The sequence below is a fragment of the Ursus arctos genome, unplaced genomic scaffold, assembly GCF_023065955.2.
Source record: "Ursus arctos isolate Adak ecotype North America unplaced genomic scaffold, UrsArc2.0 scaffold_3, whole genome shotgun sequence".
Taxonomy (NCBI): domain Eukaryota; kingdom Metazoa; phylum Chordata; class Mammalia; order Carnivora; family Ursidae; genus Ursus; species Ursus arctos.
This window is the reverse complement of record NW_026622985.1, coordinates 88,805,712-89,049,504: the sequence shown is the minus strand read 5'-3', so window position 1 is coordinate 89,049,504 and position 243,793 is coordinate 88,805,712. Positions and strand designations below refer to the sequence as shown.

Below are 243,793 nucleotides of genomic sequence, written 5' to 3'. Positions count from 1 at the left end.
TGTCGCGGACCCCGGCGCCCCATAATCGCGATAGGCGACCGGAGAGAACGGAGGTGGGGGTGCGGGGAGTGTCGCCGCCACTTCCGTGCCCGCGTCTGAGGGGCTGAGCCGCCGCCGAGCGCAGCGCGCCGATTGCTGTCCGGCGGAGCTGGAGACTGCCGCGCCGCTGGGTCTCCAGCAAAGAAAGGGTTAAGCCGCCAGACCCCCACCCCCCCAACCCAACGGCGAGGGGAAGAGTCCGGCAGAAGGTCCTGTTTACGGGAGCCGCTCGGGTCCGCTCGGCCCTGGGAGAGGCGTTGCCGTGGCAACGGGCCGGGCGCCCGCCAGCTGTGGATGAGCTCACTGGAGCGGCGGCGGGCGGGGGGCGGCGGCGGCGGCGGGGCGCGCGGCCCGGCGGGGAGGACGCGGCAGCCGGCCGAGCCCGCCCTCCACTCGCCCACAGCGGCGGCCGGGCGGCGGGCACGCGAGCGGAGGGCGCGCGTCTCGCCGGGCGCGGGGAGAGGCCCGGCCGACAGCAGGGCGGAGGGCCGCGGGCCATGGCGCACCGGGCCCCCGCCGCCCGCCGCCCCCGCCCGCCCGGGCGCCCCCGAGCTGCGCCTCGGAGCCCGCGGAGCAGCGGCCCGCCGGGAGGTAGGGCCGGGCCGGGGGAGGGGGGACCGAGGAGGGGTCGCACGGGGCGGGGGTGTGGGGGGGTGTGCTGCGGACGGGGACACGCCGGGGGAAAGAGAGGAGGCGGCGGGAGCTGCCCCCGCCCGGAGCCGGGAAGCGGCTCTTTGCAGACCGAAGACCGGGTCTCGCGTGTGCGGACGTGGGGACCGAGGCACTTCGGCCCGACGTGGGGACTTGAGCAAAGTACTGGCCAGACGGCCTCTGGGGGCTCGGGACGACTTTCAGGGCCGAGAGGGGAAGCCGTTGTCCCGCGCCTCGGAAACCTGCAGAAACTGGGCAGAGCCCCGGCCCTCTGCCGGGCTGGGTCCCAGGGGGAGTGAGTGAGTGAGTGAGTGAGTGAGTGTGTGTGTGTGCGCGCAGAGAAAGAATCGAGTGGGGCTGAGCAGCCAGACACACACCCCAACTGTGGTCAGAATTTGCAGTCTTGGGAAAGCAGGATGGTAAAGATGATTAAATGATCCTATTTCTCCCACTTTTCCCCTAAGGATGGAGTTGGGAGCAGATGGAGCCCAGGGGGAGTCTCTTAACACGAGATACAGTAATGTTTAGGAGGGGTCACGGAGAACTGGATTCAAACCCCTGAGGAGAGAGCCAGACCTCAGCGGTGGAATCCTTTCCTGGAGGGGACCGTGTGGGGGAAGCGGGGCAGTGCACTCCGGGGCATGGCCGGGGAAAGGGAAGTGCAGGGACTGCTCTAACCAGCTGGTGCTGGGGAAGGAGCTAGCGGATTCTGGCTGGTGTGGGGATGTGCTTCAGGGACGTGACTTCTCTAATGCTTCCAAGGACTCCGGCAATAATGGCCCCAGGGTAGTAGGCTTAGAATGGGCTCTCTACTGTAATTTTTTTACTAAACTCTTGCACCCTTGGTTGGCAACATAAAAGAACAAAATACTTTCATCAAATACTGAACACACCAAATGAGTGGAGTAAAAAGTCTTTGGGGTGGGCTGCCTTGGTGGAGCAGAATTCTGTGAGAAGTTAAGGGCCAACAGTAACTGTGAGGAAGGGTAGTGAAAAGTCTGGCAGAGGAGGATGGCCTTCAGTCCTTTTATCAGAACGATTTGAAGCCTCCCTGGGTTGTGTAATCATTCACTTAACAGCTCTGTGCTACGCATTAGGAACAAACACAGTGATGAATAAGATATCTCTCTTCCTTCCAGAACTGACCATCCATCCTAGTTGGGTAGTCAGAAAATTAAAACCAGGGAGCCTGGCTGGCTCGGTTGGTAGAGCATGGGATTCTTGATCTTGGAGTTGTGAGTTCAAGCTCCACGTTGGGTATAGAGATTACTTAAAAATAAAGCCTTAAAAAAAAAAATTCAAACCAGGCTGGCCTGGCTATGAGTACTGCATGCTAGGGGAGCCCAGGGCAGGGCCACGAGCTCAGGGGAGGCCCACAGACGAGGTAATGCTGGGACTGAGCCCTGAAAACCTCTTTACTGGGAGAACAAAGCAGGGAAGTTTGTTCCAGCCTGAGGGAACAGAAAATGCAAAGTCACTAGAGGGGGGAGGGGAAGGTAAGTGTGGGGAGAATTAACAGTGTGCCCCCAGAGGGAAGGAGGATCTTACTGAAGCTGGAGTGGTAGGTTCGGTGTGGTGTCCTAGAAAGACTGCTCTGGTTGTTGGGTGGGGGCCTGGAGGATGTGACCAAGGCCGCGCAGCGCCCCGGCCAGCGTTACTGACGCACAAATGATTGGCAATGCTGAGGTAGGATGGAAGGATCCAAGAGATAAAGGGGTAGGACCTGGTGATAGGCTCTGGTGCAGGTGAGGTAACAGACTGAAACTAAGTGCCCAAAATCTCAGGAGAAAACAAAGCAAAGCAAAAGGAATGGATATTTTGAATGGCCTGAGTTTAGCAGATTACAACACTTGGACAATGAGTTTGGCTCTCAATTTTCTGGCAGCTTAGAGACAAACAAAACTACACTGGATTGCACAGTTTTGGATTTTGGACAACAGAAAGCCTACAAATTAATCTTCAGAACAAAATTTTTCCTGGAATTAACAGGGAATTTGTCATGAGGAACTTTGTGTAAAGACTAAAGAGTGACATAGAAAAAAATCTTCATTGTTGGTGTTACAAACGATGGGAAGATAACATTCCACATGACTATCTTCCTATACCATCTTCCTGTTATGACTTGGGACTGCACTTCTGTGGGCGGCCGAGTGTCGCTCAGGCTTGTGCGCAGTCGCGGCGCAGGCAGCTAAGGCCAGAGGACTTCTGTGTGGGGGAGCCCATTTTCTCAAGTGGAGGAAGAGGTGACACCAGCTTTGATGACTGCAGAGAGCAGGGCTCGCCGGGTGCCCACCGTGTCGGGAAGGAAGCAAGTCATGGTATGGTCCACGGCCCGGTGGGCTGAGGCTCCGGTCTGGTGAAGGGTCTGCTGGGGCAAGTGTGCGTCTGGAAATCCCGACCAAAGGAAAGTGGCCAGTGAGCAGCATTTGAGGATTCCCGTTCAGATGGGCAAATCATTTCCCCCACCATGGTCCAGGTCCTCAGACCTGATGTTAAGCCTGCTTCTTGGCGGTAGGGAAAGGGTGGGACTCAGGAGACCAGAGATTCACTCCGAGTGCGCTTGCGGCCAGGGAGGGTGGGAATCTTGTTTGCCGCAACACAAGGAATGTCACAGAAGAACAGGGCGTATGAGCCCAGAGCCCAGAGCCGAGTGGAGCTGGGGAGTTCAACAGAGTCAGTCACCAGTCTCCTGGCTGGGCCCTTCCCTCTGCTTTCTGCAGAAAGGACGGGACCTGCAGAATCTATGTCAGTGTATTGCTTCTGTTGCAACCGTTCCTTGCTAATTTTAGATGTCTTAAATTAGCATTGAGTCGGTATGAGATTCTACGCCCCAACCCTCCATCACGTTCCTTAACATTTTTTTTTAAAGATTTTATTTTTATTTATTTGACAGAGAGAGAGTGAGAGAGCACAAGTAGGGGGAGCAGCAGAAGAAGAGGGAGAAGCAGGCTCCTTGCCAAGCAGGGAGCCCAATGCGGGGCTCGATCCCTGGACCCCGAGATCATGACCTGAGCCAAAGGCAGTCACTTAACTGACTGAGCCACGCAGGCGCCTCGTTTCTTAACATTTTTAACTCAGGATGCACATTAAATGTCCTGGGGGAGCATTTTTTAAACAATAGATGCCTGCACCCCACCCTAGATGGATTAAACAAAAATCTCTGAGAATGGGCTCGGGGCATCAGGATTTTTGAAAGGTCACAGTTGATTTTAAGGTACAGCCAGAGGTCAGAGCGGCTGCTTTAACAGTCACATAAAGGGTTCATCATAGCGGGGGACAGAAACCTCAGATTCCAAAAGCAAGGACCCCATAAAATTTAAAATTAGGAAGCCTGTTACTCATTACGAAATCAGATGGCTGATCAGCCTTCCAGATCAGGATTTAAAGTCAGCTTGAACAGATACAGTGACAGAGACATTCCCGTGAAGCTTCATATATATGTGAAGTATTTTTTAAAAACAGAAATTATAGAAAGCATAATCACAAGAAAATAGAAAACATAATCACAAGGCTTCTGCAGTAAGATCTGTATAATCCAATTGTATGCAGTGCTGCACGTTAGCCTGAACTGAAAAGCTTTGGCACCTTTTTCTCTTTGCCTGGAACCCACTTAAGTCTACTTTTCTTGAGTGCCAAGCCTCTGAGTTCTGGGTTCTTTCTACTTGCCTCCTGATATTCAAGTGTATTTGTTTTCTGACCCATGTCTTCTGAATTGGAAAAAAAGCTAAGAGAATTAGTTTGCAATTGAACATCCATAAAGGCTCAATCAAAAGGAATGAATCTCGAAGGGTTGAATTCCACATCTCTGACAGGATAATAGGGGAAAATTTTGAGGCTTGATGACTTTCCCAACAACACTCAAATACATCTTGCAGGCATTCATTTCTTTAGCTGTGGGCAAAGTTGACTCAGCTTCCTTTACTCTCTCTGGAGCCCCAGTCCCTTCTTTTTTGCTTCCTGAGGGCCCATGGAATGTCTCACAGGTACTCATGAGTGACCAAGGTTAGGTCATGCCCAGTCTCCTGTGTCCAGGCATGGACCCTTCTTCCTCTACAGAGCCAGATGGCCTCCACGGGTACCCTAGGCTCTATTTATTTATTTATTTATTTATAAAGATTTTATTTATTGGTCAGAGAAAGAGCACACAAGCAGGGGGAGTGGCAGGCAGAGCGAGAGACAGGCAAGGAGCTGTATGCAGCACTCAATCCCAGGACCCTGGGATCATGACCTGAGCTGAAGACAGATGCTTAACCGACTGAGCCACCCAGGCATTGCACCCCAGGCCCTCTTTAACCACCCCCCACACTGGCTACCCAACAGAAGGATTGACAGGCACACCTGCTCCTTTAATTATAGGAGGCAAGTCAGTGCCTGGAACTGAGGCGAGTGATTACCTCAGTTTTCTACATTTGATGTCCAAAGACAGAATATGTTGAGAAGCCAGAGTCAGACCATCTTTTACCCTTGTGTTGAGATCATTGTCTGATCTGAGCAAAAATGAATTGTCAACTCTCAGCTTGCCTAGAAGTTAAGCCCTTTGCCATGTGCAGCCCAGAAGGACTTTGTCGTTGGCTTCCCTTTGACACATCCATCCTTGGCCTGCAGTCGACTGGAAGAGAGGTGAGCCCCAGACCCCCCTTTTCTAACAGGCTCAGCTGCCAAAAACTGTTATCTTTTTCCCCTGGCCTTAGGGAAGGAAGGGGTGAGTCACCTTTGTGGCAAGCTCAGAGAAGAGGTTAGCTTCCCTCAGTAGTGGGGAACCAAGAGGTTCCATGCTCCCCTTCAGAAGGAAATGAGAGCAGGATCAAGCTGGAGAGTGGGGTCAGGACAGGAAGTTGTGACCGTGACCATCCTTCCATGGTACCCAGGGCCGCGTGTCTTATCAGCAGGGCTTGTCAGACCAGCTCAGACACAGTATCAAGTGCATTTCCTTTGGTGGTTTTGTTTTCTTAAAAAGTGTACTTTAAAATTATAACATTGCTTTTATATACATCCTTGTATATATACGTATATCTTTCTGTGTAAACTGTGACAGTTCTGCTTGTTGGAAAACATTTAAGCAATCCGTAAAAAGTATAAAACGAAAAATGAAAGTTTACCCCACGCTATCTCCCTCCTCGGAGGCAATCACTGTTTGGTATATATCCCAAATCCCTCCTAGACTTTTCTTTCCTTTGCATGCAGTATGTTTGCTCACAGAAATGGGTGCGTGCTGCCAGAATTGAACAGCAGTTGGTGAGAATAATTCCACGTGGGACATACAGAGTCCCGTCCTCCCCCGACGCGCCTGGTGTTCCTCTGTGTGGATCTCCTTCATTTGTTGAACGCATCACCTGCTGATGAGCCCTGGGTTGTTTCTGAGTTTAGCCACTACAGTCTCTGGCCCTTGTTGCAATATTCTGTAAGATGAATTCCTAGAAGTGTAATTGCTAGATTAAAATAGATTTCATTTTTTTTTAAAGATTTTATTTATTTATTTGTCAGAGAGAGAGACAGCCAGCGAGAGAGGGAACACAAGCAGGGAGAGTGGGAGAGGAAGAAGCAGGCTTCCAACGGAGGAGCCTGACGTGGGGCTCGATCCTAGAAATCTGGGATCACGGCCTGAGCCTAAGGCAGACGCTTAACCGCTGTGCCACCCAGGCGCCCCTAAAATAGATTTCAAAGCCAAATGCATATTGAATATTTTTGGGCCCAGTGATGGACATTTCAAAAATGAGATTCCGATACTCAGTCTTAAAAAAAAAATTGTAAAATACATTCCCTCTCTCTCCCTTACCCCAAGGTTCCCACCCCAGCTCCCCACTGAATTTACTGTGAGTTTCTATTTAAGCTAATCTGAAAATTAAAATGCACAGTGTGGTACATTCATAAAAGGAATCTACTATTTTGAGTTTTATTAAATTAAAATAGGCAACATATTAAAATTAGAATTTCTGAGAAGTTTTTTATGTTTTATGGGTTGTTATCCAACAAACTGACTTAATTTTGTCTCTGGCTGCTGGTTTCGTGTTCCTATGACCTTGATCCCACATAACCACCATTCCACATTTTGTGTAGGCGGAAACGTGGGATGGGTGGAGTAGGTTACACACAAGAGTCAACCCAGTGCAATAATCCATAGTGCCTCCCCTTTCTCCCTCATACTTCCTCACTTCACAGAAAGGAAGATGTCATAAGGTTGCATTTGACTTAGCCCCAAGCTCTCTGCAAATCCACTGTGGATCATGGATAGGGCAACCATATATACAAATTGGGACACTTTGAAAGTAAAAAGGGAGCCTTTTTTTCCCCCAAGGATTTTATTTATTTATTTGATGGAGAGAGCACAAGCAGGGGGAGCCTATGCAGAGGTAGAGGAAGAAGCAGGCTCCCCGCCGAGCAAGGAGCCCGATGTGGGGCTCCATCCCAGGACCTTGGGATCATGACCTGAGCCGAAGGCAGACACCCAACCCACTGAGCCACCCAGGCACCCCAAAAAGGGATTGAGTGGTCTACAACACGCCTACCCTGGGACTGTCCTTGGAAACTGCATCTTGTCACCGCCCTGGGAAAGGGTGAGAGTTGGCTGTGTCAGTTCCTTCTCCCTGCTGGTGCCGGGGCATTGACGTAAAGAGACATGAGTTTGTACCATCCCTCTGCCCACCCCCCAGCCTTTGTAGCCCCCCTAGAGCAGGGGAAGGAGGAGAGGTCAGGTGCTACATGGAACTTCTCACTGAAAGAGTCAGAGGAGGGGCACCTGGGAGTCTCAGTCGGTTGGGCTTAATACCACTTAATACTCTTGAGTTGCAGGAGAGAGTGGTTTGGATTTGGAAAGAAGTGTGTGGTCATCCAACCCCAAGTAAAACTCCCCAGCATCTTGTGGCCACTGTCATCCTTTCCATCTGGTCCATGTCCTCGTCTGTGTTGGTGACAGTCAACAAATATGCGCAAGCTCCCAGGACATCAAAGAGGGACCAGTGCTCTCTGTTTACCCTCCAGATGAACCGATGCATCTAATGGGGTGAAAAAATGTCAGAGAAGAGTGAGCTCCTTGGTGCCTCCCCAAACCATGAGACTTGGAGGTCCCAGGACTGCCAAGCGGGGGCCAAGAAGGGCTCTCCTCTCCCCTGAACACAGGACAGCCAAGATCCCTAGCCTGGGGCAGAGAGAAGAGAGCTGGGGAAAGGGTCAGAGAGGCAGTTTCTGATCCCCACGGCTCCAGGTTCAGGCTGCCAGCTGCCTGGAGGAAAAGAGGAGGAGGATGCTTTCAGGATGGGGAGACGGAGCAGCTGGAAAAGCCCCTGAGGCAGGTCCACTGGCTCCTCCCCAAGGCCCTGAAATCTGGCTTCCTTCCATAACCAGCTGCTGAGACCTTATCCTCAGTTACTAATGATGCACCCAGGGGCCCTCTCACCGTTCTTTAGTTCCCTAATGTATGTGACCCCTCCCCCACCCCAACCCAGGTCCAGGTCAATGTCGAACCACTGTGCACTGGTACTTCAGTCCACTTGTCAGAGTGCTGACTGCTTCTGAACTGCTGAGCTCCCAGTGTCCCACATTCCCCGGAACCCCAACCTCCCCAGATACAGCCATTACAGGGTTAACAGTGAGGCCATTCTGAGGGGCTGGTGGCCCAGCCACACCTTTGGTAAGTACTCTGAACATTGCCTCCTCACCTGAGAGGCCATACTCTTTTGCTTACGCTCATGATCTTTAGAAAAGGAGATCTCGGGGCGCCTGGGTGGCACAGCGGTTAAGCGTCTGCCTTCGGCTCAGGGCGTGATCCCGGCGTTATGGGATCGAGCCCCACATCAGGCTCCTCCGCTATGAGCCTGCTTCTTCCTCTCCCACTCCCCCTGCTTGTGTTCCCTCTCTCGCTGGCTGTCTCTATCTCTGTCAACTAAATGAATAAAATCTTAAAAAAAAAAAGAAGAAAAGGAGATCTCCACTGATTCATTTTCTTTTTCTTACTGGACAAGCATTTATGCCTCGCTCGCCTCCTCAGCCTCACTCATAGTAGACCAAGTGTGGGCTAGAAACCGTAGAGCAATAAAAAGAAGCCCCAGGCCCGTGCTCCACCCTCAGACTGCAGCAGCTAGTTAGAAGGCCCAGATCAAGAAACAAAAAGAAACTGAGGCAAGCCGAGTAACGAGGGCCATAGAAGAGCACCCAGAGCCAGTGTCCTCACTCTTTTCTTTGTCGGCAAATGGCCCTTGGGGAGCTCATTTTTGTGTGCAAGGGTTCCTGGGCTCCCTCCCAGATTTACCCTTCCAGGGGGCTTCCTTCCCCAGACCCCCAAGATCTTTACCTCTGACTGCCTACTCCACAAGGTTCCTCTTGAAAGTGCCGTTGTAACCCTATCTTGTCCAAAAGACTGCGTATCTTCCTTACGTATCCTCTTCGGTTTCCTAGGGTAGCCTGTCTTAACTCCTCCTCCTTCCTTTCAGGACATGCCCAAGTGTAAGCCACCAACCCACTTCATCGTCTCCTGGCTCCCATCACACGTCCAAGGGCTTCTGTCCCCCCAGTCCGGGCGTCCCGGGCAGGAGTACACCTTCTCCTTCTTGCTCTTGCCTCGCCTGGAGCGCGTTCTCCTTCCCCAGCTATTGGAACCCAGTCTAGCCACAAGGGCCACCAGATCCGACCTCTTCTTTGAGGCGGTCTGTGACTCCTCTGACTTTCGTTGCATCCCCCTAGTTTATATTTGTTTCATAACCTTCACCACTGTCGTTCAAATTTAGTCCTTGAACCAATCTCCTGTCGTGACTTCTGTGGAATGTGTGTCAGGCGTTCCCTGGACTGCTCCTGTCTTTTTGTCTTGAACAACTGCAATCCTGTGCTGCCATTCGGTTGATTGGGTTCGTAGCTGTTATCCCTAGCTCCGAGAGGCAGGGACCAGCCCATGTATGGGTATTTCCCAAAGGCGCCCCATGCAGACTACTTACTCAGCTCTTTTGATTAATCTTATTGACTAAATTCAAATTCATCCATGTTGGCCCAAATGAGCTAAACAAAATCATAGGGGAAAGACCATTTCCCATATCTCAAAACCTAGCTAAATAAAAGTGAACACGTTCCCAGGCATTGCACAACTTCCAAGTACCTAACACCAGGCACAGATAGTAAACAAACAGAAACAGGGCCTCAGAGTTCAAGGAGCCTGAAAATGGAGGGGGAGGGGAGGGGAGTCAGGATGAGCCCTGCTGTGCTGATCAGGGTGGGCTCCTCCTACTTCCACATCCAGCACTGAAGCTGAGCATTAGCACGTCCTGGTTCCTACTGAAAAGGAAAGGGGGTCAGCTCCCCTTCCAATTTCAAAGCCAACTTGTGCAGATTACCCGGTAATAGCAGTTCCGTTTGAGAGTGGTTTATAGCTTTGCCGCACTTGCAGACGACTGAGGCCCGATCGGCAGCCCTGCAGAGGAGCTGAGGCGGTGATACTATTATTAATACAAGCTCCTGTATTATTACTCCTATTTTATTATTTGGCAGAGTTAAGCTCACTTTATTACAGAAGACATGTGTGGAGCACTTTTTATAGGACATGTGCTGTGCTGAATGCTTTACAGGTGAATGCTCATTGAATCCATGCCGCCTTCTTTCAAAGGAGGTGCGGCAATGAGCCCAGTTTTGCAGAGGAGAGAGCTAAGTCTTTGAAAAGTAACTTGCCCAAGGTCCCCCACTCAAGTGGCAGAGCTGGAGTTCGAACCTGGGTCTTTTTGCAAACTATTTGCTTTTAACCCCATTGCTCAAGGACTTTCCCAGAACGGGGAGCCATGGCAGAGCAGCCTGGGCCCCCTTCTCCCTCTCTGGTCTCGGGAGCCATGGTGCCGGCCCCGGGAAAGGGGATGCGAGATGACGTCTTCCTCTAAGATTGCTGCCTTTTGTCCAAATGTGCTGGCCGGGAGCCAAGCTGGAAAGTCTCTGCTCATGGAAAGAAAGAGAACAGAAGCCAGCAAAAGAGGGTGGGAAAGGGTTTGAGGGGGAGGAAAGGAAGAGGAGGGCAGGAATTACAGAGGGAGAGAGGAGGCGGGAAAGTGAGGAGTTTGGGGCAGCACAGCTGGAGCCAGAGGTAGGGTCAGGAGGCAAACAGAACATGGCCTTCAGGTGCATCCCTTGTGCGGTGTGAGCATCCAGCCCTGGGAGGCACAGGCCCTGGGGCTCTCCAGGTGCTCAGAGGCCAGAACAGATCTGAGGGGGGGGAGGCTGGGCTACCTCCACTCCTCCTGTGAGCTCAGATTAAAAGGAATGTCAGGAGAGCATTCAGAAGGAAAACAAGTCAAAATGGCAGCTTGAGGGCTGCCTCTGGCAGTGGAAGGGATGGCCAGGCATCGCCTTGGGGTGCTGTGGTGTTTGTGTTGGGCAGGGAAGGGATGGAGGGGAGGTAGGAGAAGGGATGGGTGCTGGGTACTTGGAATAGAATCCAATCATAACAATGTACCAAGTAGCTCCTCTGTACCCAGGAGGGGAAGCCCTGTACCCTGTCCTCAAAGCATTTATTTGGGTGCTAGGCACTGGACTGTTGAATCTGACAACCTGGACTCATTCTGCATCCATGTGGCTTAGGGAAAGGTTATTCCCTCCAGACCTCAGTTTCCGCATCTGTAAAGGGGAGGCAATCGTAGGGTTGGTGTGAGGATTCAATGCAAAAGTCCATGTAAGAATCTTGCCTAGAGAATAATAAATACTCAATAAATGTTAGCCATTCATTCATTATTGTAGTTTGAGTGGCAAACATAAATATGTGGAACCTTGAGTAAAACGTATTTATTTTTATTTTTTAAAGATTTTATTAATTTGACACAGAGAGAGAGTGAGCACAAGCAGGGGGAGCGGCAAGCAGAGGTAGAGGGAGAAGCAGCCGCAGCCCCCCCCCCCCCCCAGCAGGGAGCCTGATGTGGGGCTCTGGAGCTCAATCCCAGGACCCTGGGATCATGACCTGAGCCGAAGGCAGATGCTTAACCGGCTGAGCCACCCAGGCACCCCATTTATTTATTTATTTTTTAAGATTTTATTTATTTATTTCAAAAGAGAGAGAGTGCAAGCCTGAGATCACGACCTGAGCCCAAATCAAGAGTCAGATGCTCAACTGACTGAGCCACTCGGGAACCCTGAGTAAAACGTATTTCAGTAACAGTTGAAGCCAGCCGTAGAAGAGATAACACAAGCTTATGCATATTTTGTCAGATTATCAAGTGTAGATAAGTTAATACGGCTCTAGAAATTCAGAAGAGTGGGGAAGAACTTTAGTTTGGAGGGTAGTCAAAGTAAGTTTTATGGAAAAGTTAGGATTTAAACTAGATTTTGAGGAGTAGGTGGGAATATAACAGCAAGGAAAAAGGATGACAACTGAGAGAAAGAATATGAACAGAAGTATGGAGCTGGGAAAATTCTAATTCCAAGTATTTGCCAATAGGGCATTCTATGGCCCACGATATACACTTGGGCAAGGTATTTCCTTTATATACATTTCAGCTGCAAAAAAGCTGATCTCTGGGACGCTGCCTCCAACGGAGAGGCATCTGGATGGGACCTCCCATGGCCGCCCTCTTGGTCTGTGTCTTGGCGTTTTTTTGGTGGGTCTCTCCTCTCTGTGTTTCGCCGCCATTCTTTCCCTGTTTCTTTGGTTTTCAGTCTTTGTCTTTCTGATTCTGTCTCTACTTTTCTCTGTCTTACCCTCATTCTCCAGTTCATTTCCTTTAACCTGCTACACTAAGTCTCTTTTCCTCCCTGGTATAGGGCAGGGAAGCTCTGAACACTATATTTATTCATTAATTTTTTTTTTTGTAAAAGAAAAAGCAGCATTCCCTGGGAGCCAGTGGCTAATATTACCTGGCATCTGTGGGGCAAATGTTTTTGTCTTTTGTTGCTTTTTAAAACTCCCTCCACAACCTAATAACAAAGGACATTTCTCACTTCTAAAACAAAAACAAAAACCCACCAAAGCCCCAGCTGTCCGAAAAGAGAAGACCAAGAAGAGAAGAGAACCACCTTCATCAAGAACACTTAATAGACCCAGCTTCCCCTGGGACAGCTTTCCATTGAAATGTGAGTCATCTGCGGAAGGGAAGAGAGTATGGAGCAGGTGAATGAGCCCTAGATGGGGCGACAGGAGCCCTGGGTCCTGCTGCTGCCTCTGCCACAAAGCTAGGTGAGCCCCCAGACTCTTGGGCCACAGTGTCATCATTTCTAGCCCCAACTTCCTCCTGATCCATCCGCTTTCTGTGTTCAGATTTAGGACCTTCTCCACGCCAGGGGCTTTCTGGGTTCATTATGTGTCTCTCCCACCCTCCCTTTTCTCTTTGAATTTCCTCACTAGACTGGGGCCTCTAAAAGCACTGTCATTTACAGGCTGGGTTCCCAGTACTGACTGGGTCACGAGGGGAGAATTGCTGAGGCCAGGAGGAGGATGTGGAAGGCTGGGTCAGCCAGTGCAGGCGTCATTCCCAACAGGGTCCTGGGAGAAGGGGCTCAGCATTTCCTGAAGGGAAATGACTCCCATAAATAGAGGGATGGGAAAAGGACTCGTCCATCCCTTCCCTCCTGTCAACTCAGCTCTTCCTTCTGGTGTCCAGACTATGCAGAACTCTCAGAAATATTTTTCATTCAAACGTGTCCCTGCCAGCGTGTGTGTGGGAGAGATGTGATATCTGCTTTCTTGTATATATATTGTAGATCTAAAATAAGAACTGAAAGAGGCATGCATGCCTTTTATTTGTTCATTTACCCACAGTAACCTCTCATTAGTCCATTCCAATATAAAGCTAGAGTTTTTTCAGTGGGGTTTTTATTGGGAAGGAAGGGAGGAGAATGTTCACCTTCTGATACCGTGTCTTATTTAAGGGTTCATCCAGGGATTCAGCAGCTCTCCAGTAGTAGTGCTTATAATACGCTCTTAAGGTGCTTGGAAAGTTTAGGTCTCATGAGAGCTTTACTAAGAGGTTTTCAGCACCTCCAGTGTCATGAAGAGTCAGGGAGAGAAAGGGACTTCTCGAGAGCTGCTCTGCCGCCCCTCAGTCGTGTCCCGGGGATGATCACATCGCACCCACCGTCCTGAGCCAGGCTGGGGCAAACCCAAGGGGGCTTCAGTTTCCTTAGAAGCTGAAGCTTGCTCAGGTTCAGCGATGTAGATGCAGATTCATGTTTAAAACTCACACATACAGGGCCGCCTCGGTGGCTCGGTGTGTTAAACGTCTGCGGAGGGCTCAGGTAGTGATCTCGGGGTCCTGGGATGGTGCCCCTGGTCAGGCTCTCTCCGCAGCTGCGAGTCTGCTTTTCACTCTCCCACTGTGCCCTCTCGCTCTCTCAAATAAATAAATAAATAAATAAATTCTTTAAAAAAAAAAACCAAACACCTCACACTACAGTAGCTTTACGTTTTCGCGTTGGGAAAGTAGTTGAACGTAACAGATGAACACAGATTTAACGCGTTGAGGGGATTCTTTTGGTTGCTTAAACAAAGGTATGAAGATGTCTCGTGAAACCCACGGGCAGGACGGCAGCCTAGCCTCAAGAGGGGACTGGATTCAGGGGGTGCCAAGCCATTTCCGCACTGGCATCATTCTCCCCCACAGCCCCGGTGCCTCGTCTCCTTACTCCACAAGCAAGGAAATGGCTCCCTCGCACCCTCGGGTTTCGGTGTTCCAGCCACGCACTTCGGCGCAACTCTCCAGGACTGGAATCTGATTGGCCCGGCTTGAGTCAGGCCTCCTCTAGAGCCAATCAGCTGTGGGTGGGGGTGGGATCGTCATTCAAACATGGCTGCCAGAGAACCTGGAACCATTTGGAAGAGGGATAGGACAGTTTGTGGAAAAAGGGATCCGTTTGTGAGGTAGGCGAGCTCCGCATAGCGTCTGCTGTATCTACTACCTGTGTTATGTTTCTTTGACCATTTTCTCTTCATTTGTTTTACCACTGTATTCATAAGTATCCTAGTTTCTTGGATTCATTCGCTAAGTACTTTGTTAGAGATACTGCTTGTGAAGGAAGTAATGGCATTCTGGAGCAAGGGCTTTGGGGCCAGGCAGATCTCTTTTAAAGTCTCAGAGATACTGTTATGACTTCCTATTGTGTATTTGGTACATGGTGCTAGATGCTTGGATTGATCTTTCTTTCCTTCCTCTGCCCAGCCCCCTGCCTTTCTTTTTCTTTTCTCTTCTTTTCTTTCTTTCTTTTTTTTTTTGGTAATAGCTTTATTGAGGTTTAAATTCACTTACCATAAAAATCCATCCACTTAAAGCATACAGTTTAACGGTTTTTAGTATATTCACAGAGTTGCGCAACCACCACAACAGTGGTTAAGAACATTTTCATCACAGGGAAGGAGAAACCCATACGTACCCTTTAGCCGTCATTCCCCGGCTCCCTCTCCTTCCCCTCAGCCCTGAGCAACCACTTACCTACTTTCTGTCCCTATAGCTTTCCCTGTTCTAGACATTTCAGATAAATGGACTCATCAACGTAGGGGCTTTTGTGACTGGCTTCTGTTCATTTAGCGTAATGTTTTCAAGGTTCACGTTGTAGCACGTATCAGTACTTCATTGCTTTTATGGCTGAAGAATATTCCATGGTATGAGTATGCCACATTTTGGTTATCTCTTCATCAGTTGATGGCATTTGGATTATTTCCACTTTATGGCCATTATGAATTAATGCTGCTATGAATGTTAGTGTAGAAGAACTTATGTGGACATATGTTTTCATTTATCTTGGGTGATGCATTATTTCTAGAATTATGTGTGTAAAGTGCTTAAATCATTGCCTGACAGATCACAGGATGTAACAGTGCTAATTTCTTTACCCTGATCTTCCCAAAGGTTATGAATGAAAGCTATTTCCTGCTTGCTGCCCTTAGAAGAAACCCAGGCTCCCCTAAAGAGCCTGACCTCTGTGGGTCAGACTCTGAGTTTACTGTCCCCTGGGGTCTTGGCATCACCAATTAGCAGATTCTTGCCTCAGGTTGTGAGAGGTGTCAATCCAGGCTGGTTCTCGTTGAAGGTACTGAGAGAACAGATAAGGAGGTTTGAGGGCCAAAATATAGAATTTGGAGCAGAGAGTTACAAATTCCCTGTTCTCTCGCTCTCTCTCTTTTATTTTCTTAAAGATTTTATTTATTTATTTCAGAGAGAGTGAGAAAGAGCAAGCATGGTGGGAGGGGCAGAGGGAGAGGAGAATCTGTAGCAGACTGTGCACTGAGCAGGGAGCCTGACGTAGGGCTCAAGGCAGGGCTCAATCCCAGGACCCTGACATCATGACCTGAGCTGAAACCAAGAGTCAGACAGGTAACCAACTGTGCCAGCCAGGTGTCCCCCACCCCCCTTCTGTCTCTTAAACAATTGTGATTCTGGGCAAGTCTCTGAACCTTGATCTTCTCACCTTCAAAATGAGGGTAACAAAAACACACCTGGAAATTGCTGGGAGGGACGGGGGAGTTATGTATGTTATGATGTGTGTATAGTATGGAAATCAGGTGCTGCACAAATGTATTATAAGCTCTAGGGCTGCCCTAGAAAAATAAATCAGACTTTTGAAAACTCCACTGAAATCACAGCAGGTCCTGAGGGCAGTTGGAGCCCTTTGGGAGTTATGGTAGGCACTGGTCAGATCCTTCAGGTTCTCCTGTTAGCCTCGCAAGGCTGCAGTCCCCTTGTGAAACTACTTCTTGCCTGCAGCTGGTTTTCTGGCTCTGAGAAAGACGTGGGTTATCCTCAGTTCACCAGAACTGCAGGCGCATCAGATTTTTTTTTTTTTTAATAGGCTCCATGCCCGTGTGGGGCTTGAACTCACTACCCTGAGACCATATGCTCTACAGACTGAGCCAGCCAGTCACCCCAGGCACATCAGATTTGCTATGTGATTTTACTTGAACATCTTTGCGCTATTTGGTTATTCCAGCATCCTGTATTAAAAAGCCACCTTTTGGGGCGCCGGGGTGGCACAGCGGTTAAGCGTCTGCCTTCGGCTCAGGGCGCGATCCCGGCGTGATGGGATCTAGCCCCACATCAGGCTCCTCCGCTAGGAGCCTGCTTCTTCCTCTCCCACTCCCCCTGCTTGTGTTCCCTCTCTCGCTGGCTGTCTCTCTCTCTGTCAAATAAATAAATAAAATCTTAAAAAAAAAAAGCCACCTTTTGGGGCACCTGGGTGACTCATTCAGTTAAGCGTCTGCCTTCATCTCAGGTCACGATCCCAGGGTCCTGGGATGGAGCCCCACATCGGGCTCCCTGCTCAGCGGGAAGCCTGCTTCTCCCTCTCCTCCCCACTTGTGCTCTCTCTAGCTATCTCTGTCACTATCTCTGTCTCTCTCTCTCAAAAAAATCTTAAAAAAAAAAAAAAAGTCCACTTTTGTCCTAGTCATTTAAGATACCGCCTTTATCATATATATATAAAGTTATATGTGTAGCTGGGTCTTGGCTTTCTCTTTTGTTCCACGAGTCTATTTATCTATTCTTGTGGCAGTACCACGCTGTTTTCATTATAGAGGCTTTATAGTAAGTTTTACTATATGGTGGTGGCCCCCAAGCCCCACCCCCCCCACCTTCTTTTGTATTTTTCAGTGTTTTCCTCAACTCTTCTTCCATGTCTGGTATTCTGGTTTTAAAGTTTTCAGTGTCCTCCTGGAAGGTCCTGGTGGAGGGTCGGGCTGGGTTGGGGGTTGAGTTGTCTTTTGGACCTGCCTGTGCTTACTTACTTCAGTAAACTGGTTTTATAAGATTCTGTTTGCTTTCAGATTCATGAGCACTTAAGACTTCTAGTACCTGGACAGAATTTATTTTCCCTAAGCCTCCAAAACAGCATTTTAAAGCAGTCTTCCATTGAGAGAATGTTAAAACTTGGTAAATTTGTACAAAGGGTTTAGAAGAGTTTTCTGTAATATTCTGGCAACTGTACTGCAAACCTGAAATCATTCCAAATAAAAAAATATGTAAGGCCATTATGCTTATGGTAATATCCTGGTAAAAGCTTTCAGAAAATCTATGCAAATTGTGTTCACAGATTGTTCACATGTTGATTGTCCCCTGAAAGGCAGCCAGCCACTCAGTTCAGTGTAATCTCCTTACGGAATTGGTGCTGCTTTTCACTCAGTGGTTTATTCTTCTTTAAGTGTTTAGTTGTCCTGAGATTATACAAACATTTATGCCTTTCACCCTTATACCCCAAAGGAAATTCAGCCCATCCTTCAAGCCCAGATCCACAAAGGATCTTGCTTTCACTGTTTTGCTTATCATGTTGTGTTTTGCATTGGAGGCACTCGTGCACCTCCCCCCCAGCTTTATTGAGATATAATTGACATAACATTATGTAAGTTTAAAGTATACAACATGATGATATGATATACGCATATATTGTGAAGGTTAGTTAACACATCTATCACCTCACACAGTTAACTTGTGTGTGTATGTAGTGAGAACATGTAAGATCTACTCCCTTAGCAGCTTTCAAGTGTGTAATACAGTATTGTCACGTGTATCTTCTTTCCTGTACAAGAATGAAAACTCTCAGAGGGCAAATCAGTGTCTTTATTTTATATTTCTCCCAGGCTTTACTCTGTTCCCTTTGCAAAGTACATACAACTGTTAGTTGGAAGAATGAATTATATGATTATTTTCCTGTTAGCCGTAGATTTCCATATAATCTTTCTTTGGCCCTGGTGAAACATCTGTACTGGGAAATGGGAAATAATAATAGTGCATGTTTATTATAGAAAATTTGGAAATGTGGCTTTTTTGTTGTTGAAATATAGATAAGTAGAGAGAACAGAAAAAATCATCCCAAGTTTCTTACCCACTGACAACTGCTGTTCATCATTTGTTGTATTTACTTCCAATCGTTTTCTTACACAATTTTGAGTAGGAATAGAGTCCTTCTCCTCTTTTTTTTTAAACATTGTTTTATTCATATTTGACAGAAGTTTTTGGATCTTGATTCCAGCACTTTTTCATTTAATAATAGTCTTTTTTTTCCAGCTTGACTTTTTTTTTTTTTTTTAAGATTTTATTTATTTATTAGAGAGAGAGCCAGCGACAGAGGGAACACAAGCAGGGGGAGTGGGAGAGGAAGAAGCAGGCTCCCAGCAGAGGAGCCTGATGCGGAACTCGATTCCAGAACGCTGGGATCATGCCCTGAGCCGAAGGCAGACGCTTAACGACTGAGCCACCCAGGCACCCCTCAGCTTGACTTTTTTAATTTATTTTTTTAAATAAGAGTTTTATTGAGATATATTTCATATACAGTACAGTTCACCCCTTTAAAAGGTACAGTTTAATGGTTTTTAGCATGTTTACAGAGTTGTGCAACCATCACCACAATTAATTTTAGGACATTTTCATCATCTCGGAAGGAAACCCCATGCCTATTAGCAATCACTCCGATTTTTCTTGCCCTACCCACTGTTGGCCTAGGCAACCACGAATCTCCTATCTGTCCTTACAGAATTGTAGTCTCCTTAAACACAGGGGGTTTTTTTTGTTTTTTTTTTTTTAAGATTTATTTTTATTTATTTTAGAGTGCGAGTGTGAGCTGCGTGAGCAGGGGGAAGGGACAGGGAGAGGCAGAGAAGCAGACTTCCTGCTGACCTGGGAGGTGGACATGGAGCTCAATCCCAGAATCCTGAGATCATGACCTGAGCAGAAACCAAGAGTCAGAGGCTTAACCCACTGAGCCACCTAGGCACCCCAACACAGTTTTTTAAAAGATTTTTTTAGGGGTGCCCAGGTGGCTCTGTCAGTTAAGTGTCTGCCTTCGGCTCAGGTCATGAACCCAGGGTCCTGGGACATTTAAGTTATTTTTAAGTTTGCAATCTTAAAAGTAATACATATGAACATTTACACATATATTTCTCCATATTTAGGATTATTTCTTAAAATAGATTCCCCAAATACAGAAATATATAATCATAGACCATAAAAAAAGAGACCTACAAAAAAACATTCAAGCTCCCTCCCAGCTCACTTCATTAGCAAGTGTTGATGAAATTTGGCATGGCGCAAAAGAAGTATAAAACAATTGCTGATTTTGAAGAGCTGAACAAATTAGACACTAAAAATAATAAGCTAGGATCTATTTCTACTCTAGATTAGGTAATACAATATGAGACCACGGTGCTATTGTATAAGAAGGACCAGACTTAGGGACGCCTGGGTGGCTTAGGCGGTTAAACGTCTGCTGTGGGCTCAGGTCATGATCTGGGGGTCCTGGGATGGAAACTCACATCGGGCTCCCTGCTCAGTGGGAGTCTGCTTCTCCTTCTCCCTCTCTGCCTGCCATTCCCCTTGCTTGTGCACACGTGTTCTCTCATTCTCTCTCTCGAATAAATAAATAAAATCTTAAAAAAATAAAGAGCGGGGGGCGCCGGGGTGGCGCAGTCATTAAGCGTCTGCCTTCGGCTCAGGGCATGATCCCAGCGTTCTGGGATCGAGCCCCACATCAGGCTCCTCCGCTGGGAGCCTGCTTCTTCCTCTCCCACTCCCCTGCTTGTGTTCCCTCTCTTCGCTGGCTGTCTCCCTCTGTCAAATTAATAAATAAAATCTTTAAAAAAAAAAAAAAAAGCACCACCAGACTTGGGTTCAAAACCTAGACTCATTTCTGGCTCTGTCCACTTACAGGGTTGTTGTATGAACTTGAACTACTGACCTAACCTAACTGAGCCTCCATTTCCTCATCAGAAAAATAGTAGGCACATTGGCATTGACTTCCGTAGAGGTTAAAAGTAAGAAGTGGTTTCTGGCTAGCCCAGAAAAGAGAGAAAGAAGAGCAATTTTAAATATTTGGGGTTGAAAGAAGTTAGAACCTGAGTCCTCTGAGTTTGGTGACCAGTAATAAGCAAAAAAAAAAAAAAAAAAAAAAAAAAAACACAAAACCAAAGGAAGTATACTATTTTATTTATTTTTTTAATGAAGATAATACCACTGCAATGCAGGTTTATTATTTTTTTTAAATTAGGCTCTACACCCAACATGGGCTTGAACTCACAACCCCCAGATCAAGAGTCACATGCTCCACCAGCTGAGCCAGCTGGAGTCCCTGTATTTTTTACTTAAAAGAAAATATATTTGCCAGAATTCAGATTCTTAAGCCATATTTTGGCAGTGTGAGCATATTTCATAACTTTTATAACTCATACTCTGATGATTTATGGCAAACTTATAGTAACTTTTTCCAGAGAGGTGACACCAGTAGTTACAAGCATTCACTCAGGAGGGCTGACAGCGCTAAAACCTTAGACACACTGTAGCTTAGTGCTCATGGGCAAGATGGCTACCTAATTGTGCTTTTTCTCTTTTTACCCTCTACAAAATGGACAACCTAAAGGCAGCATATGGAAGTATTTCTGCATTGCACGTGAGTGACAGAAAAAGCACGGTTTGCAAATATTGTCAAGCGAAAATGTGTTTCCATTCTACGAAGGTGGCCAAATACATTTCTGTACATAAGAATGTTCTGCAGGTGTGGGGCGCCTGGGTGGCTCAGTTGTTAAGCATCTGCCTTCGGCTCAAGGCGTGATCCCAGATTTCTGGGATCGAGCCCCACGTCAGGCTCTTCTGCTGGGAGCCTGCTTCTTCCTCTCCTACTCCCCCTGCTTGTGTTCCCTCTCTCTCTGGCTGTCTTTCTCTGTCAAATAAATAAATAAAATCTTAAAAAAAAAAAAAAATATCTGGGGCGCCTGGGTGGCACTGCGGTTAATTGTCTGCCTTCGGCTCAGGGCGTGATCCCGGCGTTACAGGATCAAGTCCCACATCAGGCTCTTCCGCTATGAGCCTGCTTCTTCCTCTCCCACTCCCCCTGCTTGTGTTCCCTCTCTCGCTGGCTGTCTCTCTCTGTCCAATAAATAAATAAAATCTTTAAAAAAAAAAAAAAAAAAAAAGAATGTTCTGCAGGTGTGAAACCCGGGTTTCTGAAATTGAGAAAAATAAAAAGCTTCAGCTGCCTCTGGCCTCAGGAGCATCACAAAGTGTGGTCCAGCCTGCAATGTCAGGCTGCTCTAGCCACAGATTCCCAGTGGCTTCATTTATCAGACAAACTGACAGGTGTAGGTCAGGAAAATACTGACCAAGTTGTTAAAAGAAAATATTTTTGTCTAGTAACTGAGTTTTCATACCCACAGAAAGTCTTAAAAAATACTCAGATTATACTTTGGGTCCTAGGCCTCCTTTAGAATGAAAAGGAGCCTTAGTATTGAAAATTGTGTAGGGACGTGGCACTTGGAGCCTTTACCCCTGGGTTCGAGGGCCAGGAACAACTCACTGTGTGCTGACAACTCCATCTGATTTTAGAGGTGCTCTGAAATAGGAGCAAACAGACACACTTGAGTAAAAGACTGCCTTCCAAAGCAGAGGGCAGGGGAGTGTGTTTCTGTTGCCGACTGAGGACGCAAGTGGCAGGAAAATAGACATGGTTTATTGGCTCTTAGACTGTAGCAGTAATTCCCTGGGGCCCTCTGGGAGTTTGATTCACTGAGTCTGGGGTGGGGCCAGGACTCCTCCCATTCAGCAGTCCTTCCTGCTTTTTTTTTGTTGTTGTTTTATGACAGCTTCATTGAGATACAATTCATGTACCATAAAATTCACCCTTTTTATTTTTTTAAAGATTTTATTAATTTATTTGACACAGAGCACAAGTAGGAGGAGCAGCGGCAGAGGGAGAGGGAGAAGCAGGCTCCCTGTTGAGCAGTGAGCCCGATGAGGGGGGGACTCCATCCTAGGACCCTGGGATCATGACCTGAGCTGAAGGCAACCACTTAACCGACTGAGCCACCCAAGTGCCCCAACATCACTCTTTTTAAAGTGTAGGATCACGTGGTGTTTAGTATATTCACCAGTACAACCATCACCACTACCTAATTTAGAACATTTTCATCATTCCCCCCAAAAAAACCCGTATCTGTTAGTGGTCACTCACCACCCACCCCTTCCCCAGTCCTGGCATCCACTAATCTGCTTTTTTTAAATTTATTTTTTATTTATTTTTAAAGGTTTTATTTATCTATTTGAGAGAGAGAGCGCGTGCGCATGCGCAGGAGCACAAGCAGGGGGAGGCAGAGGGAGAAGCAGACTCCCCACCGAGCAGGGAACCCAACGTGGGGCTTGGTCCCAGGACGATCATGACCTGAACCAAAGGCAGACCCTTAACCGACCGAGCCACCCAACTAATCTGCTTTCTGTCTCTATTGTGTTGCCTGTCCTGGACATTTCATATAAGTGAAATCATATAACGTGGGTTGTCTTTTGTCACTGTTTTTTTTTTTTTTCACTTAGCATGGTGTTTTCAAGGTTCATCCATGTCATAACATGTGTAAGCCCTTCGTCCCTTTTTATTGCCATTGTAAGACTAGACCACAAGTTGTTTATCCAGTCAACTGTTGACGGATATGGTAACTGTAAGAAAATGGGATGTGTTTATTCGCTCATTAGAGCCTTCCTGAACACTCTTACTTGATGCGGGAATCTCTGGGCTCTAAAGCAGAACTCCTAGAAATAGTAAGACTTTGGTGGTTGGTTGTTAGCAGAAAAATCATTACCTTAGCACCGCCACAGTCTTTGCCCGGTGTGGCACACTGAGGACCTGGTTTCTGGTCGTGGTGTGTGGTGTTTTTGTGCAGGCATGGTTTAAGCATTTGGTTCAAGAGTGCAGGCTGCGATTCTGCCAAAATGGCCCCCTGGGTGTTGTTCGGAGGCAGCCTTTGGCTTCTCTTGTTCCTCACCTGCTTCAGTCTTCTGTCTTGCAAATGTGAAGAAATTGGTTTGCTTTTGAAAATACTCCAAAATCAAGAAAATAACGCTATTATGTAAAATACTAGAGCAATCCATTTAGGGGTTTTTTTTGTTTTTGTTTTTGTTCGTTTGTTTGTTTGTTTTTTAACTGTTTTGCTTGAAGAAGACGAGAACGAAGCCTCCAGAGGCTCAGAGTGAGCCTCACCGAGCAGCTCAACACAGCCAGAGCTGCACGGTGTGACAGAGCCATTTTTCTTCCTTCTCAACATAGTTTCTGAAAACAAACACCTTCCACAGATGCTTGCTGTGAAAAAGAATGCTCAGTTGAGAAAAAGAACTATTTTTGTTCTTCAATAGTTGTTGTGGTTCCTTCTCAAATTTGTGTTTGCTGTTTAGAAGCTGATAAAATAAGTTACTAGAATCATGAAAACTGAACAACTTAGAGCTCTATTTGCAACATAAAGAAAAAACACTTAAAATTTAATTGTATTAGTGTGCAGTTATTTGTGATGTAAATTGTATTTTTTCATTCAGTATATCAAGTATGACCATTTTATGAATCAAGTGAATATAATGTGTATTTACCTATATTCCAGAATTAACATACTAACCTTAGAGCAGTAAAGGGCATTGGAAAATTATAGCTGTGTGTGTTTTATCCTTCACTCCTTCTCCTTCCCCTGCCCAAATTTCTTATTTTTGTTTTTACTGAAGATGCATATAATGTATTTTTAATTGAAATATACTCACATAAAATTTACCACTTAGAGGTGTACAATTTAGTGACTTGGAGTTATTCACTATATAGTGATAGTTGTACAGCTGTCTCCACTATCTAATTCTAGAACATTTCTATCATCCCTAAAAGAAACCCTTACTTATTGGCAGTCAATCCCAGTTCCCCTTCCCTCTATGGACTTGCCTACTCTGGACATTTCCTATAAAAGGAATCATACAAAAATGGCTTTTTGTGTCCAGCTTTTTCACCTACTATGTTTTCAAGACTCATCCATATTGTGGCATGTAATAGTACTTCACTCCTTTTTATGGCTAAATAATATTCCATTGTGTATATCTATCACATTTTGTTTATCAGTTGATCGACATTTCCAGATTTCACTTTTTTTTTAAATCACTGTTTTTGTTTTAAGATTCGGGGAAAATCAGTCCCCCCCCCCCCCCGTGGCTTATACATGTCCAGCTTGTCAGTAATATCTGAACTTCTTTTTATAGGTGACTTTGATAGCAAAATTTCTGTAGATCATGTATCACCTCCCTGTTGTGCCATAAAAACCCCACCAGAGTTAATAGGAAGATGTTATTAATGTTGGTGAGAGCTCAGTGGTACCCTATATAATTTGTAATATGTTAAATGGATAATTAATTAATGCCCAGAATAAAACATGAGCAATGCTCTTTTATAAGTAGGAACATTCTGAGAGGCCAGGCCTCAGACCACCAGTAGCTGTGTCACTGGGACACAGTAGCAGTGGAGACTACACTGGCTTCACCAGGCTGGTTCCCCAGATGGCAGTGGAGGAAACTGCAGGCAGGCAGGCATGGGCAGGATTCTGAAGGAGCTGCTTCCCCCCTCCTTTCCCTGCTGGCTCCTCTCTAGGCACTGCCGGCTGCACCCTCCGGCTCTCCTGTAAGAACTGTGCTGGGGAGAAGATCTGATACGGTCACTTCCTCCTTCCTACTGCGGGGAAAACACTTTATATGTTTTAAAATCTTGACGCTCTTGTGGGGAGATACTTGTTTTTTAATTAATGACTTCGCCTTTTAGTACTCCAGTGCCCTTAAAAAAAGAAAAATGGTGTTTTCCGCGATCAGGCTGGACTTTAAGCCTTAGTGGGTAAACGTAAAGGAATTATAAGACAACACAGGTTTTCGATCTGGTAATGTCAAGATGGAGCAATTACACTTCCTGTGGGCTTTTGAGATGGACCAGAAGCCTCTCACCAAAACATATATTCACGTACCCATCATCTAGCTTCAGAATTTTGTATGACATTTTAAATTGAATTAAAATTATTAGTACTGGGGCGCCTGGGTGGCACAGCGGTTAAGCATCTGCCTTCAGCTCAGGGCGTGATCCCGGCGTTATGGGATCGAGCCCCACATCAGGCTCCTCCGCTAGGAGCCTGCTTCTTCCTCTCCCACTCCCCCTGCTTGTGTTCCCTCTCTTGCTGGCTGTCTATCTCTGTTGAATAAATAAATAAAATCTTTAAAAATAAAATAAAATAAAATAAAATAAAATAAAATAAAATAAAATAAAATTATTAGTACTAATTAAGCCCATCTGGTGAATGGGAAGTTCTATTTTTATGGAAAGCAGTTGAGAGGGAAAATGTGTTTTTATTAGTCATGCATTCATTATACCTCCTGGAAACCAGTCTGGATCACAAGGCCAGATTGCCCAGGAAGAAATAAAGAGTATCGGGTTGTGTAAAAATCACCCGAGGTCTTTGAATAACCATACTTAAGTGCAGCTTCCAGGCCATTGCCCAGACGGTGGGTTTTGGTACGTTGGAATAGTGCCCAGGAGTCTACCTGCCTGATGAGGTCCCCCAGCAGACTTGAACAGGTTCCTGGTAGGCCACACTTGGGGAAATAGCTCCATCTTGCAATCCCAGACCTATGATGTGATAGCGAAGTTATGGGAACATAAAGTGACAAAGTACTTCCAATCAGCAAATTAAGCTGGGCTTGTCACCTAATTACTGACTCTTGAACAACAGAGGTGAAAAGGGAAGGGCCATAGTTTTGTGGGGGCAGCATTTTCTGTTCCTCTGTGAACTCAGAAATGCCAGCGGGCTGATTGCTGAGTGGTGGGGGGCGTTCTTTGCATTCTCAGTTCCAGGCCCTGAAGCCCACTTGAACTGGCTTCTCAGAATATGGCATTGGCTATTTCTCTAGAGACCATGGTTTTAGTCCTTGAAGTTATTAGTGCCCGATGGGAATCGAGTTCACTGCAGTACCGTATTGTTTAAGTGCTTCGTGTGACCTTCAACCTCAGACCCCATACACGGTCCTCTGTGCAGGAGACACACAGCTTTTGTCCTTTTTGGAAAAGCTCTGGCTTTCTGGGAAGTATAGGGAAATTGTTCTCTTTTGGGGAAAGCCAGATGCCAGGGCTGATAGTGACCCAAGCGCAGCCCTGGGTGTTCTCCCTGAGGGCAGACGCCACGTGTCACTCATCCTTGAGGCCGCAGTGCATCCTGCACAAACCTGGCATCTGGTCGTGGTGGCAGGGAAAGGGGTACGCCTGCTTGAAAGAGGAGGTGGGTGGAGAGAGTTGCTGCCCACGCAGAACAAGGCTGCATCCCTGTGGTTAGCTGTGTGGATGCGGAGTGCAGGCCTGAGGGTGGTGGCGGGGGCGGGTGGGGGGGGGGAGTGGCTGCTCTCCTTGACATCCAGCGGGGCCTTCTGCCAGATGCATGACAGAAGGGCAGTGTCTTTCAGTCCATCCAAATGGAGAGGCTCCAGAAGCTTTTTTTTTTTTTTTAACTTTTTATTATTGAAGCATAGTTGACCAGAAGCTTTGTGGAGCATTATGAGAGAGGCAATGAGTTCCTTCCTGTTCTGAAAGGCCCTGCAGGGCTCTCTTCCATAATGGGAGGGGAGAGCCCTGGGCCTGACTTCTTTAGAGAGCCGGGCTTGCTTTCAGCACTGCCGTACCCAAAATGTAGGGTGCCACATGACTGGATAAGGGGCAGCTGAGCTCCATGGGCAGGCCTGAGCTCTGCCCCCCTCCCCAAACTCGTACCTTCTTGGACCAGCCTATTCCCCTCCTGTCTTTTCAGCTCACCACTCCCAACCCCCTTCTCCTTAATTTGTTACCCAGAGCTCACTCTCCTTTTCTTTTCCTCTTCCTGCTTCTGGCCTCCCTCTCCTTGTTCCCAGGAGTTAATGCATGTCTTGAAGTCCAGCCCTTTGATTTCTTGCAGAAAGGGGATGCCTTGGCCAGGAATTTGCGTAGCCACCCTGTCACCTGGCAGGGAAACTCTCCTGAGTAGAGGGGATGGGAATCTTAGAACTTGAGAGCGATTCAGGAGAAAGATTCCCTGGAGGGTCAGTGGAAAAGAAATGTGACTCTCCAGTATCTCAGTACTCGTTGAACCTCTAGTCAGAGTCACCTTGTCCCCATCAGAAGGGACTAGCCATGTGGTGTTCATGCTTTGCAGAAGACTTACATCGCCCGTCCTGTTGGCATTCTCCGATGGATCTTATCTTCCTAGCCATGTCCACCTGAGCAATGTCCGTTTGTCCTCATGCTGAGAGACGCAGAGTGCTGATGGGCCTTGCTGTTGGAATGGTACATTTAATCAGCTGCTGCATTTGAACGTCAGGCACCGGCATGTCATAAAGCCACTGCTGCGCGGAGGCAGCTGCTTTGGCATCCACGTGGCCCTTATTATTTGCCAGGTTTGAGGTGCCCCGTGGGATTCCTGGGTTTGCTGGAGCCACCTACTTTTCATAGACGAGACAGATGACCTAGTGGCTACGTGTTTCCTTCCCTGGGTTTGCAGGCGCTGGGAGAGGCTCTTGGCGCAGCGCACCAAGGCCAGCAACAGGGTGCGTCCATGCCTGCCATGAGGGCCAGCTCAGGGCTACCTCTGTGTAGATGTTTCTGCTTTGGCAGGTGGTTTATTTCTTGTTTCGAGTAAAGTAACAACTCGCGTCTTCTTTGGGGGCTATCAGCCCATCACAGGTTTTAGAGAGCCTGAAAAAGTGTCAAGTTGTGCTGGTATTAATGTTTTGCTTTCACATGCGCACACGCGTGCACAGACACACACACATGAGATCGGCACGCCGTCTGAGTGAGAAGAGGTTGGTTGGTATGGGGTCTGTACCCAGGAGGTTCTCAGGATTCTGTGCCCTTGCCCCCTCTTCTGGGTCAGGGATTCTGAATGGTGTGTTGCAGTCACACATACCTCCTTCCCCACTCCCGGGCAGACTGTATCAGGGATAAATAATTTGGGGTGTGGACCCTAGATTTGCTGTTGTGACTCACTGAGTGTGCATCCCTGTTCCCCCAGGCGACTTGGAGCTCCTCTTGGTGCTGACATGATGACAGTGTGCAGGCCGGCCAAGGGCAGCCACAGCCAGACTGAAAACCTGAGCTACAAATTGGCTGACAAGTAAGAGCTTTTCTCCCCTGAGAGTGTAGAAGTTGGCCCAGATTCTCCATTTCCTTCCTCTCTCTGCCGCCTTTCCCTCCTCTCTAACCCCACTTCCTCGGACCGAGGACGGGTTCTTTTCCGAGTCATTGTGATGCGTCTCCTGGAAATCGTCCGCACGTGCTGCGGAAGCCGCGACCACAGTGGTCAATGGAAGGTCTGACTAGTGCCCAGCTGTTGAGAGGACAGACCCATGGCAGCTTCAGGCCCTCTCCCCAGGCCAGCCCAGGATTTATTTTCCTAACTACTAGGACGCGTGGGCCTTGTAATTATCCTTGAGCCTTAAGCCTTTACAGCTGCATCTGTCCACAAAGCCAGCTTTGCCCATCCTGTCTCGGAAGTGCTGTTTTCTCTCCAGATGAGCGCTTTCCTCTGCCTCTCTGTCTCACACTCTGCGGCGGGCTTGGCAGTCACAGCTCTGCACCCTAGTCCCCAGTCCCTTCTGGGGCTGTAGTTTCCTGGAAACAGGACCTCAAAAAATCCGTGCGTGCAACAACCGCATGGAGAGGGCCCTCTGCCTCTGGCTTCATCATCCTTGCCTCTTGTTGAGCTTCATAAATCCGTGCGATCTTCCAGCAAGCCATCCTTCTTCCCTTTGAGTTTTTACATAGGGCCTCCGTGATTGTGAGGTCACCCCAGATGTCTGGGATCTTAGGCAATAACTGTAATCATTGCAACAACACTCCTTGCCATTTAGTAATATCAAGAATTAGAATATGTGCCTGTACTCTGGGAACATGAACATATATTGACTCATCCACTCATTCATCTTATAAGTATTTATTGACTACCTACTGCATACTAGGCACAGCAAACAAGATAAATTTGGCCTCTGCACCAGTCAAGTTCCAGTCTAGAGAAGGGAGAGAGAGTTCTTATTTATTTATTTTGGGGTGGGCGGCAGAGGGAGAGGAAGAGAGAGAGAGAATCTTAAGCAGGCTCCACACTGAGTGGAGCCACCCAGGTGCCCCAGGAGTTCTTATTTTAAAATGAAAAAAATGGAGCCAAGATTCAAACCGAGGTCCCTCTGACTCGAAAGCCATATTTATCTGTTGTCAGTATTGTTTAACAGTACGTGCAGCACCTGGGTGGCTCAGTCGGTTAAGTGTCCGACCTGTGATTTTGGCTCAGGTCATGATCTCCTGGGTCGTGGGATTGAGCCCTGCATGAAGTGCAGTACTCAGGGAATGGGGGGGTTGGGGTCCGGGTCCGCTGGAGATTCTCCTTCTCCCTCTGCCCCTCCCCCCACTCATGCCACACTTTCTCTAAAATAAGTAAATCTTAAAAAAAAAGGTACATATGATATTTATGATTATTGTTATATCATCCATAGTCATTAAGCATGAACTAATGTGAATTGTGTTTTTATGTATCTGTCCAGTCATTTTGCTTCTAGCACTGTGAGAGTGAGGGCTTTAACTTCTGCCTTTTGAACTCTCAGTAAAAATCAACAAACTGATTCTGCTTCTGACTAAAATCTGAATTCATGCTAATGTCCTCAGTGGTGACAGGACAATTAAAAAATGTGTTTCTCTTTTGTAAGCACTCTGTTATGCATGCTAATTGTTTATTTAAATAAAGAATTCTGCTTTGATAGCTGTATTTAAAATATGAAAATATGTTTGCATATTCACAAGTTTCTAATTTATGCTGTGTAACCACAAATAGCAACGCAATTTACGTGTTAATGTCCCAATGGAGGGAGAAGTCTTCACATAAACAATTATCAGTCTTGAGGACAGAAAGCCAAATGGTAACAGGATGCATGAAATTGCTAATTATTCATCCCTCACTGTGACCTTAAGTGGAGTTTCAGAATTCCTATATAGTCAGATCTGTATATTCAAAAAATGTGCAGCATGAAGTTCGTCTGTGTGTCCTTGCTAATCTTGTCATGTCCAAGGTCACTCTGCTTAGTTATGACCTTTGCTGGTGGAAGAATGTTTTGCATTCAAAAACACAGATACTCCCATTCTCATTAGACAAGCTTAAAAATGTTTTTCTGGTTTTCTTTCAAAAGAGCTTTTAACATCTTCATAGCACTGACTAATCTCCTAAAATCCCATTTGGAGGCATATCTCCCCACATGTTTGTTCTAGGCCAGAACTTTCAGCGATGATGGAAATACTCTTTTGCTCCGTCCAATGTGGATGTCACATGTGGCTAACTCTGCCATTGTTCTAGGTGCTAGAGATTCAGCAGTAGCCCGAACAGGCCAAAATTCAAAGTAAACTAACAAAACGAAGCAATCCCTGTCCACATAGAGAAATCAGTCTAGTAGGGCTCACATTCTAGAGGAGGTACAATTCAAATGCTACCAATAATTGTGGCTTTACCTACTTAAGTCAGGACAGCTTATGAAGCCCAGAAGTAGCAAACAATGTATGATTTATGGCATTGTTCTATTTTTTAAATAGTCGTCACAAAGGCCTATCCGTTGATTATAGAAGCAGAGGAAATTTGGACTGCGTAAGCTTTTACCTCAGGAGATGTTCCCTATTTTCATCAGAGAAACAAGCTAACAATAATGATAATAACATTTATTATACACTCACGACCTGCTGGATGCTTAATATGGTCTGCCTCATTCAGTGTTTTTAGCCACTCTGGTAGATATGTATTATTATTATTCCCATTTCACAGATGAGGACACTTAGGTTTAGAGAAGTGAAGCAGCTTTTCAAGGTCACGCAGCTGGTCAGTGGTTGAATTAGGCTTTAAACTGAAGTCTACTGCATTCCAAAATCCAGTCGTTCCTTTCATTCCACAATACTGTCTTCCCAAGAAGAGCAAAGTGATTTCTTAAAATGGTGGTTTCAATGTTTGTGACTTACAACTCGCATATAGAATTTATATCTGAGTTCTAGCCAGTCTCTATGACCAGCCGGGAACAATGATGACCAAGAATCCATCACCCAATGTTTGTCTTTCTTATTCAGGGTCAAGGTGGAAGGTCCAAAGGCTGGGGAAGACCCTCGAAGGCTGCTGTTTAGGTCCCCCATTCCTTTCCCAGAGACTGATCAGAATTCACCCCCCGGAAGAAGCTCATTGGAAAGTCTCAATAACCTGATGTTAGAGTCAAGAGTGGACTGTTTTCAGCAGAACATGTTCAGCTCAGATATGATCATCAGCGACCCAGCTTCAGATCTCAGCGCTAAAGAAGCCAGCAAGGCGGGCAAGAGGCCCCTCAGCGGTGTTCAGAACCCCCGCCCCCCTGCCCGAGGCGGGGCCCTGCACAAGTCCCTCAGCATAAAGGACAAGATATCCGAATGGGAAGGGAAAAGGGAGTTGCCCACTCCTGCACCCGGCAGGAAAGCAGATGGGCAGGAGGACTACCTGATGTCCTGTGTGATGGGGAGGAGAAGCAGTGATGGTGTGAGAGCCTGGGGCACGGAGGTTCAGGATGGAGCCAGGCCTGAGACAGAGAGCAAGGAGAATGAGAGGAATAAAGGGGTTGTGAAAGTCGGGGGACAGGATGCAGAGCCAAGGCAAGACCTCAGCCAGCCAGCCGGGCAGCTGGCTCCCAGCTTGGGTAGAGGCCGAGAGCCCAGGCTGGGCAAACAGCGCTTTCCCAACGATAGCCTCTCGGTGCTGAGGCAGGTCAAGAAACTGGAGCAGGCTCTGAAGGATGGGTCGGCGGGGTTGGATCCCCAGTTACCCGGGACTTGTTACTCCCCACACTGCCTGCCGGACAAGGCTGAGGAGGGGCCCACCCTTCCAGAGAACCGTGGGGGCGTGCGTGGCTCGGAATTCAGGTCCCACCAGTGGGACCTGGAGGCCAAGGAGGCCGCCCTTGAGGCCACAGAGGAAAGGAAAGGCTCCTGCAGGAGGCCCTGTGACCAGAGCCTGGAGGGTGTGGACAGGGGCTCGGAGGGCTCCCCGGCAAAACCCTTCATCAACCCCCTGCCCAAGCCCCGGAGAACGTTCAAACACGATGGGGAAGGGGACAAGGACGGGAACCCAGGCATCAGCTTCCGGAAGGATAAAAGGCACCTGCCTCCTCTGCCTTCTCTACCTCCCCCACCCCTGCCCTCCTCTCCCCCTCCCTCCTCCGTGAACAGAAGACTGTGGACCGGGAGGCCGAAACCCACTGCTGACCACAGGTAGGTGATGGCTAATGTCTGCTCCAGCGGTTTATGCTGCTCTCTGGTGGATTATTGATTTTATTAAACAGATGGATCTTGTAGTTGGTCAAGACCGTTCATAGCTTGAGACGATGTATTGATGAAACCTGGAGATGTGATAAGTGATGCCTATGTTTGTGTTCTCTGTCCTCAAAATGAGTGTTGGCTTTGAAAAATTACCTTTTGGACGTTATGAGTACTTGTATTTCTGACACTAGCGCAAGAGTTCAACGAAAACTCGTGTTAACTCCGGCAATGGACTAATTGGTGTTAATTGACACTCATCTGCCACTAGCACCCCCCAACTAGTACATGGTGCTGCCAGTGTCCCCTGGCTCCTTTCTTCATGTTTTTTTCTTGGTATGAGCTCTAGAAACACACGGCCCGGGTTTGCCTCGGCCCTGTCCCAGTCTATCTGTGTGATGTCGACCAAGTTGTTCAACCTCCTGAAGCCTCCGTTTCCTTGTTTATACATAAAGATGCACACCCTTAATATTTTATTTTATTTTATTTTTTAAAGATTTTATTTATTTATCTGACAGAGAGACAACCAGGGAGAGAGGGAACACAAGCAGGGGGAGTGGGAGAGGGAGAAGCAGGCTTCCTGCTGAGCAGGGAACCCAATGCAGGGCTCGATCCCAGGACCCTGGGTTCATGACCTGAGCCGAAGGCAGACGCTTAACGACTGAGCTACGCAGGCGCCTACACCCTAAATATTTTATAATGTCAAAATAGTACTTTATTTATTTATTTATTTTTATTTTGAAGATTTTATTTATTTATTTGACACAGAGAGAGACAGCCAGCGAGAGAGGGAACACAAGCAGGAGGAGTGGGAGAGGAAGAAGCAGGCTCCCAGAAGAAGAGCCTGATTGGGGCTCGATGCCAGAACGCCGGGATCACGCCCTGAGCCGAAGGCAGAGGCTTAACGACTGAGCCACCCAGGATAGTACTTTAGATACCCAAATACTTAGACACCCAAAATAGTACTTTAGATAATAAAGCATGTGAGCACTTGAAGATCAAACCTGTGCATTGGAAAGCATTTCTTTTCTGCTTTGAGAACTCATTTCTAACGCATTTCTGGGATGTGCTAATTGGTTTGATCCCCACTAATCTGGAAACTGGCCATAGAACAAAACTCAAAACTGTTGTCTCTGCTCTGGTCACCCATTCTGCACCTTCTGTTTTCCCCTCGACTCACTGCAGCTGGGCTTTTGCCACTTATCCTGAAACTGCTCTTGACCCAGGGCCACCTGTGACCCCCATCTCACTAAATCCAGTTGCCAGTTGTCTGTCCTTTTCTTACATGACATCACTCCCTCGCTGGAAACACTGCATTCACTGGGCTTCTAGATCACCTATTTTCCTGGGGGTCCTTCACACGCTGCTCCTTCTCAGTTCTATTCCCCTCTCCCTCTGAGTGTCAGAATAACACCCCCGGACACACCATCCTGGGTCAGAGCAGGCACTTCTCTCCTCCGTCGGCCTCATTCCCTAACTGAGCTCATTTAGTCCCGTGGCTTTAAATGTTAGTTACATGCTTATGACCCCCAGCCTCTTCCAGCGAAGGTTTGCAGAGTCATCCCCTGCACGGGTCTCCATTTGGTTATCTTAATAGTTTGAACTGAACATGTCCAAACCTAAATTCCCAATCCAGACCACTGCTAAGCTTCTCCTCCCCAGATAATGGCCATCTTATTAAATGGCATCACCCTTCGTTGCACCTCGGCCACAACCTAGGAGTCATTTGTGATTCCTCTCTTTTTCACACACCCCTAATCTAATTTATCAGCAAGCTGTTCGGTTCTAGTTTTAAACATTATCTTGAATCTGACTACATCTGCCTCACTGCTACCACCTTAGTTATCGCGTATCTACCTCCCACCCCAGTATCCTCTGTAGCAGCCAGAGCAGTGTTCTAGAAATATATTTGATCATGTCACTCTCCTACTCAACATGATCTGTCAGGGAGGGTTGTTTTGGCTGCAAAAAACATAATGTCTTATATTCTCTTCCAAGGGAAAATGTTTGCGTATTCCAGACAGGTAGGTAGGTAGGTAGGTAGGTAGGTAGATAGATAGATAGATAGATAGAAAGAAAGAAAGAAATTATGTCCTTTTAAAAAAAGAAATCATGCTATATATACTGTTTTTTACTTAAGATATCCTGGAGATCTTTCAACATTACCACTTTTTTTCACCTTCCTTTTTTATTTTTTTAAAGATTTTATTTATTTATTTGACAGAGAGAGAGAGCGCGCACGAGAGAGCGAGCACAAGCAGGGGGAGCAGCAGGCAGAGGGAGAGGGAGAAGCAGGCTCCCCACCAAGCAAGGAGCCTGATGCAAGGCTTGATCCCAGAACCCTGGGATCATGACCCCAGCCAAGGCAAACGCTTAGCTGACTGAGCCACCAGGCACCCCTTATTATTAAAAAAATTTTTTTTTCTTTTTTAGAAAGACAGAGAGAGAGCACTTGAGTGGGTAGGGGGGAAGGGGGAGGGACAGAGGGAGAGGGGGAATCCTAGGCAGGCTCCACACCCAGCACGGAGCCTGACACGGAGCTCCATCTCACGACCCTGAGATCAGCTGAAAGCAAGAGTGGGATGCTCAATTGACTTTGCCACCCAGGCACCCCATACTTCTTTTTTTTACCCAGAGTTTTTTGTATTTTAAAGATTTTATTTATTTGGGGTGCCTGGGTGGCTCAGTCGTTGGGCATCTGCCTTCGGCTCAGGGCATGATCCCAGAGTCCTGGGATCAAGCCCCACATCAGGCTCCTCTGCTGGGAGCCTGCTTCTTCCTCTCTCATTCCCCCTGCCTGCGTTCCCTCTCTAGCTGGCTGTCTCTCTCTCTGTCAAATAAATAAATAAAATCTTAAAAAAAAAAAGATTTTATTTATTTGACACAGAGAGAGCGCATAGTCAGGGGGGAGTGGCAGGCAGAGGGGAGGGAGAAGCAGGCTGTCTGCGGAGCAGGGATCCCGATGCTGGGCTCGATCCCAGGACCCTGGGATTATGACCTGAACCAAAGGCAGACGCTCAACCGGCTGAGCCACCCAGGTACCCCTTTTACTAAGAGTTTTAAAAATTAGGATTGAATGTTAGAATTTGTCAAGTTACTTTTCAGTAGCTTTATATGATCATATGGTTCCTGTCCTTTGACCTATGAATAATGATTTTATATCCTAATATTAACCCATTCTTACATTTTGGGAATGAGCTCCCATTTGTTCCTGGTTTGTTACTCCCAATATACTGCGGAATTCTGTTTGCTAATATTTTATTTAAGATTTTTGTGTCAGTATTTCATAAATGGGACTGGTCTTTACCTGGCTTTTATTGTACTATCTTTACCAGGTTTGGATATCAGTGGTATGTAGGATCTATGGAAGAACTTAAGATTCTTGGGGTGCCTGGGTGGCTCACTTGGTTAAGCATCTGTCTTTGGCTCAGGTCATCATCCCAGGGTCCTGGGATCAAGTGCCATATCGGGCTCCCTGCTCAGTGGGGAGTCTGCTTCTCCCTCTCCTTCTGCCTCCCCCCCCCCAATCATTCACTCTCTCTTTCTCTCTCATGCTCTCTCTCAAATAAGTAAATAAAATCTTAGGAAGAAAAAAAAAAACCTTAGGATTCTTCCTTGTTTATATTCTGAGAAAGCTTGTATCCATCTCTAGTTCTAAATCCTTTCCAAAACTGGTGGCAAAGCCCAGGTACCTAAGTAGTGGATGACCTTTCTGCTCTTGACCCCAACTGTGTCATGACAACAGCTCTTCCATGCCCTTTCTGGGCTATTCCTCCAGGAAGGCCCCCTCTCTCAGGGGCAGGTTGCTTCTGGGAAATCCAAGTCTTTCCTCTGGTCATCATTGGGCAGACAGATCAACCTGGTGAACAGTTATTCCCATTATCTTTTCTCTTGTAGCTACCATCTGCTCTTTGCAGCCTTCCAGCATTCTCTTTAAAACCAGCTAAAGTTACTTAGTTTCAGTCCAAAGATGAAATTTTTCTTGGCCAGTTTGAATATGGTTGCATCAGCTGTGTTTTAAGAATTTTGGCTTTGGATTTTTCCTTTTGTTTAAAATAGTACAATGGGGGTGATTAGGGCACGATGTTCATTTTCTACTTTAAAAAAATAAAGTGTACTTTTTATTGTGGTCCTATCTCTTAACAAAAAGAAGAGGCTCAACTCAGAATTTGGCAGACTTACCGCCCTCTCTGAGGCGGGAGAGCCAAACCAAGGCTGAAGAAAGAAATGATTAAGGATTTTGAGGTTGGGAGGGTTTAGAATTACATGGCCAGGCTGCGCACTTCAGAGAACGCATTCGGCTTATTTTCATAGGCTGATGAGTCCCCTTCTGCAGAAGCCAAACCACTGGACTCAGATTCTCAGTTTGAGAAAATGTCTTCTTTCTTTTTGTTCTTCCCCCTTTTTTCTCTGTTCTGTGTTCTCTCCCCTTCCTCCTTTCATCCCTTTCTCCTTTCTTCATTTCTCTAAAGCCCCAGGAAATTAAATGCAAGGACTTGTGCCTTCAGTCCTAAAATGGGAAATGAGAAACCCTTAAATGTCAGGAAATGCCAGAGATAAGATCCCTACAGCAGCACTCACTTGGCTGTGTATGTTCTGTGGCACGCGTTGAATAGCTCTGGCAGGAATGCCTTAGAGCCAACATTTAACAAGGAAAGTTACTGTTTTGTAAGTGCCAGCAGCCTCCTGAATTCACATGTATCTGTTCCCCAAATGTTTGAACTGGAATGCAGATTTTTTAAATTTTAGTTTAATTTGATCCTATGATGGAATTTTTAGATCTTTATGAAATCAAATAACAATGTTGACCAAAATTTCAGCTTTTCAACTAATTATTTTGGCATTGTATAGATTCAGCCTTTCCTTGGCACCGTAGCATATGACTTGCAGAACTTTTGGAGGATGTGAAACCTTGGTCATTATATGGCTGCCAAATCACATGCCTGCTGTTACTGATTCAATAATTTCCATCTTCTGTAGGACTGACTGGGATCCCCAGAGTCGTCTGGCTGGACAGCAACCCTCAGCTATTACCCAGTTAGTGGCTAAGTTAGCTTACCAGCCATGCTGTGGTCTGTCCCTGTCATTATGAGTCTGTCCCAGTCAACTCATGACATCCATGAAACAATTCTAACTGCCATGTCTAAAAACTGAGTGTTTAGGGGCGCCTGGGTGGCTCAGTTCGTTAACCGTCTGCCTTCAGCTCAGGTCATGATCCCAGGGTTCCTGGGATTGAGCCCCATGTCGGGCTCCCTGCTCAGCTGGGAGCCTGCTTTTCTCCCTCTCCCTCTGCCACTCCCCCTGCTTCTGCTCTCTGTCTCTGTCAAAAAAATAAATAAAATCTTCAAAAACAAAACAAAACAAAAAATACTGAATGTTTAGGGGCTCCTGGGTGGCCTAGTTGGTTAAGTGTCCCACTCTTGGTTTTGGCTCAGGTCGTGATCTCAGGGTCATGGGATCAAGCCCTGTATTGGGCTCCGCGCTCAGCAGGGAGTCTGCTTGAGAGTCTCTCTCCCTTGACCTCTGCCCCTCCCCCCACTCACGTGCACACACTCATGAGTGCAGTGCTTTCTCTCTGTCTCTTAAATGAATAAATCTTTAAAAAAAAAACCCTGGGTGTTTAAAATCTTCAAAGGGGTAAATTGTTTGATTAATTTGAGACTTAGAGCAAAAGTTACTTTGAAAGCATTGGAGAAGATTGATTCTGTAAATTATTTTAATGGTGGTTGCATTAGAAAACAAAGAGATGAGGATAGAGGACGGTTGTCATTCTACATTGGAGCAGTGACGGTCATGTCTTATTTCCCATTGGAAATGGAAATGGTTGGATGTTAGACATATGTTGGATAGGGATGGTTTTTCTTCTGAAGTTTCTGTTTTGGATTCAGGATAGAGATAAGCAGAAACCCAACGTGAGTAGCAGTAGCAATCCATGGAGGGGGTCACCAATAAGAGTGCGGGCTGAGCTAACATAAGCATTCTCTCACTTAGCCCCCTATTCTGATCACCTGGTGGCACGAATGCCCTTCCTGAGGGTGTGGTGGGACATGGGAAAGAGCTGTGTGTGGTCGCTGGGGATGGAGGTAAGAAGAGAGTGTGTGGCAGCTCAAGGTGGATAAGGGAATCAGAGCATGGTTTTTACAGTTTCTAGGCCATTTGAGTGGTGTTTTAATTGATGGCTAGGTCCCAGGCTCTCCAAGCTCATTTAAGTTGTAGCTGAAAATAATCCTGGGGAAAATGTGTTCAAAACAATTGACTAAAAATTAGCTCCAAGAATACAGCTGCCTTATTTTTTTTTCCCAAAGGAGAGATAAATTATGAGCAGTAAATTAGGCCATTAAAACCAGCTTTTAAATATTCATTCATGGGGTGCCTGCGTGGCTCAGTCGGTTAAGTGTGTCTGTCTTCGGCTGGGGTCATGATCCCAGGGTCCTGGAATCGGGCCCCACGTCGGGCTCTTTGCTCAGCGGAGGCCTGCTTCTCCTTCCTCCTGCTGCCCCCCTGCTTGTACACTCTCTGTCAATAAATAAATAAAGTCTTTGGGGCGCCTGGGTGGCTCAGCTGTTAAGTGTTTGCCTTCAGCTCAGGTCGTTATCCTAAGGTCCTGGGATTGAGCCCCCCCATCAGGCTCCCTGCTCAGCAGGAAGCCTGCTTCTCCCTCTCACACTCCCCTTGCTTGTGTTCCCTCTTTCGCTGTCTCTCTCTCTGTCAAATAAGTAAATGAAATGTTTTTTAAAAAATTTTAAAATAAAGTCTTTTAAAATAAATAAAATATTCATTTATTCAACCAACAAATATTTATCATGCACCTCTGTGATATTAGCATATAGCAATGAACAGAATAGATTGAGACCCTGGCCTCATGGATCTTACGGACTAGTGATAGTTAGAAGCACACAGGTCTGCAGTTATGACTATAACCGCACTCAGTGCCGCAGGAAGCCCATGGTGCTGTGGGAATGTTCAGTAGGCGTATCTCGCCTGTCATGAAAACAGGGCCAGACTGGGGAGGAAGTGGCCCTAAGACTGAGGCCTGGGGTTCCCAGGCAAGGAGGAAGGTAGGAGATGGGTGTTCAGGTGAGAAACAGATGAAGGTCCCGGAACAAGAAAAACTTGAGCGTGCCAGAGGCCGTGAAGGCAGGAGTGTGGCCACAGGGGTCAGGAAGGGTGTGAGCTGAGGCCCACAGGTCTTCTGCAGCCTGTGCTGAAAGAGTCCCAGAGACCAGGCAGGGATTTGGGCCTACCACTTAGAGGAATGGGAAACATTTCAAAATTTTTCAGAAGGGGAGAATCCCAACCTGATTTGCATTTGTGAAAAGCCAACTGGGAGGGGCACCGGTGGGCCCAGTGGGTGGCTGTGGGGTGGAAGGCAGAGCCAGGAGACACTGGGTTTAGCCTGTGGTTTCACTGCAGTGGGGACTGAGGGAAGTGGCGGGTACTGGGAATACTTTGCTGGTAGCACTCTGATTAATTGGTTAGAGATGGGTGCTGATGGAGAACGGGGTTTGGACAGGACTCCCAGGTTTAAGGTGTAAATGTCTGGACGGATGGTGATAGCCTTTGCTGAGGAGCACTGGAGGAGGAGCTGGTCCTCCTCTGGGAGGGGGAGTGGTAGGCTGAGTTTACTTTTGGATTTATTCATTTTGAAATTCCCATTCAAATGGAACTGTGGAATGAGGTCTTAAGTTAGTATTTAATTTACAAAAATATGGGAGAGTCACAGATAACCTTCAAAATACTACTTGAAGTCACAGTATTGGCATTGGTTGTCGAAATTTGGATATTACCTAAGTTATAACCCACGTCAGCAAACTTCAGTGGACCCATTGGATCATTCCAGCATCTCCAAAACTAAGAAGTACCACAATCGTATGATAATTTGAGGGCCCAAGAAGCAAACTGAGACTGAGGGGCGGTCACCCCTTCACCAGGCTGTGGGGTCCCCAAAGGCAGGGACTTCTTGCCTTTGCATCACCAGCTGTGGGCTCAGCTCAAACCCCAGAAGGTGCTTATTAAACATATGGACTGGATGTGAAACAAATATGGAAATGTTTAAACAGGAGAGAAGCCAATTTGGATGTGGTTACCATTAGCCTTTTGAAATTTCCTTTTTCTCAAGGTTAATATGTAAATAAAGGTATTAAAACCTTTCTGTGACTACAGCTTTCCTCCTGCGTTGATTTAGTCCATGCTCTGCTTAGTGCCCATGCTGTTAAGAGCACCATTCACCGGCCAGACTTCCTGGGTTCTGACCCTGGCTCCACCACTTTCTCCCCATGTGACCTTGAGCAACTTATTTAACCTTTCTCTCAGTCTTTATCTCCTCACATATAAAATATGTATAATTATAGTAATTCTTCACAGGGTTGTAGCAAAGTTCGAATGTGCTAATCCGAGTAAAGCCCTTAGTGGGTTTTCAGTAAATGTTGAGTGAATGATTCTGTGGTCTCTTTGAACAGTTTGCATCTTCCCTGCCAAATCTAGGTAGTATGCATGCTGGGGACTCTAGCTAATATGATCTGGTTAACTCAGCAGGGAAACCCAGGAGTTGTGGCCCACTCCAGGCCAATAACTTCACTCTGCTCTGGGCCACAGACCACCACACCCCCATCTCCAAGCATCTGCTGGCTAATGCCGGCCTGGGCTAATGGCATCCCCGCCTAGGGAGTGTTGGGGGGGGCACACAGCACAGCACAGTCCTATCCTAGAGGAAACAACTCAGACCCACTTCCCACTCCCCAGTCCCCATCTCCTGGAGCTCTGAAGCTCAGTCCTTCCTCTCCCGTCTGGGCACCTCAAGGGGAGGAAGAAGGGGATCATGGAGAGATAGCCCTTCCTTCGCAGCAGGAGCTCTTGTGAGTGAATCGGGCACCCCAGGGCATGAGTGACAGTTTCAGCCTCATGAAGACCATGGGGACCTAAGCTGGAAGCTGGACGCTTGGCCCTTCTTTGTGTTCCTGCCCTAAGTGCTGAGTTCAGGTTCATAAAGGAGCGAGGGTGAGGTGGAGAGAAGGGGTGATGAATTCAGATGTGGAGTTACGAAGTTCAGAATCTAAAGAAGAAGAGCCTTAGGACATGGCCAAAGCCCAGAAGGAGGGAGAGGATGAGGAAGAGAGCTGCCCGTGAAGGCACAGGAAGTTGTCTGAGAGGGGAAGCAGCAGGCGGGCAGCCTTGCGCCCAGCTCCTCAAACCCTAGGGGAGGACCTGTTTGCCTGTGTTTGCAGTCCTTTGCTGGACAGTACTTTTGTTAAATACAATGAAAAAGAATGACCAGAGAAATGAAATGAAAAAAGACATTATACAAGCTTCTTGTCTTTTAAAATTCATTCTGTCAAATTGCTTTAAAAGTTTCTAAACACAGGGGCAGCTGGCTGGTTCAGTCTGTAGGGCACGCAGCTCTTGATCTTGGGGTCGTGAGTTCGAGCCCCACGGTGGGTGTAGAAATTACTTAAAAAAACAAAAGAAATTTTAAAAAAGTTTCTAAATGCTTATTCTCAGTTTCTGCACCTATCTCCTTGGAAAACCAGTCCTGGCCCACGGATTGCCCTTTGAGCACCGCTCCCTGACACTGCAGAAACCAAGTGGTGTCCTGTAAAGAAAGGCCGCAGGAAGTGGTTAGGTCTTACTGGAAACTCACAGGTGACCTTCAGTGGAGCAGCTTCAGAAAAGGGATGCGCACAGACGCCAGGTTGAGAAGGTAAAGGGAAGAAAAACCAGTGAGCTCCGGTAAAAGAATAGACAGCCTCTAGCTCTTCCCTCCTCCGCCTGGCCCCCCAACCCACTCTGGTTTAAAACTTGGCAAGGAAGGTAAGAAATCGCAGAACTACAAGGGTCATTGCTTCCAATGAAAGTTTTTCTAGAGGAAACCTGTGTGTTAGGTTTAAAGAGGGAAAGAAGCTAGCCGAGAGGGAAAGATTTAAAATGCAAGAAGTCCTGGGGGCGCCTGCGTGGCTCAGTCAGTTGGTCTCAGCTCAGGCCTTGGTCTCAGGGTTGTGAGTTTGAGGCCCGCGTTGTGCTCCCCACTGGGCATGGAGCCTACTTAAAAAAAAAATAAGAAAAGAAAAGAAAATGCAAGAAACCCCCAAGGCATGGAAAGAAGCAAACGGCCCATGCCCGGCTCTGCCCTCTCATCGCATAGCACTCACCACCCTGTCCCTGCAGGGCAGCCTTGCCGAATGTCTGTGTGTCCCTCCACAAATGCACCAGGTTCCCTGTGGTCCCGGGATCTTCACCGGTGCCCTTTCCCCTCCTTGGAACCCTTTCCCCTCCTTGGAACACTCTTCCCCTTGCTGAGGTCTTTCCTCTGTCCCCCAGGTCTCTGCTTTCATGAGTGACTTTGTCAGCGTGGCCTTCCCTGATACATCCCCAATATAAAATGAGGTCTCCTTGATAGTCTCACTGTGCTTTTCCATCACCCAGCTGAACACAGTTGACTCTTCTGTTTACTTGTGCGTGCTCTGGTTGAACGTCTGTCTTCCTCACTGGCATGTAGGCTCTTTGAGACAGGGACTCTTGTTTCAGTCACTCCTTACTCATTGAACCCTGAGCACAGTGCCTCTCCCACAGTAAATGTTCAGCATAAAACTTTGCTACGTAAATAATCACTAGCTCCACAACAGTAATGGCAATAGCTAATATTTGTTGCGTGTTTGTTAGGTGCCAAGGACTTTACAGACCTTCTCTTTTGTGTTCCTTGGACAATCCTATGAGATAATGACTGTTTTTCAAGTCAGGACAGTGAGTTTCAACCAGTTCAGTGGTTCGTCTGAGGTTAAAAGGCTTGTGAATGGGGTATCCGGGATCTGTATGCAGGTTTGTTTAATCACCAGGGACCAGAGAGACTGGAAGTGTGGGTGAAGACATGGAGACATGATAGTTTCTCAGTAGTCAGCTAGAGTTCACCTCAGAGCGTGTGGAGGACCCTGGGCTAGACACGCGTGCCCAGAGTAAGGGAGATAGCCGTGGCTCCCAAGCCTCGGGAGGGTCGTGACCGTCCTCTACCAGAAGTGAAGGGCTAGGACCAAGTCATGGCCAGCCAGGGGATGTGCCCTGACGAGTGTGGGCAGACTACACATTCACCTAAATGCCATTCAAGGAAGGCCCGAGTGTGTTGGACACAAATTCTTGAGAAGTCTGCTGGAGGTAGAAGAGGAGCCTTCAAAGCCTGGTTGGATAGCGCTGTTCTGCTCCCACCTGGGGGGAGTTGTGGGTTACTTGGGAGGAAGATAGATAGGGAGAGAGGGGAAAAAAGAGGAGGTGGGATGAACTGGTGAGGTGGCTGAGGTTCTGTTTGTTTCACCATATGGTCTACTTCATGGCCTCCCAAATGCTCTGTGAAGCTACAGAAATCATAGAAACTCAAGGTGAGCAGTTGTGTCTGTGTGTCGTGAGAGAGAGAGAGGGAGAGAGAGAGAGAGAGAAGGGACTGGACTTTGCATTAGGTCAGCACCAGCAGGACAGGGATAGCCCCTGTGGATGTAGGTAGGGGTGATAGCCAGAGAGCGAGCCACGGCCACAGACAGAGAAGCAGCCACATTTGTACCGATCTCTGAGGGGCGGGGTGGGTTGGGGTGTCTCAGCTGGCCCCTGGGTTTCATTCTGATAACAACTTGAGTGAGAGAAGTGGGGGTGCCCAGGCCTCTGGTCCACTCTGAACTGGCCATCGCTGCTCCTTTCCGATCATGAATGTGTGCTCTATAAACATTGCAGAATATTCTAAAAGTCCAGAAAACTGAAAGTGAAGAGAAGCCACGGGCCGTTTGTCAGTCCTGAGATATTAGCTGTATATTCACTTCCTTCCCTTCTTCTTTTCTATGTATATGTTTGCTTCCGAAGTTGGGATTGTACTTTATACATATATACTTTGCTACCTTTACTCAGCACAACCCCGTAAACATTCTTTCAAGTAAAAGCCACACCTCTTACTTAAGTATTTTCATACCTTCTTGCAAGAAACAGAGTTTATTTCAGTAATAGAAATGTTTGCAGGGAGAAAATTGTTTGGTATATAATCTCTGGACCAGCCTAATTTGATTCAACTTCTTGTTTGTTTTTCTCCCAGAAAGTCCTATGAGTTTGAAGACTTACTGCAGTCTTCCTCTGAGAACAGCAGGGTGGACTGGTATGCACAGACTAAGTTGGGGCTCACACGCACTTTATCAGAGGAGAACGTCTACGAAGACATTCTAGGTAAGAGGCCCATGTGTCTGTGTGTGGGGAGTTTGTGAGAAAGGGGGGAGAGGAGGTGGGGCTGAGTGCTTGAAATACACACACACACACACACACACACACACACACACACACACAAAGTCCTGAAGAAATATGTGTATTAGCCGGGATGAGTGTGGGAGAGGGACCCACGGAGGGACATGTGAGAGCATGGAGCAGGGGAGTGGAAGGGCTGGTGACGAACGGCCACGGAGGCAGCACGATGCCGGGGGACACTCTGGAGACGTTGGAATCTCAGTGGCCATGATTGAATCTCAGCTCTGCTATATTAGCTGTGTGACAATGAGCTGGGGACTTAACTTCTCTGAACTTCAGTTGTCTCATCTGTATAATAAAGATGATGACAGCTACCTGGTAGGGTAGGGGATCGGAGAAAATGGGATGTAAAGTACCTCGTGTCAAGACGCTCAGTAAAGTGTAGGGATACCAAATGAAAGAAAACTCAGGCCACCACCCTCTCCCGGAATCTGTAGGAGCGTGCCAGTAACAGGGCATCAAATTCAGACTCAAATGAATGTCTGCTATTAAAAAAACATAATGTTGGCCTTAATTCTTTTAAATTCTAAAGTGGACCTCAGATTCACAGAGTTTGCTTGCATTTAGTGAGTTAAATACTCTGCGGGGAACATCACAGTTTCACCGAGGTGTGAGCTCAGCCCAGCATCTGCTTGTTGGAGTCCAGGGGGATAGTGGGGGAAGAAAGGAGCTGGTAAGAAGGAGAAACCCATACGAGGCCACATGCGAGGGGCAGGTAGGGCAGATACACACATGCATATGTGCATGTAATCACCAATACCAGGGAGAAAAAACCTCCATGGTGGGAGAAAACACAAGACTAGAAGAAGGGCGTGTATTTAGCTGAGCTATGAATTTCACTGTAGACGATCTGAATTATAGTGTCCAAGCTGTGGAGGTGGGTTGCTGCCAAAGCAGTAGGCTTCCCAAGTCCGAAATGGGTATGAGATCTGGACTTCAGTGTGTACCTGCCAGGGAAGCTTTCAGTTACAGAGAACAGAAGACCCAGCTGAAATAACAAGGGAGTTTGTTGGCACATGTGACCAGAACTGGCCTGTTCTCCCTTGTTTCTTATCCCTCGGGTTAGCTCCACGCTCAGCAGCTTTCTTGTGATCTCTGTGATGGCTGCCATCAGCTCGCTGGAATCCGTACTTCTGGTTGGGAAGGAGAGCCCGTGTCCTGCACCCAACAAAGATCCTGAGGTTCACTCTGACTCTGACGAGACCAGTTTAGGTCCCTTGTTCACCTTCATAGCCCAGGGTACTGTGCATTGATTGGCGTAGCTTGAGATAGGAGCCCTTCCCTGAACTGGACACTGAGGCAGGGACTGGGGATACTCAGGTTGGCTAAAGCTCTGCAATGCAGAATGGAGTTAACTCTATACACCTAAGTGTATAGTGAGGACACAGGAAGTTACCCAGTGAAAATCAGGGTCCAAGAGGAAGGGGGTGAATGGATAGCAAGACATGAGACATCCCCACAAGGAGAGACCAAGATGTTGGGTAGATATCTGATAAGGAAAACTTCCTTAATGTTCCCAGTTCCTGACTTGTTGCCTTTGACCACAGATCCGCCAATGAAGGAAAACCCTTACGAGGACGTTGAGTTACATGGTCGCTGCCTGGGGAAGAAATGTGTCTTGACCTTTCCTGGTTCTCCCACTTCTTCCATTCCCGACACACCCTCCAAGGTATGAGTCCCCAGGGAAGCAGTGCGAGGAGAGGGGTCCCCAGCACGATGACCCTGAGTAGCCTGGAGTTCTGGATTACGCTAGAATGCCAGGCCACCCTCGCTGCTGGGCTCCTAGGTGCGTGTATCAGCTGCCTGCCTGCTGTTCTGCCTGTAGTTTTCCTGGAACCCCTCTGCTCAACCAAGCGTCCTAAAATAATATTTTAGCTTCTGGGTCAAACTGAGTAAATAAGGTAGTCCACCCATATTATACAACTATAAAGAAGAATGTCCTGACTTAAAACAAAGTCTAAAATATAAGACTGAAAGTTCTGGTGCAGAAACAGTACTTTTATAGCATGCTACTATTTGTGGGGTTTTAAATAGAAAAAAATACATATATGCAAACTCATACATGTTTGTGTATGTAGAAGATTATCTCTGTACGGAAACCTAAGAATGAGTAAGTGGGTACACCTGTGGAGTTGTCTGAGTACCTGGAGGTCAAGGTGGAAAACTGACATTTTTTACAGAATATCCTTTTGAACCTTTTGTAATTTTGTGCTATGTACATATAGATAATATAACTATATTCATGTACATGATAATTTCAACACATTGCCTACAGGATTGAATTCATATTCTTTAGCTTGACATTAAATAATCCTTCATAACTGATCCCTGGCCACCCATTACTACCTAATCTCCTACGTTTCCTACATACAAAAGCTCCCCTCCAGCAAGAGCCTATTAATTGCCCCTCTGATATTAGAGGCCCAGGATTGGCAAACATTTCCTCTAAAGGACCAGAAAGTAAACATAGAATCTCTGTTGTAATTACTGAGTGCTGCCATTGTAGGGCAAAGCAGCAATAGACAATATGCAAGCAAATGAATGTGCTGTGTATCAATAAAACTTTATTTACGGACACCAGAATTTGAATTTTATATAATTTTCACATCATGAAGTATTACTTATTTTCCAATCATTTAAAAATGTTTTAAAGATTTTGTTTATTTGTTTGAGAGAGAGAGAGAGAGAGAGAGAGAGGAAGAGAGAGAGAGAGAGAGACTATGAGCGCAGCGGGGAGGGAGGGTGGAGGATAGAGGGAGAGGGACAAGCAGACTCCCTGCTGAGCAGGAGCTGGACACAGGGCCCAATCCCAGGACCCTGAGATCATGACCTGAGCTGAAGACAGACGCTTAACCAACTGAGCCACCCAGGTGCCCCTCCAACTTTTTAAAAAAGTAAAAACTATTCTTAGGCCATGGCCTGTATAGAAACTGATGGTGGGCCAGATATGGCTCACAGGTTGTATTTTGCCCACCCCTGTACTAGGTCATTTCTACATCTACCCTTGGTTCTTGCCTTTCTCTTCTCATCCTTAAAGGCCCAGATCAATCATGCTTCCTTCAGGAAGCTTGTAGGCCATTCCAGCCCCTGGAACTTCCTCCCCTCTTACTCTGTGGGCTAAAGTGTTCATTTTGTACCAAATTGTGTATACCACCTTGTGATAGCTCTTACTTTGATGATTTGAAATCTGGTTTAAGTCGTGTAATGTATCTTAAAAACATCTCCCCAGCTACATTATGAATTCCTTAAGTTCCTCAGTAATATGTTTCTTTGTGTCCCCTATAAATAGTTGTTATACAATGTATAGTTGTTCAAGAAATTAAGTAAAGGAAGGCCAAATCCAGGCTGCAAGTATCAGTTTAAATCCCCTTGCAAGGATCTCTTTCCAGCCCAAGAAAAGAAGGCATGTTCCTCTCTGGGCCCCAGGCGAGGACAGCATTTGCTGGCGAGTGGGGGGTCTGCACGGGAGGCATGCCTTTTGTGCTCAGTGGTCACACAGGAAGTCTTTCTGGCACCAGTCTTCCTGAAGAGAGTTGAAGGTAGAATCCATCATGAAGGGTGGATCTCACCTAACCAAACCAATTCCTGTCATTCTTGCCGAAGGCAGTTAGCTGCGAGTTTGCTCCTCCTGTAGGAGTCTGTTCTCGAGAATCATCCAGCACAGCAGATCATTAGCAGGCAGTTCCTGCTTGCCTCTAAAATGTGTTTTCATTGGCTATCAATGCCTTCAACATTCAGGAAATCCTTCATTTCCCATAGTGGATAAGCTTGGCTTAACAGAAGGAAGGCGGTCACAACTCGGTCTGCCCCTTCGCGTCCCACCTGGCTCTCCCCTGCTCTCCTCTTTGTGTGGTGAAGGCAGTGCTCGCCTCTGAGGAGCAATGAGCAACATCTGCCCACAGCGGCTGTGCAGTCCAAGCCAGATGCTCCTCCCTAATGCCAGAGAATAAGGGCTGAACAGCCCTTTGCTTCCCCTTCCTGCCAGGCTAGAGCAAACCCTGGTCCTCTGTCACCAGAACAGCTGAACACAGTAGGTGATCATGTCAACAAGAGCTTGAGGGCCAGATGCAGCAGTCCTGCAGAGGGACCATGTGGTTGCCCGGGGTGCATGTCGGATGGTCCCCAATACATGCAGGCTGCTTTCAGCTCTTTGCAAGTCGTCAGCAGGACTCGGTGTCCACGCTCATTCCTCTGCTCTCCCACATCTGGGTGTCTGGTTGGTGCCCCGTTCTGGGGGATAGCTGCTGACTTCACCACTTCCTCCGTTTAGCTCATCAAATATTCATGGCGTGTCTGCCGCATCTGGGCTGCATCTGGTACCTTAGAACTTGTGGAAGCAGTCCCTCCGTGGCAGCTTCCTCTATCAGCCCCTGAAAGATCCTATGACATCTTTTGGGATTTTTGTTTAATAAGATCATGCCCAGTCCCAGTACAGAGGTCAGGGTCAGCAGGATGGACAGAAAGGAGCAGTTGTGCAGTTGGGGGTGGATGCTAGTGCTTATCAACGCACAGCACAAGCTCCCGAGAAGGGGCTATTTTCTGTTCTTGCTGTGTGTTACCCACCATTCCCACACCTAGAATAGCACAGTAAATGTGGTAGGAACTAATTTTTGTAATTAGGGAAATCTAGGCTAACACAAGACACGCTTTTTTTTTTTAAGTAGGTTCCACGCCCAGAGTGGAGCTCAACGTGGGGCTTGAACTCATAATACTGAGTTCAAGACTTGAACTGAGATCAAGAGTTGGACACTTAACTGACTGAGCCACCCAGGCACCCCAAGGCGTTTTTTTTTTTTCTTATGTACTGACATGTAAGACGTTAGGGAACAAAATGTATCACTAACTAGCATTCTCTGGTTGCCTGGAGAGCCTACCCACCATGTCCCACCAAAAAATCGTACATCACTTAGCCATAGCTACAGAGTGGCAGTATCTGGTCAAACGTGCGAGTTCCAGAGTCTGACTGCCTGCATTCAAAACTTGCCTAGACCACTTTCTAGCTGTGTGACTTTGGCCAAATGATCTCATCTACACATGTCAGCTTTGTCATTGATAAATAGGAACAATTATACTACTCTCCTCTTAGGGGTCTTAAGAAGATTAATCAAATTCATACTTGTAAGGGTGTCTGAATGGCTCAGTCGGGTAAGCATCTGCCTTTGGCTCAGGTCATGATCCCAGGGTCCTGGAATTGAGCCCCGCATCCTGGAATTGAGCTCCATGGTGAGCAGGGAGCCTGCTTCTCCCTTTGTTGCTCCCCCTGCTTGTGCTTTCTCTCTCTGTCTGACAAATAAATAAATAAAATCTTAAAAAAAAATTCAGGGACACCTGGGTGGCTCATTCAGTTAAGCGGCTACCTTCGGCCGGGTCATGAACCCAGGGTCCTGGGATCAAGTCTTGCGTCCAGCTCCTTGCTCAGCAGGGAGTCTGCTTATCCCTCTGCCTGCTCTGTCTGCCGCTCCCCCTGCTTGTGCTCTCTTTCTCTGACAAATAACTAATAAAATCTTTAAAAAAAAAATTCATACTTGTAAACCACTTAGTCTAGTGCCTACAACATAAGTACTATCTATGTGCATTTAGTAAATATAGAGAATTAGGCTTTTCAATATGTGTTCTTTTTAAAAATAACCTTATTTCATCTCATCAGAACATTCTCATCACAGAAGTTTTTTTAGGGGCACCTGGGTGGCTCAGTCAGTTAAGTGTCTGCCTTCGGCTCGGGTCATGATCCCAGAGTCCCAGGATCGAACCCCATGTCCGACTCTCTGCTCAGTGAGGAGTCTGCGTTTCCCTTTGACAGCCCCCCTCTTGTGCTCACTCTCTCTGTCTCAAATAAATAAAATCTTTTAAAAAAAATTTTTTTTTAATCCTGAAAAGTGTAATGAAGAATATAAAACTCATCCAAAATTGGGGATTTTTATTTTTTCTATAATGAATTGTTAATGTGCACATGTATGTGTATGTATGTGTGTGTATGTACATTAAAAAGACTTGGTATGATGTGTATATACTTTTGCTCGTCTTTTATATTTATCCTGAGTATTTCCCCACATCATTAATTTCTTTCTAAAAACAATTTTTATTGACTGCATGGTATTCCATTGTTTAAATGTAATGTCTTTCTTTACATTAGTATAATGTCCCAATTGTTAAAATGTGCATGTATGCCTTCCTATGTATTTCTCTGTGTGTATATGGAAATATGTGTACCTATGGGCATATATGAACAGATCTGTATGCTTGTGAGAATGACACCTAAGTCCTTGGAGGAGACCTCTATAAAAGAGAGTAGGAATGAGGTTGAGAGAGGTAAGGAAGAGATGAGATATTTTGTGTCAAGGACTGTCTTAGTCTCCTTACATCACTGTCTCCTGAGGCAGTAAGGGAAGCACAATGGAGGACAGGAAGGAGTTAAGCCATCAGCCACCATTCTCAGATGAGAAGGGTAAGTGAACCCTGGCTCAAGTCCAGCTCAGCTCTCTCTAGGGAGGCATGCAGTTTCCCTCTCCTCCCCACCAGGAAGCCCCCTGGCCAGGGCCCATCACACTTGATTCCCCGAAATAACTCATGAAGTTTCAACAGAGAGTTCTTGTCTGCTTTTCTTTCTTGAACACCACAGATCTTTTGCTGGGTCCATCATGAATCCAATATTTATAAGATTAGGGAGACTCTCTGTGCCTCTGCAGCAGAGTTAGGCCCCTTCCTAGAGATTGTTCCATGGACACACAATGGGAATGGGTTTATCATCAGAGCGTGTTGATATGAGACTTTCTGATCAAAAGCTGAAATCTTCTCTAGGCCACAGACTGACATAATCATCCCTAGGGTCCTACAGTATCTTTCCTTTTAATACTATAGTTCAGATTTGGCAAACTACTGCTGGGTGACTGGTTTTGTAAATAAAGTTTTTCTGGAACATGGCCACGTTCATTCACATACATACTGTGTATGGCTGCCTTTGCACTGCAATGGCGGAGTTGAGTAGTTGTGACAAAGCCTAAAATATTTACTGTCTGGCCTTTAAGAAAAAGCTCGCTGCCCCCTGCTCAGTCTAAGAGTCACACCCTCACTTTCAAAGAACTTCCACAGACAATTCTGTGTCCTCCTTGCTGTATGATCTCTTCCATCTGTTTCACTGCACTCACTCTGAGCCATGAGCACTCTCTCTGGTCTCATTTACTCTTCATCACTTCTATGCCTCTTCTCGGATTGTGCTGTCTACTTGAGAACGCTCTACCCCAGAGCCCAGTAGGTCCTCTGTTATCAGTTAAGTAGCAGCTGAAATTCCACCCCCTCGTGAAAGCTCCCTGGACATTTGAGGGCTGATTCTGGGTGCTCTGGGGGGCTCACCAGGGCCCCATTCTCCGGCAGTGTCACCACAGAGGGATGCAGCCCACACAACCCCAGCCCCCCCCCAGGTCTCTGGACACCCTTTATTTTTTTATTTTATTTTATTTATTTATTTGTCAGAGAGAGAGAGTGTGCGCGTGCACAAGCAGGGGGAGCATAGGCAGAGAGAGAAGCAGGCTCCCTTGTGAGCAGGGAGTCCGATGTGGAACTCAATCCCAGGACCCTGGGATCATGACCTGAGCTGAAGGCAGCCGCTTAACCAACTGAGCCACCCAGGCATCTGGACATCCTTTAGAGAGCTGTGTGCCATGTTTTGATATCTTTCTGTTTTCTTTATTCTCAGAGCTTTTCATAGGTCAGATCTTTGAACAAACACTCTCACAACCTAAAAGTCTAATGAAAACAGATACCTGCTTTTTCCCAACAGTTTGATAGGTGATTCTAATGCAGTGAAAGAATTGGGGCTGTTTCCTTGGATTTCACTGCAGATGGAATTTGGTCTCTAAGAAAGCTTATCATTCTTCCTTCTTTTTGTGCTGGTTTAATTATTAAGATGCCCATAGTGAGCAAAGCATAGTGGCTTTTTCTACTCCGGGCTTGTGGTGCTAAGCAATTGATTGCTCCCTGTGGACTCACGATACAAACATCAGAGCAGGCCACTTAGGAAGACTAGGAGCCTTTATTCCCAGAAACCTTTAAAAAGAAAACGTTCTGGACTTACTGTTATATACTATTTGGAACTATACAAGAATTGAGAAATCAGTGGAACAGAATAAGACTATTCTATAAGAGTTTAAGATATAATAAATGTAGGGGCGCCTGGGTGGCACAGCGGTTAAGCGTCTGCCTTCGGCTCAGGGCGTGATCCCGGCGTTCTGGGATCGAGCCCCACATCAGGCTCCTCCGCTATGAGCCTGCTTCTTCTTCTCCCACTCCCCCTGCTGTGTTCCCTCTCTTGCTGGCTGTCTCTATCTCTGTCGAATAAATAAATAAAATCTTAAAAAAAAAAAGATATAATAAATATGGCCTTGTAAACATAGCAAAAGGAAGGCTCATTTATTAAATAGGGATAACTTAGCTTGGGGAAAAAATCAGTTTAGACTAACATACAATAAAATAAATTACTGATGGATTAATGAATAAAATAGGTTCAAAATAAACTAAGAAAATCCCAAAGAAACTGGAATTAACTATGTATTAAACCTCTAAAAAGAAATAGATTTTCCAGGCTAAGGAGATAAGATTAAATCAGTTGCACAGGAAAAGATGAACAGGTTTTCATAGATAAAAATTTCATGTGACCCCCCCCACACCAAAAAAAAAACCATGGGAAAAACACACTTTTAGCAAAACCGACAAATAATTCATATCCATTCTGTATAAAGAGCTCATCCAAGTTAATAAGAAAAACACTGGGTTCCCAAAAGATAAATAGGCAAAGAACATAAAAAATATACTAAAGAAAAAGGCTGTTAGCATACTAAAGTATGAAAAAATGTCCATGTCATACAAGAAAAACTTATGTTGAATGCCTGCTGTGTTTCAGGTATTTTGCTAGGTGCTTTATATAACTTTTCCCCATCTAATTCATGAATTCATTTTTAAAAAGACACTTTGCAGTTATAATTATAGAATCATACAACGTGTATCCTGGAAGTAACTTTAGGAAACAGGTAGTCCAAGTTGTTTTTAAATTTTATGTTACTAATATTTCTTATTTCCATGTTAACATATTCATATGGTTCAAAATTTAAGGAGTATGAAAGGTTAACAGTGAAAAATCTTTCTCTCACCTCTTCATTCCTCTCGCCCAGCGCAACCACTGTTAGTTTCTTATGTACCCTTCAGAATATTCCATGCGTACACCAGCAGAATAGCTCCTTAAAACACACACAAATATCAGCATGTTATACCAACTGTTTTACTCCTTGATTTTAATGCTTAACAATATGCATCTGAGAGCACCTTCTACATCAATACATTAAGATTTTTTTTACATCTGCATTATATTCCGCTGTGTAGATGGACCATAATTTATTTGACCAGCCTCTGCTGATAGACATTTAGGTTGTTTCCAAGATTTTGTGTTTACAAACCATTTCACAGTATATAGTTTGCACAATATAGCTTGCCTCATGCAGTGTAATTTTGCACAAGTATATATCAGTAGGGCCCATTCCTACAGGTGGAATTGCTGGGTGAAAGGGTGTATGCATTTGTAAGTTTGTTGACACTGCTCGATTGCCCTCCATAGAACTGTAGCAATTTCTAGTCCCACCAACATTGTGTGAAAGTGTGAAAGGGACTATTACCCTCACTTTCACTAATCTAGTGAGTTAATAAATTTATCTTTACTAATCTTTGAGTAAAAAATGTGTCTTTGATGGAGTTTTAGTTTTCTCTTATGAGTGAAGCTGAGAATCTTTTTCTGTATCTAAGCATCATTGTATTTTTTTCTGTAAATTTTCCATTCCTATTTTTTTGCCTGTTTGTCTTTTCATTAATTTGTAGTATATATTAGAAAAATACGTTCTATAAGTTGCAGGGTTTTGGGGGTCCTTTTCTGTTCTTTTTTTTTTCTTTTCTTTTCTTTTTTTTTTTTTTTTTTTACCAGTTTTCTGTTTGCCTTTGACCTTAAAGTGGCTCATTTTTAGAAATAAAACACTGAGACTTAGGTATTGAAACTCCTTGTACAAGAGGTACTCAGCTTATCAGCAGCAGGGTCAAAGCTGGGCTTAGGTCTTCTCCCTCCCAATACAGTGGGTCTTGGTTCTCAGGATGACTGATTTGTACAGATAAGGGATTGTGCCAGTAAATTCCCACTTGTCTAAAAAGAGAAACTAGGGGCGCCTGGGTGGCTCAGTTGTTAAGCATCTGCCTTTGGCTCAGGGAAGGGTCCTGGGATCGAGCCCTGCATTGGGCTCCTTGCTCAGCGGGAAGCCTGCTTCTTCTTCTTCCACTCCCCCTCTTTGTGTTCCCTCTCTCGCTAGTTGTTTCTCTGTCAAATAAATAAATAAAATCTTTAAAAAAAATAAAAAATAGGGGCGCCTGGGTGGCACAGCAGTTAAGCGTCTGCCTTCGGCTCAGGGCGTGATCCCGGTGTTGTGGGATTGAGCCCCACATCAGGCTCTTCTGCTAGGAGCCTGCTTCTTCCTCTCCCACTCCCCCTGCTTGTGTTCCCTCTCTCGCTGGCTGTCTCTATCTCTGTCGAATAAAATAAAATCTTTAAAAAAAATAATAATAAATAAAAAAAAAATAATAAAAAGAGAAACTGGATTGGGGGTGCCTGGGTGGCTCAGTCAGTTAAGCGTCTGCTTTTTGCTTGGGTCATGACCCCAGAGTCCTGGGATCAAGCCCCAAGTCAGGAATCCCTGCTCAGCAGGGAGTCTGCTTCTCTCTCTTCCTCTGCCCCTCCAGCCTGCTCATGCTCTCTTAATCACTCTGTCTCTCTCAAATAAATAAATGAAATTTTTATAAAGAGAGAGAGAGAGACAGGATTGGATCTGCATCCTTTATCAGAGACAAACTCAGCATACCCTGGGAAGAGAAACCAGCTTTCTGTCTCGATCTCGTGGTCTGTATCACTGGCACCCCCAGCTATCTCCCAGTTAGGGCCTCTGTATTTACTCTTCTTTTCTTTTCTCCTTTCCCCTCCCAGCAGTCATTGGCCAAACCTGCTTTTTTCCGGCAAAATTCAGAGAGGAGGAACTTCAAACTGCTGGATACCAGGAAGCTGAGTCGGGATGGATATGGGTCCCCTTCCAAAATCAGCCCCCCCTCCACCCCCAGCAGCCCTGATGACACTTTCTTTAATCTTGGAGACCCGCAGAATGGCAGGAAGAAGAGAAAGATACCCAAGGTAAGGCTTGCAACAAACTTCATGTGCAGATATGCACTCCCCCTTCCCTGCAAAGGAAGGCTACAGAGGACTCTGGACAGAGAACGGAACACTGGGCCCTCTTCTACCTGCTTCATCACAGGCCAGGTAGACACTGTGAGCCAGCAGGCTGGGCTGTCTTGTCTGGGCCTTTGTCATAATAAGTCCTGTGGTCCTGTAGCCATTCCTCTCCCAGCCTAACCTATACTTGTGATCCCAGACCATGTTTCCAGTGCCTGGTCTCAAAAGGCCACTTCCTCCTCCTTCATGGCCTCAAAAAGTAGAGCTCCATTCATCACGCTCTGACTCACACTTTGGTCAACAGCTGCTGCAGAGGTGGTACCATGTGGAGCCTGTGCTCTGAGGCGGCACTTGTCAAAAATACATCTTTCCCAGCTCTTTTCAGCCCCAAAGGTAAAACATGCCCAGGGGCAGATGTGCATCCTAATGCGTCTGCTACTGATTCAATTCCCTCTTGCTCTGTTCCAGCCCTGCTGTGCTCGTCCCTCTTCAGTGGCCACTTTGGTACCAACTTCCTACAGGAACTTTTAGAACAGGGATTCTTCATTTCAGAGATCATGGATGGTTGGTTGGATGGATGGATGGATGGATGGATGGGATTTAGGGGTCACGAAACCCAGAAAATTGTGTAAGACTTTTTGTGGAGAGTTTTGGGGGATGAAGGCAAGAGGGGAAGATTATCGGTAGGTTTCATCAGATTTCTTAAAGTGATGCATTGACCTGAAAGTCATGGGACATTTACAAGCTGGTTCCTCCTAACAGTTTGGTGAGTCAGTATTTTGAACCATAATTTCACCCCTCCCATACCCGTTCCCAACTTTCTCATTCAAATGAAGTTAAGTCACCTTGCCCATCTGAGTGCATTCTGAAGAGTAAGGGCTGCTAGGGTCAGGTGGTTGAGAAAAGAGCTTTACCCTGCAGCTTGGTCGGAGGGAGGCTGTCTTTGGAACAGGAGAGAAGACATCTTCCTTTGTTTTGCTGATGAAGGGCAGACAGAGGGGCCAGGGTAGGAGCCATGGCTCCTCCCCCTTCACGCTCTCCAGGTTTGGCCTTGTCCTGCCCGGGGCCCAGGGTGTGGAGCAGGTTGCATATTGATTATCTGATGTTTGCTGAATGGGCTCCACTAGCACATGGACCCCAGTCTCTTTCAGCACAGATTCATTCCCATGCCTCCCATCGACTGCCCTCCAAAGTCACTGTCTGGCTGTCATGGTAGCTGCTCCAGGGGTCCCCAAAGTGTGGCGTCTCTAGCCACTCCCTTAACTCCCCTTTTGCTTCTTCTAGCACCATTCATACGTATCTGTAATGTCAAAATCCTACAACTGTGGGACTCCTGGGTGGCTCAGTCGTTAAGCGTCTGCCTTAGGCTCAGGTCATGATCCCAGCATTCTGGGATCCAGCCCCGCATCAGGCTCCCTGCTCAGCAGGAAGCCTGCCTCTCCCTCTCCCACTCCCCCTGCTTGTGTTCCCTCTCTCGCAGCCTCTCTCTCTGTCAAATAAATAAATAAAATCTTAAAAAAAAATCCTACAATTGTGGAATAATTAAAAGTGGCTATTAACATCTATACTGCCAGCCTCACCATCATTTTAGCAAATTAAACAGGGATAATCAAGTGAATTAGCTGTTGGGTTAAAAGAGCTTTACCACAATTCTTAAGTTTAAGTACGTGATTCATTTTTTTTTTAAGATTTTATTTATTTGTTTGTTTGAGAGAGAGAGCGTGTGAGCACAAGCACATGGGAGGAGGGGCAGAGGGAGAGGGAGAATCTCAAGCAGACTCCCTGCTTAGTGTGAGCCCAAGGTGGGGCTGGATCCCACGACCCTGAGATCATGACCTGAGCCGAAACCAAGAATCAACACTTAGGGACACCTGGGTGGCTCAGTCGGTTAAGCATCAGCCTTCAGCTCAGGTCGTGATCCCAGGGTCCTGGGATCAAGTCCCACATAGGGCTCCTTGCTCACTGGGGAGTCTGTTTTTCCCTCTGCCTCTGCCCCTCCCCCTGCTTGTGCCCTCTCTCTCTCTGTCAAAATAAATAAAATCTTAAAAAAAAAAAAAGAATCAACACTTAACCGACTGAGCCATCCAGGCACCCCCTAGTACAGAACACTTTTAAAACAATAAAACTTAACTCCTGTTAAAGTACAATTATGTGAGAGCATGTTTAAAGTTTTTCTCTTGGGGGAAATTTTTTTAAATAAAAAGGAACAAAGATTTATTGACTGGAGTATATATGGCTTCCACTTATTCCTGACCTGATTTAAAGTGAAAAGAACTTTCTCTGTCACGTCATTTATACTACTCACATAGCACTCATGAATTGTCTTGTATGATAGCTGTGAATGCATCTTGGTCCTGGCTATTAGCTTGTAAACTCCCTGAGAACGGATGCCATGTTCCATATATCTTTTTACCCCTCACAGCTTCTAGCAAACCCCTTGTACATAGAAGATGCTTAGTATTCATTCCTCCAACAAATTCACAATTAACAAATATTTGTTGAGTACCTACCAGGTGCCAGGCACTGTTCCAGCCCATACAGGTACTCTTACAGCAGCAAACAAAAGTGACGGAGATCCCCACCTCCATGGAGCTTACATTCTAGTGTTCACTGTACTTTAATAAGTGGAAGGATGTTAACTATATTGTAGCTGTCTTCTTTCTAGTTAATTTTAGATATTGGCTGAGAGGAGGTTGAACAAGTTTAACCCCCCCCCCAAAAAAACCCCACAATTTGACCTAACAACTCATTTGTTTATTTATATATTTTTTAATTATGGTAAATATATATAACATAAAAATTACCATTTTAACCATTTTTAAGTATACAGTTTAGTAGCATTAAGTACGTTTATGCTGTTACACAACCACCACCAGCATCCATCTACAGAACTTTTCATCTCCCCAAACGGAAACCCTGCACCCGTTAAGCCCTAACTCCCCCCATTCCGCCCTCCCCCCAGCCTCTGGCAACTGCCATTCTACTTTCTGTCTCTATGAATTTGCCCACTCCAGGTACCTCATATAAATGGAATCATCCACTATTTGTCCTTTTGTGACTGACTTATTTCTCTTAGCAGAACATCCTCAAGTTTCATTTACATTGGAGCATGTGTCCAAATTCCCTTCCTTTTGAAGGCTACAGAATAGAATATTCCACTGTCTGTCCGTACCACATTGGGTTTAGCCATTCATCCCTTGGTCGACATTTGGATGCTTTCACTTCCTGGCTGTTGTGAATAATACTAGCATTTCATTTATGCATTGTCTTCCTCCGTGGGAAATGGGGTTGGTGTTAACTATTTCAGTGGTTAGGACGTGTGTAAAAAGAGGAGAGAGCCAGCTCGGGGCTATGAGCTCTCAAGGAAATGGCTGGTTCGTAAGAACAAATACAAATAACTGCCACACGGGAGGGATTCCGTGGTGAAGGCAGAGACCTCGTTCAGATTCAAGGCAAAGCCAGCACAGGGTTGGGGACGAGGAGTTCACAAAGAGAGCTGGCAAGGCCAGGGCTGGGCCACCTGTCAGGACCCAGAGTGTGTGGGTGTCCATGGATATGGCAGGGCAGTGCCTTAGCCTGCAGAGCCGAAGGGCTGGAGCCCAGGCCCACCACAGGGAGACCTGGGGGATGAGCCACCTTCCTCCACTGGCCGTCCGGCGCTCTGGCTTGTGAAGAGGAGCTGGTGAGCTCCTTCAGGGAGTGGGACAGAGAAGCAGAGGGCAGAGACGGGGATTGGCAACAGCCCATCACCCAGTTTACTATAGCACATTCTCTCTCCAGTTCTTCCAATGCAAAAAAGAAAGTGGCTTTCAAACACAGCTTCCCTGTAAAATCACCCGTTGAGGGGCACCTGGCTGGCTCACTCCGAGGAGCATGTAGCTTTTGATCTCAGGGTCCTGGTTTCCAGCCTCAGCTGGAGCCCAGGCGGTGCTGGAAAGCCTGGAGGGAAGTGCCCCAGGGCTTCCGTGGCCAGATGCGTCTGCTAGTCAGCCTGGAAAATATGCTGCTGAGTAGTGCTGCTTGCTGAGCAGTAGGAGAGAGCATGAAGGGCCTCAGTGTGGAGGAGCGCTCCCCTGCAAGAAGGGGGGTGTGCTGGGTCTGCTGGGTGCAGGGCACCACCATGCAGCCCCAAGCTAGAACTCGAAATCCACGGTAATCCCTGCCCCCTTTGCCGCCCAATGTGGCTCAGGCCACCTCTGGCACGGTTCCTACAAAAGGGGCCCTGCCTGGGAGGCTTTTTATTTTTGCTGTCTCTTCCTTTTCTTGGTTTTTTTTGTTTGTTTTTGTTTTTTGTGTTTTTTTGGCGGGGGACGGGGGGGGGGTGCTGCAAAGTCTGCTCCCAAACCACAGTAACATCGTGGCATCAAAGGGGGAGCAGCCATCACAATTAGCCAATGAAATTGTCTCCCTGTGTCTCAGCTGCATGCATTATATATTTAGACATCACCCGTTCATACATCACTGGGGCTGGCGGCCTCCTTTAGTGTTCTCGAAAGTCATGTTCCTGTCTGGTAGAAAAGAGTAGTTGAAAGATGCCAGTGGACCAGTGGGAAATGGCCCCTCCCTCCTCCTTTCCCCAGCCTTCCATGGTCCCAGAAGAGAATGGGCAGCAAAGGAGTCCCAGCTGCACATGGAGAGGAAGCTGCTAACACTGGCTTTTCTTCTCCCGGTGTCTGGCAGCTGGTGTTGCGAATCAATGCCATTTATGAGGCCCGAAGAGGAAAGAAACGTGTGAAGAGGCTGTCCCAGTCCACGGAGAGCAACTCGGGAAAAGGTAGGAACCCCGCCACCATCCCAACTCCCCCAACAATGTGAAAACAGATTCTTCTTAAAAGAGGCTCCCTGTTGTTTGGGGTTGGCTCACCAAAGAGGAGAACAAGTTGGTGCTTTCTAAGTATCTCCTGTTGTCCTTGGGACAGCGAAGAGCCAGGAGTGAGCTCAGCCTGGTGGTATGTCCTCTGGTCCTGTTTCACTATCCATCTGTCAAGCCAGCCCAGCGCTGCAAGCTCTGGCTCACCCTGGCAGCAGCCTTCTTTGCTTAGCATGCATAAAAGGAGGCCAGTATCTGCTATATTATTGGGTATAAGTACCGTCTGAACTGGAGCCACATTAATTTGGAAATACATTTAGTTGGACGAAGACCTAGTTTGCCTATTACATTTAAATCGACAGAAAAGAGTCCCTCTGAAGTAGAAATCTTGGATTTGTGTCCCTTCATACAGAAAGTTTCCTTATTAGAAAAACTCACATGTGCAACTTTCTTCTTATTGCCATTTTTTGTTTGTTGTTTGTTTGTTTTTCTGTATAGTGACGGATGAGAACAGTGAGTCTGACAGTGACACGGAGGAGAAGCTGAAAGGTGAGAAGACCAGTTGCCGTACAGGTCACAGGCAGGGGGCTGGGGAGCTACCGAGATGGCCCTTCCTGCTTAATGTGAGCGACGGGACAGAGCATCCTTGCACGAGGGCAAGGCGTGCACATCTGAGGGGACGGGGTGCACGGGGGGCCTGTTCGGTCACTGAGCCTGTGGCTGCCGAGATGCAGGGTGGCTACGACTACAGTGGCCCCGTTCCCGTGCCTTTCTGTTACAGGTGTTTTCTAGCCTGTAAGCTATAGCGCTGCCGGCCTGGGGTTCCAGACATCTGGGCTCTTGTCCCACTCTTGTGAAAATTGCTAAAAGAACAGGAGGAAATCACTTCAGATCAGGGCCTCTAGTTCCTAATCTGTCAAAGGAAGTCACTGAGATAATTGGTCTCTGTGGATCTAAATTTGGTGACCTTGGTCTAGGCTTTCGTGAGTTTTCCACAATTTCTCAGACCCCAGGGGGAAGCCCAAGAAAGCCATAGTCCAGGGCTGCTGGGTGAGGTGATGGGGACGCGTCTGGTTAGCCGCCCTGCCTCGTTCATCTCTCAACACCCAGCTGCTCCCTGGCCCACCTCTAGAATGAAGGAAGCCCATTTCCATCACCGAGAACGGCGGCAGGAGGGAAGGCAGCCTGAGTTAGTCATGGCTCTGCCCGGTCTGTCACGCAGATGATGACAAAGTTCCCCGCTCCCAAAGCTCTGTGGTCTGGATTTTGTCAGATCCCACAAACTGAAAGATGAAGGAAGTGAGTGAGGGGAGGAGTCAGTGTCCCCACCCCATCTAACAGAGGGACACAAGGATGACTCAGGCTGCTGCCCCAAGTCCACACAGCCAAACCATGGCAGAGCAGAGCCCCACGTTCCAGGCTTCTGCACCCCCATTAGCCTGGTGGCCCGTCCAGTGTTGCTCCTCCCCTTTGGCAAGGACCCCAAACAAAGAGTTTTGTGTTCCTTTGTTAAATATGGGAACACTTTTGTAGGATCGGAAGGGGGTCCTCTGAGCTAGGAACCACACAAGCTGTCTTGGCTCTGTGCAGTTCCATGTCAGAAAGAGAGTCACGCCCAGGCGCTCACTCTCCCTCTCTCCCCAGCTCACAGCCAGCGCCTGGTCAATGTGAAATCACGCCTGAAGCACGCTCCCAGATACCCATCCCTTGACCGGGAGCTCATGGAGTACCAGCAGAGGCAGCTGTTCGAGTACTTCGTGGTCGTGTCCCTGCACAAGAAGCAGGCCGGGGCTGCGTATGTGCCAGAACTCACCCAGCAGTTCCCTCTCAAGGTACAGGGCCGGCCAGGCCTCGGCAGCCTGTGGGGGTGGGAGGACTGTAGCACTCGTGCCCACATCTTGTTGGGACTCATGGTTTCCGGGAGGTGTGGGAGTCTGAGGAATGCTCAGTGTCTAGAATCTTGGACTGTGAGACCCCATTAGGGTATAGCAAATGAAAAAAAGCTGCCACTGGAGAGTTTGGGAGGTCGCAGGAGGTGAGGGATTCGAAGACTCAAAGTACGGACAAAAACACTTACTCACTTCCTGTGGTGACTGTGCTGACAGTGCTGTCCTCCTCATCCTCCCCGTCTCCTTATCCAGCTACATCTCTTCCCAAGCTATTCTACCTAGAAGGTTCTTTCCCAGCAGCCACACAACTCTCCCCAGGGAGGATTGTGTTTGTGCCCATTGCTGAACATCGGTACGTGCACCGTGTACCCCTGGGTGTGTGCACTAGAATCCTATTCTGTTCTAACATGGCTCATGGCTCTGTGGATTTGGCTTTGCCATACATGAAATCTGACACCTAAAATGAAATGGCCCTCAGCAAAGCCGAAAATGGCATGACCAATAATGTATAAATTATTCTTAGGCATTGACATCAGTATTAAAGAGGCTCTGTTCAGTCCAACCAGAATTTACTGAGACCCTGTTACATCCAAGCTGTTCTCTGCTTGGCCCCATCATTACAAAGATGAGCAAAATGTGTTTCCTGTCTTCAAGAAGCTCACACTGACAGGAGGGCAAAAGATAAGCATACAAAGGCTCAGGAGGTAGAATTCAGCAGTTCATACAATGAAGGTGCTCAGGGCCGGGAAGAGGGGAGGGAGTCCTGGTCGCCTCAGGGGCCTCCCTTCGCTGCCACCACCCACGCATAATCCCAGTATCTGTGGAGGCCTAGGTCTCCTCCTATCCTGGACCAGATTCCTTCCGTCCTGCCCATTGTGGTCCAGTGCAGCAATCAAGTCCTGTCCTTGGAATTTGGGATGGAAACTGTAATGAAGTAAGCCATGGGCACCAGCTCATCTGCCTGGCTCTATTCACCTTCCTTTAGCTAACCTCCAGGGATGATCCCTGGAAAACCCCAATGCTATAGGTATGCCCACATTTATTTATTTACTTATTTCTAAAAGATTTTATTTATTTATTTGTTTATTTATTTATTTATTTATTTATTTATTTTTAAATTTGAGAGAGAGAAGAGGGGGGTGCAGAGGGAGAGAGAGAATCTCAAGCAGACTCTGCTGAGAATGGAGCCCGACACAAGGCTCGATCTCACAACCCTGAGATCGTGACCTGAGCTGAAATCAAGAGTCGGACCCTTAACCGACTGAGCCACCCAGGCACCCCATAGGTATGCCCACATTTAGTTGAGGCCCACACGGAGCAAGCACCAAGGCATGAAGGACTGTTTTTATCCTGTTTACTTCCCTCAGGGCCTAGCACAGCGTTGTACACATGGCAATATTTAATCAATGTTTCAGGAACAAAAGGATTAATTCATGAATTAATGAATAAATCACCGTAACTATTGAATGCTTATACTTTCCAACCTGGAGTCCCCAGGCTCTTTGACATCCACATTAAAACTTCTTTTGGGGGGGCGCCTGGGTGGCGCAGCGGTTAAGTGTCTGCCTTCAGCTCAGGGCGTGATCCCGGCGTTACCGGATGGAGCCCCACGTCAGGCTCCTCCGCTATGAGCCTGCTTCTTCCTCTCCCACTCCCCCTGCTTGTGTTTCCTCTCTCGCTGGCTGTCTCTATCTCTGTCGAATAAATGAATAAAATCTTTAAAAAAAAAAAAAAACTTCTTTTGGGGGCGCCTGGGGGCTTAGTCGTTAAGCATCTGCTTCGGCTCAGGGCGTGATCCTGGCGTTCTGGGATCGAGCCCCACATCAGGCTCTTCTTCTGGGAGTCTGCTTCTTCCTCTCTCACTCTTCCTGCTTGTGTTCCCTCTCTCGCTGGCTGTCTCTCTCTGTGTCAAATAAATAAATAAAATCTTAAAAAAAAAACACTTCTTTTGAGCAGAAACTTGTATAGTCACTGTTGGAAAGGGGACCAATGTATCAAGAAAAAGTCATCTTTAATCCCACTCCACAGAGATCATCGATGTTAGCATTTTATTATGTTTTCTCCCAGACTTTTCTTATGGTGTAATTTTCTGACAAAACTGGTAAAACTTTTGTATCATGTTCTGTAAACATATCATTATTTAGAAACATATTTAATATAAATTCTAAAGCATTGTTTTTTTAATTATATAAAGCTCTGTTATGTGATTATTCCCTAATCTGTTTAACCAGTCTCTTTCTGTTGGAAATGTATCTTGTTGCCAGTATTTTTTTAGATATATATTTTGAATGTTATGTGATCATTCTATACATGCCTTTTTTGTAGATCAGGCTATTTTATATCTTCTTGCCTTTGCTCTCTTTGTCTGTCAGAAGGACCTTTCCTTCTTCTTTCTCCTCCTTTCTAACTCTTTCTCATGAGTTCTATCCCCCACTTCTGTAGTCACTTGACCAAGACTTACCCTCCATATTTGTACGCTAGAGATCATGCCTGCCATGTTCCACTAAAATGCTTGGTATCATGTAATCATCTTTATGACAGTTCATGGAGACTGGGAAATTTTCCAGCCATTTATGATTGCTTGTCTTTGTGAAAGACATCTCCATGTCTCATTTCCTGTAAATGAGAGCACATATCTGCCCATATGGGTTGATAACTCCTATGTCGATGATAGCATGTGTAGGCACGTGTGTGAACACACACCTTTGTGTGTATCATGCATGTGATCTGAGGGCGGTGCATCCAAATGGATGGGCATGTCAAAAAGTGCTGGAACTTGCCTCCCTACAAGGCCTACTCTTCAGTTCGCTAATGGTTTCCACTGTGGAGAAATGTCCCTGTTCTTTCCTTTTGTATTCTTTGTAGTTTATGGCCCTTCTGTCTGTGGTGATTAATGACCCCTTCCATCAACTACACCCAGCTGGTATTTGTTTCTCTGTGAGACTCTCTAAGGGTAGTCAAAATTATTGCTCATGCAACAGCCTGAGCTAGTGAATTATCAACTCAAAAACTGCTCCAGGACCAGTTGGAATCTTCTGGGTCATGGATGGAAGAGAGTATCATTATATAGAAAAAAGACAGTGACTACTGATTCTGAAGGAGGAAAACTAAAGGACAATTACTAATTGGCTTTAAGTCTATAAATGGTGGCTGTGTTTCATTCCTTGATAGTTGTCTCAACCATTAATATTAGTAGCAGCTTTAATTATATTTGCTGTCGCCTCAGGGGAAACATACTAGAAGTACGTGTTAAAATTGAAAAAAAAAAAAATCAGCCCAGTGCTCTATTCCTTTGGACACTCTCTTCAGAGACCTCCCCTCTCTGACATTTGGTGTCCTGGGGAAGGCAGATGCTTAACTGACTGAGCCACCCAGGCGCCCCTGTTCTGTTTTTTAACAAGAGGATATTCATCCAGTCCATGATGTCAAATAAATCAGTAGATCCTCCGGGAAGCATTCGACAGTGCTGCTGGTCTGCAGACTTCAGAAGCTGTCTGCAAAGCCAGTTTGAGGGGGAGGTCAATGGCAAGCCCTGAGAGACAAAATAAGAAATTGGTGAAAAGTGTTACAGAAAGAAGTTAGGTTAGACATTACAGTTTTCTAACTTTGGAAATTCAGACTCCACTTCAAATATTTGGTACATCAAATTACTGAAGGTAACTTGAGCATAATTTGTTTTTCTTTAACTCTTTATGAAGAAAAGTTAACAAGTATAAACCGGTCCATAACAACAACAGAAGCCAACAATTCTTCCCAACACTTTATTTATTTATTTATTTTTAAGATTTTATTTATTTATTTATTTGACAGAGAGAGAGACAGGCAGCGAGAGAGGGAACACATGCAGCGGGAGAGGAAGAAGCAGGGTCCCAGCGGAAGAGCCTGATGTGGGACTCGATCCCAGAATGCCGGGATCACGCCCTGAGCCGAAGGCAGATGCTTAACGACTGAGCCACCCAGGCGCCCCTTCCCAACACTTTAGAAGTACAAATTTATAAAAACAAACAAACAAAAAACGCCAATTACTAATTATTCCTTTTTGTTTCCAAACTTGAACCTACAGTGCTTCCTTTTTAACATGGCACAAAGATGCATAACATAAAATTCACGCTCCCATCATTTCCAAGTATATGGTACAGTGTTGTCAGCTGCACACACGTTGTTCAGCAGATCCGCAGAACGCGCTGCAACTCACAGACTCCTGTTCATCCACAAAGAAGTAAACACATGGCTTTAAATACAATCTCTAATCAGACTTTCTGAATTTGGTCTGTTTTTTTTAAAGATTTTATTTATTTATTTGAGAGAGAAAGAACATAAGCACAAGCAGGGGAGGAATAGAGGGAGAAGGAGAAGCAGACTCCCCAGCTGAGCAGGGAGCCCGATGCAGGGCTCGATCCCGGGACTCCGGGACCATGACCTGAGCCAAAGGCAGGTGCTTAACTGAGCTACTCAGGAGCCCCTGTTCTGTTTCTTAACAAGAGGATATTCATCCAGTGTATGATGTCAAATAAATCAGACAGAGAGAGAGACTAAAGACGAAGATTCCTAGCTAGAGGGGCACCTGGGTGGCGCAGTCGGTTGAGCGTCTGACTCTTGGTTACAGCTCAGGCCATGATCTCAGGGTCGTGGGATTAAGCCCTGCTTTGGGCTCCACACTCAGCACAGTCTGTTTGTCCCCCTCCCTGTGCTCCTCCCCACTGCTCTCTCTCTCTCAAAAAAAATAAATAAATAAATAAAAGTAAAAAAACAAAAAAACCACCAAAATTCCTAGCTAGATTCCACACTAGCTGTGTGGCCATGGACAAATCGCTTAACATGTCAAGGCTATTTCCTTATCTCTAAAATAAGACTGTGACACTGTATGATGTCTAGTTTCCTTTCAGTTCTGACATTCAAGGACATTGAAATTACTTGAAGTTTACTGTATAATGTAATTTAACTGGATGTATTCACTGAGAAGTGTTATAAAATGTCTTTGCCTGAATGGAGGAAGAGCAGCTTTCAGGTTGGAAGACCAGATTTGAGGCTCTGCCTTGCAGATTCATGAGTCTCTTATTTGGAGGGGATTGCTTTGACACGTTTTCTTTGTTGATTAACATAGTTAACAGTCCAGGGGCATCTGGGTGGCTCAGTTGATTAAGGGTCTGCCTTTGGCTCCGGTCATGATCCCAGAGTCCTGGGATCCAGTCCCGCATCAGGCTCCCTGTTCAGCAGGAAGCCTGCTTCTCCCTCTGCCTCTGCCACTCCCCCTGCTTGTACTCTCTCGCGCTCTTTCTCTCTGAGTGTCAAATAAGTAAATAAAATCTTTTTTAAAAATAATAAAAATAAAATATAGTCCAAAAAATATATAAAAAAATGAAAAAATAAAAGTTATATTCCAGAATGTTAGACATCAAGAATATTTCTCTAAAACACACCGGTTTGTTTTCTCCTGACTTCCCCTGTAAGAATAGAGTTGACAGTGCCCTGGGAAAAAAAGCCCCCAGCAGACTGAGCTGCAGACCCTTCCTGAGGTTGAGGAGGTGGTCTCAGCTGTGCGAAGGTGGAAGATGTGGTCTTGCCAAGCATCTGCCTCTCTCTCCCATGCTGGGGTTTATTCCCCAACCTTCTCTCACCCTTCTCCCTGCAGTTGGAAAGGTCTTTCAAGTTCATGAGAGAGGCTGAGGACCAGCTGAAGGCTATCCCTCAATTCTGTTTCCCTGATGCCAAGGATTGGACTCCTGTCCAGCAATTTACCAGGTATGTGCTGACATCTCCCTTCCCCACCCCAGAGGCTCAGGCAAAAACCAGGGAGGGCGTCAGGACAAACGCCACAATTCGGTCTTACTGCTAGCAATCCTGATGGGCCTCAGGCTAGAGATTGTCCCCACCCATGTTTTAAAACCTCCCTGAAGATAAGAACCACCTTGCTAAATATGCAGATTCCCAGGCCTCCCATTCAGTCTGGGCTTATGTTTGGTTCATAAGCCTCTGTGAAGGGCAAAAGTAATTCTTGGTCTCGGAGAAGCTAGAGGAACATTGTCTGTCTCCCTTCCTTGTCCATGCTCTTTAATAGCAGCCCATCCAGCTGTTAACTCAGATTGTGACAGCTTGATGTTTCTGCTTTAACCGTGTTGTTACATACCGGTATTTTTTTATCAGGTGTTTCAGCAATTGACCAAACTCAGGGGGCTGCATATCCTGTGTTTGAGGCACACTGTGTTCTTTGAAGTTGGCCTAGCAGTCTCTCAGGGGGCTCTGAAGAGACAGTTCTCGGGGAGGGTCGCCCCAGGAGCAGTTTCTAGAGGGACACAGAACTGTTCCTCTGTTCAGCTGCTCCTTCCCTGAGTCACATCCCGAGAGCAGCGGATGCCGTCTCATCCTTGAGCTCACAGAAGGCAGTAGTCACAATAGATGCTCCGCAAGTGACTGCATGTCTGGGGCAACGGGACGGCTCAGGTGATAGAATGCTATGAGGCCTCATCCTCTCAGGATGCAGTGACACTGTAGGTTTCCCTCTCCCTGACACCCCAGAACTACAGGCGCACAGAGTCCCTGCACAGATGGACAGGCAGGACAGGGAGCAGCCCTTTTTGACAGCCCCTTCCAGAATGTCCCGATTGCTCTCGGCCAGGTGTCTTTTGTTTTGTTTTGCTATGTAATTTACTTTTGTTTCCCCAACCGCAGTGAAACCTTCTCATTTGTCTTAACTGGAGAAGATGGGAGCAGACGTTTCGGTTACTGCCGAAGACTGCTGGTTAGTAACACTCTACTGTTGGTCTGCCAGAGCTCTGGGCAGCCCTGGGCAACACTGGGTCCTGGGGCTTCACCGTGTGCCACAAGAGAAGAGGCAGGGAATGTGACAGGTTCATCAGTGGAGTTAAACGCATGGAAGATTTGGGGGTTCATAGAAATCTTACTGGAAGAAGGGAAAAAGAACTCCGTCTCCTTTAGAAAGAAAATACATCCTCCATTATTTCCCCTGCTAAGTAAAAGACCTTTCTGTCCTTAAGCCAAATGTTCTTTCTAATAAAACTTGCTAAACGGACCCGGAGAGCTTACAGCGCACACATTCATAATGGTTGCTAAGGGCCAAAGAAGGATAGTTCTGTTGTTCATGCTGCAAATCATTCAAGAATGTGTACTTCAGAACAATCACCCTTAGAAGTCAGAATTGTATTCCAGTGAAATGATCATGCTAACCCATTGTAGAGCTTGTCTGTTTGAGACCCATTCTTTTGGAAATCTTTAGTAGGAGCAAATCCTTTTCCACTGAGTGTATGAGTCCTTGAAATAAGCTGATAGAATTTCGAGCCAAGATTAATGCACAACACATAGTAGGTACTCAATAAATATTTGTTGAATTAATTAGTGAATAAAAGCATGGCTAACAGTTTTAAAACAGTTTTAAGTAGGATAATAAGGTTCGGTGATGAAATTAATTTGACGTTTTGAGATTGATTTTCATTTTGGTTGGAAAATTAGCTTAAAATTTAAGGCAGTTTCCAAAAAGGATGTTCAGAAATGATCTCTGATTCGGAATTATCATTATAATAAACAACATTTGGTTTCAAGGTAACTCCTTAAGAGGGACCACAGTGATTTGGGTAAACAAGTTAAGCCTCCTTACTTCATGGTTCCATAGGCCATGTTGAACACCTACTGTGTGCACAACACCCTTCATTTGGTCCCTTCAGGAGAATATAAATATATATACCACACAACCAGAAGTGCTCCCCACCTATAAAATGGGGTATTGGTAACTACTTACCTAATGGGTTTTCAAAGCTGCAGTGGGGAAACATCTGGCACATGTTAGGCACTTTAAAATGTTTGGGTTCTCTACCTTGAGATGGTAGCACTCATGATTTCCTTGTTTCACTCCAAAAAGCCTGGTGGCAAAGGGAAGCGTCTCCCTGAAGTTTACTGCATCGTGAGCCGCCTGGGATGCTTCAGCCTCTTTTCAAAGGTAAGGACTTGGGCCTCAGAGGAGGGAGGAAGGGAAGGCAAGGTAGAGCCGGGGAGGACACGGGAAACACCTTGACTCCTGGTACTTTTATAATCGTATTCCAACATGGTTTCCTTCCCACTTCCTCCCCCCATCACCTCCGCTGTTCTCTTATCATTATACCTACAGTGAGAGCCAGTGAAGGTCAGGGCCCACAGAAAGGGGTTGGGGGGAGAGTCAAAGTAATTGCAGAGGATGGAAGGGGCAGATGATCTTCCCAGAATATTCCTTGTGTTTTACTTTCTTCTAAGCATTGTCTTTTGTCCTATTTGCTTTTGCATGACAAAAAGGCCACTTGGATGGATGAACGCATAAGTGTGGTGTGAGATGTTTACTATTGTAGTAGTGCTCTAAATGGATCAAAATCTTAACATAATCTGGTCCTCTTTTTGGGAAGATGAGCCAATGTATCGATACCCAGGAATTGCCATACTGAATTGGTTCATCCACCTCACTATCCTGGGTGGGTGGAGAGGAGCTAATTACTATTGTGTATGTTGATAATCTCAAAGATTAGGTATAAACCAACATTCATTTCCAACATTTCATACATTAACCAGGCATAAGTATCTAATCCATAAATTGATTTTAAATTCTTCTTGAGCGTGTATTTCAGTCTGAGCTTTCTTTCAGAGAGTTGAAGTGCTATGTCTGCTGTGCAGCAGCCCTTCTAAAAGCATTGCGAATCTACCTCCTGCCCACTCTCAGAGGAAGCCTGACTTACACTGATCTAGTGTAACCTCTTGCCTTGGTAGAACTTGTACTTGTGTGCAAGTCTGTTAGAAATAAAGAACGGGGGGCGCCTGGGTGGCACAGCGGTTAAGCGTCTGCCTTCGGCTCAGGGCGTGATCCCGGCGTTGTGGGATCGAGCCCCACATCAGGCTCCTCTGCTGTGAACCTGCTTCTTCCTCTCCCACTCCCCCTGCTTGTGTTCCCTCTCTTGCTGTCTCTATCTCTGTCGAATAAATAAATAAAATCTTTAAAAAAAAAAAAAAAAAGAAATAAAGAACGGTATCGATATATCTGTGTTCCTGCCTCCACTCCACCGAGGTGGTAAGCCTTGCACGTGGAAGCTGGTCTTTTACAGGCTCAAGGACAGTAATGCATTACTGCTCACGCAGGTCTCTCCCGGGGGGTTGTGTAAACGTGGAAATAAGGCTGTGTCACAGCCTTTGCTGTTGGGAGAATGCTTACGGAAGGTAGAAGTGAAACAGCCGAGTTAGCCCAGTGTCCAGTGGTGGCTTTGGAATTCATGTGAGCTCCATTGTGTTGTCATGGATGGGGGATGACAAGCAAGTCCGCGTACTGACACGCTGTGTGATGCGCAGTTCTGTGCTGTCAAGGCATTTTTGTGACTAGGGGATATTGTGGGAGTGTGGTGTGATGACTTGCCAGAGACCAAACAGCACATATGCTGGCTAGAACCAGAAACAGCTTTGGCAAACTGATCTCTAAAACCCGAACTATTTTCAGGGGAGGGACAAGGGTGACTAAAATGACAAACTGTCCTATTGTACAGAGAAAGGAATCAGGGGCTCCTAGCTGACTCAGTTGGTAGAGCATGTGACTCTTGATCTCAGGGTTCTGAGTTCAAGCCCCACATTGAAAAGCAAAAACAAAAAAGGAAGGAAGGGAGGAGGGAAGGGAGGAAGTTGGGAGGCAAGGAAGAAGGGAGGGGAATCCTGTTCAAGAAGAACAGCTCTCAGAATCTCTGAAGAAAATTATACCATTAAATATTACTACAGTCATGCTGCCTAACGAGCCCCAGTGGCTTAAAGCACTGGTCATTTATTCTTACAGACGCGCAGGTCAGCTGGGGCTCGGTTTGGCTCTTCTCCACTGAGCTCACTCGTGCGTTGTGGGCACGCTGGGAGTTGGCTGCCCCAGGCTGCCAGGTCTCACTGTAGGCTGCCAGTCTGGGGTTGGAGCTAGTCCACATGTCTGGCATCCTCCTCAGACAGTGAGCTGGCCCAGGAGTGCAGTTCTTGTAGCTGACACACAGGCCAAGAGGGCAAGCAGAAACATAAGAGAGGCCTCTGAAGGCCCAGGCTTAGAACTGGGGCACTGTCACTTCTGCCTCAGTGTTCCTCGGCCTTTCTTTATTACCAGCCCTAACCAGCTTTTTAAGATTTTTTTCCCTGAATTGCCTCCCCACCCCCATAAGATTCTTTTTAATTTTTTGTCATATTATTTTTTTATTGTGCTAAAATAAACATAACATAAAAGTTACTTTTTTTTTTTTTTTTTTAAGATTTTACTTATTTATTTGACAGAGAGAGACAGCCAGAAAGAGGGAACACAAGCAGGGGGAGTAGGAGAGGAAGAAGCAGGCTCCCAGCGGGGCTTGATCCCACAACGCCGGGACCATGCCCTGAGCCGAAGGCAGACGCTTAACAACTGAGCCACCCAAGCGCCCCAAAAGTTACTATTTTAGCCATTTTTTAAAGATTTTGTTTTTAAGCCATCTCTGCACCCAACATGAGGCTTGAACTCACAACCCCGAGATCAAGAGTTGCATGCTCTCCCGACTGAGCCAGCCAGGTGCCACTATTTTAGCCATTTTTAAGTGTACAGTTGATTAGCATTATGTTCATTCACATTGTACATAACCGTCACCATCATCCCTCTCCAGAATTTTTAAACCTGAACCAAAACTCTGCACCCATTAAACACTAATTCTGCATTCCCTTTTTTCCCTAGCCCTGGCAGCCACCATTCTGCTTTCTGTTTCTATCAGTCTGATTATTGCAGGATCTCATGGAAGTGGAATCAGAAATTTATCCTTTTGTGACTGGCTTATGTCCTCAAGGTTCATCCATATTGGAGCATATGTCAGAATTTTCTTCCTTTTTGAAGCTGAGGAGCAGTCTATTATTTGTATATATCACATTTTCTTTATCTGTTTATCTGTAGATGGACATTGGCGTTGTTTGCACATTTTAGTTATTGTGAATTATGCTGCTACGAACATGGCCATTCAGATATCTGAGTCCTTGCTTTCAAATCTTTGGGCTTTGTATCCATAAGTGTGGAATTACTGGATCATATGGTAATTCTATGTTTAATTTTTTGAGGAACTACCATATCTACAATCTTTTTAATTTTAATAATTAATTTCATTTAACCTACATATCCAAAATATTGTTTCAACATATAATCAATATGGTCATTGATAATTTACATCCTTAATTTTGTATTCTGAAATCTGCTGAGGATTTTACATTTACAACACATCTAAATTCAGACTGGCCACATTTCAAGCATTCGGTGGCTACATGTGGTATTATTATAAATGGTATTTTTATTTAAACTCTTTGATCCACAAGTAGATTATGGAGGGTCTTGCATTTAGATTTTTTAAAATAACAGTTTTATTGAGATATAGTTTGTAAACCATAATATTCACCCATTTAAAATCTAAGATTCGGTGGCTTTTAGCATATCCACACAGTTGTGTAATCATCACCACATTTATAGGACATTTTTATCACCCCAGCAGGCAACGCCTATACCCACGAGCAGTCACTTCCCAACCCTAGTAATTGCCAATCTGCTTTCAGTCTCTATGGATTTGTCTATTCTGAACATTTTATCCAAGTGGAATCATACAGTAAGTGGCCTTTTGTGACTGGTGTCTTTGACTTAGTCTAATCATTTCAAGGTTCATCCATGTTTTAGCGTGAATTAGTATCTCATTCCTTTTTATGGCTGATACTGGCATATAATGGAATATCACATTTTGTTTATCCATTTATCAGTTGATGGACATTTAGGTTACTTCCCCTTTTTGACTATTATAAATAGTTCTGCTGTGAACATTAATGCACTACTTTTTGGGTTTGTTTAAAAATATTTATTTATTTATTTGAGAGAGAGAATGTGCACACTCAGCGGGGAGGGGCAGAGGGAGAGGGGGAGAGATCTCAAGCAGACTCTACACTGATTGTGAAGCCCGACAAGGGGCTTGATCTCACAACCCTGAGATCATGACCTGAGCCAAAATCAAGAGTCAGACACCTGGGGCGCCTGGGTGGCTCAGTCGTTAAGCATCTGCCTTCAGCTCAGGGCGTGATCCCAGCGTTCTGGGATTGAGCCCCGCATCAGGCTCCTCTGCTGGGAGCCTGCTTCTTCCTCTCCCACTCCCCCTGCTGTGTTCCCTCTCTCGCTGGCTGTCTCTCTCTCTGTCAAATAAATAAATTAAATCTTTAAAAAAAAAAAAAAAGAGTCAGACACCTAACTGTGCCACCCAGGCACCCCAATGTACTAGTTTTTGTGTGAACATGTTTTCATTTCTGTTGCGTAAATATCCAGAAGTGTAATTGCTAAGTCATATGGAAGCACTGTCTTTAACCTTTTAAGGAAGTGCCAGACTGCTTAGCAAAGGGGCTTCACATTCCCACCAGCAGCACATGAAGATTCCAGTTTCTCCACTTGCTTGTCAGCACTTGCTCTTGTCTATCTTTTGGTTATAGCCATCCTAATTGGTATGAAGTGGTATCTCATTGTGGTTTCAGTTTGCACTTCCCTAATGGCTACCCTCAGAGAAATTTTAACTCCACAGATACACTGGAGATCTTTTTAGGTACTGTGGGCCTTTAAAAGGCTACAAACCGGGGCGCCTGGGTGGCTCAGTTGTTAAGCGTCTGCCTTCGGCTCGGGGCGTGATCCCGGGGTCCTGGGATCGAGCCCCACGTCAGGCTCCTCTGCTGCAAGACTGCTTCTTCCTCTCCCACTCCCCCTGCCTGTGTTCCCTCTCTTGCTGGCTGTCTCTCTGTTAAATAAATAAATAAAATCTTAAAAAAAAAAAAAAAAAGCTACAAACCATTGTATTATCTAAGTTTTTTTCAGCACCACCCCCAACAACCAATTTTTATCCCCTTGAGGGCAGTATTGCTCCCATTGAGAATGCATATATTAGCCCAGTAAGTTACATGGCCAAACCCAGAGTCAAGGGGGTCAAGAAACTTTACCACTTTAGAGGGAAGAACTGCAAAGGCACATGGCAAAGGAGTGGGTGCACAGAGGGGAAACGTGGGGCAATAACATATAGGGTGAAAGACACTTTCAGTTTGGCTTGATGGGGACAGCAGGACTTCCCCATAATTCTTCAGTCACTGGGGCAGGCCCACTTTATTGAGAACAGAGCTATACCTTGGTGCCCTGACTTCAGGATAGCTAAGCTGCTTTTGTGATCCTTGCAGATCTTGGATGAGGTGGAAAAACGGCGAGGCATCTCTCCTGCCCTGGTACAGCCCCTCATGAGGAGTGTCATGGAAGCCCCTTTCCCAGCACTGGGCAAAACCATTGTTGTCAAGAACTTCTTGCCAGGATCGGGAACTGAGGTAAGCTGTCAGATTCCCGTTGTCTCCTAGAGGAGAGAGTGGCCCAGACCAAGGGGCTGGCCATCAGTGAGCTGTCACATCAGTGAATGTGACATCAGGCATCGTAAAATCCACCATGAGTCCTGTCCATCCATTCCAGGATTCAGTCCCAGAGAGCAACCCCTAGAGCTATGCCATGGCAGCACTGGTGTTTCTTTACATGACATTGGCCTTTCAGGTTAGGGACCTGCATTGAACATCCTTAGCTTCTCTTACTAGCCCATTACACTCACAGATTGTATTTAAACCTATTTACAATTTTTGTTCTCCATCTCCTGTATAACTTCATAATGTAAAACAGATTATTTTCAGGGAAGACAAGGTTACATACTACTTTTTATTCACCTGTCTAGGACTTTGAAGTATGTCCCTTTGCTTGGCTGGGTTGGAATTTAATGCAGGACTTGATTTTTATCCTTCCCATTCCCTTTATATGGCTCTGTGGATATCACTAGGCAGATTCCATTCAGCCTTGAGTCTCCAGTTCCAAAAGCCAAAGCAGGTCACCTCTGGAGACAGGGGAGGGATAAGGATAGGTCTGGGGTATTCAGGAACAACTTAGTTTCCCACAACAGAGGGAAGCATTCTCCGTGTTGCTGGAGAGTACTATACTATTCTATACCAGATGCAGGTGGCTTGGCCATAAGGATGTTTATTTTGAGCCCCACTATGGGGGCAACACCGGGCAGGTGCCATGCTCAGAGTAAAACACCAGTCTCTGCTCACTGTGAAGAAGTCAGCTATTTATTTATTTATTTGATACAAAGAGAGAGAATGTGTGCATAAGCAGGGAGGGGGGGGGCAGAAGAAGAGGGAGAAGCAGACTCCCCGCCGAGCGGGGACCCTAACGGCAGGGCTTGATCCCAGGATCCCGGGATCATGACCTGAGCCAAGGGAGATACTTAATTGATTGAGCCACTCAGGTGCCCCCGAAGTGAGCTATTTAAAGAGAAAAACACACATGAGTAGTGACTTGAAATGAATTTGGGAACATTTCAACAAGTACAGGATGAGAAGATGTGCCCACTCAGCATACAAGCTGTAAGAAACATCATAAGGAAGGGGGATTGGCACGGGGTTGGGTTTATTGAGAAATGCCTTCCAGGCGAGGTGAGTGTTGGAAGTGCTGCTTGATCTGTTGTTGGTCCTTCTGCGTGAGCCTGTGACTTCCTCCATTCCAGCAGTTAATTCTCCCTCGTGAGGCAGACACAGTCTCCTGTGGGACTCTAAGCGACAGGACGTCACCAGTCATGGAACTCCCAGGGAGGGGGATGGTCCAGATATGTCCCTGGCAGGCAGAGCCTCGAAACGTCTGGGGCCATGGGCCATTGATACTGCCATCCTGTCTCCCCACCTCCGTCTGAACTTTCCTCACACTCAGCTGCGAGACAGAGTTCCTGCCCAGTGTGCCTGCTCCTCAGTCTCCTAGGATGCTTCTCTTCCCCAGTCACTTTTGACTTCTTCGTTTTCTTTCCCTCTTCCCCTGCGAATGGCTCACCCCTGCTGAGGACGTCAGAGCCTCTCCTCATGGCTGCTCCTCCTGTTCCCCCGCAGGTGATTGAACTGTGCCGCCCACTGGACTCCCGGCTGGAACACGTAGACTTCGAGTCTCTCTTCTCCTCTCTCAGTGTCCGCCACCTGCTCTGTGTTTTTGCCTCCCTGCTTCTGGAAAGGAGGGTCATCTTCATCGCAGACAAGCTCAGGTACCAACCTTGGCCACTTCTACTAAAGTGTCTGAATGACAGTCAGTGGCGGACTGTCCGGAGCGTGTGGGGCAGGGGATTGCCCACGACTGCAGGGGACACACCTCTGAGGGAAGAGTGCAGACCAGTGGGCAGCGAGGATGGCAGGCTTATAAGGCACACCGGTTCTGTAAAACCACGTAAGCCTGTGCTTCTGTGCGCTACTTACATGATAGCCGCCAGCCTTCGGTCATCCCGCGGTGTGCTGGGTGCTCTGCTGTGTGCCGAAGGAACGAGGGTAAAAGCGCAGAGCTGTACTCACAGTTTTCAGTCAGGGCGGGGCGGTGGGGGCTGCGGAGCAGTGAGCAGAGCCCCGGTACTATGCCGGCAGGGCTTACCAGAGCGGTGCATTCTAGACACCTAGGAGGGCACTCAAGCTCAGAGAAGGCCAGTTCTGGCGGAGTCCTGAGACTAAGAGCAAGTGGAAAGCACATTCCAGGCTAAAGGAGCTCTAGCTATCTAGACAAAGGCAAGGAGACAGGAAGCCGAGCACGTCGCCTTCAGAAACTGTAAAGCAGTTCACTGCAGCTAAGCAGAGAAAAGGCAGGGTGTGGGGCAAGGAGCCAAGGTTCACAGAGCCCGGCAGGGCCATGCTAAGCACAGATGGATCCCCAAGGCGGCCCTTCCTCTCAGAGTTAAAATAAATGACACAGAATCACACACACCTGCTCACTGCTTGGTAGGATGCCCCCCATGTCCTGAGGGTCACGTCAGTGATTTGCAAAACCCATGCAGACAGGGATTTGAGTGAATTCTGAACTTAAAAAAAAAAAATTCCTGGCATTTTCATCACTTCAAAATACTGAATCAGAGCCTTCTTTGCTGCCAAACTGAGGGCATAGCAGCACGGGTGGTGACCGCCAGTCCAGTTAGGGCTGAAATGTGGGGCCCAGCCATAGATGGGCCAGCCAACCAGGGAAAGCAGATGAGGCCAACCGAGGAGTCCATCTGGGAAGAAGAAATGCCAAAAACACAAAAATCGAAGAACTGCGGTTTGGAGAGGAAATAGGACTCCCAAATCTGGAAAACAAAAGCGAGGAAGAAGAATAGGAAAGGAAGAACAGAAAGGACAGAAGGTACGAATGTGGAGCTCATCAGGAACGTGGTAGGAAATGGAATCCAGTCCTCTCCTCCCACTCCAGCCCATCTGGTCATCTTGGTGATGCTCCTCCTTGGACCGCAGCCACTTGGCTATCCCCAGTGTGCTCCCACCCCGGTTTTTAGCGAGCTCTTCACTTTTGCTGTCATGCTTCTTGCACTCCCCATGCACTGGGGTCCGCACAGGAAGCAGCTGGTGCTGGGCGCGGGCAGCTCTCCAAGCCCGCCGGGCACTGGGGAATTCAGACGGGAGAGTTCTAAGGTTGGGGCTCTGGAAGCAAAAGATGAGTAATAACCCTTCAGTGACTGGGGTCGGATTTCCTGGAGTAGCTGTCTGTATTCTCTGGAAGCCCCGCTCTGTCCGCCGGAAGTAGAATTCTCAGGCTCCACTGTAGGGGGAGGGGAAAGTGCTGGCTCTCAGGAAGGCCGAGGCAAGAAGTAAAGGCCCCAAGGAAACCTGCTGCCCCCCCAAGACTGGAGATGGGGCCAAACAGTCCCACGAGGAGCTTGCTGCCGGGTTGAAGACGGTACACTCGGGAAGGAAATGTCTGGAAAGATGGGCATGGTTGGAAAGGAGCGTGCCCTCCCCAGCCTTCCCTCCCTGACAAAGGAGAACACAAAGCATCATCTATTTTTCTGTCAAAGTACAATGAATGAGAAGGTGGGAACAGAAAGGGTCAAAGACAGATGCATCCTTGAAGGGCAGCAGAGGGGATGGGTCAGGCTTCAGGTACAAAGACACCTGGAAATGCTCATGACAATGATGTCTGGAGGGGACTTGCCCATCTCTCATTCCTGCCCTGACAGATTTCTGGGTTGACAGGCTGAAGCCCCTCCCCCAGAGCTGCTCTAACAAGAGACAAAGGAAAGTGAAGGAACTCCATCCCTGAGAATGGACCCTGCCCCGTGGCTGCATCTGGGTTGGTTCTCCCAGCCCCTCCCCTCCTGCTCTGGGGCAGCTTTACTCGGGGGACAGGTCACCGATGTGGTCTGACTGCAAGGACTTCAGAGTGTCTCTCCTCGCCCCACTTTCCATGATGCCTGGTATTCTGCCCTTAGAGACAGAGTTCCCTTTGAACAGCAAACCTCCATGAGAGGGCAGAGGGGGTAAAATGCCAGCTGTGGCTATTGCTGGGACAGAGAGAACTTTGGTGCTCCCCTGGGTCCGGAGCCAGGCCACGGTGCAGTTAATTGCATATCCATCTCTCATTACACAGGATACGGGGCCCGAAGGTGCTCCCCGGAGGAGGGAGGAAGCCTAAGCATCCTCAGCTGTGGGCCCTGGTCTCCTCATTTATGAAACCAGGGCTCATCTGCGCCCAGGCCCCTCGTCACTGCGACTTGTGATGGCTCCCGTGTCACATCCCCAAAGGCAGTCAGCCCATGCTTTTCTTGCTACAGGTGGCTCGAAGTGCTCTCTCTCTTGCCCAGTAAATTATCTTTTCGTCCAATACCTGTTCCAGGCAGACCTAAAGAGGGAAAAATAAATAAATACAGGCCCATAGAGCTGAGGCAGGAAAAGAAGGAAAGGCAGTGTGAACAAGCCTGATGACAGTAACAACACGGCCACCACAAAGGACACTGGAATGTCGCCTCTGGGCCAGGCTCTTGCAAGGGTTTGACCTGTGCTCTTTCAGGCTCCTGGCAACTCAGTCAGATAGCTTCTATTATTAGGAAACTAAGAAGCACACAGAGGTTAAGTCACTTTGCTCAAGCAAGCCAGGGGTTAGTGGGAGAGCTGGGACACAGGCAGCCTGGCTCCAGAGAAAATGAGAAGGAAGGAGGAGGAGCAGGCCACGTGGGCTGGGAGTGGAGGTGAAGGGCAGCGTCTGTGACCCCATCTACAGAAATATATAAGGAAAGTCTTTTGTAAAACATGCCATTGAGACCCCCTGTGTGCTTGGCATCAGGCTAGAATTATGTACTGAAGAAGCTAAGACTTCCATGCTTTTCTCCCCAGGCCCTCCCTCTCTATGGCCTTCCGCTGGGGCCCAGTGCGGCCGGTGGGACCAGGCAACCCCACAGTCTCCTTGCTCTGAAATTCTCTCACTCTGCGGGCCAGAGTGCTCCGGGCCTCCTGGAACCATGCTTCTTCGTGCCTTGCCCTCCCTTTGATCCTGGCCCAGAACCTAAAGGCCCCATTCCTGACCCCACCTCATCAGGTGTCCTGTGCTTTCCAGAGTATCCCAGGAGACGACCATCTCATGTGCCTAGCTGTGTAATGAGGGGAGAGGACTGTCTAATGCCTGTAGGACCCCTCTGGCTCAAATGCTGTGTGACTCGATGAACTTGCTGCTGAGGGAAAGTCAGCCCCAACACCCCACCCCTCCCTGTGCTCCATAGGCTCACTCCTCTCCCGGCTTCATCTGGTTCATTAGAAATCACCTGGGTAGTCTGTCCCTGCTACTGCGGCCTCCCTGAGAGCGATTGTAATCCCTGACACTTCAGAGCTGGTGTGACACCCAAGTAACTGGGCATGCTCATTTAATGCCCCTCTTAACGTTACTGGGGTTAGAGTTAAATACGCACCATGTTGTGGGTCCTCTCCAGGATTCCCAGGGCTCTGCTCTAGACTGTGCTCAGAAGTTGGGGCACCTCCGCACCTCCTTTTGCAGCTTACACTGTCTACTTCTGATGGCCTCATTGCCAGGTCTCTCTGACCCTCAGTTGTGACCCCTTCCCTAACAGGCCAACTAAGCCAGTACAGGGAAGTCTAGCTCACCTGGAAGAAAATGACTCAGCTGGGGCTCCTGGCTGGCTCAGTCAGTGGAGCATGCGACTGTTGATCTTAGAGTTGTAAGTTCAAGCCCCACATTGGTGTAGAGATTATTTAAAAATAAAATCTTAAGAAAGAGGGGGAGGGAGGAAGAAATGGAAGGAAGGAAGGAAGGAAGGAAGGAAGGAAGGAAGGAAGGAAGGAAGGGAGGGAGGGAGGGAGGGAGGGAGGAAGGAAGGAAGGAAGGAAGGAAGGAAAGGGAGGGAGGGAGGGAGGGAGGAAGGAAGGAAGGAAGGAAGGAAGGAAGGGAGGGAGGGAGGGAGGGAAAGGAAGGAAGGGAAGAAAGGAAGGGGAGGGAGGAAGGAAGGAAAGGGAGGAAGGGAAGAAAGGAAGGGGAGGGAGGAAGGAAGGAAGGAAGGAAAGGGAGGAAGGGAAGAAAGGAAGGGGAGGGAAGAAAGGAAGGAAGGAAAGGGAGGAAGGAAGGAAGGAAAGGGAGGAAGGGAAGAAAGGAAGGGGAGGGAAGAAAGGAAGGGGAGGGAGGGAGGGAGGAAGGAAGGGGAGGGAAGAAAGGAAGGGGAGGGAGGAAGGAAGGAAAGGGAGGAGGAAAGGAAGGAAGGGAGGGAGGGAGGGAGGAATGTCATGTGTGTGAAGTTGCTGAGTGAAAAAGCTAGAAGCCACCTTCCCTTCTCCGGCCTACTCTGCTTACTAAGTATCCTTCCAGGAGGAATGTGGCTCCACCTAATGCTGCCTGATTTACAGGCAAAGAGCCATAGAGAATTGAAGGGTTCTTTGGCCAGGCTGTGACAACCTAGGGCTTGGGAGACAGGGACTGGCTGCAAGTCGTCTGAGCTGGGAAAGTCTATGAGGAGAGCCTTCAGCATAAGCTCCCATGGGGTTTCATCCTCGTCACCGGGCACAGTACTCCACACGCCACACGTGATCCCATATCCAGGCCTATTCAGCTAGAAGCGGGAGCAAACCTCCTCGTTCTTCTGATGACCCCCAACCTTTGCGAGACCACAGAACACAAGAGAGCAGGACATGCCACGAGCTCAGTGAGTGGCCGTGTGGCATCCCGGCGTGGACATTAACCTGCATTCGCCCTGTAGTCGTGCCGCCCTCCCCCCCCACACACACACACACAATGTATTTACTCTTCATTGCTAGTGAGGCTGCCCACTGCAAGAGGAAGTAGCTGGGACTTGTGGCAAATACTGAATGAGTTATAAAAGAGTTTTAAGTCGAGCCAAAAATCTATCAAATTTAGAATAACATTTTTGCTCCGTTTCATCTTTGGAGTGGACACTGAGTGTTTCTTAAGGCTCTGTCAAGCCAAAGTTTGACAGATGGAAAAGAGAGAATGTTGTTGTGATGGTTCGTTCTGTTGTCATAGCAACCCAAATAAATATTTTCTTATACCCCTTTCTTTATTTCCCCAATGATAAACATTTGTTTTTTAGTTTATTAATTTCAATTCCCAACGTTTTGACTAATCTACAGACCAGGCTGAATAATAAAGTCAGAGCTGCACAAAAACAGATTTGTTCAAAAGTTTTAGATGGGACAAAGTTTTTAACACTTGAGAAATTTCCTTTTTATCTTTTTGGAGTGCTGGAAGACTATAAGCCAAATGACTACTGGCTAATGACAAGTTAGGATTAGATGGTCAAATCTTTTTTTTTTTTTTTTAATATTTATTTATTTATTACACACACACACACACACACACACACACACACCAAGCAGGGGGAGAAGCACAGGGAGAGGGAGAAGCAGACTCCCCACTGATCAGGGAGTGCGATGTGGGGCTCGATCCCAGGACCCTGGGATCATGACCTGAGCCAAAGGCAGACGCTTAACTGACTGAGCCACCCAGGGGTCCCAAGGTGGTCAAATCTTGATAAATACTGGAGTTTGCGCCTTGGCTTTGGCCCATGAATAATTGCACAGATAAGTTCCCAGCTAGCTATGAACCTTCGTCCTTTTGTGTGCTCCTTTTGGTTGTTGTTCTTTATTGGTTTCTGTAAGCCTAAGTGGGAACCCCCCGTCCTATCTAGAATCAGTTGTCCTCAGCAGTGTTTGCCATCTCCGATAAAGGTAGGGTTTGTGAGCGTGCCCTCTCTAGGCAGATGAGCTTGCCCGAGGCCCACCTGCAGCGTTGGTGGCTGCCAGCTTGGTGGTCTGGCAGCCAGAGTTCTACTTCAGAGGTCCCCAGCATGGCTGCCAGTCTTAGAGATACATACATTTCATTCAGCAAAAGCCTACAAAAAATACAGCTTTAGTAATATAATGGCATCAGTCTGATGAAATATTAAGTATGAACTATTTTTGCATCTGAACACCAAGAGGGTAATATTTGGAGCAAGATTGGAGACTAGTGTAACCACAGTTGTCTTCTACATCAAACCCATCACTAGCAAAATCTTGGGCTGCAAATGTGTTCCGGTTCTTCCATCAGGGGTCAGATGCTCCCAGGCTGTGCTTGCTTTGTGCTGCCACCTTTCTGTGGCACTTACTGCAGGGACTTAAAACCCCTCCACTACTTTTATCTGTTAGTCTGTCCGTCCGATGGGACATCACCCCTGCTCTTCTGTCCTGTCTCCACTAATGAGCCGTAGGATTATCTCCCGATGAAAAGCCATGGTTCTTTTCACTTTCTAGCTATTTCCAGCGCCTGGTGTTCTCTCCCTCATAGGTTTGTAGTTTGTAAACATTAAAGCTGGAAGGAAGTTAGAAATCATCTAGTCCATTTTACTTATTTTACAGATGAGGACTTTCAGGGCTTCTACCTGAGATCATACAGGGAGTAGTAAAGCCAGTTTTTTCGAGGCCCAGCCTATGTTTTTTGTTTTGTTTTTTAATTTGGCAACACATCACTTCCGGGTTTGAAAGTAGTCATAGAAATATGGCAGCCAGTGCATGGTGACATCCATCTCCCGCTAGGGCCCTCCAGGTACCAGCCCAGACTGAATTTGCCTTTCACTCATGTTCCTGGGAATGATACACTAGGAGAGACACTTTGCTTGGGATGCTAACGGATGCTGATGGGATCATTCCTCAAATTCCTGGGGAGTCTGTCTAACTCAGGAAACTCATTGTTTACTTTTCTGGTAGCATTTTAGAGAAGGCTCTGTGTTCAGTTCTTACTGGTTCCTAGATGAGTTGGAGGGTTGCTGAGCATAGTAACCCCACATATGGTGACAGGGGCTTGGTAGCAAGCAGAGCCAAAGTGTCTTCTCCAGGAGAACGTGAGTACACACCAGTGCATCCTGATGGCTCTGGTCTAATGCTTCAACCCTCACAGAGCACCGCCAAATAGCAAAGCATTCTGGGACCTGACCCTTCTCCCCTGTGCTCATCTTGAAGCCCTGTGGCCCAGCCAGCCTCCCACGTGGGCATCACCTCCCTCCCCTACTTTTGTACAAATGGATCACAGCTGCAGGCTGGTGTTGCTTTCCTCCACCCCCACGGTAACAGGAGCCAGCTGCGAGGGCTCTCTTCCTAGGACTTCCTCTAAAACATCGCCTCTCCTCCAGCCAGCAGACGCTCAATAACACTGTGTGGCGAGCTTACTTGAAAAGTCATCCTCAGCGTCGCCCAAACCAAAGCCTGTTCTTTCCATATTCCTAAGAGACCACCCATCCTAGCAGCGCCCACCCCTCCACTCCCCGTGGAAGGCTCCTCTAGCCTTCATGAGCCTGGGAATAAAATTTCATTAGCACTTGGAGCAGAGACTGAGAAACACAAGCTACACTTCTCTTCTCCTCTACCATTTATTTTGGGGGAAGAGTTGTCACTAACTACTATTTGCAGAATTCATCCTTTCCTTCTAGTGTTTCAAAAGGGAGAGGTTGGTTTTTTGGGGTTTTTTTTCAGCATACTGTTGTGGGCTAGTGAGCAAGAGACATGAGCCACTCCTCAAACACTGCCCACCTGTTGTCGGGAGCACCCCGCGCTCTGTACGCGCCTGCCAGCGAGGTGCTGATGATGGCCAGGTGCCGCAACATTGGCTCCAGCTGCAGCCGCACATCAGACGATTTAAAAACAAACAAACCAAAACCACTTGTTAGGAGAGAGAGCAGCGGCAGCACCTACCTACCGTGGCCAGCAGGGTACCCAGCTGAGTTGTCATCATCGGTCCCCATCAATTGAATCCTTTAGCTCCGTGCATTCCAGTGGCAGGAATGAATTTGATCTTTCTCTCCGGAACATTTATTCACCCACTGTATGCATCTGGCTAGTACTGGCATTGCTTACCGTTTTTCCTGACCTGTTCCAACTGCCTTCCTCATCCGGCTGGTTCACACTCTGCAGCTGAAGGGGGGAGCTCCCGGTGCCGCAGGCCCCCTTAGGCTTCCCCTAGGAGCCACAGGATGCTCTAGTGGCGGGGAGAACTCAGCAGCTGATGACACTTTCTCATTCCAGGGGTGAGGCCGCAAGAAAGCAAAAGGGCAGAAGGCCTTTTCTTTGAGCTGGAAAGAAAAACTTAAACACATTTATTTTTCTACTGCAGTGATTGAGAAAACCACAAAGGCTTCTCACTGTGCCTCTTCGTGCCTCCACTCCTCGCTTTGTATCTCTTCCCCTCCTCCAGGCGCCTCACTGCCCACCCTGAATGCAGAAGTCAGCCTCGGCCTAGGTCTCTTTAGCTCTTAAAACTCAAAAGAAGGGGCTCCTGGCCAGTTCAGTCGGTAGAGGATAAAACTCTTGATCTCAGTGTCATGAGTTCAAGCCCCGTGTTGGGTGTAAAGCTTATAAAAAAAAAAAAAAAAAAGATTCCAAAGAAGATGAACTCCATCTCTAAGGTGGCTTCAGGTCTAAAATTCTGTGATTCTATAACTTCCCTGGGGTCAGAAGTGCTTAAACCACAACTCTGAAAAAATGTGAAAGAACTCTCCAGCGTGGGCACTGCATTTTTATTCTCCATTAGCGAGCGGACGGAAGTGAAAACCTTCAGAGACAGCTGCAGTGGGCCCCGCATGCCAGCTCTCGCCACCGCGGCCCACACAGGAGCCACTCTTCCTCCAAGGCATATTTAGGAGCTTCCAACAAATGTGCTGTCCAAAGAGACAGGTTTCATACACGAGGCTTCCTTCAGGGAATTCTTTCTCACCGTCTCTTTTAAGGTCCCTCTAGTCACTTGGGAATGAAAGCCAACATCCCAGTAAAACATGGAACATACCAGAATTCCAACTGAACCATCACTGTCTACCTGCCTCCAGCCTCCAGTTCTCTGGTCCAAATCATTGACTTCAGACCCTTTTTACTGCGGGCCCTAATGAACAATGCCGTTCACGTTCAGACCCAACGCATACACCACACACAGGTACACAGATCCTTATCTATGACTGGAACAAAACGCAGGACACACTCTCTTGTCTGTTCTTTTTGTTGTTCCTAAGGTTGATCACAGCCCACTAAAATTATTTCAGGACCCAGTGATGGGCTGCAGACTGTAGATTGAAAAAACCTGCTCCAAACCCAACTTTCCTCATTTCTACTTTAACATCCTGATTTTCTACAACTGTAGTACGAGCAGATCAGCTTTCCAGATCAGTCACACACTGACACAGGTTAGTCCTAAAATTTTAAATTTTAGAACAAAGTAAATTCAACACATTCAGTGATCAAGGAAATTAAACACAAAGAGTAAGCAACGCGCTAATAGTATTTACATTCCTGAATATCTGAGAGAAAGGGATGCCTGAGAAAAAATGTTTCTCTGCTTTGAGAGAAGATTCTTTGAAAGGCAGACGTCACCCCAACCTGCCCGCTGAATTATTGCTGATCTTCTTGGTGTAAATCCTAACAATTATTCTGTCTCGCTGTTACTCAACAGGTATAGAGAAGGTGTTATGTACCTTCTATACCTCCCTCTTATGAAGAAAGAATTATGGGTATTATGATAAGAACAAAATCTTGGGGTAGCGGCTTTCTTATTTTGGGGGTGATCATTTGAAAGAAATGACTAGGACCAAAGAGTGTGACATGTGGGTGCCGTGCTCCTAAGAAGCATTTCAGGCTCCACTGAGTGTTCCGAGAGTGATTATTTGCAAAGACGGGGAACAAGAAGGTCAGGAGGCTCATGCTGATAAATGAACAAGATTCCACATTACTCTTGTTCGTTTCGGGGGCCCCCAAATGCAGGTGGGATGGAAAAGGGAGCTAGTATATATTTTAAGGATGTTCAGGGGATCCCAGGTTCAGAGGAATTCCTTTCACAGGTAAGTGATTTTTTCTTGGTTGTTTTTTTTTTTAATTGTGATAAAATATACATAACAAAGTTTACTCTTTTAATCATTTTTAAGTACACAGTTCAGTGGCAGCATTAAGGACATTCACAGTGTTTGCAGCTGTCAGCACTGTCCATTTCCAGACCTTTTTCATCATCTCAAACTGAAAGTCTGTCCACTCTAGGTAACAGCTCCTCGTTCTCCCTCCCCCAGCCCCTGGTAACTTCTTTTCTACTCTGTCTCTATGAATGTGCCTATTCTAAGTCCCTCACCTGTAAGTGGAGTCATCCAGTATTTGCCTTTTTTCTCTGGCTTATTTCACTTGCTAGCCAGTATCTTTTAGTTCACCTCTTCTCTCCTTAAGGAAGCCAGAGCTAAGTAATCCTATTAAAATGGGCTCCGGAAAGTTTTATGACAGTGAGGTTACAGGCAGACCTCGGTCTGTTGCACTTTGCAGATACTGTGTATTTTGTTTTTGTTTTCTTACAAATTGAAGGTTGTGGCAACGCTGCATCAAGCAAGTTTATCAGCACTGTTTTTCCACCGGCACTTGCTGACTTTGTGTGTCTGTGCCCCATTTTGGTAATGTCTCGCAATATTTTTCATTATTACTACATTTGTTATGGTCATCTGTGACTGGTGATGATGATTCACTGAAAGCTCAGATGATGGTTAGCATTTTTTAGCGGTTAACTACTTTTTAATTAAGGTATACATTTTTTTAAAAAGATTTTTATTTATTTATTCGACAGAGAGAGCCAGAGAGGACAAGCAGAGGGAGAGGGAGAAGGAGAAGGAGACTCCCTGCTGAGCAGAAAGACCGATGCAGGACTCGATCCCAGGACCCTGGGACCTGAGCCAAAGGCAGACACTTAACTGACTGAACCACCCAGGCGCCCCAGAACATTATTTTTTTAGACATAATGCTATCACATACTTGCATGCAGTATAGTATAAACATAATTTTTATATGCACTGGAAAACCAAAAATTCCCTTGACTGCCTTTATTGAGATATTTGTTTGATTGTGGTGGTCTGGCACAGAACTTCAAAGTATACCTGTATAGGTGCCTGACATCAGTGGGAATCCAGTAAGGGAGCGTTCGTCTATCAAGAACTCAGCTTCCTTGCAGCTATGCCTAACAGCGCACAGCTGAGAACCGGGGCAGACATTCAGAAGGTTGCCTGACAAAGGAAATGCTGGTTACAGGGCCTGTGCCCTGAGGAGGATGCAGTACATTCATGGGAGAAACCACGGGCCCTCACTTTTCTTTTATTCTTACATTACATGTATTTCTAACAAGCTTCTGAAGTTTCGAATCCCGTGGCATTTGGAAACAGCATACTAGAATGACAGCAGAGAGGGTCCGCCCTTGGCAGGCTCACCAGCAACAAGAAACTGCAGGGAGGAAGAGAATGTTGACTCTTGCTCACCATCCCTGTCCGCAGCATGGTGGGGCCGATGTTCCAGATGGTAGTCTCGGGTAATCCCCCCGTTCATCCATGCATGAGCTCGGCTCTGCGCAGAGTACTGGGGACAGTGATCACTGCAGCTCAGGGCTTGCCGAGAAAAGCTGTACCGTGATCATGATTCTTTCAGGGACACTCCCAATGTTGTTGGTTTTTAAGTTTTGAATTCTGGGTAAGGGGTAACTGTACACGAGTTTCATGTTTACACAACAGAGCCTGGGAGCTGACTGCTGCCACGTGAATACCAGAGGAGTTACCCTGTTTCCCTCGATTGCATCCAGGTGTTCTGCTTCGCTGGCTGAATGTGTGGAAGAGAACAAAGAGAATGCTAGTTTAGAATATAAAAGCTTCTTCAGTAAGAGAAATTCGTGAGCATCCATGAGAAAAGAGGCTTTCTTTGATTTAGAAGGGTTTGGGGAAGGAGTGGAAGTGAATGATTTGGTCAAGACCTTATGAGAATATATTGCATGTGAAGGCACACTAACAAAAATTAGTTGAGGCATTAAATTCATCCTACTAGCTGTGTCTCTCAAAGCCTCACCCAGGCCCCATGTGCCTGCTGTAATCTGTGTTAGGATGTGTTACACGCTGTACCTAATATGTGCATGATGCCTTTTCTGACCAACATGCCTTTGGGATGGAGTGTCCACATTTCTCTCCAGCTCCTCCTTGGAGGCTGCCCACCCTGGGAGCCTGACCTGGCCCAGTCCTGAGCTTTCCCTGAATCTGCCTCTTCTCCCCTTCTCTCCCCTCCGCTGCAGCACGCTGTCCAAGTGCTGCCACGCCATGGTGGCCGTCATCTACCCCTTCACCTGGCAGCACACCTACATCCCCGTGCTGCCGCCCGCCATGATCGACATCGTGTGCTCACCAACCCCCTTCCTCATCGGGCTGCTCACCAGCTCCCTGCCACTGCTCAGGGAGCTGCCACTGGAAGAGGTGAGCGTGGGGACGTCCCTGTTCCCTCCCTGTGGGGGCCAGAGGGCAGAGGGGAGGTGCTGGCTAAGGCACTGCAAGCACACAACATCAGGGGGAAGGGGAGCCCCGCAGTTTTGTCTGTTAGATACACCCCCCCAAGCCTCAGTAGACCCTCGGTGACTGCAAATTCAGTTTTCTCTAAATGAACCCGCTGGCCTGAGGGTGGCAATCTACAACTTAGCCAGATGTTAAAACACTTGGTCCATAAGTAGCCATCTACCCTATCCTTCCCTCCCTCTCCCCAACACCGAGGAAGAAAGCACACAAGAGCTAACAAGAGCTGGAATTTATATTTGGACTAATAACAAAGCTGACAAAGATGGTGCTGCTGCAAACAGGTCCTTTTTCACATTAGTTAAAAAGACAACCACCAAAATGTTTTGAATGATCCACTTCTGGGTTTTCAGGTGTGCCCCCAAGTAGGGAAAGTCTCCCTGGCATTTCGGTGGGTCTTTAGCCCCAGTCCCTTCCTCTAATTAATCTCCGCTCCCAGCAGTTGGAGAGGAAACCTCAGGGGCCTACATGATACCACTCACTTCTGAGCCCTCAGGGGAACGCCTGTCCCTGAAATTCATCCCAAGCCCCCGGATGTGGCTCCTCTGACTGCCCAGCTAGGCCTGAAGTCCCATCAGGTATTCACCAGCACACACGGGTCTTTGAGCATAGGTTTCCGAACCCCAAGGAGTTTGGGTATGCTGTGATCCCTGAAATGGCCAGTTCACCCCCAGACGTGTTTGAGAAGGAGGGAGAGAACTCCTCAGCTCCTGGCAGGGTCTCTGGAATGTATTAGAGCCTGTGTTTCCAGCTGTTGGTGAAAACATGATGGCCATGCAGGCCCATGCTCTTCCTGCAAGCAGAGGCCCAGCATTCTCCTCACCGTGTGCCCTAGGCAACTCACTTGCCTCACCGTACATCTGGCCCTGGGTCTCAGCCCCACTCTGAGGAGGGAAGGGAAAGGGGCTTATCCTAAAAACTTTGACTAATGAAAGCCCAGCACCTGCAACTTGATTCATTGTCCAGTTGGATCCACTCCTCTGGATTTCTCTCCTCCTCTATTAAGAGAAATGACAAGGCCAAGTGGATAGCGGGGAGGAGAGAGAGCCCTGGGAGTGGGGAGTGCAGAGTTGAATGGAATGGAAACAAGGGGAGTCCTCCACCATCTTTCACCCACCTCAGTAACCCACGCTCTGAAAATCCGTCCCAGAGGCTGTGCCTCAGACAGTCTCGGAACAGGGCAGCGAGTCCAGTCCGTGGCATACACATGTCCCAGCCTGCGGTTGTGGTGTTGAAAGCATGCAATTCTGGAAAGCCCTTCCCCACCCCCGACCTCCCCTCTTCATCATTTGTGGCTACAGTGGCAACGTCAGGAAACCACAAATGGGCCACTCCACCCCCCACCCCAGCTGCCTGTCTGGATGCCAAGAAGGAGCAAGGCTAAGAGTCTTTATCACTATATCCTGGAAGCCCTGATGACAGTAATCGTCCTTTTCCTCATGTTGCAGGTCCTTGTGGTCGACCTCGTCAACAATCGGTTCCTCAGACAGGTGAGTAAAAGGGCCAGCTTCCAACCTGCTGCTCTGTTTTCACCTCTCTGTTGTTGGGGAAATGGCTTTCCAGGTCTGGAAAGGCTCTTTGGTGGGCCTGGGATTGCAAAACAGGCAGGCGGGCTTGGGTGATCCCTGGCCAGGGCTGGACTGGAAGGAGGGCAGAAGGCAGGGGCCAAAGAGCAAGGGTTTGGCAAAGCATTGAGTTCCATGTGTTTTATCACAAAATGGTTTTCTAACAATTAGAAGCTTTGTATTGGTTATAACTGTAGATACTTGTCTTTTTCAAAATGTTTTAAAAAAATAACTGTTGGGGGCGCCTGGGTGGCTCAGTCGTTGAGTGTCTGCCTTTGGCTCAGGGTGTGATCTTGGCGTTCCGGGATCGAGCCCCACATCAGGCTCCTCCGCTGGGAGCCTGCTTCTTCCTCTCCCACTCCCCCTGCTTGTGTTCCCTCTCTCGCTGGCTGTCTCTCTGTCAAATAAATAAAATCTTTTAAAAAAATAAATAAATAACTGTTAACAAAGTTCATGATACAACATCAAGTGGAAAAAATCAGGACACAAGATTATATACGTTGTTGTCCTGATCTTTTTTTTTTTTATTATTAAAAGGAGAGAAAAAGAGAAAGAAACACAGTTGGCCCTTAAACAACACAGGGGTTAGAGGTGCACAGTTAAAAATCTGTGTATAATAACTTTTGACTCACCAACAACTTAATTACCAATAGCCTACTGTTGGTCAAAAGCTTTACTGATGACAGTCAATTAACACATATTTTGTGTGTTATATGTATTATATGCCGGATTCTTACTATAAGTTAAGCTAGGAAAAAGAAAATATTATTACAAAAATCATAAGAGAAATACACTTACAGGACTGTACTGGACTTACTGAAAAAAATCTGCCTATAACTGGCCCTGTGCAGTTCAAATCTGTATTGTTTAAGGGTCTGTGTGTGTGTGTGTCTGTGTCTGTGTCTGTGCCTGCCTCTAAAAAAGATTGAAAGAAAAACTCACCAAAACATGGATGCTGGCTGTCTTGGGGTAGAAGACTAAAAAGGACAGAGAATGAGTGATCTTAAATTGTTTTAATACTTTCATGTGTTTTCTGTACTGATCATAAACTACTCTCATTATCAGAGAAAATAATACACATTTACTTTTTTTTTTTTTTTTAAGATTTTATTTATTATTTGAGAGAGAGAACATGCGAGAGAGAGAGCACGTGCGTGCACGCAAGCAGGGGGAAGGGGTAGAGGGAGAAGCAGACACCCCGCCGAGCAGGACCCTGGGATCATGACCAGAGCCAAAGGCAGACTGAGCCACCCAGGCACCCTACACATTTATTTTCTTGTTATCACTTGCCAAAGAGGGCTAAGTCCTAACAGATCTTGCAAAGAATCATTACAGACAGGTTTTCCAGGCATTCTCCTGGATTGCTTTTAAACTTGGAGTTGACATACTGCTGAAAAGTTCTGTGTTAATGTTTTGTTTTCTTCTGTTTTGAATCATTACGTCTGTCTACTTGCCCCTCCTTTCCTGACCAGAGTCCCCTGAATAGCACTAGCTATCCTACGGGGTGGGGGCAGTGGGGAACATTTATGAGAATCCACTAGGTGCCAGGCATTTTTACAAAGTAATTGTACTGCATTTAATTTTTCCCCCCAGTTTTGTTGAAATATTACTGACATATAAGTTTACGAGGTACAACATGATGTTATATTCTGTGAAATGATTATCACAATAAGATTAGTTGACACTTCTATCCCCTCAGATAATTAATTACGTTTTTTTGTGTGTGTGCTGCTAGCATTTGAGACCTACTCTTTTAACAACTTTTTTTTTTTTTAAGATTTTATTTATTTATTTGACAGAGAGAGAGACAGCCAGCGACAGAGGGAACACAAGCAGGGGGAGTGGGAGAGGAAGAAGCAGGCTCCCAGCAGAGGAGCCTGATGTAGGGCTCGATCCCAGGACCCTAGGATCATGCCCTGAGCTGAAGGCAGATGCTTAACCACTGTGCCACCCAGGTGCCCCCAAATATGGCCCTTCTAAACAGAAACAGGGAGGGACACATTTTTAGGCTATCTATATACACATCCAGAAAGTTTCCTAAGTGCTTCTAACACTGTGCCTCCACCCCTCCATCTGTCATCTAATGGGAGATGTCACTCATGGGTGTGTGCCACACATGTGCCCAATGTGGAAGCAGAAAAAAGTTGATAATCACCATGTTAGATTGTGTCTCCTTACAAAAAACTCTGCCTGTGCACCAGTCTAACCATGAGAAAAATATCAAACAAATTCTTATGGAGGGACATTCTACAATTCTGACCGGTATACCTAAGATGGCCAAGATCATGAAAACAAGGACAGCCTGAGAAACTGTCACAGCGAAGAGGGTCCCAAGGAGATATGACAATTAAATATAATATGGTATGCTAGATCGGATCCTGGGTGGAGGGACAAACACATTAGGTTAAAACTAAAGAAATCTGGGGACACCTGGGTGTCTCAGTCGGTTGGGCTTCCAACTCTTGATTTTGGCTCAGGTCATGATCTCAGGATTGTGGGATCGAGCCCCGTATCAGGCTCTGCACTCATCGAGGAGCCTGCTTGGAATTCTCTCTCTCCTTCTCCCTCTGCTCCTCCCCCCCACTGATAGTGCTCTCACTCTCTCTGTCTAATAAATAAATACATAAAATCTTTAAAAAAACCACTAAAGAAATTTGTATAAACCATGGGCTTTGGGTAAAGATAACATATCAATATTAGTTCATTAATTATAACAAATGTATCAGACAAATGTAGGATGTTAATTATAGGTAAGACACCCAGGCGCCCCTCTTTTAACAACTTTCAAGTATACATTAGAGTCTTGTTAACTATAGTCACCATGCTGTGGATCAGATTCACAGAACCTATTTAATCTCATGACCTGAAGTTTGTACCCTTTGACCACACTTACCCATTTCCCCCACCCCCCTAGCTCCTGGCAACCATCATTCTACTATAATTCTGTGAATCCAGCTTTTTTTATATTTCATATGTAAGTGAGAACATACAGTATTTGTCTTTCTCTGACTCATTTCACTAAGCATAATGCCCTCAAGGTCCATCCATGTTTTCACAAAAGGCAGGATTCCCTTCTTTTTTTTAACTAATATTCCATTATATGTGTATATACATTCCATTGTGTGTATGTATACACACACACACACACACGCACACACACAATCTTATTTTCTTTATTCATTCACCCGTAAATGAACACTTAGGTTGTTTACGTGTCTTGGCCTTTGTGAATAGTGCTGTGATGAGCATGGTGGTGCAGGTATCTCTTCAAGATAGTGATTTCAGGGCCGCCTGGGTGGCTCAGTTGGCTGAGTGTCCAAATCTTGATTTCGGCTCAGGTCCTGATCTCAGGGTTGTGAGATCAAGCCCTGAGTCGGGCTCCGAGCTGGGCATGGAGCCTGCTTAAGATTATCTCCCTCTCCCTCTGCCCCTCCCCACTGCTCATGCATGTGCTCTTTCTCTAAAAAAAAAAAAAAAAAAAAAAAAAAAGACGTTGACTTCATTTCCTTCAGATATATACTCAGAAGTGGGATTACTGAATCATATGGTAGTTCTATTTTTAATTTTTTGAGAAACCTCCATACTGTTTTCCATAGCGGCTGCACTAACCCACGTTCCCACCAGCAGTGCACACGTGTACATCTATTGCTGACATTTCTTTCACTGTGCAGAAGCTTTCTAGTGTGATGTAGTCCTTGTTTAGTGTTGCTCTTGTTGCTTGTAGCTTTTGGTGTCATATCCAAAAAGCATTGCCAAGACCAATGTCAGGGAGCTCTTTCCCTGTTTATTTCTAGTAGTTTTAGTTTCAGGCCTTAATCTTTAAATGTTTAATCCATTTCATGCTGATTCTTGTAAGTGGTGTAAGATAAGGGTCCAATTTCATGCCTTTGCATGAATTTCCTGGCACCATTTATTGAAAAGGCCATCATTTCCCCCATCGAATTCTTAGCTCCCTTGTCAAATATTAGTTGACCACATATGCACGGGTTGGTTTCTGGGTTCTTGATTCTGTTCCATTGGTCTGTGGGTCTGTTTTCATGCCACTACCAGACTGTTTTGATTACTATAGCTTTGTTAATAAAGTTTGAAATCAGGAATTGTGATGCCTCCAGCTTTGTTGTTCTTTCTCAGGATCACTTTGGCTACTCAGTGTCTTTTGTGGTTCCATGTCAATTTTAGGATTGTTTTTTCTATTTCTATAAAAAATGCCATTGCAGTCTTGGTAGGGATTGTACTGAATCTATAGGTGGTTTTGGGTAATATGGACATTTTAACAATATTGATTTTTCCAGTCATCTTTCCATTTATATCTTTTTCACATTCCTTCATTGATGTCTTCTAAAGATTTTTTTTTTTTATTCGACAGAGATAGAGACAGCCAGCGAGAGAGGGAACACAAGCAGGGGGAGTGGGAGAGGAAGAAGCAGGCTCCTAGCGGAGGAGCCTGATGTGGGGCTCGATCCCATAACGCCGGGATCATGCCCTGAGCCGAAGGCAGACGCTTAACCGCTGTGCCACCCAGGCGCCCCTCATTGATGTCTTCTATATCCCATTTAATCTTCACAATGTAGTAGATATTGATCCCCATTTTACAAGTGGGGAAATTGAGGCTCATATCACTTGTAAAAAGTAGAATCAAGAGGGGCGCCTTGCTGTTCAGTTGGAAGAGCATGTGACTCTTCATCTCAGGGTTGGGAGTTTGAGCCCCATGTGGGGTGTAGAGATTACTTAAATAAATAAAACTTTAAAAAAAAAAAAGTGGACTCAAGATTCAAACCTCAGATCTCTATCTCTAAATCATGTTTCTTGGGGTGCCTGGGTGGCTCAATCAGTTGAATGTCTACCTCCAGCTCAGGGCATGATCCCAGGGTTCTGGGATCGAGCCCAGTGTTGGGCTCCCTGCTCAATGGGAGCCTGCTTCTCCCTTTCCCTCTGCCACTCTCCCTGGTTGTGCTTGCTCTCTCTGTCAAATAAATAAAATCTTTAAAAAAATGAAAAAATAAATCACGTTTCTTCCACTAACCCGAAAACTGTGCCGGGATTGCCCTGCATTGTATCCAGTGTGACCTGTGGGCCAGGATGTCGCTCTCATCCCCAGAGGCACTGGGGCACTAGCCCACCTGCTTTCTCTGCTTTACAGATGGATGACGAGGATTCCATCCTGCCCAGGAAGCTTCAGGTGGCCCTGGAACACATTCTGGAGCAGAGGAATGACCTGGCTAGTGACCAGGATGAAGGGCCCCCGGACTGCAAGCATGGTAAGAGCTCACCTGCTTCCGTCTCCCTCTTCCATCATTAGAGTCGGGCAGCCGGTGGGCAGGTGACCAACCCTTCCACATGACATTGAGTTAAGCAGGAAAACTGGCCAGAGGGGCGTGCCAGGAGAAAAACTGGGTGTGTAACCCCTTTATCTGGATCTCATGCTAACCATGAATCGTGAGAAAATTTTTTGGCCTAAAATACCCAATTAAAGGGGAGGAAGAAATGACTTCACCCTGGGTAAACTTTGTCACGGAGAATGATGATTCGCACTAGTCCTTGGGGCTGTCTCAGGCTCTACCTCAGCCCTCCGCCCTCACCAGTGCTGACCCTTCCCCACTTTGCTCAGGCCCTGAGTCCAGCCCCTTGAATGAGGTGGTGTCTGAAGCCTTTGTCCGCTTCTTCGTGGAGATCGTGGGCCACTACTCCTTGTTCCTGACGGCAGGCGAACGCGAGGAGAGGACCCTGCAGCGAGAGGCCTTCCGCAAAGCCGTCTCCTCCAAGAGCCTCCGCCGCTTCCTGGAGGTTTTCATGGAGACCCAGACTTTTCGGGGCTTCATCCAGGAGCGGGAGCTGCGCCGGCAGGATGCCAAAGGTTAGGGGACACCTTCTGTGTTGGGGGCCAAGGCAGCTAGAGACGCCCAAGCCCCCAGAGGCAGAGGAGCAGGGAAGAAGGTCATGGGGCTGGGGCTCAGGTGGGAGCAGCAGCGAGGCCTCCTGTGGAGAACGTTCCGTCTTGCTGCCTCGGAGCTGGTCCCACTGCCCCAGTGTCTGCCTGTCTTCTCTGGCTGTCTCTTTCCCTCCTCACATCCTCTCCCAGAACCACATTCCAGGTTCTGGAGTGAGGTTCTCCTTGTGTTCCATCTTTCCAACTTGATGGAACTCTCGAGAACATGCTTTCCTGTCTCTCATCGGTCCCTCTTCTCCTTTTCCTCAGGCCTTTCCTCCCTTCTGCCCTTCTTTCCTCCCAGTCTCCTCGGGGTGTGGCACTAGCGGGCAGGAGCCAGCTGGGGCGGGACAGGGGGAAAGAGTCTGGCTGTGTCCCCCACTTTGTGTGAGCGCCTCCTCACATTCAGCCTGACCAGCCACCCTGGAGGTAGGAGAGCAGAGACTCCCCAGCTTGGGGAGTTTGTGGGTCATCTCACCATGGAGCCTGCCTGTTCCCCTCGTGTGCTCTCTCTCCTCCCTTTTTTGTCCCCTCTGGCTGGGTTCCATCACACTTCCAGGGCTGGGGGAGGGGGAGCATGTGAGGGAGGATCAAATCACTCCCCTCTCTTTCTTGCATCATCTTAACTCCTTTTGGGAATCGGAAGGCTAGAAATATGTTAGTAAAGACTGTCACTGATGGGAATTAGACCTGGTGGGGGGAGAGATGCTTACCACGGAGGAGAAGCCGGTGCGGTGAACAGGCAGGACAGCCTCTGGCCCAGGCCCATGTCCTCTGGTGCTGTGATGGCCAAGCCTGGGTATAGGAACCAAAGCCCCACATTCCTGGAGCTTTTTGCAAAGTAAAGACAGAGACTGGCCCCACTTCAGGTATTCTGACAAGTGGTATCTGAAGAGACAAAAGGAAATTGATTAGAGTCTGAGTCACACTCCTAACGACAGGATTCCTTGAAATAGAAGCTCTGCTTACCAGAATATCTGCTTACAGATCAGTATTTGATAGAAAAGTCGAGACACAAAAGCTTAGAAGTAGCATGGAAGGCATCCTGTGTCCAGGGAAGATCAGTGAGAAAGGAAGACAATGCCTGAGGCGCACGCCCTGAGGCTAGAGGTGAAGGCAGCTGTGAGGTGCCCTGTCTGGCCTCCCTGAGCCGACAGCTGGCCGATGGATTCCCGGGAAGCTAAACCACATGGCCAGCGCCCCTCTTAGGGGAGACTAGGAAGAAAAGGGAGACTACAGGAGTCCTGAAAACCAGGGCTGTCTGGTTCACCTTTGAAACCGCGTGCCTGGCACAGTATAGACACTTGGAAGGTGTTTGTTGAATAAAAATAGGATTTCATGTGCGAGCGAGCTTTACAGCCTTCCAAAGACAGTTATTGCACAAGGCCGGGCAATTATAAGGGCAATAAAAACCCTTATAAACCTTATGATTCAAAGCATGTTTATAGGAGCAGCTTGTCTCAGAAGCTAGGTTTCTTTTTTATGGCCGTAAGGAAATGGATATGTTTAGGAGAGAGGGAGAGAGAAGGAACTAAAATGGCTGGGATTTCTCTTGCCAACAGGTCTGTTTGAGGTCCGAGCCCAAGAGTACCTGGAAACACTCCCCAGTGGAGAACACAGTGGTGTCAATAAGTTCCTGAAGGGACTCGGTAAGGCCCGGCAGTCTCAGTCCCCATCACCAGCCTCTGGTCCACTGAGTCTCGGCTGGTTCCTTCGATGGTGGCAGGCGCCGAATAACGCCAAACTCACTAGACTAAGGCCTCGTAAGCTCCTGTTCTGACATGGCCGCAGAGGATAGACAAGGGAACCAAAGGACCCCTCCCTGCCTCACCGGCCCCTGGCTGGTCTGCTCTATTTCTTCACGGTTCTCTCCCACACTCTTCAGTCTTTTGGGGAACGGAGCTTAGGAAGCATGAGGGGAACCGAAGAAGGGTGTCTGGCAGTGAGGACCTGGACCAGCCTTCCAATTAGTGGAAATGTAAGAATTATAAGGACGTTGGGGCTCCTGGCTGGCTCGGTCTGTGGAACACGCAACTCTTGATCTCAGGGATTGTGAGTTCAAGCCCCACGTTAGATGTAGAGATTACTTAAAAAATAAGAATTAAAAAACAAAAAACACAAGAATTATAAGGACTTTGGTTTGATCGAGGGGGATGAGGCACACAGGAGGAGCTGCAAGTGGGCCATACTGGTGCCTTCCACAGGACGGATGGTCTCCTGGGATGGCCCTCCTGCCCGCCCGTGCTGCTCTGGGGCTTTTCTCCTCATGTGGCTCCTCAAGGACACATTACGTTCCGTGCTTCCCGTGTCACCATTTCAGGAGCAAACGCTCCTCGGCAGCTCAGACACTCTTCCTTTCAAAACTCCCCCCGTCTGAGGAAGATCCCTTTGCACCGGGGAGGTCGTGTGAGGAGAGGCCCCAGTGGTGGCGTGGGAGGCCACAGTCATCCCCACCACGTCCGGGAAGAAAAGGGCAGGATTTCACTTTTGTCTGCCCGGTGACATGTTCTCATTTTCTTTTTTTTTAGGCAATAAAATGAAGTTTCTCCACAAGAAATAACCTTCAGTTCAGCCTCCAGGGAAATCTTCTCCTAGGTGCAACCACATTTTTAAAAAACAGTCCTGGTGGCCTTTCTGAAACGCTGGGTCCTGGTTGTCGCAGGTGCGGAATAAAGGCCAGGATGGTTTCCGGCTGCCACAGGGCCTCCCCAGGACCCAGGGCCCAGCAGGTGCTGCTTCTTTGGAACAGCCCTGGAAAGGGGACCTGAGACGAGGCACAGCAGCAACATTCAAATGGACCGTTTGGGTTGTTGGGTTTGGGATTTTTTTATATTTTTACTCTTAGGTATTAAAAGAAAGAAAAGTGTTTGGGTTTTCTTTTTATTATGCCAGGGCTAAGAAAACTCTCTCCTGCCCTCTGCCATAGTGCCCTGGTTCATCCTGCCTGGCAGCGGGCTCTGAAGGAAAGAGGAGGGCAGGAGCTGTGACCAGGGACGGGGAAATAAGACACCGCTCTGGCCAGAGCTGGGGACAGACGCAGGTGTTAGGGGAGGAGGGCTGTGGTGGTCCTACAGCACCCGTGTTCACAGGTGTCTGGTGAGTCCGTTTGGGGAAAGGATTGGCCTGTGTGTGGAATGGGGCTGTATTGGGCCTGAAGGAAGAACAGAACACCCAAGGCATTTGGCTTCCTGGGCTGAGCTGCACTTCCAGGCCGGCCAGTGACGCCACCTGGTGGCCGAGGCCACTTGTCGTATTACCCACTCCTCTCCACCCGAATGGACCTGACACTTCCGGATGGCCTTTTTCTTCTCTTCGAAGCCATAGAACCATCCACTGCCCAAACAGTCCATGACTTTTAGAGGGACACACAAAAAGAGATCTCCTCATAAGATCTGTTAATAAAATATTCTTGGGGTCCTTAAAACACATAAGCCACAGCTTTGACCCTATTCCCATTTATATTGTAGGGAATGTTTCCCATCTCATTGTAGGGACCCAGATCAGCATAAATGGAAGGGCTTGTGGTGTTGACGTTTACAAGAGAGGTCATCAGAACTTCGGGGCCTGCTTCATCAGACTCATGCACCAGCTAGGCAGCTTGCCTTCTCGGGACCGGAAGCAGAGAGGTGGGGGAAAAGGCTGCACCCCAAGTCCTGTCCTGCAAGGGTCACAGCGAGGATGCAGGACTAGAAGGCGGGCAGCACAGGCAAGTTCTCAAGCAGGCCTCAGGGCCACCAGTGTGGCCGACCCACTGCTTGCACATCCCACCAGCGGACCCCCTCTGGATGGCACCAGCAGTCCCAACAAAAACACAGAAGGGATGCGCTCTGACCTTGGCAGCGGCCCAAGGACTTGTGCCACTTGGCAGAGGTTCTCACCTTTAGAGAGTTGGGAGCAAGGGGGTCTTCTAAGGAAAAAAAAAAAAGAACAAGAAGAAAGTGAAGAAATGATTGATCTCTCATTCTACATTAGAGGCTCTTAACTGGAGTCGTGGATGACCCCCTCCCACCTGGAAGTTATAGCCAAGATTTGGTGTGCCTGTTTGTTCTTTAGGAGAGGGTCCACAGTTTATATCAGAGTCTCAGAGGGGTCCAAGGGCCCCCAAAATGGTTGGAACCAGGCTGTGCATCACAATTAGCCTCAGTAGGTATGTGTGATTGGGGTTGCGGGGGGAGATGGAAGGGGAATCTCTGAGTGTTGGGAGCTCAGGAATTTGTACCTAACCAGTTCCTCAGATTAGTTAATTTTATAAATAACAGTATTCTGCCCAGAGATGATCACTTTTAATATTTTGGAATATACCTTCTTTTCTAACTTATTTCATATTGTTTACTTAACACCTCCAAGTGAATAAATACACTTCTTTGTCAACATTTCTAATGACTGTGTAACACTCTGTTTTACAGATGTATTAGGAGTTAGTTTACCAGTCCTCTAATGCATGCAGGCTATTTCCAGTTTTTAATATCATAAAGAGCATTGAGAAAAGCACCTCTGTATAAGTATCTTAGTACATTGCTTATTTTCATTTTCATTTTAGCTTGAAGTACAATATACATACAGGAAAGTTCTCAGATCATGAGTATATAGCATAACAGACTTTTGCAAATGACCACATCTGTGTAAGCGGCACTCAGGTCAAGAAGAGACCATCGTCAGACCTTGGAGAGCCCTCCTACCCACCTTCCCAGCATTCCTCCCATCTGGCCCTGCTTACCTTTAAACTAAGTCAACTGAAAAGTTGTCAACAATTTGCAAAGTGGTAAATCAGACTGGGGAGGGTCAGAGGCAAGAGAAATAAGCAGAGTTATAATCTGTACTCATAGTTTAGGGCAAATTCTGGATACATAACACAGTTTGGGTTCAGAAACGAAGTGTGGCTATAAGGCCTGGGTGGGCTAGACCAGATCCCTGCCACCCAGCCTCTGTGTCTTGCCACACAGGGAGCATCTGTCCAAGAACCCAGTCCTCTAATGCTAATAAAAAGCATACACTTCCCATGAGGAATGTGTGTGTGTTTAGAAGCAAGCACTCCATATTGGGTTTCAATTTGTGGTGAATCACATGACCTGTTTCCCCCAGGCAGTGCTGGAGACCCCTGCTGCTGCCTCGATCCTGGGCACTTTCCTTTGTAGCCCCCCCATCCATCTCTTTTTCCCCACTTTTCTTATATTGCAGTGAAATTCACAGAACATACAATCAGTCGTCTTAAAGTGAACAATTCAGTGGCATTTAGTACACTCGCAATATTAGCGACAACCAAAAAACATTTTCATCACCCCAAAAGAAAACCCTGTACACATTAAGCAGTTACTCCTAGCCCCTGCTACCCCCAGCCCCTGGCAACCACCACTCTTCTTGCCATCTCTATGGGTTTATCTACTCGGGGTATTTTCTACAAATGGGATCACAGTAGGTCACCTTTTGTGTCTGGTTGCTTTCCCTGAGTATAATGTTTTCAACATGCATCCACGCTGTAGCCCCTAACAGTACTTCATTCCTGTTTATGGCTGAGTGATCTGCAGGGTACGGTTAGACCACATGTTGTTTATTCATTCTTCCATCAATGGACACTCGGTTTATTTCCACCTTTTGACCATCGAGAACAGTACTGCTGCAAACTTCCACACGTGCATGTATTTAAGTACCTGTTTTCAGTGTCTTTGAGTAGATGCACCTAGGAGTGGAATTGCTGGGTCATATAGAAACATCAACATTTCAGTTTGGGGGGGGTCCATCCAACTGTTTTCCACAGTGGTTGCACCATTTTTCATTCCCACCCACAACGTATGAGGGCACCCCACCTTTCAATGCTCCCTTCCTTTCTTCAGACAAGTTCCAGCTTTCTCAGCTATATCCATCACCTTCCAGCCTCTCAGAGAGGACCCCATGCTTCTCAGGGGTGATTGGCAACTCCTATATCAGTTTGATGGGATACTAGTCTGAAATGCAGATTCCTGGGATCCACCTTAACCTACCTGGGGCTTAAAGCCCTAGAACACTTCACTGGCCAGGAGTTCCCCAAATGTCTTCAGACATTTACGGGACTCTATCTTAGGTGACTCACTTCCTCAGGTGACTGATCTACTTACTCCCTTGTAAGCAAATTCTCCTTTATGTTTCACTGACAGTAATCTTAGGGCCAAGTTTTGGAAATAACACTTTTTTTTTTAAGATTTTATTTATTTATTTGACAGACAGCCAGCGAGAGAGGGAACATAAGCACGGGAAGTGGGAGAGGAAGAAGCAGGCTCCCAGTGGGCAGGGGGCCCCATGTGGGGCTCGATCCCAGGATTCTGAGCCACCCAGGCGCCCCTGGAAATAAGACTTCTGCAGGTATGTCCTGAGTTCAGCATTATCCAAGAGCTCCTAAAATGCTCTGCAGAATAAAAACAGTAATTAAATGGGTATGAGCTTGTACACTCATCTGAAATGTCAAACCTGGTGAATTCGTTTTTTTAAAAAGGTACTCAGGGGCGCCTGGGTGGCACAGCGGTTAAGCGTCTGCCTTCGGCTCAGGGCGTGATCCCGGCGTTATGGGATCGAGCCCCACAGCAGGCTCCTCCGCCATGAGTCTGCTTCTTCCTCTCCCACTCCCCCTGCTTGTGTTCCCTCTCTCACTGGCTGTCTTTATCTCTGTCAAATAAATAAATAAAATCTTTAAAAAAAAAAAAAAAGGTGCCATTACTCGTTACCTTGCACAGGCTTGAAAGCAAACCCAAGGCAGTACATACTAGGCCCCAAAAAACGCTGAGGAGAGATTGCTGTGGGGATGAGCTCAGAGGAGGGTGAGGTGGGTGAGAGCTGGGGTGGGGGTGGGGGCTCAGACTTCACCAGGGGTCCATGTGAGCCTAGTTCAGAGCCAGACTTGGGTAGTACAGGAGGGGCTGAAAGAGGCCGAGGAGGAAGGGGAGAGTCTGGCCCGAGCAAAGGTTAGTCAGAAAAGTGGAAGGCAGGTGAGAGGGGTCATTGGACTGCTGGCACCTGTGAAGGCCAATAAAATTCACTCCCTGGCTTGGCCAGTGACCACACCTCGCCCTCACCCAGATCTTGGGTGGGGCGCAGCTGCCAGCCTCTGACTCCTTTTTGGTTACAGTTAACAGAGGCCTGGTGCCAGCTTCCCCGGCAATGGGCCAAAAAGCTAAGCAGTCTCACCTTTGGTCATCCCAGGGCTCCTTAGCTGCCGCTCTCGCGCTCCTCTGCCGGCAACCATCACCCGCCCCACCCCAACCATCTTCCTAAGAGCGCCCAGTCCAGTCCTGAACCCAACCCTCACCTCGGGTTGTTGCTTCTACAACAGAGTTAACGCCCTTCCCCGCATGAGCGGAATGTGGACTGAGTGAACTCGCCCATCCCTCTCTCAGGCAGGTGTGAAAGGGCTGGTCCCCTCGGGCAGCTCTGGGGGGCCTGGGGGGCAGACAAGTGCCTGAGCAGACCGGAGCCCCCGTACCTGGCGGTTAGCCTGGGCCTCGGGGCCCAGTTGCTCTTCGGCCCCCACTGCCTTAGTTTATCCAGCCTGGGGAAAGCCCTGAGCAGGCACCCAAGCGGGGGTCAGCCACTAGGGCGACTCAGGGTGAGGTGGGTCAGGGCCCTTCCCAGCAGCGTGGGGTCCACTGGCCCCGTGGCCTTGCTTCCGGCCAGCCCGGGGGCCCCTCCCTCCAGCCTCGTCAAGCCCCTGCTGAGTGAGGAGATGGTGCTCTGCAGGCGGAGTGAAGCTGCCAGAGATGGGGCATCTGCCCTCTGGGGGAGTGAGTGGGGTTCAGGCCATGCTACACTAAGTGGGGCCCTCACCACCCTGCTCTTCTGGCCGCGTCAAAATATTGCACTTCAAGAACAAAAACCAGGGGCACCTGGGTGGCTCTGTCGGTTAAGCGTCTGCCTCTGGCTCAGGTCACGATCCCAGGGTCCTGGGACTGAGTCCTGCACCACGTCAGGCTCCCTGCTCAGCGGGGAGCCTGCTTCTCCCTCTGCCCCTCCCCCTCCCCCTCGCCCTGCTCGAGTTCCCTCTCTTCTCTCTCACTTTCTCAGATAAATCTTTTAAAATAAGAGAAACAAAAACCAGGTGATGACTGTACAACATGAGTATGTGAATGCCGCTGAGCTGCATAGTTTAAAACCGGTTACAGTGGGGCGCCTGGGTGGCACAGCGGTTAGGCGTCTGCCTTCGGCTCAGGGCGTGATCCCGGCGTTATGGGATCGAGCCCCACATCAGGCTCCTCTGCTATGAGCCTGCTTCTTCCTCTCCCACTCCCCCTGCTTGTGTTCCCTCTCTCGCTGGCTGTCTATCTCTGTCAAATAAATAAAATCTTTAAAAAAAATAAAACCGGTTACAGTGATACATTTTATGTTGCGTCCGTGTTAAACCCCCTCCAAGACACACGCAAACCCACGGCAATCATGTTGCAGTGCGTTTCTACTCCAGCGCAATTACTTTAACTCTGGCCATATATCGTCCACGCATCTGTGACATACGTGCCAACTTCCTCTATGCAGTTGCCTCCAAATGAAGCAGGAGAGAGAGGTTCTCGTCTCAGCAGTCGAAGAATGAATCTCGCAACAGAGTGTGAGTAAAGCGATAGAAGTTTATTGAGTGAAGGTACAGAAAAAGCTCTCGAGAGTGAAGGGGGTCCCGACAGGGTCACCTACAAGGGCTTTTAGGGTTGGTCTTTTCTAGAAAGCTAAGCAGAGAACTTAAATCCTTTTAACATTTCTATTGATAACCCCACTGAGCTAGGACTAGTGATTAACACCTTCAATGGCTTACTTCCTTTTCAGGATCTGGTTAGTCTTTGTTGGTCACGGGTGATTATCATTAAAAAAGACACCCACCCCACACACCTAGAGAGATCGTGGGGGGTGGGGTGCAGTGCAGCTGTCCTGCAGGTTCTCTTTGACTTGCCATCCCCTCCCCGACCGGACCTGCCTACCGCCCACACAGGGTCCCTACCTCCCAAACCCTCTGCCATCTGAGGCAACACAGCGTGCCCCGGGCCCCCCCGCACCTCACACGCGCACGTGCACGCGCGCACACACGCACACACACTGGTGACCTTCAGGGGGACATCGAAACCTCTGCACTTTAAACAGCACGTGGAAAAGGAACCGAGTGTCCGCAAGCCCCTGCCCCTCCACCCGGGGTCGTCCACGCGGCCACCCACGGCAGGTAAAGAGAGGCGAGATCTCTGTGAAGATGAGAATATTCTGGGATTAGCTAGTGCTGATGGTCACGACCTTGAGACCACACGAGAAGCCACCGAGCTGTACACTTTGAAAGGGTGAACTTTAGGGTGTGCGAGTTCTATTTCAGGAAAACCCCGAGGGGAGACCAGCCGCTGGGGGGCCGGGGGAAGTGAAGCTGGGCGTCTGGGTTAAGCCCACCTCGTAGCTGCGCGGGGTGACGGGACCACACCAGCTGCAGAAGGAAGCAGCGGCACCCAGGCCAAGGCCGTGAAGCCCCGCCGTGGGGCTGGGGTACTGTCACAGCAGCCCCGGAGACTTAGAACCACCGCCGATGTGCACCACGCTTTTCCCACAGTTGTGGAGCACCGTGTTCCTGACAGTAGCCTGTGTCCACTGCTCCGGCCGGCAGCAGCCTCCCAAGCCCCCGTGAGATCACCGCATGTTCTGGACGCACAGGCATCTCCCTGATTAATCCTCCAACAGGGACACATCCAGGGGGGCATCAAACACTTCCCTGAATCTTGGCATCACTTCCAGCCCCTGAACCCCAGAACAGCTCAAACGTTCTGTCCTGGGCCATACCGTATCCTCCCTTCCTTCGCAGGCTCCCCACGTCCCCAGCCCCTCACCGCCCCCACACTGGGCGTGATTGCCAGTGTCACACCAGTGGACGGTGGACAATGCCCTCTACAGAGGAAGCCAGGATGGCAGGTCAGCCACAGTCTTCTGAAAGAAGCATGAGAAGGCCAGAGTGTTTCTGTCACACTTCTACCCGCACTAACTGCTCTGTGTCTGGGGAAGGACGTTTTGGGTGTTTGCACCATATTGAAAAGCCAAGACCAGGACCCAAGGTCGGAGAGAAGCTCCCTACTGCCCTTGAAGACCTGCAGGACCCAGGCTAGGGAGGACAAGGTACTTGAGGAAGCAACACGTACTTGGCCTTTCTTCCTTTTCTTTTCTTTTTTTTTTTTTTAAAGGCTGAAAGAACAGTGATTTGCTCTGAAGCTGCTTCAGAGTGTCCCTGAATGAATGGGGTGCTTGGGGAGCTCAGTCGGTTGAGCATCGACTCTTGGTTTCAGCTCCCATCATGATCTCAGGGGTGTGGAATCGAGTCCTGCACTGGGGCTGCTTGTCTCTCTCCGTCTGCCCTCCCCCCCCCCCCCCCGGCTCACATGCATGCACTCTCTCTGAGATAAATTAATAAAATCTTAAAAAAAAAAAAATGCCCCTGAATCACGGTGTTATCTGGTGCTGGTGGTTGTCCATATGGAGCAAGAAGAAAACTGCCCCCCCTACCGTGCATGCAAATTAACTCCAGGTACCCACCAAAGTGTGCCGATGATGAGTCAGGGATTCTGGAGACTGCGGGTTTGAATCCAGGCTTCCCCTCCCTAGCCGTGGGGCTCCGAGTGACTTACTGAACGTCTCTCTGAGTTTCCTCATCTAGAAGATGGAAATAATAAACGGGGCTTTTATGACGTTTAAATCAGTTAATATTTTTAAGGTTTAGAACTTGATAAGTACCATTTAACCCCTTGTTAAAACAAACCAAAGCGTAAAAAGCTAGATCTAACATTTCAGAAGCCAATACAGGAGAAAGTCTGTCTGACCTCAAGGTGGGTGAGTTCTGTGACAAGACATAAAAACGGGCAAACTATAGAGCAGAACCCTGGGCACCAGGGAGGCTCAGTTGGTTAAGCCTCTGCCTCCGGTTCAAGTCATGGTCTCGGGGTCTTGGAATCGAGCCTCGCATCAGGCTCCCTCTGCCGCTCCCCCTGCTTGTGTTCTCTCTCGTCAAATAAATAAAATCTTTAAAAATTTTATTTATAAATATGTATTTTTATTTATATCTATAAATAAAAATAAAGCAGAACACTGATAAATCTTAATATAGTAAAAATAAGGACTTCATAGGAGGAGAAGAGCCCAGAGGGGTCTTGGTGCACGACTCTGACGGAGCACTGACGTGACGAAATCACCACCAGCGTGCGGAAGGACACACAGCGCAGCATTCGCTCTCTATACACATCCAGCAAAACAACACGAAAGAAAATGAATCTGTGGTAATAAAACTCAGGAGGAGGGCCTCCAGCGGACTCAGCTGGCAGAGCATACGGCTCTTGATCTCGGACTCTTGATCTTCGGGTCATGAGTTCAAGCCCCACGTTGAGCCTAGAGCTTAGCTTAAAAATAAAGACTTTTTTTTAAATAAACTCTTTTTTTTTTTTAAAGATTTTATTTATTTATTCGACAGAGATAGAGACAGCCAGCGAGAGAGGGAACACAAGCAGGGGGAGTGGGAGAGGAAGAAGCAGGCTCATAGCAGAGGAGCCTGATGTGGGGCTCGATCCCATAACGCCGGGATCACGCCCTGAGGCGAAGGCAGACGCTTAACCGCTGTGCCACCCAGGCGCCCAAAAATAAAGACTTTTTAAATCTGTTGATTCTCGATTGCCTTCAGCTCAAAATGTCTTTAGACCAAAATGGCGTATTTTAGGCTGGCTTACACCAATCCCCTTCAGTTTAGACTGGGAGCGTCGGTTCTACACACTCTTTTGTTCGCTCACACACAAGTACCAAAAAGAGAAGAGAGAACTCCATCCTCCTCCCTGTGTGCTGTGTGCCAAGCACCGCAAATCGGTATCTCTCTGGCAAACTGAGAATGTCCTGGCCTCACTGGGGGGAGGGACCAGCCACTGCTCCAGATTCCCACTTGTTTCCCTTGGGGCAGGGGGCGGGGGTCTCCAGCATCAAAGGGGGAGTGAAGTATGGCGGTGAATGGGGCCTGCAGCCTCGTTGCCCAGCTCCGCCTCCGAGTTACTGTGGAACTTGGGACACATGTCCTCACCTCCTGACCTTCTGTTTCCCCACCTGAAACAGAGGAGAAGAGGTCCCTCCTGACCCCAGACTTGCCTGACTCTTGGAGCACCTGCAGCCACACCCGGGAAGGGTGGCCTGGGAGCCTGCTCAGGGCGGGATCCCAGAGCCTTAAGCTGATGGGGCTGCTGGGCAGATGGGAGAGGCAAGGAGGAGCTGGTGCCCTTGGCAGGACAGGTGGTGGGTGAAGAGGGAGGAGACAAAGAGGGAGCCATAGCCCTGTGTCCCCCAGGCAGCTAACAGCTGGGCTGATCTTAAAGTCAGGAAGTGCCTCCACTAGTCTGGACAGCTATTTATAGCGTGTGCAGCTCCTTATTTGGTAGCCAATGCTCCGTTCTCTCTCCCGGGACGTCTGCCTTCCGAGGAGCACACGGGCCCTCGCGCAGCTCTGGTTGGCGTGGGGCTTTACAGAAAACAGGCACACGGCCACGTGTGCCCTGTGTATTCCAAATGCTCCGAAATCCATTCACATTAAAAACATTTGGGGGGGGGGCTGGCTGCCTCAGTCGGTGGAGCATAGGACTATTTTTCTTTTCTTTTCTTTTTCTTTTTTTTTTTTAATGAGGCACCTGGGTGGCTCAGTCTGTTAAGCATCTGCCTTTGGCTCAGGTCATGATCTCAAGGTCTTGAGATTGAGCCCCGCATTGGGCTCCCCGCTCAGCAGGAAACCTGCTTCTCCCTCTCCCACTCCCCCTGCTTTTGTTCCCTCTCTCACCGCCTCTCTCTCTGTCAAATAAATAAAATCTTAAAAAAAAAAAAATGAAGAAGAAGAAGAAGAAGGAAGATAGGGAGGAAAGGAGGGAGACAGAGAGAGAAAGCAGGCCACCAAGGATGAGGGTGAGGGCACCAGAGGTCAAGGTGGTCCCTGCGGATTTTAAAGACACCCAGTGTTAGGATCCGGCTTGGGGTAGAGAGACTGCAGGTCAGGGCAGATGCCCAAGTGTCCGGTGAAGGGTGAGAACCTGTTTACTTGACTCAGTTAACAGGGCTGATTTGTTTTTCAGAACAACCTGTGTGTAGAAACTTGCCTGCCCTTGGAAACATCCCAGTTAGAAGCGCTGGTAACAATGGCAAAGCTGGCAGCTCTCGGACCCGGAGCTACGTTTCTTCCGCTGCTAGAATGTGGTCCGACCAACACTGCCAGGTGCCTGCCCAAAACCTTGCGGGGCTCCCCATTACTGGCAAGACGAAATCCAAGTCCTCCCTGCCCCCTCCCTCCATGCGCCCCGGGTTGCAGGTTGCCCCTTCCTGCCTGCGATTTCATGCTCCAACAGTGAGCCCTGAGGGGCTCCCTGCCTCCGTCCTGCACATCCTGTCCCTCACCTTCATCCCCCAGCTTCTGTCATCTGCAGCAAGGCCACGTGCGTGAGCTCAGCTCACTTAAAATTCAACTCCTGTTGCAGCTTCCCTGCTACCCTCACTCCCAGTCAGGTCCGACCTAGAGGCTGCGTCTCTGAGCTCCGACAGCACCTTACTGCCTTCGCACATCCCCCAATAAAAGGCTCTGCTTTGGGGTCCTCTTCACCTCTTCGGTTCTAAGCTCCCCCAAGGTAAGTGCTATTTCTTTTCATCTTTGTATTCCCCATCTATTCACTCATTTACTCATTAGACATATATTTACTGAACTACAGTGATGTGCCAAATACTATTCTAGTTTGAATGAACGCATCTCTTGACATTGGGTGTTCTTGACATTCGTTCATTTTTCATTCATTTGACCCAGACTGAGTGCGATAGGCATTGAAGGTACAACAGTAAACAAAGATATGGTCCCTGATCTCAAGAGTTTCTGTGGGGGGGGGGGTAAGAAAGACATTCAAATAATCACACACAGGCAAACATAATGTTGCCATCATGAGAGGTGTTAAGAAGGTGGGGAACTGGAGTGTGAGAGTGGATCACAGGGGGTTGGACTTGGTTAAGAGTCTGGAGAACGCTTCCCCAAGAAAGTGGCACTTGTCTGAGATCTCAAAGTTGAGGAGAGCAGGAAACAGCATTCTAGAAAGAGGGAATAGCATGTGCAAAGCCTTGAATCATATATTGGTTAGAAATGCTTTTGGCTCCAAGAAACACAAAATCAGAAAGCGGGTGGTTTAAACCAATGGAGTTTCTTTTTTCACATAAGAAGAAGTATGGAGGCGATGTAGGAAAGACATTAGGGTTCAAAGCCGATGGCCAAGAAAGAATTCTTGAAACGTCTTTGGTGCAAAAAGGTGATTTTATTAAGGCAGGGGACAGGACCTGCGGGCAGAAAGAGCAGCACCGGGGTCATAAGAAGTGGCCCATTATATACTTTCAAGTTGGGAGGGGCTTAAGATAGTGTAGTCTCTAAGAAATTTTGGAAGCAAGGTTTCCAGGACCTTGAGTGGGCTAGCTGTTGTTGGGGAAGGGTCATTTATTACCATCCATAAAACCTTAGTCATGAGACCCTTCGGATGTATATGGGTGGGCCATATGCTTGGAGGATGACTGCCAACACATATCTTGGAGGGTTTAGGGATAAAGGAAACTTCCAAAGGAATTTTTATATGTTAAAGTAGACTTACAGGATCCTGGTTGGTGCGGGGGAGGGTCAGGTTAGGATTGCCTTTTGCCCTTAGCAAAGTATTCACATTGGGGCAGTTGAGTGAGTCCCTAGAGGAATATCACTCTGCCTGTTTCAAGGACTGGTCAATGGGCTGTAGGTAGTAAGGAAATTTTATAATTTTTCCTCTGTCTTTGTTTCCCACATCGGAGGTGGTGGCTGTGGCCACTGGTCTAGTTGCCGCACACTGTCATTACGGAGCCAGCCTCTTTCTGCTTCCCATCTTTCATGCGCTAGGGCTTGTTCCCAGGCTTGTCCTCTTATCAGCCCAGATCCAGAGATTGAGATGGTTTGCAAACGCAGGAAGCAGGAGGACCAAACGGGAGCCGGCCTCCTATCCAGGAAATCCAGGAGACTTTTCCCAGAAGCCTCCGGCAGTCAGCTCTCCCAGCTCGCTGGCCAGAGCTGACCAGGAAGCTGTCTTTTGCTACAAGGGATGCTGAGAAAGCCAGTATGTATTTGGCTCCCGTAGTGGGAACCAGCAAAGGAGAGGAGGTTGGAAGGAGCTTGCAACAGCCCCCTGGTAGGAGGGATTAAATCAAGTTCTAGAAACTGAGAAAAGGGAGCTTTGTAGAGACCAGCACCTGGAAAGGTGAGTAGACTTGTGTTGATTTGCTAAGGCTGCCATCACAGAGGACTCCAGACTAGGTAACGTCACAGAAATGGATTGTCTCCCAGCTCCAGAGGCAGAAGGCCAAGGGTTGGTTTCTTCAGGGGACTCTCTCCTTGGCTTTTGGACTGTCTTTTCTCTGTGTCTTCCAGATTCCGTCCTCTGTGCATGTCTGTGTCCTAAGCTCCTCTTCTCATAAGGAGAGCGGCCCCTGGATTAGGGGCCACCCCAACGACCTCATTTAACCTTAATCACCTCTTTAAAGGCTCTGTCTCCACATACAGTCACATTCTGTGAGGTAGTGAGGGTTAGGGCTGCAACATAGGAACAGGAGAGAGGGGTACAATTCAGTCTATAATAGGGCCAAATTTCGTAAGGCTCTATAGATCGTATTAATAATGAAAATTTTTATTCTAACAGTTACTAGAAACTATAAAAAGTTTTAAGCAAGAGAATGACACAAGCATCTTCAGATTTAGACGATCACTGCCTGCAATGCTGGGCATGGAATGGAAAGGACCAGAGTGGATGCCCACAGACAGACCACTTACAAGGCCCCTGAAATAGGCCAGCAAGTAGCATGAGTGCCTTGGCTTAGCGTATTGCTGGTGCTGGAGAGGGAAGTGGGCACAATGGAGCTGGATTTCAGCAGTAAAAAGACCAGGAGTTGGGCTCAGGGTTGCAGTGGGGAGAGAAAGAGAGAGAGGAAGGCATAAGCAGGCAGCCCATGGGACTTGCAGGTGATGCCTGTATGGGGAATGAGTGCTCTGGGAGCTGGGCCAGCGCTGTGAGAGGCAGCAGGGGGCTGCAGGCACCAGGCTGAGCTGGGGTAGGCGAGGTGAAGGGTCCCCTGCAGGCCAAGGGGGAGGGGGTCTGCTGCTGCTCTTTGCAGGGAGCTCTGGCAGCTCAGATCCCTGTCCTGTTAGGACATATAAATGCAAGCATTCTCTGCCCAGCTCTCTTATCCAGGAGCATTGGTTTCATCCATCAATTACATGTGCATTTTCAGTCTGGGGACAACAGGCCCAAGATGTTCTGAGATACACCTTGATAACGTGGGGACCCACTCAGAACCCCAGAGTTGATATAAAGATTATTTTAAACTGAAGACATTTGAGATTCAAAAGATGAAGAAAAAAGCCCTTTCAGTGCTTCTCTTACTGACTAAAAGCAACACCTTCTGGAAAATGAGGCTACCATAAATCCCTTTTTTGGCCCTTAAGAGGACAGAAAGACCATGCCTAACTGTATATACAAACATTATCACAAACTTTCTTATCTCTCATCTGTTCTAAAAACCCATTTGTCTTTCCTAAAGAAGCCTACTGGTTTTTCCCACAGTAGCCTTTTCTCCCCCCTCCCTTTTCCCTACTAAGTTAGATATATAAGCCTTTAACTTTAACCATTTAAGAGCCAGTTAATTTTTTTTAAAGTTTATTTGTTTTTAGTAATCTCTACACCCAAAGTGGGGCTCGAACTTACAACCCCAAGATCAAGAGTCACATGCTCTTTCTAGTGAGCCAGCCAGGCACCCCAGGAGCCAGCTACTTCTTTTGTTGGCTCCCCTTATGCTTATGAAATAAACTCTTCTCTCCTATTAATGGCTTTTGTCAATTTAATTCACAAGCCCCAGTTACTAAACTTAACAGGGTAGAGGGAAAGACTTTTCTTCCTCTCTAATAACTACCAAATCCAGAATGCATTGCTGTAATCCTTCAGATCAAAGCTCCCTGGTTAGTATGAAGCCAGGAGCAGAAGCAGACAGAAAGTTGAATAGATACTCTGCATCTGTGATTATCCAAGGGTGAAAAAGGAGTCTGTGTTGCCTTGTAGAGAGCAAGATGGAGTCACTCATGTCAAGCAGTGACTCATGCCAAGCAATGACATAATAAATCAGGAAGGCAGCCAAGGACGATGAGCTGAGAATAGATATCGTTAGAACCAGAACATACTGGTGGCATCCAGAACTGATAACCAGCAAAACCAAGAAGCCTGGAAGAGCTGAGAACTGATAACCACTACAACCAGGAGAGGTCCCCAAGGCTAAATGATGTGGTTTTAGAATCATTTAGGTGAGGTTCCGTGGGGTGAGGTGAGGTGAGGTCCTGAGCCAAAGACCAAGAAAGAATTCTTGAGTCGGCTCTGGTGCAAAATCGTGGTTTTATTGAAGCACCGGGACAGGACCCGTGGGCAAAAAGTGCTGCTGCCCCGGGGTTTGGGAGGGGTGGCTGATTACATACTTGGGAGTTGGGAGGGGGGTAAGGAAAAGGGAGGTTTCGAAAGGATTTTTTATGTTAAAGAAGATTCACAGGATACCGGAGGCCTTACCATTGTCAAGTTAAGGTTGTTTTTCCCTCTTTTAGGCGTCAACAATAAGATGGTTGGGAACTTCCTGGAGGAACATTTCGCTCTGCTGGCTTCAAGTTCCTCTCCATGGGCTGCAGGCTATAAGGACATTTAATCGTATCTACAGTCCCTTCTGGAAGCTAAGCCATTGATAGAAATGCTTTGTTCTTGTAAATTGCTAAGACTTTTGTAAACTGAGGGAGACTCCTGTTTTGCAGGATTGTGATCTCTAGAAGTTAACTATTTGTTTTTCCTTTAGGGCAACGAGGAGTGCCTGAGGAATGTCACATAGATCCCACGGGGAGGGGGGCAGGGGCCGGCTTGTGGGGTGTCAGCTTCTGCCTGTCCTCTGCTAGCCTTCTGCTCCCTCATCATAAAGACCGAACAAACGCCTTTAAAAAGGGAGGATTTCTGCAGCAAACTGTCAGACTCTGCAGATGCTGACCCTTCCACATCTGACCACAGTAAAAAGGCAGCGGCCACCAAAGGCTCTGTCCGATTGATCTCTAAACATAGCAGTGATCTTCCGCTGTTTGACCGTGATAAGCTCACCCGGGCCAGACGGAGTCCTCGTCCCAGCTGCCCACTCACGGACTGACTTCGAGTTCGGTTTGTTAGCTTCTTACCCCTCAGTGTATCTTGTTTGTTGCTGACTCTGTATGGTACTCATGTGTAGGAAGCCGGGTGGTGTAGGGAAATGCCATTGAGTTTGGAAATCCCAAACCTGCTTCACGATTACACTGACCTTGCTTTCTGATTGAATAAATCTGATTCGGTCGACGGACACCACTCACGTACCAGCCTTCGTAGCGTGCTCGCTACCCCCTCTCCACCCCCCGCCCCGGCTCCTCACCCGCCACTGCCCTTGCCTCCTCCCTTCCAGTGGCCACCCGCCAACGTGCCCACTTCCCCAGCACAGTCTCGCTGGCTTTGGTAACTTCTGCTTGGCGGGTAGAGTCACACCTGATACCCCAAGTGAAAGAGGACTTCAACCACGCCATTTTTTTTTTAAAGATACTATTTATTTATTTGAGAGATAGAGAGCATGAGGGGGAGGGGCAGAAGGAGAGGGAGAAACCGGCTCCCCGTTGGGCAGGGAGCCCGATGTGGGACTCGATCTCAGAACCCCGAGATCATGACCCGAGCCGCAGGCAAGCACTTCACTGAGACACCCAGGCGCCCCTCAACCACCTCCATCTTGACCTCAGTTTGTACTTTATAACAGATTAAGTTCTTCCTTGCAAGTTATCTTTTAACTCAGGCAAAAGACCCTGCGGGTAAAGCATCCCCTGCTGAGAACCGAAACTGCTTGCTCGAGTGATAAGAACTGCCCTGAGCCAGGAAGCCCCCACCCATGATTGACCCTAAGATGGGGATCAACCTGACCCATGCGGCCGACCTGCCGGTACCCACTCCTCATTGTCCCACATTTCCCTTCCATAAACCTGGAAGTAGTTTCAGTGCTTGCAGACAGCCTTTGAGACCCTGGTCTACTGTCTTCCAGGTGTGGGCCTCGCTGAAACGAAATCCTTTCTTGTTTCACCACCACCGTCTCTCTGCCTTTGGATTTTGGCCGAACCTGGTCTGTTTGCACTGCCCGCCCCCCCCCAGCCAGGTGCTCTAGCTCCTCTGTGCCCCAGAAGCACGCTGTGAGCTGAGGGGTTGGGAGGAATCTGCTCGCCAGGGCACCAGCCCCCACCATCTCCCCCCACTGCTCTCGAGCCAGCCCGCCTGCCTCTGACCACACTTGGCAGGGCTCCCTGGGCTCCAGCCGCACTGGCGTCAACCACGCCTGGATCACATCAATCAAGGCCCCAACACACAACTACACCTGCCGATCCCTCTGTCCTGTCCACCATTCCCTTAGATTCTTCCATGGCTTATTCTAACCCTTTAGGTCTCTGTGCGAATATGTTAGAAAAGCCCTCCCTGACGCACCTAGCTGACTGTGTGAGTGAATGCACTCGCTGATGCCGTCAGCCCGTAGCTGTGGCGCCTTCAGGCTGAAGCTGGACGAGGCTTTTTCCCAAAAAGACAAAACCTGGTATTTTTTTTAATAATAATTTTTTATTATGTTATGTTAGTCACCATACAAAACCTGGTATTTTAACCAAGTAAGACTGGGAAATTCTCAAACTCCTCAGCATCTACTTTTCGGTCGGGACCCCAGAATTCCCCGAAACAGATCACTCCCAAGGCAATCAGGCTGGCCTCTGGGTCTCAGGGCTTTCGGCGGAGTTTCATTTGCAACTTCTAACCACTTCCCCATCCCTCCCCACCCCCGCCAAAGCGAGAAAGGGAAGGTTAAAGCAGATAAGGTTTTTCTAACTCTAAAGTCTGTATTTTAAAAGGTTACTCTGAGCCCTTTTCTACAATCTAGTTTATCTTTTTCCTATTCACAGGTGACCCCAGGCAGGTTCTGTTCCTTTTTGAGATTATCAATTGTTTCCAGCTCCCACAAGTAGCAAGGGCAAGAATGGAAGTTGGAAACCTGTTAGCACATTTTGCCCCTCCCTAAGAGAATGCCCTCAAGCAACAAACACTAGCGGGCTGCGCACAAAGGCTTTTAGAAGCGAAAGAGCTCCAAGCCAGGCATTTAAAGAGAAGGCGACTAAGTTTTCCTTATTCTTTTCCTAAAATCTTAGTTCCCGTCGTGTCAAAGTGATGTGGGAAACAAAGGCAGAAGGAAGTGTAGATAAAATTAAATGTCCTTATAACTTGCTGCGTGTTGACAAGTACTTGAGGCAGGAGGATTATAACATTCCTCCAGGAAACTTCCAATTGTCTTAATGTTAATACTTTGCTAGAGGGAAAAACAGCCTTAGCTTGACAATAGGCAGGCCCCCAGGATCCTGGGAGTCTTCTTTAGCATTTGAAAGTCCTTCTGGAAATTTCCCTTTGTCTTTACCGCCACCCAACTCCATAGTATATAATCAGTTGCTCCTCGCACTCTCCGAGCCGCAGCCTATGTTGCTGGCGACTCTTGTTCCTGTGTTTTGAGAAGACCACCGTTTTGGCACCGAGCATCTCCGAGAATTTTCTTGGCCATCAGGCTCCAAACCCCACCACTTCAAACCACATCAAAAGCAAGAAGGAAAGCGTGGAGCTAAGGTAAGTCCCCACGGAGCTAAATTTGTGCAGTTCATAACCTGTATTCTTCATTGATTTATCTATCCGTTTGTTTACTTGGGCAAATATTTTGGTTCTCTAATCTGAGTCAGGCATTGACCTGAAATGTTGAGAAAGAGTTCCAAGCATTGTGTTCAGATGGCAGTAGGAAGGTCCCTCCCAAAATGTTTGACGTTAAAAATAAACTACATTCTAAAGTTAATGCAAACAGGTGTTCGTATGTATTGCTTGTGGGAACAGCCTGGGAGTGGGACGTTTTCATAAAGTCTGTGAACCTGGCAAATGCCCGTAGTCTTTGACCTATTAATGCCAGTTTATCCTACAGACGTGATCCCCCATGGGCACGATATCATGAAAGGTGATTAAGTGAAGCGCTGGTATGACAAAAGACTGAAAACAAACCAGTTCCTAATGGGGGACCAGTCCTATAAATGATGGGGTACATCTAGCCAGCAGAGAACAGAGAACTACGCAAGTATAAAAAAGCGAAGATTCCCTTTAGGTTCTGGTATGGAAAGAGCTTCAAATGTTTTGCTTCTTACATGGGGGTGGGGGCCAGGTGGATAGCCTGCCACTAGTCCTATTTTCAAGAGGAGGAAAAAGTACGTAGACATTTGTTGGAATGTGCACAAGGTATTTCCGGAAGGATATACAAATTAATGAAAAGCAGTAGGTGACTATGGAAGGATGAGCTGGGAGGCCAGGAGAAAGAGAGGGAGTTACAATTTTTGAATACATTCCTTGGTGAGTCAAACAACCAGCTTGAGTGGCCACACAAAAGTCTTCATTTTCAGCAAATAAGGAGAGCCTGGGGAATGGCTCCTGAGAGGGTGAATCGATCGCTTTTGCTTAGGGTTAGGATGAATAGTTAGGTAGGGGAAGCTGGCCATCGCAGGTAGAGGTGGGCAGTGAGGGCCACACATGCGCTTTAAGGGGACTTACCGGTGCATACCTCCACTGCAAGTGAGGCTAAGGCCCCCCTCTGGGCAGGGATTCAGTGTTACAAGGAGGTAAGGGTACGTCTGGGTCATTCCAGAGGTCACTCGATGGTTCATCTGCGCAGGCTCGAGGGTCTTCTAGCTCAGTCTGGGTGGTCTGGGCCAGAGGGAGATTTTGTCCGCAGTGCCCCTCACCTGGGGATGGTTTTGGGTTTCATTTGCCTGCATTAAGGGGAAAGCCGGGAAGGAGAGATGCGGGAAAATCTAAGACAAAGGTTAGGGAGTCCAAGCAGGTGGTCAGTAAAGGCCAGGTCTTGAGGCCTAGCTGGTGACATTTTCGCTCGATACTTGTTAAGGAAAATAACATTCCAACTGTTAAACAATTGCAGTGGTACTAGGGAGAGCATGGCAAGACCAGCTTCAATAGAAGTTGAGGGGAGCCGCCATCCCGGTGGGTATAGGGATGGCCACGGGGCGGGGGCCTCGCAGTGAGGGGAGAGATTGGATCCTTCAAACACGGCTTGGGCAATTGGGAATTTACAGCCAAGGAGCAGAATGGGGGTGGGTGGGGGATTCTGTGGATGGAAAATTAAGGAAAAAACGGGGTCAGTGGGGAGTTTCGGCTAAACCAACCTAACAGGACTCTGGCTAAAGGCAAGCCAGGGTGATCAGACCTCACCCTGTAGTCAGGGCGCGGGGGTCCCAGGCAGACGGTGGTGAGACAAAGGGATTTATTTCAGTGAGGCCAACACCAGGAAGACGGCAGACTAATATCTCAAAGTGCTGAAAATGCTTCCAGGTTTTTTGTTTAAGTAGGCTCTATGTCCAATGTGTGCTTAAACCCAACCCCGAGATTGAGTCTCACGCTTTACCCACTGAGCCAGCCGGGCGCCCCACTTCCAGGTTTATATAAAAGAATGCGGGACAAAGGTGGGTGGGTACTTGCCGGTGGGCAGTAAAGGTCAGGTTGATCATTATCTTGGGGTCAGTCATGTGGGGTCTCACTGGCTCAGGGCAGTTGTCCACACTCGGGAGGGAGCTTTCAGATCCCATCAGGGGATGCTTTACCCGCAGGGTTTTTGGCCTGTGTTAAGAGATAAGCTGGAAAGCAGAACCTCATCAGTGAGAAAGTAGATGGAGGTCAAAATGGAGGTGGTTGAAGTCCTCTTTCAACAGGAGGGAATGGTGTAAGGTGAGCCTGCTGAGATATGGAGGGTGGAGGGTTCTGGCTAACCCAATTTGCAGGATTCTTGGCTAACGTCAGACAATGCAGAGATGAATATGGAAGTCCAAAAATTGAGGCCTACTGCGGAGAAGTTAGGGGAGCTTGAGTAGGATTTGGTCAGAGATTCTGTCTTGCCTTTTCTGCTTTTACAAACATTGGAGTCAGGTGACTGCATCGTTACTACAAAAATACATGCAAACCACACATTAACAACAGTACTTGTACAAAAATAATTTATAAATTGTGGAGATGATTCAGGGGAACCACTGACCTCTGTGAGAACACAAACTTTTTAGAGGGACCAAGTCATTATTTAAATCCCCTTTGTAGGGCTGCCTGGGTGGTTCCATGGTTAAACGTCGGACTCTGAGTTTCACTCAGGGTCATGATCTCAGGGTCCAGAGATGGATTCCCCCGCAGTTGGCTCCCCGCTCAGTGGGGAAGTCTGCTAGAGATTCTCTCCCTCTGCCCCTCCCCTAACTCCTGCTGGCAACGTGCTCTGTCAAAAAATCTTCTAAAAAAAATTTAAATCCCTTTGTAAGAAAAATAGCACAAAAATAGCACAGAGTAGCACTGTGTTCACCGCCAGGCTAAAGTTTTCAAAATTGGCTCCAGAGTAAAAACTAAAGTTGTTCACAGTGGTATACTCCCAGGGTGGCATGGCAGGGTGCCAGGCCTACCTTACACTTTAATTCTGCAGCATTCCACACACACGGACAAGCGTGATTGTGTCTGGTCTGCAGGGTCCCCCTTCCAAAGGAAAAGCTCCCTTAAGGCAGGGCCTGACTTCAGCAGCTGCTGGGGAGGGAGCCCCAGACCAGAAGCTCTAAGCTCTGCTCTGTCACTGCCTGTCTCCACCTTACCTTGTCAGATTAAAAGGGGCAAAGTCATCTGATTGCCCTCCTGCGAAAGCCTGGTGGGAGGCTCAAAGTGTAGGGGAAGAAGCTGAGACCATGGTGTGGGGGGGGGACCAGCTTTTTTCTTTTCTTTTTGCTCCTTTTCCAGCTTTTTTTTTTAATATTTTGAGAGCACAAGCAGGGTGAGGGGCAGTGGGAGAAGAAGACTCCCCACTGAGCAGGGAGCCCGACTCATCCCAGGACTCCAGCATCATGACTGCCTCCCAGGTGCCCCAACTCCTTTTCCAGCCTCAGTTCTTGCTTTCGCCTGCACCCTCGCCCCACTCTGCACATGGCCTTGTAATGCAAATGGCATATGTCCCCCTTGAAAGAGACAAAAGTAATGATATTCTTGGAGGTTTCCGGAACATTAGATAAAATCTGAAGAGTGACGGGGCGGGGTACTCCTAAACATTCTCTTAAGACTGACTCCAAAACACCTTGCCGCCAGAGCCCTGGCTTCAGAGATTTCGTAAGTAAGGGACACCTGGACCCTGTTCTTGCTCTGACCAGTTCCCAGGTGCCAAGAGGACACGTCCATCAGACGAAAATTGCCAATAAGAATCCTAGACCCCAAGCAAAGACTTAATGTTATTTTTTCTCCCGGACACTCTGTCCCCGTGTGCGTGTCTCATCCCTAAACTTGGCCTTCACTTCCTCCTGGCTCACCTGGCCTGCCAGTAGCATTTTGAAAACTGGCTCTAACTCTTCTAGGTTGTCAGGTAAAGTATAGGAGGCCTCGTTATAGTTGAAGTTCAGACAGTGAATTATTTCTAAGTGTAAGTGTATTCCATGCAATATTGGGGATATACTTACATGAATAACCAGTTTAGGTTATTTATCTGAAACTCAGACTTACGAGCGCCTGGCTGGCTCAGGCGGCAGAGCGTGTGACTGTTCATCTCAGGGTCGTGTGTTTGAGCCCCACATTGGGCATAGAGCTTACGAAAAAAAATTTTTAAATGAAATTCAGATACAACTGGGCATCCTGTATTTTTATTAGCTAAATTGGACAAACCTATTTTAATATCCTATGCCGGGGTGCCTGGGTGGGTAGCCTCTGCCTTGGGCTCAGGTCATGATCTCAGGGTCCTGGGGTGGAGCCCTCATCCAGCTCTGCTTCTCCCCCCCTCCCCGTGCATGTGCTCGGTTGCTCGCTCACTCTCAAAATCTTAAAAAAAATCCTATGGAAACAACAGCAAATATCTAGCCCTTACTAAGGCCAGCGATGTATATTAATACATTTTAATACTTACAAGGGAGGTATTTTCACCAGTGAGGAAACAGTAACTTGCCCTAGGTCACAACTACTAGGTTCAGGCACTAAAGTTTTCATGATTCCTTAGTCACCTGGGTTTTCTGCTCAGCCCTGACTTCCTGTTTTCCTGACCAGTCCGCTGCACCCGCCTTGTCAAGCCATGCAACATTTTTGTTTTAATAAATATGATCACTGTACTTGAGGTGACTAGCTTTTCACAAAGTTGTGAAGGAGTGCCCACCATGCCCTTTCTTGAATCCTTTCCTTCCCTTGTGTCTGCCAAGGGTTTTTAAACCCTTGATGCCCAGTCTTGGAAGTGGGTAAAGTAAGTGCTCCCATGGGAGTCCTCCCCTGCCTGTGGTTCTCCCCTTCTGGATCTTGGCATCTAAGGAGGCATTTGTAATCTGAGGAGGTTCTTGGTGCCCTCACATCATACCACACAGGAGGCCCTTGGCTCCTGCAATAAAGAACCTGGCTATTGTATAGCAGAGTCACTACTAATTTCCCGAGTGAAGAAATCCATGAATTGCCCTTGTGCTGAACTTTCTCCCAGGAATCAAAAACGGGTAACTCTAGTTTGTTTCCTGTAACACAGAACATATCATTCCTCTTGGTATGTTTGGTGAGCCAAGGCGTAGGCATCTTTCATTGCTAAGGACTCACGCTGGTTGAAACCCTACTTGGAGGACTTGGAGCAGAGAATGACACACTCTGCTGCAGGGTTGAGCAGGGAGATCAGAAATTCAGAACTAAGCTTGGATGGGCACATCTGACCTTGGGGACAGCCCTGGGTCCCATCTTCCCCCACCTTAGGACCAGGTCTGGATTATTTGAAGTGCATTCCCAGGGCCTTCTCAGGTGTGTTACTGACGCTCAGATCTCTTTAACGCTCTCCTACGATGCCACTGAGGGCTCTGAGCTGGGCGCCAATGCTTTCCACGTGAGGGCAGCAATATGGAGACAAAAGGAATCCATAATATACAGAGGATTTTCCTAAAATAGAGGAGTGCTTTAAGTGACTCTTTCTCCTCTTTTTTTTTTTTTTTTTAGTTTATTTTAGAAGGACAAGCAAACTCTGCATTGAGCAGGGAGCAGGTGCCCAAGTGACCCTCTTTTTAAAAATTTAAGGGCTTGCTTCCCCTACTTGCCCCACTTTCTTTGACACACTGAAACTCAAACTCAAGACCTGTAGATTAAGTACTGCCTGCTCCAGTGAGCCAGTCAGGTGTCCCTCCCCCACCTTTTTTAAAAACCGTATTATTACTTGACTTGGTAAAACTCAAAACTATTGGGAATATACCTGTCGTCCCGCAAAGTGAAATTTTATGAATTCGCTGCATCAGGGAGACCACGGCTCAGTGGTGGGGCAACGTGGAAGGGCAGGAGGGAGGAGCCTACTTGGCCTCTTACAGGGTTGAAGCTGGCTTGGGGAGAGACCAGAAGAGGAATCAGCTCCGGATTATGTACTGTCATGAGGTGGGGGCAGTTTTAGGAACTAGACATCTCAATGATCCTTTGTTTGGGAAGTTGGAGCAATGAAGTTAGGACTGGGAAGACATTTTTAAAACTTACTGAAAAAGGGATTGTTAGTCTTCTTGCAGCCGTGGTGTGGCCTTGGAAGAAACATTGTTTTCTGTTGGCTTTGTTATTGTCCTTATTTGTGCCAACTGGTCTGATAACCAGGGGGGAGGGTTTTCACTCTCAGGTAAACTAAAGAAAAGCAAATCGAGGGCTTAAGAAAAACTGCCTGTGGAAAATCACGATTTAATAGGCAGCATCTCAGAGGACAGTGGACATTAAAGGGAAATAAGATAAATACACATTTTAATCTTCAGTTTTACAAAAGACTCTGTAAGCTGGGATATTCGACCTCTTTTGTTATTTGTTCAGTATTAACTGCAGTGTGAAAGAACAGTGCTTTCCATGGACTCAAATTATTGTTATTTACAGATAGAGAAAGCAGGAGCACTAAGAGGTAAATTAACTTGCTCAAAGGCGCATGGCCAAGAATGGGAGAAACCGAGAGATAAGGGCGATAAGCGGACTCCGGAGCCTGTGCTTGGCTACCATGCTAGTCTCCTGGGCTTAGAGATTATACCCTGATTGTAGGAATAAGAGAGAACATTAAGTGTTTACTAATGTATCAGGCACTAAGCTCAGTGACGGCTATGCATGTCCCATAATCTTCAAAGCAACCGTGTGAGGGAGGGCCTACTGTCACCCCGTTGGAGATGAGGAAACAGGCTCAGGATGGGTATTGATTCCCGGTTCGCTCAGCAGGCAATTGGTAGAATCAGTAAATGGGAAAGTCTGGATTCCAACCTAGGTCCTCAGTTCCGGCCCTCCACTGCAGCAGCCTCTGCTAGCAGGTATTCCTCTGGGTTAGCACCCTTGAAATGGGACTTCAGTGCCCTAGATGTGCGGCCTGGTGGGGGGGGGGGGGCGCAGTGAGGGCGGGTCCACCTGGCTGAGCCCGGCCCCCGCCCCGCCCCTTGGGGGCGGGGCTGTCACGTCCACCAATCAGAGGGCGCTGGGGGCGGGAGGCGGGCCGCGGCGCTGCGGCTCCAGCCCGCAGTTAGAGCGGCGAGAGCGCTCGGAGACACTGCGCGGAGCCAAGGGGAGCGAGCGGGCACCCCAGTCTCCTTCCCCTCCCCTCCCCTCGTCGCCTTCTCCCGCAGCCGGACCGGAACTATGTGATCCCGGAAGTTCCGGTGCCATTGCTGTGTGGGATAAACAGTAATGGCGGAGGCTGCAGCTCCCGGAACAACAGCCACAACATCAGGAGCAGGAGCGGCAGCGGCGGCGGTGGCAGCGGCCTCCCCCACCCCTATCCCCACAGTCACCTCCCCGTCCTCGGGGGCGGGGGGAGGGGGAGGCGGCGGCGGCAGCGGCGGCGGCTGGACTAAACAGGTCACCTGCAGGTGAGACGCTGCGCAGCCGGGCGCCGGCGCGGGAGGGGGCTGAGGCCGCGGAGAGGGCGTAGAGGAAGGGGCGGGCGGGAGGCCGGGGGCGGGCGGCAGAGGGAGGAGAGCGACGTTTGGCCTCCGCGGCCTCCCGCCCGCGCTGCGTCAACCCCCGCCGGCTGCCGCGGCCCTGGGCGCGCGCAGCTGCGCTGCGGGGCCGCCGAACCGCGCGCCGCCCTCCCCGCGCCGGCGGAGCGGCGTGCGGCGTGCGGCGCAGAGGGAAAGGTGGACTGACTCCTCCCCCCTCCTCATTGTAGCCCGAGTCCGCATCCCTTGCTTGCAGCTCCGCAGGTTCGGGAAAGGGGTGCCAAGCAGCCTGCCTCCCCGCAGCCGTGCGGGGCCGGGGAGCGCGGCCGCGGGCCCGGGCGAGGTGGCCTGGCTGCCGGGCCTCGGCGCCCTGTCATCCGTTGGTAACGCCTGCTCGCGTCTTTCTCCGCCCCCGCCCCCCGCCCCACCCGAGAAGTAGCTTTTGTTATTTCTTTGTATGTTTATCGAGGTTGGCGGTTCTGAGCTTTGTCTTAGAACCGAGTGCCGGGCTGGGGTCTTCTACTCTGCCTTAAATTTTACGAGCTGCCATTCCCCTTCCGCGGTCAAAATGTTCTCTTTAAATACACTGAAATACGTTGATCTTACTTCTGAAGGGGAATCAAAGAGCTTGTCTTTCGCGGAGGAGAGTGGTTTTGTTTGGTTTTGGTATGTCAGATGCAAGTATTTAATTAGTGGATGGCGGTTATAGGTACGTGTGTACGGGTGTAAAGAATGAACGAGTGTACATACAGGATGAGTGCGTTTAATAATTGGATGATATACTTGGATTCTTTTAGAAGTGATCATTAGCAGCTGGAAGCTTTTCTTTTTCTATCAGTTGAAATAATCCAACTGGAACCCCAGTTTTCACTGGGGGCGGGGAATAATTTCCATGCAATACTATGAATTCTTAGTATGCAGAACTCACTGTCTAGATGTTGTTAGCAGTGATACTAAACTAATATATACGTGTTAGGCATGAATAACAAGCTTAATTAAGCTTACTTTCAGTAGCGGGATGGAGAACTATAAAAAGCTATTTTAGGTAGTTTTTCTTATCAGTCATTTGTAGATCCTAAGGGAATCAAGTGCAATGTCTTAAAGAGAATTTGAAAATTCTGTTCATGAACCCTGTTAGAGTCCCTATAGACAATTTCTCTTCACAATGCTGCAGTTGATTACGTACTAGTGGCAGTCCCAGTCTACCTCCATATACTGAAAATAATGTTCTTGAATGTGAGTTCTTTCCTTGAATGAGTTCTTTCAAGAACTCCATACAAAGTCCTAATTTTAACCTATCATTTTTGATCTCAATATAGTCTAGCCTTGAACACCCATCACCAACCTGGCATTACCATACTTATCTCATTTTTATCTCGTAGCTGTAACTTGAACCCAGCTTTACAGCACTTTACACTTTTACACTCTGTTAAGACGGTTCGCCCTGTTCTTATTTCCCCTTCTAGTTCCTTAGCAGTATATAATCATAATTCAAAATAGCATTGATTTATGTATTTAAAAATTTTACATAGCTCAGTAATATATTTTGGAAAGGCATATGTAAAAGATACAGGCTTAGATGTACTAGTTCCCCCCCCCCCCAAACCTGTCTAGCTTTTGATTGAGTTATATCTTAGATTTTAGTATTTGACATTGTTTTCAGTTCTAGTTAACAACATGATCTATGTTTTAAAATTTTCTTTGGGCAGTGGAATATCAAATACACCTTCAGTTATCGTAGACCTTGAGCTTTCTTGAGAACAGGTCCCTATTTTGTTATCATTAATCTGTACTTAGTTGATGCTGGTAAGCCCACACCTAAAATTACCCACTATAATATGTGCTTTGAAGTTTCCTCTGCTGTCCTTTAAAAAAAGAAAAAACTTGTAAATGAGCAAAGACAAAGGACTTAAGATCTGTGCATCTTTTGGGACCTACCTCATTCAGTTATTCAGTAGTACTAGTGCCTACCATAAGAGACCATGCTCTAGGTGTTGAGGGGAATGCAAAAATGCATCGTATTTTCATTGTGTTCATAACAATCTCCCTTGAATTCAAGATAGTGATAACATTTTAGTATTTTTGCTTATTTCCTTCTATCTAGCAGTTTGACTAAGGCTATTTTCTTAGGGCATAATACTCAAGTTTAGAGGATTTTTTTAATTGCTCAGTCATATTTTCTCATTGGCTACTGTTTTCTTCATATTTCTCAAAATTGTTTCATTGTGTCTGTCTGCAGCTTAAGAAAAACCTACATATACCTTTGCCAAGGAACTGTTATTATGCTGCCACCACCAGGCCATTTTTCATATTTTTTTATTGGAGGAATATTAATGAAATAAGCTATTGCTTATAACTTCTTTGAGAGTATGGGGTTAAAATAATACTTAAAACTCTCATAACTTGCAAGCTATAATTTTGGATTTAGACACTGCTTTGAGAGAGTTCATCTACAGAAGTAGATGACTGCTCTGGCAGTTGAAATAATAATCCCCAAAATAAGTGTTTTTATATTTCGATTTCTTTTCAAGTGTAGTTAATACAGTTTAAAAATAAAGGAAATTATTCCAGGAAGTATCTATCCAACTGCTGTGATATCCATAGTGAAGCTTATTAGTTGGAAACTATAGGTATTTTTGAAGGAGTGGCATTGAAAAGGTTACCAGCCCATTAAGGAAAATTAATTTGCTGCTGACATTATGATTCACCATGACAAAAAAATAGGTGTCTTCTACAGTTTTTATGAAACAAATACGTAACTACTGTTTGTATAGGTATTGTAGGAGATAAAAGTAAACCATGGTCCTCAGCCAACAGGAATTTTCAGTCTAGTCTGAAAAATGGTATGTGCACTCATCAGTAAATATCTGTAACTTCTGCAGATACACAGGCAGGTTGTTTGCTTCTGTTGTACCCTTAGAAGCTACTATTGGGGTGTTTTGTAATGTATTTTGGCAAACATGCTTAGGTTTCGAAGAGGTCCAGCAGTAGGGAGATTCTAGTCGACTATATTTGCCTTTATTACTTTAAAATGTCTGGAGTCATAAGATTTTTAAATTTTTTTTTTTACCCATTTGGGAGAGAGCATCAGTGAGAGCACGAGCAGTAGGGAGAGGGAGAAGCTGGAAGGACACTTCACCCCCCTGAGCTGAAGGCAGATGCTTAATGGCACTGAACCACCCAGGCGCCCTAGTGTCATAGAATCAAGGTGGAAGGAGTCTTAGAAATCATATGGCCCAGGGGCACCTGCGTGTCTGTCAGTTCCCAACTCTTGATTTGTCTAAGGTCATGATCCCGGTGGAGGGATGGAGCCCCATACCAGCTCCAAGCTCAGGGGGGATCCTGCTTGAGATTGTCTCTCCCTCTCACCCGTACGTCTCTAAAATAATTAAAACTCATATGGCCCAGCCTTTTCACCAAAGGAAGCTTTAGTCTGGGCAGTGGCATCAAGGTTTAGATGGTGGCTTGGTGGTAGCATTTAAAAAACAGAAGCACTTTGATCAGATTCGTTTGGGGGAGAAATTTCTTAAAGAGCAGTTTGCCTTTTTTTCTTTCTTTATAACTTAACACTTTTCATGTCATAATGTCTTACAGATGGGTTGGCAAGGGGGGATTTCAGTGTGAGGATTGCATTTAATTCTGTACCACTAGTGTTCATATCAACTGAGGAATAAAAGGCAAAAAAAAAACCCCTGAAAACCCAGACCATAACGTACCATGTAAAATAATGCTTAGTATTTGGCAGTAACTAATTAGGGCTTGTATTCTAGTGTTTCTGTTGATTCTGAAGTATCAGGTGATTATGCGTCTGCTTGAATTCCTTCAGTGTTGCTAGTTCTGGACCTCAGGTATGAATTTCATTGCTGGGGAGTCTTCATGTTGAACCAGATCTGTGATGTAACTTTCTGCATATATTCACTTTGTCAGGAATAGTGCCCAAAAAGGTTGTATTCTGGCTATATTACCCCAGTTACTTAAAACCTTGTGGCATGACATCTAGGTGTCTGGCCTTAATGGTTTGCCTTACTAATTCTTAACTATTTGTTCACGTGTACCTCTTCCTGCCAGGCACGGTTATAAACCAATATAGTGAACGAATGTAGTCTGGCCGGGCAGAGTAAAGATGTGGAAGGACAGATTTGAGTGAACATGCATAGCGCAAAGACTATGCAGTTATGAAACTAAGATGAAATCACCTGCTGGAGGTCACGTAGCTAGTAAGTGATAAGGCTGGAATTGAAAGTCTTCACAGTTCTGATGGGGTGCCTGGCTGGCTCAGTCAGAAGAGCACACAACTCTTGATCGCAGACGTGAGTTCGAGCCCCACATTGGGTGTAGAGATTGCTTAAATCTTAAAAAGAATTCCCAATTCTGAGCCTTTGTACTTTTTTTTTTTTAAAGATTTTATTTATTTATTTGACAGAGATAGAGACAGCGAGAGGGGGAGTGGGAGAGGAAGAAGCAGGCTCATAGCAGAGGAGCCTGATGTGGGGCTCGATCCCAGAACGCCGGGATCACGCCCTGAGCCGGAGGCAGACGCTTAACTGCTGTGCCACCCAGGCGCCCCATATCTTTTGTACTCTTTATTAGATCCAAACAGTCTACTATACTAGTGCAGCCTGATTGTATTGACTGTTCTGGTAGCTGCATTCCCTTCTGGCTCTTGAAACTTGGGATCAGCTAAAGCCCCTAGATGTAAATATAACAGTTGGCCAAGACCAGTCACTTGGAAGGAAGGAAGTTTAATGCAGTAATTTAATTTTCATGCTTCCTTGTTTCAGATACTTAATTGATTTCTTACTGCTTAAAGATAAGTTGGCTTACAAGGCCCTACAGAGTCTGTTCTTGGCTATCCAGCCCCATCTCCTTCCTCCCTTTCCCCCATTTCTTCCTTACTCTCTCACTTTGGTCATATGCTCTACTGTGCTCTTGACCAGAAAGTGCTAATGGTCCGTGTACCACTGCCCTAGGCCAGCCAGTCTGTTTGACTCTAAGTTTTTACTACCATTTCGGATTCTGCAGAAGTGTTCACCCATCGTACACGTCCACAAGTGAGTATTAGTGTAGGCGTTGCAGAGGTGCTAAGGAAGTGAATCAAGGCACAGGTGTTAGGGACTGGAGCTCCGAAGCAGCTGGCTAAGGAACTGAGGTGAAGGTCGGCAACTGTCAGGTAGTGATTGGTGGAAGACAGAACCTGACACAGTAAAAAGCATCATAAACCCAAGGGCAACAATTGAAAGTTGGATAAAATGAGATTTAAGAACAAAAGTAAAATTGAGTTGTGCCTGAGGTTTAGGTGCTAACCTTCCCAGTTTGGAATCTCTAAATATTTTATCAAGCTTTAAAACTAAATCAGTATATGTATCTGACTTCAAATTGATCCATCCCAAAGAAATATTGAAGGTATAGACAGCTTTGTCTTGTGTGTTTAAAAAGCAGAAGTCGCCACTGGGGATGAGATGGTAAACTACTGTATTCAAGCACTGATACTGTTTAAAAAGGATAACCTGTTACCAGCTGGATACTTTTTTTTTTCTTTAAGGATTTTCCTTATGTATTTACTTGAGTGCGAGAGAGTATGGAACAGGGTGAGGGGCAGAGGGGGAAACAGACTCTCTGTTCTGCAGGGAGCTGGAAAGGGGGCTCGATCCTGCGTCTCAGGGATCATGACCTGAGCCGAAGGCAGACACCTGAACCAACTGAGCCACCCAGGTGCCCCTGGGTACTTTTCTATGTACTTTGAGGCAAGATTTTACTGTAGTGGAGATTACAATGTAATTATCATTGGCTTGTTTAGTTGTTGGGGTGTCTGTGTTGATGGCTTCATTTATGCAGTCAAAAATGAGCATTTTTTAAAGACTTTCAGCTCAGGGGGAGGAGCAGAGGGAGGGGGACAACTGAGTGGGGAGCCCGATACAGGGCTTGATCCCAGGACCACGAGATCATGACTTGAGCTGAAGTGAGACGCTTAAGCAGCTGAGCCAGCCAGGCACCCGCAAAATATCTTTTGAGTAGTTTAACTTAACTCAAAAGTTGCCCTGTAGTTGAGCGAAAGTTCACACGAGTTAGGTGATGGTAGACTTAACAGTTGAAATTAGGTCACCTATAGTTTTAATTGACTTCCTAGTATATTAACATTTCTTACGGACTAAAACCCCAGGGCACTTAAGGATCTTGGTCATTTTAATTGCTTCACCAACATGTTAACGTTCTTTCCATGTGGTGAACTGTCATAAAAAAGTTTTCCCTTCCAGGTACTCTTTGAATAGAACCTTTCCCATTCAAATTTGGGCAGCCTTATTCAAGGTTCTTTCGGTGAATATGGATATTTTCTACACAATTCAGATCACTGGGCAGTGAAGTATACATACTGTCCCTCTGTTCACCGGGTGTAGATAACTGTGCCATTCTTGGATATAGTGATGACATTTGCAAGGCCAGCCACGTTTACACCTGGTACTTTTTCCTTACTCTTCCAGCTGTACATAGATGCCTATTTGGAGTTGGGGCCTGCCAAAAATCATGACTCTCTGCTTAAGAGAAAGACTAATAAAGGACCAATTGAAAAAAAAAAAAAAACCCTGGGGTGCCTTGGCTGGCTCAGTCAGTAGAGCATGTGCCACGTTGGGGGTAGAGCTTACTTAAAAAGAAAATCTTTGGGGGAAAAAGAGAAAACCCTGACAAAAGTCAGTGATGGGAAGATCGAGGATGGTGGTGGTGGTTCTCCTCTGCATGATCAGGGTTACCTACAAAAAATAAGACCCATATCACTTCATATAGTTACCTAGAGAAACGTAGATTGCTGCTTTCTCTACTCATTCCCACTCCCACCAGTCCCCACTTTGTGATTTAGTAGGTACGAGGCATTCTCTACGTTTGCAGTTCTAGCAAATTCCCAGATGCCAGTGCTTCTAGTCCAAGTTCTTTAGGAACTGAGTCCTAAGTTATACTCCGATACTTGGTGTTTAGGAAACAGCTAGTTAGGGGGCTTCTGGGTGCCTCAGTCGTTAAGTGTCTGCCTTCAGCTCAGGGTGGGATCCCAGGATTGAGCCCCACATCAGGCTCCTCCGCTGGGAGCCTGCTTCTTCCTCTCACTCACTCCCCCTGCCTGTGTTCCCTCTCTCGCTAGCTGTCTCTCTGTCAAATAAATAAAATCTTAGGGGGAAAAAAAGGAAAACCGCTAGTTAGGTACACACATAATCCTTTAAGGCCGAGGACCAATAGTCCACTAACCAAAGAACATAAAGTGATTGCCCTTTGCCTCTATGTTTGCAGCAAATTTGGATATATTTTTACATGTGGCTTTTACATGAATTTTTTTAAAAGTAGTCTCCATGCCCTTTTGGGAGTCCAGCGTGGGGCTTGTACTTGAAACCCTGTGATGGAGACGCAGTAAGAGATCGAATTGCTAAGTCACTCAGGTGCCCCTAACATGTGGCTCTAAGATTTATCTGAGCGAGCACTAGATAGAGGGGTTGCCTACGTGCAAGGCGAAGTGGGGCGGCAGAGGCAGAGGGAGAAGCAGGCTCCACACCAAGCAGGGTGCCCAGTGGCGGGGCTCGATTCCATGATGACCTGATCTGAAGGCAGATGCTTAACCGACTGAGCCACCCAGGCACCCCTAAAATGGTTTCTAAAAGTAGTGAAACATACAGTAGTCTGACCCATTCTGGTCTACATTGTTTATTGCTGCTTTTCTTTCCTTCTCTTCTCTTTCTTAATTTTTTTGTTCAAGCAGGTCTGCCATTATGGCTAAAGTTAGTGAAAAACAAGATGTTACCTCCCTAGGACTGTAAAATGAGAACTGTGGTCAAATGTACCCTGCAGAGACCAGATTAATGATGACCTCAGTTGAAATCTTAAATTGGTACACCTATGTATAGGCAACGTTCCTGTGGTACCATAACAGATCATACAGTCTAATTCTACTTGCTTTTGTGTTCATTTCACATGGTGGTGTAGGATAGGCTATATTGGATATATTATTATGTTACTGGTGGAGTACATTGGTCATGAATTCTTGTAGGACTGGCTTTAATCTTTTTAAACCTGTGGTTCTTTTTCTCACAGGTATTTCATGCACGGGGTTTGTAAGGAAGGAGATAACTGTCGCTACTCGCATGACCTCTCCGACAGTCCTTACGGTGTAGTGTGCAAGTATTTTCAGCGAGGATACTGTATTTACGGAGACCGCTGCAGGTAAGAATTGGTTACAGATAGTTGTGTTCAGAGGTGGGGTGGGAGAGGTTGAGAAAAAGTGAGTAAAACACATAATTCCAATAGCTTTACAAATAGGTTTAAGATAAATGCTTTGAAAAGGACTCTGTAGCAGTGTTAGTACCCCGATAAATCTCTTACAGGGCATGTATTAATACATTAAAAAAAATAAGTTCGTAATGCATTCCTAACTTCATTTCCTGAGGAGCCCCTGAGCCCCTTCTGCAAACCTAGGAATAAGGTATGGAGAAAGCATGTTTGTATATGGCATTTCCTTTTTAAGAGTAAAAATGATGTGCATATTTGACCATAGTTGCAGATCTCGTGGTTAATGAATTAATGGAGAGAATATGGGATTCTAGGCATTTGGAATAGTTTATTAGGTTACTAGTTATGAGAGCTTATCCATTCCGTGTCAACTTTCCTCAACCCCTTCAGCCTACAAGACTAAATCTAAGCTTAGATTTAGGGAAAATACTTCAGGAATGTGTCTACTAACCAAGAGGGATTCCTCCTTTAATCTCTGTCATCATTCATTGAACTGGTACCATAATCCTGTTAAATTGCAATTCGGCAGGAGTGGGTTGTTTACAAATCCGTAGAGTGGGCGCCTGGGTGGCTCAGTTGGTTAAGCGACTGCCTTCCGCTCACGTCATGATCCCAGGCTCCTGGGATTGAGCCCTGCATTGTGCTCCCTGTTAGGTGGGGATCCTGCTTCTCCCTCTCCCTCTGCCTGCTGCCTCCCCCTGCTTGTTCTCTCTGTCAAATAAAATCTTCAAAAAAAAATTACCTATTGATGTTGAACAAATTACCCCAAGATTTACCAGGTTAGAAACCAACAAAAATCCATGTCCTAGTTTCTGGGGGTATGAAACCAGCATGGCTTAGCTGGGTGGTTCTAGCTCTGAAATTCCAGAGGTTGCAGTCAGGATTTCGGGCAGGGCTGTGATTATTTGACCTGTCTTTGGGCTTGAAGGATCAATTCTAAGGTGGCTCACACTCTGTTGGCCAGAGAACTTAGTTTTACCAGTTGGACCTCTTCCTAGGGGTCCTTCAGTGTCCTTAATTGGTTGCTGTCCTTCCCCAGAGCAGGTGATTAAAGAGAGCCAGCAAGGACACATCCACAATGCCTTTTATGACCCTAGTCTCAGAAGTCCCACACTCCCACTGTACTCCTTACAACAAGCAAGTCACTAAGTCAAGCCCATGTTCGAGGGTAGGGAGATTGGGCCTCACCTTTCGAAGGGAGGAGTATCAAACTGTAAACCATCATATTAGGTCAGACATTTTGGGGCATGTGAGCCATTTTTAGCATACTGAGCAGAAAAGATTATGTCAACTCTTATGTTCAGATGCTTAGAATTCAAAAGGCTAAGAAATTATAGGGGCGCCTGGGTGGCACAGCGGTTAAGCATCTGCCTCCGGCTCAGGGCGTGATCCCGGCGTTAGGGATCGAGCCCCACATCAGGCTCCTCCACTATGAGCCTGCTTCTTCCTCTCACACTCCCCTTGCTTGTGTTCCCTCTCTCGCTGGCTGTCTCTATCCTGTCGAATAAATAAAATAAAAATAATCTTAAAAAAAAAAAGGCTAAGAAATTATCGATGAGCGGAATATTAATGTTCAGTCATCCCACATTCATTTTACTAGGAAATACAGGAAGGATAGAGAATGAACAGATTCTTTTTCCAGATTTTTTTATGTGACTATAAGCTCAGAAATGGATCCCCTGATATCTGAGTTTAAGTTACTTGCTCTATGCTAATTTTTTTTCAGTATTATAGGAAAAATGACACCCCTTCCCCCCAAAACCCAAAAAGCCAGGTTTATCTCTTTCAGTCACAGTATGAAAGGGGGGGTTTGGTAGAACTCCATCTTACTGTATATGTAAAGAGCAGTTCTTTGTAGTAGAATGGTCTGCAGTTTCCAGACCAACTAAATTGGGGAGCTGGGTTCTTGGTCTAGGCAGTCAGCCTGGAATCTTTGTAAACTCTGTCCAAGGAGAGAAGAAATAAATGTTAGGAGTGGAAGTGAGACCCAAGGATGTCCAGCAGAGAAGTGGAGAGCACTGTGTGATAGGAGGGAAAGTGTGGCTGGTAACAGATCAGCTTCTTTAGAAGAGGGACTCATCTGATGGGACCATATAGGGTGGAAGAATGAAAAACAAGGTTAAATTGAAGAAATCTCAGCTAAGGCCGAGGCTGTATGTGTTAATCGACTTACTTTTCAGGGAATCTTGCCAGCCCTAAATGCCATTTCATACTCTTCTTCAGAGCAAGCATGGAGGCCTGTCCTCAACCTAACGCTGTGTAATCAGTGGGCTTCGTGTGGGAGACCAAGGTTGAGGCCAGGGACTGAGGTGGGGGACCTGTTTTGGTGAGGCTCTGACAGGCAGTCTCAAGTCACCCAATGAACTGCTTTTTTCTTTTTAGTTTTCATAATAGTAAAGATGCAGCTCCTCCTTTGGCTAATGAACTGATTGGAGCTGGGTTTAGAGCTCTCAGGATAAAGTGAAAGGAATTAGGGAAACCTATGTTTTAATAATAGGCCAGAAAGCTGCTGTGGTAGTTGTTAGGGACAGACCCTACTTTTCACACTCAACTGTGCTAGGATCTTTTTTTTTCACAAATTGGCCAGTGCCCAGAGATTTCAGATAACTGAGTGCTTCATAGAGGGAATAGTTCACAGTGAAAAATCATGTCCTAATGCCAGGAGTTCACAAATACTACTGTCAGTGCTTCATGATGATGGTGGCATATTACGTAGGCCAGTTCCTCATTCTGCAGAGCTGTCGTGCACATTGCGGGACCTCTAAGGTCCTTGGCCCCCACCTACTCAGTGCCATAGTTCAGAACGCCCTCATCGTTTCTTCACACCCAGTGGAAAAGAGGTCTTAGGTGACAACCATTTCTGTGGTCAGTCTCCTTTCATTTGGAGGGCTTTTTCCCTCTGGACCCACTGATTCTCATAAACTATTTGATTTATTTATTTGAAAGAGAGCACGCAAGCAGTGGGGCGGGGCAGAGGGAGAGAAGCAGAAGCACTGAGCAACAATCCCAGGAACCCCGAGATGATGACCTGAGAGTACTTGCAAAGATGTGAAAGAAAAGCCCAATGTTAGTTTCAGTGTCGTGTCAGTATTTTTCTTCACTTAACACTTCGATTTAAAGGATCGCCGATTCTGTGATAATCTTACAGAATTAATTTAATAACCATTACAAACATTACAAACACATCATCATGGACTCTGAGTACAGTAGATGGGAGAGTCCTCTTAAGTGAGAGTTGGCAGGCCTCATCTGTGCAGTGCCAGATGTATTTTGGCTATGGAGGTCACACTTTTCCTTGTACAGTAGCAGCCTAGATGATAAGATAAGCTAATGGGTGTGGCTGCGTTCCCATGAAACTTCATTGGGACGCTTGACATGAATTTCATGTGTCATAAAACTATTTTTTTTCAACCATTTAAAAATACCTAAACCAAGAGTACAAGTCCATTTGGTACCGGAGTCAGTCTCGTGAATTACACAATTCTAATAAATGCCTCTTAAAAAAATAGTAAGGATGTCAGTGGGGTGCCTGGCTGGCTAAATCAGTATCAAAACCATTTTTAGCTCTGGGTTTGGCCTGAAGGTCAAAGGCTGGACTGATGTCTGTTCCTTAAGGTTCATGCTTACTGAACCATATATTTTTTTAGTAAGCGCCTTTTTGTTCTAATTTAATAATGTATTTGACAGAACGCACACAAGGAGGCAGAGCAGCAGGCAGAGGGGGAAGCAGGCTCCCCTCTGATCAGAGAGTCTGATCCCAGGACCCTAGGATCATGACCTGAGCTGAAGATAGACACTTAACGGACTGAGCTACCCAGGTGCCCCTAGTAAAGCACCTTTCAAAATGTGTCTTGCCTTTTCTTCTTGCTTCTAGTTTTCTCTCACTTGTACTTTATCTTTCCTTGTACTTAATGCACAAGTCTTCACTTCAGAATCATTTTATATAGCTCTATTCTGCACTAAGGGATTAACTTTGCCTAAATAGGCAGATTTGATTTTAAAACTTAACTTTCAAAATAGATAATCATTTGTATGCAAGGACCCTGTTTCACTCATTTAAATTTGACCCCTCAGGAGATGATTTCTTTTCAATTTATTTTGAGAACAAGCCCGCAGGGGGTGGGGATAGTAGCAGAGGGAGAGAGAGAATCCTAAGCAGGCTCCATACCCAGCCTGGTAGGCAGGGCTCTATCTCTCAGGACCCACAACACAATGACCTCGTTGAACCAACTGAGCCACCCAGGTACCCCACATGATGTAGTTCATAGTGCATGGTAGGTGTTCATTACCAGGTGTTGCTCAAAAAATTGAACTGTTCAGGCGCCTGTCTTCAGCTCCGGTCATGATGTGAGTCCTTGGATTGGGCGGGAAGTCGGCTTCTCCCTCTCTTTCTGCACCCCCGCCTACATGCTCACACGCACGCGCTCTCGTTCTTTCTCTCTCTCAGATAGATTTGGGGGAAAAAAAATGCTGTCTATCCCTCTAATACTAACCGTGAGCTACCTGTGCCTTTTGAACACTTGAGAATACGGCCAGTACCGGGACTAACCAACAGGGTTTTACATACTTAAGCTAGATGTGGCTATTGGTTGCTCTCATAATAGAGTATTTTAGAGTCACATAGGTCTAGAACACCACTTAACTTGACAATTTTTTGACAATGAAGTGAGGTGTGGTGCAAGCGAAGTGCATACTTCAGTGGTTTCTGCTCTCAGCTTGCATGATTCAGGATTCCAGTTTGGATTAAAATGCACTGGGTTTTATAGCTGATAGCGAAATATTTCAGTTACTTTATGAAAGGCAAAGTAGGCTCCTTAATGCCTAAGAGTAGGAATATGAAAGTTGGAGGTAATAGACTCCAATGGTAAATATCAGCAAATGTTTGCCGTAAGCTGAGGGACAGTGTGTAGTTAGTCTGAATGTCTTTTTTAGATGTAAATATAGGCACCAGTAACACTGCTGGTCCATGGTTAGGATGGCCCAATTAATCAGTCAATTGCAAGACCAGCTAAATATGTGTACTGTAAGTTAGACCAGTTCAGACTTACACTATATATCTCATTACTTTGTGTCTGAATGAATGTCTGAATTGTGCAGATTTTCTTGGGCAGAAAGTTGGTTCTTGAAGGGAATAGTTTGGAGATGTGATTTTAATAATTTCACAGATGAAAAGAAATGAGAAAATCTATGGTGTAAAAATTTGGAAAAGGTCAATGAGTGGATACAGGAAAAGAATACATAATGTATATTGTAAATACAGTGGTAAAATGTTCTTCCGTTTTCTACCTGTTGAATTTGAGGGTTTGAATCTGTCGATCTTGGGTGCACAGTCTCTTTAGTGGAGTTGCAATGAGAACCATGAGACTTACCTCCAGATGAGCATGGAATTTGAGGGGTGATAGATGGTCTGCTGCAGGGGTGGGCAAACCTGGCTGAAGGCTCTAAAGTTCTCTGACCCCTGGTCTATGACCTTGGCTACTCAGAGTGCCGTTCTTGGACCAGCGGTATTATCCTGTGGGGGTTTGGTAGACATGCAGAATCATGGCCTCTGCCCCAGACTTAGAAATTACGGATATGCCTTTTAACAATTCCCCATCCGATTCATAGGCGCAATATTTTGAAAAGAACCCAAAGACGGGATCAGGGAATACATACTTCATTTGGGGCTGCTGGCTAGACAGTGACTGCTGACTTTTTAAATTTTTTTTTTAAAGATATGAACATAGCAAGCCATTGAAACAGGAAGAAGTGACTGCTACAGACCTAACTGCAAAATCATCCCTTGCTGCTTCCTCAAGTGTCTCATCAGGAGTTGGACCACTTGTTGAGATGAATTCAGCTGAAGCCGAGTCAAGAAATTCAAACTTTGCAACTGTAGGAGCAGGTTCAGAAGACTGGGTGAATGCCGTTGAGTTTGTTCCTGGGCAGCCCTACTGTGGCCGTAGTGAGTATTTGAAGACTAAAAACAACTTAGAGTGCTAGGCCATAGCCCACCAGTTAGCTGGTTTCACAACCTTCCTGCTTCCGCCCTTCATACTTAGCTTGATTTAATACTCTAAATTGGATTACCAGCTACTTACCAATGGAGTGAAAGAAACTTTTTGAATCCCAGTAGTAATGAATTTAGAATGTTTTGAAAAACTGAAGCCTCTTAAATCAGTGCAATTGCACAAGAAATAAAGTTTTTCTTTCTTAAAACAAGCCTACTCTTGGAAATTTCAGCATTAGAAAATTGCGCAAGAGTAAAGGGATCAGTTCAATAGACTTGGAGTTTAATGGAAGTTCTTCCATTTTTTTTTTTCTGTTCAGTTATTCTCAGTTACCTTAGTTCATATATCTGCCTTACCCATTTTGGACCTTTACTACCCTCTTAAACGTTTTCAGCTGCCCCTTCCTGCACTGAAGCACCCCCGCAGGGCTCAGTGACCAAGGAAGAAGCAGAGAAAGAGCAAACAGCAGCGGAAACCAAGAAGCAGCTTTGCCCGTATGCTGCGGTGGGAGAGTGCCGGTATGGGGAGAACTGTGTGTATCTCCACGGGGATGCCTGTGACATGTGTGGGCTGCAGGTCCTCCATCCAATGGATGCAGCCCAGAGATCACAACACATAAAAGTAAGTCTTCAGGGAGGTATCTGTTAATCCATGTGAGACTTCTTCTAAGATGCACATTTCATTGGTTTTTAATATAGTAACAGACTTGTGCAACCATTACCAGGGTTTTGTATGATTTTTAGGACCTTTTCATCACCCCCAAAAGAAACCCTATGCCCCTTAGCTCCATTACTCTCCTTTTTGCCCTTCCCTCCAGCTCCTGGCAACAACTGATATACTTTGTCTCTAGACTTGCCTGTTCTGGAGATAGCATATGAATGGAATCCTGTGTGGCCTTTTGTGACATGCTCAAACAATAGCATTACGTTTCCAGGGTTTAGTCATGTTGTCGTGTGTACCAGTACTTCATTCCTTTTTCTGGCTGAATAATTCACCGTATAGTTCTACCACATCTTGTTCTTCCATTCGTTAATTGAAGGATGTTGGGATTGTTTCACCCACTGGCTGTTGTGTTTTAGGTTATCTTAGAGAGTAGAGTTGCTGGGTCATGTGGTAACTCAGTGCTTAACATTTTGAGCAATGCCAGACTGCATGCACAGTGACTACCATTTTACAGTCCCAATTGCAATGGGTGAGGATTTCAGGCCACGGCTGTAAAGTTTTTTAATGTATTAATTTGAGAGAACTTGAGTGAGCAGGAGCTGTGGGGGAGGGAGAGGCAGGCTCCCTGCTGAGCAGCGAGCCCCAGGATCTTGACCTGAGTTGAAAGCAGCCCCCTAACCCATTGATCCACCTAGGCACCCCCAGACTATGGTTTTTAAGCCCATTCTCAGCATCCATTTTTTGTTGAAGACACTGCTTTACAAACTATTTATTGGAGCAACATATTTGTCTCTAACCTTTATCACCTGTTTAACAAAATTAATTTGGTTATTGGGTAAAGCATAGTATAAGACATTTTTGAATCCTACCTACACAGCGTGTTGACTGTGTGAATTGAGGTAAGTTAAATCCCTGTAAGTCTTTCAGCTTTGTATTGGGTATTGGCGGCAGTAGTGTCTTCATCTTTGTTCTTCCCTTTTTAGTAGTATCTTTTAAGGATTGTTTACAAAGAGGTTTTAAAAAGAGAGAAAAATATTAAAATGTTGGAGATACGTGAAATTATGGGTGACTTTGGTTGCTTTTTTTGCATTCCTTACAATTAGTATGTTACATATAAATTGAAAATGTAAAACATACGTGTTAGCCACCCCTCTCTTTCACGATTTATTTGAGACAGAGAGGGGAGGTGCGTGGAGACTCCCCGTTGAGCAGAGTCGGCCACGGTGCTATCAGACCATTGCATCCTAAATCAAGAATTGGATGCGCAGCTGACTGAGACACCTGAGTGCCCACCTACACAGAACATGGGACTTGGACCCACAGCCCCGAGTTCAAGGGTTACATGCTCCTCTGAGTGGGCAAGGTGTCCCCATGGTTCTTACTAGCCCCAAAGTGGAAACAACCAAAATATCCATCACTTGGTGAATGGTTAAATAAATTGTGCTCTGTCGTGATGGAATATTACTCAGCAATAAAAAGAAACAAAATACGGATACCTTCCACAGCATAGGTAACTTTGAAAATGTGCTAGATAAACAAAGCCAGTCACAAAAGGACGCATTTATGTGAAATGCCCTGAAAAGCATAGCCGCAGATTAGCAGTTGACTGGGGAGGGGTCCAGTCATTCTGGGGAAATGAGTGACTTGCTGTGGGTGTGGGTAGTGGACACAGTCTGTACTGATGGTGTGATGGTTGCAGACTGCATCTGCGTTTAATGTACCGTCGAAAGGAATGAATTACATGGTATCTGCTGTATCTCAAAGCTGGTTTTTTTAAAATGTGAAAATGAGGTGCCCAGCACCTAATTGTCACCTAATAAATGTTAGCTTCTTTCACCCTTAACTTTATGATACGTTGTAAATTAAGACCTTAATCTTAATTACATTTTCCATCTAGAAACCAGAAGATTAACAAACTTGAGTATGAAAAACTGTCTCTAACACGAATCATAACATGGGAGGGTAGCAAAGATTTGGGTGATTTCCCCCCCCCCCCCCCCGTTTCTGAAGTTGAGTTCTTAACTCTGGTGATGTAAAGATTAGAATTGTCTGTCCACCTATAGAGTTGTGAACAAAGCTGCTTTTCATGTCAAATTGGGAACATCTTTTCAGTTCACGATTGAGTCTTTGAACATGAGTCATTAACTGTCAAGTTGAAGTCTAAATCAGTGGCTTGACTACACCTGTTATTTCTCTGCTTTTTCCAGTCTTGCATTGAGGCCCATGAGAAGGACATGGAGCTCTCATTTGCTGTCCAGCGCAGTAAGGACATGGTGTGTGGCATCTGCATGGAGGTGGTCTATGAGAAAGCCAACCCCAGTGAGCGCCGCTTTGGGATTCTCTCCAACTGCAACCACACTTACTGTCTCAAGTGTATTCGCAAGTGGAGGAGTGCTAAGCAATTTGAGAGCAAGATCATAAAGTGAGGCTCCTCCCCAATCTTCGTGTTTGCTTTCTATTTTGGGGAAGAATTTAGTATCTTGTGCCAACTTTGAACCAGATGGACGCGCATTTAAATGCATGCATTTTATCTTGAAACTGGGGTGTTCTAATTGGGATTTCTTCTTTGTATTTCAGCTAGCTTCTAGGTTAGCTGGTATATCTACTTCATTGGAATGAGGAAACCCTATGTATCAGTTAGTAGAATCTTCGTGCTTTTTCTGAGGAGATTGTGTTTAACGGATTAGCCAGTTTAGGCTCAATGAACAGACTTCTAGCTCTGAATGTATGTTTCCGGACGTCTTACATTCTCCGCTTTCCTATTCCATCCATAAGCTAGCCAATAATCACCATCCTTTAAAAAGATTGTTCTCATAACCGAACAAGAACTACATAATCGAAATAGAGCAAAGTTACAAGAAATAAATTTATTTAAACGAAAGAAAAAGGAGTCCGTGTGAAATGTCTTCTTTTGTTATCTTTGTTTTTGTTTTGTTTTGTTTAGTTTTTTGTTGTTTCTTTAACAAAGTTACCTTCTTTGAGTGAACTGGCTAGCCATTGAGTTGAATTTCTAAAGGAGTTTGTCTTGCCTCAAAAGAAATGGTCAGTTGTGTGAGTGTGTGGAGCCCTTTCAGGAAATGCCCACTTGGCCTTCAGTTAAGTCTTAAGTGTGGTGGTGACACACCAGGGTGTGTCCTTGAAGAAGAGTGGGCCTGTAAAGGGGGATGTGCATTGCAGCCTGTTCATTGTTTCCCAGGTCCTGCCCAGAATGCCGCATCACATCTAACTTTGTCATTCCAAGTGAGTACTGGGTGGAGGAGAAAGAAGAGAAGCAGAAACTCATTCAGAAATACAAGGAAGCAATGAGGTATGAGCACTGCAGCCTTTTCTCAAGCTAAGATCCCAACAGAGCTTGGGTTCACGTTGAAAAGAACAGTGCTGCATTATATACTCCTACCTCCTTCCTACCCTTTCTTTGACTTCCCAGTACAGTTTCTTTTTGTCACCCCTGATAACACTTAACCCCTTACGTACCTTGCTATAACGCAGTCCTTGGGGTGCATGCCGAGGGACTGTGTTATAACGAAGTCTGTACTGCTAGCTGATGCCCCATGAGTGGGCTTCTACCTCATTCTGAGTCCATGTTGTCCTATGTGCTTGTGTGTGGGCTTCCTAGAAGATTTCCTCTCTGCCGGATCTGCGGGACTGGAACTCTTTGAACAGCACAGACTGGAACAGAGTATCTGTTTCTGTCAGTGCTTCATGCATTAGCGCACACATTAAGAACACACCTTGGGGAGGGCTGGAAGCAGACATGCCGGTTCTATCCCTACCTGTTTAAAGAAAATACCGGATGATAGTCGAATACAGACCTGAAATCCACTGTGAATAAGGGTTGCGATATTTTCCTTTCCAGCAACAAGGCGTGCAGGTATTTTGATGAAGGACGTGGGAGCTGCCCATTTGGAGGGAACTGTTTTTACAAGCATGCGTACCCTGATGGCCGTAGAGAGGAGCCACAGAGACAGAAAGTGGGAACATCAAGCAGATACCGGGTAACTCTCGCTGTTTTTTTAAAGGAGGGGAAATACCACGCTATCAGTTGAGGCCTGCAAAGATTGGGGTAGGGGAAAGAGATTAACACTCAGGTCTGGGAGTGAGACTGGCGGATGAAAAGCGAACAGCAACCTCAGGAAACTGGGCGGGATAGAGGAAAAGCTAGAGTGCCTAAAGGGCTAGACTAATCGGTTTGCCTCGAGTGACCAGAGGGGAGGAGTTGGTAAAGTCGAAACCCTAAATGAGAAGTCTGTTCGTCATGCCCTCTGGTGTGCTGGACGTTTTGCCTTAGAAACAACAGACTAGAAGATACTACTGCTCGACAGTGCCATCCCTATCATGGCCTTGTTTTTTACAGGCCCAACGAAGGAACCACTTCTGGGAGCTCATTGAGGAAAGAGAGAACAGCAACCCCTTTGACAACGAAGAAGAGGAGGTTGTCACCTTTGAGCTGGGCGAGATGTTGCTTATGCTTTTGGCTGCAGGTGGGGACGACGACCTGACAGACTCTGAAGACGAGTGGGACTTGTTTCATGATGAGCTGGAAGATTTTTATGACCTGGATCTATAGCAGCTTGGTGTGGCGTGGGAACTGGCCTGCTGAGCCTCAGACAGTAGCTGTCCCCTGTGGTGGTGTGGCAGTGCCCGAGTTTCTCTCCTAGGCAGGCCTCTCAACTCCAGGTGCTGTCGTGATCCTTCTTACCCAGGGCCTGTCTTCTCAATCCCTCACCTTTCCCCAAGGAGTGTGTTGTTTTCTCTGTTCTAAAAAAAAAAAAAAAGTTACAAAAATAAATCTTAAAGCTAGTTTTTTTTGTAACATGAATTTAACTGTCAGACAGTTAGCGTAGGTTTGTTGCGTCATCTGTTCTCCACCAGATTCACACCGTTCTAGGGTAGCGTTGATGGACTCTCCACACTCACTCGGAGGACCCCAAAGTTCAAAAGGAACAGCATCGGCCCTGCTTTGGGTCCGAGAATAGAGGTGATGGGTAACGCATCTGAACTGTGGCAAGTAGCCTGCTACAGACCTAACAAGGTGGATACTTGAGGTTTCTGGTGAAATCTGCACATCGGTGTTTTTATATCTGTTCCCTACCCTGTAAACCCCACCTGTGCACTTGTTCTGTGGTTTTGGTCTCTTGTCGATTGCACACAAGACTACTGGGTAACCAGAACCAGGTGCGACTGTGTTGAGATGCGACTGTGTTGAAATTTTTACTGTGTTTGGCACGATAGGAAAATTGTACTGGGACACCTAACAGATGCAGCCGCATAAGTGAAATGCTGAGCTGGAAGCGACTCCCGAGGGCTGATAGACTTGGTGTGTGCGTGTGTGCGAGTGTGTGATAAGCTTCTCGTCCCTGCATAGATGCTGTGTTCTTAGCCTTAGTGGAAAAACTTGGTTTAGTGGTTTCAGCCTAGTATGGCCCATAGATTGTAAAGGACAAAGCAGTATATTGGTAGCTGTCGGTAGAGCAGTGCTAGCTCTGTCTATAAATAGAGAAACGGGCTTAGCCACAGGTTTCAGCTGTCTGGTTGTCCCATATATTAACACGAACCAGGGCTTGGGTACACAGTTGTATTTAATGTTTTAGGGTCCCAGCCTTTCCAGCCCAGGCACTTTTGGACAAATGTTTGTCCTCGTTTGAGGTTTTGTTGTCGGGTTTTTGTGTTTGTTTTTTGTGGGTATTTGCCTCATTCCATCCCTGAGCTTTTGCAGGTAGACATGATTCAGAACTTCTAAGGTGTTTCTTGTAGTGGGGTCATTGGTTGGCAGGATAAGTCATGCTTTTCCACCAGAGGGGGGTGGGGGTGGTAATCCACAAGAGTGGGACTAAAGTTGCTAGAGGAATTCCTTGGTTGGAAATTTTAGCCTTGAGTTTTGTTGCTCTAGTTCCTGAAATAACTTGGGAGATGCTCCTCGTTTGTCCATCTACTGCTTTGATTCCTTGGACCCCACCCATTCTTCACTCATAAGAAAAAGTAATTGTTGCAGAGGTCTCTGTATTTTGCAGCTGCCCTTTTGTAAGAAGCACTTTTCCCAAATAAAACAATAAAAAAACCAAATTGGCTTTCTGTTTTGTGTAATGTTTAATGAGCTGTTCTGAAACTTGCAGGTGTCAAAGCATAACATTGGTTTCTTTCATTGTCCCTGATCAGTTCCGTCAGTTATGTGGATATGGTTTCATTGAGAGAAGTGATAGCTTTCCTAAGACCTGTAACCTGCTGAGAAATGTTTGAGCCATAAACAGGGAAACCACCAGCCGGGATCACCTCTTGTATTTTAGAATTTGTAGGACTAACCCTTCCCACTTTAGTGGCCAAAGGCACCGCCTGTTTTCTGCAGCCACGCAGCTATAGTTGAACTTGCTTCCTACTCACAAATAGCAGGTATGTCACAAAATACAATGTTTTGAAAGGGTACTTTTTTTTCTCCCTAATTATTCTATCATACTTCTAATAAAACCCATTCTGTGGTGACCTTTTTGTATTGGCTATTGGGTGGCTCAGTCTGTTAAGCACCTGCCGCCTTGGTCATGAGCATTGGGCTCCCTGTTGAGTAAGGAATCTGCGTCTCCCTCTTCCCCTTACCCTGCATGTGCTCGCTTTCACACATAAGTGGAATCTTTTAAAAAAATATTCTAAGTTAAAATACTTGTATTAGGAATTAACAGTGTTCAGTGTTTCCATTTCTAGGAATTTTGTGTATTGTGACTTGGCGTGTAGTCCTGGTAAGAGCTGTAGGTCCACAAGTAGGCTTTCTGTAAGCTCATGTATCTACCACTTCCAGAAGTGTTGAGAGTCTGCCTTCAGCCGCTACGGATCAGGCCGTGTTGGGGATCACAGGTGATGGATAGCCGCAGAGGCAGCGTGGAAGTGTTAGGGGCCATAGTAGGGAAGAGACTTAAAAGCAAAAGCCTCTGCATTTTGGTGTCTGGGAAGCAGGCGGCGGCTTGGCAGCTGTTCTGTTGGCATATCCGAGTCTGGTGGGAGAATGGTCTGGGGAGGCCATGACAACAGCTCACTGCTGGACCTGAGGTAGGTTTGGGTCCGGAGCAGCTCCCTTTGCATCTTGGAAAAGGCAGTGCAAGTTGGTGTAGTGGCCAGTCAGTCATGACGTGCATGGCTGCCCTGTTCTTGGGCGTTGCGTGTGAGCTGTGTGCTAGCCTGTTTTAAGTGAAATTCTCCCTTCTTGTGCAAAACTGGTCGCAACCTCTGTCCTGCCACTACACACAGGAGGTGATGTTTCCATCTCTGTCTCTCAGGAGCATGAATGGATACTTACATGTTTCGGGAAAACGTGAAGCAAATACCTAAGACTTGGAGGTGGAGGTGGTAAAGGGTATGGATAAAGGTATCTTTGTTGTCGCAGTGGATCGGCCTGTCTCAGGCTGAAACCATCATTTTGTAAGGAAAACCAAAGAGGGTGCTTTTGATGTTTAAAATATCTTAGCAATATTTTTTTAGTCTCGAACCAACAAACTTGCGTGGTTTAAAATTGATACGTAGATATGATTAGTAGGAAAAATAAACTGTACTTGCTTTTTGCCTTACTCATTGATAGCATTACTAATGGAATTTTTTTTAGGAGACTGGTATTTTTTTAATTTTTAAAGATTTTAAAAATTTGACAGTGCATAACCAGGGGGAACAGGAGAGGGAGAAGCAGGCTCCCCACTGAGGGAGCCAGATGTGAGGCTCAGTCCCAGGACTCTGGCATTATAACCTGAACCGAAGGCAGATGCTTAACTGAGCCACTCAGGCGCCCCAGGAGACAGTCTCTAAGTGTCAGCAGCATTTATTTAAATTGGTGCTGGCTCAAGCAATAGAGCATGCGACCCTAGATCTTACGGTCATGAATTCAAGCCCCACATTGGGCGTAGAGCTCAGTTAAACTGTTGAAAACATGCAGCACCTACGCAAGTCGTCTCAGGTCCAGCTGATGTGCTTAGTTTTCTTTTAATCAAATAGACTTCAGAAGGCTTGGGTACTCCTGTCTTTGCCAACAGTGAGCATAATCTGTCATGTAAAACAATTTGTTTTAAAAAATCATTTTTTGTTTCAAGACTCTGATTTCTTCAAAAGGATTTGCTTTTACTTAGGTGCAGATGCACTGTCTCCCAGGGCCCTTGCCTTTGGTGTTAAAGCTGTTAATGGATAACATTTAGTAAGAGGAAGGTAACCATTTCTTTTACAGGTAGAGTCCCTGCTAGACACTGCTAGCACTGGGGGGTCCGATGAAACCATGCTTGTCCAGATAGTCCGTGTGATCTCTCCAGACCACAGACTCCTGTGGTTGGTGCCATGTAACTCTCTCGCACCACCTGCTACAGGCCTCTATCCTTCTTGCTGTCATGGAGATGCTCTCCTGCTTCCCTAAGACACGGGAGGGGAGAGCCCCTCCACTCCAAATCAGATTTTGCATGAACATACATTGTGGATGAGATTGGGCAGGGGGGGGGTGTTAGTGATTATTTTGCCAATGTAGCCTGGCATGAAATATCCTTTAACAGTTGTGAACCTTTTCTTCATGAAGTTAAATTTGTTGATTTATTTTAAGTTGCCAATTTTTTTGAGTTAATACGGTATTTTAGGTATAACAGTGATTTCAACAGTGGTTATAGATGATTTTATGATTACTATCATCAAGGTGTAGATTAAGAGTATTAAAGATCTTGTCAGAGCATAGGCAGACGGAGGAGCAGTAGAGCCCCATGCAGGCACTCGATTCCAGGGACCATGATCTGAGTTGAAGGCAGATGCTTAACCAACTGAGCCACCCAGCTGTCCCTGAGAGCTTTTTTTTTTTTTTTTTTAAGAAGTTCAGAGCATGTGAGCAGCAAGAGAGGGAGAAAGAATCTCATCAAGCAGGCCTCCCCACAGTTTAGCTGCGATGGCAGTTGAGAGAGATGTCCTGAGCCAAAATCAAGCTGCTTAACAGACTGAGCCACCCAGGCCTGGCTAATCCCTGGCTAGGGAAAGCTCACCCAAGGTGGGGAGAAAGGGCATCCTCTGAAGGAACAGCTGTGCGGAACTGAGGCCCACAAAGGCCCCAGCTTTTATTGGACACTCAAACATGCCTGCCATCTGATGGTCCCTAGGATCTGGCCAGTTGAGTATCTCAGCTACAACTTGTAGGAAAGAAGATCTTGGCAAGTGTCAGTAACACAGTAAAGGCTGATTGCCTTCATATGTCAAAATGTTCTTAGTTTCAGTATTTTAGTAAATGATGTCCTGATGTGCTGTAGGAACCTTCCTGTAGTGTGCTAACCAAGGCGGGGGAGGGGAGGTGGGGATCTTGTTAAGATGCAGCTTGTTACGATGTAGTTTGTGAAGCAGTAGTCCTGCTAGTCCTGGGATCCCCTGTAGGAGCCTGAGATCTTCCCGCAAGTGTAGGTCCTACAGCAGGCAGGACAGGGCTGTTTGCCCCCTTGCCGTCGGGGAAGCAATCTACGGGCCTGCCTTTGGGTCTTCACTGTTTGGGGTTTTTGTAAATTTCCTTCAAAACCTTGGAATAGAGACAAATCTGTAAGTGGTCAAGGAAATGCGGTGGGGTTTTGATTTAACTTACGAAATAATTTCCAACTGAAAGTGTAGGGAACGGCAGACATCGAGGATACTATTTAAAGAGCCACAAACATTTTTTACCTTGTTCTAGTGTTCACTAACCAGTAGTCAAGCAAGTTAGTGATAATAAACCATCCTGCCTGCAACTTAAGGCCCAAACCTTTCCTTAATCTAATTTCCAGATCTTCTAATATTAAATCAGCTATTCTGGTCTTGTACCTTTCTGTTCAGTAAACACATTCCTGTTCTGATTACTGTTATGGGACTGGACGTGTGCAATTAGGAGAGCTCTTTGGAATGTATAGTTGGCCCAAATGCGCATGTGTGGAATATACACCTATTGGTTCCTTAGCATTTTTTTTTTTTGGGTCAAATCTCACAGAAAAACTGTAATGGTAGTGTATTCAACTTGAGGTTCACCATTTATTAATGTTTGTCTCTGGCCCTGCTGATCCATTTGGGAAGATTGTACATGTGACACCCGTAAGTACTTCTGTCATGTAACCCCGGTATGATTATCAGGGTATATCCCAGTGATACATTGATTTTACAAATTTTTCCTACTGTTCCAGTAATTTCTTGAGGAGGAAGGGTCCAAATCCAGTTAAATACACTGTACTTCTAACTTTTAACCTTAAGTTTTTGAGTCACAACTTCTTCTAGCTACTTGGTACATAAGAAGGAACAGATTGGTAGATCCTGCCCTAAAATTTATATTCTAACAGATCCTTTTTTTTCCCCCTCTCCAATAAGTAGGTTCCATGCCCATCATGGAGCCCAAATTGGGGCTTGCACTCAGATCTTATCAGGACCTTAGCGGAGATGCAAGAGTAGGACCCTATAACCCACAGAGCCACCCAGGCTATTCTACCAGATCCTTAATGAACCTGTTTTTCTCCAGTTTATCCTGCTCAGTGAGTTGCAGCATCTTGTAGACTCCACTGTTTCTAGCAGACTCAACCCTTTCTAGCACCGCTGCTTTTTGCTCCTAGTGTCAGCCCTTTATGGACTTGGCACCTGTATGTACTGCGGGGGGCCATGCCTGTTCAACTCTGATCCCATTTCGCTCCCTTTTTCTGGCAGTGCTGTTCATGGCCTGCTATTGTACCTATTGACTACTTACGAGAAAATCCTCAATCTTGACCCATTTCTCATGCCATTTTTTTAAAATCAGGGTATCTTTATTTGACAGAGACAGCCAGCGAGAGAGGGAACACAAGCAGGGGGAGTGGGAGAGGAAGAAGCAGGCTCCCAGCGGAGGAGCCTGATACGGGGCTCGATCCCAGAACGCTGGGATCATGCTCTGAGCTGAAGGCAGACGCTTAGCAACTGAGCCACCCAGGCGCCCCTAAAATCAGGCATCTTTAAAGTGTGCAATTCAGCAATTGTTCAAATACGGCTTTCGTGCAATCATCACTGTCTAGTTCCAGAGCATTTTCATCCTCCTCAAAAGAAACCCGATTCCAATTAGTCACTCCCATTCCTTCCCGTCCCTTCCCGGGTCTCCCCACCCCCAACCACTGGTCTGTGGCTTTCACATCAGAGAGAGGCTTGCTGTCTCTTGCCTATTCTGAACACTTCATATAAATGGAACCATATGTGGCCGCCTGTGACTGGCTTCTTTGACTTAACGTAATGTTTTTGAGGAATGTTTTTGAGGTTTGTGTAGCATGTATCGGTAATTCGTTCCTCCTCTTGGCAGAAGACTGTTCCACTATATGGCTAGTACATCTGTTCATCCGTTCATCAGTGGCTGGGTACTTGGGTTCCCAGTCCTGGCTATTAGGCTGCAGTGAACACTCAGGTGCAAGGTCTTGTGCGGACATGTTTTCATCTCTCTGGTATATGTACCTAAGAGTAAAATTGCTGGGTCATGATAATTTTATGTCTAACATTTTGAGGAACCACCAAACTTCCCCGAAGTGGCACACCCTGAGAATGTATAGGATTCCGGTTTCTTCACATCCTCACCAATACTTTTTTATTTAAGATTTTATTTGACAGCCAGCCAGCGAGAGAGAGAACACAAGCAGGGGGAGTGGGAGAGGAGGAAGCAGGGTCCCAGAGGAGCATGAAGCCCGATGCAGGGCTCGATCCCAGGACCCTGGTACCACGCTCTGAGCTGAAGGCAGACGCTTAACAACTGAGCCACCCAGGCGCCCCATCCCCAATACTTGCTTAACCTAGCTTCTCTAGTAGGTGTGCAATCGTATCTCATGGTTTTGATTGTGCCGTTGTTTTTCTCTAGTCCTGGCCTAACTAGAAACTCAGTCCTCCCCTGAAGCCACTGCACCTCCAGAATTCTGTCTCCGAGAGACCTTGGCCATCACTGTTCTGAAGCCACTTTCACATTACCGGGCCACCGGTGCCACAATTTGGAGTCTGTGTCACCTAGCTATAAAACACTGCTTTTTGGGGCTCCTCGGTGACTCATTTGGTGAAGCGTCTGCCTTTGCCTTGGGTCATGATCTCAGGGTCCTGGGATGGAGCCCTTATGGATGGAGCCCTGCATGGGGCTCGCTGCTCAACGGGGAGACTGCTTTGCTCTCTGCCCCCCTTCCCCCATCCTTGCTCACTGGCTCTTGGAAATAAAATTAAACCAACAATGACACTGTCTTCAGATGGTAACTCCTGAGGTCAGAAGGTGCATGCTGTACTGGCTGAGCCCGCCAAGTGCTCCTATTTTCTCCAGTCTTTATGTTTAATTTTCACTTATGTTTTTCAATTGAAGTGGCTCAGTTAAGCATCTAGGGCTCGGGTCATAATCCCGGGGTCCTGGGATTGAGTCCTGCGTGGGTCTTCTTTCTCAGTACGGAGCCTGCTTTTCTCTGCATGCTGTTCTCCCTGTATATGCTTTCCCTCTGTCTCTGACAAATCTTTAAAAAAAAAAAAAAAGATGCAACAGTTATATTTTTATATAACCCAAAGAATCCAGTGTGGTAGGCAGAACTGTGGGAGGATCCCCATGGCCCTCATCTGGATATAATATCCTCCCCTTTGGGTATGGGTGGGACTGTGAGCATTGAGTGAGATCTTGCTCCCAGGAGCCTTTCACTGGCTAAAGGAGGTTATCCTGGGTGGGCCTGATGTAATCAGGCAGCCCTTTCAAAGTAGGGAGTTTTCACCAGCTGGTTGCAGAAGAGAAAGTCAAAAGAGACATTCTCCAGTTTGCCTGGCTGAAGCAAAGATCCGTGTTACAAATTGCCTCTGGGGCCATGTGGCAAGAGACTGGGCAGCCTTTCTGAGGTGACAGGAAAACAAAGCCCTCAGCCCTACATCCACAGGGAAATGAATTCTGCCAAAAACCAGTGAGCATGGAAGAAGATCCTGAGTCCCAGCAGCCCTGGATGACCCCTTGTTTCAGCCCCCAGTGAGACTCAGGATCCATGTAAGCTGTGCGTGCACTTCGGACCTACAGACATGGTGAGGTAGTAAAGGTGTGTGGTTGTAAGCCACTGACGTAGCGATTTGTTATGCAGTAATAGGAAGCCAGTATATCCAGGAATAACCTTTTGGTTTGTGTTGCTGAATACTGTCTTCTATGGGTTTTTCTCTGTGTATGTGTATACTTTGGTGTGTGCAATGGAATTACACTTTTCCTTTAACCTTGTTTTTTCAACTTTTTAAATTTATTGTAATGGTGAACATTTTCTCCCCTTTGAACAATTTTACCACACCTTTAAAAGTTGTGTAGAATTTGGGGCTCCTGGCTGGTTCAGCCCGTGGAGCATGTGGTTCTTGATCTCTGGGTCGTGAGTTGGTATAGCGTTAACTTAATCAAAGTTGTATAGGATTTTTAACAACCCTCTATCGTTGAGGATTATTTTCAGGTTTTCATTATTACTAGCAATACCAACTCACAATCCCTGAGGAATTCCAGAGCCTAAATATTTAGAAGTCGTATTCCTGGTATTAAAAAAGCCTATTCTTGTTTCTGGGTACCAACTGTTTTTCTTCTTCACTGTTCCTGAGCAAGAGGTGTCTACTTCAGGTGATTTTAGAACAACTACCCTTACGGTTCCTGGGTGGCTCAGCCAGTTAAGCATCTGACTTCCGCTCAGGTTCTGATCTCAGGGTCCTGGGATCGAGCCCCGCATCAGGCTCCCTGCTCAGCGGGGAGTCTGCTTCTCCCTCTCCTTCTGTCGCCGCCTCCTCTCCCTGCCGCCTTCTCTCCCTGCTCGCGCTCTTTCTCTTTCAATATGTAAAACGTTTAAAAAAATGAGATAAAGTAACTATCCTTGATGGAATGCGTATAACTTGCCTGGGCCCTGTACTCAGCACTTTTCATTTAATGCTTGTAGCAATTTGAGGAAAGTGGCATCTCTGATTTATCATGAAACGGAAACACAGGTTAAGTCATTTGCCTGTGGTTTCACAGTGGATAAGCTATGAAGTAGGCTTCAAACCGAGGTCCTTCAGATTAGAGGCCAGACTCAAGTTGACTGCCTCACGTGGTGTACGTGGACCTCATTCTCTTCATTCCCCCAAAAGTACATTGCTGAAGGTCACTGACGACGGTCCTGCCAAATTCAGAAATTGTAGGAACATTTTCTCCCATTTCCTTGGCTTCTCAGAGCAATTGGTACACTTTTCCCCAATTTTTTTTTTTTACGATCTTTTTTTTTAATGATTTTTTATTATATTATGTTAGTCACCATACAGTACATCCCCGGTTTCCGATGTAAGGCTCGATGATTCATTAGTTGTGTATAACACCCAGTGCACCATGCAATACGTGCCCTCTTTACTACCCATCACCGGTCTATCCCATTCCCCCACCCCCCTCCCCTCTGAAGTCCTCAGTTTGTTTCTCATAGTCCATAGTCTCTCATGTTTCATTCCTCCTTCTGATTACCCCCCCTTTCTTTATCCCTTTCTTCCCCTACTGATCATCCTAGTTCTTATGTTCCATAGATGAGAGAAATCATATGATAGTTGTCTTTCTCTGCTTGACTTATTTCACTTAGCATTATCTCCTCCAGTGCCGTCCATGTTGTAGCAAATGTTGAGAACTCGTTCTTTCTGATAGCTGAGTAATATTCCATCGTATATATGGACCACAACTTCTTAATCCAGTCATCTGTTGAAGGGCATCTCGGCTCCTTTTTTTTTTTACGATTTTATTTTTAAGTTATCTCTACACCCAAAGTGGGGCTCGAACTTAACCCGAGGTCAAGAGTTGGATGCTCTACCGACTGAGCCAGCCAAGTGCCCCTGTTTTCTCCAATCTTAAGTGTTATTTTCACCTATGTTTCTCAAATTGTTCATGGTAAAGGACTCGTTGTCTTTGTTATTTTTTTTACCTTTTTAGTCCACCATGGGCCAATACTTTGGTGATGTAATAATAAAAAGGAATTGTTACAAAAATGAAATGGGGGAGCCTGGCTGGCCTGTTCGTCTGAGCATTAAGTTTTGATTTCAGCTCAGGTTATGATCTCGGGGTCACGAGATCAAGCCCCAAGTCAGGCTGCACTCCCTGGGGAGTCTGCCTGAAGATTCTCTTCTTCCGTTCCTCCCCTCATGGATATGCGTGCCTGCTCTCCTACTCTCACACTCTGTAGAATAAATACATCTTTAAAAAAAAAAAATCCTTCGAAGTACCATCACAAATTTGCTATTGGATTGGACAGACAGAGCTGGATGTTGTGGCAATGCTAGATTGATCTAAGTTTCTAAATGCTCTCCCTGTACTTGCTTTGCTACGGACTGGGAACCATGTGCAGAACATTCTTGAGCAGCATTATTGACACCATCTTGGTTCTGATTTCTCCTGAAGTGTGGTAGCTCCTCTCTCCTCCCCCCTAGTTATGGGCATTCCTTAAGGCCCATTCCTGGGCTTTTCCCCTCCTCCTTCACTCCTCAAAATTCATCCCATCAACAAACATCTGAAGGACTTTCCTAGGTACAGTCAGGTGCTGGGGACACCACGACAGTACTTGCCCTACAGGAAGTTAGTCTCCTGGACGAGATCAAGGGAGACAACACAAGTAGCTGGGGCCAGTGGGCCCATCACCAGTCTTAGGACTCCACCTTTTCCTCTCTGTCCTGGCCTTGCATCAGGCACTGCTCAGTATCAAGCTGCTTGCTCGATACGCTTCCCCTCTCACCTTACTCTCAGGTCCTAAAATGAACACCATCCTTTCCTCGGGTTTGACTCCATCCCTTGGCTTCGTGTATTTCCATCAAGGGAATCCTCTAATTCCCTTTTCCAAAATCTTCAGGAACTCTTTGCTTTCTCTAGGAGCAGGATCAAGTCCATCACCTTTTTCATTCTGGGCTCTATTTGCCTCGCATATGCCCGTGACATTCCAACACAAGCCGTTTTCCTCATCCCCAAAACCCCGGGCTGGTTCCTGCCTCCTTCCAGTTTCTGTTCACACACACGGCCCCTGTGTTACCCTATCTCATTCTTTCTCTCACAGGACCCGTTGAGGTCCTGAATCCTCCAAGACATTTTCCCACTTCAGCCAGCCCAGGTGTCCCCCCCCCACCCCCGGAGCTGGCATGTTACTCTCTGCCAGTTTTTCTGGCCATTAACTGTAACATTATTTAACTTTGAATACGTAAAGTTTGTTTGCTAAACATTGAATTCTTTTAGGTCGTGAATTTTTTTTTTTTTAAGATTTTATTTACTTGAGAGAGAGCAACAGAGAGCATAGGCAGGGGAGGGGCAGAAGGAGAGGAAGAAGCAGACTCCCTGCTGAGCAGGGGCCCAATGTGGGGCCTCAATCCCAGGACTCAGATCATGACCTGAGCTGAAGGCAGACGCTTAACCGACTGTGCCACCGAGGCACCAGGAAATTATTTCTGATACTTGTTTTTTAACTCCCACATCCTCTATGACAAAGTATATAGTAGCCCTTAAATTGAGCTCATGGTAAGCATTGAGTAGCAAAACTCCAAGAGGATAGCGGGCTTCTTTGCACCTCTACGTCTGCCTTAAATCTCTGTGGTCACTGGCTGCTAAGGCTTCGGTGCTTAGAGAGCCATAGTCTCATGCCCAGTTCGTGAATTGGCTTGTGAGAATCATCTTGGGCCCTGAAGAGACGTCTAGAAAGTACAAATTATGTATGCTAGTCCAGACCTAGTGACGCATAGTTCCAGGGCTGGGGCCTGGGAATCTGCATGTTTAGCAAGTCCTGCGGCCCGTCTGAAGCACGGCCAGGATGCAGACCCTTTCTGTGGTCCAGCCGCCTCTTTTCCAGTTGAGAATATTAAAACCCCCCAAAGTGGAAATGAGTTGCCAGGTTCATACTGTAAATGGCCAGGTCAGAATATTCACCCCTTGAGGGCCCTACATCCTGTGCGTGCTGAAATGTTACAGAAAGTAAATGTTAAGAAAAAAGATTATGCATAAGATCATATTGGGAAAGTCATTTTGCATGGGATCCCAAGTGCTTTTGATACTTTTTGACTCTTTGACTCAATCCCAGGACTCTGGGGTCATGACCTGAGCCGAAGACAGATGCTTAACTGACTGAGCCACCTAGATGTCCCTGCTTTTGATAAGATTTTCTGTAATTTAAAATGTTTTCTTCAGTAATGGAGCATGCAAAAAAATGATTTAAGATGCTGCATTAGAAAAAAAAATCATCTTTTCTAAAGCCAGTGTACTTAAACTCCTCTCCCCCCGCCCCACCAAATGACAAATCCCTTTCTGGGTTGTTTCTGAGTAATATATAATCTTAGTAACTCCTTTCAGGATTTAAAAAATAGTTTTAATGTCTCCGCATGGTAAATAACAGTTAAAGTGAAAAAATTCTTCTGGTTGGTAAATTATCAAAGTGTGTATTTTTTTAAAGAGTTTTTAAAATGTACTTGAGAGAGCACGGGAGGGGGAGGGGGAGAGGGAGAAGCAGACTCCCCACTGAGTGGGGAGCCCGACATGGGGTTCAATCCCAGGACCCCAGGATCATGAGCTGAAGGCAGACGCCCAACTGACTGAGCTACCCAGGCACCCCTTAAAGTTCATATTAAAATTTATTTAAAATACATTTTTTTGGAGCTCCTGGCTGTATGGCTCTGTCAGTAGAGCATATGACTCTTGATCTCGGGGTTTTAAGTTCAAGCCCCACATTGGGTGTAGAAATTACTTAAAAATAAAATCTTTGGGGGTGCCTGCCTCAGTCAGTAGAGCATGTGACTTCTGATCTCAGGGTTATGAAATCGAGCCCCATGTTGAATGTGGAGATTACTTATAAAAATCTCAAAAAACTTTAAATAAACAAAGTAAAATAAAACAGGGGCACCTGGGTGGCTCAATTGGTTAAGTGTCTGCCTTCGACTCAGGTCATGATCCGGGGTCCCAGGATTGAGCCCCGTGTATGGCTCCCTACTCAGAGTCTGCTTCTCCTTCTCCCTCTGCCTACCCCCACCCCCTGCTCACGCATTCTCTTTCTCTCAAATAAATAAATAAATAAAAATCTTTTTAAGAAAATAAAAAAATGGTTTTATGTTTTACTGATGTTATAAACTTTACTTTTGTAATTGGGATTTTGTGTCTAAATTAGGTAAGAAGTTTTCAGGCTGTTATTTGCAAGCATTTCTAAAAATTAACATATTAATGTGTGGATGATTTTTATTCCCAGTAAGTGAAAACATTAGTTGAATACAATCATCACTCTGTGATCCCTTTTAAATGTTGGCCTTTTTTTTTTTTTTTTTTTTTTTAAAAAAACATTGGTCTGTTAAATTCTAGAGACATCCTGATACACCATGTAAGAGTAAGTAAATTTAGGGCCACCTGGCTGGCTCAGTTAGTGGAGCGTGTGTGTGACTCTTGATCTCTGGGTCATGTGTTTGAGCCCTGCATTGGGCTCCTCACTGGGTGCGGAACCTACTTTAAAAAAATAAAAATAAAAATAAATAATCTTAAAAAAAAAGGATAAGTAAAATCAAGTAATGATAATTAAATTCATCTTATGTGTCAGATGAGAGCAATCTTTGGATGATTTTACAGAACGATCACCTACTCTGTGCTCCTTGTTAACTTGTACTTTACCTCTGATTCCTAGTGCTTCCAGTCTGGCAATTCTTTTTGGGTATAGATTAAACAATGCATGTTTAAGAATAAACGCAAGAGAGGGGCGCCTGGGTAGCGCAGTGGTTAAGCACCTGCCTTCGGCTCAGGGCGTGATCCCAGCGTTCTGGGTTCGAGCCCCACATCAGGCTCCTCCACTAAGAGCCTGCTTCTTCCTCTCCCACTCCCCCTGCTTGTGTTCCCTCTCGCGCTGGCTGTCTCTCTTTGTCAAATAAATAAATAAAATCTTTAAAAAAAAAAAAAAAAGAATAAAAGCAAAAGAAACCGCCTGATATCAAAACTACCTTAGCGGCTCTCGGGATTCTGATGAATGGTAAACCAACTAAGTGAATCTTGTGAGCGTTTGTACATGTTTGCTCAATAATTGATCACAGTCTCTTGAGCAGATATTGAAGCAGGCACTATTATTGCCTTTGGTGATACGAATCCCTGAACCTGTTCCATATGTTCCCTGGAGGTTTGTAAGTGACCTGCGGGGAGCACTAATGTGTTCCCATCCTCCCCATCTAACCCCTTGTGCTGGGGTAGAACTCAGTCTAGTCTGCCTTGGGGCGCCCAAATAACCTTGCATATGAGCAAAGCTGAGTGTGCACATCATCCCTGTTCAAGAGCAGGAAGACTCAGGCTGGGCCTGGCATGATTCAGGCACGGCTCCTCCATAATTCCCCTGTGGTTAGATAGGACAAGCCTAATCCCCCAATGGCCACCTTTCTCTACCCCTGGCTCTTCCCACACTTGACTCCCCCCCGCCCCCAACTCCAGCTTGTTTTGCAGAGAGCTGCATGGCTTGACTTGAAGGATATTGAAATGTATGTTTTAAAGTATATCTTACGAGTTTATTTCTCTTTCTCTCTGTGTGTGCCGGGGCGGGGGGGGGGGCGGCGTTAATGGATGATGAAGGGTTAATAGGACAGAACCCAAATCTGATACTGGCCATTTTCTGGTGGGGGAGTAGAGCCTCATTGCCAAGAAAGGGCTCCGGAACCAGATTGTTTGGGTTTGAATCCTGGCTTTGCCCCTTACTAGCTGTGTGACCTTAACCCCTCTGTGTTTTGTATCATCATTTAAAAATAGAAGTATAAATAGTACCCACTTCAAAAGATAGTAGGCAGAATTCATTGAGTTTGTATAAATAAAGTGGTACAGGGGCGCCTGGGTGGCACAGCGGTTAAGCGTCTGCCTTCGGCTCAGGGCATGATCCCGGCATTATGGGATCGAGCCCCACATCAGGCTCATCCGCTATGAGCCTGCTTCTTCCTCTCCCACTCCCCCTGCTTGTGTTCCCGCTCTCGCTGGCTGTCTCTATCTCTGTCAAATAAATAAACAAAATCTTTAAAAAAATAAAAAACAAAGTGGTACAGTGCTGGGCACATAGTAATTGCTATATGTGTTTGCCATTATTAATACGATTGTAGTAATATTATTACTAACGGAACTTTTCAGTAACAGAATGGGGAAGAGATTTAGGAATTGTCTCTGAACAATGAAATATTAACTGAAAGATTTCTTCACACATGGAAATGTACTTGACATTGGCAGACAAAATATTGAGACGTTTGCAATCTTTTTTTTTTTTAAAGATTTATTTATTTATTTATTTAGACAGAGAGACAGCCAGCGAGAGAGGGAACACAAGCAGGGGGAGTGGGAGAGGAAGAAGCAGGCTCCCAGCAGAGCAGAGAAGCCAGATGCGGTGCTCGATCCCAGGAGCCTGGGATCATGCCCTGAGCGGAAGGCAGACGCTTAACGACTGAGCCACCCAGGAGCCCCTGAGACGTTTGTAATCCTATTATTCATCTGAAATGTCCCTTTTAAAACTTAATTTTCTCAGAACTCAGTTGTTACCAACTATACAATTTGGGGGGTGTGAGAAAAATGCCAGAGTTCAGTAACACACAGCCTTCCCGTAGCACAGCTCTGAAGGGAAGACTGTGGAGCTGGCTTCACAGTGCGGGTTATGAGGCTGCCCTGAGCTCCAGGAAAGCCTACACTCCCCTTTCCAGCAGACCTATTTCGGCAGAAGCCCAGGCTTGGTAATTACAGGTGCTGGTGTTCAGGTTCTCACACGTGTACCCTGTTGATAGGAATCTTTAAACTCCATCCAATCCTCAGAGTGCAGAACCCAAGAAGCTGATGAGGTTTCCAGAATGTTGAGACGGATGTGCACAGAAATGAAGGAAAATTTTTGTGAGACGTTATTTTCTATTTTGCTTGGCCTCTTTCTTCTTTGCTCACTCTCTCCCCTGACCTACTCAATTTTCCTTACCCTTCTTGATGACCATCTGCTTCTTGCCTCCTCAGAAAATCATGCAGTGGCTCAGTACGGATGTACTCCTGATGTGCCCGTGGGATTCTGAGGTGCCTCACCCTTCCTTTAGAACAATAACATGGAGAGGAAAGAGGTCAATCCACTCCGATGCATGTATTCTCTCTGGCAGGGAACTAGATTTCCCTCCTGTTTCCTTAAGGTACGTGGTTTATTTCAACAACAAATACATAGTGAAATGAATTAAAATGTTATTAATTCTCTATGATATTCCTCCTAACCTCACCCCCCCAACCTCTATACAGTAGCAATTTGAAAGTTTCAGTGTGGGGAACAATCGCCCGGCAAGCTTGGCTGAGTGTGGATTTCTGAAAAGATTCTGATTCCGTCAGTCAGTCACAGGGCTCAAGAATCTGTAACAAGCATCCCCTGGCCACTCATACGTCTGGTTGGCAAACTACACTTGGAGAAGTGTTGCTTTATTGTACTGTTTGATAGATGTATGGTGTGAACCGCATATGTAGTTTAAATTTTTCTTGTAGCCCACGTTTATTTATGTATTTATTTTTAAAGACTTTATTTACTTATTTATTTATTTATTTGACAGAGCAAGGGAGCACAAGCAGGGGGACAGTAGGGGGAGAGGGAGAAGCAGATTCCCCGATGAGCAGGGAGTCCGATGCAGGGCTCCATCCCAGGACCCTGGGATCGTGACTTGAGCCAAAGGCAGATGCTTAACCGACTGAGCCATCCAGGTGCCCCTCGTAGCCACATTTAAAAAAGTAAAAAGAAACAGGTGAAAATGGATAGTATGTTTATTTAACCTAGTGTATCTAAAATATTTCAAAATGTAATCAATATAAAATTATTGTAAGATACTTTACACTCCTTTTTTTTTTTGTACTAAGTGCTCGAAGTCTGGTGTGTATTTTACACTTAGAGCTTATCTCATTCGAATTAGCCACATTTCAAGTACTCAAGAGCCACACATGGTTAGTGGCTATCTGTTTTGTGTGGTTTCAGCTGAGGTGAGTCCCCATGGACCTTTCCTGGTTCGGAGCCATTGTTGCAGCTGGACCAGCCCTTGTGGTTCTTACTATCATTACAAGATGTGCCCCAGCAACAACCATCAGGGAACTTGGAAAAAACAATGTTTATTATCCAAAGGTTCTGGCAGGTACAGGGCACGCATGGGGTCCACACAGCGAGGTCAGTATTGGCTTGACGTTCATCTATAAGCCAACTGAATTTCAATTCCAAAGTGAGTTTTCATCCAGCAGATAATCTGGTATTTTAGAAGCACATTGTTGGCATCTCCCACATTCAAGGAGGGTGGTCACATCAGCCCAGCTAGGATAGAGTGAGATCCAATTCTTTCTCCATCACATGGCTCTTGACCATTTGGCAAGACAGTATTTATGGTCTTGATGTCAAAGGCTTTGCTCCCCAAACTAAAGACCTGAGGTGTGAACATGAGGAAGCAGAAGTTAACAGCATTCTGGTTTATCACTGCAGGCTTTTCTTCCCCATCGCCCCCTGCCCGAGCTCCTTGAAACAGCACTGGAATGTTCTAAACATCCTCTCCCCTCTCTTGATATCCCTCCTTTATTCTTTCCTTCACTACCCTCTTCTTCAAGCGAGAAGCAAAATTCAGTAGAAAACGGCTGAAGGGTTGAGGAGACAAAGTGGAAGGATAAAGTAGAGCAGACCTTGTCCTTCCTACCCCTGCGCCTCAAGTCCGAAGCAGAACCAAGAGAAACAGTGGTGTGGCTTTACTCAGTCAGCAGGTCTGGTCTCTGGTGTGAATGGAGGCAAAGTGCTCCCCATCCAGGTGGGAAGGGGTGAGGACCAGCGGCAAGTCTGTGCTTTGGTCCGAGAGGCTTCGGGGCAAACAGCAGGGTATCCAGTTACCTTCAGCGTCAGACACGGCATCCGGTGGCCGCAACTGGCCTTGAGAATCTCAGCACGCGCAGTGGGTCTTCTCCCTCGGACCCTGGGCCACAAGGACCGGCCTAGAATCCGGGGCCAGGCTGTTCAGGGCGCTCTCCCCAAATAAGTGCAGGCTGTTGCGGGCGATCAGCTCCCTGGCCATCAGCATGAAGACCTCATCTATGTTCTTAGACTCCTTGGCAGATGTTTCTAAAACAGCAAGGAGGCCGTACTTCTCGGCCAGGGTGCAGGCATCCTCAAACAGGACATGCCGTTTTTCCCACAGGTCGCATTTATTTCCTGGGAGCGAGAGAGAAGCAAAGAAGGAGGAATTGAATCTGTTTGGTTTTTTTGGTTTTTAGTGAACCTTTACAAGAAACATTTTAGTTCGACAGTATGTAGGCATGATTCATTCCTAAACAGCTGTTGTGGGCAGATTTACTGAAAATGAAACCACGGATGGATGGAAACAGAGCCACGGTCTTAATTCACTGTTAAATGAGATCTTGAGGAGCTGTGAGAAATGGAGGCCGTGTTTTATTAGCACGGACAGGTGGAGCCTCTGTGTTCTAGGGAGAGACGGTCCTTCCTTCCAAGTCTAACACGGTAAAGACTGTGCCACAGGGAGTGTCTCGGTCTTCTCTCTTCTTCCTTCAAATCTTGTTTCTCTTTCTGCTCTCTTTTCCAAAGCACAAAGGTTTGGGTACTGTGGGATGGGGCCCGGGCTAGCTGAGGAAATCGTGATGGGATTTGCCAGTTGAACGTATGGAATGAATATGCAGGATTTAGCCATGACTTAAATACAATAATGTGCAGTTCATGAATTCTGACCAACATATATGCTCTGTAACCATCATTCCCTTCAGGATACAGAACATTCCCTATTACCCCAGAAAGTTCCGTGAGGGGTTTTATGAGCATGGTTATAATTTTTAAAAAATTATTTAATTTAATTTATTTATTTATTTGACACAGAGAGAGAGTGCGCACAAGTAGGGGAAATGACAGGTAGAGGGAGAAGCAGGCTCTCCACGGCGCAGGGAGCCCAATGCTGGGCTCGATCCCAGGACCCTGGGATCATGACCTGAGCCGAGGGCAGACGCTTAACTGACTGAGCCGCCCAGGCGCCCCTGAGCATCCTTAGAGAAGGAAGAGTGACTCATCTCTTTTGCTTCTCCACTTCAACCCTACATTCATCCAGTCGTTGGACTTGGATTTCTCTGAGGCAGGAATCGAAAGGTAAAATTGCTTCCCTACAAGATTTGTTCTACCAGACATCAGGATTTATTACAAAGCTACCGTAATTAAGACGGGCCAGACCGGTGTTTCTCAACTTGTTTTTTCCCATAAAGGAGCCTTCTTAGATCCTTTCCCCCATAATTAACCCTCCCCACCATGAAAACCTTGAAAACTTTTAATTTTGAAACAATTATAGACTCACGGGTTGTTGAAGGAGGTCCTTCAGGGAGGTCTAGCGTACCGTTCACCCAGTTTCCCTGTTGGTAACCTCTTGGGCAGTGATAGTCCGACGTCAAAGCCCGGAAATGAACATTGGTACATCCCACAGAACTTACGCAGGTTCCCCCAGTGATATGGTGCACTCCTTTGCATGTGTGTGCATGTAAAATTGATGGATTGACATAAACTGAAATTAAAAATGTCTATTCAGGAGGCGCCTGGGTGGCTCAATTGGTTAAGTGGCCAACTCTTGATTTCAGCTTGGGTCATGGTCTCGGGGTGTGGGATCAAGCCCCCACGTCAGGCTCCTTGATTTGCGTGGAGTCTACTTGTCCCTCTGCTCCTCCCTCCACTCATGCTCAATCTCTCTCAAATAAATAAATAAATAAATAAATAAATAAAATCTTAAAAAAAAATGTCTATTCAGGGGTGCCTGGCCGGCTCAGTTGGTAGAGCATGGGACCCTCTTGATCTCAGGATCGTAAATTCGAGCCACATGTTGGGTGTAGAGATTACTTAAAAATAAAATCTTTTTATTTTATTTTTAAAGTAGGCTTAAGTAGGGCTCACTAATGCAGACCCAGGCTGCAGGCTGCAGGATTCCAGCCCTCTGTCAGGCAACGTTGGCTCAGGGCTAAAGGAACCATTCTTACAATGGTGTTCAGTCTGAGATGCCTACCCACTTTTACGGTGGTGGGCTGAAAACTGACTCCCAAAGATACTAGGTTCTGATCCCTGGAAATTAAATGTTACCTTATGTGGAAAGAGGGTCTTTGCAGATGTTATTAAGAATCTTGAGATGTGGAGAGGATCCTGGATTAGATGGATGGGCCCCGATACAGCCACATGTATCCGGCTGAGTGGGCCGGGGGGAGACTTTACACACACAGAGGAGGTGAGGTGAAGAGGGACGTACACACTGGACGTCACGGCCACAGGAGAGAATGCTGGCAGCCGCCAGAAGCTGAAAGAGGTAAAGAACAGGTACTCCCCTAGAGCCCCCAGAGTGGTGTGGCCCTGCAGATGCCTTGATTTTGGCCCAGTGATACTGACTTCAGATTTCTGGCCTCCAGAATTGGGAGCGAACACTGTCCCGTGATTTAAGCTGCTCAGTTTATGGTAATTTGTCACAGCGGCCACTGGAAACTAACTCAGGTACATATCTTCAAGACAGCTGCATGCATATTTATAGCCCGTGAGGTCGAAGCTCAGGGCACAGCTGTGCTTCTGGAAGGCAGGTGTGAGAGGCTCTTGGTGGGGGAAGTGATGCTGTAGGAGTGGGAGTCCCTAAGCTGGGAGTCTGGTCTGCTCCTTGCGTCCCTTACTTTGAGCTGTGAGTGCTGGGTTCTGCCTTTAATGACCTGCTCCCCTAACCTGCCCCACCCGCCATCAACTGTCCAGTGCCCAGCCTCTCCACAGCTGGGGGCTGCACGCGTCAGGATGAGCCGGGACACCTGGTGGAAGCAAAAGAAACCGTGTGTTTGCCACTTGTGATCCGAGTCCTTGCGTGCTAAGGGCTATGTGTTCGGCACCCAGAGAGATGTTCCTGCCCCGAAGGGAGGAGTTCCTCAGCTCTTTAGGGAGACAAGACAGACACACAGACAGTTCAACTACTGTACCAGAATTTTCTGATCCGAGACAGGCCATGAAATAATACAGGCCAAGGACCAGGCGAATGGTAAGAGTTGTTAGTAGTACAGGTGTATAATCCCTTGTCCACAGTTCCCAAATCCAAAAACCTCAGAAATCCCTAAGGGTATTTGGCAATTCCTCTGACAGTAAAATCTGCCTTACACTGGCATTTGAAGTTTTTCTTCAACCTGCTTTGTGTGACTATGTCACCCGTTTCACTGCACTGCATAAATAAGGATGCATTTGAGCTTGGGGTGTTGGCCCAGACCGACTGAGGGTGTTACGTAACATTGAATGCATTCTTCTAAGATCCGGCAAATTCTGAAGGCTGACACTTTAGGCACAAAGTTTTTGCTGAGAGACCGTGGACCTGGGAATACAACAGCACTTGAAGTGGAAGGTTTGCCTGAAATAGTAGGTCCCGAGGGAAGTTAGGAACGTGAAGTTGGCTCCTGACCTCTCCCTCTGATGGAGAGTACCCACAGCTCGGAGGTCACCAACCGCAGAAGGGATGAGGAAAAGGTAAGAGCCAGCCTTCTCCAGGAGGAAAGCAGGTTCCTTGTAGGTTGTGCTCAGGAATTTGTACGCTATCTTGACAGCAATGGGGGGGCCAACAAGGATTTTAAACAGAGGGACACTACCGAGGGGCTGGTCTTCTGGTAAATGGCCGGAGAGGAGGGGCAGTACGGATCGGTGCACAATCATCTCTTTGACATTTGTGTGACTGTGAGAGGCTGCGGTAACCTTGTGAGAGAGACACTTGTGTGAAGAAATGTGGAAACAGGAAGGAAGATAAGAGTGGGGGCGAGGACACTTCTGTGAGGGAACAGCACAGTTGACTTTTCTAGATTAAGGTGAGGAGGCCATGGAGACAAAAACAGGAAGACCCATTGTGTCAGTCCTTGGGACTGGACACGTCATAAACTGACACATCCTGACCATCTCTGGGGACATTTCTAGAACCAGTTACAAAGTGGGGCAGAGACGGTTGCGAGGAATGACAGACTAGGGTATAAATACCACAACAGCTGTGAGATTCCTGGAAATCCTGCAACATCTTAGCATTTTAAAAAGATTTTATTTATTTATTTGAGATAGAGTGAGAGAGAGAGAGAGAGAGAGAGAGCAAGCGCGTGCAAGCACGAGTTGGGAGGGGTAGAGGGAGAGGGAGAAATAGACTCACTGCTGAGCAGGGAGGCTGTCGCTGGGCTCCATCCCAGGAACCCTGGAATCATGACCTGAGCCGAAGGCAGAGGCTTAACCGACTGAGCCACGTAGGCGCCCCCATCTTAGCATGTTACCCCCTCCTGTGCCCCATCTGTGTCTGCAGCAGAGGAACTAGTAGTAGTTAGGGAGGGTGCTGGGGGTAGAGCTCTCGAGGGAGGCCAGGACAGCCCCGGAGGTTGGAGAAAGGGTGTTGTCTTCCAAAGATAGCTCAGAAGGGAAGGGGCCCGGGGGGCATGCAGCTTTGCCTTGCAGGCTTCCAGGCCCTGAGGAAGAACTACTTCATTGTGGGAAGCACCCGAATTTAATGGAAAAGAGATCCAGTCCACCTTCCTGGGGAAACTTTGAGTGTGATTAGAACGGCTTCATTCCCCTCAGTGAGATGCACGTTTTCCACCCTTGTGTGTCCTTTCTCTGGGAGCTACCCCTGGTGGGGTTTCCTTCCACCCTGGAGGTCATGGATGTCCTTCCCCGTCAGCTCTGCTCTACCCTGTGGGCCCTGAGCCCCTCTGTCTAGCACAGCGGAGCGTCATCTTTGCTCCACCAGGAAATAATGGCTTCCCCTTATTGGGGGGTCCTAGCACTGTGCCAGATGCTTCCTATATATCCATTCAACTCAACAGTACACCCGAAGCAGGTGTCAGTCTCATAGATGAGACAGAAATTTAGAGAGAGTAAAGAGCCCAAGTTCAGAGGGGAGGGGCAGAGAGGGAGATTTGAACCCCAATCCATCTGACTCCAAAGTCCAGTTAAATGCAGTGACTCAGAGGGCTCAGAATTGTACCTGGAGTTGGCTAAGCTGTTTAGTGTCACCTGTCACCAGCATCTAGCACTGCCCCTGGTCCTCACACCCTAAGGGGGGGCGCTCTGCTCCGTCAGGGAGCAGCTGTCCTGAAGGATGCGGGACACCTCGGGGAGCATCCTCCTTCTTGCTTCCCAGAAGTGGTTGTTGGGGAAGAAATTCGGCTCTTTTTGGGGTCAGTGCTTATTTCTCTCACTCTGAACTCTGCTTGTGGAAGTGTCCTTTGTATCAGAAGTCCAATTACAAAGGTTTCTGGTCCCAAAGGGGGCCTTTGGGTGAGAAGCTATAGAGAGAGCCATCTCGCTCCTCCCAAAGAGATGAGGTGCCCTCTGTGGGGAGGCCTCACTAATCTCTCCTCCCTGGTTTCCGCCATGTGGGCCAAGCCCCTCTGAGAAAACGAGGGGACGGAAGGGGGGGAGGGGCATCTGCTTTGGCAGCAGCCTGTGGAATCTGGGGCTTTTGATCTGAGGTAGCAGGAAGGAGGGAGCACGCTCTAGGCTCTTAGAATGACTTTGTTTCTCAAGTTAGGAGGAGCGGCATGAGTTCCAAAGCAGCATTCTCTCCAAGTCTGTGCATAAGACAGGAGCCGAACTGCGAAGCAAAACGCCCTTTCTGGAATCATGGCAGTAATAATGAGTGGGCTAGATGTGCTAAGAACACGTGCCATCGGCCTCTTCTAGGGCCCACCCGTGGCCAGGCTTTGCATTCTGTGAGCACCTTCACCATCGGGGCCCAGCTCTTAGTCTCAGGTAGGCACCTTGCCCCACACCTGCCTGTCCTCGGGTTGGCCAGCAGCCTTTGCCGTGAAAAGAAGGAACGGGGCAATGGGATTCCTTTGTGAGCATGCAGATCCTGAGAGAATGAGGAGGTTTATGGCAGGAGCAGGTGGGGGGTGATGTTTTGAGAGATTGCATGAGTAAGATGTGAGAAGCAGGTCCGAGAGAGGGGAAACAGGTGCACGATACAGACCAAGGAGGCTGGTTACCAGAGCCCGGCCCTGAAGGAGAATGCACAGGTCCTGCCTGTCCGTGGCAGGGGCCAGGGCGGGGGGGGGGGGGGGTGGTGGAGCAGGCTGGCTCCACTGTGTCTCCTGCTCTGGCTGGGGCTCGATTGCTGGCTTTTCCTAGGTCCTAGGAACTTGCACCCTCACCATAAGCCCTGAATTATTTGGAACATAGATGGGACAGTTCCTCAAACAAACTTTCTAGAACACATCCTATAGTTTATTAAACACTAACTTGGTGCCAGGCACTGCTAAGCAATTTATATACAGTATCTCATTACATTTTTGCCACAACCCATTAAGTATTAGTCACATAGATCAGGAATTAAGGCTCAGAGGGTGACTGGCCACAAAGCTAGAACATGCTTGCCAGAGAATGAATCAGCCATTAAATATGGTGTGTTTAGGTCTTTCTCAATCTCCCAGCTAGCTGTCTAGACTTGTGCTGTGCAAACTTCCATTTGCCCGTGAATCTCCTTAAGATCCTCTTAAAATGAAGATTCTGATTCAGGAAGTCTGGGATGCAGCCTGAGATCTTGCACTTTGCACAAACTCCGGCTGATGCTGCTGGCCCACGGACCACATTTTGAGTAGCAAGGGCCTAAACCATCTTGCCAAAATGAAGCAGCCACTTAGTTAATAGTTGTGTTCATAGGAGGAAGGAAAAGGCAGCTCTGTTTGCAAAACTGAAACTACAGAGAAGGGATGGAAATGTTACACCTTCTGAACGTACAATAGGACCGCTCACATTAGGCCATTTCCTTTGTGTCGCTGAAGTTGCTGTTAATTTCAATGGTGGTTTGTCGTTAGGATTTGCTTAAGATCCTAGCAGGTGTAAGGAGTCATTCACGGGTGTGGGTCCATGCCTCTGAATGGCTCCCTTGGGGATTTGGAACCACCTGATACTGTGAACCTCAGCCTACAGGGTATTTCCTGTGTGGTCTACACACATTTGCATCAAATCAGTTGGGGCATGATGCCTTCATCGAGAAGCCCGGGCCCCATCTCCGGGATGATACACCTCTAGGGTGGGTCTTTGGAATCTGTATTATTAACAAGTTCACATCCCTCCCCCCCACCCCCATTCTCAAGTGAATCTGATAGGAGTTTTGTGGCCACTTTTTGAGGTCCCGTCCAACACCTGCACTTTACGATTTCACGTTCCCTTGCCATCAGAAATGCACAAAAAGCCGAGCATCTGCAGAGGGGACCAGGAAAGAAAAGGTAAATGCTTTGAAAACGCCATACCAATCAGCATGATGACCAAGTTCGCTGCTCCGTATTTTTCTATCTCGTGGATCCAGTGAGGAACAGACTCGAAGGTGGACCGTCGGGTGAGGTCGTAGGCGATGATGGCGGCGTGGGCACTGCGGTAGTAGCTCTGAGTGATGGTCCGGAAACGCTCCTGGCCTGCCGTGTCCCACACTTGCATCTGGAAAAGGGCAGGAAAGGGGGGTCCGCATCAGCAGTTCCGGCGCCTGATGGGACCTTGCTCACCTAAGTCGTCTGCAAAAGGCAGCTTCCTGGGTCTCACTTCAAGATACCCAAATTCAGTAGGTCAGGAGTGGGGCTCAGGGATCCATGTTTCTCTTTGCTCCTTAGGGTGAGTTGGATAAGCTTTCAGGTTTGGGACCCACCACCTAAGGGACACTGATATTCTTGACCTTTATACTTCCGTCATCCCTTTGTCTAGATTTTGGTGTTAACCTTTTGGACCTGCTCGTTGATCCCACTCAAGGTGATAGCATTGGCTGAACCGGTCTGATTTTAAAGGACCACTCAGCTGTGTCTGCTTTGGAGTGTCCTTACAATAATAACTTCTCAGTGACCATCCCACTCCAGAGCACCCAGTTGTACACCCTCCCACCGCGTCTGAGGGTACCCGTTTGTTCACTCTCTCACACTATTTATAAATGCATGAATTATTTAATTATTAGTACTATTAATTAATTAATTATTCCATTAAGTTAAGCTCGGCACCCAATGTGGGGCTTGTATTCATGACCCTGAGATCAAGAGTCACATGCTCTACTGACTGAGCCAGCCAGGCACCCCTATAAAATGTGCTTTTTAAAGAAAAATGCAAATGTACCCCAAACTAGAGAGAATAAAACAAGGAACCCTCATATAGCCATTATCCAGACGCAATAATTATCAAGATTTCACCACTCTTTTTATTATTTTTTTTATTTTTATTTTTTAAAAGATTTTATTTATTTATTTATTTGATAGAGAGAGAGGAAGCACAAGCAGGGAGAACGGGAGAGGGAGAAGCAGGCTCCCCATGGAGCAGGAGCCCGATGCGGGGCTCAATCCCAGGACCCTCAGACCATGACCCGAGCCAAAGGCAGATGCCTAACCTGACTGAGACACCCAGGCACCCCAAGATTTCACCACTCTTGCTTCATCTAGCCCCTTCTGTTGATTTCTTTGGGTTGTTATTTTTAAGTGAATTCTAGACTTCATGTCATTTCATTTGTATCAAAACTGGGCATTTCCTTACATAAGCACAATGCCACGATCACTGCTAATCAGCTTTCCAATAACTCTTTGGTGTCATCTAATACGTTAAAATTTTCTTGATTGTCTCCAAAACGTCCTTTTTACTGTTGTTTTTATTTAATCAAGATCCCAAGCATGATCGTGCTTTACATTTTCACCAACACTTTCTGATCTCTTTTCTAATCAAATGGGTAAAATCTCTCACTGTTATTCGAATTTGCACTTTTAAAATTATGAGCGAGAATGGGCCCCTTTATATCTTGACATAAATTTCTGAGCTAATTCTTACCAAATTTATGAAATAGCAATTGTGTCCAATCTGTGGACTGCCTACTTTTTGTATTTGGCTGTTAGTCTTTTTCTTAGATATTTATTGGGGCCCCTTTCACATTTTGTCAGTTCCATATTTGCAAATATTTCTTTCCAGTTTGTCATTCATGTTTTGACTTTGTTTATTGTATTTTTGTGGCTGTAGAAATTTGACCTTTGTATCATTATATAGAGATGTATAAATTTGGCCTTCAGGTACTTACGATTGAGCAATTTTTTCCTTTATGGCTTCTGGGTTCTTGTCTTAAAAGGCTGATATCCTAGGGCATCTGGGTGGCTCAGTCAGTTAAGTGTCTGATTTTGGCCTGGGTCATGATCTCAGGGTCCTGGGATCAGCTCTGCATTGGGCTCTGCACTCAGCACAGAGTCCAATTGTCCCTCTCCCCCTCTCTCTGCCTCCCCCCACCCTCTCCCCCGATTGTGCATGCTCTCTCTCTCTTTCAAATAAGTAAATAAAATCTTTAAGAAAAAAGGCTGATTTCCCCATTCCACAATGAGAAAGATAAATATTCCAATGATCTTTTTTCTGGTATTCTTATGATTTCATGTTTTATATTTAGATCTTATTCCTTAGGCATGTGTTTTGGTGTTAAGAACTCTAGCTAAGGGGGGCGCCTGGGTGGCACAGTCGTTAAGTGTCTGCCTTCGGCTCAGGGCATGATCCCGGTGTTATGGGATCGAGCCCGACATCAGGCTCCTCCGCTGGGAGCCTGCTTCTTCCTCTCCCACTCCCCCTGCTTGTGTTCCCTCTCTCGCTGGCTGTTTCTCTCTCTGTCAAATAAATAAATAAAATCTTAAAAAAAAAAAGAAGAAAAGAATTCTAGGTAAGAGAGGAGGAGCCAATCCCGTGTCTTTCTGACCTTCACTTTCTTGCCATCGATATCGAGGGAGCGCACAGTGAAGTCCACCCCAATCGTGTTCTGCTGTGCCTCTGTGTAGACGCCAGATTTGAAATGCTGCACCACACACGTCTTCCCCACATTGGAATCCCCAATGAGGATAATCTTGAACAAATAGTCAAAATTCTCATCTGCTGCCCTGGATGAGCTGGAGAATTGCATGGCTCCTGCCACCTAGAGTGGACCTAGGAAGAAAAGGAATCCAGCATCTTTTTAGTGAGCTAGGCACGGTCCTATCAGGATCCAGGCACCGTTCTAGGCACTCGGGATGTAGGACAGGACAAGAGAAAGGTAGGTTATTCATAGTACTTGCATTCTTGTGGAAGAAGGATATTCCTGGTCAGGTACAAGGGAGCTGTCCCCACACGACCACACCTGGCCTACGTGGGTTGGCATTACTTTAAAATGAAGAGGTTGAACTGCCATTCTCTGGACCCAGCACACAAGTGACATTCGAAGATGAAGGCATTGACTGAAATCTTAGTCATCGAGGCAAGGAAGTGTCCCACGCTCTGTCAAGTGCCCAGAGCAGGAGGATGGCAGGAAACGACTACAGGAGTGTTTCACCTGCCACTCAGCAGCTGGGGGACATGCCTTGTTGTCATCCTAGCTCCACTTCTCACGGGGAGGAAAACTCCCAACTACGGAAGACAGACCATCCAGGCAACCAGCAACAAGGACCAACAAGATGTGACAGACAAGTCAGTTTGGGGAAGAGTGATATGGCCTTTTTCTTCTGATTTTCTTGACCAGGAAATTGCGATTTCAGTATTCAAGATGAAAACTGTGGGGAGCGCCTGGCTGGCTCAGTCAATAGAGCACGTGACTCTTGATCTCAGGGTCATGAGTTCAAGCCCCACGTTGGGTGTAGAAATCACTTAAAAAATAAATAAACTTAAAAAAAAAAACCCAAAATGAAAACTATGGTCTTCAAGTGTTTATGGCATATTTTACTGTAGGCTGGGAAATAACTTAAAGTTTCTAATGCCAGTGTTTTCCAAACTAACTGATTATGTCACAACTATCTGGAGGAGAGAATTAGAAAAATATATGGCTAGAGCCCACCCAAGATCTGCCAAATATATTTAAAGACACACACACACACACACACACACACACACACAAGCACACACTCCCCAGGTGATTCTGAAGACCATCCAGGTTTGGGGAGCACTGATGGACACAATCACTCCCCTGAAACTATTCCCACCTCAGCATTTCTGCTTCAATATGTACCTGTACTTTGATATCTTTGATCACAGGGAACTCACTACCTCCTGCAAAAATCCATTTGGCATGTCCAACTCTAACTTACATGGGGTTGAACTCTATCTCCCTGGGGTTTCCATCTGTTGCCCCTCGGGCTGTGCCAGGACTTGGCAGATTCCTATTCCACATGACAGCCCATCAGAAATCTGAGGCAGCAAACATATCCCCTCAAGGCAAATATCCCTGGGCCTTTCAACTGTTCTTCACATGATGTTGTGTTGGGTCTCCTCATCCAATGTTCCATAAAAATACATGAAAACTTAAACCATTTGATGATTAAATTTGACATGCTTCACATTGCTCCTGCCTTATGACACCCTTCTCCATTTCTTCCAGTTTTATTTTTTGGTTTTCTCTAAAAGTCAGAAAAGGACACGTCTGTATCATCACACAAATTAAAAAGCACACAGACTCATAATCCGTACGTGCAAACCCTGAGCTTTAAATGGATGCGGAAAGCTCCCGTGCCTCTCCTGGACGCCTCTGAAATCACCTATGGCAAATGACCCAGCAGACAAAAGACACAATGAAACCAGTTTTTCCCTTCTGGCTTCTCAAATAAAGGAGGCCATTCCACTTCCGGTGTCATATCACTGTAATTCGAGCGGGGATCTTACTTCCAACTTCCCCCTGCCCCAGGTCAGTCCTCCGGGGTTGCGACAGAAGCCCTCTTTCCCTCAGCCGGCGCCCCCTGCAAGGAGAAACGAGCGGTGCCCCCCCCGCCGGTGGCCTCCATCCCGCCTCCTGTAGCCCTGACCTTCCCGGTTCACCTGTTGCTCACCTGGCTCGCTCTCTCACCTCTGCTGGCAGGTAATGTTTACTTTATTCTCCTCGCTTTCCTTTCCAGCCCTCCGCGCCTTTCGTCCTCCCGTCTGGCCGGCGTGGTGAGAGCTGTGGGTCGGTCCCCAGCTGTCGGGCTTGGCGACCTGAGAAAGTGAAAGGAAAGCGCGAGCCCTCCCACCGCCCCTGAGCCCGGCGCGGAGCTGCCGTTGGGTACAAAGCGCAAGGTGAGGCGCTGGCCAGCGCGCCCCACGCACTCAGCTTGTCCTCCCAGCATTCGTCACCTAGCAAAGCCCAGCGAGAAGGACTAGCCGCTGAACTCGGCCACGATCTCTCCAGCCGCCCTGGTCCTTCCTTCCACTCACCTTCTCTTTTGCAGCCCTTGCGCCCCGGTGTTTCCCGGGGTCCCTCGTTTGGCTGGGGTGGGGGTGGCTAGTTGAGAGGGAGGCAAGGTCAAGGAGAATACAGATCTAGATCTTGAGACATTTGACTTTTTGTGGACTTGAATAACTCTTTCTGAGGGGCCACTGAGAGAAAGGAGGTGACCCAAAGAGAAGCTTAAACAAACCAAAACAACTCTGAACTTGCATGGGAAGAAAGAGCTGAAAAACATCTGATTCCCTTCCTCAAAAAATCTACCACAGAACAAAGGTTAATTTCTCGGTCTGGGAAAACCTAGAGTTTATCTGTCTCCTACTAGCAGTCAAGCATAAAGCTGAGGTGAGTTTTCCCTGGAAGAGTCACCGCTTGTCCTATCTCAGGGACTAGATTTTCTCCATAACGTGGAAGGTAAGGTGTAGACAGTTAAGCTACCGTGTGCAAAACGGAAACATCAGATTGATAAAATATTTAAATTGGTACAGTGTTTTCAAACTGCGGGCTGAGAACTATTAGTCATGAAATCCATTTTGATGGGTGGCAACTAGCATTTTTTTTCTTTTTTTCAAGAAGGTTCCATGGCCAACATGAGCCTTTAACTCATGACCCCAAGACTGAGAGTCAGTATGCTCTACCAACTGAGCCAGCCAGGTGCCCCACAACCAGCATTTTCACGGAAGAAACTAGGACAGAATTTCAGAATGTTGTCTCATGCGGTAAGGCTAAGAACTCTTTTGTACACTGTTTGGGTCAGTTGTGTCCGTGCATGGATGTACCCACGTGATGTAAAATGTATCTCTCACTGTGGGGTAGAGGTCTAAAAAGATCGAGAAGCACAGAAATAGAGGAGGATTTGTTCACTTCCCAAGAGCATTTCTTTCTATGATTCCTTCAGAAAACCTGTAAGTTATAATTTATCTTACCTCATATTCCATTTACACATCCCTTTTCAGGCACCTCTTTTTTGAGTCATAAACCCAGTGCTGGCAGGTAGAGCAAGAAAACAAAGGCACTGCCACGTGCTGCTGTTGCACATGGTCACTGGGAGAGCCACAGGCAGATGTCCACAAATTGAAAATGAAATATTGTTCGAGACCCACCACCCTGTATGGGCAGGAGGCAGGAAATAAAACATGTTAGATGTTCATGTCAGTGAGGCTATTCGTCAAAATGGTTTCTTCTTCTGGTAATGGTTACTGGGGAAGAAAAACAGTCAGCTGACTCAGCCCCAGTACTTGGAGAACATCTAGAAGTGTAAATCAAATAGTAAAATATCTAGGCACCTGGGTGGTTCAGTTGGTTAAGCCTCTGCCTTCGGCTCAGGTCATGATCTCAGGGTCGTGGGACCAAGTCCCGAGGGCAGGCTCCCTACTCTCCCTCTGCTGCCCCAAACCTGCCATGTTCTCTCTCTCTCTCTCTCTCTCTCACAAATAAATAAAATCCTAGAAGAATCAAATAGTAAAATGTCTAGATGATTATGGAAGTTAAGGAGAGAGAGAGAGATTCTGCCTCCCCCATTCTGACCTTCCCCACCAGACCCTCTCCGCCAACATGACTATGAGCGCAGAGAGCATGGCATGGGCTTCTTGACCTGGTAGTGACACAGGTTATATACTCATTTTATTTTATTTTTTAAAAAAGATTTTATTCATTTATTTGAGAGAGAGAAAGTGAGCGAGAGAGAGAGAGAGAGAGAGAGCACAAGCCTGGGGAGAGGCAAAGGGAGAGGGAGGAGCAGACTCCCCACTGAGCAAAGAGTCCCCAGGACCCTGGGATCATGAACTTAGCTGAAGGCAGATGCTTAACCAGTTGAGCCACTCAGGCGCCCTACACTTATTCACAGCCTCTCCACACACGCAAACATACGCATATGTACATGCACACACATATGTTTCACAGTGTGTACACTTTACCATTTTAGCCTTTTTTTTTTTTTTTTTTTTTTTTAGAGAGAGAGTATGAGCCAGGGTGGGGAAGGGAAGAGGAAGAGGGAGACTCTCCCTTAAGCAGACTCTGTGCTGAGTGTGGAACCCAGCGCCGGGCTCCATCTCACAACCCTGAGATCACCACCTGAGCTAGAATCAAGAGTCAGATGCTTAACCGACTGAGCCACCCAGGGGCCCCATTTTAGCCATTTTTAAGGGTTCTGTTCAATGGCATAAATATATCCACAGTGATGTGCAACCATCACTAATATCCATTTCCAGAACTTTCGCATCATCCCCAACTGAAACTCTACCCATTTTTTAAAAAGATTTTATTTATTTATTTGACACAGAGACAGGCAGTGAGAGATCTAGTGGGAGAGAGACAAGCAGAGGGAGTGGGAGAGGAAGAAGCAGGCTCCCAGCAGAGGAGCCCGATGTGGGGCTGGATCCCAGAACGCCGGGATCACACCCTGAGCCGAAGGCAGACACTTAACGACTGAGCCACCCAGGTGCCCCTGAAACTCTACCCATTAAACAATAACTCACATTTCTCTTCCCCCTCAGCCTCTTGTAACCACGATCCTACTTTCTCTCCCTATGAATTTGATTACTCTAGGTAATTCGTGTAAATGGAATCATACAATATTTGTCCTTTTGTGACTGGCTTATTTCATTTAGCATAATGCTCTCCAGTTTCATCTATGTTGTAGCATGTGTTAGAATTTCATTCCTTTTAAAGGCTGCATAATATTCCAATATATATGTATATATGGATTTTATTAAGTAATCTCTACACCCAACATGGGGCTCGAACTCACCACCCCAAGATCAAGAGTTGCACACTCGACCAACTGAGCCAGCCAGGGACCCCTCCAGATTATATTTTTAAAAATAAAAGTGAACTGTCTGGCTGATTTGGTTTTGCTCACCCTGACATCACATTTTCCCAGCCACACTCTCAAACGACTGGAAACAGAACTACGATTGTGTTGTGTAAAGGCAAATACAAATTAAGAAGAAGAGGTTTAATTCTCCCTTAGAAATAAGGGCAGAGGGAAACTAAGGTAGAACTCCCACCTCTACCCTGCCCTTTTCTTTCTTTTTCTTTCAAAATTTCTTTCTTTATCCCTTTCAAATAGATGAATACCTTCATAATGGCTAAATAATCTCTTGCCAGTCTCCTACCAGGAACGTTTTCCAGGACCTGGGAGCTATCTTTTGAAATAAACATCCAGGGAGTGCTCCAGTCCTCCAGCTACCAGGGAGGCTAAAAGCCTAACTTCTGTGGACTCCTTGCTCTGATTTGCAATACTATCTCATGTCCTAAAGATATGAGAAGTTTGTTTCTCCTTTGGATAAGCCAACAGAGGCAGTCTCCCCAATCACCAAGATAAAGTCAGGACCCACTATTTGTGACAGAACGTCCTGTCAAGTCCTCTCGTTTGAGGACTGGTGGTTGTTTATCCTGAGAACGAGCATATAAGGGCTTGTATCTGCTTGGCTGCACATGCCCGAGATTCCTGTCTGTGTTTTTGCAGTCTGTTAGTTCATTGTAACGAGCATCACCTTCTGGTTTAATGCTTATCCCATAGTAAATCTGTTTTCTTTCTCTGCTCTCTTTGTGCAGAGGTTTTCTGGGTTGGGGGATTTTTTTTTTTAAAGTTGTATTTCCCGAACAGTTGAAAGAGAGCCCAGGAGGGCAGCAGACTCCACTTGCACGTCTTATGTCCCAAGGCCTTTAAATTTTTCGAGAGGATGTCAGGATCTTAACATTCATCTATTTGGGTGGGTGGGGAAGAGTGCAGAACAGCGAATGATAGTGACAGGTTACTGGCCCCGCGGGCAGGGGCCACGGCATTTAATTAATTTAAACAAAAATCTAAAGCTTATGCCCTTACGGCTGGCTGGTCAGTAGCAAACTTAGCAGCATGCTACTTTTTATAAAAAGAAAGAGAAGAATAAAGCTTTTCTGAAAAAAGATGACCTAGATAGCATTTCTCCCCAGATTATATCTTATCTCTCTCTCACAGACTTTTTCCAGCTTACACTCCTGGCCATCGTCCCCTCCCCCAGCCCAGCGCTCAGCTTCACCTAGGCCTCCGCCCTCCCTCTCCCTCCGCCTTCCCCTGCCCTCCTGGCGGCCCGCAGGTGAGGCCGCGGTCGGACTACAGCTCCCAGCATGCCTCGAGGACGGGCGGGTCACGTGAGCGTCCGGAAACCCTGGCCGCCGAGCCGCGGGTGAGGTGGCGGCACGGGCGAGGGGCTGCGGGCACGCAGCGGAGCGAGCTGGGCGGTGGGCCGCAGCACGACTATTACGGCGGGTCTCGGGTGCGCTAGCCGCGGCGCGTGGGGTCCGACCGAGAAGGGGCTGGAGCACGGCTTGGGGTGAGGTGTGAGGGCGCCGCCCGCGAGGGCGGTCCGGGGGGTTTCTAGGGACGGAGGGCGACGGCGCGGAGATGCGGCGGGTGGCGGCCGGTGGGTGTGGCGCCGTGGGCTGGGCGGGCCGGCCATTCCCCTCCGCCCGGGTCCCGCTCCGCGGTGCGGGTGTGCGGGGCCGGGCGGGGCCGGCGAGGACCGCAGCGGGAGGAGAGCGGGAGGAGAGCGGGAGGATCGCGGAGGGCCCTCGGGGGAGTCGGGGCCGGGCCGGGCCGCGCCACGCCACGAGGGCTCTTGTCCAGGAGCAGGGCTGTCGTTCAGACCTCGTGAAGGGACGCTTTTCAGGTAGGGTGCGGAGGAAGGGTTTTGGAAAGGATGCACTGAGGCCAGGGAGGGAGGAGGGTCTTAATGGAATAACTGAGTTTTGTGTTCTGGCAGCTACTGTGGCCTCAGTCAAGGAATTTGGTCAAATTACTTATTCGTCATTCCCTCAGTATTCTTATTTGCAGAATGTGGTCTGTTTATTCTCACTTTTGGCAGGGGATAATGGGAATGTGTCCACAGGGGTTTTGGTGTTTCCTGAAATGTAAGATTGTAGGTGATCTCATAGTAACTTATTGCTGTTTATAGGAGAAGAGTGTGTTCCTGGGGTGAGCGAAATCTGAATCTTAATTCCCACCTTTCTTCAGTGTCTTGGTGCTGAATTATTTCTTTGCCATTTGTTGGGTGTTTACTGTGTACCAGGCTCTATACTAGGAACTCTTTAAAATTATCTCATTTAATTCTTAAATGAGGGAATTGAGGCTGAGAGACTTTAAGTGGAAGGTCTGTGGTTCCAACTCGAACTTTAATGCCTTTTTGTCGGCCACATGTGGCTTCACTTAGCATCATTCTTCCATTAATCTTTTTTTTTTCATTATGTTCAGTTAGCCAACATTTTTTTTTTTTAAGATTTTATTTATTTATTTGACAGAGAGCAAGAGAGCACGCCCAGGGGGAGGTGCAGAGGGATGGGGATAGCAGACTCCCTACTGAGCAGGGGCCAGATGAGGGCTCCCATCCCAGAACCCTGGGATCACGACCTGAGCTGAAGGCAGATGCTTAACTAACTGAGCCACTCAGACACCCAGATTTTTTTTTTTTAAAGATTTTATTTATTTATTTGACACAGAGAGAGACAGCCAGTGAGAGAGGGAACACAGTCAGGGGGAGTGGGAGAGGAAGAAGCAGGCTCATAGTGGAAGAGCCTGATGTGGGGCTCAATCCCATAACGCCGGCATCACGCCCTGAGCCGAAGGCAGACGCTTAACCGCTGTGCCACCCAGGCGCCCCCCCCCTTTTTTTAAAGTACAATCTATCCCCCAGTATGGGGCTCAAACCCAGACCCCAAGATCAAGGGTTGCATGCTCCACCTACTGAACCAGCCAGGTGCCCCAAGAGGGAAAGATTTCTATCTTGAAAACTCCTTGTCTTTGGAATATGTTTAAAATACGTAGGAAGAATGTAGTTTTAGGAACTTGGAGTAAGACAAGAAAATTTTACAGGTAAGTGCTAAGTACTTTCCATCTGTGGTAATGCAACAATTTCAGAAGAGAGAAAAATTACAGAAGATTGCAGTTTTGAGTGGAAGGGTTCAGGTAGTACAAGTAAATGGCATCAAATGAGATGTGGGATGAAAAGGATATTTGCGTAAGTGTCAAGCATTGAGGTGCTAAATTACAACATGCACAATACTGTCAAAATAAGTCAACTCAGCTATGCATTTAATACTCTTCCAGCTGCCTTTTTATATTTCAGTACACATAATCTTTTTACTTTGCAAATGTAAAAACTGAAGTCTGCCAAGTGAAGTCATTGCCCATTTTAATGTCCTATGCCCTGAGTAATAGTGGTTACACTATTACTAGTAAGGTGTGGGTTTTTTTTTTCCATTCTGAATTTATACCTCTAAGCATATCAGTGTGCAAGTACCTAGCGCAGTGCCTGGCACTTTGAAAGTATTTGGTGTTGGTTATGATCAAAGAATTCATTCATTCACAAAATCTTTATTGATGGTTCTAAATGTTCTGCTAGGTGCTGGAGATATAGCCGTGGACTTAAGACAGATGAGACCACTGGCTTTTGGGGAGTTTACAGATGGACAATCCACATGTAAACAGTTAAACCAGAATAATTCGATTGGGAGCAATGCTATGAAGGGAAGAAACAGAGACAGAGATGAGAGAGGTCACTGAATAACTGCCCCAAGCATTGTAGATAGGGCCATCAGGGCACACACTGAGGGAGATGACTTGAGGATGAGCCAAGAAAAGGAAAGAGCAAGCCATTTGCAAAGAACCAGGAGAAAAGCATTTCGGGCAGTGGAACAACAAATGCAAAGGCCCAAAGCAAGAAAGGGCTCAGGGACAAGAAAATAATTAGGTGTGGGGAGGGTGCCATGAGCGAGGAAGAGTGGTACCGGCAAGGGTGGGGTGGAAGGTGGGCAAAGAGGAGGAAGGAAATGGGCTAGCTTCTCACTGTATTGAAGTAGGGCTGGCTCCATCCTGGCAAAGGATCGGGAACCGCCCAGATGTCTGGTAGGAGATTGGGATGTGGTAACTCTGTAGGTGCGGATAAGGACAGATCTCTAACCTCTGATAAGTGAAGAAAAGAAAGGGGTGCTGGGGTGGCTCAGTCGGTGAAGCGTCTGCCTTTGGCTGAGGTCTTGGTCCCAGGGTCCTGGGATCAAGCCCCGTGTGGGGATCCTTGCTCAGTTGGGAGTCTGCTTCTGCCTCTCCCACTCCCCTACTTGTGCTCTCTTCCTCTCTCTGTGTCAAATAAATAAATAAAATCTTCGAAAGAAAAAAAAGGTGCAGAATAGTGCGTGTGATAGGTTGTTTTGTGGATGTGTACGAGGGGCTCTACCTGGAGTGTATGCATGGGCATGGATTCTGCGAGGATGTAGGATACACAGGGCGATGAGATCACAGAGGGAGACATCATTGTATATACCCTTTGATGTCTTTTGCTTTTTTTGCCTTATGCATGTATAACCTATTGAAAATCAATAAAACAATTTAAAAAAAACCCCCAGTCTCTCAAAAATCATTGCCTCAGGCAGTCTGCTCCTTCATCCCTAGCCTCCTTTTGCCAACCACAGCTGTGAACTCCACTGCTCTCCCCATTAACCTTCCTATTTTACTACCGACACTGGGGTATTCAGGCTTTGAAGGCCATGCAGAGTTCCATATTCTTATCTGAGTCCTGGGAAACCATTATTCTGTTTTGAGCAGAGGAGTGAGAGAGCTGATTTCTTTTTTCTTTTTTTTTTTAAAGATTTTATTTATTTATTTGACAGAGAGAGAGAGCCAGCAAGAGAGGGAACACAAGCAGGGGGAGTGGGAGAGGAAGAAGCAGGCTCTTAGTGGAGGAGCCTGATGTGGGGCTCGATCCCAGGACTCTGGGATCACGCCCTGAGCCGAAGGCAGATGCTTAACCACTGTGCCACGCAGGCGCCCCGAGAGAGCTGATATCTGTTTTAAGATCCATTTCTGGCTGATGTGTGGAGAATGAGTTGGGGGCAGGGTTGATGTAGAAATGGTGAAACCTGCAGAAGGCTGTCGGGATTGGCTTGCTGGGAGATATGGTGGTTAATCTTGGTAGTGGCAGTGGGGGTGAAGAGAGGAGGATGGATTTGGGTTGTATTTTGGGAGGTAATGGGTTGGTGTGGAAGCTGAGAGAGAGAAAAGGAAAAGTGAAGGATAAGTCCTGGTTACCTTGGGCAGCTTGGGAGGAATGGTGGTATCATTTATGAGGTGGGGAATATTGGGGGAGGAATAGGTCTGGAGGGAGGAATGAAGAATTTTGCTTCAGATCCATGGAGGCATATCACGTGGACAGTTGGCTGTACTCTTGGGAACCCTGGAAGGTCCCAGTTAGAGCCCTAGTTCTGGGGGGTCATTGGCAGAAAGCCATTGTACTAGGGGAAGGAGCAAGAAGGATGCTAGAAATTTAAAGAGCAAAGTGTGAAATTGTCATCTTAGAGGTTGAGGAAGCAAAATAATTAGGGAAGTGTAGACATGCTGGGCAGTGTTGCATGTTCTTTGAGGTTTGTGGTTTTGAATCTAAAAAGCGAAATCGGCTTGCTTGTGTGATTTTTCTGTGGCAAAACGCAACTACTTGGGTGCAGGGAAGGAGGACAGAGGCAAGCAAGCAAAAAAAAAAAAAAAAAGGGGGGGCCTCCAAGGGAGTTGGTTAGATTCTAAGTAAAGACGGAAATGAGGACAAAAGGAGGGTAATGGAGAACAGAAAAATGGTGAGGTGACCGAATTGGGAGCCTTGCTGAGGTAAATGACCGTTGAGTGGGAAGTGGGAGAGCAAGCCATTCTGTGGAGGGAAAGAACATAGGGTGTTTGCAGCCTAGTCTGGGGAGGTGATGTAGGTACTGGACCAATTTGGACCACGGAGTGGGTTTTCGGTGTGGGGCAGAGGAAGAGATTGGTGGTGAAGAGGACAGGGGAGGAACAATTGAGCCACCTGGCTGTTGCGCTGGGACGGGAGGAAGGAAAGTGAGGCAAGGGGCTGTCTCAGTGAGAGCAGAGTGCTGGGAGGTCAGGAGGTGACAAGGCTTCAGGGCAGCCGGCAGGAGAGTCCTCCCCCACCAGCCTGAGTTCAGACAAGCTGGGGTCTTGTGAGGAGGAAGAGTGACCGTGAGAAGAAAGACAACTTCTTGAGAGACCTCAGAGGAGGCAGGGTCATCTGGGGCCAGGCAGGAGTCTGAGGCAAAGAACTTTCAGAGGAGGGTGACCATGTGGAGAAGTTCATTCACCGCATATCTAGATTTCTTTCCAGAGAGCAAGATAAGAAGATTGGGGTGGGGTGAAGTTTGGGTCAGGTGACATGGGCCAGATGCTTTACGAGTGCCATCTCCTTTCCTGCCAGCCTCCCCCCACCCCCACCCCCCTCGTACATTGATCACGTAATATGGAGTGTTCCATTCTGAAAAATACCTTGTGTGGGTGATCTTCTGGGACTCAAAAAAGCTTCATTATGAATCAAATGAGTTAACGATTATCAGCTTGTTTTGAAAAGTAGAACATGGCTCAGTGGTTCTGGATCCTTTTTGATGGCAAGGATTTTATTTTGAATAAGTTTTGTTTTTAAAAGCTAATTCTTGTTCTCATTAGATAGTTGTATATTCAGTATCCATTGATTGAGAAAATACTAAATGGTAAGCTACTATGAATTTAGAAATACTTAAATGAATTTTGGTTTTATTAATTATAACAGCATTTATGTACACTTGAAAAATGTTAGATATTTTTTCTGTCTGTATTTAGAGCAGGAAAGAAAATGGTCTTCAGAAAGTAGGATGTGCCTGATGGATTCAGACTTGGCAGAAACTCTCGGCACTTCCCCAGGGTCGCAGAGCTCACAGATGATTAGAAATTACTTCTGTAATGTAGGGAATATAAGTGCAAGGTATTATTATTATTATTAATTACTGTAATTACTTAGGAGCAGATGCTATAATAGTATTCATTTTAAGTGGCATTCTGCCAACAGCAGGTGAATATTTAAAACTATTTTCCCGGTGTACTTATTAAGCCCTTTCTGTCTTGTCACTGTAGCTAAGGAAAAAGTGGTTTATTTAGAAATGAAATCCAGATGGTCTCAAACAGCTTGGTAGTCATGTAAGGTTATTAATGTAACTGTACAACCTTGAAATACACAACCATTATTGCTAAGGCAATGTAATCCCAATCTGGTAGAGTGTACCTTTTTGGAATTATTATTTTACCTGATAAATTACTGAACTTCATAAATCATATCCTTTCCTGAAGTACTCAGTACACTGTTTTGAGGTGTGAATGTGTTCATCATAGAGCTACAATTTACATAAAGTTTTGAGTTGTTCCACTGGGTTTCATGTTTAATTTAGGGGATGGAGGTAAATTTAGCAGTGACACTAATAGCCCTCGGGTTTGTAAATTATAGAAAGAAAGTTTATTTGTTACATCTTGTAAGTGGAATTTTAATATCCTGCTTGGCTCATTATTTTCTGAACATTTTTCAGGCAAAAGATTAAATGAAATTACCTACATTCTACTGATGTGGCATTAATAATCCTGGGCAGGTCAGTGGCTAAAATAATTATCTTTTTTTTTTTAAAGATTTTATTTTTTATTAGACAGAGATAGTGAGAGAGGGAACACAAGCAAGGGGAGTGTGAGAGGGAGAAGCAGGCTTCTCGCAGAGCAGGGAGCCTGATGAGGGGCTTGATCCCAGGGCCCTGGGATCGTGACCTGAGTCGAAGGCAGACGCTTAACGGCTGAGCCACCCAGGCGCCCCTAAAATAATTATCTTAATACCTTACATACATTGTTTATTTTAGTCTTATAACTCTCAGAAGAGATAGGCCATTTTATAGATGACCATCTGTGATTCATAAAGATTGGCTTGTCCTGGGGTGCCTGGGTGGCTCAGCTGGTTGAGCGCCTGCCTTTCGCTCACGTCATGATTCCGGGGTCCGGGGATCAAGCCCCACATCTGGGGATCGAACCCCTGCTCAGCGGGGAGCCTCCTTCTCCCTGCTGCTCCCCCTGCTTGTGCTCTCTCTGTCAAATAAAAATAAATAAAGTCTTTAAAAAAAAAATATTGGCTTGTCCAAGGGCTTACAGCCAGTAAGTGAAACAGCTGTAATGTTTATATAATTTTAACCACTTCAACTTTGTACCTTTTATCCAAAAGTTTCAGGAATGGCTTTTGGCTGGTTCTGTCGGCATGTAAGGTTTGGCTACATCTATCAAGCTGTGGCTAGTGAAAACATGAGTATAATAGAAGTTACAAGGAGCACAGCCTTGAAAGCAAAGCCCTGTGATTTCCCAATTTCAGTATTGGGAGTTCTTGAGTTTGTCACCCACCTTGGCTGTTGTAATACATGTAGCATACAGGTCATTTTGTTAATTTAATTTAATTTTTTTCTAATATGCAGGTAAATTATAGGGCTTTTCCAATGCTGTGTATGTTTTCCCTTCTGATTGTAAAAGTAATATACACCTTTATTGTAGAATTTTTAGGAAAGGATATAGAGAATTAAAATTACCCATAATGCTGATACCCAGAGAGAAGTAGTATATTCCCTATTTATTTGTAAAGATTATGTAAACATAGAGTTGAGTTGATTATATTTATAAGTCATATCTTACTTTTTTTGTTTTGGTAAGCTTCGCCCAATGTGGGTCTTGAACTCATGACCCCGAGATCAAGAGTCACATGCTCTACTGACTGAGCCAGCCAAGCACCCCATTTTTTACTGTTTTTATGTGACATTTTCTCATGTCATTAAAAAGCCTTAATTCATCATGTCAAATGATTATAAAATATTCAGCCATATGGCTATACCATAATTTATTTAATCATTCCCCTTTTAATTGCATATTTAGGTTGTTTCTGCAGACTAATAACTGGAGGCATTAAGTTTAGATGCTTACTTTGTCAGAGCACGGTGCAGCTTTCAGAGGGGACCAAGGAGCCGTGAGAGACAGATGGGATGGGAGTGGCCCTGCCTTTTTCTCGGCTTCCTTATGACTGACACAAAGTTTATTACTTTAATATAAAAAAGGTCCTTTGACACTTTGTGAAAACTACTTTTGTTTATAGACCTGAATGTATCTTGTATTTCTTTAGGTGTAGATCCCTGGAAATTGAATTCTTGTGTCAAAGGCTCTTGATGAACATGCTCTATTATCTTTCTGTAAATATTACGTTCCACCTCCCTCAGCAGCATATGAGAGAGAGTTCAGGAGTCACTAGACCTTGAACTGCATTGCACACAATCTTTTTTAACTATGAAAACGTTTTCTTGCCTTACTTGGCATTTCTTGGGTTACTGGTAAGATTGGAGCTTTTATTTGATAAGTTTAATAGCCATTTCATTTCTTCTGAATTGCCTAGTCATTTCCTTTCCTCATTTTTCTGTCAGAATTAGTGATTTTCTCTCTTTTTTTTAAGATTTTATTTTTAAGGTGCCTGGGTGGCTCAGTCAGTTAAGCGTCTGCCTTCGGCTCAGGTCATGATTCCAAGGTGCTGGGATTGAGCCCCATGTCAGTCTCTCTGCCCAGCAGGGAGTCTGCTTTATCCCTCTCCTTCTGCCCCTCCACCTCACTCATGCTCTCTCTCTCGCTCACTCTTTCTGTCTCAAATAAATAAATAAAATTAAAAAAAAAAAGATTTAATTTTGTCTCTACACCCAATGTCAGGCTCGAACTCACAACCCTGAGGTCAAGAGTTGTATGTTCTGACTGAGCCAGCCGGGCGCTCCTGAATTAGTGATTTTCTTATCAGTTTGTGTGAGAGTTCCATTAGGATGTAATCTTTTGTGAAGGATTTTTCTTTTTTAGGACTTGTTATAAACATAATTATCGATCTAGTTTTCTGGTGTCAAGTTAGCCCATGTGATTTTTTTCAAGGCCTGATAATATACTGACTGGTTAGAAGACTAAATAGTTCAGTTGTTGGATAGACTGCCTATTTTAAGTAATGTTGATAATGCATTTTGTCTTTCCAGAAAGAAGAAATGATGTAAATAATTCACTATCCAAACTTTAAGGTCAGAGGTGAGAAGGAAGGTCAGGAAGACTATGGCCTGGCCAAATATTTTTCAGAGAGGAACTCTGTTCTCCCGGTTCAGCCATCATCATGTTGTTGTGTTCCTGCTCACCTTCTTCAGGTATGTTCGTTGCTCAAGCTGTGCTCTTGTGTTTTTTGGTTTTGTTTGGTTGAGGGAGCTAGTTATTGGCACGGCAAGTGTTCAGTGCAGCGATTGGCACGGGCTTAAGAAATAGGCTAGTTATTGTTTCTGTTGTGCTTTCTGGTACCTTTTTTCAAGGACCATTTTGCCCATGTATGGCAATGTCCAGAGGCATTTTTGGGTGTCACACCGGGGGAAGGGGTGCCTCTTGCAGTGGGTAGAGACCAGGGATGCTGCTGTAGATACTACAGTGCACGGGCGAGCCTCCCACAAGAGAGAATTTGGGGGGCCCAAAATGTCAGTAGTGCCATGGTTGAGAAACCCTGGTTTCATATAGTTTGTTAGCTGTTGAAACCCGGAGCTTCAGAACAAAGGGTGCGCATATTCAGGGACTGCCCTGTGCATCCTGGAGCAGTGAAGGTGGTATGAGACACTAGTGAGGAGCTCTAGTAACTCCTGCGAGATCCCAAGTGTTAGCGTGACTGAGAGATCTTCCATGTTTATGATTCTGTGGCCCTCCATGGCTCTCTTTGTGGTCCATAGATGCCATAAGCCAGGCTCTTTGGTTTTAGGAGCCATGTTACTTATAACCCTGTGACTCAGCTATTTTGATTATATCTTCTGGGTAGATTTTGTTTGTTATTAATCTTTATTGAAGGCACCACAAATGATGTGATTTATTTGTTTTAAGGCAGAAACTAGGAAATGGTTCGCTATGTAAGAGTTGATAGGTAATTTTGGATGCTTGCTTTAGGGTTACCCATTTGGGAGGGGTGACAGGAGCATCAGTAGGTGGAAAAGACAGGACTCCAGAGAAAGCTGCTTAATGGCTAATGCATCAAGGGGCCAACGGTTGTTAAAGACTTAAAATTCTTTACGGAACTGCCCCATGATTTATCTTCTAGGTGGAGGGATAAGTTGTGAGTGAACACAGGGGCTCATATTGAGAAAATTAGTTAGTTTTTTCTTTTGCTTGGCAGAGACTGTTCAATTGATAGTTTTCATAAGGCAGTACTTTTCCTTTTTTTTTTTTTTTCCAAGAGAAGAATTCTAAAATTGAATGAAACAAATGGGACTATATCTGGGATTTTATCAAATTCCATTTTCTTTGCTATCCATTCAGCCGTATTTCTTTTCTCTTTTGCAGTTATTCGTTGCTCCACGCATCAAGAAAAACTTTCAGCAATGTCAAAGTCAGTATCTCTAAGCAGTGGACCCCAAGTGCTTTTAACAAGTCAATTAGACTGCCTGTAGAGGTAAGCAGAGCAAATGCTAGGGTGGGTTTAGGAAGGGAGCTGTGCCCACCCTCTGAAATCCTCTCAAGTTCTTCTACTTTCATTCATCTGCCTAGGACTCTGAAATGGCTGTTGCCTATGGCATAAAACCCAAACTATTCTGCTCGATTTCTTAGCTTGCCCTGACTCGGGTCTGTCCTACCCTTCCATGCAGCTTCCTTCTCACTGTTCTGTGGTGACGCATGTCTGGCGAAGTTGGGTTTCACAAGTACCTGAACTCATTTCTGCCTCTGAGATTTTGCTCATATTCTTTTGTATGCTCCTTTGCTTTCTTCCCACCCATCTGAATCTTGCTTTTTCCTTTGTGGCAAGATGAAATGCCACTTTTTCTTTTTTTTAAGTCATCTCTACACCCAGCGTGGGGCTCAAACTCACGACCCTGAGACCAAGAGGCACATGCTGTACTGACTGAGCCAGCCAGGCACCCCTAAAATGCCACTTTTTCTATCAAGTCCCCCCCCCCCGCCTTTCACTTATTTTTTTTTCCCCTTCTGAAAGGTGTATACGGTGTGTTACATAATTTAATATCTCAGTGTTCACACACTTTCTGATTGTTTCATTTGCTTGTGTCTTGCTTAAGAGTCTAGAAGTCAAGGAGTATGTATCCACTTCCTTGAATTCATTATGGATCAGGTGAATCCTTTGATGACAGTTTGGAATGGAGATGCTATTCTTTACAATATCCTACATCAATACGCAAGTCCATTCCACTCATTCTTTACCGCATTCCTTGAGTTCTACCTATGTGGAGTTATATACATACATATTAACATTTTTGGCATGTCTTCTTCTTCTTCTTCTTTTTTTTTTTTTTAAGGTTTTATTCATTTGAGAGACAGAGAGACAGAGAGGATAAGCTGGGGGAGGGGCGGGACAGAGCGAGAGGGGAAGCAGACTCCCCACTGAGTGGGGAGCCCAACACGGGGCTTGATCCCAGGACCCCTGAGATCATGACCTGAGCCAAAGTCAGATGCTTAACTGACTGAGCCGCCTAGGCGCCCCAGCATGTCTTATTTCTTAAAATATTTTCCCCTTAATTGGATCAATTAAAAGTTGACAGAGATCTGAAGGTTACAGAACTATCCCCTCAAAATGTGATTAAGTTACTTAGTCAATTGTTTATTGAGGGTCTGTCTTGCGTAAACACTGTTCTAGGCAGTGAGCATACCCCCCCCAACACAAAAAAGCCTAGAGAGAGGATCAAAAGGAAAAAAAAAGCCTGTCCTGACAGAACTAATGTTTTGTTGAAGATGCTCTTGTACGATTTTTTTCCCCACCTCCCTTTATTTAAAGTTTCCTTTTGGGTGCCTGGGTGGCTCAGTCAGTTAAGCATCTGCCTTTGGCCCAGGTCATGATCCTGGGGTCCTGGGATGGAGCCCGCATTGGGCTCCCTGCTCAACAGGGAGTCTGCTTCTCGCTCTGCCCCTCTCCCTGCTCATGCTCTCTCTCGCACTCTCTCTCTTTCTCCCTCGCAAAAATAAATAAAAAATCTTAAAAATTTTATTTATTTATTTAGTTAGTAATCTCTATACCCCCATGGGGCTCAAACTTATGACCCCATCGAGAGTTGCATGCTCTTCTGACTGAGCCAGCCAGGCGGCCCTCTTGTACAATTTTTCTTGAATTTAAGTTATCAGGAACTTTTAAAAGGAAAGAGGACTAGATTTCACACTGAGTCTTGACTAGTGTTGTATGCACAGTGAGTATGTCTAAATGATCAGGTGACTTGTCACAAACCTTCAAGACGGAATGGCCTTAGAGGGATCGTGTACTCTAACCTCTCAGCCAGAATAGAATCTTTCTTTGTCATTATTGAAAGATGACTCTCACCTTCTGCTTTAATACTTTGAGGACGTTCTTTCTTGTATTGAGGGAAAAGTATTCTGCTGTTTAGTTTCGCTCTTGGGTTTTCTTCTGAGGCACGCGTAGTGGTTGATCCCTGCTGCATGACAGCCTGCTGAATAGTCAAAGAAAACCTGTCTCCCTAAGTTTCTCTCGTTGAGGCCAGACATCGCTGGCTCCTTCATCTGTAGTGTGGTACACTCTGCTCTAACTGCAGTACTGCCGGGTCTGACTAGTATACAGAATGATCGGGTTTCATTTAGGTACCGAGTTTCTGGTTATACTGCCTAAGGCTGCCTTTGTTTTTTAGATGACTGAGTTGGGGGTTCCCAGGACCACCCCCAGGTTTGATGATTCACTAAGAGGACTCACAGGACTCAGCTTATAGTCCTACTCACAGCTATGGTTTATTCCAGTGAAAGGATACAGAGCAAAATCAGCAAAGGGGAAAAAAGGCACACGGGCTGAGGTCTGGAGGAAGCCGGGTGCAAGTTTCCAAGAGCGCATGTCTGGTGGAGTCACATAGGATGGATGTAATTCTTCCAGCAACAAGTTGTGACAACAGTGGCGGAATCTTGTAAACCAGGGAAGGTTATTAGAGACTCAGCACCCAGGGTTTTTGTTGGGACTGGTCGTATAGGCACCCTGTGCCTGGCACATACAAAAATTCCAGACTCTCAGAGGGAAAGCAGGTTCAGCATAAACCACATTGTTTGTACAAGCAGTTTAGGTATAGTGAACCACTCTTAGCAGGGAAGGATGGGAACCCTCCTGAAATCCCAGTTCCTAGAGGCCAGCCAGGGGCTTGCGTCACAAGTAGGCCCTTTTGAGGAGAACAGTCTGGGGCCTGCCGTGTTAACTCTTTCCTGCCAGTAACTATGTCACATTATTAGCTCTTATGGGACTTGCATTAGCTTTTCTGTTTGGGTGTTTGTTTATTTACTTACTCTAGTTGCTGCTACAATAGGTTTCATCATTCTGGTTTTTCAGAACTATGGATTAAATAGTTTGGGTGGATTGGTTATATAGAAGTCAAGTTCAGACTGATCCTGAAGATCTTTGTACTTCTGTCTCTGAGTCATGGACAGCTGTGCTGACCTTCCGTTCCTTTCTTTAGACCTTAAGGTCTGAGTTTTTTCCTTCCTGAAGCCCACTGCTGGGAGTGGAGCTGCTAGGGCCATCTGTTCCTTTCACTCTTCCTGTGCTTCTGGGTCTGTAACTGTCAACCCTGGCCTCCCTTTGAGACTTGCTTTCTTGTCCAAAGTGGGAAGCGTTTCTAGAACTGGAAGTTTATGTGGAATTATTCTGAAAAATATTTTGCTTATATATTGTTAAACATTTCTTAAGTGTCCTGAACAGCATCATCAAAAATTACTTAAGATAGCTTTCATTTTTATGCACAGCTATCTGAGGTGCTTTACAAAAAGAATTAAGCACATACAGTCCCTTTACCTTGAGAATTTATAATGGATCCCGCTGATTTGGACAAACTTTGAAAACAGCCAGTGAACATAACATAAAATCTATGTTTAGAGGTAATAAGGAAGTAATGGTTAAATTTGACATGTCAGACAACTTGACTGAAAATTGTAAACAGAATTTTATTCACTAAATTAAAGCCTTTCCTCTCTAGACAGTATAGTCTTTCCATAAGCATAGTGTGGGGGGCCTCCACTGTGCAGGAGAGGGAAGCGGGATTCAGGGTGTCCTCAGCATTCCATCTCAAGGTCATCCACAGCCACTCTTCCCCTGAAGAACCTCACGTCAGCGGAAACCACTCACTGTAGGCAGAGAACAAACCCCTGAACGCAGGTCAGCATTAGCTCATCCTCCGCTCACCACTGCAGGAAGCTCTTGTCAGTGGGTCCTACCCCATGCCTCACCCGCACTCGGTGATGAACATTCTCACTTAGGAAACCCATACTGTCACTGTTGATGTAAGCACGCAATTTTGTGTTTCCAGGAAGTGCCTCAACACGCAGCTGTTCTCGTAGGCTCGTGCAACCCCTCCCCTCCAGACACAGGAAAACCCCACATTCATACAGGCTGGTGGGTTTATGTGATAATTGTACACACATGCAGGCCAGCTCAAACCACTGAAGCGTGTGGGGTTTCAGCATGGTAAAGTCATTTTGTCGGTGACTTTCACAAAACATTAGATGATTCACTGTGTTTATATGGACCATTTCTCACTTAGTATACTCTTCTTGATCTGACTTCTATGATTGGCTTAAACTTTCTTTTCTAGGCTTTTTCTGTTATCCTATTTTCTGTATCTTTGTGTTAGTCCTACTTTGTTTTTTTAGTTTTTGGTTTGGTTTTGTTTTCTACTTGTTAAGTAAGCCATCAAAAGTATATTTCAGCTGAATTCTGGCAGTGAAGCAGAAGAAACCTGTTTAAAATCTGTCAGTTCTTGTGAAAACCACACCTGCCGGGAGTTTTGGGTGACCTCTTGAGAGAATAAAAGAAAAACTCCAGAAACCAAGCAGCTGCTTGAGGCCGCTGTCTCTAGCTCACATTGGTGTGTGCCCAACAGGGCTTAATCCTGGGTCCTGATGAACATCAGGGTCAGAGATTGTGGTCCGAGGGAAAATGTGGCAAAATAACTCTAATTGGAGAACTTTAGGGCCCCACTTAGCGCACTGAGACACTGATGGATCTTAGCCCTGGAAGCTCTTTTCTATCATGACAGCACTGTGTGAGGTGGTGTTAAAGGAGCAAGACCGGTGCCACAAGCCACACAGAAGTGAGTCCCAGTCCTTTAGAATCACACTTTATATATTCTTTTATAATTTTGCTTTCTTTTCAAGATTTTTTTTTATTGCTGATTATGATTTTTTCTTCTTAATATTCTAAAGTCACAATTTCTTTTCTGTAACAGCCCGTCTCAGAAATCATTTATTCCCGTAGTCCTCTAAATTTTTGCTCTGAGGATCATCCCAAAGAGCTTTTGGTTATGTGGGTTCATATTTTTAGATACTTACTGTTTTAGAAATTAAAACTGAGAAATTGAAAAAAAATACATCAGTTTTCAACAATAAAAAGGGCAGGTGTGTCTATGTGGCTCAGTTGGTTAAGCATCTGACTCTTTTTTTTTTTTTAAAGATTTTATTTATTTATGTGACAGACAGCCAGCGAGAGAGGGAACACAGCAGGGGAGAGGGAGAGGAAGAAGCAGGCTCCCAGCCCAGGAGCCTGATGTGGGACTCGATCCCGGAACGCCAGGATCATGCCCTGAGCCGAAGGCAGACGCTTAACGACTGTGCTACCCAGGCGCCCCAAGCATCTGACTCTTGATTTCAGCTCAGGTCATGATCTCAGGGTTGTGGGGTCAAGCCCTGGGTCGGGTTCCACACTGAGCACAGAGTCTGCTTGAGGTTCTCTCTCTCCATCTCCCTCTGCTTCTTCCCCCACCTCTAAAATAAGTAATAAATAAAATCTTAAAAAGTTCTTTTTTTTGTTATTTTTAAGTGAATTAAATAAATTCATAATGTGTTAACATAAATAACATTTTATGAAAAACGTTTTTTTCGGGAACAAAATCACTTCATGAAGAGAGTGGCATTGATTTACATTTTTGCAAATCTCATGTCTGGCTTAATAGAAGATAGTAGCTTTTCATGTCTGCTTCTGAATTCAGTCTCTTGCAACATGATCCTTTGAACCATACGAAAAGAATTTGACCTCTGACAGATACATAGTGGGAAGGGGAGAAGTATTTTAATAGCCTTTTCAGTTAATTGTGGGCATTCATCTTTGATACTACACCAGAATTTGACAAGTGGCAATTTCTTAAAGGTTAGTTGCCATGTGGAATCTGAAACTGTATCAATTAACTTTTTATACCCTTACATTAAGATCCATTTGTCTGTCTTGTCTTTGAATGGATTCTGAAATGACAGGCTTATTTCGTTCTTTTTTGAGGAAATATCTGCCAAATACCCAAATCTGAATAACTATAGCTTGTCTGTCAGTCATTCTTTCAAGTGAAAAACAGCCCCCTCGCTTGCTGCGCAGCTGCTTTCCCGCGGGACAGCCGTGGTCCTTCGGTTTGCTGAGTGCGGGTGCACTCTGTCCACTCCAGCACACAGAGTATCAAAGATAAGTGTACTCGGGTCAGACTTAATACAATGAATACTTCTTACTGCTCAACAATTTTTTTTTAAACATTCTTATTTATTTGAGAGAGAGAGAGTGTGTGTGTGTGTGTGTGTGGTGGAATAGAAGGAGAGGGACAAGCAGACTCTGCCCTGAGCGTGGAGCCCACGGGCTCGATCTCACGACCCTGAGATCCTGACCTGAGCTGACATCAGGAGTCCAGCGCTCAACCAACGGAACCACCCAGGCACTGCACTACTCCACAAATATTTATTGAGCATCTAACATGTACCGAGGATGTTCTTAAGTGAAATTAGTTTTTTTTTTTTTATACTGTGACTGTGGCAATAAATATAGCGATTATTAGTATTTTTTTAAAATATAGCAATTAATAGTATGGTTTAGTGTAACTGCCTTGACTCCTGCTGAGCCACACGAGTTTTACATGACCCCCCCCACCTGCGTTTGCATCATCAACGGAAAAGTTAAAGGGCAAAAGCAGGTCATGTTTTAGTATTGTGCAGATAGCTTTGACCTTGCAGGCCTTTTGGCATGTGCGTTGCCTTGCCTACAGAGTGCCGACTTCCTCTGTTCAACCTCCCCAGGATTCTGTGAGGCTGTAGGTGATGGTGCTCTGAGAAATGGGAAGGCCTGATAGGCACCGGCGGGGACTGACGTGGTTCTTGTTGTGTCGCTGCAGATCTGGAACAGCAACCATTTGTTTCCCAGCGCAGAGGAGGCCACTCTTTTCCTCGGGACCCTGGATACTATTTTCCTCTTCTCTTACGCTGTGGTAAGTTTTAGAATTTGAGGGTTTTAGATTGAGGAAAGATGGAAATGGAAATGACTCCCAACCTTATGAAGTGTGTAAGGGATTCTAGAATTTGCTGACTAAGGAGAGTTCAGCATTGCTGAAGTTGATATTCTGTGTCCCTCCCATCCGTCCATCCATCCATCCATCCACCTATCCATCCATTCATTTATTCACCCATTTGACAAATATTTACTGAGCACCTATCATGTGCCAGGTCTGTGGGAGTTCATCAGTGAGCAACACAGGAATAATCCCTAGCTTTATAAAACTTATATTCTTGCAATGGGATCTAAGGAAGACAAATAGTAATACATAAGCAAATAGAGAGTATGGTTGAAAGGGGTAGTTGCTGTGGAGAGAAAAGCAGGAAAAGGGGAGTAAATAGCCCTGGCTGGGAGTTGTAATTTAAGTAGGATGGCTGGGGAAAGCCTCGGGTGGGAGGGGATATTTGAGCAAAGACCTGAAGTGGGTAAGTGAGGTCAGGGTGACTGGAACAGAGTGACAGGAAGTGAGGCCAGGGAAGGGTAGGGGCTCAGACCTTTAGGGCTTCGGTTCCTTTGTTTGGGGCTTTGGCTTTAACCTTGAGTGAGATGGGAGCCCTGGAAGGTTTTGCACAGAGGAGTACCAGGATCTGCCCTGTGTTTGGACAGGTGCACTTGCTGCCCCGGGAGACTAGACCAAAGGGCAGAGACAGAAACAAGGAGACAGGTTGGGCTATTCCAGTTTTGAGGTGAAGGATGATGGTGGCTTAGATCCAGGGTGGGAGTAACAGAGGTGAGAAGAGTAGGTTTTAATTGTGTTTTGAAGGTAGAACCAAGACATTTTTTTCCTGTTGAATGTGGAATATAAAAGAAAAGGAGGTGTTGAGAACGACTGTAGGGAGGAAGTATCATTGACAGAGAGGAAGACGATGGGGAGGGTAGGCTTTGGGGGAAATGTCTTTTGGACACGTTACCTGTGAGATACCTATTACTGCCCCAAGGATGAAGAGTAGACACTTGATTATGTGAGTCTGGAGTTCAAGGTAGAGGTTCAGGCTGGCAGTACAAATTTGAGAGTCCTTGGCATCTAGATAATTTTCAATTACGAGACTGGATGAAATCATCAAGGGAGTGGATGAGGATAGAGAAGAGGAGTAGGGCTTTCCTTACTTAGAGGCAGGGGTCATGAACAGTGGGCGAGCAGGGCCGAGGTGGAGCAGTGAAGGAGGAGAACTGTGGGATGGTGGTGTCCCGGGAGCCATACCAGCATGGCCGGGGCTAATTCTCTGTCTGGGGTAGTCATCTTGGATGGGGCAGGTGGCATCTCTGTGTGGTTGTGGGGAGCAAGTTTGGTGGTTGCTGAATTAAGGCTGTGGGAAGAGGTGGTAGCCCCTGGACCCACACACCGTGAGTGGTCATCCCTTTCCTCCCAGTGTCTGATTTTCTCTCTTGAAAATGTGTACAGTTATAGAAAAACCTTTTTTTTTTTTTTAAAGACTTATTTATCTGAGAGAGAGTGTGAGAGAGCACATGCACACGCAGAGGCAGGGCCAGGGGCAGAGGGAGGGAGAGAATCCCAAGCAGACTCCCCGCTGAGCTACACGGGGCTCAGTCCCACAACCGCAAAACCACGACCTGAGCCGAAATCAAGAGTCAGACACTTGGGGCGCCTGGGTGGCTCAGTCATTAAGCGTCTGCCTTCGGCTCAGGGCGTGATCCCGGAGTCCTGGGATCCAGTCCCACATCAGGCTCCTCCGCTGGGAGCCTGCTTCTTCCTCTCCCACCCCCCCTGCCTATGTTCCCTCTCTCACTGGCTGTCTCTCTCTCTGTCAAATAAATAAATAAAATCTTTACCAAAAAAAAAAAAAGAGTCAGACACTTAACGGACTGAGCCACACAGGCGCCCTATAAAAAAGCCTTTTCTTTTTTTTTTTTTTTAAAGATTTTATTTATTTATTCGACAGAGATAGAGACAGCCAGCGAGAGAGGGAACACAAGCAGGGGGAGTGGGAGAGGAAGAAGCAGGCTCCCAGCGGAGGAGCCTGATGTGGGGCTCGATCCCATAACGCCGGGATCACGCCCTGAGCCGAAGGCAGACGCTTAACCGCTGTGCCACCCAGGCGCCCCAAAAAAGCCTTTTCATTACGAATGTCCAGGTGATGTGAAATCCCCGGTGAAAGTCCCTGAGTACTCTCTGAATGTTTACTTGGGCAGTTATTGAAATATCTTCTTCAAAGAGGAAACTTGTAGAAACAATTGGAGCAGACCTTAGATCATGTAGCCATGCCCCTCACCCTGGGCGTTTTCTGTATGAAATGCCAGTATATGGCCACCCGGCTTTGGCTGGAGCACTCCCGGGGGTGCCTCTCTTTGAGCCTTTTGTGAGTATTTTAAGAAGCGGTGTAGTCTAGTGGAAAGACCAGCTCTACCACCGTCAACTAGCTTTGTGAAACCCGGTTTTGAAATGGAATTTAACCTTTTTTTGATCGTTAGTTTCCTCTTTTGTAGAGTTGTGATAATACCTATCCCTAGGATTAAATAGGTTTGGAAGATAAAAGGTGCCATGAAACGTCAGTGATCATACTTCTTCTTTATACTGAGCTGCACGTCCTTCTGTAGCTTCCAGGCGTCATACAGCCTTTTGGAACAACACGGAATGAATTGATTCCCTAATCTGAAACACTGAGAGATTTTCTTCACCCCTCTTTTCTGTATATAGCATAAGACGTGTGAGTGACAGCTATAGAACACAGAATCGAAAGCTTCCAGGTGCCTCTTTTGAGGTAGTGACAGGTCTACCATAATGAGACACATATCTAAATTTTCTCTAATGTAGATATCAATTGATCAGAAACACTTGTATTTGGATTTAGGTTTTCAGTCAGGGCGTTTATTCATTTCACGTTTTTATGGAAGAAACCTAGTGTATTGCCCTGGGCTCGCTCTTCTGCCTTTGCTTCCATGACCTAGGTTTTTATTTCCTGCCACTCAGTGGGAGGAGAGCAGAAGGCAGAACATTTGTACTTATCTTCAACTAATTACTGTCTTTGCGTCCCTACTCTCCCTGCCTCATGAGGTCACGAAACCCAAGGGTCAGATTAAACAGGCAGTGCCTGTGCCCCAGAAACTTCTGATGTGCAGGACATGTTGTAACACATCTTGATTCAGAATGCAGATGGCTAAGAGCAGCCCCTCTGGGAATGCAGAAGACTGATCTGTAAGAGTTGTTCTGTTCTAGAAAATGAAGTATATTTATGTGCTTGTTTTATTAGTATTCCTGGTTTTATTTCATTTTTTTATTATTTTTGTTTTTCCAGTCTCCTTTTAGGCATTGAGGGGAATCTATCTACTTTTGGTAGAAGCAAAGTTACAGTGGATTCTAGTATTTTGGTGCGTGAGTTTGTTTACAGTATAATGTGCAGAAGCGCCCTGCCATTTCATGAAACGTTTGTGAAACTGATGGAGACAGCTAGTCTGGGCTAAGAATGAAGTTTAAGTTATGTTAGTGTTTTATTTCCCTACTTGCTTTGCCACACATCTTCCTTTTCTCAGGCTCTATTGTTATTCAGAGCTGTAAAATAAAATGCTTTATTTTTAGGGCCTTTTCATCAGTGGAATTGTTGGTGATCGGCTTAATTTACGATGGGTTCTGTCTTTTGGCATGTGCTCTTCTGCGCTAGTGGTAAGTTGAAAAGGTATCATCATCATCAGTATCATCATCTTGGTCCGGTATTTTAGAATCCAAGTACCCTCCCCCCCATTTCTATATGTAGAATAGAAAAGTAAAATTAATCTTCAGGTTTTTAATGCCATGTGTGTCTTTTCAGTTAGGGGAGTCTATTTATTTATTTTTTTATTTCAGATTGCTTCTTTGAAGATTTTTTTTAAAGATTTTAATTTATTTGACAGAGAGAGAGAGGCAGCTAGAGAGGGAACACAAGCAGGGGGAGTGGGTGAGGAAGAAGCAGGCTTCCTGCGGGAGCTCGATCCCAGAATGCTGGAATCATGACCTGAGCCGAAGACAGACGCTTAATGACTGAGCCACCCAGGCGCCCCATTAGTTAGGGGAGTCTTTTTAAAGTGAGATTTGGATCATGCCCCTTCCACGTCTCAGTCAGCACCGGAGCCATGCATAATAGTATACGTTCTGTGAAGCGAGCCCAAGAGCCAAGCATAAATAGCGCGACATTCGGTGCTCCCGAGAACCGGGTCATGCCGCACCTTGACTGTTGTGTCTGTCACTACACTTCACCACTTGGCTCTGGCCAGACTATTTTCCATGGTCCTAACATATCCTGTGCCTTTCTGCCTCACTATGTTTGCTCTCGCTCTTCTTCCTGCCTTGAATGGCTCTCTTCAGCTCTCCATAGTCTCACTCAATGTCGCCAGCAAGTTATTGGCCAAATGGCACTTGCTTCACAATGTCTTCCTTTACTGACCTCATTCATTCTTGAAAGTAATCGGTTCCTCTTCTGTATTTCTTTGAAGGCACTGATGTTGTCAACAACTTAGTCCCCCCTGTATTTCTTTGAAGGCACTGATGTTGTCAACAACTTAGTCCACTGATTTCTGTATTACTCTTGCTTTCCCTAGGAGTCTGTGGCATGGTGGTTGAGGTCACAGATTTCCTAAGACCTGGACTCCCTGGGTGTCTGTCCCTCGTCTGCCATTTCCTAGGTGTGATTGCTGTGTGCTTCAGCCTCCTTGTTTGAATACCTCTCACCCGGGTTGGTAGGGACGGTTATAGGGGTTTTTGTGTGTAAGGCACGCAGAACAGCACCTGGCTAACGAAGTGCTAGAGAGGCCAAGATCCACGTTTTGATGCATCTTTTTTTTTTTTTTTTTTTAAAGATTTTATTTATTTATTTGACAGAGATAGAGACAGCCAGCGAGAGAGGGAACACAAGCAGGGGGAGTGGAAGAGGAAGAAGCAGGCTCATAGTGGAGGAGCCTGACGTGGGGCTCGATCCCGTAACGCCGGGATCACGCCCTGAGCCGAAGGCAGACGCTTAACCGCTGTGCCACCCAGGCGCCCCTTGATGCATCTTTTTTTGTTTCCTAGCTCCTAGTGAGGAATTTTTGTTGAATGAAAGCATGGAGTTCAGTTAGACCCAGTTTTATTATTGCTTTCTAGTATCTGCTGTTGAGAGTTTGACACGCTTCACTTATTCACGGCCTGCTCACCCACACATATATATGTATTGTTTTAAATCCTGTGTACATTTTTGTTTTGTTTTTTCACATTTTTTGAAAAATTGAAGTATGTGCATAAACTCGCCCTTCTTGGTGTGTAGTTCTAAGTTTTGACAAACGAGTATAGTTGTGTCACCACCACTCCCCCCGCCTCTCCCAACCTCTGGCAACCGCTGACCGTTTTTCTGTCCTTGTGCTTTTTCCAGAATGGAATCCTACAGTATTGTACATACTAGTTTTTAGCCCATGCAGAATATTCCAAAAGAAACTTTTTTTTTTAAAAGATTTTATTTATTTGTCAGAGAGCACAAGCAGGGGGAGCGGCAGGCAGAGGGAGAAGCAGGCTCCCCGCTGCACAAGGAACCCAATGCGGGACTTGATCCCAGGACCCTGGGGTCATACCTAAGCTGAAGGCAGGCACTCAACTGACTGAGCCACCCAGGCGCCCCTCCAAAAGAAACTCTGACTACCGAGAAAACGTCCACTTGAGCAAAATGCCAAAAAAAAGCAGTGATTTGGCAAATGCTCCCGAATTGCTGAGCAGATCATAGGTTACAATGGCTGCAGTAATGGCTGTAGGTGGCGCGTCCTGGTCCCCACGGTGTACGTGGCGCTACCCTGACCACACATACGTGACCTCAGCCAGTCCCTACAGAAGTCCTCCACACCCACAGACCTGGGGGCGAGAAAACGGAAAGCGTTGTCTAATGAAGTTGAACAATGAGGACTTAACTTCTTAGAGCTTAAGACAAGTCGGACGGGGGTAATCATTACTGAGCTTTGTGTTTGACATCTCTGGTCAGTGGTGGCAGTTTGGTGGGTGTCTTACTCGGTGCTGCTCTAAGTGGGAGCATCTGAAGAGTCAGCACAGGTCTCTTAGGCTCTAGACCTTTGAATGTGCAAACGTCAGTGTGCTGGGCAGTTTGGTGTCCCTAAAAGTGTCTGTGTAGATGTCACATGTCCCCTTTTCTTCCCTTTGTCTCTTAGGTGTTCGTCTTTGGCACAGTCACAGAATGGCTGCACTTCTACAACAAGGGGCTCTACTGCTGCCTGTGGATCGTCAATGGCCTGCTGCAGTCCACTGGTTGGCCCTGCGTGGTTGCTGTTATGGGCAATTGGTTTGGGAAAGCTGGGTATGCCACTCCCTTCCTCTTTAATTTCTCTTTTTAAGTGGTTTTAATATCAGATTATTCAGACTTGTCATCAATTGAGTCGATCTTTTTGACACTACCCACAGCTTCTATTTTAGAAAGTTAGACTAGTTGAGAGAGAGAGAAGGTTTCATGTCAGAATGTATTACGGGAATTAGTGTGGACTGGAGAGATGGCTTAGCTCAGTGAGACATGTTCTTTTTCTCTCTTTTTCTTTTTCTTTCTTTATTTTTGAGAGAGAGAGAGTGCATGCGAACAGGGGGAAGGGTAGAGGAGGGAGAGAATCTTAAACAGACTCCATACCCAGCATGGAGCCCGACACAAGGCTCGATCTCACAACCCTGAGATCAGGACCTGAGCTGAAATCAAGTCGGACCGTTAACCGACTGAGCCACCCAGGTGCCCCAGTGAGGCACGTTCTTAATATTCTGCTGGCCATGGTCAGATTTTGAGTGTGGCTTAGGCAGTACATCTCAATTTTTAATAAAAATCTTCCCTTTACAGAATATAAGTAATGTAATGTGATAAAATCTCACGTGCCATCCCATCCTATGTCTTCCTGTGGGTTTTGCCTTCCCTTCCCTTTTTTGAGACTCAGTGGTCTAGTTTTACCTTCTTACATTAAAGGCGAGGAAACCGAGGCCAAAAATTATCTATGGGACTTGCCTAACTAAGATCACATAACGAAGACTCTAATAAGATGCAGATGAAGAATGCCAAACTTTGGGGCTTAAAAGCCCAAATTGGAGGGCACCTGGGGGTCTCAGTCGTCAAGCGTCTACCATTGGCTCATGTCATGATCCCAGGGTCCTGGGATCGAGCCCTGCGTCAGGCTCCCTGCTCAGAAGGGGGTCTGCTTCTTCCTCTTCCTCTGCCTGCTGCTCCCCCTGCTTGTGCTCTCTTTCTCTCTCTCTGTCAAATAAATAAATAAAATCTTTAAAAAAAAAAAAAAAAGCCCAAATTGGACATTTTTTCCGTAAACCTTCAAGTAGTTGTCAGATGGTATGTGAGTTTATGTGTGATGCAGGCCGTGGCATGAAGGTGGGCACCTGCTACAGTATCTTCTAGGCTACCAGGAAGAAGAGCCATATTTCGTTTGCAAGATGGAAAATAAGTTGAGATATCCAAAGACTTGGCTTTGTTGTTTGCCATTTTGGTGACATTCTGATTTCAGGAGTATTATTAATTTGAATTTTTTTCATTTTTCCTGGATAAATATTTATATATTATGAGATACACATTTATTTCATCTATAGCTCCATCTTTTTTATTTGTTTACTCCTTTACCATAGGCCAATGTGTGCAGCAGGCATTATCCACCCACCAGGTGATCAGTGCATGCTCTGCCCGGCTCCCGGTTTCCAGCCTCCCCAGGTTCACGATGGGTCATATGCCTGCTGGCTAATGATCTGTAACGTCGTGAAAGTTCACCCGTGAAATGTCTTGTGGGTAGAATAAGTACCACTTAATGAGAATACTCTGACTATACTTCACTGTGCGGGTGATTTCTGTTGAATTCTAACGCTAGCGTTCCTTTTTTAAGAGAATCAATTTTAAGAGATACTTATTCCCATGTAATACTTTAGTTTTCTATTGGACTAGGTGATGCTATCTGCTCACATGCTGTTTATTTTTATCAAGATTTTTAAAGTAATTTTTTTCCATTCGAGATTTTTGAAAATTAGACAAAGGCTTCTTGTTTATTTTGGACAAGCCAGATAACATAAATGAACAGAGAAAAATAAAGGTAAAACCACTTGAAATCCTATCACTCAAATCACTTCAACACATTTTTTTTTTTTAAGATTTTACTTATTTATATGAGAGAGATTGAGCATGAGTTGGGGGCAAGGCAGAAGGAGAGGGAGAAGCAGACTCCCTGCTGAGCATGCAGCCCAACACAGGGCTCGAACCCAGGATCCCAGGATCATGACCTGAGCCATAATCAAGAGTTGGCTGCTCAACTGACTGAGCCACCAGGTGCCCCTCAGCTGGTTTCTTCTAAAATCATGTGTTTGGTCAGCCAGTGTTATTCAGAGCCTGACCTTCCGACTCTTTCCTCCAGGACCCTCTTGCTAGGTTTGATATATTTTAGAGGAACAGGGCAGGGCTGTTGAGCACTGGGGAGAACATGGAGATTATCTAGTTTAAATTATTTGTTTTCCAGGTAGAAAAAGTTGGGGCTCCAGGGAATTAAGTGATCTGTTGAAGACATTGCCTTAAAAAACTGCTAACCTCGGATGAATCATGCCCCTTTATCAGGGTCATAGTTTTTATTTTTTAAAAAGATTTTATTTGTAAGTACTCTCTGCACCCATTGTGGGGCTCAAACTCAACAACCCTGAGAGCAAGAGCCTCACGGTCTGCAGACTGAGCCAGCCAGGTGCTCCCAGGGCCATAGTTTTTAAAAGCAGATTCCGACTAGGTCACGCTGACAGGTACACTCGTGCAGCCCCGAGCGCTTTCCCACACAGCACTGCGCTCAGTGCTTTGAGGAGTGTAGCACGTTCTAGCTGAGAACGCTGAACCTTAGCTGTGACCTGCTTGAGACTGCGCGGCTGGAAGCAGCAGAGCTAGGACTTCAGAGCAGACATTTTTCACTCTGCTGTGTTGTCTTCCTGTTCGTTTCTAAGACTCCTTCTGTCTCAGTGAGGTTATAAAAATGTTTAAGGAGCTAAAAAATCTAGACCTAACATAGTATGTTATTAATAGAGGGGCACCTGGCTGGCTCGGTCAGAAAAACATGCAACTCTCGATCTCGGGGTCGTGACTTTGAGCTCCATGTGGGGTGTAGAAATTCCTTATAAATAAATAAACACATTTAAAAATATATGTATCAAGTAGAATAAAATACAAATTTTGATGTTAAAAAAATTAATTTGGGGCACCTGGCTTGTTCCGTCAGAAGAGCGCGTGACTCTTGATCTCAAGGTCATGAATTTGAGCCCCCACATTGGGTGTAGAGATTACTTAAAAATAAAATCTTAAAAAAAAAAAAATTAACTCATCTTTCTTTCACCAGCCCTACTGTCATTGCCTCTGTTCAGAGCTAATCATTTTTCTCCAGGACTGTTGTAATAGCTAGTTTTCCTTCCACTAGATTCTTTGCCCATCCTTCTTTTTCCTTTTTTTTTTTTAATGGCTTTATTAAGGTATGTAATAAGCTGCACATATTTAAGACGTACCATTTGCATACATCCTTAAAACCACTGTCACGGTTAAGCAAATGGACATATCCATTACCCCCAAAAGTTTCCTCTTCCCCTTTGGCAGTTCCTCTCCTCCCCCACTTCTACTTTCTCCCTCCCTCCCATTACCATCTCCAGGCAACTCTTGACCTGCTTTCTGTCACTTTAGATTAATTTGAAATTTTCTCAAACTTAATATAAAGAGAATCATACAGGATATACTATTTCTTGTCTGCTTTCACTCAGTGTAATTATTCTGAGATCCAGTCATGTCACATGCATCTGTAGTTCATTCCTTTTTATAGCTGAGCAGTAATCTATTGTATCACAATTTATCTTTTCATCTGGTGATGAACAGTTGGGTTGTTACCAGTTTTTGGCCATTACAAATAGAGTTGCTGTGAACGTTTGTGTACAAATCCTTGTATGAACATATGCGTTCATTTTCCTTGGACGAGTATGTCAAAGTGGAGTGGTAGGGTCATGTGGTAGGTGTATGGTCATCTTTTCAAGAACCGGTGGTCTCTCCCAAAGTGGTTTTACCATTTTATATTCCCATCAGCAGCGTGTGAGGGTTCTAGTTGCTATGTATTCTTGCCAACACATGCGTGCGGTCTTCTCACTTTCAGCTATCCTCGTAGGTATGTAGTGATACATCATTGTGGTTTTAATTTGTGTTTCCCTAAAGTCTGATGATGTTGAACACCTTTTTATGTGCTTATTTGCATCATGTTTTTGTGTGCATGAAGCTTCTTTTTAAAATACTTTTCTATCTTGAGTTTTCATACTCTTTAACATTGTATTGGATTTTTTTTTTAAGATTAAAAAAATTTTTATCTCCATACCCAACGTGGGGCTTGAACTTTACAACCCTGCGATCAAGAGTTGCATGCTCTGCCTACTGACCAGCCAGCACCCGTGGATTGTTTTTGTATTACTGAGTTTTGAGAGTTCTTTATATTCCAGATGTGAGCCTTTTACTAGATAAATGATATGCAAATAGTCTGTGACTTACTTTAAAAATTCTCTTAACAGTGTCTTGTGTTGCACCCGAAATTGAACTTTATTTATTTATTTATTTATTTATTAAAAGATTTTATTTATTTATTTGACAGAGAGAGAGACAGCCAGCAATAGAGGGAACACAAGCAGGGGGAGTGGGAGAGGAAGAAGCAGGCTCCCAGCGGAAGAGCCTGATGTGGGGCTTGATCCCAGAACGCTGGGATCACGCCCTGAGCTGAAGGCAGATGCTTAATGACTGAGCCACCCAGGTGCCCCTGAACTTTAGTTTAATACTATCTTTTTTTTTAAAAGATTTAATTTATTTATTGCAGCGAGAGAGTATGCACATGAGAGTGAGTGAGAGAGAGAGCAGGAGCAGGGGGAGAGGGAGAAGCAGACTCTCTGGGACCTTGGGATCATGACCTGAGCTGAAGGCAGATGCTTAACCGACTGAGCCACCCAGGTGTCCCTAGTTTAGTATTATCTTAAAGTGACCTGATGTTTTGTCATTTGGGTGTACTTTAAAAAAGTCTTAAGATGGAATGTTGGTTCTTTGGAATGTAAACTTCACTGTTTTAGCCATTTTGTATTTGAACTGCACCAGAATTCCTTCTGATTCTATTGTCTTGTTTTTCATTGTTCTCTGTCTTAGGCGAGGAGTTGTTTTTGGTCTCTGGAGTGCCTGTGCTTCAGTGGGCAATATTTTGGGAGCGTGCCTAGCTTCTTCTGTTCTGCAGTACGGTTATGAGGTAGGCATTTCCTTCTAGCTTTTTCTTCACTATATATAATATGTTTTGGTTTTCTAGGAAATAATACCGTGGCCATCCAGAACTATGTAGAGCTTGTTTGGGTGGGGCAAGGCTTATATTAAAAGTGGACACACTTGAGAATATCAAACACAGAAATTATTCATGGGAAAAATACCCAAGTCTAAAGACAGTATAATCAATTGGGAACAAAGTGTTTGCAACTCATGTTACAGATCAAGAGCCAATCTCCCTAGTATGTAAATAAAGAGTACCTGCAAATTGATAAGAAGACCAAGAATACACAGAAAGAAAGGTAAAGGATTTGAATGTGGAGTTCATGAAAAAGGAATAGAAACGGCTTCGAAATAGATGACAAAACATTCCACTTCATTTGTAACTTATTCATTCATTCAGTAAACATGTATCACAGTTCTCTAAGTGCGGCAGTAGAGAATAGAGCACTGGCCAAAAAAGAAAAATGTCTGCCCTGTGGAGCTTAGGCGTTAGTTGGTGGAGAAATGCAAATTAAAACTACACTGTAAAAAAAGAAAAAGAGAAGAAAGACAGAAACTATGCTGTATATTTATCATATTGGTAAGAATCCATAAATTTGATAGCACTTTGTGCTTATGAGAATGTGGACAAGCCAGCATTGACCTCTCTTGGAGCCTGTCTGAGACTGTCTGTCAAAATGACAGCTGCCCTGACCGAGCTGCTCCACCTCCAGGAATTCATGCCACAGGTGACCGTGCTTCCACGTGTGCAAAGTGACGCATCTACGTGGTTATTTCAACATTGTAAGAGCAAAAAATTCACAAATGTGAACCAGGAGGGAGACACAGTGTGACACATCTATGCGAGCGAAGGTGACCCAGCTGTGAAGTGGGTCCTGAGAGGGAAAGTTCTTGGTGGTTTGTTAAGTGAAGAAAACCAGGGTGCAGAACAGTGTGTACTGAACGATGCCATTTTTGTAAAATGGAGGAAGAATCAGAGTGTATATTTGTATTGGACTGTATGTTTCTAAAACAGTCTCTGGGAAGTAGAAATCAGATAACAATAATGGTTATATGTTAGGAAAATGGGGATTAAGTGGACGGGAGAAGAGGTGGGAGGGAGAGTTTTTACCACCCATTTACTTTTGGTTGCTTGGATCATGTGAAAGTGTGATGTGTTCAAAAACCTAAATAATTAAAAGTAAGTAAGTTGCTCTTTTAAAAAGTAGTTAAATCTTGAAATGGTTCACCAAATGTTTGGTCTCAGAAGAATTTTGGTCAAGTTAGTTAGGCTCCCTGAGAAGTCCTTCCTGTATTCCCAGTCACTTTTATTCCAGGCTTCTTGGCTTCGTATCTGGATTGTACTAATTGGCTCAGATGGGAATTTTGGTTCACCCCGCGTGCGGCTCCCAGATTTGACTTCTGGAAGCACTAATTTTGTCACTGTCTTTTCCAGAAATTTAGACTGTCTGTCCACATCAGGTTCCATTTCCTATTAAATAAAATTCCGCTATGCAGCCTGGCTTTTAAGGTTCTTTCGTCTTGATCTCATCTATTCCTAGCGGTTTTATTCCTGGTTGTGAAGCCCCCCCCCCGCCCTTCGACCATGCGGGAGGCTTTCTCATTCCCTCCCAGTCCCTTTGCTTTGGGCGTGCTGGGACAGACCGTCAGTGGCCTTTTTGGCTCTTCCTGAAGACATTGTGTTGCTGTGCCAGCATCGTTAGCTGTTTCCTATTAGGACTGGGCCTTCTCCTTCATTCGCCTGCTTGATGCCTTATACTATTGTTTGGTGTATTGTTTAATCCCCTCCACTGGATAAAATATTTTCGAGGGCAGATACTGTCTCTTGTAGGAGGCTCTGTGGTACAGAGAAAGAAGTTTTGGAGCCGGTCCTGATTTCACAATTGCAGTGGTACCACTCAGTGTCCCTGGGACCTTAACTGGCCTCTCTGAGCCTCCGGGGGAAAATGCGTGGACAACACAAGTGAAACAGCTCCATGCCTGGGATGGCCTGAGCACTCAGTGCTCATTTCCTTCCCTATCCCCCTGTTCTTCCCACCCTGTCCTCCACCACCTTCCCCACATGTGCTGCTAGTGAATGTGCTCTAAGCAATAGCCCCGATGGATAAGCAGCACCTCTCTCCTCTCTTCTCCAGTATGCCTTTCTGGTGACAGCGGCTGTGCAGTTTGCCGGTGGGATCGTCATCTTCTTTGGACTCCTGGTTTCACCAGAAGAAATCGGTGAGGAGAAGCTGTCCTTTCGGTTCAGCGTGTCTTACTGTTACTGTTTACGAGAAACCTGAGCCAGCACAGCCAATCTCTTTCCCGAGGAGAACTGTGGGCTCCTTTCAGGGGGTTGAAGGAGTTGTATTTGCTGCTTGTGTTCCATAGACACTGGTTGGCTAACCGGGCACAGACGTTTGAGGGGAGCGAGGCTCACCTTTCTAGATTCAGGGAAAACTCTCCATTTGCAGATGAGTTTTGTAATTGAGACACTGACTGGAAATTAGCATCATCTGTTTCTCGTTTCACTTTTTCAGACAGATTTCTTTCCTTTCATAAAAGTAATTTAGTTTGATACTTATCTGTGGTTACATACAAGCAAAACCACAGAAGCAAATAGACGTATAATTCCATCTTTTGCGTGTTATTGAAGAGACATGTCGGTTTTATAGTATGTAATTAACATTTTCTTAAATGTAATTGAGATAGTGTAAATGTCATTGAAAAAACATTGCTTTGAAGCCAGGTAAAGTAGAATCTGCTTATTAGCTGTGTGGCATTAATTGACCTTGGTTGACCCTGGCCTTGAACCTTAGTTGCTTCTTCTGTAAAGTGGAGATAAAAATAATCTCAACCCCATGAGTAATGATACATGCAAAGCACCTTGCTCAGTGCCAGGCATCTAGAAGGCACTCTATAAATCATGGCTGTTATTGTTTTAGGTCTCCCAGGTATCGAGGCAGAAGAAAATTTTGAAGAAGACTCACACAGGCCATTAATTAGTGGTGCTGAAAACGAAGACGAATATGAGCCCAATTATTCCATCCAAGAAGGCAGTACTGTTACCCAGGTCAAGGCAGTAAGCTTTTATCAGGCCTGTTGTCTTCCTGGAGTTATACCGGTAAGGACTGTTCAGCTCTCCTTACCACAACTCGTGAGATATTATACATGGATATTAGCTCTACCTGCGATAAAGCATCTTGAAGTACTTAGCTTCTCTTTGATACTTTATTTTAGGAATGTACGTTCAGAGGAGTATTGTATAGTGCCCTCAGCTTGTGTCTAGGGTGGCATGACTTGAAATTTTATCTGCATTCTAATGCAGGGTTGGTCTTCCTTTTTTTGTGAAGAGCCAGATAGTAAATGTGTTCAGCTTTGCGGGGGGTGGGGGGCAAGTCGTACAGTCCCTACCACAGCTACTTACATCTGTAGAATACAAGAAACCCTAGATGGTATGGAACAAAGGGGTATGGACAGGTTTGGCCTGTGAGCTCTAGTTTGCTGACCCTGACCCTGCATTCCAGAAAGAAGGCAAAAGTGGTGTTTTTAAATATGTTCTTTTTGGCCTATTGAAGTATTATGTAGAATTCTGTGTGACCAAGAGGGTTTTGAATGGTTCATTTAAGTCTGCCTTATTTGCCTGTATTCTTATCAGTCTAGAAAACAATTGTTTGCCCTTGTATTAAAAGGTGCAGAACACAGTACTCCACAGTATTTCTTGGTAATGCATTCCAGTGTTTCCGAAACCTTTACAGTCGGGAGAACTTTCTAACGTCTGAACTAAATCCCTTCTGCTGCAGTTTTTTGTCTTGATGTTTCGGGCGCGCAGGCACGGGAGTGGAAGTTAAGAGGCCTAGGTTATATTTCCAGCTTACCCACTAACTCTCTGTGAGGCCTGGGGTATGTCACTCAGCCCATCCTTGTGTCCTCAGTTCCCCTTCCCACAGAGCAGAAAGTCTACCCCGGGGTCTGTAACACTGGGTTACTGTATTGTGAATAAGCACCTGGTTTTGTTTATTTTATTGTCTAAGGGTGCTTTACAAATGTCACCCCGCAGCTAGATTCAGAGTCTGCAGGTTGTTGTACTTCATACTTATTAATTCTCTCTGCCTGTGCCCCCAAGCTGAGAGGGCTGACATTTGCAAACAGATAGTGAAGTATGAGTTAGAAGGTAAGTTTCTGCAGTTCTGTAACCAAAAGACGATATACAGGCGAAATGCAAGTTCCTTGAGGCCTGTTCTTACGCTAAAGATTAGTCATTTTTAAGTAGTTGTTAAAGTATTCTGCTGGTAATAGTGTACTTTCTGGGACAGACCTTACATCTGTTGTGACTAAATATGAAACTTTTGCTACTCCTCTGTATTTCACAAGCAATTGTTCCCTGACACGGGCAGGGATGCAGAGGAAATCGAGTTAACTTAATTCCTTTGTCTTGTAGCAGGCTGTCTGGACAAAATGCCCTCCTGATTGGGATTTGGCTCTCTAGGGGGTGGCTGTTGCCCTGCCAGGGAGGCTGTTTAAAAACAAGTGATACCTAGGGAATAACTGGCAGCTCCAGGGAAAAGAATATACTAGCCAGACACCCTTTGAAGTCAGCCTCTCTGTTCCTCCCCCTTTTTCCTTTGATGCTAAATGTCAGGATTTCCTGGTAATAATGTGTTGAATATAGGAGTCTTAGCGCCACTGCCATCCTAATTGTATTCCTCAAAGTAGAGCCACAAGGCCCAGGATGGTCATGTGCTTTCATTTCTGACTCACCAAAGATACTTTTTGCTTTTCCACTCGATGCTGGAATACAAGGCTTTTGGAAACCATGATGTGAAAGTGGTTTTAATGTTGATGCTTTTCTTAGACCTTGAAACTATAGTTTCGTCACATTGCTCTCCACTGTTCATAATGTTAACTTTGCAGGAAGTAGAAGAACCAAAAAAGTTGGGCTGCTTGGAATAAAAGCTGTGATGTTTACTGGATTTCTTTGCTTATGGTTAATGATAGTTAGTGGTATGAATAAAGAAACAGGAGTGTATGCTCTGCCTTTGAGGTTCAAACACTGGTTTGCTTCCACTGGGGAACTGAAAGGAGAAGAAACTGGGGACAATTAAGAAATGGTCATATGTATTTTTATTCCAGAAGCCTGCTGCACATGCCTTTCTGGAAGCTAATGGGGATAAAGAGAAAAGGGAGCCTAGGTAAAGTCAGGCAAATGGATATTTATAGAAGTGTGTAATTTTAAGATCAGGTACTGTCTTCCCAAACTCCCTGTGTATGGTTTTGCTTTTTAATTACATTGAGAATTGTGGTCCTGCTATGCTGTTTTTTGTTCCTTATCGAAAGTCGAATGTTTTTCTTGTAGTACTCACTGGCCTATGCCTGCTTGAAGTTAGTAAATTACTCCTTCTTCTTCTGGTTGCCCTTTTATCTGAGTAACAACTTTGGATGGAAGGAGGCTGAAGCTGACAAGTTGTCCATTTGGTACGATGTTGGAGGAATTATAGGTAATGCCAGATGCATCTTTTTCTATAATGAGCGTTAGTCACTGGTAATATTTTACTGGGTTATGAAATCTGACATTGTTTAAAGTTTTATTGTTTAGTCCACAGCCATTTTTCCTAAACCGTCCTACTACCAGTAAACAGCTAAACTCTTAAAAAAAAGAATCCATAGAAAAGAAGAGCCAGCCCACGGCAGCCCTGTGATTTATAGGGCTCTTTTTTTCTCAGTTCTTTGTTTATGGATCAGTTCTTTTGTGTTGGGAAGCACAGGGATGTTTCCCTCTGCGATCTCTTCAAATGTAACCCTTTCGCACACTTTCAGTGATATCTTAGGTCTAAAGCTAATTGTATGCCAGAGATCCAAGTTAGAATGTGAATGTGTTCATTTTATCTACTTCCCACCTTTCCCACCACCCACAGCCCAAGAAGGGAAAATAGTGTCTAGATTTTGTCAGGTCATGGAGGTAGGAATAATAGTGGGGATTCACTTCTGTGAGTATTTTGCATCTGCAGATTTTTTAAATAGTAACTTTTTGCTGTGGCTGGAAGCATAAACAGGTACTTAAAATAAGACCGTTGTGCAGAATGGATTTTAGTGGGTGTTACTTATATGGCTATGGCAGAATCGGAACATCCTTTCTGTAATGTTTGGATTTAGAATTGTGGTAAGGCAAAGCTGCCCTGAGCACATGAGAGCAGTGAGTCCTCAGGTGATACACTGTTACCGTACTTGAACTTGTCTGCCCCTATTCTTAGATACAGAGCCAAAGGTGAGGCTTCCCCCTTTAGACCTGATCATACTTCTGGGTCCTGCTGTCCAATGAGGATATACCAGATGTCTCATAGCCCCTACTGCTCGAAATGGGAGTGCATGCTAAATGTGACCTTGTTGCTTGAAGGATTCACATTACCTCTTTCTAAAGATCCTGACCTGTTCATTATCACCAGATCATAATCACTGCATTTAATTTTAGTAAACATTTATTGGCTGCTACTAATAGCCCATGAGGCATGATCTTTAATGAATCATCTTTTAAAATAAAAAGCAGAGGGATACCTGGGTGGCTCAGTCGGTGAGGCGTCCAACTCTTAGTTTCAGCTCGGGTCATGATTTCAGGGTTGTGAGATCGAGCCCTCTGTCGGGCCCTGCGCTGAGCGTGGAACCTGCTTAAGAGTCTCTCCCTCAAAACAAAACAAAACAAACAAAACACCAAATCAAACCAACAACAACAACAAAAAGATTCTCTCCCTCTGGGGAGCCTTGGTGGCTCAGGCAGTTAAGTGACTGCCTTCAGCTCAGGTCATGATCTCAGGGTCCTGGGATTGAGCCCCTGGAGCCTGCTTCTTACTCTCCGTCTGCTACTCCCCCTGCTTGTGCTCTCTCTCTGTCTGTCAAATAAATAAAATCTTAAAAAAAAAAAAAAAAAAAGGATTCTCTCCTTCTGCTCCCTGCACATGCATGGCTGCTCTCTCTCTTAAAAAAAAAAAAAATTAAAAAATTAAAAAATTAAATAAAATAATAAAAAGCAGAAAAATCAGGAAAAGCCTTCATAGCTGGTTTGAGAAGCGAGAACAGCAAGGGACAGTGGGTGGTTTTGAAGATTTTTTTGTTTTTCCTTATTTCGCTATCTGATTCATGGTGTCCCTCTCAGCGTCATGGCTATTAACAGTCAGGTAATCTTCCTTAAAGGAAGCTGTGGAGGAAGCCTTTTTGGGAGTCAGCCATCTTTTTGGGTAGACCAGTGTCAGGATCCTGATAGCAGGGAGAGGGTACATGGGGAACAAGCTTCAGATAACTGAGCTAAATCATAAACGATTTTGGTTGTGATGTGCTCTTGGTACTTGCAGGTGGAACTTTGCAAGGTTTCATCTCTGACATATTACAGAAGAGAGCTCCGGTTTTAGCTCTCAGTCTGCTTCTGGCCGTTGGGTCCCTCGTTGGATATAGCCGTGAGTATTCACTTGCAATTAAATTATTTTTCTGATCTCTCGGGACTAAGGCATTTGCCATGAGTCAGTGATCCACCCTGGGGAGATGCTTGAGACCAGCTACAAAGGCTGATAGGAGACCTTTGTATTGTCCTGTAAAAGCCTGGTCAGAGTACCATCCCGTAGTTTTATTTGTGTTGGGGAGGAAACTGGCATCTCTTCTGCTTTGGTGGCTTGTTTAAAAGCTTGCTTGGGAGTGTGTATGCTTTGTTTGAGGGTAGGCTCCAGAGGGCCAGCATTAGAGCCAATAAAACAATAAAAGGGAAAGGGTTTCAAAAGAGGAAAGATGGTAATTAGTAGGTTTGGTATATGTCCCTTAAGATGCTGCTGAGATGGGAGTGGAGTTTTCCTTTAGCTTTTAGAAGTCTTATTAGCTCGGGCACCAGCAAGAGGCAGACATTACAAATAAAAGTTGGAGTAGGCAGTGAAAGAGTTGTATCCCTTTGTTGTCTCTGGGAGTGATCTGTGAGGTCACTGAGATCCAGATCTTTCTGTGCTGTTCAGTGGGGGCCCATGTAATCTGCTTTTAAAGTCAGCATGCTGTTTCTGCATCTTTTCTCATAGGTTCTCCAAACGATAAGTCCATTAATGCACTTCTGATGGCAGTGACAGGTATGTCATGTGGCTCTGTTTCACTATACTATTACTGCTCCTTTGTAAATAAAAAGGAAGACAGGGAGACCGTTTGCTCCCTCAGTTTGAGTAATACTAAAACCTTCATTATAAAGAGCTCCAGTGGTAAAAGGAAAGCTGCCTGCTTCAGATTCAGATTCTGTTTCTCTGCTATTATGTGACCTCTTTAGTCCTGTTGTTACAGAGCAGTCCCCTTTGACAGAGATTTTCTAAAATGTTTGATTGCTGCCCCAGCTTCCCTTATTCTGGAAGTGGCTTAGAAAGATGCCACATTGGAAACCAATTCATCAGCTTTCAAAAAGGTTTTCCTCCTATGTCAGAATTGGTCAGTGTTTCTCCACGTGGGCACCGGATGAAACAGTTGAGTGTAATTGGGGACCATGGTATAGAAAGATTATTTTTAAACTTTAGATCCTACTCAGGATAGTGAGAGCTGCTCATGATACGTGAGGCACATGGAACTCATTCCATCCATGTGAACAGAGTCTCATGGGCCAACTCCTGCTCAGTCTGTGGAGAGCAGTGGCTGATAGAACCGTCTGTACTGCTTACAGAGCTTTTTCTCTTCTTTTTTTTCCCCCAATATGTGTGGTTGAATTTGGATAGTCAGATACTCAGTTGATACAACTCTACCATAGAAGTTGACAAGTGAGTATAATTAGTTATTAATGGATGCAGACTTTACGGATTAGAAAGGCTGTATATTCACTGTATTTTCTGTATCTTTGGTTTTTATAAAATATACCAGAATATCATATAATTCAAGTAGGGCTTTCAGAAAAGTGGATGCTAACTAGTTTGAAGATGACATGATTTGGAAGAGTTTTTATTTTTACTGTTTTTTTTCCTCTCCCTTTTGCTGTTTCTCTCCAACATACTGATTAAAATGTTGGGATAAGAGTTGTCCAGTAGATTTCTGGTGGTGCGATGAATAGTGTTTTAATGAGAACCTGTTTTGTTTATGACTTCAGGATTTTTTATTGGCGGACCTTCTAACATGATTAGCTCTGCTATTTCTGCGGACCTCGGTCGCCAAGAGCTGATCCAAGGGAGCAGTGAGGCTTTGGCGACCGTCACAGGAATTGTTGATGGAACTGGAAGCATTGGAGCTGCGGTGGGCCAGGTGAGAGAACAAGAGAGGGCTTGAAATTGAGTGGTGAGTAGTCTCTCATTGGTGGAAGAATTGACACCTGCGCACTGGGCCACAGTAGGTGTAAGCCTTAGGTTTCTAATCTTCTCTGAGGTCAGCTCATGGGACCTAATATGGAAAGTCCCTCTACATTTTGTAGTTTCTTCTTCCCACTTTTATTTTCAGATTCTTCCTGTCTGGAAATGAGCTGACACTTCATAAGACAGATCCTCAGTCCCAGTTTGCTTCTCCCTTCTTCCTAGCCTGAACTTAGCACTCCGAGGGGCCACGAGACACGTGCTTCTCATTATCCCCCACCTGGCATGCACACCCTACCTCCTGTCTCGTACCAGACATACACGTTCTTCTCATGGATCCCCACCAGAAATTGCCATGGACTCTGCAGCTGCTCTGAGTCACTTTCTCTGTTTCCAGTGACTGTGTCTCAAAGGGAGGTTCATAAATGTCTTGTGTCAGAATCATCTGGGTTATTTATTAAAGTACAGAACACTGAGCTTACTACAGGCTTGCTGAATTAGAACCTGGAGATTTGTGTTTCAACAAGCCTTCCTGCTGATTCTTAGGCACTCTAAACTTGAGATTGTCTAGGCTAAGACTGGCCTACAATAAGTGGTCAGAACTACTCAAAGGCTTAAATTCAGCCTTTTCTTCCTTGGGACTGTCATGACTCATGCCTCTCCTGGGGTATACCTTTCCAAGACATTGAGGGCAAATTTTGCAAAAATAAGGATCAGAGAATCATCTGCATAGATAAAATAGATGAAACTTTGGAAATTAATGAGATGTTTAATGGGCAAAGAAAATACAAGCAAAACCTCAGGGGTTGCCCAGTGGTCAAAGACATAGGAAGTCAGCAGTGCCATGTAGGCAAAGGGAGGTATTAGTCAGTGAGATCAGAGGTGTAGGGGAGCCAGAGAAGGAGAATGGAAGAAAAAAAGTCTCTTTAGTTCTGACAGTCAGGTCATTACCAGCCTGGAATATTGCTGTTTTGCTTGCTCTGTGGGGATAGATCACCAATGTCTGATTCCTGGTAGTTAATGAGAGAGCAAGTATTGAGGAAAACAAGCCATCTTAATGCTTTTCACTACCCAGCCATATGTCATATATTTATTTGTTAATGTCTGACTCTCCCACTATGATGTAAGTATGACGAGGACAGCATTTTGCTTTGTGTTCCACAGTAGCCCCAGTACATAGGACGGTGTCTGGCACACAGTAGATGAGCCCACATCTGTTGAATGGCTGTAGAGTGAATGAATGATAGGATTGATGTGCTTAGCGTACTTGATTATGAGACTGAAGAGGAAAAAAAAACCTAGGAAAAGTAGGAGAAATGTGCTTACTTGAGTGTGCGCTGGAGTAGGAACCAAAAATGCTATTGGCTACCAGTTTAGAGGTCTTTATATAAAGGGTAAGGGGTGATTGTATTGGACATCCTTTTTTTTTTTTTTTTTAAAGATTTTATCTATTTATTTGACAGAGAGCAAGTACAAGAAGGGGGAGCAGTAGGGAGAGGGAGAAGCAGGCTCCCGCTGAGCAGAGAGCCTGACGTGGGGCCCAATCCCAGAACCCTGGGATCACGACCTGAGCCGAAGGCAGTCGCTTAACCAACTGAGCCACCCAGGCGCCCCTAGTCATCCTTTCCTGATATTACTCTATTTTCGGTTATTGTTTCTCCCTGATGTTTTCTTCGTTAATCAGATGAGTGGGTTATATAATGAGCATTTAAAGGAGTTTATTTTTTATTTTTATTTTTTAAAGATTTTAATTTATTTGAGAGAATGAGAGAGAGAAGAGCACAAGAAGGGGGAAGGTCAGAGGGAGAAGCAGACTGCTTGCTGAGCAGGGAGCCTGATGCAGGACTCGATCCTGGGACTCTGGGATCATGACCTGAGCTGAAGGCAGTCGCTTAACTGACTGAGCCACCCAGGTGCCCCTCAAGGAGTTTATTTGTATTTAGAATGTTTCACCTGCCCGTATTCGGATCCCTAACTGTGAGCTTGGGTCAGCATTAGGCTCCCTTTGGTGGCTGGGGAAATGGGATCTGGAGTAAATCATTGTTAGCTTTATTCATTCCTCTTCCATACTGATTTTTTAATAATTTCCCATTGCGTGAGGTGTGAGATTCCAAACTCTATGACTTAATATTAGAAACTTGATGAGCCTTGTCCCAGCTCTCCTAATTTACCCCGAACAGCTTTGTTTCCCCACCTTCCTTTGACTTCACAAGAAAACTGTTTCTGTCTTGGTTTCCGTAGCAGTTGGTGCCAACTTTAACAGTGCTTGTCACCGTGCATCACATTTACTGGTTTTTCTGTCTGTGTCAGACTCTGCGTTTCCTTGAGAACAGGAACCGTTTCCTTCATCTTTGTGGTCCCGATGGCTTAGTATGTTTTTGACACATAGTAGGGGCTCAGTTAGATTAACTTGTGATATCTATCCAGGAAAAATAAGAACAAATGTCCACATAAACGCTGGAACATATATGTTCCTTGCTGGATTACTTATAACAGCTAAAACATAGAAAAAACCTGAATGTCATAGACTGAGGAATGGATTAAACAGAACGTGTGTATTCATATGATGGAGTAGTATTTGGCAGTTGAACAGGGTATCCGGCACTTAAAATTGGATAGATGGTACATAGAGGCCCCTAAAAAATAGTATGCTAAGTGAAAGAAGCCCGTTACAAAAGACCACGTACTTAAATGATTTCGTTCATATGAGATATCCAAAATGGGCAAGTCTATAGGGAAAGATATTAGATTAGTGGTTGCCTGGGGTCAGGTGGGTCTACGGAGTGACTGTTAATGGGTACAAGGTTTCTTTTGGGGGGGGTGATAGTAATGGTCTAATATTAGATTATGGTAATAGTTGCACAATTCTGTAAATATACTAAAAACCATTGAGTTGTATACTTTAAATGGGTGAACTTTATGTTAGGTAAATTATATGGTTTAAAAGAAAGATAAAGTGGCAGAAAGACTTGGGAGCATTGCTGTGAGCCCATTAAGGGGCGACTAGACTCCACTTTTTTTGCTTTCCGTTATGTAATCTAGGCTACATCACTCACTTGCTTTGCTTTAATTTTTTTCCACTTGTAAATTTCACTGGTAGTGTGTGATGGAAGAACTTGGGTAAAACTCTCACATCTGTGGCCAGTTGATTTTTTTTTTTTTTTAAGATTTTATTTATTTACTTGACAGAGCGCGTGCACACACAAGCAGGGGAAGCGGCAAGCAGAGGGAGGGGGAGAATCAGGCTTCCTGCTGAGCAGAGGGCCCGATGTGGGGCTTGATCCCAGGACCCTGGGATCATGACCTGAGCCGAAGGCAGATGCTTAGCCGAATGAGCCACCCAGGTGCCCTGGTCAGTTGATTTTTGACAAGGGTGCCAAGAGCGTTCAATGGGGAAAGAATGGTTTCTTCATCAAATGGTGCTGGGGAGCCTGGATATACACACACGCAGGATGAAGGTGGACCCCTTGCCTTACAGCATAGACAAAAATTGACATAAAAAGGATCAATACCGAACTTTAAGATCTGAAACTATAAAAACTCTTAAAAGAAATCATAGGGACAAATCTTCATGACAAATATATACAAATGGTCAATAAACACCCGTAAAGATTCTCAGCATCTTTAGTTATTAGGGAAATGCAAATCAAAACCTCAGCGAGATACCACTTCACAGCCACTGGGATGGCTATCACTTTAAAAACAACAACAGAAAAGAACAGGTAGTTAGGAGGATGTGGAGGAACTGGATCTCTTACATTGCTGGCGAGGATGTCTAATGGTGTAGCTGCTGTGCAAAATGCTTTGGTGGGTCCTCAGAAAGTTAAACATGGAATTACCCTGTGACCCAGCAGTTCCACTCCTAGGAATAGAACTGAAAACAGGACTCATGTGTGTATACCAGTGTTCATGGCAGCATTATTCCTAATAACCAAAAGATGGAAACAAACCAAATGTTCATCAACTGAGGACAGACAAAAGGTGGCACGTGTGTAGCATGCAGTATTATTCAGCCATAAAAAGGGATGCTAGTCCAACATGTGCCGCAGCCTCGAAGACAGCGCGCTGAGTGAGATAAGCCAGGCACAGAAGGACGAATACTGTGTGACTGCACTGAACACGAAATCCTTAGAACAGGCGAATAATCAGAGGTTACCAGGGGCTGGGAAGAGGGGGTGGTGGGGTGCAGACTTGGCGTTTAGGGTGATGAAAAATTTGGGGACTAGATAGTGGTGATGGTGGTACAATACTGTGAATGTACGTAATACCTCTGAATTGTGCACTTAAAAATGGTTAAAATGGCCAATTTTATCTTATATAAATTTTATCATAATAGAAAAAGAAAATGGGTTAAGTGCTATTAGATTCTTTCCAGTGATCGAAATAAGGTAAAAGAATTTGCTGTAGAGTGTTAAAGCCGTATAGAAATCCTCAGTATAAATAACACCATTGCAAAATGGGCAACATACTTGAAAGACAACCTCTTTTTAAAAGCATCAATTATAGTACCTTTCCTTGGAAGAAAGAATGATTAAACAGAAGTGGCTTGAGGACGTTCATCTTCCTCTCTTATTAGCAAAGTGAATAAAAATAAACCTTATAGTCATCTTTTCTGCCGTGTTTGTACTCGGACACTGCCAGCTTACATGATGAAGGCCGGGTATCTTTAAGTAGGAACACACGTGAAAGCTATGCAAACCGAAAACCATTCTATAAATTCGAACTCCCTTCTCATTTTCTGGAAGAGCGGTGTTTAATCTACCTTTCAGCTCCTTCATTTGATTAGTTTATAAAGGTTTATATTGTAATTTCTTTTTCTCCCTTGTAGTATTTAGTGTCTTTGATCCAGGACAACCTGGGATGGATGTGGGTGTTCTACTTTTTCATTCTCATGGTAAGTGAGTGTGTGCCTTTTTTAACGCGTGGTTTTTCTTAGGAATTTAGTTCAAAGCATTTGCTTAGATCACTTCCTAAATCGGCACAATTGCTGATGGCTTTTAATGACCCTTTTGTGGAAAGTAACATTTCATGCATCTAAAAGATACATTCTTTTTTCGTGGTGGGAGCAGGTCTTTAGTTTGCCCTTGACCTGAGCCTAATGAATATTGCCATTTATAATTCCAGAAAAAGTGATGAGAGACTTACTGAAAGTATTAATCGGTGTACTCTTCTGGGGTACGCTCTGTGTGCTAGCTGTAATTTGGGAATTCTGAAGGAAATTACAGTGTACAACAAGCAACATCGGGCTCTAAAAGAAGCATTGCTGTAATTAAACTGTGGTATGTAGGTTCTAAAATGAAGAAAGTCTCTTGAGAAAATATTTGTCATGCCGTAAACATTCTTGGCCGGAATCGTGTACTTTCTGGGAAATAGCCAATTCAGAGCAAGGCCTTATACTTTTAAAACGTTGCTCTCTGTTGAATAAATATGTGACCTACCCTCCTGCATTATTGGTGAGATGGTGCTCAAGACAGGTCTGCGTGAGAGAGTCTGGTGACAGCTTCATCCACGAGGGGATGCATTTTGTATCCCGTCCCTAAATCTAGTGCATCCTAAGTGGAGACAGCCTCAAGCGCTCCAGGTGCAGCCACGGTCCTCCGGCCTTGTCCAAGGAGCCCAGGGGTAGCTCAGCTCCCGAATTCCCTGGAGCTGCCCTAGGGCTACGTACTCTGCTATCACAGAGGATGCTGCTTCTGCCTAACTGCCTTCCGGCTTCTAAAGACTGGGCCATATGTCTCTGTTCCACTTCTGACATCTGTGCTAAATAGAGGGAAATGTCTCCTGATGAACCTGCTGTGTGATCATACAAGAAATTGTACTGGAAAGAAAACTGAATCTATTAGGACAAGCAGTGTTTTTAAAGTGGGCTCCAGGGGCACCTGGCTGGCTCAGTCGGTAGAGCACCCGACTCCTGGTCCTGGGGTCATGAGTTGGAGCCCCACATTGGGTGCAGAGATTACTTAAATAAAAAATAAATAAAGCGAGCTCCAGTACCAATTTTTTGCTCTACCTATGGTAAATTATTTAATTTTGTGTACCTTAGTTCTTTTTCTGGAGACTATGTAACATTAAGTTTTTTAAAAAATATATTAACCTGATTTTCAAAATCATTTTCTAATTCATTAGAAAAGATCGAGTTATCTTTGTACGAAGTCAAAATGATTGCAGTTGTCCACACATTCATTATTACGTTCAAAACATGATGCTTTAACAGAGTTAATTGTCACTGCATATTTAATGCTTTGTTCTCTTCACAGACAAGTTGTACAATTTTATTTATCTCGCCATTAATAGTGAGGGAAATCTGCTATCTTATGCAAAGACGACAGGCTCATGTATTGAGTGAGTGAGTGTTGCCCACAGAAGAGAAGAACAATGGGAGACACATCAGGACTATTATTTTTTTTAATTCACCCTATTGGGGGTTGTCTTAAGAGCTCCAACAAAACCTCAGATTGTCAAGCCTCTTTCAACAGTGTCAGCCACTTGAGATGCTGACCGGTGGTGAAGGCTGGGCCGTTTTTCTGCACTACATGAGTTATTGTGGATGATTTTCATTGTTGCTTCATAAATGTACTGAATGGCCTATGAATCTGCCAGCCTCTTTATTTGGACTGCTGAGGTTTATCCTTTTAACCTGAAATACTGTCTTGGACTTGGACCCTAATTCTCCAGCCTGGAAAGTTGAGTGGCCATGAGACCATCGCACATGGTTTGCATCAATGACGGGCTCCGCGAATAGGAAAAGATCGTTGGATTTTGCTTTGATAATGAGCTTGCAGAGAGCGGCTCATCTTTGAAGCATCAAATCCTGGTAGAGTGCTCAAGCTGGATCAAGCATCAGCCTGCCTTGGACAAAGAAGCCCTTTGTTAACTGTGGTGGGAAAAATCACACTACATGGTGACTGGCTCAGTCACTCTCTCTGATCTAAAGTTACTCAGCTCCAGAAGCAGAAATACCTTCAAATTATTGTCAGCTCCTTCTCTTCTGTCTTCATTCAAAATTAACTTCGACTCCTGGAAGTACTCAGTCTTCCTTTCAAGGACCATAAGGTACATCATCAGTTGTCACGAACATTCCAAGGTGTAGCTCACAGCCAAAGTACTCAACCCCAGATTTGCTCTCTGGGAACATTAGGATCCACTAGGACGCTAATCTGCTTAGCCCTGTTTTCAGAGAATTGATCTTTCTCACGACCGGGTTCCTTGAGTTACCTCAGCAGAAGACTAGAATTAGAGACAGAGGGAAGACCTTTTGTCCTAGTAAGCATTAAGTATGTGACCTTGAATCACATTAATGGGTTACTAGGGCTTGGGGACTAGGTATCTATTCTTTAGAAGTTCGTAGCGTGTATGTCTTCAAGGCTGTGAATTCTCTACTAATTATCAATATTTTTAGGTCATTCTGTATATGTATTTTAAATTATGGAAACAAACTAGGGGGAAAATGTGCAATTTCGTGGGCTGCCTAATTTGTGTTGGGTTAGGGAATATTTTTCAACTTCTTGCTTTATACTCTAAAATGTGGTGTGTAAATTCATGAACTTGTTAATGTTATTTAATCAAGGAGATTTCCAATCAGTTAATTCCTCATTACTGACAAAAAAGGGAAAATATGAAACACAGGAAGGGAAAATAAACTGACTTTTATAGTAAATACCTGTCCATCTGGTTATTTAAATATATACTGTGACTTCTTTCTAGGATGTGATTCATACCTTATAATTTCCTGCGGTTGACCATTTACTGACCCTGCGGTGCTACCAGACTGCAGCTAGCTTCTCCCTGATGGCCCCATCTCCGTTATGTTCTGTGAACACCTTCCCTTCCCTTTTGTGTGAGATTGTGCTAAGTTTGGATGAGTTGCCTGGTTGTAATTTAAGAATTGTCTGTAGAGGAATGCCATTTTTTATTATTTAACCTCCTTCTGACATTTGGCTGAGAGTTTCCTCTCTGCCCACATAATCAGTATGGTAGCATCTTTGTATCCTGACATCAACATTGTTTTCTTATCCTGTTTTTTATTATTTTATTTTTTTTACCCTGTTTAAACTTAGCTGGGTGAGTGTTCCCCTGACCTCTTTGTAACCTGCCAGCAGTATCTAAAATGAAATTATAAATAGATGAGTGCTCAGCCCTGAGTGAAAGGATATATTGCATGGTGGGTATATTTCCTTATTGTTCTAGTTCTGGCAGGCTGCATAGGCATCAGCTTTAAAGAACTCCTAACTTCACTTTCTTATTAATTTCTTGTCTCTTGAAGAAAAGGCCACAGGGAAAGCCAATTTGGAGATGACAGCTTCTCTGACAGCTATATCTCGGACGCTCACTAGGTTGAAGAAAATCACTCTGCCCTGCCCTTTCTGGTCACGCTGTGTTCTCTTTTCCCCTTCTGTGTAGTTTCAAAGGAAGAAAGTCCCCTCCCTGCTCCTGCTTATTCTTTTCCTTCCTGCTTCCTAGAAAATCAGAGTCCCATAGTCAACATTCACGCAAGAAATGCATCGTGACGTTGATGGAGGGTGCAGGACGCTCTCATGCATTTCCTCCCTCCCCTCTTTAAAACCTCCAGAAGTCTTCCCTGCTCCCCCATAAGTAACTGATAAAGCCTTTTCTTATCCCTCCTAGTTCTGCTGACTCCTGTCCTATTTTTTTTGTACAGTGAAACCCTTTGAGTTTATGGGTGGCCTGTGCTGCCTTTCTGGCTGTCCTACTAACTTCCTCCTCAGCGAGGTAACGAACTGTGTATCTGCTTGCCCAGGACAGTCCAGGTTTATTCCTGTTGTTCTGACATAATTATCAGCAGCACCTCCCTTCTCTACACACGCCCCGGTTTGGACTCGTTATCCTTACCCTCTCATCTCTTCTTTCCTCACCCTATAGAAACCGCACGTCTGAAGACCACTGAATTTGGAGCTCTTTTTCTCTCATTCCTTATCTTTCTTATTTCCTCTCTTGTACTGGACACTGGTAACCACTCCATCCTCCCCAGGACTTTTCCCCCAGCTTCTATAGCATTTTAATTTATTGACTTTCCTTACCTCCTGTCCCCTTTACTGGGTTCCCTTCTGTGTTCACCCTCTGGTAGTTTCTTTTCTACAATAAGTGTCAGCACCTTTCCCCAGTGAGCTGTTCTTCTCATCTACCAGTAGCTCTGGTAAATACTTCGTGAATAAGAAACCATTAAAGAGAGGTCTGGTATCAGTTTGTTAAATACTATCTGGGATATAGTGAAGAGCAAGTCTCAAGGGAAATGGACTCAAGTCCTATGACCTCAACTCCCTTGTCCCGTCCCCACATGGACCACTCTGCCATTTGCCTACAGGAATGGTTTTCAAGGCATCTAAGTCATAAACCCTTTTGAGAATCCGAAAGCCATTTACCCTCTCCCTAGATCAAAGCACACATATGAATGAACATTCAAAATTTGTTACAGGGTGTTCATGGGCCAAAACTTGAAGCCCTTCCTTGGACCACAAAGTTAGAAACCTTGGTGTAGAGAACCAAGTGCCACCTGGCATGAGGTTTTCCACAGTCTGGTTTTGAGCTGTTTCTTTCCTGATTGCCACTCTATATGAACCTTCTACAGAATCAGACGGGCTGGCTTATCACTTGCTTCAAATGGCAGTTGTGTTTTCATATCTTCTTGTCTTTTTTTTAAAGGAAGCACCTGTATTTACATTTAAAATATTTTTTTTAAAAAACTGTGATGAAAATATGTACAGCATTTACCATTTTAATCATTTTAAGCGTATAGTACAGTAGTGTTATGAGTATTCCCGTTGTGCCTACCTTCTTGTCTGTGATACCCCTTTTTAACTCTAAGCCTTATGAATCTCAACTTTCTGCCAAGTCTTGGCCAGCACCGGCTCGTCCAAGACACCTTTCCCAACAGCGTGACTAGCATCCGCTGTCTCGCCTTCCTTGGCTGGGAATAGCAATATTACTTCCTTGGTGCTTAGCTGCTTCTGTCTTAGCTATTTTTTATATCTAACTCCCCAAGGAGATCGTTGCTCTTTTTCCCCAATTTCCTGCATGGTTGGTGCTGAGTAAATGTTGATCATGTTGGAAAAGGTGGAAGGAAAATGAGGGAGTGGAGGGTAGGCAAAGCGGGGTGTCGGTCCCTGACCCTGCCGATGGCCCTTCCGCTTGCTTTATATACAGTACCGCCTCCTGCAGCAGTGGCCAGGTGGGGAGGCTGGCCGGCCTAGGGTACATTACCCTCTCCTCAGGCTCCTTGGGAGACCCGTCAGCCCTCCCAGAGGCTAAGCAACAGTGAGCAGCGAGCTTTTTGCTCCAGCGCAGATCCCACACCGTTCAGGCTTCTGTCTGTATTCCTGCTGTGCGATTTCACCTGGACTGCCCTCGTTCCGCTGCCGTTCCAGTGCTGTTCATCCGTCAGCCACTGGCGGCCTGCCTCCGAGGAGCTTGTCCTGGTGACGCTGCTCCTCATGCTCTTTCTCTTCCTTAAACTTCCAGACCCGTTATTCCTAGACCACACAGTCTGCCCCAGGCTGATTGATTTGACTGCTCTATTTTGTTCTCTGGGTGTTTCTGGTTGTCATTTCCTCAATTAAATTGTGAGCATCAAAGAGTAAGCTCCATGTCCAAGGATGTACCCGCCATTTAATCCAGGCAGCCGGTTTACCTTCCCACGTGGCCTCTTGTACTTTCAGATTCAGGGTCATCTTCCTTTTGCTTTTCCTTAGATGCCCTGATCGTTTTCTGGTGACCAAGTTTGTTTCAGCATCTATCGGAATAAATCAGATTAAAAAGGAGATGATGATATTTATATATGCAAACATAGGTAAGATAGATAATATAGATCACTGAAATGGTTACATGCATGTGTGACAGCTTATGGGCAACAGTATATATGTTATATGTAAATACATGTGTGCATGCACACGTATACATATGTACCTACACACACGTACGTCAGGTCTAATACTTGAAAAGAAGTTCTGTACCTGAGTACCCGGTAGTGTGGTCTTCCTATCATCCTCACATAATAGTTCACATACATGGACGTCTTTAAAAAGTGCCCACCCACTCACTACTCTCTCTTACGCCCAGCACATCGTTGGGAGGTAGGACGTGTGGTTCTGTACCTCAGACGGGAGAGCTGAGGCTCAGAGACATTCAGTGGTTTGCCCAGGGTCACAAAGCTAGTAAATGACAGAGGCAGAACGAAATAAAAACCCAGGCCTTTTGACTTAACTCTAGCACTTTTGCCATGATACCATGTGGCCTCTTCTCATCTTAGCCTTACTTGCAAGGTATATACGTCGTGCAACTGCTCTCATCTTTTCCAAGGCCCAGAGTCCCAGGGCCTGAGCAGACCTTGCGTTAAAACGGCCTCTGGCCCTGCACCTGCTGCTCAGCGGGGTCCCTGCCAGGCCCCTCAGAGCTGCTGCCCTTGTGCCAGCCCACGGCTTCCCTCTGCAGTTGCTTTGCGCCCCAAGTTTGCCTTTGTAAAGGATGCCTTTTCCCTCTTTTTCTAGGTCCTTTTCCCTGAGGGTCAGGGATTCTGCCACCTGACGGCCTCCTGCATTGTCATTTCTTCCCTCCTTCCCGGCCCCTGGATAAGTTGGTGCAGGTGTGATGACGTCATGTGCTCACGTTTGCCAGGTCTGCCTCTTTCCTCTTGACGAAGATTCCCGCTTCGTCCCTTTCTTTGTAATGAATGCTGCATTAACTTTGGATGACGGGCTTGCTTCTGAGACGGCGGTAGTCCGCTTTTTCATGCCCGCTGTTGTCCTGTTGAAGAAATAACTATTTTTTCCTTTTTCCTTTCCAGAAATTCAAGAAGTAGCAAAATCATTTGGAACTGTTCTAAATCCCCCTTATCACGGTGGAGTGTTGATAAAAGTGCTGCCCTGTTTGACCAGAATGTTGTGGATTTTAATGGGATGATTGTATTTACGTGAAACCTTTCATCTGAGGACTTCAAAGGCCTTCACCTTGTTTAATAGTTACTATCACACCCTAAAGAGGGACATCAGGATACCATAGTCCTAAATTCTGTGTGCGTGCGTGTGTGTGTGTGTGTGTGTGTGTGCAATTGCTTATTTATTTAGCGTTTTGTTTGTTTTCCTAGCCTCGCCATAGACAAGTTTCAGAAACCTAACAGTAATGCAGTTGGTTTCCATTAAAATGACCACCTAATGAGTAGCATACATGAGTTGCCTTTGTTTCGTGGGATGAAGATGTTAGTGGGGTTATAAAAGAACTGGAGGCAGGCGGGTGCGGCTGGGAGGTGAAGCAACAGTGAGTAGAGTCGAGTCCACTGAGACCCTGCCCCAAATGCCCCCAGAGCTGTGAAACAGGTTTCACCATTGTTGGCACTACTAGCTGGGTTCATGTAAAAGATGATTCTATGAATGAGCTCTTGGGGGCAATGTAAGTGCTGCAGCATCACCCAGATTGGTCATTTTAGCAGAACTTTTTGAAATAAGACTGTGTCACGACCGGAGGAAAGGTTCCTAATTAAGTTAAAATAAGACCATAGCCCCCCCCCCCCCCCCTGGTCTCTGCAATCACTTAGGCTATTGAAACAGCCTCTGGATAAAGGAATGTGTTAGTTAAGACAAGAATCTTTTCGAGAAAAGACTCAGGGGTGGCATATAGAAATGGCCCAGAGCTGCCCCCCTTCTCGCGTCCAGCTCCTATTTGGCTCGGGCTCAGCGCTGCTACTTTTTGCCAGAGCGCATGGAGTGCCGCGAGATTGTGCTGGTTCTCATCTGTAAGGAGATTTTATATCAACAGGTATGTTTTCCTCCCTCTGCCCATCCCAAAGGAAGTCAGTCTTCCCCCGTCAAGCTCCTTCCCCGGCTGAGGCCGCTCATACTTCTTGACTCAGCAGGGGGAGACAAAGTCCCAGAGACCCTGCCTGCTGTAGTTTCCAGCACCAGAAGGTGCCACGTGTTCTTTATTTCATGATTGCTGTCTATGTGTTTTGAAACCCTCTTTATTTCATTATTACTGTATATCTGAAGTTCCCGCTGCACGCCCCTGCCCCCAGCCCCCTACCACCGCTGACAGCGCCCAGCCTGCTTTACGGGAAGATGGAGATTCTCTGGAGTGTCTCCACTTAGATATTTCTGCCTCCCAGAGGAAGCAATGCCTTATCTTCACTGTAAATCCCACAGCTTTTGACTATCTTCCCCGTACCTTTCATTCCCAGTCATTAAACTCTGCAAGCCTCTCATTTGACATCCTCAACCATCCCTTCTACCGTGAGGAGTGAGTCCAAGTCCAAACCCACATGGATGGGCTACCCATGCAAACCTCTCTCTCTACCCCCTTCTCTCTTTTTTCCACCACACTAACTATTCCTTCCCTAACCTGGACACAAGCTTTGAAATACTGAGATGAGAGCTAAAGCATAGTCTGCCTCCTCCCCCAGGTGTGAACTCCTTCGCATGGTCCCCTAACAGCTACGTGGGACCAGCACTTGGGAATGTTCTTTTCCGCTGACCGAGCGCACCCTCCCTAGTGAGGCCATTCCATTGTTCCAGAGCTCTAATTGTTAGAAAACTCCTTCTCCTTTCCTTATTATTTCTTCCTTCCCAAGCAACACAGATGTATTTTTTCTCTTGGAATATTTGAGGACCGCTTCCCTCTCTCAGCCTTTTGGGCTTCCAAAAATCTTAAATCTGTATTGAAACTGTTCCCGCAGCTATTGATTTCTGATCAAATCTACCAATGCATTCTTTACTTTTGAAGTCCTTGACTCTCCTCTTTGAGCTCTCCTCTCTCCAATTTGATTTCCCCTCTTTCTCCTAATCTTCAATCTCAAGAACACTCTCTGGACAAAATTGTTTCATCTTCTGTACTCCAGAGGCTCTTGTTAATACTCTATTTTCAGCCATGTCTTTATCAGTCTATAGAACTCTGGAGAGTCAGGATCACCTTCTAATCATTTAGAAAATCTCCTAATATGGTGCCTGGCGAGGGGAAGGTAGAACTTAATTTAATTTTCTCTGTTCTAGTTTTTTCCTTTAGGAAGCTTCCTTTTTCATATTTTTCTAATACCTACAGGTGACTATGGAGTATTTATCTCTAGCCCCAATTTGTTACTCATTTTTTAATCTTAAATTGCCTGGAGCTCACTAGGATGTCCTGTTGGCAGCCCGATTTAATATAGTTCGTTTTCTCCACCCAGTTCCTGTAAATCCACTATTCATATAACCTTCCCACTGGTCTTTGTATAATAAGCTGCTTGGAACATTTTCAAGCAACCTCGATTCTTCGTCATTAAGTAGCTGTCTCTTTTCCTAGACCATGAGTCCTAAACTGTGCCGTAATCCTCATACTGTCTGGTTTCTCTTTAACTGTCAGTGGCAACACCATCCTTCACAGCCTAAAGGATCATTTTTGACACATCTTTTCCTCTCTCCATGCAGTCAGCTTGCAGGTGTTGCTGATCCTTTCTTGCTTTTCTCATGCATTGTTCTTGTTAATTTCTAAGCCACCTTCCTCTACCTGAATTAGTCACAGCGGCCTTATTTTTGGTGTTCCTGCCTTATTTTTGTCTTGTCCCGCTCCAGTGTGGACACACTCAACTCTTAGAATAATCTTCTTGAAGAGTGTTTTTGTGGTGTTAGTCTCCTGGTCATGTATCAAAAGTGTCTCTCTTCTTAACTGGATTAATTTTGAGATCTTGCATGAATCCTCACCTCCAGCGAGAAAATCTGGGAGACCAGAGCTCTGAGAGCAAGCATGGGGGACACTTCTCTTCCACTGGCGTCTTGTTAGAGTGTTGAACAGCTCTCTTCCCTTATCTTTTTTTTTTTTTTAACCTTATTGAGATATAATTTACACATACCATACAAGTCACCCACTTAAAGTGGACAGTGGTTTTAGGTACATTCACAGATTTGTATGTCCATCACTACTGTTAATTTTAGAACATTTTCATCACCCCAGGAAGAAACCCCAGATTCATTAGCAGTCACTCTCCTTCTCCTTTCTCCCCAGATCCTGGCAACTACTGATTTATTTATTTATTTTTTAAGATTTCATTTATTTATTTTAGAGAGAGAGAGCGCGCGCGAGAGCACGAGTGCGACTAGGGAGAGAAACAGAGGGAAAGGGAGATAATCTCCAGCAGACACGGCACTGAGCTCACAGCCCGACATGGGGCTCAATCTCACAACCGTGAGATCACGACCTGAGCCGAAACCAAGTCAGACACTCAACCAACTGAGCCACCCAGGCGCCTCCTAATTTACATTCTGTATCTGTTTGTCTATTCTGGACATTTCACATAAACGGGATCATATGATAACATGCAGTCTTTTGTGATTGGCTTCTTAGCATTATGTTTTCAAGGCTGTTCTAACTGGGTTTTCTTAGATTCTGTATTTGTCTACTTGGCATTCATTCATCAGAGGGCCAACTGTATTAACTGTACTTTTCTTATTTCCTGTGTTCTTGATGCTCTCACATTTGTGGCCTCCGTGACGGGGTAGAGACTGCCCCTCCCCAGGTTAGCCAATTCTTAGAGATAGCAAAGAACTGTCCCTGAAGCACACTTTTCATATGCAAACGAACCAATCCAGAGCCCACACCCTGAACCAACCTTCTACTTTATCAGCCGCTCACACACTGTGCCAATATTTTTTGCGCTAAATCACCCCAGGGCCAGGTACCAGACAACTAGGGACAGCCCCTATTTCCCAAAGCCTGTCAGAGTTATCCAGATAAGCCAGTCCTAAACTACCCTGTCCTGCCTTCCCTTTCCTGCAGAAAACGTAATAAAGGCTCTGGTTCCAGTTTTCTCCTACTCCTCCTGCCTCCAGACCCAAACTGGAGAGCCTCCCCTTGTGGCCCTGTGTGGCATGGTGTGCCCTCCTCTCAGGAATTGTAAGTAATAAAGCTCTTCTTCCAATGGCATCGACCTCTCTGTGTCATCACTCAGTAACTCCATGAATGAAAATTCAGCAAGTAAAATTGAGACAAAGGCTCGTTTATGTTCCATGGATCAGTTCCTCATTCCATCTTTTTTAACTGGATTGTATACATACACCACATTTTGTTGATTCAGTCTTCAGTTGATGGACTTCCCGGTTATACCGACTTTTGGCTATTGTGAAAGGTGCTGCTGTGAGCTTTGTGTACAAGTTTTGTGCGGATCTATGTTTTCAGGTCTCTTGGGTATATTCCTAGGTGTGGAATTGCTGAGTCATATGGTGACTATATTTAGCATATAGAACTGCCAAACTATCTTCTAGAGTGGCTACACCATTTTACAATCCCACCAGCAATAGGTGAAAGTTCCAGTTTCTCCATGTCTTCATCTGGACTTGTTACTGTATGACTTTTTAAACTTCGTCATCCTCATAGATTTGAAGTGGTGTCTTACTGTGGTTTTTATTTGCAGTTCTCTAGTAACGATGTTGAGCAACTTTTCAAGGAAGAGTGTTTCCTTTGCCCATTTTAAAACTATATTGTCTTTTTACTGTCGAATTGTAGGAGTTCTTTTTGTATTCTGGATATAAGTCCCTTATTAGATACATGATTTGAAAATATTTTCTCTTAACTTGTGGATTGTCTTTTCACTTTCTTGCTGGTGACCTTTGAAACTCAATTTTTTTTTTTATTTTGATAAAGTCAGCTTACATATTTTTTTTCATTGCTTTTGATTTTGGTGTCATGTGTAAGATATCTTTGCCTAATCCAAGGTCATGAAGATTTAGTCCTAAATTTTCTCTTAAGAGTTTTATTGTTTTAGGGGCGCCTGGGTGGCACAGCAGTTAAGCGACTGCCTTCGGCTCAGGGCGTGATCCCAGTGTTATGGGATCGAGCCACATAAGGCTCCTCCGCTATGAGCCTGCTTCTTCCTCTCCCACTCCCACTGCTTGTGTTCCCTCTCTCGCTGGCTGTCTCTATCTCTGTCAAATAAAAATAAATAAAATCTTAAAAAAAAGAGTTTTATTGTTTTAGCTCTTATCTTTAGGTGTATGACCCATTTTGAGTTAATTTTTGTATGTGGTATAAGATAGGAGTCCAAGTTCATCCAGTTGTGGACATCCAGTTGTTCCAGCATCATTTGTTGAAAGACTGTTCTTTCCTCATTGAAATGTCTTGGCGCCCTGTCAAAGACCCATTGATCATTAATGTAAGGGTTTATTTCTGGATTCTCAATTCTGTGCCATTGACCTATACACCTAAATGATCTCTATGTCTGTCCTTATGTTAGTACCTCACAGTTTTGATTTCTGAAGCTTCGTAGTAAGTTTTGAGAACAGGAAGAGTGGGTCTTCCTATTTTGTTCTTCTTTGTCAGAATTGGTTTAGTGATTCTGGGTCCCTTATTTTTCCATGTGAATTTTATGTTTTCTCAATTTGTGCAAAAAAAAAAAAAAGGCAGCTGGAATTTGGAAAGGGATTGTGTTGACTCTGTAGATCAATTTGGGGAGTATTGCCATCTTAACAGTATTAAGTCTTCCAGTCCTTGAATATGGGATATCTTCCCATTTATTTAGGTCTTCTTTAATTTCATTCAATCATGTTTTGTAGTTTTCAGCGTACAAGTCTTGTACTTCTTTTGTTACATTTATTCCTAAGTAATTTTTCTTTTTGATGCTATTGTAAATGGATTGTTTGCTTAGTTTCATTTTCTTTTTCTTTTCTTTTCTTTAGATTTTATTTATTTATTTGAGACAGAGTGAGAGAGGGCACAAGCAGCAGGGAGGGTCAGAGGGAGAAGCAGAGCCCCGCCTGAGCCGGGAGCCCCATGTGGGACTCGATCCCAGGACCCTGGGATCCTGACCTGAGTCGAAGGCAGAGGCTTAACTGACTAGCCACCCAGGCGCACCTGTTTGCTTAGTTTCATTTCATATTGTTCACTGCTAGTATATAGAGATACAGCTGATTTTTGTACATTGATCTTGTGTCCTACCCCCTAGCTGAACTTGTTTTATGTTCTAATAATTCTTCCTTAGGATTTATTTTTTAAAGTTCTTAATCCTTTTTTCTTTTTTAAAAGATTTATTTATTTATTTATCAGAGAGAGAGAGAGAGAGTGAGAACAAACAGGGGAGTGGCAGGCAGAGGAAAAAACAGGCTCCCTGCTGAGCAAGGACCCCCCCCCCCCCAGACTCAATCCCAGGATGGGATCATGACCTGAGCCAAGGCAGACGGTTAACCCACTGAGCCATCCAGCCATCCCTCTTAGAATTTTTTTGTATGCAAGATCATACCATCTGGGAATGGAAATAGTTTTACTTCTTCCTTTCCAGTATGGATGACTGTTATTTCTTTTTCTTACCAAATTTCCCTGGTTAGAACTTCCACTACTGTATTGAATAGAAGTGGCAACAGTGGCCATCCTTGTCCTGCTCCTAATCTTTGGAGGAAAACATCCAGTCTTTCACCATTAAGTATGATGTTAGCTGTGGGTTTTTCATAGATGGCCTCTTAACCTTTTTGTCATTCTAAACTATCTTGTTTCTCTGTCTACTCTCTGAATTTATGGTATGGTGGAAGGAATGTGGACCTCAAAATCAGATTTGGATTTGAATTGATTGTCTTATTAATTCTACCAGATGTTGAGTGTTAGACACCAGTATATAGAAGAAAATCCCTGCTCCCAAACTGCTGTTAATACAGTGAGAGACTGTCATATGGATAAAATATTGTAGTTTGATAAGTGCTGTGATGGGGGGGCGCCTGGGTGGCTCAGTCATTAAGTATCTGCCTTTGGCTCAGGGCGTGGTCCCCGGGTCCTGGGATCGAGCCCGCATCGGGCTCCCTGCTCTGTGGGAAGCCTGCTTCTTCCTCTCCCACTCCCCCTGCTGTGTTCCTTCTCTTGCTGGCTGTCTCTTTCTTTCTGTCAAATAAATAAATAAAATCTTTAAAAAATAAATAAATAAGTGCTGTGATGGGAGTATGGCCAGGCCTGGGAGGAGTACAGAAAACAGGTCCTTGGGAAGATCAGCTTAAGGAGATGATGCCTAAATTGCTCTTGAACAATTGGAGATAGTCTTGGAAGAGAGGGTACCTGTGTAGAGATGGGATGGTAACTGGATTCTGTGAACCACAGGTCGGTCCTTGAGGCTTGAGTCTGGGATGCTTGCAAGTGAGGGGTTTGAGGTGATCCTAGGGAGATAAGTGGGGCTTTGCGAGCTTCTGAAGGCTTTGTGAGAACTGGATGGTGGTAGGGGAGGAGATGGAGATGGATTGGTGGTGAGTGAGACCATGAATGGGAAGATCTGGAGATAGGAGGTTATGCCTAAGCAGGGAAGAATCAAAGGCCCAAAGTAAAGATGGAAGAAGGGAAGAGAGTCAGGGAAGATTCAGAGGTGGACGTAACAAGATATGTTGCACTTGACTGTGAGAGGTGAAGAAAATGGACTTGAAGAGAATGATTCTCAGGTTTCTGATGTGGGATTCTGGGTTGTTTGGTGGACTAACCTGAGATTTAGTTTTCTCATCTATAAAATGGGAAAAGATATCACAGATATCAGTATATGGGAAGTATCACAGATAATAGTATATGGGAATCTCAGCACAAGCACATGGTTGGAACTCAAGAAATACTCATTCTTTTTGCTTTCCCCCATTGTGTCTGTTTCTTCTGTTCTTTAAATGTAGGCCTTCATTAGGTTAGTTCTGCCTTCAGAATGCTTTTCTTTGCTGTGTCCCATAGTCCCCACTGGTACCCCTGTGTGGGTGACTCCCACATCTCTCTGTCCACCCTCATCTCTCTCCTAAGTATTTTTGACTGTGTTCTGAGCATCTACACAGCCTCTCGATTTTTTAAAAGAAGAACCATCCCCCAAATCTCTTCCTCCTCCTTATGTCTGTAAGTCTATGAATGCTGCTATCAGTTTCTGTCATTCCAGCTTAAAATCATTTCTTCTCATTGAAAAACACATTTGTCTCTTACGGTTTCTAGTTTTCTAGAGTCATTTTGATGTCTTTCTGTCCTCTCATCTCCTCACTTTCAGTGAAATTCAGGCTCTGTTTAATCCCTTCCATAACACTTTACACACCTGTTTCCTTTTCTATCCCCCTAGTACTGCTTTCCTTCAGGCTTTTCTTAGTCCCATCTGAACTAAAACACTCATTCTCTACCCCTGGTTTCTCTCCCTTTTGGTCCACCCTGCCGGAACTGCCAGGCTGAGCTTCCAGGAACTGACTCGATCATGACTCTCACCCGGTTGATTGTCTTCACTGAGTTCTCTACATCCACTGGATTGTAGCTTAAGGCACTGCGTGTCCAAACCCTCTGTGCTTCTCCAGTTTTAGCTCCCCACATCCTTGTAGAAAAATGAGAGAGTGTTCTGTACCTTAAGTATCATCTCTGACTCTTCCCTTGTGGAAAGCGTACTTGTTCTCCAAGTCATAGCTCATGGATCCTGCCTGATTTTCATCAAACCAGGTAGTTCCCCTTCCTCATATCCTGTAGGACTTTGTGCTTCTTTAAAATGATTTGTGTACATATCTTAGATAGACTTAATCTCTTCCAGGGTGCCGCCTTCATGTCTGTAACCCCAAAATGCCTTTCTCATATTCAATAAATATCTGTTAATGGAATATACTACATTCTCATCTTCCTGAAGCATGAGCTTTGCTTTTCTAAATGCCTATCCCCAAGGGTCTGTGACACAGACAATAAGAGGATGAAGGGCCGCAGACTTTTCCCTGTGGATCTTCTTGTAATTTAATACTGAGTAGCGTGAGGATATTACAAAGACACATTCTTATTTAAATTCTTGATAACTAAGTCCAGCAGTATGTAGTGGGTTTGATATAGTCCATATAACATTTTTTAATAATAATTTTTTATTATGTTAGTCACCATTCAGTACATTCCTAGTTTTTGATGTAAAGTTCCATGATTCATTACTTGCGTATAATACCCAGTGCACCATGCAATACGTGCCCTCCTTAATGCCCATCACCGGCCTATCCCATTCCATATAACATTTAACTGTTTATGTGTTAACTCTTGTTTGGATGTAAGTCATCATTGACCGTATGGGAGCTTGTTGGGGAAATTAGCCCAAGTGCTGTGCAGTTATGCAGAGCTGTAGGTACCAGTCTGGCTTTCCCTTGTAGAATCTAGAAATTACGCTTATATACTTCTTCCATACTTTCAGTCAGAGTAAATAGCCAGGTGATTCATTTGGGAAATTACACGAGGTATGCCCTGCCCTCCCCTGCCCTTCCCTGGAGGGAGGCTACCTCTGCTGGGTTTGGAAGGAGGTAGCTCTCAGTCCCAGCCTCTGATTAGTGATTTCCAGGAACTGAGAAGGGAAGCAGGAATAGAACGAGTTAGATAGTTTCTGTCTTGGGCTAAAAAAACTCAAATAGTCAGTTCCTATAGCACTTGTCTCCTGGCAGCCAGACAAGGAAGGAGAGAAACTGTGAAGGGTGCCAGGGTGCCAATAGAGCAGCCGTGTCCTTGGCAGAGCTCAGAATAGCATTCACAGCGCTCAGTGATTCATCATGCGCAGGCCTGCCCACCCATGATCTGAGTGGCTGAGGACAGGGTGAGTCAGGCCTCCAGCAGTTTCCTTTCCCAACTTGAATTCTGTGCCCTTCCTGGGCTTGCTGGGCTGCGGAGCAGTGGGGAGGCCAATGATGTAGGAGGCAGTGCCAGCCCGGAGAGGCTCTGCTCTGGTCCATTCCTTTTTGAAGGGCTTCCTGCTCCTGTCTGTACCAAGCCCTAGGGAAATATGGAGAAGAGCAATCCTGAGATTTGGAAGATAGTCGTCGTTTTTAGAGAACTATCTAAATTTGGGGCCTACTTTTTTTGGTTAAGATTTTATTTATCTATTTGAGAGAGAGAAAGAGGACGGGAAGAGGGAGAGAGAGAGAGAGAGAGAGAGAAGCAGACTCCCCACTGAGCAGGGAGCCAGATGCGGGGCTTCATCCTGGGGCCCCAGGACCACAACCTGAGCCAAAGGCAGACATCCAACTGACCGAGCCACCCAGGCGCCCCAATTAGGGGGCTACTTAGCCCCATTTGCTGGACTTGCTTCCACATCAATCTCTACGATATCCCTCAGTGTTATATTCTGCCCCTCTTAAATCCAATCTGCATTCTGTTCCCTTTGTCCCATTCTTCTCTCTTAATTCTTTTCTCTCCCCTTGCTCAGCAAGCATTATATTTATGTATGAAATCACAGTTGTTGGATTTTTCCTTCTCAGGATAGCTTTTCAACCAGCTATGTCACATCTCTTGGTTGGTCCTCCCCTATTACTAGCCCTAACTCAGAAGATATTACCAACACCAAATTATCTCAGTGCCAAGTCCTGGTGTTCTCAGCACTAAATCCCCTAGTGCGGGTCCAGGCCCAGGCCCAGAGTTCACCACATCTGTCCCCCTTTGACCTCCAGCAGAGTCCCTGGTTGAAAAATCATCCTAATGCCATACTTTGCTTAAAAGTGGGTCATCCTTCATCCGGTCAACCCGAGACAGGCCACGGGTCTCACGGGCCTCTGTAGCTAAGCTTCCTATTCTCTCATCACCGCACAGCTCTTGCTGTGTATCACACTTTATGTTTGTAGCAAGGCATTATTTTCTCTCTCGCCACTTTCCCAGCACTGGTTTTCTTGGATCCACTCGAGCTCAAACTGTGACGTGTCCGTGTTCCTCCTTCACAGCGGGAGCCCCTTGCCTTCTAGCTCTGCGTGTGTCTGTCACCAGAATCGTTCCAGGATGCTTTAGAGAAATCCAGGCCCAGCTAGGTTGGGTGACTTGTCTAGAGTGACATAGCACCGTCTGAGTGAGAGTGATAATTTACTGCTTTAGAGGTTTTCTATTTTCCCTTCCTTGTGGCTGCACGGCACACATGCTCTAAGGGGAATGCAGCTTTACTAACAAAACATCCAAGTGCATTTATTTCCAAAAAGAGCTAGACAAGATGAAGCATGGAGGGCTGTGTCGATTACACCACAAGTGAGGATAGAAAACAGGAGGAGGTTGGTTATGAGTAATACTTCACTTTTGTACAGGGTCAATACTTGTCATAAATATGACCTGGTCTCTGGATCAAAGCTAATTCTAAGCCCTACTGGATGACCCACATATTCCAGACATGTTACACAATATTTTAAAGCACGAGGGATAGTTATCCAGAATTCACTGTGATGGGATAACTTGGGGGTGCTTCAATGTGAAGTGTTTTGAAGTGGCTTTCATGTTTATCATTAGAGCAACGCCATGAAATAGGGAAGACAGAGATTTAGGCCCATTGTAAAGTGAGGACCCTGAGGCAAAGGGAATGAGTGAATGAATGAATGGAGCGATTCAGCATTTATGCCAAAGAGCACAGACTTGGTTGGCACAATTGAGATTAGACCTCTGATCTGTGTTTGATTTCTATCACTGTTCTTTTTTCGGGAAACTTCTTTCACATAGGAGATGAGACCAGTCCATCTCCAGAAGGGCCTGTGCTTTGAGTGGTTTTATTAAAGCCATAATGTGTTTCTCTGAATTATCCACATGCGCTTCCCAATAGTGGTGCGTATGGCGTCTGGAATTTATACTAAGTCCTGAGAGCAGGCTCCCTTCCTCAGTCCCTCAAGACTCTACTCCTCTGGCTCTGTCCACATCTTCCCAGACCACTCCTGCTAGCATCCACTTGACTTTCTCCTGACCATGCCACTTCCCATCTAATTGGCTCCTTATCTTGTCAATTCCTTGGCTTGTGGGGGCAGGAGAAGGGAACGGGACACTACTTGTTCTCTGGAGATGCTTCCATTTGTTCTGTAAGTAATTCTTGAACACCTGCTATCTCTTGGGTTCCCTAATTATACTGCCTATCATCATCATGTCCATCTACCGACTTCAAGGAAGCCCTCCCTCTTCCTGTAATGAGTTCAGTGCTGGACTGAGAGCGTCCCACCCTCTTTATTACCATCGCTGCCAAGGAATTGAACATCTGTGTTAGTGACCGTCCACACATCCTATCCTTCTAGTTTTCTAGACCTTAAGTTCAGTGCCTGTGTTTGCCGGACACTGCAGCCACCATGAGGGCGATTAGGCTCATCGGACTTCCTAATCAAGTGGGAATATCCCTCCTCCAATCTCTTCGGCCTAAAATCTCTCCGACCATGTTTCACAGGATTGACAGGCTATGATCATGGCTTTCCTCACCTTGCCCTTGCCAGACATTATTAATCAATGGCCAGGGCACTTAGTCAAACCGAGTCTGGACACAGATTTGAAGGTCCTCAACATGAAACAGTAGGACCACTACATCTTACCATATTTGGCCTAAGGAGTTACAACAATTTTCAGAACCTTTTGAGACCACCACCTCTTTCTCTCCTTCCCACCAACACTCATCCTGACCTCCAAGCCCTAGACCTCTCTTTCTGCCAGTCACCCCAGGCTACCTCCTCTTATTGCTTCACAGAGCTCAGAAAAGCCCATGGTTGACCGTTTCAAAGATGTGCTTTGATGGTCCAAGAATGCTTCACTCTTGGATTTTTGTTACACTCATCCTAAGCATACTTAGAAGCCAGCCCCTGCCCTAAGCTTTTTCCACTCTCCTCCACTTCAAGCGCCAAGTACTCATGGCTGGGTCATAGCATGGCTGATACTCAGCAGTCATGGAATTCTTCCTCTGTTGGCTCCCTGTGTCACCTTTAGCGGCAGATGTGCCATCATGGAGCCATCAGCGAGAGTCTCACTTCTGATCTTACTGATGAGTGGGAAGCCATATTCCTTCCACTCCACTAGAAATGTTCTCTTGACTTTCTCTTACCCTTTCCCCTTCACTTCTATCTGCGTTATCCCAACCCTTTGCCAGGTCTCTCCACCCTGCTCCCCCTGGCATCTTCTTCTGTTCCATTGGTTCACTCTTCTTTCTCTCTCTAGTCTCCTCCATGCTACTGGTTCTTCTACTTCAGTCTCTCCTAGCCTAAAAAACAGATAAAATGAATCAAAATGATGCCCCCCAAAATCCGTCTCTTCATCTTCATTGTTAAAAGATTTGAAAATCATCTACACCCTAAACAATATAGCCAACACTCTCTGCCCCATTCTGACACTCCCTCTTCCCTTTGCAACCATCAGCTTCTGCTACTCTTCCAAAGAGCCCCCTCCGCTGTGCCCCCCTCCTCTTCATCCCTTCCCATGGCCACTGCTCGGGGCCAGACCTTCCTTACCTCTCGCCTAGCTGTCCAGAAGCTTCTGCCACCTCCTTCAATCTATTTCACACATTGATGCCTAGCTAATCAATCCCAGGGACAGCCTTGAGAACTTCATTCTGCTCATAATTAAGTGGAAAATCCCCAATTTGGCAATCACGGCACCCTGGTCCTGGTCTCCTCTTACCTTTACAGCTACCTGTCCACTTGGATTCTTCTCCAGCCAAACTGGACTCTCTACTGAAATATACCCTCTCTTCTTCCTCTTGACCTTGACTCATGCTTTCTCTTCTGGAGCAGCCTTACTTTTGTATCTGTCCTTTAGTGCTCAGCTCAAGTTCCCTCACATCCACAAATCTTTAGTGATCCCCACAACCGGCTCTGATCTCCTCTCTGAATCTCTCGAAGCACATTTTTGGAACTTCCTAAACTGTCATATTACTACTAGTTGGTCTATTTCTGGCCATTGATCTCCTTGAGGATAAAGAATATGTATTTTTAATTTTATCTGCCTTCTCAGCCCGGTGTCTAGTGTGGAGCTTTTGCATTATTGCTGAGTCCTTGCTCAGGGCATATGAGATGTTCGGTGTTAATCACTCGAGCCCAAGGTCTCAAACTGGTGGCCCACAGCTCACATAATAATCCCTGACACATTTTGTGCCGCCGCTCTTAGAGTTGGTTTTGTTTTGTTTTTTGTTTTTGGTGGTGGTGAATTATGCAAAATATAAAATTTGCCATTTTAACCATTTTTAAGTGCGCAATGCAGTAGCATTAATTACACTCCCAGTGTTGTGCAACCATCGCCACCATCTATTTCTACAAGATTGTCATCACCCCAAACAGAAACTCTCTAACCTTAAGAAATAATTCCCCAGCCCCTGCTAACCTCCTCTCTACTTTCTATGAATTTGCCTCTTCTACATATTTCATATGGTGGAATCATACAATATCTGTGCTTC

The 243,793-nt window shown here is 45.9% G+C and overlaps 4 protein-coding genes across 14 annotated transcripts; 3 read left to right on the top strand and 1 right to left on the bottom strand.

The window, feature by feature from the left end:
* The first annotated feature begins 373 nt into the window (after positions 1 to 373).
* On the top strand, positions 374 to 100,935 carry DENND2A (DENN domain containing 2A). Of its 3 annotated transcripts, none has more exons than XM_048212943.2 (20): positions 374 to 630; positions 28,418 to 28,519; positions 31,498 to 32,661; positions 44,768 to 44,895; positions 46,518 to 46,639; positions 55,979 to 56,179; positions 60,899 to 60,992; positions 61,527 to 61,577; positions 62,673 to 62,860; positions 68,550 to 68,659; positions 69,587 to 69,656; positions 70,791 to 70,868; positions 76,109 to 76,249; positions 77,843 to 77,991; positions 90,309 to 90,486; positions 92,028 to 92,069; positions 97,285 to 97,402; positions 97,753 to 97,998; positions 99,633 to 99,719; positions 100,599 to 100,935. In XM_048212943.2, the coding sequence occupies exons 2-20, from the start codon at positions 28,446 to 28,448 to the stop codon at positions 100,628 to 100,630; spliced, it is 3,273 nt and encodes a 1,090-aa protein (XP_048068900.1). In that variant the 5' UTR covers positions 374 to 630; positions 28,418 to 28,445; the 3' UTR covers positions 100,631 to 100,935. The 3 variants fall into 3 exon arrangements, with proteins under 3 accessions (XP_048068900.1, XP_048068901.1, XP_048068899.1); XM_048212944.2 differs by having other exon boundaries at positions 537 to 630; positions 55,982 to 56,179; XM_048212942.2 differs by lacking the exon at positions 374 to 630 and adding an exon at positions 2,234 to 3,008.
* A 24,740-nt stretch (positions 100,936 to 125,675) lies between these two features.
* MKRN1 (makorin ring finger protein 1) lies at positions 125,676 to 147,084 on the top strand. Its single transcript, XM_026512195.4, has 8 exons — positions 125,676 to 126,034; positions 134,174 to 134,302; positions 140,083 to 140,312; positions 140,753 to 140,979; positions 143,229 to 143,443; positions 144,218 to 144,328; positions 144,878 to 145,016; positions 145,376 to 147,084. The coding sequence occupies exons 1-8, from the start codon at positions 125,853 to 125,855 to the stop codon at positions 145,586 to 145,588; spliced, it is 1,446 nt and encodes a 481-aa protein (XP_026367980.1). The 5' UTR covers positions 125,676 to 125,852; the 3' UTR covers positions 145,589 to 147,084.
* A 15,941-nt stretch (positions 147,085 to 163,025) lies between these two features.
* Positions 163,026 to 176,491, bottom strand: RAB19 (RAB19, member RAS oncogene family). Of its 3 annotated transcripts, XM_026512174.4 has the most exons (5): positions 175,721 to 175,887; positions 173,632 to 173,855; positions 171,188 to 171,371; positions 163,803 to 164,120; positions 163,026 to 163,350 (listed from the first exon to the last, which is right to left on the bottom strand). In XM_026512174.4, the coding sequence occupies exons 2-4, from the start codon at positions 173,830 to 173,832 to the stop codon at positions 163,852 to 163,854; spliced, it is 654 nt and encodes a 217-aa protein (XP_026367959.2). In that variant the 5' UTR covers positions 173,833 to 173,855; positions 175,721 to 175,887; the 3' UTR covers positions 163,026 to 163,350; positions 163,803 to 163,851. The 3 variants fall into 3 exon arrangements, with proteins under 3 accessions (XP_026367959.2, XP_026367951.2, XP_044244667.2); XM_026512166.4 differs by having other exon boundaries at positions 163,026 to 164,120; positions 175,721 to 176,491; XM_044388732.3 differs by having other exon boundaries at positions 163,026 to 164,120; positions 175,738 to 175,887.
* Positions 176,492 to 180,217: 3,726 nt separating this feature from the next.
* On the top strand, positions 180,218 to 225,379 carry SLC37A3 (solute carrier family 37 member 3). 7 transcript variants are annotated; one of them, XM_048212800.2, is made up of 16 exons: positions 180,237 to 180,410; positions 186,457 to 186,516; positions 188,950 to 189,111; positions 190,280 to 190,388; positions 197,068 to 197,160; positions 200,761 to 200,844; positions 203,343 to 203,488; positions 208,349 to 208,445; positions 210,595 to 210,679; positions 211,384 to 211,562; positions 213,795 to 213,936; positions 215,782 to 215,883; positions 216,487 to 216,534; positions 217,527 to 217,678; positions 222,551 to 222,616; positions 223,980 to 225,379. In XM_048212800.2, the coding sequence occupies exons 3-16, from the start codon at positions 189,023 to 189,025 to the stop codon at positions 224,070 to 224,072; spliced, it is 1,485 nt and encodes a 494-aa protein (XP_048068757.1). In that variant the 5' UTR covers positions 180,237 to 180,410; positions 186,457 to 186,516; positions 188,950 to 189,022; the 3' UTR covers positions 224,073 to 225,379. The 7 variants fall into 7 exon arrangements, with proteins under 7 accessions (XP_026367897.1, XP_026367916.1, XP_048068757.1 ...); XM_044388723.3 differs by having other exon boundaries at positions 180,239 to 180,353; XM_026512112.4 differs by lacking the exon at positions 186,457 to 186,516 and having other exon boundaries at positions 180,218 to 180,410.
* The last annotated feature ends 18,414 nt before the right edge of the window (positions 225,380 to 243,793 follow it).

What these genes read in the sequence shown, in the direction of transcription:
- DENND2A (XM_048212943.2), top strand. Translation starts at nt 28,446, where the DNA reads ATGATGACAGTGTGCAGGCCGGCCAAGGGCAGCCACAGCCAGACTGAA. An exon ending in TTCCCGACACACCCTCCAAG is followed by an intron (nt 46,640 to 55,978) that starts GTATGAGTCCCC and finishes TTCCCCTCCCAG; the next exon opens with CAGTCATTGGCCAAACCTGC. An exon ending in ACAATCGGTTCCTCAGACAG is followed by an intron (nt 92,070 to 97,284) that starts GTGAGTAAAAGG and finishes TCTGCTTTACAG; the next exon opens with ATGGATGACGAGGATTCCAT.
- MKRN1 (XM_026512195.4), top strand. Translation starts at nt 125,853, where the DNA reads ATGGCGGAGGCTGCAGCTCCCGGAACAACAGCCACAACATCAGGAGCA. An exon ending in GCAGCCCTACTGTGGCCGTA is followed by an intron (nt 140,313 to 140,752) that starts GTGAGTATTTGA and finishes AAACGTTTTCAG; the next exon opens with CTGCCCCTTCCTGCACTGAA. An exon ending in AAATACAAGGAAGCAATGAG is followed by an intron (nt 144,329 to 144,877) that starts GTATGAGCACTG and finishes TTTCCTTTCCAG; the next exon opens with CAACAAGGCGTGCAGGTATT.
- RAB19 (XM_026512166.4), bottom strand. Translation starts at nt 173,832, where the DNA reads ATGCAATTCTCCAGCTCATCCAGGGCAGCAGATGAGAATTTTGACTAT. An exon ending in TCGATGGCAAGAAAGTGAAG is followed by an intron (nt 171,372 to 173,631) that starts GTCAGAAAGACA and finishes GCCCTTTTCCAG; the next exon opens with ATGCAAGTGTGGGACACGGC. An exon ending in CTTGGTCATCATGCTGATTG is followed by an intron (nt 164,121 to 171,187) that starts GTATGGCGTTTT and finishes TCTCGCTCCCAG; the next exon opens with GAAATAAATGCGACCTGTGG.
- SLC37A3 (XM_026512112.4), top strand. Translation starts at nt 189,023, where the DNA reads ATGGCCTGGCCAAATATTTTTCAGAGAGGAACTCTGTTCTCCCGGTTC. An exon ending in GTCTTCCTGGAGTTATACCG is followed by an intron (nt 211,563 to 213,794) that starts GTAAGGACTGTT and finishes TTTTTCTTGTAG; the next exon opens with TACTCACTGGCCTATGCCTG. An exon ending in TTGGAGCTGCGGTGGGCCAG is followed by an intron (nt 217,679 to 222,550) that starts GTGAGAGAACAA and finishes TCTCCCTTGTAG; the next exon opens with TATTTAGTGTCTTTGATCCA.